Genomic DNA, 288,358 nt, shown 5'->3' on the forward strand with positions numbered 1-288,358 from the left:
CAGTAAAGTGAAATAATTCCTCCTTTTTTCTGGAGACATTTGATAAGTGTAAATCTGGATTTTCTGGAAAGATTCAGTAAATCTGTGGATTTTTCTGCCTAACGTGAATATATACGGTAGAAATTAATAATTTGTACATGGTTTCCAACTAGTTGTGCAGTATAATAACTGCAACAATTCACTTTGTAATACTGCATACTTTTAGGGAGTATCTGAGGCAGTTTCAATGTTTTCATTGCAATATATATATTGCAATATAATTTGAAGACCTCTGCCTTCAGCAGTCATGATCATTTGCTAAAATGATTTAATAGAATATTCCCAAATCTAATTACTATACTGACTCTAGGATCTGTAACATTTATAAAGATGAATTATGCAATTGAGCTCTCCAAAATTTGCAAATTTGGAGTTATAAAGTGTCTGTTCTGTTGCCTTCCTTCTGTCTTCATTGTTACAGGGACTAGGTGTTTTGGAGAAAATACAAGTAGGTATGTTGAAGTAAGACTTTTTTCAGTGAAGCTGCCATACTGAGGCATTATTTTTTATTTCATTCTCCAAGAGGGAATTTTTAGGTTGGTTTCTGTCCTACAAGTGTAGTGCAACTTTTGCAGATGCTGTTTGCCTTGCTAGATTTCTGCGTGAGCACAAGGGGTACTACTGTGGCTTATCCTTTAGGTAATTACAGGCTGAAACTGAGTGTTTTCTCAAGTGCCATCTCCATTTCTGTAGTAGGGAATGCTGAAGTCAAACTGATGCTTTGTTGTCTGATTGAATGTGAAATTCTGTAAAACGCATAGCAACAAGAGATACAATGCCACTGACAATTTTATTTGAAGTTCAAATTCTCATGTGACCATACCTACAGCCAAAAGTAAAAGGTCTTTATGATAGAAGAAGTAAGTGTCAGTAAGATGGGATTGTACATCTCTACAAAAAGAATGCAGAAGTGAATAATTTTTCTTAAGGCATATAAAATTTCTGCACATCTCATTGAATTCAGTCACTGTTTGAACGAAAATATGTGCTCTTTGGGATGTATTTATTATCTACTTCATTTTAATTTTGATGGAAGCAGCGATTCCATGTTAGCACAATAGCAGTAAACAACATTTAGAGAAAATCAATAGTCAATAGCCTGAAAGCAGTGTTGTGACACAAGAGCAAATGTCATAGAATCATCGAATCATAGAATGGTTTGGATTGGAAGTGACCTTAAAGATCATTTCAACCCTCTGCCACAGGCAGAGACACCTTTCACTAGAGATGTCCTGAACTGAACCAGAAGCTTCAAAAAATAAGGACCATAATCTCACATCCTTTGGCCTCCTTCTGTTATCCAAGGAGTTGCAAAGACCCCTATTTTATATAAGAACCAGGCCTGAAGATATTTCATAGATTTTAAATACCAGGTATATGTGTTCCATAAGAATTTCACTTACTTATATCTCAGTTTAAGTGGAAAACACTAGTGGCAATCCCTAGGGGAAACTGAGTACAATTAAACAGAAGTAAACTGGGGGAGATGTCGAACAAATTAATTGAATTGCCTGCTCATTGTAAGAATCTATAAATCATGACTCTTTCGGTTACATACTAATTTACTGCTTTGAACAGAAATGTCAGTAGCAATACTCTTTGCTATATGAAATCAACAGTGACAATCAGGGCTGTGAAGGTATTTTCTTTTATCAGTTCACAGTAATTGTAATTATATCTGTGTTATTTTATGTCTATATAAATATAGCTATTTTAATACTGTATTTTTTTGCATGCAATAGCCACATTTATCACCTTTCCCCTCTATTTTTACCTTTAAACAAGAAATATGTCATGCTTATTAGACATGTCTGTTATAAAAGTGTTGATAGTTTTCCTCGCCAGTGATTAGGAATAGTTATAGAATGTACATTTTACACATTAAAGAGTGCGATATGAGGAGGCATGATGTCTAAATTTAAAATTTTGTGTGGCACAATGCAGGCTAAGATTGTAGATTAGTTGAGAAAAGCTGTGTTCTGAGCCTAGATGGCTTTACAAAACACATGCTTACATGGAAATGAAGATTTGGGCCAGTGTGGTCTTTATGACTTCCTGCACTGCATGCCTATGACTAATTATTGGTTCTAGCTTTTGGTTTTATAGAAATGATGAGTCTTTAAATGAACATTAAAGAATGGTGCATTGCATGAAAACAATGGCTGAAAGAAGGAAAAGCACATACTATAGTAAGTTATGATTGGACAAAAACCAGGGCTTTTTAAAAAGTAAATGTTTCTGTAAAATAATTACCTAATTGTAGCACAGAAAATAGCCATGGCAGTGGACAACAAGGAGATGATAAACTGACTTTTAAGAAGATTTGAGCAAAATTCTTGAGAAGAATTTATTAGCATTAGTAATCTCTGCTTTGAATGAAAATCACCATAAAGATAAAAAAAAAATAAAAGAGGGGGATACATAATCATGTTTTAGCACACTGCATTGGGTGAGATGTGTGGTATTATTAACTGTCATGCCTCCTGGTCATATGCATTGGCATTTAAGCATGTCCAGTTTCATTCTAAGGCTATTATATATTCATATGGATAATAAAGCAGCCACATTTATGCTGAATCAAGGACATAAGTAAATAGAGACAAATGGACAAGATTTTCGGGTCCTTAAGAGATTTAGAAATGAAAATATTAAAAAATGTTCCCACTATAAGCCTACCAGTGGTACACAAAACTCCTGAATTTTTATTTTCAACTGAAATTATGTTGGACTAAGTATAACCTGTAAATACTACAAAATACTTCAGTAATATTTTTATACATATCTATATATCTATCTATATTTTTTGTATATATATATATACATACTTACAAATAGAAGCCAGTTCAGTATAAACTCTCTTATGGGGCTTTTCTATACTACTTCTCCTAAATTCTCCTGTCATGCCTTTGTCAATGAGCCCCTCTCTAATCTGAAGGAACAGTGAGGAGACATGAGAGAGACACTGCAAGAATCAGGTTGGATGTAGCTGTAGTTTTATTCTGCGTGTAACATTTGTCACCTGTTTCCTACAGAGCCAGTCACTCGTTCTTTGTGCTGTAGTCAAGGATCTTGTATTTGATTAAATGCAGTGCTGGCACAGGCTGCATCTGTGCATTTATGCATTTATTTAATCTATTAAACCCTTCTAAAAAATGAATTAGCTGTCACCCACAGTGCTTAGAACTGGTAATCTGAGATGGACCCGCACTGCTTTCTGAAGAAGCAGAAAGAGTATACCAAATAGCAAGAAATACTCCTTTTTGTGAGAACAAGTTGTGGAGAAACACAGTATGTTTTTCTATGAAGCCAGTTTATAATGGTCTCAGTATCTGATTGATGCATAAAAGGCAGATCTACTATTTCTGGATTGCACTAACTCTGGAAGAGCTATGAAGCATTTCCACATCACTGCACCTGAAATAATGAGTCCTGCCAGATCTGAGCTGACCTTGCATGCCAGTCATAAATATTCTTCCAGCCAAACAGCGTGGGCACCTCCAATCCAGGATTCACTGTCAAATGAATCAGGCTACAAAATACTACAAAATTATAATGCAAAATACTAACTATGTGTTCACATGACCCAAATTTCTTCTTTACAGTCAGAATAAGTGTTTAGTTAATATTAGAGTTGTCATGAATAATTTTGTTTTAATTTTTTTGCTGCTGCAAGATATCTGGGGTCTTCACGCTGAAACAGTATAGCTGAGATGATGTAGTCTAAGGAATATCTTGAAGATGCACAAATGGCATTTTTCAGCCTTCCATTGCATTTTATTTTCTGAGACTTGATTTAGAAGTGACTTAACTTTTCCACAGCCTGACTCTGAATAAAAACTACAGTAAAGTGTGTAAAAAAAAATAATCTGAACTCTTCCAAGTACTTCGAACACCCCTGTCTTACCCATGATGAAATTGATTTGGGAATCCTTGGATTGCAAGTGTATTAACATTCCTTTCAATGTGCAGAAGTTTGGCTATTTAAATGAATATGCCATTTGTACTGGTACTTGCTACCTAATTTTGAGCATACAAAAGAATTTTACCAGAAAGAAGCTGTACTTCTAAGAGATACAATAATGCATGTCATCAAGAAGACAGATTTTCTGCCAAAAAGCAGAAGGATTTTACAATTAGAGTTTACTAAGCCTTAAATTTTAGGCTGGTTTTCTAGTTTTTTAGTCCAGATGATAAGAAGATACAGCATTTGTTTAATGACTTTTTTTTACCTGTGGGTCAACAAATACACACACACGCACACATTTTAAATGTCTTTAAACAGTCTCTGATATTTTATCTTGGACTAGATCAGTTTGAACTCAAGCATTACTTTTAAAATACACTTACGTATAGAATTATGCAGAGCCATCAGAAAGAATTAAATCAACACAATAATTGCTTTTTTCTTTTTTCCCATTGTTACACCAGAGAAAAGGTTCAGGTTCTCTGTGCAAGAATGGAAGCATCACATGGCCATACAAAAGCTTTTGAGCTCTAGGGGACAAGACAGGAGCAACATCAGTTTTTTATAAAACTGAGGCTTAAAAAATACTTAGAACGAATCATGAGTCTGGGAAGCTGAAAGACCTCTTTTATCTTCCTTGAATAAGAACATGGGAAAAATAATCTCAACCAAATTTCTGTCAAAGTTGACCCAAGAGCACACATAAAAGCATTTGTAGCTCCTTGTGAACTGAAACTGTTTGAGATCTCACAGTTTTGAAACAGAAAGCAGAAGTTACCTTGATTTTAATCTTATTTACATTGATGTTATACAACAATGACTTCTCTATGTCTGGTGGACTTCTTAATTAATGCTGTCAAAATTTCCTTTGTGCCTATATTATACGTTGTTTCTAGCCATTTTCATAGTGAAACAAAACTCTTAAGAAGCTGCACAGAAAAATTGAATGAACAAACCCTAAATGAAAAAGGAACATCTGTCTAGATTATTTTTAAAAAGGAGACATGGTGCTTGAGACAAAGAGAAAAAAACAATAGTTAAAAAAGCAGCACCTGGGGGGTTTAGTCAGACACTGTACTGCAGGTATCCCTCATTGGGGGTGGAAGTAGAAGCACTAAACTATGCCTTGCAACATTAATCACATATGAATAATGTCCTTCCAGAAGAGTCACAAACACAGCACTTCTAATAGCAAGTGAGGGGTAAAGAACTAAGGCATGCTATATGCAAAGTATCAAAAGCCGGTCTTTTTTTGTTAGTCTCCTCTCTATTTTTTTTTTAATGTTTATCTAAATACATCATGCAGCAGGCATAAATAATACAAATAAAACTGTTTGAAATGTGAAGTTATTTAAAACAACCGGACTTCCTTTGCCTCTCTGCATCTGTGGAGCAAGATGGGGTGATTTTGTCAGGGGTTTTTTGTTGAACAAAAAAATCTCTTTTCTGTATTTAACATTTTTCAAGTGCAAATCATGAAGATCTATATATGAATGCTGTACAAATTGTCATAACGGGGGAAACCAGACTTTGACCCTGAAGGCAGGTACACTGCAGGAAAAGTTTGGAGGCAGATGTGTTCAAAAGACTTCAGATGGCTCCAGATACCCAAATAACAGTCTGGTCTGGAGTGTTGGAGTCTCACTGAAATACCTGGAGAACTGATGCTCGGTTCCTAGTCCCTACCAAGCCTGATTCATCTCTTGCAAATCATACAACAGTGTAGAACTCAGAGTGCTAAACCAACGTGTGTCTCTGACCCCACATGGTGTGTTTGCAAGGATGGAAGACATGCGCTCTGGAAAACAGAAATAATTGAAAATCACCAAGTTTTTAGAAAGACACTGTACATGGATACCACTGCCCTAGATTAGATTCAATTATCCTTCCATTTTGCAGTCTTTCAAATAATTGAAAGGCAGCTCCATGGTGGCTGCACTTTTTATCAATCTCCAGATTGTCTAGCCATACAAGAAAAAGTTTATAAAAAGATGCTGATGGATGAAGGAGATTGTGATTGCAAGCTTACAGGTTAGAGAAATATTTATACTGTAACAACTTTCCTTGGACTCTATTTTGAAGAGGCATTTACATTGCATTTGTGAGATGCACTGTATTCTTGCTGGGGACTATACACTCTCTCAGATCTCACTTTCAGGCCTTTCAAATCCAGCTGGAAGAACATTCTGGTTACTTCTCCTCCCCGCCCCCCACCCCCCCCCCCTTATTTTTATAAAGTGCCACTTTATCTTAATTAATTATTCTTTGCTCTGCATGGGCTGTGGTAGTTACAGCCAAAGGTAATTGCTTTCCCAACTTACTCATGCACTTTTTATAGCTTGAAAAATGCATCAATAGAAACTGAGACAGGTGGTCCTAGTTCACTTTTGGATCTAAAGAGACACATAGGTTGTCAGTTGCATTAGTTGGGTATTTCAGGGAATTCAGGACATCATGAACATACTTCCAGGTTTCTTCATTAAATGTGTTAAGAGGAACAGTGGACTATTGTGGTGATTTTGATTACATGGAATAAGCATTTTTTATGAGAGATTTTAGTCAACTTTGAGGCTAACCCTGTGTTCATATTTTTTAAAGCTGCTACTGCCTTAGTTTAGAACATTTATATTGTTGCAATTTTCATTTTCTAAGTTTCTGTTAATATATCTTGACCTATTCATGTTTAAATGCTCAGAAATATGTGATGAGTGTTGCTTGGAACATACTAGGATCTCAGCTGTCTGTATCTATATTGCTATAAGGCAGTGGTAGATCCATGACTCTAGGGAGAGTTCATTTACTTTTTATGATTTCCTACATCCATTCATGCACGTGCTTCCCAACGTGCTTCTCTCTTTCTTTCTCTCTTCCCCTCTCTCCACAATATATATTCTTCTTTTGTCACATCTGTGCTCCTGTAAGATGAACAAGTTTTTTCAATAAAGTAAATGTCAGTGAAAGGGCAGCACAATTTTTTGAACAATTCTGCCATTTATAAATACAGGCTGCAAGTATTACTACCTCTGAATTTCTGTCTCCTTAGCAGCACTGTGTGCTGCGTTAGACCAACTTAGGAAATATAATTTTGTATTTACAATAAAGTACAGAAAAATATTATGTCAGTGCATCAAATCTATTTTCAATTGTACCAAGACAATAAATACCTGTGTGAGTAGACAAAGGCAGGCAGCACAAAACCATGTCTGAAATGCAAAGAGTAAATTTATTTCATTACGTCGCTAGCAGGAGGATCCTGGAGCAACACCAGAAGGTGTTGAGAGACACTCAAGCAGGAACAGAGGCACTGTTGGGCTCATCTTAATGGCCAGCAGGACTTTTGTTTGTGCCCATTTATCAAGGACTCATGCACACGTAGTTTACCACCATGCTGTGACTTCCCCTGTACTTTTTTTATGATCTCTGAGCTTTGATCTTCTCTTTCCCAAGACAGGCAGCTCAAACATGTCTGTGACAGTGCCTCCAAATCTCTCCAAACACCTGTGTTATCTCTGCACAGGAATTCTACTTCTCAAAACAGACAAAGTACAAATGGTTGTAGGCATAAAATATGGCATGCCCACACTATTGTTTTCCAGGCTTTGGCAATCCCAGCTTCAAGATTACTTGAGATAACCTACCATCCTCCTCACCATTCTTCTGCTTTCAACCCATTCCTCCCAACAACATCTAATTCAGAAGTTCAGCAATATTTCATAATGGGTAAGGTAAGCTTCTGATTATTTTTTTCCATTTATTATTATTTATATAACATAATGGAGGTGCATGACATTTCAGGGATTTATAAGGCAAATCCCCAGACCTGTGGATGTAAAACCAAACATGACAAATAATAATGTGTGTAGATGGGAACAATATGAAAATAAAAAATGAAAAGGCAAGAGGCTTTGCCTAAGGAAGAGAATGTATTAACACACATATAGAAATAATACATTAAAAGACCATTGAAATCACAAAATTAAATATTTGAAGTTAAGAAATGCTAGAATTGAAGATTCTATGCAGTATTTTAAGTCATCCTGCTTGACTGCATCTGTCTTCTGAACTTGCATGGCCTGTAAGCCGTCTTTTCCAGGAACCCTGACTCATGGTATGGATAGGGTAGACTTGCTCTGGTGGTGAATCAGGTTGGATAGACATGACTTTTGCTGATGAAATTCATGTAGGTTTTTTTAGTTGGACTGGGCATTACTTGATGAATGAGGATTTTGCCTATGAGGAAATGCTAAACATTGTATACACATAGATGTTTAAAGGACAGTAATTTTGCACTGAGCCTTCTCTGTGGTTACTCTTCACAGCTGAGAGTGTCTTTCTGTGTGTTAGTTTACTGTGCTTTCAGAGAGGAAGGCCCTTCCTCCCATCTGCCTCTCCTCCTCCCTCCCTGTACTGGGGGGCTGGCAGTGGCTGCCCGCACAAGGGTTAGGAGGACAGCTGATGTCCTGTCAGCATGGATTATAGCTTACTGCACTGCACATTTTGATGGTAGATGAGCATTAATAAAAAACCCAGGACTTGGCAACTTGCTTATGAAATAACTGCCCCTGTGAAATGAATGAAGCAGGGGTTTTTCAAAAAATTTGTGTTTATACAGCTGCGAATTGTGTACTTTACAGCATGCACATAGTGGGTTTATAGTGGGTTACATATGTGACTTCGGTTCTGAATTTTATCTTTTGGGACCCTAGCTTTGTAACTGTAATGCATAACTTAGCCAGACTAATATGAGAAAGCCATTACTTTTCTCACAAAATATCCCATAACATATATTGGATCCTTATTTTGCTGTACAAAATACTACAATTCATCACTGAATGTCTGAATAGCAAAAAATACATTTATTCTAGCATTCCAAGGGGAAAAATGAGCTGCTTCTGATAAAGTTTAAATGAAATTATGAAAGATTCCATTTTACGCAGACAATGAAGCATGCAAAAATCATTGTTAAAGGTCATGGTCTGATGAAGTTATGAACAACTGACATCAGGACTTTCAGGAAAGGTCATGAACCTCAGTGCTATACAGTGCTACAACTCCATCTGTAGCATTTGCCTCTTTCTATTTTTTTGTTTATATTCTTTTTTACCAATAAGTAAAAATATTCGAAGATTATTTCAGGACTTGAATGTGAGAAGGAGGAAAAGCCGATTAAGTGTTTAATAAGCCTTGCTTTTTTTCAAATGTTCTTTTATATTTCACAAGTGTTCTTGAAAGCTCTCCTTGTCATTTTAAGGGCCTACAAGAAAGTTTGTGAACTGTGTGATCAGCTGAACTGTGTTATCACAGGAGTTAAAACTGCAGAGAGGCAATATATATATCAGGTAAATATGAGTAACATGAAAAGGATGGCTGATAACTGGTGGTTTGTACAGAAGTCTTTCTCTACTTCAAAAAAAATAAAGTATCTACAGAATGAAAATCATTACCTTGACAAAAGGTATTTAACTGATAACCCATTTGGTGGTTTTGAAGAAAGCAGAGAATGATGGATAGAGGGATCTGCATATATTGGACACTAAAAGCAATTGACCTGAATTTTGCCTGAGGCAAGTGTTTTGGGTAGTGTTACCAAGCTGAAATGATGCCTGTTCTGTGAATCAGTTAAAAAGCATCTTTATCCCATACTGTCAGTCTAGTACTGGTAGTTGCTGCTATGTCCATCCACAGTTCCTCTCCTTTTGATTTGTTTTCTTAATGGATGACAGCGCTTGATTCCTTAATAGGTACTTAGATGTTGAATGCCAAAAGAGTGGATTAAATAGACCTTGGGGTCTTAAACTACTTTTGGAATGCACACTTCAGTCAATATGAGATGGCTGTACATAATATTTAGGTATGCAAGTATTTGTTAATTTAGAAAAAGCTAATATCAATGAAGAAAAGTCAGCTGGTGTAGTGAGGAGGACTCCCCTAATGTCATTTTGACCTCACCATAGGCATTACATAGTCACAGAAAGAGACAATAACAGCAATCTGCCTTCTCACTGTGCACATATCCCTTAACTAAACTCCAGTGAGAGAAAAGGATGACCTTGAAAATGCGAGTAAGGCAGAGAGCTGTATGACCCAACAGTGCATTTCATCACAATAAATCTCTGTCTGCTGTTGTTTCATCTTAAAAATGTGGCAGCTGAGATAAAGAAGTAGTTTGGGCTACTTAAAGAACACAAAAGGCACAGGGTGGTTTGAGCTTCCCTAACAGCAGTGACAGCTTCTACAGTCCTTATCTCATATACTTAGAGAGGTGTGGTTGAGTACATAGTTACACAGAGCTACAGGGTTTTATTCGCATGACAATGGAGCTCCTGACATTGTCATTTTTCTGCACAGTGTATTTATCCTGTTATACCTGAATATAAAGTGTGTTTAGTAAAAATTGTGGGTGAAGTGAAACTGGAAGGTATTTCATGTTGGAAATGTATTATATTTCAAAACAGACAACAGATTGGAGGAATGTCTAGGAAAACTAATTCAACTTTTGACAAAAAGAAATACCAGAAACTACATGTAGGAGTGAGTATCAATGCCACAAATGAGGAACAGTCAGCTAAAGACAGCTCTGAAAGTGATCAAGATGTTACATTTTATAGCAGCCTCAGTGTGAATTAAAAATATCATAATGCTACTAAACACATGGAGTTTAAGAGAAGGAGAGCAATCATCAAGGCGTCTGGAATACTTCAACTCTAAACAGCATTACTACAACTGTGGTTGGAGTCCAATTTTTAGTTGTGAGCACATGTATCTCCAGAACTGTGTAGAGACATTGTCTAGAGTAGAGTGATTTAGAGGTAGTCCAGTCTGGTCCACAGAACTGGTGAGACATCCAGGAACCATGCCCTGTGAGGCTATTAGCATGAACAAAAGACTGAATTAAAGACAATGATCTTTATGTGACAGAAGGGGTATACAAAAGTAAAGAAATAATCTATTCAGTCTATCTTTGAAAAATAGCTAGAATGAGAAATAATATGCTTAAGCTACAGCCAAAAATGTCAAGTATAGAAATGAGGAAAAACATTCTAATAAGGAGGACAGTGAGTAACTGGAATAAATAATGTGGGCAGGTTGTAGAATCACTGTCTCTGAAAGTCTGCAATACAATTCTCTGGCATATACCTCATCCAATCCTCTTCTGGGAAAGAAGCCTGACATGGAAGAACCCTCACTCATCCTTCCAGGTTTCATTTGCTAGTATTAAGTTTTACTTCTACAGTGAATTTGAAATTAATAGAGATCCATAATAGATTTTTTTTTGTTTCCAGCAGGCATCTTGTAGTACTCCTAGCCCCAGTCATAGGTAAATGTTCACAATCCTTAGTTGTTTCCTGATTGCACATAGAGTAAGTTTTTGGCCTTATTTTGCTAAACAGATGTAATCTAAAAAATACTCTCAAGGTGATATTTTGGTATCTGGAAATTGCATAAAATAAACTGGAAAGTGTTCCAGCGTACCCCATACAGGTACCCTGGTAACATCACTTTTTGCAGAGTTCTTCTATTACTATCTTATCTGCCAGCAATAGTGCAGGAATAATGCATTGCTCCAGCTTTTGGAATCTCATGCCTGGGTGAAAACATGAATCAGTTGGGACAAAATTCTGAGAGATAGAATAAGTGTGTCCTGCTTGGAGGTAGCCTGCTTGAGCAGAATAATTTGTGATGTGTTGTGATGCAAATTTACACAGTTCCTGTTCTGCATGAAGACTCCGTGTTAATCCACAGCACACAGAAAGGGTGAGAGTCATCCTGTCTAATTTCAGACATCTTTCGTCATCTAAATGGTATGAATACCTAGTAAAGATCGGTCATCTAGAGTCCAACAAAGACGAAACACTGTGCTGAAAGATGACTGATCACTTAAGCGGAAAACCTCATCTTCTGTCTATTTTATTCTTTCTCTTTTTAAAAAATGGAAACAGTTTTGGCTAAATGTCTAACTCCTAAAAGGCTGAAATGATGTGAGTGGTGATTTCTTCTTCGTTGCAACTGGCTGAATGAAAGTTTAACTACGGGTTTACCTGTGGAGCCGTCTCAGTTACAGCATTTAGGAACATGGATCACACTGTTGGAAGAATACCCAGCTAAAGTTATTGGACATACATTTTGACACATGGGTTTCTGTTTCACAGGCTTCTAAAACCATGTCCTAACTTAGATTTTTTATATAAACAGTTGAGGAAAGAGACCAAAAGAGAGGAATAAATTAATTGTACTTAGATAGGGACTTGGTTAAAATGAGAAAACTCTGGCTTGCTTGAGTTAGTGCATTAACCTCTTTCAATGGAGTGTGGGACCATTCCCAATAATTAAATAAATCTGCATGTTCTGTCAACTATGTACATTCCTACAAGTGACTACAAACATTTAAATAATTATTTAAAGTTAGAGCATCAATTTATCTATGAAGTCAGCATCAATATTAAATATTGTATGATGTTTTTTTCTTAGTATCAGCAGTTGCGAAGACAAGAGTGCAACCACTGCTTTAAAAAAAGGAACATATTCACATCTTCAATGCCCAAGCTAATTTGTATTGTCTAAAAATAAAATACTAACTTCTGCTTTGGGCTACAATTTTTTCAATCCAAAAGAAGGTCAGTGGACTTTGTTGAAAAGTCAGATGGGTTTACAGAGTTTGTTTTGACACTGCATCTGCTTTCTTGAATATCTTAGCTAGGAGGTGTGTCAACAACAAGTAGAGATTCAGAAGACTCTGCAAAAATTAACTTGACAAGCTCTTATTCTCTACCTTTTTTTTTAATGTTTATTTTTTAACATGAATAGGAAGAGCACTCAGGCAGGAGAGCTGGCATCAGTTGAAGAAATGGGTATCTCACACCATGTATCACCGTGCTCAGCAGACTAGGGAGGAGGTTGCCATGACGGCTGCTGCTTGGGGGCTGGCCAGTCTTTGGTTGATTGGCGTTGAATAATTGTTTTCAGTTGTGTCACTTGTCTTGTTTGGCTTTTATTTCTCTCTCTTTGTTATTTCCCTTTTCACTAAAATATTATTAGTATTAGCATTAGTATTTTTATTATTTCCATTATTACTTTATGTTAATTATTAAACTTTTTTTATCTTAACTCACTGGTTTTCTCACTTTTACGCTTTTGATTCTCTTTTCCCATCTGTCTTGGGGGGAGTGACTGAGCAGATGAGCAGGGGCTTAGTTGCCAGGTGGAGTTAAACCACCTCATTTAGTATTTCTGTTTCTGGTTTACAGAGAAGGATTCTTATTCTGAATATTGTCATTCACAGCATGATAACCAAAGTAATTTGAAATAATCAGCAGAGTGCCAGGTAAAGGTAAGCTCTAAAGCAGTATTATGGAGTGCCTCTGTAAGATCTTGGTAAATTCTTGAGAAATACTTGCATATATTATCCGTATAACAGAACTGGGTAAAGAATCAAATTATCCTCAATTCTTATTTCCCAAATGTGACCTCAGTTGCAGTTTCACTTCCTGGTTTACAAATCTTTTTATAATACTCACTTCTGCAAGTTTATTTTTGTTCAGTTCATCCATTGTTACATGCCACAGCTTCTACTGAGGTCATTACCTTTATCTTGGGAATTACTGCTTTTGATGCAGTGTCCTAACTAGCATTTCACACTCTATAGAAATTAATACAATATCCAGCTGGCACCTAGAAGGCAGCTAATACAGACATAAAATTGTTGCTATTTAACTCTTGTATTAGTCCACTGTTTCATATTGTACTCCATAAATTATCTCTTCTGTCAACATAAAGCATATTCTGCTGTGACCATTAGGACACAGCCTTTTATCAACATTCCTTCAGGGAGGTATGTTGGTGGCTGCTATTCAGAAGAGGTTTGAAATGAGGACTAAAAATTCTCAATTCTAAGAGTTATGTCTTTTTGCATCTGGGTTAAAAGGTATTTCTACAATCAGATGTCTGTAACAGTTGCATAAATACATGCATTTTATAATACTGTTATCAGTGAAGTACCACTTAATAGGCATCAGGGAGTCTCCATCTTTCCTCACTGTCAGTGGGGAAGCATTTGCTTGAAATAATTTTTTTGGTCCCTTTGTATAATTCCTCGTGCAGAGTGAGCATAAGCTATTATTCAAGCAAGGGACATCATACTGAGATTTCTTTGGAAAAACTTCAGTGTATTATTTGAAGGACTTTTATCCAGTTACAGCATTTTGTAATGACTGTATTCAGTCAGAATGTATCAATATTTCTATAAAGCGTGACCACTGAAAATACAGTCTATTTACTTACTCCATGTCTTACCACTGTGGGCTGGTCAAAAGGTAAATTAATTTGCTAACAGAAGCTGTATTCAGAGCTTCATAATTTAGGTTTTAATGTCCAGAAAAGAAAAAGTACTCCTTTTAAAATAAGAAATGCTTCGTAGCTAATTATATTTCAATATTGAGCAAAACTTGGCATGATGAACACTTAGTAAGCTTTAGCAGGAGTAAGATATATTGGATATCAATAAGGAACTGCCCATTCACCTTAAAAGGCACAGGAGTCCATTGAAAGATCTCCTGTCCTTTTCCTCCTCCATGTGTCTGCACTTTTTTTGCAGCATCAGAGAGACAAATTTTTTCAATGTGTTTTCAAGGTCTATTTGATATCATTTAAGTCATGTGAAATCCCTTTATAGTGGTTATAGAACCTGTTACTGCATTTAATGTCTTGTAGAAACAGCCTTTCCCTCTGGTGCTTCAGGAGGATTGTCAGAGATGTCAGCAATGTGCTGTTTGAATACACTGTGTTGAATACAAGAGTTAAGTAGCAGATTATATGGTTCCTTACCTCCATTCTGCCATGCACAGGGAGATAACTCACGTGATAGTCTCACAGGGCTATTCCAATATGTGCTGTTTAGTGATGTTGGAGCTCAGTTCCTCACTCAGTTAGGTAAACACAATACTAAACGAGAGGTAAGTAGTTTGCAATCTCACTGTAAGCAAGCCTCAACAAAGGAGACTTTCAGTGCTCCAGACCTCACTGCCTCCAAATTGTTCCTGGTCCTGTAGGACTCAACAGCATTTTTGAAAGTTCCCACTTCTTTGTCTTTTCCCAATTACAAGACATACTCTGACATACTCTTCTCACACCTCTTGATTTTGGCTCTGGTGCTGACGACATACAGCCTGATAAAGCTCTGCTTTTCCTGGTTAAGTGCAAGTGTGTCCAGGGATTCCTTGATGGCATCATCTCCTATGCCCTTGAAATCCTGTTTCCTGGCATACTGTGCAGTGAGATTATCTTGGGTTCTATGAATTGTCCCAGTGCAGCACTATTCTGCTAGCAAGCCTAGCAGTCTTGTATACACAACAGCAGAAATCATATTTGGTAAACCTGGCTGATAAGCAATCTATAAAAATTCAATTGCTCACATTAGCCTGCAGTTCATATATCACCACAGTCCTTTAGGATTTAGTTCCTGCTTGGTTTTTTGGCTTCTCTTCTTCAGCTATATGCCTAACAGTGCTAAGTGTCTCTCAACCAGTATTTAGATAGATAATATAGACTAGAGTATGATCTGAATATTAACATGAAGGAGAAAATGAGGGTTTCCAAAAACTTGGATGATAATCCCTGTGAAGAGGGATTATCATCTTCACATCACAGTGAAGTACCACAATTTCATACTGAATATTGATACAGGTATTGAATCTTCAAAATACATATTAAATGGAATAATTTTATTTCAATTTTACAAACTGACACACTTTTTTCTTGAAAAAGAAAAGCAAAAGTCTTTTCTTCACTATTAAGTACCCTTTCTAGAATAAGACTTTTCTTTCATGCTCTCTACATATTGTGTTATAAAATTTATCTTCCACCTCTGATCGATAATATAATTTTGTAAGGTCTGTAGAGGAAGCTGTGTCTTATATTTTTCTTTTGGATTAATTCTCATTTTTACTTGGCTTTTCTGTAGAATTGTTAGACTCTTGGTTTTGCATATGTTTATATAATCAAAATTATGTAAGACAAATTTGCATATAGATGTTTATGTATGATCTACTTTTTATTTACATTTCTTGATTTTTATTTGCCAGATGGAACATGGTTTTTTAAATTTCGGTTAGTCTATACCAGAAAGGAAATTCATGTTCCACATCAAGAGGGATTTTTTTGAGAAAATGATTTACCAACTCAGACAAAAATTCAGTGAGACTCAGTGATAAAAACCCAGTATTTTGTACAAGTAGTCTAGAATGACTATGCACTTCTATTTGAAGATACCATGTCTGAATCAGGACATCCCTCAGACTCAAGTAGTTGACAGTCAAGAAATGTTTATCAGGTTTGCCCTTTTCATAAAGGCCCTTTTCTTTCTTTGCCGTTAGTGTTTAGACATTGTTGTAATCAAGATTTTGAACTAGTGTCTGTGTGGTCTTGTGTATTCTTGCTTTTAAAAAATATAAACGGCCATCTAAAAAATTTTTAATAACAGAGGGAACCTGACAATCCCTGAATCATTTTCTTCTAGGGCTGGAACATGTGAATGAATAAGAGAGCTTGTAAGTGAAGATATACAGCCAGTGAATCTTGAAAAACAGGACACAAATATGGCTTTTACATAAAAAACAGAGCTGGATGCAGTGTTCCAGGTGGGGTCTCACCAGAGCAGAGCAGAGCAGAGGGGCAGAATCCCCTCCCTCCCCTGCTGCCCACGCTGCTTTGGATGCAGCCCAGGACACGTTTGGCTCTCTGGGCTGGGAGTGCCCATGGCTGGGTCATGTCCAGCCTCTCACCCACCAGCACCCCCAAGTCCTTCTCACAGGGCTGCTCTCCATCTGTTCATCCCCCAGCCTGTGCTGATACTGGAGGTTGCTCTGACCCAGGTGCAGCAGCTGAATTTGGTGGTGTTGTATCTCCTGAGGTTCCCATGGCCTCACTTCTTGAGCTTGTCCAGGTCCCTCTGGATGGCATTCCATCCTTCGGGTGTGTCAGCTGCACCACTCAGCTTGGTGTCATTCCAAAGTTTTCTGACGGTGTACTTGATCCCTTTGTCTATGTAATTGATGAATGTATTAAATAACACCAGTCCAAAGGGATTCCTGAGAAACACCACTTGTCACTGATGCCCCCTGGGACTCTGAGCCATTAATCACTACCCTCTGGGTGCCACCTCCAACCATTTTGTAATTCATCTAAAAGACCACCCATCAAATCCATCTGCCTCCAATTTAGAGATAGAGATGTTGTGGAGGACTGTGTCAAAGTCTTTACAGAAGTCCAGAAAAATAGCATCTGTAGCCTGTCCCGTGACCACTGATGGAGTCACGCCATCATAGAAGGCCACTGGGTTGGTCAGGCAGGACTTGCCCTCTGTGAAGCCATTCTGACTGTCCTGAATCACCTCCCTGTCCTCTGCATGCCTTAGCACAGCTTCTAGAAGAATCTGTTTCATGGTCTTCCCAGGCACAGAGGTGAGGCTGATGCATTGAGAGTGTCCAAGGTCCTCCTTTCTACCCTTTAAAAAGAGACATACAATGTTTTCTGTTTTCCAGTTATCTGGAACTTTCCCTGACTGCCAAGACTTTTCAAATACCATGGAGTTGGCTTGGCAACTACATCAGCCAATTTTCTCAAAAAATCTGGGATGTATTTCATTGGGTCTCATAGTCTCATACACACAGGTTCCTCAAATGGCCATGAGCCAGACCTTAGAATGGGAGGGACTTTGCTCTTCTGGTCCCCATCCTGCTGTCCATCCACTTGAGAGATATGGTAGGAGAGGCTGCCATTGAAGATTGAGTCAAAAAAGTTGTTGAATATCTCAACCTATGCCTTATCCCTGGTTACCAGTTTTCCAACATTGTTTATCAGGCAGGTTCACCTTTGACTTTCCTTTTCTGGTTAACATACCTGTAGAAGCCCTTCTGGTTTTTCTTTGTGTCCCCTGCTGGGCTCAGTCCCAGCTTTGCCTTGGTCTTCCTTACCCAATCCCTACACAACGGAACTTCATCCCTATACTCTTCACAGGTCACTAGTCCTATCTTCAGCTTCAATTTGATTCATTCCCTGTAGTTTGACCAGAAGTTCCCTACTCCGCAATGCTGGTCTCTTGCCTTCCTTGAACAATTTCTTGCTCCTGGGGATTGCTAGCTCTTGTGCTCTATGGAAGATGTCCTTAAAAATCTGCCAGCTCTGTTCTGTTCCTTTGTCTCTCAGGGCAGTCTCCCAGGGCATCCCATTGACTCATCTCCTTAAACAGCTGAAAGTTGCTTTCCTGAAGTTCAGGACCCTAACTTTACTCCTTACCTCACCCATATCCCTCAGGACTGCAAACCCCACCAGTGCATGGTCACTGCAGTTCAGGCTGCCTCCAGTTTTGATGTCCTCGATTCACTCCCTTACCTTGGTGACCATCAGGTCCAATATCACAACCCCTTTAGTAGGGCTATTACCTGGCTCAAGAAGTTTTCCTTCACACATTCCCAGGAGTGTCCTGGATTGCCTACAGCTTGCTGTGCTACTTTCCCAGCACATCAGGGTGGTTGAAGTGCCCCACCAGGACAAGGGTCTACAAACATAATGCCTCCTGTAGCCTGAGCAAGAAGGCTTTGTCTGTAGACGAGTCTCTTTGATCAGAGACATGAGTTTGCCTCTGCAATATCTTGCACACAGACTGTCATGAAAAGGTAATGATAGCAGGAAAAGCTGTGCTTTTTCTTTATTTTAAAGCTATTTTAACTGGCTTTTTCATTCACTCTAATTTCATTGTGGAGCCTGTGTATCATATTAACTATGCATAAAGGAGAACATAGGAACAAGAGGAAAATTTGCGAAGAAAGCACATCAGCCAAGAGTAAGACTCAAGCAAGACTCTGTGGGTCCCTTTCTGCATTTTTTTTTTTGGTGAACAGCTCCTTTTTAGGGGGAACTCATGCAAGATAAATTAATAATGAGAGAAGGAAACACATCATGTAAGGCTTTGAAACTGACGCTTTTGATGTGTTAAAAAGGGGTTTGAAGACACAGTAATGGACAGATTTTATATGATAGAGTATATTCAAACACACTGTGAAAAATCAAGTTCCTAATTCTTCAAAAATTGAAATGTACCTGCTCATTTCTTCCTAGAATATTTTTGTTTCAGTTTTGGCTTTTGATTTTGTTGTGGGCTTTTTGTGAATTTTTCTCCTCTAACAATACACCATGATGGATTTTTATCTCAGAAGTTTCAAATTCTGAATAGGGGAGGGGTTATGTGTTGCTTTAAGGAGTTTGTTGGAGTAGGTAGGTGCTTTTTGTACATTGTTTTACAGTCCTCATCTGAAAACAGTATTTTTAGTATCTCATTTTCCTGAGCTCCAAAATCTTATTTAATACCTAGCAGACAAAAAGAAGACAGAAGAAAATCTTGATCTGAGTTATAATACTAAGCGAAAATATGAAATATAGAAGTTTTAAAGCAAAGAAGTCTATCAATAAATTTTGTTATTGTTTTACCATTTGGATAGACTTTTCCCCCTGCCGACATTCTGTAGAAACTCTGGTTTCTGGCTGCTTTTTATTGGCTTTTTCATCGACTGTAATTTTATTGGGGAGCCTCTATATCATATTTTCTCTTGATACTCCTATAATTTTGTTAGTCTTTATGTTATGAAACGAAGAATTATTTCTTTTTTTTCCCCTACAATTTCAGTTTAAAATCACTATTTTCTCCTCTTATATTGTACCCAAAGTGTTCAATTGTGTTAACATCCTACTTGCAGTATGTGAGGGTATTGGAAGTAGTCTTCAGACTGGACTGTTCTAATGTAGTGTAGGTTTTCGACTAGATTAAGCTTCAAAAGCAGTTTTTTATGGCAGGCTGGGTTGGCTATGCAGATTCAGCATCAGATATGCAGCACCACGTACTTAGAAATCATAGCACATAAAGTCATTAAATAATGCATTATAAAGAAGTGAAAGGATCCTTACCTGCACTGTGCTGATGTTTTAATCTTTCTTATTTTACTTTCCTCTATACACAGGTTCAAATGCTATTGCCTGTACTGCTGTGTTATTTGCCACCTTTAAGCTGATTTTTAATTTATTTGACACCAGTGTCAAACCCTTGCTTCTCAAATAAGCCAGAATAATTCAAGCTGTGGAGGAAATTACTCATAGCTTTGATTATTTGGTAGAAAACATGGATGTGAAGGAACTCAATATGGCTCAAGATAATGAATGAAGAGTTTCTTCCACATTTCTACATTATAAAATTATAGACAAATTATTAGTATTCATCATTGATAACAATTTAGAGACATTTTCAAATCATCAGCCTGATGCAATCACTACATACAAATCTTGTCTTGTCTATACCCATCTGAGTGGACAAGGAAGATGGCAATGCCAAACATTATAGAAGTTCCTAATGAAAGTAATTTATGTCTCTCTTGATTAGCTGCATGATTATTTCAGAACCACAGGCTAGCTGATGGCTACTGAAGGCATGTACCTCACTGATATGCACATTCCTAAAAATCCTCTTTGGAATTTAGTGTATAAACAAAGAAGCATAAAGTAGTCATCCTGTAGAATCCTGATAAAACATCTTTCTCGGGACTGTGTCTCTGTGCTAGAGTGTTCTACACTTGTATAACAATTAATATGTTTCACCTGTCTGCCTATCGGTGTGATACCTTGTTATGATCAAAGACTCAGAGTGAAACTCTGATGCAAAATAGCTTTTAGAGTTTGGAAATTTCTTGGTTTCCTCGGAAGAATGGGGGAACTAAGCACCTGGGAGCCTATGTACAGCAGCAGTCTCTGTCACTTCTGCTACCACAAGCTTTTGGCTGGCTGTCCTCAGGACCAGTCCTGGTACTGTGCCCTTACATCAGGCTCCTGGGAAAGAGCTGTGTGAGAAAGAGCCGGGAGATGTCTCAGTAGAGCCTCCTGCCCTTGGCTTAGAAACCAAGGTGAAGTTCAGGCCCTTACCAGGACTGCATGACAGCCATGACCCTGACCCTTCCTGGCTTCATGCCCTCCTGGTCCAGGCTGGCAGATCTGACACTTTGTCTTGGCCTCGGACCTGCCTCAAGCCTGTACCTCGCCCACTGGCCTCTCAGGCTCCCAGCTGATCCTAATTTCTGTCACTAGCCCTGCCCTGCTCTCCCAGTGGCCAGGGAGGCCACTGCCTGTCCTGCTCTCACTCCCCTGTCTATGGGGCATCCCTGCCCTTTCAGAGTAGCTACCCTTTGCTGCTCCCTTGATTTTAAAGGAGAATTGCATGCACATATCAAGTACTAACTTTATTATTTAAAACCTTACTCTATGCAATCATTTGTCAGAACAGACATGCTTGTCAAAGGCCAAATCTACTGTCAAGAACAGCCAAAAAAAAAAAAAATTAAAGGAAGAAGCCAAACCCTCTGCTTCATTGATGCAAATTTTCTTGGCTTCTTGAAATATTATAACAGAAACCTCTGAACAAAAATGACTGAAAAATGGCACCATTCCACATTACAAAATCAGAATATTCCAGTGAGTTTATAATTAGTTTCATAATTAGTATAATTATAAAGAATTTATAATTTTTACTTTTCTCTAGAATTGTTCCTATTTTGTTGGGGTTTTTTTCCTTCAACTTGAAAAAGGAAAGAAAAAATAAAAGGAAGAAAATTAAAAAATGAAATGGTACAAATTCTAGAAAGAGAATTATTTAGTGTAGAGATATTACAGAAATCTTCAAAGAGATTTGCTAATATCTGTTTCCATGGGTATTTTGATTAAGCAAAAAGGAGTTGTTGAAATCCAGATCTTTCATTTCAGCATTGGTAGAACTGAATGCAAAATAATTTATTGTTCAAGGCATATCATGTAAAAAGGAATGCAATTTTAAAACGATGGAGATTTGTATTTTTATGTGAGTTCTTTCTGCTTCTTCCTCTATCCCTAGAACTCTTCCCAGGGAAGAGTTTATCTCAGTATGAAAACAGAAATGCTGCTGTTTCCAGTGCCCTGACACAAAAATATGTGTTTTCCTTTAGGAACAGTGTTCCACAATTTAGTGCTCCCACTGAATTACTCCAAACCATGCACAATTCCATCACTCCTCACTCCCCACCTCCCCCTGCAGTGGGATAGAGAGGAGAATTGGAGGCACAAAAGGTAAAGATCATGGGTTGAGATAAGTACAATTTACTGGAAACAGCAATGAAGTGAGACAACGAACAGTAACAACAACAATACTAATGACAGAGTGTACAAAAAGAGGTGAACAATTCACATGTGGTTGCTTACTGTGGAACACCTGCCAATAGGGAATACCCGATTGCTCCCTCCACCACATTACATGACCCAGAAGGGATTTCTTTCCCCGTTCCCAAAAAGTGATGTGAGGTTGTACAGAATAATCCCTGGTCCTCCTGACTGCTGCAAAAATTAGCTTTGTCCTAGGTGGAACCAAGACAATGTGTGATGAAGAAAAGAGGCATAAAAATTCCTGGAGGTATTTTGTCATCAGTGACCATGAAAATCTGTCAAAGTATTTTGCAATCATCTGATCCCATGTGAAGCAAGAAAGACATCTGCCTAAAGAATTAGTGTCCAGAGGGCTACTCCAAGAGCTAACAAGATGGCTTAATCAAATGCTGAAGGTGAAGGATGCTAGAGCCAGAACTGGATTTCGCTCATGTGTTGTCACAAGGCTGCCAATGATTAGCTTGTAGAAGGGCTGCTTGCTTAAAGAACATGAAAATATGGCCTGCTAAAGTTCAGCAATATGTAACTCAAGAACATAGTTAGATGAGTGGTCGAGAAAGCCACCTTTGTTGTTCTGTAACTCAATACCAAAATCTTATGTAAACACGAATATCATAGACTCGTAGAATGGCCTTGGTTGCAAGGGACCTTAAAGATCATCTAGTTCCAGCCCCCTGACATGGGCAGGGACACCTCCCGCTAGTCCAGGTTGCTCAGAGTCCTGTCCAACCTGACCTTGAACACTTCCAGGGATGGGGCATCCATGACTTCTCTGGGCAACCTATTCCAGTGCCTCACCATGCTCACAGTGAAGAACTTCTTCTTTACATGTAATCTAAATCTACTCAGTTCAGTGCCATTCTCCCTTCTCCTATCACGACATGCTCGTGCAAACAGCTAGATAGTCATTCCAAGCTTCTTGTAACTAATTGCTTTCCATCTTTCCTGTAAATCCCCTCAGGTACTGGAAGGCTGCAATTAGGTCACCCTGAAGCCTTCTCTTTCCAGGCTCAACATCCATAATTCCACCAGCCTTTCCTTATAGGACAGGTGCTCCATCCCTCTGATCAACTCGGTGGCCTCCTCTGGGCTCACTCCAACTGGTCCATGTCCTTCCTGTGCTGGGGATCTCACAGCTGGATGTAGTACTCCCAGTGGAACCTCTCTTGACCTGTTGGTTGTGCTGCTTCTTACGCAGCCTAGGATGCAGTTGGCTTTGTCTTTATCTGTCTTGGGTATCATGCCACTTAAACTCTCTTGGATAGAATCAGATAACTACAATTTCCCTAATCTCTGCCAGGGCCTGTTACAAATCTGTGGATCAATAGTAGACTAAAGTAACCTGTAACCAGTTCCATGCCTTTCTACTAATGCATTTGAATATTTATGGAAGAAATGCCAATAAATTCTATGAAATTCCTAGACGTCAGAGAAGAGATCTTCAGAAAATATAACTTTGATCTTAGAAAAACATTGAGTGGGTTATAAAAGGGAGTAGGTCCAAAATTATTGTATGCACATACGCAAAAACAAAGACATATAAACATTCATCAGTATTTAACTAGAGAGTGGGGAATACAGAGGATGGAAAGATTTCTTCTGAAAAAGATGGTAGGGGAAGCAAGAGACTGTCTTGGGTTAGGGGAATGATTTGTACCACAGCCTTGCTCATGTGGTTTGCTGAAAGCAAGAGAGTACTTTTCAGTATCTCTCCTCTGCTTCCTAAATCTAACATTTGCTGGGAAGAAATTTTGGGATGTGCAATTATTATTGCAACTGTGTTCAGCAAAAGACTCCCACCAACATTTCCAGGATATCAGTGGAGAGACACTATTTGCCATGGCCAAGTAATGATCAGGAAGATAATGGTGACTAATGGCTCTTCATCTTAGTAGGCAATGTTTTAGCACTGATTATGGTGTCCTGGGATGTCATCATAAGCACGTTAGGCAGATAGAGGAGATGGAGGAGATGGGGGAGAAACAGGAGCATTTTCACAATCTGAAATGGTACAGCCACAGCCATTGATTCAGGGTCAGAGACAAGAATATCTTTGTCAACAAGACACTGCCCTCACAACTGTTTATCCAGATGAAGCAAAGGATTCACCGTCATTCCCTTTCTCTTCTCATAATCAGAAGTGGAAGTAAAAGTTCAGTTTTCTGTGGTAGTTGTTTCTTTTGTTTTTTGGGAGCTTTTTTTGGTTTTTTAAGCAGCAGAAGGAAAATATTGAGAATCAGTAACAGTGCATGGAAATGGGCAGAAATTCACACACTCAGGACTTAAGTCATTCACTCTTCAGCTTCCCTTCAGTGAATAGAATTAGGCCAGGATGTAACCGTAACAAAGTTATTAATTATTAACAGCAACAGCAAGCAAAACACTCATGATACATGGAAGTAAATAAAATTGGTTCATTTCCCTTTATGGGTTAATAAAATGTTACTTCACCATGTTTCCCTTTGGCTGGCTTTCTTCTTTAGCGCTGACTCAGTAACAGGGGAGCCAAGGATAGATTTGTTCCATCATATACTAATGACTCCTCTTTAATATTGTCCTGAGAACAGAGAGACTGTTTTTTTCTTTTATATCTTGATTTATAGTTTACCTGTTCCATAAAAACAAAGAAGTTTTCAAAAATGTCACTAATTTCTAAGTAGCACTTTGGCAACTTGATGTCTTGCTTAAAGAGAGCTGTTGCAGAGAGAAGTTTTCATTTTTTTGGTCTTTTTTTTTTCTTTGTTTGATTGTATATTCTTAATTTGGGGAGCAAATGTCACTTCCCTTCTTCCACCTGCTTACAGACTCTATCACAGGTCATTATGAACTATTATTCATTAGAAGATGATAGAACTGTTTTGAAATAGAAGGTAAATCAATCCATAGAAATAATTGCTTAATTTTATTTTGTTAGAGTTAACCATTTTCCATTTTCTGTGAACATAATCCTTTTCTGGTTCTGTAGGATAGCACTAGCACTTGTATGTCCAGCTTAATTTATACTCAGCATGACAGAACTGAGCTGGTATGGGTGAGAAATGTATCCTAACCATCATGCCACTTAAACAATTTCATCTTTATAATCAATACTTTATAGAATTAAAAGCTTCTTTGATTCTTTTTCTAACCGTTTCTAATGCTTACTCCAGCTCAGACATGCAATGAGAATGGCTATAAAAAGAGATGTGCAAAACAATTGACTAAGTCTGAAGCATTCCTGTTGTACATGTTTGGTTATGTCCCTGTTGCAGCGGGATAGGTACATTTCATTCTGGTTACAAACTGCACCTGAAAGTGTACCACTAAGTGCTGTGTAGAAGCCTGAGAGTTGTTTAGTAATTGCAGTTGTAGGTGGGTGAAGAGCAGAGTTTCTCAGAATGTTCCAAATTAATTGGAGGGATTGGCCTGATGCACTTTAAGATTATGTTAACTTTTCAGCTCAGAAAGAGTATTCACCTTCAGTAACCTCAGATGATGAGATGAGAACTGAAAAGAACAATTTGTGCTTCAGACTCCCATCTGACTTTTCAAGACTGACTGAAGAAGAATAAGTCTAAATGTTTTTTGCCAAAATACGTAAATAACACTGGAAGTCACAGTAATATGTTTTTGGATTTATTATTTATTCATATAAATTTAGTTTAAATAGGGAGTGCAGTATGTTAGGGAGTTCTGACTGGCAAGTAGCAGCTGTTTTAAATGAAAATATCCCATGCAAAGCAATTAGTTGAATGTTTCATCATCATCATCATCATCATCATCATCATCATTTCTGAAATCCCATTCTTCTCCTAAGGTTTTTGATGTTCCATACTCATAAGTAGGCTTGGTGTAAGAAGAGCATGGTGGTGGGCTTTGATACCATCCTATCCTAAAAATACTCAAATCTATTTTTTGATGTGTTTTAACCATCTCCTATGCAGGGTGGTTTTGAGGTTTTGTTTGATTTTTTATTTTTTAGGGTGGTTTTCCTTTGTTTTTAGGTTTTTTATTTTGGTTGTATTTACTGGGCAAATTTCCAAACCCTCAGGAAATGTTAGCTTATGTGGGTTTCAGTTCCTAAAACTGTTCACGTGATCAGTTTCAGAAGCACATGGTTGGCAGCAGCCCAGTGGTTTCCAATTTAATTACATCACCCCTGTTGCACTGCTTGAAGCAGAAAAAGACTTAACACTGCATTTTCCTACTTTGTGACCATCCTCTCAGATGATGAAAAGACTGCAAGATCTGTACTAATTGCATTTTCTGGACAAATTTTAAAAATTACATTAACTACCCTGTCAAAATGTGGGATTTTTGCATTGGTTGGGCTGTGGAAATTGAATATATTTATGCACAGTATCCAATCCCTCCAATAAGTACAAGCACTGTGATGTAGCCAGTAATCTGCACAGATTCAATGATCACTGCAGCTGAGATTCTCCGAAAAATCAGGCAGCAGCATGTGTTTAATGAATGAGCAAGACACTGGGATATTGTCCAGATCCTTTAATTTAAATGTCTCTGTTTGCCCCGAATTTTGAAATGGAGGTAGGGAACTGACAAACTAGCCATGAATTCAAAGAAGTGGGGTTTTTTTGTACAGTGTTTTGAGCATAGTATGTTCTATTTACTACCTGAATATACTGTAGTACCAGTGACACTGTAGTATGTGGTATGTGGTATTCATTGTTAGAAATAATGAATAATTATCTGGCTGATACATTAATTTCTGTTATATGTACTGTTATCCAAAAGGGAATCTTGTTTGCAAGCTTTAAATGTATATATAAATAAAATACATTTATTTATATGTTTACATATAGTTACATGCAGAGACACACGTATACAGAGAGAAATAGATGCATAATTTTAAAATGCAGGATAATTAGAACTGCAAAATCACATAGATATGAAGAAATTATTGTTACTGCATTTGAAATGTCTAACCACTACAATACATGAATGTGAAAAATAAGTCTGTTCTGAAAAATAATGGAATCTGTGGAACATAGAGTACAATTCTGCTTGGTGACATGTTACGTTCACCTGAAACTGTAATTCAGACAATTAAGGAGATATTCTAGCCACAATAAAACAAATGCTCCTTATTTTGGCCTGCAGATTTCACTGTAGCCTAACAAAAAAGGGCAGCTTTTATACTGGGGTTTTTCCAAAGTATTTCTTTCTCATCTGTTAAAATGGTCGTAATCTCTGATTTAATGCACTTTTGATACATTCTGTTAGAGGCAGAATGACCTTTACCACATCATTCAAGTCAAAGACGTTATTTTAACTTTGTTCCTGCACTCTTTGTCCCTCAAAGGGCTACAGTAGTTTTCATTTCCCATTTCTATTCAATTTTCTGATTGCCCTTTATCACATGTCCTCCTATTCAGTACATTAAGTTGATCTTTCTGGGAGCTGCATCCTGAAACTCTACCCTGTTTGAAGCAATTTAGTCTGTCCAGCAGACAGACTTTCATTTTCCTATTATGCAGAAAGCTAGTTGTGTTTAATAGCTCCTGACTATTTCTGTTCATATACACTTAAAATCCTTACACATGTAAACAAAGTGGATGAAAAAATTTCATGTAAAAAGTAGTATTTGTGACTAGTATAGAAATTTTATGATTAAGCTTTATCCATCACCTGCAGTATTAGAGGTGATGCATATTTAAAGAAAACTCACGTGCTGTATTCTGTCAATGAAAAAAGCTCTGATATGATTGCTGGTTTAACTTGCTCCACTCTAAGGTACTTTGTTGTGTGAAAAGGCAATTTAAAGATAGCTACAATGAAAAAGCACTCTGATAAATTACAGACCTGATTCATTTTCTTGGCTTTGTTTTTTCCTGGTTTGCAAGGCCAGAATTGTCACAGCAGGACAAAATGTGAAAGGATCACTGGAAGACCAAATGACTACAGCATTAGCTTAAATTTACTGGTTTTTTAATAGGATGCAAAAGACAAAGCAGATAAAACCCCAGCAAAAACCCAAAACCCTAAACCAAACCTAATGTAGGCAACACCCCTTAAAGACAAGAAATAAATGAGAGTGCTCAGTCTTTCTTGTTGTAAAAATTTCACAGTCGGAGTTTTGGGTCAATTCTTTTGACGTTAGCAAGTAGTATATGCCATAAATGATCTTTTGAATCACTAACTGTTCTTTTCCCTGTTTCTGTTTTTCATCACCCAAGAAAATGCAGAACAGAGCACTTAATATCAGTTAATTCAGTTTAAGTTTCTAGTGTTGTCTAAATTTTAAGCAATAAGTAATATTGTCTTGAGCCACACATAGTGGATTTCATGCAGGACTGCTGTACTTACATAGACCATACTTATAAAGACCAGAAAAAAAATGTATCCTGGACAATAATATTTAAAAAATACTATTAAAAATATCACTGGAGTCCTAGAGTCATATATTTGGCCTCAGTCCACATCTTGTATGACTGTGTGGTGAGAAGAGAAAGCTGTAGCATTAACTTGGTCTGTCATAGGCCGGGTGAGAAAGCATCCCAGTGATGGTTAAAAGCTGGACAGCAAAGACACCAGTGTCCCATTTGCAACCCAAAAGATCCAGCACAGGCATCATAAAGGGCCTAAAGCAGAAAAATTGGATGGACAAATGATCCAGTCAGCCCTGGTGTTCAGAAGGGTAAGTTAGAAACAAGGTGTAACATCAGCACGTGTCACGCTGGCATTGCCTGTTCTGAGGTCAGGCACCAGCTAGCAGACTTTTTTTTGTGAACTGAGCAGTCTGCAAGGCTTCCAAGTACAGTCGTGGTACTCCTGTGTCCCTTGCAGAGCCACAGGCAGCTGCTGTGGCACACTCCACTTGGCACAGATCTGACACTGACAGATGCCGTGAAATGTATTCTATCCATTTTTGAATCCGATGTTACAAAGTGCTTGACCAAAACCAGACAGCATTGCCCTTCCAAATACAAGGCAAGTGGGACATCTTTTCACTCCCACATTGCCTCTATACATGACAGACCTATTAGGAGATATCACATGCTTCAGTTTTATACTCAGGCTACTCAGTCAAATAAAAAATTTCTGAAAGGATAGTCTGAAGAATCAGATCTTGATTTGCTATGTTGACTTGAAAGGAGGTATTTGTGAGCTAAGGTTTGAAGGAAGTACTGCAGTGTGGAAATCTGCACCTGTATGCCTAGAAGCTATGAGCCAGAGCAGAGTGCTAGTGATTTGTTGCGCAAGGACTTCTGTCTGTTTTCACATTCTTAGCTTTATGATTAGTCAGAATGCTATTACTGTAGCCTGTTTCTGGTTAATTTACACAACTATTAAAAGATGGAACAAAAAAAATTATCTATTGGAAAAATCAAAGCATATTAATATGCTACAGATTCTGGTGATACTGTGGTGGCCTGGTGCCTAAAAACACCTTCTTGAGGAAAGGTGGACAGTGATATGCCCTTAAGTGTTTTCTGTATCTCATTTAATCTACTTACAAATATATCATTAAAGCATCTCTTGGCTACTTTAATTAGTACATTTTTATTTTATCATTTCTGCTGGCCACTCAAATTCCTTTTCTGTAAATTTCACAAACATTCACAAGCATACTGCTGTAGTACATGGTTCCTATGAGTTTTCACAATACTGGAATTCCTGTGGAACTACCAGATACTTCAATGTTTTCAGGAGGCAGTGGAAAAATATTTCTGGTATATCTGCTTAGCACACCATTATGTCATATAGCACAGTGGAAGAAGCTGTCAGAAATACGTAATTTTCAGCAATACGTTTCTGATTCAAGGTATTTTTCTCCATGATTATGTTCCCAAATATAACTTGGCAATTAAAAAAAAATATCTCTTAGGCTTACTCTTTTTCAGGGTGAGATATTTTCAAATGGATTTTTTTTTTTTTACTGCTGCAGCACCAGGGGATACACAAGGTTGTCATTATTGGCTAGACAGGCACCAAAGATCTGCTGAAAATGGAACAGACAGAGAAGTTTCGCTCTCTGAACTCCTAACAAGGTGTGAACTAAGACATGGTATAAACTCTCCTTCACAGCTGTCTTTTGGTTTTGATCAGCGGGGAATCAATTCTGGTGACAGTAGCCTCTCTCAGTATAGCTTTCCATACTGAATTTTCAGAGAGACAGAGAAACATCAAAAGAGCGTTCAAAAAAAATATGTTGGTAATCTCATTGAGAAGCTTCCTATTTCTGATTCTTGAGGTAAATGCCTGGACACTATGCTTCTGGAAATTCTTTTAACAGAAAATTAGAGCAACTTGTGTTGAGCCATATCCAGCAAAACCTGCATAAAAAGACTACAGTGCAAAGGAAGGCAGTCCTGACTATCGTGCTGAAGCCATCTTCCTGGACAGAACCGGAGTGCACTCAGATGCTGGGGCCAGCTTTTCCCTGTTATGAAAGAGTTATCTCATTTTTTCATAGCATGAGGGATCACACAAAGCATTCATAGTTTAACATTCACATCCTGGCAGCAGACCAACAGGACAGGAGGGAAAGCTTTCAATCTGCAGAGCCTATGCTACTCTCGTACTGAGCGTACAGCAAGTTCAGTGTATTTAATTGTAGAAGCTGTGTTATAAATCCTTGTTTTCAGCTGTTAAAGTGAGCTGTGAAGAGCTCAGACCATTTGTGGTGAAGTTTGTTGCCTATGTAGTGGAGCGATAGTAAGGACCTCATCAGAACTTTAGCTCATAAAAAGGCTTTACTGAAGCTTCACTGATTGATGCAGTACTTTTGGGAAATGTACATCAGATATGCATGTCTTTTGCAGACTTTTGAGTGCTGATGAGGTCAGGGGACTCGTGTGGGGTGCACAGACCTATACAAAAGCGAGCAAAGAAGGGTAGGCTAGTGAACACAGAATAACCTACCCCTAGTAACGTGAGGCCACAACATGACCATACATAATGCCTTGGGAAAAGATGCTGAGTTGTTCAAGACTTAAAGGTAGTTAGCAACATTTTTTTCTTTTTTTTTCTTTTTATTTTTCTTTTGTTTGTTTGTTTGTTTTGTTTGTTTTGTTTTTGTTGGTGGGGGAGAGGGAGTTTTTTGATACTTTATAAAATGGTAGGTAAAAAAATGTATCTTTTTACTAGCCTGGGATATTTGTGCTGATGGTTTTTCAGTGTTACTGCCCCATGAGGGTGAGGTTGGAAGTGCTGTGCCTTGCTGACAAGAATTCACACTTGCTCCAAATAGTGAACTGAGCTCTAGATTTTAATGTGTGGAACAATAGCAATGCCGGCACCTACTGACTTTTGACTCTAGGGCAAGGTCTCCAAATCTGATACTGCTGGGCTAATATTTATTTTAAAAATCTCAATAATGTGAGAATACTGGAATCATTATGAAGGGAAAACTGCGACAATATCCAGATAATCTTTTGCCAATAGAAATTTAGTGAGTTTGGGGTTATTTTGTGATGATTGAAGATCAGAAGATCATGGTGAAGCTCTGTAAAGTAATAATATATGCCCAAAAACAACAGAAAAAAAAAGCTGGCATACTGCATTTAGTCAAATTCCCCAAACCAAATAGGCATGTATATTTAAAATTTTGGTTTAATTGAAATAATAAATTGCAGACTTACATGGAGCAGCTTCTCTTTTGCTAAAAGATACATAAAGAACTTCAATGAAATCTTTTAAACTATTCTTCTTCCCTGCTTTCTCTGGTAGCTCTTCTCCCTAGGGAGAATCTTTTTATTTAACTAGAACAGATTAAGGATCCATCTCTAAGCAAATCTTTTCTATGTGTAGTGTTTCCAGCCAAAATTTGATTTAATAAAGTGTTTGCCTGTTTCCAATTTTTATTCATCAACATAGTTCTTCCTGAAATAACATTAGGAGTATTTTATAAAATGAAATATTTAATGTCCACACAGCAATGAATTAGAGTTTATCTGTGAGATATCAGCAGATTTAGCAAGGGAAGAGCATTTGCTAGATTTAGTGAGATTGTTTTACTCACAGAATGATGAAGTGGTAGCAGTTAATGCAAGGGGATTCTCTCTGTCTATGCCAGCAAAAACGATTTGGGCAGAATATACCTGCATTCATCCTTGTTCCAACACTGCAGCAGCATTACAGGATAGAGACTGCTCATTTATTTAGAACCATCTTACTCAGAATGGTTCAAAGTCTCAACTCTGCTAACTAGTACATCTGGAAGTCCAATTTTGATGAAGACAGGCTATCACCGAGTGGAGCTTAAGTCTGCTTTACCTCTTACAAAACAATTTCACTTTATTCTGAGAAATCCAATTTTTTAGCAAGTTCTATTACAGAAAGAAAAAAAAAAGAAAGAAGGGTTACTAGACAAGTTCTAGCCTCAAGTGAAGTCTGCAAAGTTCCACTGTAAAAACAATGAGACTCTGACTCCACAGATACTATTATTATAGTCATGTCATAACTGTCTAGTAGTTAAGTGGGCTTTTGTGTTCTTAGGTACCCAATTTATATACTTGAATGACTCCCTCAGAATGAATGCAGTAGTGTTAGTGGTTGCATGGCTGCACAGTAAGTAAACCTCTTACTTCTGGCAAGGCAAACTTTTAATCTTTTGGTGGTTGTATAGGCTGTGGGCTCTTTGGACCTTGTCTCCATGCAGCGTTTATCTATGCAGCACATGATCTGGGCACTAGCAGAGGTCTCAGGTGTGCAATCATAGTGTCACTGAAGGCATTTCACTGCACTTTTCAGCAGAACGAATAACTTTGAGAGAACTGATAAGCCAAGGTAGTTGTACTGGTTTTGACTTTGGAGCTAGCTTATCTAGCACAGGTTCAAGTTTCTCTGTACAGTCCACACTGTGCTCTTGAGACATATTCTAAATGATCCAGAGCCTAAAAACAGAAGTCATACACCTACCATCCAATTCTACCACCTTTCTTCAACAGAAATGCTCAAATGACTCAAGTTTTGATTTAGTAGGTGTCCATGCAAAGACTCTCATGGTTGCAGTTACAGTCCTGGTCTTTTGAGGCTTTTAAAGCTTGAAGCAAAGTCATATTTTTGTATATCAGCAAGAACCAGTATTATGATAAGAGTGGCAGAGAAAAGGGCAGAATCCACTTGCATATGTGGTTAATTCTTTAATTTTTTCTTTATTTTTAAAGTACTAATTTTCTTAAATAAATATTATTATGCTACTCAGAAAATGTTGCAGGCTAACATTTTTTATTTCTTTCAGGGAAAGCAAATTCTGTCTATTCTTACATGTTGTGCAGTATAATGGCATGCAGCCCACATAGTGGGTAATTTGAATGAACAGCAGGCCTTCAAATTACACTAAAAGTGCTGTTATATTTCAAGCAGGGAACATTTTTATTACAGTCACATTCTTGACATCCTACAAGATGCATATACATTTTTTTTTCTCTATTGATGTCAGACCAACAGGCAACTAGTTGGAATAAGCAGGCATCTCAAAATACCCATGAAGAGTTTACAAATACAGTTACCTTTGCTTTTTGATGCTGGGATATTTTGTACTGAGAGAAAACTCTATTTTGTACTCAGGAACTGTACCATGAATTGCATGCAGGAAGCCTCATCACATACAATCAGTGATTCACAGTTTCATTCAGAGCAGACAGCTACTAATGGCATTACTCACCCCAGTGAGCAGGGATTTGTGTAATGGGCCTTTCCAAAAGTATTAACACAGCAGTGAAGGGAGGTGGCAGCTCAATATTTTATGTTAGTGTTTGACCTTTTATGATGCTTTGGACCTTGATACAGCCTTAGTTGCTTCCCTCTTTCTCTGGAAAAAGACCAGCCATTTTTCCTGTAGCTGTCCAAAGACTCAAACAGACAGTAGACCTACACCAACATCTTTAATCCATGTTTGCTTTCTCACCTCGTTAACTCCCTCCTTCCTCATCTGTTGGGGTCTCCCCCCCTGCCATGTAGCCCCGGGAGAGGGGCCCTGGGGGGGAGACACAGGGTTTCCCTGCCCCTGGTCAGCCTCTTTCCCGATTGGTTGGTTTGTAGTCCCCTGTGTGGGGAGGACCCTGGGGTCCCATGACTGGAGGAGTCCCTGAGCACAGCTCCGGCCATGCGGCTGGAGAAATAAACATCTCTGAAACATCTACCACGAATCTGTCCATAAATACTTCCTTTTCCATGGGACTCCTGGTTTGATATATGCGTGTAACAGCAATCCCCACTGTAACACTCATCCTCACTGTCTCTTTCCATTTCAAGGCTACAGCAGTTATAGTTCATTATCATGAACTGCAGTTCATTAGTGATGCTCTCCCAACCATGGAAATTCCTTTCAAAAGACCTGGCACCCAAATAAAGTGACCTAAAAGACTGTGAATTTCAAAGTGCTCAAATTTAGCAAGATCTCTATTGCCTAAAAAAGAAAGCAGAGACGCCTTGTGATTCATAAAAATGCACACATTTTAATGCTACTAAACACAAGACAGTGGAATTGTCTAGATTTGTTATCTTTCCATGTGGCTTAGGTTATGTCTTTATTATCAACTGATATGCAACATACATATATTCAAGAGAGATATCCATAACTTGCAGGAAGGGCTAACGACCAGAGAGCTCTGCAAAGACTAAGCAAAGTCTATTCTTAGCACTGCTACCAGCAGATTAGATGAGCTTGGACATGTGAATTGACCTCTCCAGACCTCAACTCTACTCACCGAAGTACAGTGACATCTGTCTGCCCCTGGGTTATGATCTGATACGTAACTGGGAAAGTTTTAATGTCCCTCTCATTGTTCATATTTAAGGGTAAGTGAAGAACATGCAAACTGACTATAATTAATCAATTCAAACTTCAGCAGTAGTCTAAAAATTGAAGCTCTTTGGGTTCAGTTAGTTGGCATACTGATTAGAAGGGCAAATAACTTCTGTCAATGAATAGAATTCACTCCACATGAATAGAATCTCTGCCAAGAAATTTTGCCTACCCAAAACTGTCCTTTGGGATATTGTTCCTGACACCTTGGCTAACATTGTTTCCAAACTGGCTTTGAATTTTGTAATATCCGCTAAGCAACCTTCACTTTACCTTCTCTAAGACAATTTATAAACAATAAAGAAAAAATTAGTAAATGTTTTAATTATTTGTTTGCTTCATCAAGCTATTTAATATTGTTTGATCAAGCTATTTAATACAATAATTCAGATGTAAGAATTTAAGTCTGTGGTGGTTTTCCATCTTTCCATCTTTTCCATTCTGTGGCAATTCCATCTTTTTGTGTGGCTGATGAGTTTACTCAAGATTGTGTAATACTAAGCATATGCAGAGCTGTTCAAAGCAAGACTGTGTTTGCAAGGAGGATAAATGGGTCTGACCTACTGGCTTCTGCAGGGAGTCCACAGTGACAGGATGAAGATGCAGCAATGGCAATTGGTAAGAAGGATCAGGTGTCATTGATGCCATGACATTTTACAGGGCTCTGCAGATATGCATAAGTGCACAGATGCCAACAAAGGCCGTAAAAATGCTGATACATTTCACAGAGAAATATGCACAAGGACCAGGCAGAAAATGGAAAAGTCATCAAAAAGTAAAAAGCAGATAGAAATATTTCCATCATTTATGTGGAACCCCAAAGAAAATTTAACAATGTGGTGACAAGGGGGAATCTGATATTAATATTGTTAACAGGGTTTTTAATTCCCATTATTTACATTGTTTTCATCACTGAAAATGAATGCAACCTTTTTCTTGACTTTTTTTGGTAAATGTAAGGAATCTTAGAGGGGAGGAGGTGGATCCCTGTAACACAAAGTGACACGAGGTTCCTGCCATTGCTGATACAAACCTTCCTGATCAATGCCAGGAGGAGGAGTAATCTGCTCAGCTTTCACTCTGACAAGTGTTAGCTGAGCAAGCTGCCCTACTGAAGTGCTGAAGAACTCAACATGCTTTCTGCACAGATTGCAGAGCTGATGTCCTAGCCTGCATGTTGTAGTCACCTGGGAGATTGTAGCAGATTTGGCCAGCCATGATGGTACATAGACAGGTGGCTATGACATTCAATGTCTCTCTTTTCAGCCTTGACAGGTAAAAATGAATTTCACTTGAATAGCTAAAGGGCAGAGTTTCTTCTAGCTGAGAGAGAGTAACCTGTAAAACCATCAGCTATTCTTGGCAAGCTGATGGAACTCTACTTGTTAAAACATTTCCAGAGACACGCAGGATCTCGGCAACAACAGAAATGCTGATGAGAGTGTTGATTCAATGGTATAAACGACTGACACAGTGGGACAGGGAACGTGAAGCAGATCAGTCTACCACTGCATTACATGACAATAAAAAAGAAATAGACATGTTCTTAAACTTTCTTCATGCCAGATGTCTTGTTCAGGGTCTAGTTTCTGATTGATATTTATTTCAAAAGGTTTCTTCTCTGTGTCAAATACTGCTGTAGTATTTGACATTTCATGACACGGTTAGGAGAGCGATCCATTTTGTGGTCAAGCAGTGAAAGACCATAGGGCTCAACTTAGCAGGTGCCATTGGCAGATACATGACTCTACTTCCCACTATGAATATCCTCAAGAAAGAGGTGAGTAACAGCAGTGTACACCTCTGCATACAACAGCAGTGTGGAGAATAGTGAAAACCATTCTTGTTACACAAAGTTTCTGCTTCAAATCTAGTTGATAGATGAGAGAAGTAATAATAGACTTAGAACAGAGTCAAGAAGAGAGCATGAAAGTCTCCTGCTGATATTCTGTGTATATTGTAAAAGCCAAAGAATTGCTAATGTGCAAATTTTGTGCACACACACTAAAGGGTCTCTAAACCCAACAAAATTCCTCTCATGAGAGAAATCTGAAAAGGCAAAAGATTAAACCACAGATATTAGGAAGAGTTTCAAATTAGTAGAATTCATGTCTAATGAGCAGTCGTCAATTTTTCCTGTATCATTACTCTGGTTCTACTCCTTATGCAGAATGAAGTTCAACAGCAAATGGAGAAAGCAGCCCAGCAAATGAGAGAGGGCTCTCCTCCCCTCACTCCTCACATCTGACTATTGGTTGCAATTGAAGGATTTGAGTACCAGTTAGATCTGTGATATCACAACAACCTATGATCAAAGTTTTCATTTCAGATAGGAAACAATAATGCCTGAATAAAACTAAAGTAATTGCAAAGGATGTAATACACTGTCTGTAACTAAAAATGCAGTATCTTTCTCCAAATGTTTGAGGTAATCCAAATATTAATACATAGGTAACATGCCAAGCAGTAAGCCTTAAACACAGAAAGTAATAGCAAGTTTCAGACTGCTGTTTATCAACAAATGAGCAGTTCTTGGATGGGAATGTTATGTAGCATTGAAAGCGCAAAAGTAATAAGATGATTGTATGGAATCATATAATCATTTAGATTGGAAAAGACTTTTAAGATCATCGAGTCCAATAGCTAACTGGGCACTACCAATTCCGCCACTTAAACTGTGTCCCTAAACACTCATCTTTTAATTACCTCCAGGGATGCTCAGTCAACCATTTCTCTGGGCATCCAGTATTTGACAACCTTTTGGGTGAGAAAATTTTACCTAGTATCTAATCTAAACTTCCCCAAGTTGAATATAAAGTAATTTCTTGTCCTATTCCTTGTTACTTGAGATAACAGATCAACCTTCACCTTGCTACAACTTCCTTTCAGGCAGTTGTAGAGAACAATAAGATCACCCCTGAGCCTCCTCTTCTCCAGGCTAAACACCCCCAGCTCCCTCAGCTGCTTCTCACAGGACTTGTGCTCCAGACCCTTCACCAGCTCCATTGCCCTTCTCTGGAAACCTCAATGTCTTTCTTGATTTGAGGGACCCAGAACGGGACAAAAGGTTTGTGATGAGGCCTTACCAGTGCCAAGTACAGAGGAACAATCACTGCCCCGGTCCTGCTGGCCACAATATTCCTGATACAAGCCAGGGCGCCACTGCCTTTCTTGGTCAGCTGAGAACAGCTGGCTCAAGTTCTGTCACTGTCAACCAGCACCCCCAGGTCCTTTGTCACGGGGCAGATTTCCAACAGCTCTGTCCCCAGCCTACAGTGCTACATGAGGATGTTGAGACCCCAGGGTAGGACCCAGAATGTCACCTTATTGAACATCGTACAACTGGCCTGGCCCATCGATCCAGCCTGCTACTTCTATTACAATTTATATGAATAACAAGTGGTAATGTGCATATGGGTGATGTACTTTTTAAATGCTGTAAAATTAATAAAGCGTGTATTAATGGTAAATTATATATATATATAATATTATTTATATATTCTTATGCCAAATCTGCTCTCTCCATCCTCAGCTGGAAATGGGAGAGAAGATATATGAAAGTCTTGTGGGCCAAGATACAGGAAGCAAGGGAGAGGGGGATTGCTCACCAATTACTGTCATGGGCAAAACAGGTTTCACCTGGGGAAATTAGTTTAATTTATTGCCTATCAAATCAATGTAGGATAATGAGAAATGAAACTACACCTTAAAACACCAATGTTCTTTCTGGGCTCCATTTTACTTCTGATTTCCCTACCTTCTCCACTCCAGCAGCACAGGAGAAAGGGCAGTGAGGGTTGCTGTCAGTTTCTCACACATGTGCTCTGCCACTTCTTCCTCTTTAGGGGAAGGACTCCTCACACTCCAATGTGGGGTCCCTCCTATAGGAAGCAGTCCTCCACAAACTTCTCCATCATCAATCCTTCCCACAGGTGGCAGTCCTTCAGGAACTGTTCAACCATGGGTCCCCAATGTAGTCACAAGTCCTGCCAGCAAACCTGCTCCAGTGTGGTTCCTCTCTCCACAGGTCTACATGCCCTGCCAGGAGCCTGCTCCAGCAAGGGCTTCCCACAGGGTCACAGGCTCCTTTGGGCACATCTGTCTGCTCCAGCGTGGGGTTCTTCATGGGCTGCACGTGGATTTCATCTCCACCATGGATCTCCAGGGGCTGAAGGTGACAGATTGCTTCACTAAGGTCTTCAGCATGGGCTGCAGGGAAATTTCTGCTTGGACACCTGGAACACCTCTCTCCCTTCTTCTGCACTGCCATTCATGTCATCAGGGTTGTTGCTCTCACTCCCCTCCTCTGGCTGCAAGTGCCAGGCTTTTTTCCCCTTTTCTTAAATAAGTCAAGAAATGTTGCCACTCTCGCTGATGGGCTTGGCCCTGGACTACAGTGCTGGAGTCAACTGGTACAAGATGTCATGGATGTAGGGGAATCTTCTGCATCTTCTCACAGAAGCCACCCTTGTAACCTCTCCACTACCAAAACTTTTCCATGCAAACCCAATACGGCCCTTAAATGGTTTACACCTAAGAGCTGCTGTAAAACCTGGATGGATTGCCCTCCTTTTAAGGGGCGGTAGAAAAATGGATTCATTAAGAACAGAAAGACTGAACCATTATAGAAATTTCCTTCCTTTTTAAAAATTTTATTTTCAGGTTCAATGAAAGAGTTTATACAATGTTTCAATTTTAAAAAACATTATGCTAATATAAATTTAAGTTCTTGGCTACCTAGGTGTCATGGGTTACCAAGCATAGTCCCGGAAGTGATGTTCTTGCAAAGGGGTGCTTACAGCTCCTCTATGACCTGACAGAACCTATCAGCTGGCCAGTTTGAATATGGACAATTCTTTAAGCCACTTAAAGTTGTGACCACCTCTGTGATGCACACTTAAGAACAGACAGACCCCAGGCAGAGCCCTCTCTCGTTTCTGGTTTTGGGACAGGTGGCTGTGGGTCCCGTGCGGGGGAGGGGCCCAGCCCAGGCCCTGCTTGGGCCAGGCCGGGCCAGGCCACGGCCATCCTGGAGCCGATGGGCCCTGTTCCACCCGCAGAACTCCCCCACAGCCCTGCTGTGGGCAGCTGGAGCGGCTCAGCTCCCCCCCTCTCCAGTGCGGCCAAGATTCAGCTGAAGCTTCACCGCTGTCCGGCAGAGGTCAAGTGACCAACAGCGATAAGCGACATTCCAGCTGCAAGGCCTAGGTGAGATTAACCCTTTTAGTGCTGTGAAGAGCTGAAAACCTGAGGGAGAAGAAAGAGGAGATGCTTAAAGCTGAAATTCTGTTGTAAAGTTATGATGTATCAGAGTACCCGTTGTAATTTCATGAAGATATGGGGGTGGAGCATTCAACTTGTACTTGTGAGCAAAAGCACCTGCACTGAGATAAGCAGATGCTGAAGCAGCTGTAATTTCATGAGAAGTTTGAACAGGGAGAGATGGAAGTGATGAGGACTTTTGCTCCAAATGGAAAAGGAGAAAACCTCAGTTCCTAGAGATGCTCCCAGAGATAGTCCTAAAGATGAAGATAAGGAGGACCCTTTGCTCCCAGGGAAGAAGAGCCTCTGTTCTTAGAGATGAAATGCTCCCAGAGATGGGTGAAGAGAACTTTTGTTTCTGAACAGCTCAACCTTAAAATTGTACCCCAAAAAGCTTCAAGAGTGGACCCTCGAAAGCAGTTGTGGGAAAAGCTGCAAGTCAGGGGAAGGGACTCACATGCGAGCAGAGAACCAACCTGAGCGGCTGGCTTGTTGTGATGTTTCCATAGCATGGGCAAGAGAGACTCCTCTTCCTAAATGGACTGAACAAGGTTATTATGGAAGTGATAAACAGACTGAACATCTCAAGGGTTGTCTTTTTACATTGTCAGTGGGAGAAGGGAGGAAGGTGGGGGGAGGAGGAGAGTTCTGAAGCTGTGGTATGATTTTTTTTTTCTTCTTTTAGGTCTGTTAATAAACTTCTTTATATTCTTTCAAGTTTGGTGCCTGCTTTGCCTTTCTCCTAATTCTTATCTCACAGAAGATAAACAGTAATGAGTATTTTGGACCAAACCACTACAATAAATTGGTGTTTCTGCCTGGTTTCAAACCAAACCCACTACACTAGGCCATCATTTGTCCTGTGAGATAAATTTGAAGTAGCTGAGCTGTCTTTGCTGATTCTTAGTCCCATACAAATGTTAAAGAAAGGAGTAATCTCAGTTCTGAAATTCTGCTTCTTCTTTGTTTCCAGAAGTATCTAAACACTTGGTCAAAAAATAATTTATGTACAGTAATTTACTGACAGCCATGAACAACAGAGCTAAGATCAGTGAGTGACGTAGTTAATGTCATTCATCTATGTCTTTTAAGTCACAAGTTTCTTAACCTTTCTTCTTCACAAAATTTTTCTTCAGGGTGCCTGGCTGATTACAGGTCAAGCACACTGTGGAGTTTAGTATGAATATTGATCAGTAAATGGAAAGACTGCTCTTAACAAACAAATTTGTATCCAGTATATTGTGCCATGAGTGCTTATACAAACTAATACAGAAGTACTCTGATTTTCTATAAAGCGTTCTTAACAATTTAGAGATTTCACAAACTTCTAATAACATTCCTAATAATAATAAATATGGTTTATGGATTTCTAACAAAGCTTAGTTACCTTTTTCTCCTCAAGTAAGTTGAATGTGACCCTTTTTATGCTTACAACAAAGAAATTTTCTTTTTTTGTTCTCTTTGGTTATTATAAATGCCATAAATATTTTTTTTTTAAACAATCATGGTAAATACTGAGTAGTGCTATACTCTCTTACCCTTTCAGAGAAAATCAGATTAAATGCAGTTAGCTATCAATTTTCAGTGACAATTACACTCTCCCCTGCATACCGCAGAAAGATATTAGAGAATGCACTCAATGGCCTATCTCTTTCAATCACCTTTCTGGTATCTGACATCCCAGAAGCCAATGAGGGTTAAATCTTGTCTTGCTTTCCCTGTAAATCAGCAGCAAATCTCTTACTCTCAAGTGTTTAGAACCAAGTTCTGGAGTTATGACCCTCATACAGGCAATAAGGCAAAAATGCCTTCTTGTTCCATTCCCTTCACTAATAATCAGGTTAAAATTTAGAAAATTTTGGTTCAGAGTAGTACAGCCAGTAATGGAGATTGCAAGTCAAAAAGGTGTTTAAAGGCAACTGTATTCATCCTATTGAGGTGTGAGTGAGAAAGACTGGGCTGAAATCCACTGAAAACTAGTGGAGAAGAAAATGGTACTCTGTGGAATCTGACAATACTTTCTCCAAACTACCAATTTCATCTACTGTCTGTAAAGAATGACATGTCTTGCGATTTAGTTGTACTAGCTGCTTACTTTTATTGCAAGCTAAGAGCTAGGCAGGATTTTATTGCAACAATTTTTTTTTTAATTTCTGTGTAACTTTCGTGTGCAACACAAAGTTTCCTTGCCAAAAAAAAAAAAAAAAAAAAAAGAGCTAAAAGTCCACAGCTAGCAAAAGCAGTATTTATCTATCTGCCCACAGGGCCTGAAAATACTACAGCGCAAGATGCCCCCTCCAGAAGCTTTCTCCAGTGCTTTCTCCACAGCACAGAGCAACACTGGTTGTCAGGTGAAACTTTGCTATTTGAACATATTGGGTAAGGACCCATTTTTCTAATCCAATCAAATCAAGAAGTAATCTGGAGTCCCCTCAGTAAATGAGAACCTCAATTACACCCAGGAAGAATTTGGTCCCATCATCTCATGGTTTGGGTGTAGACCACTTACAGCTTGATATACTACATATGTTTTAATCACATTTGATTTATACGTAAGATGTAATTCTACCAGAGGTAGTCACCTGCTCCAGTGCATTGTAAATTGTCTATGATGCATTTAGCCGAATTGCAAAAGTACAGTAAATAATATAATAATTATATTTTTAAAATTATATGCAGTAGTTACTTGATTGCTATATTTTTTTTTTTTTGAGTTTTCCAGGTTCTAAGCAGTATGCAGGCACTAAAAATACCATGACAATTTTATGCTTCATTTACAAAATGGTGGAAGTTGCCTAGTATTCAGACATAGTGCACAAATACAAAATACGGTCTTTATGATAAACTGTCCTGTAGCTGCTACCATATCATAATCATGGGGCAGGAATCTAATTACTTCAGGAAATTAAAAGATCCACTGCTGACAATCAGCTGTCCTGGAGAATCTCTCTCAATAATATTTTTTTTCTGAAGACCAATTTCTTCCTGTTGGAAAAAAACTCCTGTAAATATTTCTGATGCTAAGATCTTCTACAGTGTCCTCCATACTGATGATGTAGACAACAGATTAGCTAATATTTAGTACAACTAAACACAGTGTAGGAAGATACCAAAGTACTATTATAAATTTACATTTTTATATACATTTACATTTTCCATTCTGAAGGATAGCTGGAAGAAAGAACTAAATTTCTTTATGACATTGCATAGCTAAGACATTAACTTTCCAAACATGTAAGAGAAGAGGGATATATTTTAGCCAGGTTGTGGTTTAGTGAAAGCATTCCAGAGAAACAGAGATTAACAGGAGGAAAACCATCCCAGAACAGACAAAACTGAGCTTAGTTCTTGCTCTCTGCTGGCTTCTCTTTGTCAAGATTTTGTTCGGCCTTGCAGAGAGAAAATCTTTAAATGTGAGCCACAGTTTTACATCTTAAACTTTTCCAGGCAAACTGAAGACTTTCTCATTTTCATATGCTGTATATAGGCCATGGATTGCATTTTGACTCAAAAGCTGTACTTTCAGTGCTCATGCAGGTTTGTGCTAAATGTGCATTCAAGCTTTAGGCAGCCCCTATTTTGCTAACTAAGCAGATCTCTTGTTCCTTAAATGCCCTCTCTAGCTCGGATGCAGCACAGAAACCTGACAATCACGTAGCTTGCCTAAGATTTTCTTTGTGAGGGAAGCTTGAACAGAGATGCTCTGGTAGGGCTTTGTGTCCTTGCCTTCTGCACTTTCCCTTCTGTGCAGTAACAGATGATGTACACTGGTAGATGTTTTGTAGAGTGGAGCTCTGTGGTGCCACTGGGAGAAGGGAAGATCTTCACCACACACAGATCCTGTCCATTCTGCCCCATGTTCATATGCATCAGCATCATCCTCCCTGCAGCTTAGGGTAGGAAAATATTTGCCCAGCTGTGCCTCTGCTGGCCTGTGTGGGACTGACCTGGGTTTAGTTCTGTGGGATCCTCTGCTGGGACCACGTGTGAATACTATCATGAGGTGAGGCATGCCTGAGATTTTGGCAGTCTGTCTTGCCTGGCACACCTGAACAGTGCCATTTAAAGCAGAAATGTTACAAAACCATTGCTGAGGGTAGGAACTGCCGTGTTAGTTTTCAGCAGAGATAGTCAGGGAAATCCCACAAAAGACTCCTTTACAGTGAATTATAGCATGACAATTCAGTACTGTGCTTCTGATCAGAAAAATCTCATGGTGGTTTTGGTGGGATAGAGCCTGGGTGGAAGCTGTAGAAATGAACTTTTTGTTTCTCAGTCAGGTGCATATCTGCAACCTGTACATGAAAAATTTCAGTTCCTTGGACAGGTAGGGAAAGAATGAAGACAGGATATATTTATACTTTTATTTCAAATAAATTCAGTCTTGGAAAGAATCAGCCTTTTGAAAAAGTATGTTTTCTAAAGTTTGGACATCCATCCTGTTGGAATACGGTATAAGAACTAGATTTTCCCAGACTTGTAATATGAACTGAGTGAGTGAAAGTTGTGGCAAGTCATGACTCTAAAATTCTACAGATGCTTCCACTGTTTTTAAGGAAAATGGAAAGCTGTACCCACAATAAGGATGCACTCACTGAGGACTGAGATCTGTTAACCTTTGAAAATTACCCAGAAGCCATATTCTTTGTAAATACAAGAGCATTTTGACTTCTTGAATAAATGGGTCTGAATTCTGAACCCATGCTACCATAGGGCAGAATCAGGAAAAATCACAGGCTAAATCCCTGAGCAATATTATAAATGTTATAACTTGACCTTTGCTGTGTTGCAGTAATTATACTACCATTTTTAATTTATTACACAATTTTTTCATGTTGAGATATTAATTAGCTAATTCTCCATGCACACAGGATTAAGATATCACTGAGAAATGGTGACAATGCCAAAGGCAGGGCTTTGCTGCCAGGCTCTAGGAGCAGGCCTGCAGCACACGGTTTGATCCACAGTTTGCTGCCTGGGAGCCTGTGGAAACAGGGCTCAGGATTAATCTGTAGCAGAACCGCACACTAATGCAAATTATTTCCTCAGGCCATATTTTGCATTATGTATCCTAATATACATATGCGCTGTAAGACACACACGTAGAGGAGAAACATCTTCATTTCTGGGTTCAACAAAAGTGTTAACACAATAAATGAATCTTTCATAAAAGCAATCAAAACAAACCCATTTTTAAAAAGCAAACAAAATATATTTTAAATGCCATCAAAGGTGCCATTTAAAAACTGTCATACCAGCTGTAAGGAGCTAGCTGCTCAACTGGTCAGTCACAGCAGGCATAAAAACAGAAGTGTTTCCTTGCTGCTGTGACAGGTGCTGGGTGCCACCAGTCCTCCACAGGGCAGTGCTCCTCAAGACTGGCATAGAGGCCTTTTATGTCACTCAGCTACATGTTAGCAGCTGGCTTAGAGGAGCCACCATCCTGCATACTCCTGCTATTTGGTTATAAAGGCAGCATCTCACAGACCACAGAATATCCTCAGCTGGAAGGGACCCACAAGGAACTTTTAACATACTTATTGTGGGATTGAACCCACAACCCTGGTGTTTAAAGCACTGTGTTCTAACCAGCTGAGCAAACCTCAGGCTCCACACACTGTCCCTGGGGATACACACAGATTCATAGAGAGACCCTGTACTTAGGCTTCCTTTCTGCAGTGGCAGTTCAAACACCTTCAATGGACCCCACTTCTAGCCTAGAAAAAAAAGCACTAGGAGCTGCTAGAAAAATAAAGAGCTGAAGGAGACACTGGATTCTGCCTTTGGATTTTTCACCAAAAAGAAAACCAAACCAACCCACCATTAAAAGTGGAGAAAACCTCTTAATTTATGTTTGTCAATAAACCTCAGGAATCCTGTTTTACACTGCTGTCAGGAAAAAAAAATCTAATCTGTTTCAGATGAGTGAAATTCTGAGGGGCTATGCTGCACAAAAGCTATTTTTTAAGGCACATTTTTCTTTCTACTGGTTTGTTTGGGTGTTTTTTTGGTTTTTTTTTTGTTTGTTTGGGTTTTTTTTTTGTTTGTTTGTTTTTTGTTTTTTTTTTTTTTTTTTTTTTTTTATTGTGAATAAATATGAGACCTAAGGAATTAAATTCCCAACTAATAAAAATCAGCACAGCTCCATTGATCTGAATAGGGCTGTGCTGGTTTTTGCCCTGGGGATTAGCCTCACCAAAGGCTTTGTAAGCTTTTTTAAGTTAAAGAGACAGGCCTGTTCTCTGTTTCAGTGCTGAAAGAAAGGGAGAATTGTGAGCACAGTTTAATGTTATCTACAGCTTTAAATGATAAACTATAGGATGTTTGGAGGCTTTAGAGACTAATTGTAAAAATCTACTACATTGGTTGAGAAAACCAGAAAATTACAGCTTATATGCATATATACCTATACATATATGTATTCCACAATTATTCAGTAGGTGGCAGTTAAAAGCTTAGATGAGCTTTGCAGTCGCCATTTAGGCAGTAGCACTAGCAGAGGCTGGAGTCAGTCTGTCCGTAAAAGCAGAAACAGAGAGGCTGCGATCCAGCCAACAAGAGCATTATCCGCGACTCAGGTACTGGGAGCAGGCGGGAGGGGAGCGGAGCCGCGGGAGCAGAGGACGGGCAGCAGCCAACACCGGGCGCAAAGGGAGGCTGCAGCCCCTTTGATTAAGACAGGGGCTCCTTTCTGGTGGAGGGAGCCCAGGACAGAGCAGGAGAAGAGCTGGTGCAATGACAGGCAGAAACTGAAGAGCATTTGAAGCTTTCTGTTCCTACACAGGTAAATTCTTTTCCATTGTTTTTCTATACTATCTTGTACAATAGGCACAGCTTTGCACTGAGATTAGAGGTCTTCATTTTCTTCAACCAAAATCCACAGTGCTCACTCGGGCAAAATTTTCTCTGAAGTCGATAGAGTTTTGCATGAGTTACAACTGCAAGATTTACTCTAAGCTAATAGCTTAGGCAGAGAACATGGCATGCTGTAAACTGAGGCTGGCAAGGAAGTCAGACGCTGGTCATAGGCAAACTGGCCAGTTAACAGTATCATTTTTCTGTGTGCTGGGATGCTAGTAATGACCTTTTTTCCAAGCTTTCTTTCATTAAAACTCAATGTGCTGAATTTTGCCCTAGTTTATAGTGCTGCCACTGCAGTGGCTTAAGGAGAGATTAATATTTTTGGTTTTTTAAATGAAAGCTACATTTTAACTTAACTGATAGAAGAATGCAAAAATGTGGAGTCTGAATAAAATAACAAAAGGTGTTTCTTTCTCTGAGACAGATACAACTTTGCAGCATCCCACTGACAGGCAGCAATTTTTTTTTCAGTAGATTGTCCGTCTCCCCACTGAATGAAAGAGAATAAATCATGAAAGACCATCTCAAGTGCCTGAGAGCTGCTGAATTCAGATTTGATAACACGTTCTGTCTTTTTATCTTCCCCATAAAATGTGGGATGCTGTTTGCTGCACCAGTCAGCCACAGAAGGGTGAGCACAGAATGGAGCTACAAATTTGGATGTATTTTAATTTTAAAGAATTTTCTGAATGTCCTGTTTTCATGAGTACCTAGTAGGTGAACACATATATGCCTGTTTATAGATGCACACACATACAGCTATGTAAGCTGTGTACAGCTATGTACACCCACATACATTTAGAGGTAAACAAAGCTGATGAAACTGATTGCTGTTGTACCTTTGCCAAGCTTTATAGTTTACCCTTATCTAGAATGTTTGCAGGTCTCAACATTTTTAATTCTGGATAAAAAAGACTATTTTGTCTTGCCCCCCTCCCTTTTTTACTTTTCTGGCTAATGGACTTCAGTTATGCTCAGGAGCTGCTCTCTGGGGTCCATCTGTCCTTACTAAATGCAGTAGATCCCAATTAAAGCAGAATGGGTTTTGTGCCATTGTTCTGGAGCTATGAAATATGGTCTTCCCCCAAGCTTCGTGCTCTCTCACACACCACACACTACATTTCTGCAGCTCTTGCATGAAGAACCATACAAACATGGAGCAAGTTATAGTACACAGCTGCAAATCAATGGTCCCATGGATCTGGAGGCATGAGTGTGATGTACAGCTATTTCTCTCTGGTAAGAGAGAAGAATTGGTATAAATGGGCTGTGAATACACTCAGACTGGAAGGTTTCAAACCATTAGAGCACCAAGGTCCTTAAATTACATTCTGATTGAAGTAATATATAGAAAACATCTTAAATACTTTTTAGTTGTAGCTTGATAGAAGGGGTTATGTGGAATGGTTGCCTGCAAGGGCAAGGCATTGGATTTGATAATCCAGAAAGTGTCTTTCAGTACTAAATACCATTTTTACTTTTCTTTGGAAGTTGTCTGCACTAGAGAGTCCCTTTGCAAGTGAGTCAAGATGTTTGGAAATACAGTTTTCCACATAACTCACATAGTCAGATGAAAGCATATATCTGCACTGTGCTGCACTAGTGTTTACATCAGCAGACTCACCAGCCCTGATGAACCTCAGGCTGAGTAATACCCCTTTTTCACAGTGCAGAGCAGAGCTCTTTGGAAGTTGATTGGAGTTCAGAGGCTCCTTCTGGCCAAGTGGTCATGCTTATATTACACTAGCACTGCAGTCTCTGTAGTACCAATAAAAATAGCAGACTATATATAAACTGATACTGCTGTTCCTGAAGTCAGTACCAGCACTGTTTCTAGTTTCCTTTGAGGATCACCTGATAACTTTCTTTTCTGGCTTTCTCTTATGTTAGCCAACACAGCTGCCCATGTAGAGCATCATGTGTGAAAAATCAGACTTAGACTTTCATTATGATAGAGTATGTGCTATGGCTCCCAATACTAATTTTTAAAAATAAATGTGCAATAAACAATACTCTGGTTCAAAGATGCTCCTGTGGAAAGACTGCATTCAATTCCATAATCCCTTTTTCTCTCATTCCTTATGTTTATAAACTTAAACTTTTCTTCTTTTTTTAATGGTTTTGATTTATACAGTGCATTGGATTGTATCCAATTCACAGTGTTCCTCAGTAACTCTTCTGTAATATGTAATAAGCTGCATTTAAATGTTCCATCTCACACATTTTGAGTGAGTATCAGGACATTTGTACACGTAAGCTGAAACAGTATTCATTGTGGGACATTTGGTTTGGTATCTAGACTGATTCCAAATGTTTGTGAATTACCCCTTAATATTTTTTATTACTAAGACTAATTGAGCAATAATCAATATTAAGTAGAGGACAAAAAATGACAATTTTGTAAAACACGGATATTAGCAATATTAATTTCCCTTTAAGATGAGAAATTTCCAAAAATATACCAGGAAAAAATATTTCTGGAGATTTTCTTTTCCATTTGGTATTTTTACTTTACACACGAATATTTCCAAGTATCAGCAAACAGATACTTGCACTGCATTCTTATTGTGACATTAAAATTAAACGTGCATTAAATTATCTCACTCTACTGCTGGAAGAGAAGTGGAAAAGACTCCCTGAGTGTCAATGCAGCTGTATATATTACTTGAAACAGAGTGCTCTAATTTGCTTTTTTGAGAAAACAAATATTCATTATTTTTCAACCGGAAAATATTGATAACAGAATAATTTTTGAGATGGGTATCAAAGAAAGACAAGAGCAAAATGTGAAAAAATGTGTGTCAAGTCTGTGATAAATGCACTTTTGACTCACACTGAGTTCATGAGCACCTCCTCTTGAGAAAATAACTTTAAGTTGAAAGTTAAGCTTCTCTATCTAAATTTGTTTAGATTAAAATTAGTCTCTCTGGCTATGCAGGTCTGCAAAATGCTATGGCAGGAAAATCCAGTCAGCATCAGCCTGACTGCAGGTAATGAAATTGGTTTCAGTTGCACCTGAAAAGATGTCTGAAAAGTGAAGTTATGTCAGCCTTTTAATGTCCTCATTCAAAATATGTACATATTAAAGAAAGAGTATGAAAAGGGCAAATCCATTCCTGGGCTGCAGCTGTTTCCTTCCCAAAATGCCCAGTAGCTCTTACTTAAAATTAATCTGAAGCTAAGAAAAGAACATTTGCCCTTTTTTATTTTTTCTTGTTTATTTTATATTCTTCCCTGAAAATTTAAGCTGACAACTTTTATCTCTTCTGAAAGATTTAATTATTTGAATCATCAAATACTAGCTACTATCAATAGCTATAAAATATTGTGGTTAACCCAAATAAATAACATTACCACTTTCCCCATCTGTACACACAAATCTTACAATGCTATCATGTGTTAATCGGTATTTTTTATTCTTCAGGATATAATTTTTATAATTTTGTTTAATGCTACAAGGAAAAGAAACATGAGTCCAGAAAAAACTACTCTTAAGGCTAAACCTACCTGTCTTCAGAACTGAAAGTACTGGAAGTTGGGGTGATGAACATTTATAAACTATCAGAAAGCTGCTATTATTATATTGTACCCCACACTTAAAATTTAATTGCTGTTTTTCAAAGCACTCTGATTTGCAGAAAAATTTCAGTGGAAGAACAGGCTTCTTACTAGTGTCTGGAAGCATATCAATGATGGTATTACATTTTTTCATTTAATTGCCAGGGATCATTTTGGGTCCTGAAACCCACTGCATTAACCTATTCCTAACTTATTGCCAACAAACCAGTGGCAAAATGTTCTGTTTAAGCCATTATTATTTGGGCTGTATAAGACCATCAGAAATATTTCAGTGGTCAGGATAGCAATCTAGCTGTCCTTCCCAGCCAAGCAAGGAAAATTAATTACAGGTATTATAGCACAGGAAGTCACAAGCACTTAACCTTTAATAATTTTGCTTCTACAGAAGATTTACATACGTAGTCTCAAATTAACGCTATGGAATAGAGAACGACAGTGAAAGGCAAAATGGCCACCTGTCTTCAGAGTTTCCTCTGCTGAGTGGAAAACAGTCTTCTATGAATTCACTATTCTTCTGTGTAAATAGATATATTTACATGGAAATAGCTTGTTGCCTATGCTGGGAATTTTATCATGACTCTCACAATATATAGAATCATTTACAACCTCTAAAGTAAAATGATTTCTTGGGAAATGTTCTTTCTTGTTTTTGTTTTTGTTTTTGTTTTGTTTTGGTTTGGTTTTCTTTTTGTTTTTTGTTTTCGTTTTTTAGTGCTTTGTACTTTTCCATTCAGGAAAACTTAAAAATAATACCATTATCCATAACTCAGAACCCATTTTTTCCACTGTACATCTGGAGAAGCAGAAGTTCACTGCAACATGTCAAGTCATTGCTCAATACCAAAAATGATTCTACTATTAGAAACCAGAGGGGCTGAAAATTCATGCTGAGTCTCTGATCCTGCATTTGTATGAGTGACAAATTCCAGTTTATAATCATACTGCTCTGTCCAATGGCATTATGTCCTACTTGTTGATAGACAAACATACAATGTTGTAAGTTGATCTTTCCATCTTTAATCGGTTAAACTAAATCTACTGAAAATTGAGGAAAAACTACAGTATTTGGTTAGTTAAGTTGGGAAGAAAACTTAAAAAATCAGTTCCAAAGAGAGCTGAATACAATGCTGTTATTTTGACATTTTTATTTCTATGTGTGCATTAATGAATACCTAACTACACTTACGGAAAGGTTTCTGAGTAATTTCTCTCTCAGTTTTGATGATAAGCACTTAAAGATTAAGACACTGGTTTACCAAAATGCTCAAAGAGATGAATCAATGAAGTATCTAAAACGCTTAAAACAAAGCCTGAATTTAGACAGGAACTGTCATTAAATTCTCTTTAGTTTTAAGATTAACCAATCCACTAAATAGAAAGTGACAACCAATTGGACACCTGTCCACCCTGGATAAGCTTAGCATAGTATTTCTTTTTCTGCATGAAAGTAAGGGTTTTTTCATGTGGTAAGTGTATTCACGTGTCCATCCTGGATAAATTTAGCATAATATTTCTGATGCTAAACGAAAGTAAGGTGGGGTTTTTTTACATGGTAAGTGTTTTCAATGAAGCTGAATCTTGTTTTACAGTAATGGTTCATTAGTACATATCTGTTACTAAAGGGTTAGTTCTGAAAGCTCTCAGGAAACAACAGAGCAAACAATTTCAGTGTATGCCAATGTATAAAGCTCTTTGTTGGATCAGGTCCAGCACCTTCTGCATTTTCTGCACATGAACCCTCGGCAGGGAAGGGAATCAATAGATCCTTCTGTGTCATTCATTCTTCTGCCATCAGTACTGCCTTCTTCAACAAGCAATGCCTCTTTAGTTAAGCGTAGTTCCAAAAACCCTTTGCTGTCTGTTGTTCCTACAGGAAACATGCCTACTTATCTCCCCTTTCTTTTTCCAGTTCTTTCCTGCCTAGCAAAACTATTTCTGCCACAACATCTGCTGGCCGTATGTTAGCCAAAGAACTAGTAAAGATTTTCTTACAGTGACAACTATGCATGTGGGACTTTTTTTTTCTTTTACCAAGGGTTCCATGGGGTTTCAAACAATTTTGAAAAGGCATTGTTTTGGGAATGAGATTTCAACATAAGTCATATTGTTGACGACAATATGACAGTTTGCTAAAGCAGAACACAGCACCTGTGATGGCCGGACAGCATAGAGGGTGGATTCTCTCTCCTTTACATACAAATGTTCTTTGGACAATAGTCTCTTTCTGTAAATACAGAAAAAAACTACAATGAATTGATCTAAAAGCCTCCTGTCCTTTCTATTTCCCTTCTATTTTAGGCCAGGAGCATGAAGGAAACCAATAAAACCTCTTAGGGAACCTCTCTGAATGATTTTGTAAAGTTAATTTCATTTTAAAGATTCTAAATTATTAATTTTCCATGCCAATTCAAACATTTTCAACATTGTAGGGAACCTAGCTCTAAAATGAAATCTGTTTCAGTTTAAAAAAATTGAACTTGTAGTTTGAATTTTTGGTTTCTATGAGTATATTGAATAAGAAAAATGTCCGATGTTGTCCCTTTCAGATAATCAAGCAAATTTTGCAAAAAGGACAATGTGTCAGAGAAAAGCAGCAGGTTTTTGACACAATATTTTTTTTTCTGCAGAAGATGCCATTCCCTAATGAAATCTCTCCGGTCATCTTTCTATAACTGGAGAGAAAAGCTATAAATGCTTTTCTTTCCAACTATAGTTGAGAACAACACAAATGAAAACTGCTACTGCATCTATGCAGTGAAAAAAAAAATCATGATTTACACTAGCTGATCATCAAGAAGCAGACTTTCAAAGAACATTTTGTTCCACATGAGAATAAAAACCTTCTTTCCATATGGTCTAGAACCTCATGTTGTAAGAAAAAGCTGTCTTGCCAGTTATCATTTGGTCTTCCACTGTGTCCAACTTTCCACTGACTTGAAAAGACCAAAGAATACAAGCAAAGAAATGGAATGAAAAAGCAAGTCTTACATTAAAAGATGAAGGCACTGGAAGCAGAAGAGTCCCTATTCTTAAAGTGCATTAGTAGGTATGGTGAAAATACTCCCTGAGAAATGTCTGTTTATCAGCAAAATGAGAAAAAGTTACTTGCAGATCTCTCTTGACTTCTTTTATATAAATAATGTGACATTTTTGGCCTTTGATATTGGGAAATGGACATTAATCTGACAGCCATGTTGAAATCCATCTCATCTATAGCTACATTCTTCACCTTGTACCCTGTATCTTTGTATAGTGGTGTAACCACTGGATAGCCTCATGGACTGTTAATTTAAATTGAGGCAAGATTTTGAACTACGTGCATTGCTTGTACTTTATTGGTTTTTCACAATAACAATGACAATATCAACAGAGACATTGCCTTAGAGGTAAAAAAAAAAACAAACCCATGAGTGACATGAGATGGTTTTACCTGAGGAAAAAGAGCTTTCAGGAAATTAATATACAGCATCTGAAAATTGTTGAATTTCATATCAGAATGACATCTCAGTAGGACATCATAAGACCTCAAGAAACTGGATCAGTTAAGGTGCAGTCAAAGCCTCTGACTCCAGAAAACAAAGGTAACATCATACTGTTTTGTAAAATGAATGCTACACTAAAAGACACAATCTAGTAAAATATATCAACTAAACTTACAACTTGTGACATTTCATGGTAGTCTAACAATATAAAAATGGTGAAAACTGCTGCAACAAAACCCAAGACTGGAAACATTGGAGATAGGGGGTTTTTTTCTGTGCCCATTTTCAAGCATAAATTGGAAGAGTTCACCAGCTGTGAGATTCTAATCTCATGTTACTCTGTGGGTAGATATTCAAGTAGATTAGTTTTCAGAAGGTATTTTTCAGCCTTCATATACCTTTTGCCTATGCTATCTATAGCTTAAATACAAACATGACAGGCAAGTCATAAATACAGTTGATAGAAAAGTTAGACTATAAAAAATCCCAGTTAAAGATAAGAGAGAAGTGTGGAGATCCAGTGGCTAAGTACAGGATCAGTGACACTGATTTAGTAAATTCTAATATACCCAGATGTAATTAATTAGTCAGCCAAAGAACATTAAGAGTTTAAACTATGAAGAGCATAATCTGTAACGAGGCACCTTACTTAAACATTTAAATGCATATTTTTTTCCCACTACATAATAAAATAAGTGATTTTATGTCACAATTCCTCAGACCTTGAACCTTATCCTTCTGTCAGAAAAACCCTTCAATTCTTTCACCTGGCATGTCAGAAATAACTAGGGAAAGCATGAAGACTAACATAAAATCTGCAGCTGAGTTTGAACTGGAGGCAGTGGTTTGCCCCACTGAATAGCCCATCAAGCTCACCTGCAGCAGCTGAACTAGAGCAACTCCAGCCTTGTGCTATCAGAGCATCTGCAGAAAACAGAGATAAGTCAGCAGAGGTACAGACTCACTGGTCTGCTGAACTGTGCAATCCGACAATTCAAAATGAAGGGTATGAACGTATGTTATGAAAAGTGATTTGGCTTTTCAAGTAGGGATAGTGTTGATAAACTGACACTTTAGAGGATGATAGATACTTTCACAGAAGTAGTTTGTGAAAGCAAAGGCAGCAAATGAACCTTCGTTACAGAATAAGTCCATTCTAACATGTAAAAAGCAGCTATTTTTTCTGTGCGGATTATGAAACAGACTGGTTTTCTGAATCAGAAATGATCTTGTACATCTAAAAAGTCAGACTTCTTTCAAGTTAATTTTTCCATACCCTTACTGGCCAGAATGCCATAAGCTGATGAAATAATGCCATACTTTATTTTGTTCTCCTGTATGTCTCAGTTAACACATTTTAAGACAAAGAAACATTAGTAAGCATTAACAAATGAACACTCATGTTCAAGTGCACCACATTCATACAGAATGAGTGTCACTGCACAAGATTCTCTGGCCAGATCCACACAGAGAACACAAAAAAAAAGATAAAAAACATTCGGGCAATTTTTTCCCCAGTGTGATCATAAAGACTTGAATGAGTTGTGTTCTTTCTTTTAGTTCCGAAGCAGGATGAATTCAGAAAAATCTGTAATTTTTATTTTGGCAAAACTGAGGATCTTTAGGACTGACAGACCAAACAGTTACTAAGGTTGCTGCTCCTCTGCAGTCACCCAGGCTGGGAAGAAACAGCTCTGTGGAGATGGTCCGGGGGCTGTACTGGGCAGTGACCTGGTCATGGCCAGCAGTGCCCTGGTGGCAGCAAAGCCGCCCCGTGCCCTGGTCTGTACGAACAGGAGCATGGCCAGCATGGCCAGCCGGCTGAGGGAGGTGATAATCCCCCTCTGCTCAGCACTCACGGGACATTAGCAATGTAGTTTGTCCGGTTTGGGCACCCCCAGTAGGGGAAACACATGGATGAACTGGAGCAAGTGCTGATGAGGGCTCCGAGGTGTCCAGAGCTGCAGCGCTGTCCTGCTCTGCAGGCTGAGGGACCAGCGCCAGTTCAGCCTGGGGAATGCACAGTTCAAGGGACAGCAAAGTGTATCCCTCAACACCTACAGTAAAAAAGCCATCAAAAAGGTGGAGTCACACGTTTCACAACAATGGATGCTGGCAGGAGAGACAACAGGTATGAGTTGAGAGAGTAATTTAGATAAGATATAAAGGGAAAAAAAAAATCATCCTGATGATAATTTTGCATTGGAGCATGTTTCCCAGAGAGACTGTGTGAAAGATTGGAGATTTTCATATCTGTACATGACAGAACAACCTTCTCTGTTCTCATGGCTGACCCAGCTGTGATGAGCAGTCTGGACCAGAAACCTACTCAGGTCCCTTCCAGCTGGAATTACCCTTTGATACTATGGTAATTTCTAAAGAATATCTGCAAAACCTTCCTACACAATAGGTCTGCTATTCTTACCACTGTGAAGTTTTCCTATTGTCTAATGTGAATCTCTTCTACAATGTATGCTCATGAACTCTTTTTTTTTTCCACTACACTCTCCATCTTTGCAACAATTTGCTATGTTTTGAAGACTATTAGTATGCTGTTTCAAGATCCCTTAGAATTTTTCTGTATGCTTAGTAATTCAGGGCATTAAGTGCCCCATTTCAATTTCGTCGATCTTTTGGGCTACCATCTGTGTCAGTTTTCTTGAAGATTTCTGAGTATGTTTCAAGTATGCAGTGTAATAGAGCAGGAGTGCACTCAGCTAGCTTTTAAAATTTTATTTCTTTACTCCATATTTCGCCGATTTTCTTAGTAAAAAATGTTCATAGTGCATTTTTTCCCCTAGTCCTGCAGTCCGTAGGCTATATATAATATGATTGTGCAGTGCTTAAGCTGCTTCTGAGGTGGAATTCACAGATTTTGCTCTCTTGCCTTTTTACTCACAAGAAATTATTAAACTACAATTCTTATGGTAGCTCATTCTGTGCAGTCATCCACTACTATAAGCTCTACGACTGTTCAGAATTTGCATGTCTGCAGCTCTTATATACAGGTTTATTCTGAATGGAACAGCATTATGCTGAAAGAAACTTCCTCTTCTTTCTCCTCATTTTTTTGCAGCTACTCTTTTTCCTTTCTTTCGTAACATCATGAGCTGCTCACTCATTTTCTCTGTTCCTCAGAGGGTTTTATCTCTTCTATAAACACACACATAAGTGTTTTTTCTGAGGCTACTTTTTCTTTCCAGTCCTTGAATTCTGCTGTCAGAAAAACAATTTTGCTTCATTGCCTCAGGATGAACACTCTTATTTATCAATCTTTCCTATATTTAAACAAGCCTCTCAGAGTGACAGTGAATGTAGCACAGGAGAGATGGAAGGGGTGAGGCTGCCTTCTGCCTGAAGCCAGGCTGGGGAAACAGAGCTGCGGCAGCCCTGCACTTTGCCTCAGGATCACCATCCCCAGTTGCACTGGTTATTCTGCCTATGGTATGGCAGATGAGGAAGTACAACCCTTTCACCCGACATATTATGTAAAGACAGATGTTTTCAGCTTGCTCAGACATTAAAATGAGGACGCTGTAGGGTGCCCTGGACAAGAAGGATAACAACATCAGGATATGTCTGAATAACAAATTGTAGACATTAGTGCAGCATGCATTGCCTTAGCTTAAGCCTAACTGGCACAAAGAGCAACAGCATCAAAATGCAGAAAAAGAAAATTTGGCATGAGCTTGCAACTGGGATGAGGGCATGGGCGGGTCCAGTAACAGCCATACCTCTATGGCATCAGTATTGTCCTGCTGCTGGACAGGTAAAAGGTAACTTAAAATCACTCCCTGCAATGCAGTCACTCCTTCTGCTGCATTGAAGAAATAACTTGAAGGCTTTCTTTCAAAAGGAAAGAAATTCTTTGGGTTGTTCTGGATTTACTGCTACTGCTACTGCAAAATTGAAACAGGCAAATTTAATCACTTGGTGCCATTAAGGCAATTGGGCAAAGTTCCCTATGAAACCTGCCCATTTCCTTCAGAACAAGCACAGATGCAGCAAATTTTGCAGTTTTTTCCATGTGTATCCCTTATATATCTAGATTTGGCCTGAAAAGTAACAATATCCTATGCTCTCTTCAATTTTTAGTGTTCAATTTTTTAGTGTTTATTTGCTTAAATCTCACTAAATATAAAAAGGCTTGTATGTGCTGTATACCCATTGAGCTGCTACTGATGCAAGCACAAATTCATCTTCGCTTTTATTTCAATGAATTTTAAAACAGCTACAGCTTGCGAACATGTGAAAACTTTTACCATTTCCATTATTTAACAATTTCATCAATATTTGTGGTCCTACTATATAGTGGGTTTTGTCAAAGGGAACTGACTGCAGGAATCACAGAATTTTGTGACCTTTGACATATGCACTTGCCAACCTTGGCAACACAAGCCACTACAAATGTTATGAATACGTCTGCAGAACCTCTCTGCTAAGTACAGCCAGTCTCGTGTCAAATATCCTCTGCTGCAAGACAAATATTGGAATGAAAAGGCAGACTGAACGTGAACAATCTGAGTTTATCAAAATGTACTCTTTGACCCGAAATGCCAGTGGCAAAACAGACTGAAATGGGTCACACATTCCCATGGAGTTAAAAACAAAGCTCAGTAGGTGCTGTTGCTGAATAGTCTACAAATATATCTTAGTTGCCACTCAGAACTGTAGTCCAGTTGTAGTGGAGATAAATTCCTTAACTACTGAAGAACTGGAATATTCAGAGTAATAGACTAACATACACCTGTACAGTGATCTGTTTCAACTATTATTTTAGACCTATTTTAGATACAGAAGAATAATTCCCTTTCTACAGTTTGTTCAGGCCTTGGCCTTGTTGAAATTTCCAGATGCAACACTTTAGTTCTGTGAATTTTAGTCCAGTAGGAAGAATACTGAAACACATGAGGTATTTTAAAATCAGCCATGAAGTGATGAAGATGGTCTTTTGTTACCAGTCCAGACTGGATTGCGAACCCTAAATTTACTACTGAAATAAATCATTCTGTAACCCCCTGCAAGACTTCTTAAACTACTACAACTAGTATGCCATCATTTACATCATGTTTATTTCTCTTATTGGGAAAGATACCACAGCATGCACTCTACACATGTACCTGTACTAATGTCTGTCTTCTTGTTCTTGTTGTTTTCTCTCCTAGGTTTTCTGCCCTAGCTGAGCAAGTGGCACACGGAGAAGCATGCCTGAGCAAAGCAATGATTATAGGGTAGTTGTGTTTGGAGCTGGAGGAGTGGGCAAAAGTTCTTTGGTCTTGAGATTTGTAAAGGGCACTTTCAGAGAGAGCTACATCCCTACCATTGAAGACACCTATCGGCAGGTGATCAGCTGTGATAAGAGCATATGCACTTTGCAGATAACTGACACTACAGGGAGCCATCAATTCCCAGCCATGCAACGTCTCTCTATTTCTAAAGGACATGCTTTTATTTTGGTTTACTCTATCACCAGCCGACAGTCCTTGGAGGAGCTCAAGCCAATCTACGAACAAATATGTCAGATTAAAGGAGACATAGAAAGCATTCCAATAATGTTGGTGGGGAACAAAAATGATGAGAACCAAAATCGAGAGGTAGAAAGCAGTGATGGAGAAGCCATGGCTAAGAAGTGGAAATGTGCCTTCATGGAGACCTCTGCCAAGACGAACCACAATGTGAAAGAGTTATTCCAAGAATTGCTAAACTTGGAGAAACGCAGGACTGTGAGTTTGCAAATTGATGGCAAAAAAAGCAAGCAACAGAAAAGGAAGGAGAAGCTGAAAGGCAAATGTGTGGTGATGTGAAATTGCACTGTCAGAAGTCAGCTATGAAGTGTCATCTGAAAATACGCATGTAAAACCCATACACAGAAAACAACCACGCAAGATCCTATTTATCAGTATCTGTTTTAAAAGAAACAATTGGAAATTTAAAAAACGAGGTACTGTGATTGCTATAAAAACCCTGAAAAATAAAAATATGAGTACTCTCGCAATCAATTAAAGTAAACCAGGAAGAAAACAAAAGATTTCCCAGAATACCTTATTTTGTAATTTACAAAAATAAAGAATTTTCATCATTCACATAATATGAAAAACTTGGAAAATCAATTTAGTATTATCTCCATTTGCATATAATTGCAAGAGAAAGCCATGTATAATATCAGAAGAAAAACAAAGACATAGATGTGAAGAAACTTAGAACATACAAATGCATGCTGGATGGTGTTAATCATTTCCTTCAAGAATGCTGTGGATAAACAATTCTGTGCCATTTTCATTATTGACTGGTTGGAGAGTGTGCATAAGATAGTCTTGGACCAGCTGAATAATAGAACTATTGCACAGTAAAAGGAAGTGTGGGGATATCAGTCAAAAGGAATAGATATTACCTCTACCCCACCAGCATGATACTTCTTTCTAGTGTGATGCAGTGTTTTAACTGAAGGTTGTGCAAAAGCCAGTCCCTGTAAGAGAGCTGGAGATCATGTTTTCTGGACTCATTGCTTCAAGAATGACCTGAGTTTCTGGCTCAAATATATTTCAGAACAGACATTTCTTTGAGGAGAATGCCAGATAGAATGGGTTACATATAAAACCAGAAAGCTTCCCCAGGGAGAACTGACTGCGGAGTCCCCTACAAAAGCCTCTGTGGGAGAGACTCAGCTGTAATGCTGCTGCTGGTTAAATGAACACACGGTGTAGTTAGTGTATGAATGGAATGTCTTTTGAACTGGTGGTACCCTTGGAGAGGGGTTGGCGTAGTATATAAAGTTTTTATTCAAATTATCAGATTAGTTCAGTGATACTTCTTTACATTACTGTATTCCAATTAGAAGGGTTTATGCTCCTGCACTATGAGATCTATTGCCTTTATATTGTCTGAAGTATTTTATATTTGCCATTTAAACTCATGATTTGAACTGCTGTGACTATTTATAGAACCAAATATATATCTGAAGTTAGTGCCCACAAGAGTCTCTAAAAGGAGGTTTTCTGGGATAAGCACTTTAGGATCTGGCATATTAAGAGTTGCAGTCAGGACTGTGTTATAATGCAATACAAAGTTCAGAATAGAAAACACATTACTTAAAACATCCTGTCAGGGGAAACTGCTCTTCTCAAAACCTTTGAAAGTGGAAAAGAGTAAAAAATGTGAGCTGTCCTGGATGTCCCTACAAAGCTTTTTTAAAAACGAATATGAATGACTGAAGTATGTATCCTAGTGATAACAAAGGCCATCTAAGATAAAATGAGCACATAAAATTTTTAAAGAATACATTAAAATTGTGTAAGTCACAATTTGTACCTTAGGAACTGCTTTGAATGAACAAAAAGAGCCTACCATATTTTTAGTAAATGTTTATGTCAAGAAACATGGGAAAATGAAGTTGAGCACTAATATTATTAGCCTGCATGCTAGTGCATTATAAATATCTTCTAGGGGATGCTCAAATGCAGTTTTTGCATTAAAAATTGCTACCTTGTTCCTTTCAGAGTTATTGCTTTCTTACCTTCCAGTTTTGTAAGAAATGTGCAGACGTTTCAGAGGTAGAGTAAGAGTATACATATGAATTGCTACTAGCGCTGTCTAGAAAGGAGCACAACTTCTATCATTCAGTCAGAAGAAATTCTGGCACCAGTAGAATCAAGTGTGAAACTCCTACTGATTTCAAAGAGACAATTTTTTTTGTGTTTACTTCATTGCATTAGAAGAGAAGACTGGAAAGAGCATGCAAAAAGCTAATGCTCTTCATTAACAGTAAATTCCAGGCTCTTACACAATACTCTTTCTCCATAAATCTCAAAGCACTTTGCAAAAATGACAACATCATTATCTTAACTTCTCAGGTGGTGAAAGTGAGGCACAGAGAGGAAACAACTGCACGTAGATTGTCCAGCAAGATAGTGGCAGACCTAGGAACAAAAGCAGATCTCCTCTGTCACAGTCCAGTGCTCACTCTGTGTTTTGTCAGATTGTCTCTTCACATTCTTAAGTAGTTCCTGAAACACTTAAAGAAGCCTGGTTTGACTTCTACAGCCAAGTGCATCTTTCTTGACAGTCTGTCAATATATCAAAAGGTATTTCCAGATCAGGGATGCAAAACACTTAAAAGCACTATGTTTAGTAAGACTTTTATAAATGTTTGTACATCGACTCTGTAAAAAAAATGGCTGATGATACTCAAAGTCACAGCATTGGATTCCATGGATGAAGCCAGAAAATCAGAAGAATGATCAACCTTAAGGCATAATGAGTCACATATAGAGGTCAAAAGTAGAGAGGTTGCCCTCAGATGCTAACACACCGGTGCCAAAGGTCATCATGTGTGGCACATGCCTTAGCAGCCAGCATAGAATTATGATAGAATCTCAAAGAGAAAAAAAGATCTATATATACAACCTTTTAACATTATTGCTTTAACTGGAGGAATTATTTGCATAGTAAAATATCTTGCAGAAGTACAATATAGGGGATCTTAATTACTTAAAAAGTACCAACTGCAAAGATATTACAGGCTGAAATTTAGCACTGGACATTTTTTTGAATGTGCCTCATAGCAAGATTAGAATAATTGTACAGCAAAGATGGAAATAAAAAAAGTAGCTGCCAATATTAGGCTTGAGGACCATTTCCTTTAGTTCCCAGTTGACTCGTCACCTGCCACATAATAAGCCATGAAGTATTTCATGGACTTGCACGTATCAAAGCAAGGCCAGAACAGAAGCAATATAATTCAAGGACCACAGACTCAAAAGAGAGCATATTTTATACCCTTGCCTTGCCATCTTAGTTTATACTATTAGATTTTATGTATCTTACATATACGTGAGCTGGTTTAAAGCGTTTTTTTTTGCTATTACATATAGAATTATTTTTTTTAATATGAAAAAAAAAGGTGGCTAAAGAAAATATAAAGCTTTATTACATTTTGTGTTTTATTTGGAAATGTGGTATCACTATAATAACCTGTTTAAAATGTATATACAAAATATTTAAAACATGTAAGGTCTACAGTGAATTTTAGCATCCAGAAAATGCAATCTAGCCAAAATTAATCTTTAAAAAGCATGACTTTTATATGTAGATATGAAATATTAAGGTATATTGTTGTCATGAAAATGTGTTACAATTTCTTTAGCAAATATTTTGTTTTAAAACTGGATATGAAGTAATTTGTGTTTAGTAGTTTCCATGTTTGTGGTGATGTTCTAAAGATTCAAAATAAAGTTTTAAATCTTAACACAAGTTTGGAAAAAATCTTGTTGTTGCCTGCATTTTGATTGTTTTATGTTATATATTTTTTTTAAATTGTAAAGGCAATTCTCTAAATCAAAACAGACTCTAACATGTTAGGCAGTGTCCCAGAGTCTTCAGCTATATGAATCAGTCCTGAGAGAATTGGAGCAGTATTATCTTATCTCATAATTACTCTTCTTCTATTATACTCTGGCAAACACGTACCTTTCAAAGCAACATACCTTCATTAAAAAAAACCCCAGAAAACCTCAAACCAAAACAGCTTATCAGTGGGTGCTCCTTTTGGCCAGCAAAAAGCAAAATAATTACAGAGGCTAGTCTAGATTTTATTATTTGCTTTAAAATAATGGCAGATAGAACTGTGTGCTTGTGAAAAAATGATACTTACTGTATGGATTCTACTATTCCTACCCATTTCTAGAAAATTCCTGATGTTCTCGAAAAATTTCCTCCTATTGCATTTTATATTATCACCCGTTGCAAAAAAAAAGTCAAATATAATACTTTAAGACTTCTTGCAATTCAGAAGATGCAGTCAGAGTTGTTCGTTAAATAATTATTTCTGTATGTAAGCAATAATTCATATTCGGCAGAGGAAGGGATCAACAAACAATTTTGAGTACATAGGCACATTGATAGGCATTTGAACCAGTGATGAATTATTGAGCATGGAACGTAAATTGCATGTCACTGTGAAGTAATTGCATGTGTCAGCTCACAAAGCTTTTTATTTTTAGTAAAAGACACCCCAGAACTCTTATTAATACTTATTATTCTTTTTTTTTTTTTTCTTCCAATATGCTATCATTTACTGTTCTTGGTCCTGATTCTGACACAGTCTATGGTAAAGCAGTGGATGGGCCAATTCCGTATCCTGGGTTTTACACAATACAGTCACTATATACTTTATAGATGTTTACTGTATCATATTCCACAGAAACACCAGAAGCATTACAAAATTCCCTTGCCTTTAATTTTTCTTTTTTTTGTCATTGGTTACCACTCCTGTTTCCCAACGGAAAATATTTTAAACTCATACCCTCATTCAAATTTGTGAATACCTGTCACACTTATTTCCCTGGCATTTCAACTGACATGTTTCACTCACCTTCAAAGTGATGCCTTGAGAGGCCTTCCAGAAACAGAGACTGGACAGGAATATGGGAATAAAAGTAGGCATTTATTTGAAAAGCCCTCAAAAGTACACCCTGGGGAGCCTGAAGCTATTCTCAAAATGGACCCCAAGATGGACCCCAGGTCATGAGTTCTTCACTCTTTTATAGGTTTGGTTCATTTGCATAGCAGGGTTAATTCTCCAATTAAAGCTTCAGTTTTCCCCTCAGCTTACCCACCCTTAGCGGTTCTTTGGTTTATACTTTTGGCCTAGGACAGTCTTGGTGACCTTTGAAAGCAGGGCCAGAGAGGCTTTGTTATGTCTACCTAGTATGAGAGAGTAGAAATTTACAGGCTACAAAAAACTTCAGAGTCACACACCAAGCAGTACAGAATTTGAAAAATACAAAGGTTAAAACCTAAGGCATCAGAAGCACATTTTCTAATTGATCCACAAATTTAATTCATGTAGTCAAGTGTGTCTGAAGTTTAACTCCACTAAAACCACAAAGAGAGGGAGAGCAGAGCTTTCAAAAAACCTGTTGGATGCTCCTTGTGAAGGATGCAGACTTCTGTAAATTAACCAGAGGCATAAGCAGTTTAAAGAAAACTTTAGAACTCTTTTGTTTCATATAATTTATCTTGGTTGAGAACTCTATTTTATGAGTCATAGGGGTTCTATTGAAATCATAATGAAGCTGAAGTGCAAAGGAGGAGTTCAGTCTGACATATTTGTTTCACACTCAGATGGCAACAAGTGGCCCACAATGGATCCTACAAGAGCATCTCTATTCTCAGATTCTCAGATCGTAGTGCAGCTGGCAAGGGGAAGGGGCAGGGCAGGGATGCACCACCACAACATATCCCAAAACTAAAGTCAGCTTCTCAACCTCTACACCTGGTGCTCTGAAAGCTGTGGATGACAGCATCTGTCACATGGAAATTACCATTGTATTCATTTCAGTAGAGAAAGCAACAAACAAAGAAGCAGAACTGGTGTTCTTCCATAAGACGTGTATGGTAAATATTTATTTTAATATATAAGAGGGGAAAGACCATTCTACGTTATCTTTCAAAAAGAGGTGGGGAGACCATTGAGGGGCCATTCACCCCAATTTATATCTGCTTTGCTGCAACTTTTGTTCAGTGTTGTTGTAAGGATATTTTGCCTTTGGAATTTCCCTTCCTTGTTTACTGGTTCAGTTCTTGCTGCTGGTCAGGCTGGTCCTAAAAAACAATTCTTGGCCTACTTATTAATTTATAATCACAATACAATAATGCTGTATGCTTAGGAACATGAATTTAATTCATGATTTTTCCTGTAGGCCAGATGTCCCCTGTGCAGTGGGGTCATTGTAACAAAAAAGTAGGAAAATTATAATTTGGGAGGGGAAGTAGGCTCAAAGAAAATGAGAATATCAGAAAATTTTATATTTTACATAACTTACTACTTCTTAGAAAACTCTCAGATCAGCAAGGGCTCCTAAAACTGCTTTCAAAAGAAAAGGCAATATTAAGTGGTCATGCTGAGCTGCACTAATGAACACGGCTCTTAGGAAGGACCCAACAGTAGGTTACACAACGAGAGCAATTGCTTCTTCCTCAGTCATCTAATACAATCTCTAGCTCCTTATAAAAGCAACTTTACCCTGGATGGCTGAGTTATATGCCTCTGTAGGAGAACACACTCTGCAGCCACAGAGTTTTAGCTCTCCTTTTCTTCATCTTGCACCAATTTTGGCTGGGGTACAGTTTATTTTTTTCACAGTGGCTGTTACAGGTCTGTGTTTTGCATTTGTGCTTAACACAGGATTGATAATACAGAGATGTTTTTGTTATTGGTTGTGGCGGTGTAAGTGGCTCTAGCCAACCTATCTCCTGAGGACAACTCAGACAACCAGGTGTGGTGGTCACCAACCCAAGTTTAGCATGTAACTTTGCAGTCATAATGAGAACTCATGATTTCCTTGTTCTGGCTTTTGCATGTTTTCCCTCAGTTGGTTAATGTCTGCCCCTCCCTATTTTATGTATGAAGTTATGTATATTCATGTCCCTTCTTTAATATGTATCCGTTCTACAAAGTTCTTTGTTCCTCAACACCCCATTGGATCCTTCCCTAAGTCCCTCCTATGTGTTGTTCCCATTGGTTCCCTTGCTGTCAACCCCGCCTATCCCATTGGCTGAGATCCCTTTCCCCGCCTATTCCGTGCCCTGTATAAGATCCCTGGACCCGCCTACCAATTTGGCTTTTCGTCACAGTCTTTTTGCAGGAGTAAACGTGCGTGAAACACATACGGAGAGTCCCCTCTCTTTACTTCTTTACCTCTGCTCCTGTGCGCTTACTCGATCAGCTTAGAGGGAAGCTCCCTCAGGTGCGGAGCTCAGCTCTGTCTGCCTGCTTTACTTGTGGGTGTGTGACTGCGTAGCATGGATGGGACCATGGCTAGACCTCCGGGCCCCTTTTTAGCTAGCACACAGATCTCTGTCAATTGCTGAGCAGGGCTTACACATGGCCAAAGCCTTTCAGGCTTCTTGGGCTGCATGCTGGCAAGGAGGGTAGGGGTGTAATGGTGGACACAAAAGACTGACGCCCAACAATGGTAGCAAGCATTAGCAGTTTATTATCCCACAGTACAACTTTTTATACCCTTTCTCTATATCTCGCGCATAACACAGACTCCTTTTTGCATTATAATTGGCTAACAAACATGTGCCTTCTATCCTTTTCTAATTGGTCACAAATCACTCTGCTTTTTGCTGTAAATGTCAACACATGTCTGCATTCTACATTTCTGTCTCAAAGTTGTTTATCTGTCTTGTTCAAGGGCACAGCTGCACCCCATCCAGGCCGAGGTTGCCCGCAGCCCATTGCTGTTCTTCCACAATTCCCCCCTTTTTTTTTTTCAATCTCAAATGCCATTTTTACCATCTTCTGCAGGGCCCTTTGCAGACAAGATAGCAAACAGGGTACAAGCATCTTCTGTGTAGTTTCCATTAATTCCTGAACGTATTTGGGAATTCATTTGGATTCGTTTTTTGAATCTATACAGCACATACCATCAAAATCTTAACACTCTTGTCCATGGGATAATAAGAAAAAAATCAATAGTTGCACAGTTTTTTAAAGCAGTGTGGCGAATGCTATCTACATCAGTGACTAGTGCAATAATAAACTAGCAGCTATGCGTTCTCTTTCATTCCAAAAATGTATGTCATTGCTACAATCTACTGGTAGTGTGTTCAGTGCTCTCTGCAATCTATGGTGTGCAGTGTGGCTTGCAATGAGTAGCGTATTGGGTGTTACCATACCTAACTGTCCAATGGTGCAAGGCCCCTCTACTGTTCTGCTGGGGATTTCTGGATATGCAGGGTCTCCACAAAGCAAAAACAAATCTTCAGGCAATGCTCTGGGTTTTGCCAAGCCCTATTGTTTAGTTTAGTGCATGCAAAAGGGTCACCCAAATACTCTTGGTATTCCAGGGAGTCAGGTGAGCAGCGTAAGGTTTCTTCCTCTGAGGAGTGTCATCCAACACAGCCTGAACACAACAAGCAGGTGCCCACCAAACTCCTGCATCTGTGGAGACACAAGCATATCCACGTCCCCAGGTAACAAGATCCCACGGGCCCTCCCAGGCTCATATTTGCAAACTGCAAACCCAGACTGGAGCAGGGCCATGGGTCCTGATACTCAGTGACTCTAACAACAAAAAATGTGTTAAAATAACAGGTATTGTATGAAAGGGAGGGACAGTAAGATGGTTCAGTGTAAATACAGCTTTCCAAACTCTTGACTGTGGGGTTTCACCCTGCATTCCCCCTTTTTGTTTTTGAAGAAACACTTTAAGCATAAAATGAAAGTGCTCTATGATGGCTTGACCAGTCGGAGTGCTGGTGACATGGCGAACACCCCAAAGTGGCAAGAATTGTTGAGTGCACTGAGTTGCATAACCAGGACCATTATCAGTCTTTACAACACGTGGTACACCTAAAGCTGCAAAGGCGCTGCACCAATGCAAAATCACATCTTTAGCCTTCTCTCCTGCATGTTCGGAGGCCCAACAGACTTTAGAATAAATGCCCACAGAAACATGTACATATTTAAGGCAACCAAACTCTAAAATGTGCGTAATGCCAGATTGCCACAGCTGAAGAAATTGCAGCCCTCTGGGGTTCATCCCGTCATGAGTCATGGTGACATGTTGCTGACAGTCGGAGCATGAGGCAACTATATCATGTGCTGCTGCAGACGTAAGATGGAATTGATGTCATAGGGCATGAGCCCCTTGATGGAAAAATTGATGTGACTGAATCACCTGTTGCAATGTATCTGGTACCGGGGCCGTCCACACTGGGGCTGTCAGCTTATCCGCATGGGTGTTTCCTTCTACAGTGAACCCAGGCAAACTGATACGACTACAAACGTGGACAATATAAAATGGTGCAGTTTGTTGGCGTAATGCAGGCCATAATGTTTTTAGGAAAGAAAACAGTTCATTGTTATTTACCTCTTTCAAAACGGCACGATCTAATTGACAAACTATAGTGCACACATGTTGAGAATCAGATACAACATTTAAATTTTCAGAAGGCCAGGCTGCAAAAGCCATTTGACTGCCCGTAATTCTGCCAACTGAGGGGATCCATCCTGGTGGCCTATGAGGTCATGCCACTGATCTCCCTCCTTCCAGGTGATGACAACTTTTCCTGTTTGCCCTGATCCATCAGTAAACTGTGTGCCCTTGTAAGGGGGTCGATGAATACAGGGATGACTCCACAATTTGCAATTCTAGATGTATCTGCAAAAATTTATGTGTAGGGTGGTGGAATAATATTTTTCCTGGAAACTCTTCCATGGCCATTTGTAAAACAGAGCTATTGGCCATACACCAGTCCCAATACTCAGAGGTTAAGGGTACAGTCATAATGGCTGGCTCTTGCCCTGATAGTTGGACACACTGTTGTCTGGCTTTACAAATTACATGAGGTATCAGCTCTAAGTGGGTGGTAACCATTTTCTTGTGCTGGTAGGATAAAAATACCCAGTCCAAAAAATGTAAAGGGTCCTGCCAACTATCTTGCCATTGGGCTGTGAGGCCCAGAGGATGATCCTGAGACAGTGAAAAAAGAACACTGACAAAAAAAACCCACTGAGATGTATAGTGGTAACTACTCTCCAGGCTTTTTTCTTTAATATTGCTAGTTCTATGTTCTTTAATGCTTCTTTAAGCACTTCTGGTGACAAGCTCCTGGGAGACAAGTAGGGATCACCTTTTAATAAATCAAAAAGTGGTACCAACAGCACATTCTATAATTCCAATAATGGTCTGATCCAATTAATTGTACCTAACAATTTTTCTAAGTCCCTGCATCTGATACTGTGTTGTTCCAACTTTGCTGCTGGCCTCAATCATGTCTACTAGTGTAGGATTCTCCAGCGTCAACAAAAGCTGCTTACAGTATGTATTTGCATTATCTTTAGCTAATTGCAAGAACAAAGTTTCTTGGGCCAATACGTTGTCAACTTGTTTCTTAATCGCCTCCATAAGATGATCTATAAATGTTACATGTGGCTCACTTGGTTTCTGCTTGACTGTCGTTCACGACTGATGAGGGTCCCTACATCTGGTACATGCTTCATCACTTGAAATGCAAGCTCTTTTCCTTGCTGTAACACTAAGGAATGCAGTTGGGCTTGTAGTTGCGGGGTGTTAAGTGGAGGGTCCCCCATAAGCTGGGCTGGACCTGCTCCAAAAATGAGAGTCATCTTGAGAATGTTCTAAATTACCCATGGTGACCTCATTCACTAGCCGTCTCCTAGCCGTCTCCACTGCCACCCAAAAATAATCATCTGAGTCAGAGTGAAGCAAATTTGGGTCATCTGCCGACAGTCAAAAGGGGTTAGCTTATTAGTAAAGATAACTCACAGCACAGTGCGAAAATGAGAAGCAAACCCATGCTGTATCCCCGTGTTTCTTAGATCTTTCATTGCACTCCAATGAAAAGGATCCCATTCATCAGGGCTGTTGCCATTATTTTGGATCGCAGGACATGCTAGATCTGCCAAAGCTGACTCTTGGTCTGCCAAAGCTGACTCTCCTGCGTCCTTAGCTTGTTCATACACTTTTGTTCAAAATCTCTTTGGATCTGCCCCCTGTACCTAGACGGCCACTGGTTCTAGAGTAAATATATCTTGCAGCGGAGCGGTGGTTGGCTGACAGCCTGCTCCTCCTGACCTTACTGGCCCCGACAGATTGATGAAAACAGGCTCAGGGGCTCTGTCCCAAGACCATACTGGATGTGCCACCTCTGGAGGCATTGGAATGTCATCATCGAAATCAGGGGGAAGAGGATAACTCTCAGGCGATACTGGGGAAATAGGATCCTACACAGAAGCAGTCACATGGGGAGTAGGAGACGAAGGGGAAGCAGCCACAGCCAGAGCACGGGGGTCGGCTGTGGGGGCGGTGGCTGCAGCAGCAGCTGCCGCTTCTCTGTCAGTTTTTAATTGCAGTAATGAGTCCTGAACTAATTGCCATATCCTTAGCGATCTTGTGGCTATTTCGTCCCCCTTTGTAGCTGCCTCCCATAGTGCTTGCTTCCTCCCATGTTTCAACAAAAAAGGCAGTCTGTACATCTGCTCTCACGCCGTTTCTTTTGCACCAAATGAGCAAGGTTTGTAGTGCTTGCTCCTCGTATTTGATGCCTCTCTCCTGTAATATTCACAGCAGAATGTTCAAAATAGATTTTTCTTCTGCTGACATTTGAGCCCCCATGTCTATGTTCCCAGTTGGTCATCTGAGGTCAGGTGTCTCTTTCTGCTTTCGTAAATCGTCTGGACTTTCAGGCTCTCACTCTCCACCTTGTACTGCTAGGCTGGGCTCCACCGCTGGCTGCTCTAAGGTCCACAGTCACGACCCTATCATGTTGGGGTCGCAGTTTAAAAGTGAATACAAAAGACTGATGCCCAAAGATGGTGGCAAGCATTAGCAGTTTATTATCCCACAGTACAACTTTTTATACCTTTTCTCTATATCTCGCGCATAACACAGACTCCTTTTTGCATTATAATTGGCTAACAAACATGTGCCTTCTATCCTTTTCTAATTGGTCACAAATCACTCTGCTTTTTGCTGTAAATGTCAACACATGTCTGCATTCTACACTTCTGTCTCAAAGTTGTTTATCTGTCTTGTTCAAGGGCACAGCTGCACCCCATCCAGGCCAAGGCTGCCCGCAGCCCATTGCTGTCCTCCCACAAGGGTGCACAAGAAACTGGGAGCAGACACACCTGGGACAGCTGATCCAAACAGACCCTACCATGTCGCTGTTTTTCCAAGATGGCGCAAAGAATAACACGGATTCAGGATTGGGTTCAAAGTCCAGAGAATGGCTCTATTTAATTATATAATTCAGCTTTTATAGCTTTATTCATAAGGGTAGATTAGATGCTTGACCATCTGCCTCCCAGAGGGATTGGCTGAATGTCATAACACCCATTTTCAAAATATTTTTCCCAGTGTGGAAACAAAGGCACAAACAGGTTGTGCACCTGTGAGATAGTTTACAAAACACAGACTGCTTTCCCAGCTGGTTAGCATGAGAAAGGAGACTTTCATAGGCGGCTGTAAAAATAGGAAAATTTCTCTGCCACCTTCTCTTAGCATCTACACTACCAGACCATGTGGCATCATGCTCAACATATAAAGCTGGATGTCAAAGGAGGAAAAGAGGGGACATTTAAGGTGATGGCATTTGTCTTCCTAAGTCCCTATTACATGTGATGGGGCCCTGCTCTCCTGGAAATGGCTGAACACCTGCTTGCCCATGGAAAGCACTCAATGAATCCTTTGTGTGACTTTGCCTGCATGCGCAACTTTTGCTTTACCTACCAACCTATTAATGTCTATCACATCCCATGATTTTTCTTATTTGTACTTCTATAATTCTCTGCCTGATCCCACCAGTAGTGTGAGTGAGTGAGCAAGCAGCTGGGTGCTTACTTGCCTGCTGGGGTTAAGCCATGTTGCCTATTTAGGCCAGGCTGTTCTCTTTCCCACTACATGGAGAGAGACAGATGTTCTCCTCAATGAGAGGAGATGAATTCTACAGCCATGAATACCTTTTCTTCTACAAACCTCACAGTCAATCAAGGCTTGCCTTTTACAATGAAATTAAAACCCAGCTGGAACAACAAAGTTTAATACATCGGCAAGGGAAAGCAAGATAGTTTTATAGAACCATGTCTTTAAGTGTCCAAATAATAGTATCTTTATATGTATCTCTAGGAAACACATATTCACGTACCAATAAATGGTAAAAGATTGTCTTAGAAGAAAGAGGCAGAATTATGGACAGTGGCTTTTCTGGGGATGCTGAATGCAGAGAGAAGGTGAATGTGTTTAGTTTCAGTGGTAATATTTCACAAGGATTAAATAAAGGAGGAGAAAACAACTGCATATTCTTGGAATTATCCTAATAATAAAATCATTGTTTCACAGATTAATCACTCAGAGCAAGAGGCAGTCAATATGAACCTTAAAAAAAAAGGTTGGGATAAAAGAAACAATCTTAAATTCTGTCCTTCCTTTTTACTGTCATAACCATATTTGTCCATAGTTGCTCTCCTGTTTCTTTTCAAACTCTCATCTGAATCTAAGACTGCTTAATTCTGAAAGTTTGACCTACACCTAATTGTTTCATCATTTGTTTGCCTAGTGAAAAAATCTGAATACCTTTTTTGCAAAAACACCAAGTTATCCCACTGAGGTAGAGAACAATTTTTATTTATTTATTACTTACTAGAAAACAATTCAAAATAATGTATTAATAAAGTAATCAGAGTGGTCAGTAGGCAGCCACTCTGTTAAATCCTTCCCATGAAAAAAAATCCTATCAGTTATGTAACAGCACATAAAGTGTGCCCAGATCTTAGAACTGGAAAATACCATGAAAGCCAGATGGATGCAAATTCAGAATTTTATTATGGTAGGACAGGGGGGTGAGCAGGAGGGCTGGAGGGAGGGTGGGGCTTGGACGGGGGAAGTGCATCTGTTTGTCTGTTTTCCCTGTGTCTCCACATCTTGGGAAGAGCAGTCAGCCAGACTGCCTTTGCCACAGGGAAAGTACCCACTCTTCTGCTGGAAAATATTCATAGAGCAGAGGGAATAATCAAAAGAGCACCACTTGGGGTACAAGTAAGTGATGCCTGTATAATGTTGGCAAGTACGGTGATGTGAGGGGATTCAAAAATTATGTGAGTCAAAAGTAATAAACCTTAGCATTATCATATGGCCTTCTTTGGCTGTATATTAAGATACAGTTCTGCATGTCTCAGAAGTTACCATGTCTAAACATTAGATTTTACACAGCACCACTTTGAACTACTTACAGAAGCTAGATTATTTAATTTTAAAAAATAAGTAGCAGTCAAGACAACATATTGTACTACACTACATATATGCAGGAGATAATGTATTATTAAATGAAACTACTATTTAAAACAGCATTATATTTACTGTTGTGATTTTTTTAACCAGTCAGTTCTGTTTCCTCAGAAATTAGTGCTCTTCTACTGGATCTTAATATGAGTTAGTTTAGGAAAAGAAACTTTCATATCAACATTATTTTCAGCAAGAGATTTTTAAAGTACATTCAATGTTAATTGGAGTTTGTAGTTCAACAGAAAAATTTAACAGTCATTTGTACTGTTAGAGACATTATTAGTCATCCTTTTCTCCCACAAATACATTTTATGGTTTGAAATGTCACTACAATGGGCATTTTGGAGCAGCAGCCACAAGTTTGAATAGGAACAGGTTTAGCTCGTATTTTAACTTTCAAATACATGGAAGTATGTGTAAGTTCAAATTTTTCCAAGTGTCAGGGAACATTTGTCCTTAAGTTTTCCAGTTTGTTTTCAGTAACACTGTGTTTGTTGTGGTAACAATGGGCTTGGTATGGAAGCAAACAGTAGGTTTTTTATACTCTGTGGTGATTCATTGTTGATTTTTTTTTTTTTTTTGATGTGGGAACCTACTTAACCAAGGGAAAGATAAATCTGTAAGTTACAACAAGAGACTCATAGGAAATGTTTTTCTTTTCTGTTTTCTAACTCAAACTTTGTTTGAACTATAGCAAAATGACTTAATACCCATGAGTCCAAATGAATTTTTATAGAACTGCAGCAACTTTTTTTTGTTCTCGAAGTTGCAGGAAACTTACAAAGCATATAAAGTGAAAATTGCATTTCTCTATGTCCTTTTAATACCATTTTATAAAATAGGTGTCAATTTTTCAAAACCTATCATATCTTCCAAACTTAAAGCCCAGGGTGGAAATATGTTCCCTTTGGGTACACCAGTACTCACTCCCATGGTTCTCCTGCTCAAGTTTTGTTTAGTTTCTAAGGTATGGCAGTATTTAGGTATACTTTTCAGAAGATTTTCTTTAAGACTAAAAAAAGCAAAGATGAAAGGCCTTGTTAGGTGAAAGCTTTCTTGAGCATTCATTTGAAGATAGCTTTCTTGTGAAAAAAAAATTTTGAGTTCTCATCTCAGTCTCAAAAGGAACAACAACATAAACCTATTGACTTCTGCTTTCATTAATGTGATTGGCTTTGCATACAGGGGGAAAGACTAAAATGACAAAATGTCTTAATTGCACCATGGTGTGAGAAAGGGAGGAAACAATTGGATAGCAAAAATTACCTGCAGGAGATGATGGTATCGATTGATTTTTCTTTTAATCCATCATCTGTTGGATAAGAGGCAATATTCCCATTAGAATCTTTGCACTGGAGAGAAAAAATGTTCAATACTTGAGAGAATTTAAGCAGAGAGAAGTTAAGTAGGCTCTGGCTTACATTTGTACACTGACTTGACATGTGCACTGAGTGGCCAGTAGCTCATTCGGTCTTTGATGAAGACTGCCTATTTTAAAGTAAATAAATTAATAGGTACTACTCCACTTCTCTTATCCTATGACTTTGTCCAGGATTAGAAATAGAAAACCTCTAAATTAGTGGGAACAGGTCAGCTTGCCTGATTTTTGGAATACTGTATTTCCAACTAGCAAAAGTAGAATTTCCCGGATCTACTGGGAAAGCTTTCAGTGTTTTTTGATACATCCAGCTGGCTTTCAAAGACAGATGAATGAATGAATCTGAATAGGTTTCTTTCTGGGAATAACAGTGACCAGTGACCTTCAGTGAGAATTACGTATTGAGCTTCTTCCCTTTAGTTTTTTCTTTTTGAATACTAAGAATATCATATACAAGCAATTTCTGTTGCTATAGTTGAATGAGGTATGAACTGCATAATACTTTTATATGGCTTTTTACATCAACAGACCAGTGAGAAGATTTGTACTCTTTAGCACAAAGGGAAAATACCACACAAAGACTTGGTTTTGATTCACAAACTAGTGAATGGTCAGATGTAATTCAGCTTTTCTGTCTCAGTGTAATGCTTTCTCTCCAGTGGAGGCAACAGCTGGATTGCTGTGTCCAGTTCTGATCTCCAAAGTACTAGAGAGACGGGGAGCTCCTGGAGCCAGTCCAGCAGAGAGCAAAGAAGATGATTAAGGGACAGGAGCATCTCTCTTATGAGGAAGGGCTGAGGGAGCTAAGCCTATTCATTCTTGAGAAGAGAAAACTGAGATGGGATTTCTTTTATTCATTGCAAAATTCTCAGCTGAAATGCCAGGGGCAATAAAGTTTAGGCTTTGTTAAAAGTAAAAACAGAGAAAGAGAGAAAGGCAACTCTGAGACTGTATTTATAATGCTGTTTTTTCTTTCAAACTATGTGGATATTGCTTCGTTTTTTGCCCTTTTGTTCTCCCCCTCCATTAAAGAGAAGGTCCTGGGAAATACTCATAACAGCTCATAATTATTTTCCATCTCTCTTCACCCACCTCTATGGCTAAACATTCTGGGAAATAATACATACAAAGTTGCTTTCTTCAGGAATTACAGTTACCATGTTATTTTTCCTGGCATTTGGACATACTATGATAAATAAAATAGAAAAATCCCTACCTGGCAAGGGTGCCAGGTTGGCAACCGTGTGGGTAGGAAAATCCAGCTTCACTGCATTTTTTATCTTTCAGTTCATCATTGCACAGAGAAGTGTATTGCCAGAGGATCAGTGTCTGGATATTTTTGTTATCTTTTCCATTTCCAGATATGAGGAAAAATAGACTGGATTTAGTAATTTATGAATCACAAATATGTTTTCAAGCAAAAATGATGGCAGATTTATTTTATGAAAAATCTGAAGCATGGATGAATGAGAATCTTAGTACTCTATAAATTACTTTAATGCCATATGGACAATACGATTACTATTGCAAGCAATATCAAAGGGCCATTAATCATGAGAGATTCATTGGAAAAAAAAAAAGCCAAACCAGTGAAAACAACAGAATAAACTATCTTGGAAGTCAAACATCTCTCAAGAGTGTTGATAATTGGGTGGCTTAGTTTTCTGAGAAACTATTCTTTTGTTTCTTAACATCTTCAAGCATTCTTGGAAGGGACATTATGCCTACATGGAAGATCCCAATGGAATCTGAGGATAATAATTTTTAATATTTTAAATTCTGCTTTATTTCTGTCAACTGAGAAAATAAATTTTTGGATTTACTGGCTTGGTTCCAGTGGTTCTTTTTTCTCTTCTGTAAATAAAAATTCTCTGTGGACTTGAAAAAGGCAAGTCTTGGTTCAGCACTATGTATGTCTTCCATGTTTTAATGAGTCTGTGCATTCAAACACATAATGTGATACTTTGAGATGTACATTACTCCACTTGAGACTAAACAATGTAGCTTACAAGATTGCAGATTAAAGACTGTCCATTTTATGAACACCTTTTTTAATTTTTAGAGAGAGCAATAAAAGCTGGAGTACATAAATTTGTTATTCATCCTATTAAAACTCGTTTTCTGTTACCTATATTTAGTTACAGTGGGCTATTAAATATAATTACCTAGCACTTCTGAAAGTCAGTTTGCTATGGAAAAGTAATGTAGCTATTAGAATGACAGTTTTTTTAATGTACAGATTTAAAAGCACAATCTAAAACTTTAGAAGAAAGTAAGAGCTGTATCATGGTTCCCTCAACATACATGAAACACAGGGAAGCTTCTGTGTATATTACATGAGCTATTACTGATACCTAAAGAGGCAGAAAATTATTCATATCCCGGTTTTGTTTCATTTTTCTGTGCTTTCTTTTCAGAAGACTTATGGTTGTTTTCTAACATTCACAGTGTTCTTCTGCCTATCTAAAGGAAGATGGTCAGGTCATTTTCTAAATTTGTATGTAACTGCAGAGCTGAGAAGATTTACTGAACTCAGAATCTGGAAGATAAACACTCAGGACCTTCAGGCTCAAAGGTACTTGCTTTCTTATTTACTGCTAGTTGAGTGTCTGAGAGAAAGGCAATAGCTTTTTCCAAGTTTGGTAATATCAGACTTTGCTGAAGTAGATACTGCTTGAAATGTCACCTTCAAGTACAAATTGAACATGTTATTTAATTAAGACTTTCTGGTCAATTATTCAGACTGCAAAATAATGTAACATCCAGATACAACTCCTGTAGGAGCAAGACCTTTTGAGGATTTACGGTGAAAATACCTACAGAATATTTCAAAATTAACTGAGGAGTTATCTTACAAATATTTTGCAAAATTCACTAACTGATAATCAAGAAATATACTGATAATCTAAGTAGCAATTTTTCATCTAAGGTAATATGTGTTTGCTGTTTTGGTTTGATGCCACACAGTATTATTATCAGAACTGTTCTCAAGATAAAACACGAAAAACCCACAAAACCAGAAAAAAAACCACAAAACCAAACAAAAACCTCCAAACCAAAAAAAAAAAAACCCAAAAAAACGAACCCAAGAAAAAAAGCCTTTTCACAAAAGCCAAATACTATGACACTTAAAAGAAAATTGAGATTTTTGCACTGGTTAGTTAGGTAGAAGTTATAGATGAGGTAATTGAGTCTGACTGGATAAATTGCCTTTAGTTTTATCTTTCTGGACAGCATGACGTAGTTGACATATCCCACCACACAGAGAAGCATATCACTTGTGTGTGGGGTGAACAAATCCAGTCAGCAATATAGTCTCCTGGGATTATTGTCAGTGACAGAATACACACTGCTAACAGCTGTCATGCTCTTGGAAGAATGCTATTTTGCAATCCTTAAAAATATTAGTTTTAAAACAGATTCACAGACAAATCCTAATTTCATGTTAGGAATGCAGTATCACACCAGTCCAGCCTTGTCAAGAAGCGAGCAAGAATTTGTGTTGTTTAGTGCTGTACTTTCCACTGGTCCGTGAAGTACCAGTACCACTAACTTTTTTGTTAGTTCATAGTCAGGTTTCCCTCACAGTCTAAGATAAAGCCAGTTTTCTTGTTGTGAGGGCTCCTGCCTGAACACCTTTCCTGGGGATGTAATGAATAGGAAGCCAAGGCATTGCACAATGGGTGCCAGATGTCACTTCACAATTTCTCCTCATAACGGAAAAATGTGCCTCCAAATTGAAGAAAGCCTGAAAGTTCTTGAGACAGTTGCTGTCCAGATATCCTTGATGGGATATCTAGACATTTGATCTTGCCAGCACAGCCAGAGGAAGGTGAAGAGTTGAGGGATGCCTGCAGCAATTATCAGGACAGCAAGTTCCTTGCTGGCACAGGGAAGTAGCTATGTCTTACGTGCAAGAGACTTTACAAAGACTTCTAGGAAACCATCCCACATCCTGAGTTGTGAATACTGACTTCTTCAGGAAAGGAAAGAAATGGAGAGGCAGCTGCACCAGAAATGAAACTTAAGGTATTCACAAGATGTGAAAATTTCATAACTAATTATTTTCTAAGAGCCCATTTACTGACAGATGAATAAATAAAATTATAAAAAGTTTGGCTGAAAAATACTACCACTTGAAGTCATGTCCTATTTGATTGCATGTCATCAAATCAAGTGGAGAACTGACAATATCTGACATGTAGAAGGTTGTGGCCAGCAAAGCATAATGCTAAATGTCAGGAAAAAGATACAATAAATCTGAAATCTGTTGTATCACACAGAAAGGTAGTATTAAAAGTCAAGGACAACCAGTCATCTATTCCAAAATCTTTGGTAAATATCCTGTGTGAACATAATTGTTATTGCCCAACTAAGTATGTTTTTATAGATTTACTTTTACCCAACTCTTTTCAGTTGGTTGAGGAGATGTGAGATAATGCAATTATTGCTAATATCAAGACAAAATAGTGGTGTGTGCTGCTCTTGAAAGGCAGCCTGGATGTACTCTGACAGGGGGAGGATACACATGGAAGACGCCTGCAACATCTGGAGACATTGGTCCAGTTTGCCCAATATCCAGCAACACTTTACACCCTATTGCAGGCTGATGTTTACCAACATCAATCATAATCATGACAGCTGCCTCCCACCCTGGTAGAAGGTGTGTGGAGGGATGTACATGCAAAGACCTGACTATCTTTCATGGTGGTCACACCATGTCCCAAAGTGCCCCAGCCCACACACCTTTAGAACACTTCTAGGGAAGGTGATTCCACCACTTCCCTGAGGAGCTTGTTCCAATGCTGGACCACCATTTCAGTGAGGAATTTTTTTCTAATATCTAATCTAAACCTCTTCTGGTGCAACTGGAGGCCATTTCCTCATATCCTGTCACTTAGTGCCCGAGAGAAGAGACTGACCTCCATCTTGCTACACCCTCCTTTCAGGTGGTTGTAGAGAGCAGTAAGGTCCCTCCTGAGCCTTCTTTTCTCCAGGCTAAACACCTGCAGCTCTTCCAGGTGCTCTTTATCCCCTTACTCAGCTTCATTGCTCTTCTTCAAATACTACTGTGGATATAGATCCTGATATACAGTCAATGGGCTTGCATGCTCAGGTTGTTGGAAAGATAAAGTGTGATTATTTCAAAATAACTTTACACAGGAAATTTTATGTAGAAATCTTAGCACTAATATTAAAATCAAATATGGAACAAAAATATTGGAAGTACTTGTTGTTGGTATGTATAAATTCTCTGATGAGATGGGATCAGATTAGTACCTTTAGTTCTTACTGTGATCTGTCCTAAATTTTTATGACTTTATCTGAGCAGTTAGAAAATATCTGGCATAGTAAAACTCCACCTGTTTTCTTAATATGGATTATAATTCTTTGTAGCTTTTGTGCTAATGTCTTGATGTTTTGCTTAACTGACAAATTTAAAATCAAAATCGAATTAACAAGGTCAAGAAATGCAAAGGAAACTATCCTTTTATATAGTACTTGCAATTGTTCATTTTATGGTAAAAAAAGTACTATATAATTCACATTATTAGAATGAATAAGGACATCCTAGGGTTTAATTCATGTAGCAAAATCAGACATATTTTTGTATAAAATCTGAAAATGAGCCATTTGTTAGAAGTTAATTTAGGTGTACAGTATTACTACTATGTTTAAAGATTTAGACCAGAAGTTTTCAATCTTTAAATATGAACAATAATTCAGTAAAATACAAATTCAGTTTCGATTTTCAAAGTGATGCTAACTAATTTATGTGGTCTTCTTAACAGCATCATTTTAAATGAGGCATAAGAATGTAATAGCAAAAATTAATTTCCATACCCAGAAAGCCTGTTGGATAATCCAACATAGGTATAATCCCAGATTATTGATGATTACGGACTGCAGAATTTTAAGTAAAATGAAGGAAAAAACTGCATAACATTTTTGTAATTAATACTTCTATCCTGCGTGCACCAATAAAGTATGCTTAAAAGTTGCTATGACAAATAAATTTTAAAGATTTTAATTTGACAATCTTTGCCTTCACCACTGGTTCAAGGCCAGAAAATAATTTTCTCTTATATTTGAAATGGGTGACACTGCCTTACTTTATAGATAGCTTTAAAAAAATACTGTAAAACCCACAGCAACAAATCACATGATAATCAGCTTAGTTTAGATTTTTCCCATATTTCAGAATAATTTATTTCTATATGCTTAATACAGATGATAAGGTTTCATTTTTGAAACCAAATAAGTCAGCTACATCCTTAAGAAAAATCACTTAATATTTTTCAGATGAATTTTTTCCTCTTAAATGTCTTTGAGATTAAAACATGTTAACATATGTGACACAACAGTTTGTTCATATTGTTGACTGTCCTGGGACAGCCGTAAAACTACAGAAATACAGGTAAGGATTTTGACATAGAATCTGGAAGGGTGTAATGAATATTGCCAGCAGACTTTCAGTGTTGAGTCACCACAAGTCCATACATTTTGTGCTAGAGCTATCAGCTGAAGAAAAATTCAGTCTGACATGATCAAACCCCACCTTAGAAACATAGCTCTTTTCAGATTGAAACCAATGTTATAGCATAGCGTGTGTGTGAAATTTTTTCAGCACCTTTCTGTTTACTTTTTCATGTTTTATATCATCTTACTATTTAGATGTCTAGAAAACAAGTCAGAGAACTTAGATGTAGGGAAAAAAATAAGGCTTTTTATTCAATTCAGAGGAAAGAAAATAAAGCCTAAAATAACACTTGGCATACTCATAAAGACATAATTTATTAAGCATCTATTAGCAAAAATAGGAAGTGCATATGTACCAAAGACACACACCATGCTACTACAGTGTATCTCTCATAGCACTACCTACTGAATGTAATCAGAGTAGAGAAGCCCCATCACAATTCCTCACAAACAGTTATGAAGGGCAGAGGACCAGCTGACACAAGCAAACTGTCACAAAGGGAGGACTTTTATTGACATGATGTAGCTACTGTGCTAGTGGTTTTCACATTGTACTTTGTTTCACCAGGGTAAAGAAAAAAAATAAAAGAAAATTACAGCCATGCTCCAGCTCTGGGTGGATATGGTACCACGAACATTTTATCTCCAAAAAAAAAGACTTCCAGACGTAGATGCTTTGGTCTGTGTTTCTGAGGTACATCTACAGATTTAATTAGCTTTCACCCTCAGAGCCTGTTAATCCTGTGCAAACTGCCTGGGTCATGCACAACCTGAGTAAGTGTTGACACTCAAGGGAAGGTAGAAGGAGAGAAAAATTAGTCAAAGCTAAGAGAAAAGAGCAAATAATTTACACTGGTACAATTTACTGGCAAATGAACAATTCTATTTTCAGGGCTTTTTTCCTTTAAGTCTGCAAGTTCTGTACAACATAGTTGTACAAGGGTCTGCTCAGAAATGAGTATCCCAAGTGGAAGAATTATATGCTGGGCAGGTAATGGCTTCATCTGTGTATAGATCTTGACAAAGGATGAAATTACATAATTTATGGTCCTGTCTGTATGTGAAAACCAGATCTTGCCTGGTAGGAGGCTGCCATTGGAATGCTGGAGTAGGTAGCAGCATGCAAGTGGTAGTAGCACATGAGCTATGAAAGTCTATAAGATGGATATGGCAGATGAAGATGGGGAAATGCTGATACTATCAAAATTTTGGTTCACCCAGACAGCCACTGGCTGTAGCACCAGGAGTGTGGTTTGAGGGTGCTGCAGTGCAAAACCACAGAAAGCATAGGTTGGAAGATACTTCTGGTGGTCATCCAGTCCCATCTCCTGCTAAAAACAAAACATCAGTGGTGTGTCATGTCACTCAAAACCTTTTTCAGTCAAATCTCCACATCTCTTCGGTTAGAAGTGCCACAGTGGAAATCTTTTCTTTTTCCCTTGCTGTAATTTAAGCCTGCTACCCTTCATTCTGTTGCTGAGTGCTTCTGCCTCCTGGTATGCCTGGTTCTCACTATCTGTGTTCTGCAACCTCAGTGCTCTCAGCCTCTCCTATTACATGTGCTCCAGTTCCACAGTTATCTTGGTGGACATCCTAAAATTTGTCAATATCTTTTTGAACTGGGAGACACAGAATAAGAATCCAGTTGAGGGTTTATGAATACTGAATGCAGGCAAACAGCCACTTCTTTATACCTGCTTCCTAGACTTTGCCAGGGCAACCTAGTATGTAGTTAGCCTTCATTACTGCAAGGACACACTGCTGACCCATCTTCAATTTGTTGTCCACTACAACCCTCAAAACTTTTTCTTTAAAGTCCCTTTCTAGCTGTCACTTTTTCAATTTGTTCCTCACATGGACATGACTGCAAGTGTTGTTGAATTTTGTGATTACTATCATCTCTTTAGATAATAATCTTGAGTTCCTTTTGACCTTAGTAGGTCCCTTCAAATAGCACTGATCCATACAGGTGAGTCTCATTTGCAAATTTGCAAAGGAACTACATCCCATCATGTGAGTTGCTAAAGACATTAAATGGTCTTGGTTTCAGGATCAGCCCCTGTCAAATTGCCTGACAGCATTTGTAACCAACATTCCAGCTGTCATCACTAGCTCCTGAGCATAACAATCCTGTCACTTTTTAAGTCCCCAGTAGTCCATTCATCCAGTCTGTACCTCTCTCTGGTTATGAGGATGAGAGACAACATTCTGAAAAGCCACAGTGAAGGTTAAAAATAGCTGCTGCTCTCCACCTGTCAGCCAACACACCAAGAAAGGGCAGGAAGGTTGGTCATGCACAGGATGCTCTTCATAAATCTAGGCTGACTATTCCAGCCTTGTTGTTTTTGAATATGTGTGCTCTATGGGTAGAGACTCTGTCATGAAGTGGAGCATGTAATTAAAATCCAAGTGCCCTAATATTTCCTTCTAACATAGCAGCTAAGCTGTGTGCTTTGAGTGTGCCTCAATAGCTTGGTGCACCAAGGAGTCAGGAAATAAAATGCTTTCAAAGACATCTGAAGAGCAGTGAGGGTTCCCCCTCTGGGCCAAGTAGGACCACACTGGTTAATACATCCAGCTATGTATGACGAAGAAGTACTTCTTTCGGTAGAAAAAGTACTCTGCCTTGTACTTGGCTTGGCTCATGCAAACTGGATTTAGGCCATAAATCATGGAAGTGCTTATTTGGGTTTTGGATTTAAAACCTCCCTTTTGAATGCTGTAAAGAGCTATTCTGTCTCACACTTCATTAAAACTGGTATTCTGATTCTCTATATCTTACAACATTCCAGTTGCCTCAAAGTGTGCGTTATTTTTATATGATCATGTGGAGATTTCATAAGGAGAGTGATCTCACATCCTGTATGCATTGCTTTTTTAACATCCTGACTGATGGATGGTATATTTTCGGCACAGCATTCAGAGCAAGACATACTATATAGATGAGAACAAAATTTACAAAGCTTATAATAATTTTTTTACTTTCTTGACTTGCACTTGGAGCCCAGCCCAATGACAAAAAAAAAAAAAAAAAAAGCCTAGAAAAAATTTTCAAGATTACATGCCATGCAGTTTTTTTCTTTCTTTACAAATAATGCTGGTGTTTTTTAAATACTTGCTTTGAAACGGGTATCTTGCCCTAATACTCCATAATTTTAAACCTGACTACCACTGCCCTCAGTTAAATTACAAAGTTGTTTGCGTGGGTTGATTTTGCGCAACTAGTCTGTGCTGCTGGCATATACATTTCACGTTTTGTTAGAATAATTAGATTAGAATGTTTTACAGGGTCAATATTAAACATTGTTAAAAGGAAAATTATTTTTCCCTAACTGCAATCTGTAACACCTCACTAGAAAAAAAAAAATTTAATTTCATCTAGCAGTGGGATTACCCATCCATTAAAGTAGTCTTCCAAGACAGATGAAATGTGCTGTTTCTAGTTTGCAGTATTTTGAAATTCAGATCCAATTTTTCAGAAGATTCTATTTTTTTGTGTGTGTCTTTCATAGAATCCAGTCCATAGATGTACCCTAGTAAGGATAAGGAAGCTCTGTCCCAGGAACTTAAAGCCTTTTGGTTCTTCAAGAAGGCTCTAGGTCACTCAGGACTTCCAGATAGTCCACTGTAGCCCCAGGAGCCAAAATCCTGAAAGCCAAGAAGGAATTTGAGGAGACCAGGGATTCTTAAACTACTTTTAGGAAATGATAGTCATAAAATACTGACTCAAAAAAACCCCAACCAGTAATCCGGTTAAATATTATCTTCTATTAAATAGAGGAATCCAAATATTTAGACTTTGTCTTAGGATCCCTATCAATAACCACGAAAATTATATATCAATGTTCACTTTAATGCAGAGTTGTCTACATTCACAAAAAATTTTTTACTGGAGACATGGCTCTAGAAAGACAACACTGATTTTACTGGGGCAGCAAAGTTGGAGGGAACATAGCAACTCAGTGAACAACATGATGAGCTTTGACATATGCACTGTGCGTTCCACAAATGAGTTGTCCAAACCAGTCAACTCTACAGCAGAAATGGGCTGAAGAAGAGAAAGAAATGCATATAGCCAAATACACTAATCAGAGATTTTTCTACCAAATTACTATTGAAGTCTCTTGACAATAAACAAAGGCATACTAATTTTAAAGATTTAATTTTTTAAATGAAATTGTGTACTGAAATGCAGAGATATATTTTTATTCTGGGAGGAAGCAGTTCGCGTAAAGAAGTGTGAGAAAAGCGCTGTAAATCTCCACTTAAGTAAACCAAAGAAATAAAAAAGAGGTGAATATGAGCTTGCAATATACCAGAATTATATAGAGTACAGTGTTTTGAGTTAGGAGGGATCTTTACAGGTCATCTTGTTTAAACTTGCCAATAGATCAGGTTGCTCAAAGACCTATCTGACCTGAACACTTTCCACATCTGGCCTTGAACACTTCCAGAAGCTTCCCTCTCTGGCTTTCTTGTAGGCCCCCTTCAGGTACTGGAAGGCTGCTATAAGGTCTTCCTGAACCTTTCTTTCCTCTGGCTGAACAACCCCAGGTCTTGCAGCTTTTCTTCATACTAGAGGTGCTCTAGCCCTCAGATCATCTTTGTGGCCCTCCTCTGGACACACTTGAATAGGTCCATGTCCTTCTTATTCTGAGGAACCCAGAGCTACATATAGTACTCCAGGTACAAGGGCAGAGCAGAGGGGCAGAGTCCCCTCCCCACCCTGCTGCCCATGCTGCTTTGGATGCAGCCCAGGACCTCTGGGCTGTGAGTGCACATGGCTGGGTCATGTCCTTTGCATCGGGGCTGCTTTGCCCAGCCTGTTTTATGTTTGCAATTGTCCTGATCGTGGTGCAGGACCTTTGACTTGGCTTTCTTGAGCTTCATGAGAGAACCTTATCAGAGACCTGCTTCACAAGCCTATCAGCATCCCGCTGGATTGTATCCTTACCCTACTGCATGTCTATTTTACCACACATCAGTACAATTCCCTTGTAATGAGCAGGGACAGAATGGTATGATACATGAAATCATATAATTTCTAAATAAAGCTCCTCTTACTGTTTTTCTAACTTTTACAATTTTTTGCTGTTATAGAAACCAAAAGTTTTCAGAAGCAAGAAAAAAAGAAAAAATATAAAAGAGCGCAGTATCAATTCCACTGGATTTTGACCTGCCTTTTTTACAATTAACAGCCTTTCTAGAAGAAACAGAAGAAGATTATAAATTTATTATTAGTCTAATCCAGAGCAGAGGGAAAATCAGAAAAGCTTATAATCATGCCAACCAGAAAACCTGCTTTCAGGTCTGCCTTCAAACTGAAGAAATCCTTTTTATGCACAAAATCGTTCAAGTTTTAAAATAATTCTGTCATTCCAAAGCAAATGAAAGGGATAACTTCTCAGGGAAAACTCTTCAATTCATTACCGTAAAGGAGGCCTATCAGTATAACAGTAATGTGTTATTTAATAACTTAAGATTCTCATGTGAACATCAGTTTGTGGCTGAAGTGAACCCTGTTCCTCAACAGAACATTCATGCAATATATGGGACAAGAAACAGAAAAATTATTCTGACTGTATTGTGGAAGTTTTCTGGGTGTTTTTACTCAAGACTGCTTAATGAACTCAAATTAACTTAAGGCTTAAGAATTCCAAGCTTGTGGTAGCAGAAATAGACAGGACACTTTGACATATAATGTCATTATATTTTGTATCTGTAGCATGGCCTCACCTCTTGAACCTTTCGTTCTTTTAATGTAACTGAGAACCTGCCCTTGTCTTTTCTGTCCATTGTTGCTCATTCTGTTGTACACTTCTGAAATGCCATGGAGATATTCTTCCTGAGGCAGGGAGCATAAAAGCCCTAATTTCCACAACAATGTGATGTAATCTGACAATGCGTCATTAAATGTCATCTACTGTAAACCTGAAAAAAGGCAAATAGCTCTAGCAAAGATTGTGTAGTAGCACAACACAGCCCTACTTCACTATATAGAGAAAAAAAATCACTATCCTGACCTGCAACTAAATGTCACTTTTTACCTTTGCTATGCTTACTCAGTTAGGAATGCTCAGTGTCTTGCTGCCATAATAACAAAAAAGACCTGAAAGTGATAAAGAATAAATAAATTACTGGTGGAAAATAAAGCACATTCTATTTACAAAATACTTTAGCTATAGTTAACTTGCAGAAACAAATACTCAGTATTATTTTATCCCATATGATATGCTTTACTTCCAGGTTAAAAACTTTTTGCTGTTGATTTTACATACCTTTTCAAGCTAAATGTAACCTTCATGCTTGATAAGAATGAGAACACCTTTTTTTTTTTTTTTTTTTTTTGCATACATTAGAAATCTGTTAGAGGGCTTCATTTCAGCTGGAATGAGTAACATCCTGTTCTTACGCACTAAGCTATATTTCTCATCAAAACCCCTTCACACCATTGTGGAAGGAGGAAAATGGCTGGTGAAGCAGCATACAATTTCTTTTTTTTTAGTAACTGCTGCTTTATTCTTTGCTTTTATGTGGAACTAACATTATGAAAAAGAGATGTTTTATGTAGTAGTTACTCTGATGTATTTTAAGCAGCCCGAGACTGGGAAATCTTGACATAATGAACAGTTTCTGCTTTGATAAAAGACAAAAGAACTTTTTTTACTAATTCTTATCCAGACTAAATAATTGCCTGAAATATGATGATTTTTTTTTTAGCATTTTGGATTTCTACCAAACGTGAGGAGATCAGCTTCATTTTTATGGTTTCACTTCATTATTAGGTCAGAATTATGTTGCGGTGTCCATTTGCTGAAAGATTAATTTAGATTAAGTTTTATAAAGATACATATTATAAAATGGGAACATAAGGCTAAATGTTTTGGCGTGGTTTTCATTTGCAAAATGACATTTTTTCTGATCTGTTCAGTTAAATCAGGTAACTGAAGGGTTTTGAAGCTTAGCTGCTACCTAATGAACTTTTACAAAGAAGCAAAGACAACTGCATAATTCTGAACTTAACGCATACCACTGAAATTAAAAGTTTGTACTAAGTACATCCTCCTCAGGATGGGGAGTGCACAGTGTCCTTTTCCAAGGAGACATCAACGTCCATTGCAAGACTCTCTCATGTCTTGGGGTAATGACCTGCCTGGTGCCACCCAAGCTTCCCATCACACTGGAAGGGAAGTTGCTGGGTGGGCTCTGCTGCAAGACTGCTTCCCAAACACAGCTACTGACCTGTCTCTACGTTTTTCTTCCCACTCCTTCCCTAATACATCCCTTCCCCTTTTGTAGAGCAGGCATGACCCCATGGACCCTAAGTTTCAAAAATGTTCCTGTGCTTCTATCTTGGGGTGACCCCAAAATTGTCCAGTCCTGCTCAGCTTCCTTGCAGTACTTAAGGCCATGGTGCTCTGTTCTCCAGAAAACAGGGAAAAGATAATTGTCCTTTCTGAGTGCTATTTAATAATTAAATTGGAAAGAAGTGTTCATCTTCTTCCTTGGCTGCAAGAAAAAACTAAAAATATAGAGGCAAAATGTGAAAAGAACAAAGTTGAAGTGATAAAATAAAAATATCAATAAATAGAAAGGAACTATTATATAATTTTGGATGGAAATTCAAAAAATATGATGCATAAAACCAATGAAAATTACCTAAAATGAAGAAAAAAAATCTTTCTCTCATGCTTCCCTCTACTCTCGAACTCTGTGATACCTTCTTTCAGAGTCAAATATCACAAGTATTTATCTTTTATAAATATGAGTGAACTCACAATATGTAGCAAATCTGTATGCTCTTCTATAAAAGAACTGTTAAATACTGCATGTTAGGAGATAAATGCCTTAGAAAAATAATTAAAAGTTAATAAAATATTTGCTGGTGATCAGATTCAAATATTTTAGAGGAAAATTATATCAAAAAAATCAACTAGCATAATTAATTTCCATCTTTTTTTCTTCAGAAGTTTCACAAGCTAATGGATCATTCTAGCTGAAGCTTCTAAACATTTTCATTCCCTCTAATGCAAGACCAAAACACTACATAAGTCTTAATGATTAGTTGTTTGCTCTAGAAGGAACAGAGTGTAGGCATATGGCATTCTCACAGAAGTGCTAGCATTGAGGCACAGGACTTGTGGTTCTTTCGTGCAACAGTTCATTTCAATTTGAGCAGCACTGCTGCTTCATGACTGTAAGAAATGTACTCTAAGCTTCATAGTTATAACAGGAATCAATATATATCATTGACAATTTTATCTAAATTAGAGTTAATAAGGACAATTATAATTTTCCTAAAAAATTGAATCTTTTTTTTAATTATGAGATAGACATATTCACTGTTAGTAGCATATATATTGGTATAAAACTACCTTATGAAAGTAATGAAATACTGTGATTAAAGCAGTATTTGCTTATGAGGTACTAGATACAGTTGATTTAGAGCTGAATGCATTTTGATTATATCATATAGCAATATAACATTATAATAATGAAATTTACATTTTATTTCAATTTCTTTATGACTCTCAGAAAATTCAAACTATTACATCTCTTCCTGGAATACCTATTTTATTTACATTTGGAGTAGGGATAAGTTGTGACTGTTTTGCATCAACAAGGAAAAAGAAATAGAAAAAAGTATTCACTTATAGCATGTTTTCATTTCAAGAGTGAATAATTTGATAACAAACAATTCTGAGACAATTAATTATGAATCACCACCCTCTAATACACTTCAGCATATTTTCTTCAACTCTATGTCTATTTTTCATTGTAGAGGAAGACTAGAAATGTCATCTGTATGTATGAGAAAAAATTTATTTGTGGATTTTAAGTCATATTTCCTAATTACAGTTCCTCAATTAGTTACTGTTCCTCATGCATTTATATTTAGTAACAATGTGCACATCCTTGTCACCTAATACTTCTAACAAGTCACAACTGCTGTATTTGAGCTGACTCAGTTACTTAGGCTCTCTGAATTAAATAATGATAGTCTGTCCCCCTGAACATTTAAGTTCCAAAAACATGAGAGATAAACCAAAACATGAAATCTGAAAAGGCCGTGTCAGAAAATATAAAGTCACATCTCAGCCATAAATTCATTGAAATCATGACAGCAGTATCATGCAACAAAGTCATTGCTGAAAGACTAGTTCAGTTCTACTTAATTGTATTTTCTGTACAGATGGAATTAATGATTTTTTTTTCCCACTGAATGAAACACAGCTGTGGCTAAGAAAATATCTTCTAGAAGTCTGCTTATGAAAAGGGCTTTGGGAATAAAAAAAAAAGAGATAGCATGAACCTTTTGCTGTGTAAGAGGAAGTGAAGATTTCTCTTTAGCACACAAAAAAGATCTGACTGTTCTTCCTCACACAAGTTTGAGATTGAAGTGATGTCACTGAAGTCAGCTAGAGTCACATCAATGTAGCAATGATTTATACAGTGGAGTGAAAACCCTAGACTTGGTTTTTAAAGTACATAAGAGACCTACAGATGATAAGCTAGTATTCTATTAGAGAATGAGAGGAAGAAAGGCAAATAAGAGAATAGAAATATTAAAAATTATTGCACTGCTACAAGGTATAGCTCTATAAATCTTGTTTCATGTGTATTAAACGATAGGCAGTCTTGGGAATATTTTCCTACCCTATGACTCAGATTCAAAATTGATCATATCTAAGGTCTGAAAAAATGTGGTTAACTTTTATTTCCTATTCATTTTCATTTTTTAAGCATCCCCAATTCCAGAATTTAGCCAGGTCTCCAGTAGGGAACTGCCAGAGTGTGTCAATAGACTTCTCTAAGCATCTCCACAGTAAACAACTAGACAAAAAAGAAACTCAAATGACCCAACAAAAAACCAATTAAAATGCTCAGCAAAAACCCAGTTAAAATGCTTTTGCTTTTGTCTTAGATAATATCCAACTTTTACAGATCTGTGTACCTCAGCTGGATCTGTGAGCTCTTGAGAAAATGAGAGATGTGCCCTATCCCAGCTCTGAGAGCTTCTGCTTTATGATCAACTTAGGTAAAAGCACAAACATCTTTGATTCCTCCTTTGGAACTCAAGCCTGAGATCACCTATACAGCTTGTGGTCAAAACAAATTGCAAATTAATGACTGAACCTTCTCTTCTGCCCACTGTTTGAAACACAAATCACATGTACCATCAGTGCTTTCAAAGACCTCGGAGTATCTTATTGGAAAGTAACAAGGATTCCTGAAATCACAGCAAGATAGAAGCTCTGCAACATCATCTGTATTTCAAAAAAAGCACACAGACAACTCAAATCTTAGCTGCTTGGATGTCTCTTGCAAGATAGTGGTTAGACAGATTTTGTCAGTGGTGTAAGATTTTGGCATATCTTGAAAGTACAACCAGCAGCAGCTGGAACATGGCTTGTGCTCAGTCAGCGGGGATCTTTCCAAAGTCAGTGAACCTAGATCTGGTCCCATTGCAGGGAACAGACCTGCAGCGCTCATTAGGTTGTGGCATTAGTATCTTCTAATAGAATTTAATTATATGCAAAACTAATGCTTAGACAGTGTGCGCCTAGTACACAAAGACTCTGAAAACGGAGACTTGAAAAATATTAACATCTACTATGTATCAAGATGAGAGGAAAAAAAGCTTTACCAAATGCCATAAAATATCAGTGGCAATAAGGTTTTTAAACCTCTCTGAAATTTTGTTCTTCCTATAATGAACTATGATACAGTTAACATTTCCCTGAAGACGGATGAGTAAATGAAGTTCAGTTTACAGTTATATTCATTTGCGTATGCAGTCTTTTATGTATACTAGTATTTTCCCTAATACAAAGTGTTTTAAAAACTCAATAATTTCTTCCAAGTATGTCTATTTTACCAATAAACAGTATTTTTAACACCAGCAACAATGTTGCTAAATTATCATAAATTAGACTGAATTGATACCACTTAATTGTACCACTATCCTATTGATTCATTACAGTATTGTGCTGCTATGTCTAACTTACTGTTGAGCACATTTTGTAAGTGTATTGGGTCTGGCTGAGGTAGAGTTCATTTCCCCTTAGCAGCCCCCATGATGCTGTGCTTTGCATTGGTAGCTGGAAGGGTGCTGATAACACACCAGTGTTTTGGCTACTGCAGAGCAGGGCTGTCCCTCTAACATTCCCTCCACATCAAGGGGCTGGCAGGGAAGAAGATCCTGGGAGAGGACACAACCAGGCCAGCTGACCCGAATTAACCAAAGGGATATTCCACACCATGTGGCATCAGCCTAGATATGAAAGGTAAGGGAAGGAGGAGGAATGGGGGGACATTTGTTGTTCTACAATGTTTTCCTTCCAGAGCAAATGTGTGCTGAAGCCCTGCTTCCCAGGAAGTGTCTGAACATTGCTTGCTGATGGGAAGTAGAGACTGACTCTTTCTTCTGCTTATGTGAGCACAAACTTTTGCTTTTCCTGTTTTTTTTGCTTTAGTAAACTTCCCTATCTCAGCCTACTAGCTGTTTTCTATCTAATTTCTCTCTACCCTGTCCTGCTGAGAAAGGGAGTGATAGAGCACTTGGCATCTGGCGCTCAGCCAAGGTCAAACCACTACAGTAAGTAATGATGAAATGTGTATAGATATTAATATTTACAAAAAAATATAGATATTTTCAGATATTAGGAAATGTCAGTAATACTTTGGGAGAAGATGATCTGACTCCTTCCAAAACTATTTTCCAAAGGTCTTTCTCCCTTCTAAGAGACTAAACTCACGACTTCATTTTTGTATGAGGTTAAAGAAGCAGAATTAAATGATCAGACCAACTGCACAGTGTGCTGTTTGCTCATTCCTATATTTAAAAACAATGAAGCTGTCTTTTCAAAGAAATAATGTTTTTTTAAATATATTGATGTGTGCATAATTCGAACTGCTTCTCTTCATGCTCCATGGAGGATGAGATCACACATTCTTTGGCATTGTTTTATCATAAAGGATGTAATTATATTTCTATAATGTCAGGTTGGCTTTTCTTTCCCAGTTTTTCACAAAATATCGCTCTTTAATGAAAGCCAAGTTTACCATTATGCTGGTTTTAACACCAGCCAGAAAATAAACTCCAAATAAGCTACTCCCCTTCACCCGCCCCATCCGGTAAGGGAAGGACAAAAGCAGAGACTATGGGTTGAGATAACAATTTACTGAAACTCAAAGCAATGGAATAAAACCCACACAATAACAACAACAGTATTAATAGCAAAAAATATACAAAAAGAGAAGGTGATTTATGCACCAAAAGGTGTTTACCACTGGGAACACAAAACCAAGATGGTGGACATCTTCCCCACACAAAGGCATTATGGCGACCATTCCTGTGTGCCTCCCACATGGGCATTGGGAACTAAGGCAAGATGGCAGGGGGGCTGCCACAGTTAGTGTTTCCCACCTCCCAGGCTTGAAACAGTGACAAACAATGGCAAACAAGCTCCCCAAAACCTAAGTCATTGCTGTCAGGTTGCACTGCTGTTCTGTTGAGCACAGTTGCTGCTGCCTGCACCACCATTTTTACTACTCTGCTGCACTGGAAGGCAGTCCCATGGGTGGCTGCCCCTTTTTCCAAACATTCTGATGTGTTCCTTTTGGCTTTGGTTTGGGCTCATCTGGGCTCCCTTCCACTTGGTTTCACCATCTCAGCTGAGCTGGGGTCCCTGCCCTCCACTCTTTTCCCTGTGGCAGGCTCCATGCCAGTGCTGTCAGTTCAGCACTGGTGTGAATTCGCTTTTTTTCTGCTTTTCTTTCAGCAACATGTCCTGTAGCCATGCTCTGGAGAAAACGGGGCTGGGCCAGTTCTTGAAGGGTTTGGTGTCAACACTTTCCTGCTGGAGAGGGGGAGGCAAAATTATGCACTTTTGGTGGGGTGTTTAGTTTTCTTCCTTAAACCAGGCCCCCAGCACTGATGTGACTGGTATAGAATAACAACCTGGCCATGCCCACACTGCACTAAGTGCCACCCTCTCCCTGCCACCAGGACAGGCATCAATTCTGACCTGCTTGAGATACAACCTTTTAAAAGTCCTCCACCATACATCACTTTGTTCATTCTCATCACCTAAATTACAGATTTTTTTTTAACTCTGTTTATCCTATTTTTACTGAATTAATGGTTGTAATAAGGTAACCACTAAATGAAAATCAAGATTTTGTGATTGCTGAGAGTTTGCAGACTCATTAGAACAGTCACTAAAAGGATCAAATAGTGACAAATATCATAAAACAAAACAAGTATCATGGCAGAAAAAGTTTTTAGTAGATGGTGTACCTCACAACTTCTATTTGTGATACTCTTACAGTATGTCATTACCTACTCTTAGAGAGATGAGTCAGACAAATTGAACCAAACCTATTGCTAAATCCTCCCCTTTAAGAGTCATCGTCCTCTCACCATGCTTCAGATTTCACTCTGGAGACAGAACTGAAACAATAGTGAGGTGTTTCAGAAGATAACCTCTTATCTGATTAACTGCTCTCACGTATCAGATCTGTAACATCTGCTATGGCCTTAAATCTGCTACCATCAACCATCAGCTCTGTAACCTGAGGACAAGTATTGCCAGATAAAAGAAGAAAGTGAAACTGGGTGCTTTACTGAAAGGCTCTGTTCCAACACTCCTGTTTAATTCCCTCCCTCCACACACAGACACATACACTTCTGATTAAACCAATAGTGCCTCAGGATTAAGTGATAAGTGAAAATGTATGCATGAAGGCTTATTTGTGGCTTTGACCTTTCTTTAAATGCTGTGTTCTGTATAAGAGAAAATAAAACCACACACAAAAATGACTCAAACTTTAGACAAACCAACATGACAGAGAACTTTCCAAATTCTCTTTTGCATGGGAAAGATCATTACAAAGATTTCAGAGACAAAGTTGAACCTGTTTTCCTAAAAGAAAGAAAAGAATGGGCCAGAAAGCTTAGTGTAGATTCTTCAGAGGAAAAAAGAATAGCAATCTTTTTCTTTGCAGTAAAAACCTGTTTAATTTAGACCATAGTTAAACCAGTAAATCCCTGAGTTCTGAACATATTATCTGACAGTTACCTTTGAATGTAGCCCAATGCTCGGTTGCCTACTTTAGGAGTGAAGTGTGGGTCCAATTCCACTTGTGGGACCCCAAGTGTCTCAGTATGTGTGACCTACAGCAGTACACCATTATTTCCATGCATCGCCCACTCCTGCTGTGCTGTATAACCACTGCATTCTTGTTTGATCTCAACACTTGGCAGTATTCACTAAACTCGTTTGCTCTACTCTTTCTAAATTCCTATCAGAAACACAGGACCTGTCTTTATTAAAAGTTACAGTGAGATGAGTAAATAAACTCATTTCCACTTAGGGGTTTTGTGTTCCTGCGTGATTAATCCTATACAAAATAAATGTGGACATATAGGAGTTTCCACTCTTCATTTGGAACAGAATGCACACTCTTCACTATAGACTTTGCCTATTATACTTTCTCAGGGCAGGAATACTTTATTAAAATATGTATGGTATAGAGAAATCCAATTCTCAGGGGCATGTGTTATGCCCATATTTTTAAATGAAAAACATCTGCAACATCATGAAAGCGTATTTGCATAAAAATTAAGTTAGCACATGATGCAAACTTAATTGCACTTGCACTCAAGCTAATTCTAACTGTATGTTCACAAAAATCACATTTAAAACTTTCATAATCATTGCATTAAATACAGATACTTAGATGAGAAATGAATTAGTAAAGCTATGTAATATTTAAGTAAATAATTCAACATGAAATGCTTGACAGTCTTTGGATTTAATTAAAATAATACAAAAGAAGAATGTAAAATGACAATATAAAGTATAATTTTAATTTTGCCTTTATACCAAAATGACCTTCAGCATAGTATCTACTGATGAATAGCTGTTATATAAGAACTAAAGGGAAATACCATGTGCATTTCCATGTTACTAAGCAGCCCTCTGAGCCACTCTTTCTTCCACTTCACCTTTGCCTCTTTGCTGCTAGATGTTGTTCAAGCACTCTATGTGAAAATGAAGGAGAGGGAAAATGGAAGGAAAAAGGTGTATCATGAAACATAGAAAAAGGAGTTAACTGGAGGAGGAAATGGTAGCATATGTAACCAGCAGGGAGGAGCTGAGCCAGTCCATGAGAGAAGTCTGGCACACTGTCAATACACAGAAGCAGTTCAACAAGGAATAATTCAATCTAAACACCTTTGGTGCCCTTCCTTTCCAATAACTGTTCAGCCTGCATACCTCGGTTTTGACAGCAGAAAGAGTTTTAAGGAAAGCAGTGGACACTTCTGTCAGATCATGGTCACTGTTCCACCTGTTCCTCTCTGAAGCCAGGGTGTATCTGAAAGAATGGCCAGCCATGCCCAAGCTGTTCCCACATACTAAGGATACAAAACAAATGGGAAAGAAAGGTTACATCGCACACTGCTAACTATTATGGTAGTTACAACTGCATTAGATTTGCAGCAGGACAGAAATCAAAGCGAACAGAGATGACACATGTGTGAATACTATAAATAGCTTACTACTGATGAAGTGATTTGTTCTGACTGGCTCACTTGGCATCAAGGATGACACATTATCTTGGCAAATATCTCATTAGTTTTTCCAGGAGAAGCCTGGACCGTCAAGAGAAAGGGAATACTTCTACTCTTGAAACACAGTATCCAGGGTAAAGTAAAAGAAAATAAAAACTCTGCAGACACCACATATTTTCTTACATTCATTTTATTTCTTATCACAGCATTTCCTTCTGTGAAATAAGCAAGTTAATTCAATTAATAGAATAAAATTAAAATAAGAAATGAAATTAAATTAATTCAATTAATTAACTTCACTTAAAGCCACACAAAACTGTGAAGGATGTAAATGCACCTCCAGCACTCTCATTTCATTCCCTGATTTCTACTGCATTCCAGTAGAATGGAATTTAATTCCTTTAACTTGCAATGCTAAATCATACTCCTGTATATGTATCTCTGTCTCAAAAGACTTGAACTGTACTTCAACCCATAATTACCAATAATTCAGCAAATTGCACCAAAGAAATATCTACTGATTTGACACCATATATGCATGTGCTTCAGCATGATGCAGTCTTTCACAGCATCCAGTCAATTCCTGCATTATCTCAAAGAGCAAGGTTCCATTATTTTGAGACCCATTTTTGTCAGAAAAATGTGTAGAAGAGAGTCTGGACACCTGTATCTGAACTTATGGCTCTCCATCTTGGGCACTGGGTAGATGGAAACTGTCCGGTCACATGTAGCAACTCCTTGAGCCGTGTCTCTATTTGATAAGGACTTTATTAAGAATATGTTGTGGTAAGAGATGGCAACACAAACTTTTGTTCCTTAGTGCTTTTCAGGCCTGGCTGGGGACTGACAGGTTTTCTCCTTCATGACACTATTTACATTTTGTCACATTTCTAATAAAACCTGATTTCATCTGGAATAGAAACAGGCATTTCAAACTTATTCACAGTGAAAGTTTGCAAAAAAGTAACTGTGTCAGCTAAAACATTCTGATAAAATTTGACTTGACACTGCTTCACACTGTTGGGATTTTTCCACCTTTTTAAGTATTATTATGGTAACATTGAAGAATTATTCTTTCACAAAGCCTTTACATAGCAGCAGCAGTTGGTTGAAAGATAAATCCACTGAGGCTTCTTAGACTGAGCTCCAATATTCTTCTGCCTACAGACTCAGTTCTTCTGTTACCCATTGGAATGAATATTCTTTCACAGGAGATACTGAAAGAAGCCATGGACTCCATAGCAGAAAGCTTATGGAAAGAAATAAGAGTGGATGACTGATTCCAGCAGAACTGGAGAAAAAGTGTTTGTCAGAGCAAGTGTGAATGCTGCGCAGAGGAAGGAACTAACTTAACTGGGAAAAGTTACATGCAGAATTTTAAGTTTAAAATAAGTTTTCTGAAAGAAGATGTCCACGTCATTCAATGTTTCAAATGACTTCTCGAGCACAAGCTTAAGTTACATCAAAACTCTGAAAGTATAAGGAGAACACCCAGGTGTTTTCCTGTGGTTATTTAACATATACCCTTTGGGCAAACAGTAGCAGAGATGACATGATGCACTGACCTTAGCATGAACTAGCTAACCACTTATCCAAGGTGGGTTTCAGGGTTCCTCAGCCATGGTGATTCCAGAGCGATGAAGTCTTTCACCACTATGCTGCCCATACTACTTAAATACTTTAAAAATGTACACTTGTCTGTTACAGCCATAATTTCAGTAGCACAGACATGTTCTGTAATCAAATATGCCTCTTTTTAAATTTTTTTTTTACTAAGCCAGTAATGAAATACAATTATTTACCCTTATTTTATTTTTATGCCGGATGTATCTATATGCAGTTCACCAATCCTTTGTGCATCCATGGGAAAAGATGGATCTTTCTGTTGAAGGAGCGCTAAACACCTTCATTAAAAATGAAGAGCCATTAAAGTCATAAAAAGCTGCCAAAAGTTTTATTAATTTAAAAAATTAAATTTTAATTAAATTCTAATATAATTGAATTAATAGAATTTAATTAAAACTTATAAACATTTAATGTTTTACAGTAAAATCTGCTTTAAACCTGGAGACACTGAATGGTCTATTTTTAGGGGATTTTTTAAGTAAGTAACTTTTATAGAGATGGCGTTAAGACCATGTTAAATTTACTGAAAATATATTATAGGTATACGTTAGGAAACAGGCATTTAATAGAAACTGAGCAGCATAGGTTGAAATATCTATAGTGTTAAAGCAAAATTTTGGTTCAGGTGGTTCCATGCTCACTACATATCCACATGCCAGTTGTTTAAACAAGTAGGTCTCTCAGAAATAGAGTTTGATGCTTCTCACTTGCAGAACATATTTGCTTAGAAAAAAGAAGAGATAATTCTTCTCTTGAATCTCGAAGTTCCACTATTAGTCTGAAAGGAACATTCGAAAGCTCAGCTAGGTCTGACGTATGGTTACAGTCCATAGCAACTTCATTTTTTGCGTTCCAGTCACACCTCCCAACCTGTGTGGCATGCTGGCCCCTAACCTGCAGGTTTAGCATCCTCCTTTGTAGCCCTGTTTTGCTGTCTGTCCATTATGAGGTTTGTTTAGAAAATTACCAGATGCTGTGTATTTGTATTAAAATCCAGTTAGTTCACAGCTGGAAGAGGTGAAGGGAAGAAGAATATTCTTTGCCAAAGGCAGCTGAAGGAGAACATCCTAGAGACTACAAGGATGACTCTGAGAGACAAAGATGGAAGAGGCATTTATTGTAATAAAGTGTTGTAATTAAAGTGTCAGCTTTGATGTGAGAAATTGGTCAGATTACACTGCGTTTTTATTGTTGCTTCTATTTATACAGAGAAAGTAATGGCTTCCTGAGACCTCATAGGACTGAATGGTTTAGTCCCAAGGTTAGGTTATTGTCTCTGGAGTTGTTATTTGGGGTGGTCTGTGCAGCAGCATCCCGAAAACACACTTTTGAAAACATTCTTTCCTTTTGTTAGCTTAAGCAGAAGTACAGGCTCTCTAACCTGGCCCCTCAGAAAAGCATTTAAGTGGACTCAGCTGGTAACAAAGTCAAAACCCTTTAGCAGTGCTAAATTTCTAATACAGAAGCTGAACCAATTAGCTGAATATAGCCTCTGAGCTGAACATAGCTTTTTAGAAGTACCTTCACCTTCTGTTTGTCTCTCTCCTTGAAAACGTCACTAAAATCTTATATACTATGACACAGGAGGTAGAAATGTAAGCTCTTCTTTGCAATATGTAGCCACTACTTTGTGAAAGGTACAGTGTCTTGTTTGATAGAGAAAGGCCTTTTTGGCATCCTTTGCATTATCTACTAGTCAGCACATTGTATAGCACACGGTCAGCTTCTTGAGGTTTCATATGCAAGTCCGTTTCAGCTCCCTCCACTGGCTTAGTTCCTCTGAGTGAGCCTTAAGTAATTGGATGCTACAGGGAATTCATTCTATTTGTCCTGAAGGTAAAAAGAGGAAGTGGTCCTTAGAAACATAGACAAGAATATAATCACTTGTAGAAAATAAAGCTAAGAAAAGTCTAAAGAAACCATTAACAAAACATGATATAATGTTAACCCAAGTGCAACAAAAAAGCAGCATCAGTTCAGATTTAAGAAATTTTTAAATCTAGGAATTGACATTTCATGTATGAATTCTTCCTGTACACACTGCTCAGCAAAATTGCTTTTGATGCTGCATTAACCCCTGTAGTCCTTGCAATAATAAATGAGTACATAAAGAGTATGTTCCTTATTGTCTGTATATTCCTTATTCCTGTAGATAAGAGTAAGCAAGAAATAGTGAGTTTTGGCTAAGGGCTAGCAAATTTTCTGGGATCACTCAGAATTCAGAGCAAGGAACTGAACCTCTTTGAGCTCATTAACATCAGCAGCTTTCAGACCACAACATAAAAAACAACCAATGCACTGAAATGTATTATCTGGGTAACAGAAACCAGAGGGAAAAGCTTAAATTTCACTGGAAAAAACCGCCCCCCAAACAAACATTGAGTCATGTGACTTTTATCTCAGTTTGACAATACAGGACAATCAGCTTGCCTGAACCCAGCAATATGCTGATCTTTTCAAACTTTCATCTTTTTCTTTTTTTCCTCATCCCTTTATAGATATAAGACTGCACTACTAGGAAATATGATTATGTTATTAAAGAGATGCATTCTGAAATTCATGCTTAGGGAGAAAACAAGAAAAGATGCATCTTATGTTTGTGTTTGTGTGCCACGAAGAGAAATATTTTTCTTTAATTATATAATTTGAAATCACATCTGTTAAGAACCACTTGCAAATCATAAAATTTTTGAAAGCACAAGAAGAGCTTTGCTAAAGTATTGAAAAATGAACTGCTACACAAATTATCTTCTAAATAATACACAATAATTATAGCAATACACAAGAAAAACACTTTGTTGGAATAGGGCACAAACAAGGTTATATTTGCAGAAGCACTAAATGGCATGGGCAATCTACTTCTCATATCCACATACTCTGTTTATATTCTGCTGTTTTCAAGCAGAACATACTTCTGTCACTTGAAAATCTCATAGGTCTTGCTGCTTAGAAATTAACAAGAGCTACTCTCAGCAGCTTGAATGCAAATGAAAGAGACATTAGATAAAATGATTAAATAACAAGAGCAGAGGCTGGAAATTAGGTCTACTTTTTTTTTGAGTCAGTTGCTCATTACTAGGCAAGACAATTATGTTCACTCCTAATTTTGTTTTCTGACTACAGGCTATTTGGCAGTTATATGCAAAATGGAAGGGGTGTGAACACAACAGCAACCTCTACCTTGTTGATACACCTACTCACCCCTCAAGAGGAAGGCAGTGCTTAAGTGTCTCAGACTGAAGGGTTAGCTGGCCACAGGACTCCCACACTCTGGGTAAGCCCTCAAGTTACTGAATTTTTTGGGGAAAAAGGAAACTTTATTTGTGTCTGCTCCTCTGTTGTTCCTGAAAAATAACTTTTGATTTCATAACATTTAAACACCAAACACCAAGACAGATGCTTGGACATTTGGAAGTATTGGGACTGGGATTGGATATAAGACTGTCATAGTGTACAGAAGTACATGGTAAATAACAGAGCGAGATGCATTAGTCCTTAGGAGATTGAAGTTCTGTTTCTAACCGTGCCCAGTATTGTACCACATGAGTTTCCACATTCCTTATTCTGTAGTGATTTTAGTGCTAGGAAGAATAAAGCAGTCATAGCAGAGGTACCTAGAGAAGAGGACAATGACAATCTATCTTTTTAAGGCCTATAGTTTTCATGGTCTTATTTCAAAGTCCTTGTATAGTAAGTGAATTCTCAAGAGTGATTCAGATTATCCAAGTTATCTGCTTACAGCAAGATATTGTGAATATCCACTCTTGAGTGAGAAGCAGACAGGAATGACATGTCTAAGTATTTATAAAATCTTCATCTACCATTGCAATACAATAAGCTGTCAAAATCATATACTTATTTCCTTTACCTTTGTATTGTGAAGGGGGAAAGGGCAAATAATTGCATTTACTTCTATTATCAAACTGATAATACAGAAGGACCTAAAAAATTGAACCCTTGTTAAAACTGCTTCTCTTCAGATGCTTGTTGATACAGTCTATTAGAACAGAGTTATTTTTCACTCAGCTCCTCCTAGGATATTTTGTGGTTGAAATGCAGAACAGATTTCTGTAGAAAATTGCAAGACTACTTTCATGGTACCCAAAGAAAAGTTGAAGTGGTTTGAACTCCAAAACATAACTGAAGGATTTACTTTATGAATAATGAACTGGGGGTCCTTCAAGTGTCAAGGGAAAGTTATCTATCAATACCAGGGATTTTACATCGTTGGGAGCTCCTATCACTTTTTTTCAGAAAGCGCTCCACACGTAATGGACTAGTGTATTGCATAATGTTTATCATCTTTACTAATTAATTTTTCTCTTTTTTTAGCAGTGGTTAGGGAAAAAAACCAACCACCAGAACCCAACATTCCAGAACCACATTTTTATTTATGAATGATGCAGAACAGATGTTTGTACAAAAAGGGAAATATATCCAAATCATGCCTGTATTTATCTCATCAGAAGTTTTGCTTATGTCTGGTACAAAAAGGGAAATTGCCTATTTCTGTATAAATTATAATGATCATCTCCTAGTAAAGATCATGCACAAGTTCAGTACAAGTAAAAAGCTAGTATGGATCTAGTAATTTAAGTCAAAATTTAATGCTCAGTCAACTAGGATGCAGTTTGACATTTAAATAGCTGACTTAATTTTTAAATGAGCTGCATGTATGCAATATCCATAAAGGCTAGTGTTTTTTATAAATAAAACTTCTGTAAAGAATTTTTATTATCATTAAGCATGCATAAATTCTTTATAAAATGGATTCAGAACACTAAAGTAAGCATAAAAGTATTATGACCTGAAAAAAATCAGTTTGAGAAAAATGAGGAACTCTGGAACATGGGATCAGGCCAACTGTGGGAGAAAACTTGAGCCAATAAGGAGAAAAATTGGTGTCTAGGTCCTCTTAGTTGTCAACAGTTGCATGAAAGATTGAAATTCAGATTGCCCCTTGCATCTTTTCTGATTCATCATTCATCATCTGGGCTGGTTTTAGCCTAATAAAACTGTTGAAAGATACCTTTTTGAAAAAAAAAAAAGACCATGGCCATCTGTCCAAGCCTCTAAAGGTATAGGAAGTTACACATTTTTTCCTCAGTTGTACACAAACGTATCAGAAACCAACACATGATTTGTACAGGCCTCTGGCCAGAGCCCTTGGGACTCTGATGACATTAGAAACTCCACTTTCTAGACTGCAGACCAATCTATGTCTTAGATTGCAGACAGAGCCATGTAATTATTATTTTCCATTCCAAGTGTTACAATGAGGCCACCTAAATCTTAACACAGCTTGTAAAATATCTCTGTTTTTGAGATAAATTGTCAGCCTACACACCCCATTATCTTCAGTGCTGCAGATAAGGATGTCACACTACTATAAAAATGATGTGGATTGGATTTGACCCAGGCACAGACACACATCTATGGAAACATGCAGACTGCCGATTATTTAGTGACCTCCTGCATGCTTATGCAGGGAGGAAATGGGAACATCCTTTGCAATGCCTAAAGTCCCTGTGGGGAAAAAGATTCCTTTCTCTTTGTCCTGATTTACAAGCAGATGGTAAAACCTTTCATATAGTTCTTGTCCCAAAAAATGGCTGCTCAGAAATGCAGATTCACAGAAAGTTATATAAAAATGTCTGACTAAAAATGTTACCTCTGAAAGTGGTGTGTACAGACATCTGTTCATCACAGAAACATCTTGAAACAACTTCAAGAATTGTTTCTTTCCAAGCAATGGTATCAAACAAAACAGAAAGTAAGGAAATTGTCAACAATAATAAGGAAGATCACAGTTTTTCCTCAACTGTTTTCCAGTGAAATCTGCTCCTGGGAAAAAGAACTCTCTATCCTAAATTTCTAATATAGCAAAAGATATTTGGTTTTTTGTATTACCTTTGCTGGACTGTTGCCTGTCTGCAATCCAACCTATTGGCTACTGAGCACTTTTTAAAAGTTTTCTATGAATATTCAGAATTATATTAGCAATATTTGGAGAGATGTAAAATCTATAACATGGTATACTCAATTAACTGACCATATGGCCCTCAGCATGGTGAGGTAGAGCCAGGACAGGGAGGGTCATATGGGCAGCTAACACACTTTGCTCTTCTGGGGCTACCAGTTTCTCAGACTTTCTATTACTCCCAATGAAATCTTGATAAAAAGGCTCTCTTAGATTTAATCTGAATGGAATCAGGCCCCTGACCATTACCAGTTTCAACACTGGGCTGACATTTTTCAGTGTTTCAAGGAGGATGACTAGACTGTGATGTAATGGTGATGTCCTAAGTAATGGGTTCAGGAAAACTGAAGGAAAAAAATGAATTGTCGCAGATAATGTGATATAAAGTACAATCATACAAATTGCATCCAGGAACATAAAAGGAAAAGAAGAGGAAAAGGAATCCCAGTTAGTTAGTATTTACAGAAGAAGAACACTTCTGCTGCCTTCAGCCTGTATAAGAGAATGTTGCATAAATATAAAATTATTTCTTATTACTACATCTCATCTACTCAAGTACTGTTGGTTTGCAGCTGCTAGTTAGAAGTCTGTGGGACAACAGTGACATTTTTGGGCATTGTTTCACTACAACAGTTATACTGGTCTTAGGATAGGAAACCTGTCTCTGCAAAGGTTCCATGCAAAGGTTCCAGAAATGTACATGCAAACAAATGGGAGCAAGGTTTCATCTGCAAGAATGCAAAACCAATTTGTGGAAAGAAAATTCTCACCTCTGTGACTGCTCACCACTCTACCCTTCCCCCTCCTGCCTCTCTTGATCCATGAAGAAAGTGTTTTCTGAGCTAGGCAACTACAACTACACATCTAGTATATAACGACCTTGTACTCCACATGTGGGTGTTTTAAGGCAGTCAAATAACAGCACCAATAACATTAATCCCTTTGGTAATTACAATGATCAAAGAAACAGAGAAAAATTGCAGGTTTTAACTGGGGAAACTGCTGGTTAATTTGTTTGCTCCCTGGGATGTGTTGAGGGACTAATTAGCTAAATCATGGTGAGTTTTAAATATCTATGTGTTTCCTAGAAAATAATTAGTTGTTTCATTAAAAAAATAATGAGGTACCAGGTAGATGGATATGCAACATTAGAAATGTATGGACAGCAGATTTTAAGGTTCTTGGTTTACTTATTAATGCAACTTAATTCACATGATGTCTGCAGCATTGCTCACTTGCTGTCTCCCACTACGGCCTCTTCTGTATCCAAATCTGGAAGAGCCTTGGCTCCTGCTTACACTCTGCTTTGGTTCTCTTCTCAAAGACTAACTGTTCTCATAGCTAATACCAGCATGCAAATCACATGGCCCTTTCCCACTGCTAATTTTTGAACCACACCTGGTAGTTTTTGAAAATCTCAGCGGGCGCAAGCCAAAAGCACAAGTGTCACTCCAACAATTTATCACCATAAGCAAGATCACTGCCCATGTTCTGAGTCCATAAATATGCTCAGAACTGGTCAGCTTGCTAGTTGTGATATAATTGAGGAGTTTAGGTGCATTGAGTTCCTTCTATAATTGTTAGATATGTTTCTATACCACCTACTAAGTCTCTGGATACTAGAAACTTTCCTTGCTGGTTAGTGTTGATGTTATAACTTTTACATTGTACATTTCGAGATGATTAGTATTTTAGAAAATAGGGAAACAAATTTCAGTGAAATGTTGTTAAAGACATAATCTGTGGAGACTGATTTGCAGAAAGTCGGCCTCTGCTGTCACGGGGGCACGCTCAGTCCTGGTGAAGAATATAGAACAGCAGTAGAGCAGATGCAAGTAAGATACGTAGGACATGTGCAAATAAAATATCAGCACATGATTGTTATAAAATTATGAACATAAATGAAAAGTGGAAAGAGGAAAAGAGGAAAATGTGGTGGACAAAGTTAGCACCCCGCTATCCTCAAGAAAGAAAAGGCATAATAACTTTCATTACAGAGTCTGACTCAAGCTGAGGACATAACTTCTGGACATTAATACATCTCACAAAGGTCAGAGAAAATGTATGTGGAACTCCAAAGAAAACACAAATAGGCTGATGCTAACAATGAAAACTGGGGCTGTTGTTTTGTTGCAGTTGTTGAGTGCATTTGGATTTGTTTCTTACAGAAAGAAGACCTGCCTAAGCAATTGTTAAAGACAGCTGTGCATCTGTATGTGTGAAACCTTTGCAATATATGCAAAAAGAAATTGTGTGAAAAGGACTCACATCACATGGATGAGGTACAGTAAAATTCTTATCAAGACCCACAGTGAGAATAACTAATTACATTCCTGAATTTGGGCAGTGAAAGGAATGGTAAGGAACTTACATATCATTCTATTTTGCATTAAATATCTAAAAGATAGAGGAAAAAACCCCAAATAATGTCATGTTTTGGGGTTGGTTGTTGGGGTGGTTTTTTTGTTAGTTCTGTTTGTTTGTTTTGGTGCTTTTGTTTTGGTGTTTGTGTGTTTGAGTCCTTTTTATTTTTGTTTGGTTTTTGTTAGTTTGGGTTTTTTTACATTTTTACATGATACGGACTACAGGGAATCAGACTAACATGAAGTCTGGCTGGTTGAAAGGCCTCAGTTCTTCAAGATCAGCTCTGGAAAGTTAGGGGACTATTACCGCAGGCCTGGTTCCTACGGTATATCACCGTGTCCCGCAGTGATAGGGAGGAGGAGGAGGAGAAGATCCAGCAGGCAGGAATTGTGCAGCAAGATTGATTTATTTAATTATTTTACAAACCTTTTATAGACTTTTTCTTCATAATCTAATTGGGCAAAGGACCAGCCACCCCTTGGGGGTGATTGGCTAGAATCCTAAAACATCCATTGTCAAAATATTTTCTACTATACCATAAACAAGACTTTCCAAGGTTGCAGGTGGCTTGGTTGTTTACATTCCCTGCTACCTCTTCTGTGAGAGAGAAAAGTCTCTCATGGACTTAGAAAAATAACAAGAAGATCCTCACTAACAGCATTTTTGTACCTACAATTCCCCCTTTTTGTTTTATAAGATAACAACCCTACTATTAATCCTAAATAGAAATCTACATCAGTTATTAATTCTAAATATGTCCTTAAGGCTTTAACTATCTGACTCCATAACAAGAAATTTAAAGTTCAGTCTCTGCTTGTAGAAGGACCATCCCAGTCTCTGCTTGTAGAAGGACCATCTGCCTGATGGCTGACATCTTGGTTATCATCAGAAGAGTCATTAGGCTGATGATCTACATTCTGGTCGCCATTTGGATGGTTGGCGTTCTGGCCATCATTTGGAGGTTGCCTGTTCTGCCTCTGGTGCCGCAGGTCAGGGCGAACGCATTTTGAAGGTAGCCACCGTATCCCAGTATCTGTGGAAACACAAGCATACCCACGACCCCAAACGATAAGCTCATGAGGGCCTTCCCACTGGTTAGTGAGTAAATTCTGTACCCAGACTTTTGCCCGGGGCAGTTGTGTCTCGCCTGCAGACTGCAATGAGAGAAAATGATTCAGAATAACAGGATTATTTGAATTTTGTGGTACTGTAAGGTGATTAATTGTATACAAAGCTCTTGCTAGTCGGCTCTGTGGGGTTTCTCCATGCAGTCCCCTTTTCTGTTTGTCCAAAACACGCTTCAAGGTACCATGAGCGCGTTTGACAATGGCTTGGCCAGTAGGAGAATGTGGGATACCAAAGGTATGGTCTACACCCCATAGGTGTAAAAACTTCCGCGTCTTCTCCGAGGTGTAGGCAGGACCATTATCGATTTTCACAGAAGCTGGCACACCCAGGACTGAGAAAGCCAATTTCCAATGGGCAATGACATCACGGCCCTTCTCTCCAGTGTGAGCAGTAGCCCACATAGCCGAGGAGAAAGTGTCAATAGACACATGCACATATTTCAGCCGACCAAATTCTGGGACGTGAGTTACATCTGTTTGCCAAATCTGCAAGGTTTTTAGCCCTCTGGGGTTTACCCCCTCTGGCAAAGGTGCAGCGAATCTGTGACAGTCAGCACAAGCGCTGACAATGTCGCACGCCTCGGTTGGCGTTAAATGAAACTGCTTCTGCAGGGTATGTGCACTCTGATGGAAGAAACCGTGCAATACCTTGGCTTGTGCAATTTTGTCAGGCTGAGGCCCTACCCACGCAGGGTTGGCCTGCATGTCAGCCTTGGCATTGCCTTCTGTTAGAAACCCTGGTAAATTGGTGTGGCTTCGAATGTGCAGAATGTAATACGGATGCACTCGAGCCTGAATTGCAGACCACAAGGTTTGCAACAGCGAAAACAGAGCCGCATTGTTCACCTCCTTCAGAAGTGAACAATCTAAGCGTTGGGTGATATCTGCTACATAAGCAGAGTCAGTAACCAAATTCAAAGGTTCCTGTGAGAATCGCTGAAAAGCCATGGTAACAGCCCTTAATTCAACTAACTGAGCAGAGCCTGACTCGTGTTCCTTCAGCACCTGCCATTCCGATCCCTCCTTCCAGGTAACAATGGCTTTCCCAGTTTTCCCTGAACCATCCGTAAAGACGGTGGGTCCTTGCACCGGCACTCGGCTATTTCTCGGCCGCAAGGAAAGTACGGTCGATTTTGCCAGCTGCAGTAATTTATGGCTGAGCAGATGGTGAGTGATCTGCCCTGCAAAGTTTTGCAGCGTGCTTTGCAAAGGAGCACTATGGATGAGGCTCCACTCAAAGTATTCCTTTGAGATTGGAATGACAATTACTGCAGGATCCGCAGCCATCAGTTGCAAACACCGTTGACGGCATTTGATTATCAGAGAAGCGACCAATTCAAACACTGTGGTCACCGTCCTTTTTGGCTGGTGAGGCAAAAAGACCCATTCTAGGATATGCAAAGGATCAGGCCATTGTGCATTCCACTGGCCAATGATACTTGTAGGATGGAGGTCTGGAATAGTATTGAAAACAGTGATAGCAATGGAAGGATCCACTCGATAAACCTGACGAGCAGAAACAGCCTGTTGGACCTCCTGCAGCGCTCGTCGCGCTTCAGGAGTCAACTCCCGAGGTGAATTCAGATCAAGATCCCCTTTTAATGTATTAAAAAGAGGGGAAAGCTGCTTTGCAGTTAGACCTAAATAAGGTCGTAACCAATTGATGACACCCAACAGCTTCTGAGCATCATTCAAGGTTTTAATCAAATCTGGGAATTGCACCTCCTAGCGTTGGATAGTTTGGTCCAAAATTTTCACTCCTAAATATTTCCAAGGAGGATGCTGTTGAACTTTCTCCGGAGCTACCTCTAATCCTTAGGCATGCAGAGCAGCGAGCAGCTGAGGCTGTATTCTCAGCAGCTCGTCCCGTGTGGACGCTGCCACCAGGATATCATCCATGTAGTGGTAGCAGCGTGCATCAGGAAACTGCTTGCGAACTCCACCTAACGCTTGGGCAACATACCACTGACAGATAATTGGGCTGTTCCTCATCCCTTGAGGGAGGACCTTCCATTGGTATCTCTTAGCAGGTTCAGCATTGTTAATGGCAGGCACAGTAAAGGCAAGTTTTGGTTTGTCATCAGGATGCAAAGGAATTGTGAAAAAACAATCCTTTAAATCAATGATCAGGATGTCCCACCCTGTAGGAATCATGGTGGGAGAGGGCATGCCAGGCTGCAATGCCCCCATACCTTCCATTACTGCATTAACTTTCCGGAGGTCCTGCAGTAATCTCCATTTCCCTGATTTCTTCTTAATTACGAAAACAGGAGTGTTCCAGGGGCTAGTAGAAGGTTCAAGGTGCCCCTGTTGTAACTGTTCCTGAACCAGCTGATGAAGGGCGTCTACAGGGGACTACTGCCTGACACTGCAAAAATATGTAGGAATGTGTGAAGAACAGTCAAGTGGAAGATACAGATGTCATAGGGGGAATGAAAGTCGAAGAATGTAATTAAAAAACCTCCAGCTCTCAAGAGCAGCATTCAAGACATCCACGTATTCATTTTTTTGTGCCTCCTCTGCCTCTCCATACTAAACTAATAGGACTAAGTGGGTGGTAGAAATATCATGGCACTCTGGGATAGTATGACTGCTCTGGATTATTTCAACTAAGATAACTTCACTTTGCTAAATATTTCTACATCAGATATCACACAAAATATCCTTTAATTATTTCAGGCTAATCAGAGCAGAGTATACAATATAGCATTTCAGATAATAGAAACTAGTTCTGAATACAATACAGCATTTCAGATAATAGAAACTAGTTCTGAGAGTTATTCATAGAATAACTCCGAGATAAGCACCAGCTACTTACCAAAATTAGATGTACCAATATTAGATTGGTATTAGACCTAGCAATTAAACATCAAACATCTGCACTCTGTTCCTTACATCTTCTTCTCTTTCATATTCCCTTTTTTCCTCTTTTAACTCCTGCAAGTGCATTGTTTGTTTTTATTAAGTACCTTTTCTCAGCTGTATGTGACTTTAGATATAAAATATAAATGAAATCCTGGTCTTGGACCCTTAAGTCTTTGTAGGATATTAATCCCAAATAGCTCAGGTGTTTAGGTATTTCTTTCCCACCATGAGTTCTTTGCCTTGCCATTAGAAAGTATAACTCACAATGCCAAAACATCAAGGATTGCTCATTAATTTCTTGCTGATAATATGTTAGTACAGAACAAAAAAGATTGCTGACAGCCTTAGGGCTCATTACATCAGAAGGCATAGACTGCATTACAGAACCTACAGCAAGGATTGCAAGACTCCATATGGGGAAAAGGATGTAGGGAATAGAAACTAGCTCTGATTAAAGCAAATTGTAGAAAAAAAGGAAAAGGGAGTAGGGATTCTCAAGCATATCTTGGCCTTTGTGAAGATTTGAAGTTGTTTACTGGGAGCTTGTCCTACCAAGGGAGTAATACTGTAATTTCCCAACGAAATGTGAAATGGCTGTTGATTTTGACTGTGCTTTAAAGTGAAACAGCTGCTACAGATCCTGAAACAACTGTCCAGATCATGTTTTTGAGAATTTTTACTTGAGACTACCTGTTGAGGAATGGTTGGAGGGTCAGGGACACGGATCCTTAGAAGAGCTGTACAAGCAAATGCCTGTTTAGTTTGATATAAGCAGGTCTTTTGCTAGCTGCAGAAAAAGGAAATAATGAGAAGAAGGAAGGAAGGCAAGGATGCAGTGTTCTTGATAATGCTGTTATATAGATAAAAACCAGGATGTGCTGACAAGATGTACTGACCGTGAAAAATGAGGAAGAACTCTGGTTTCCCAGATAAGCAGTACATGCAAATGTAGCAAACGTAGCTTTTTACCCAGCACCAATAGAGAAGTGACAAGTATGCATATTTGCCATCAAGTGTATAAAAGCAGAAGCTTAATTCCAATAAAGTGAAGCTTGCTTTATCAATCACACTGATTGTCTGTATGTCTTCCCTCGCCGGAGTCAACATCAAGTACCAGTGAGCATCTGTTTAGGATGTAGCAATTTCTAAGACAAAAAGGTTAGCGGTCTAATTTCATAGCACCAGATGACAGTGCACGTGCATGTAGGTACATCACTAGTGTTGCTGGACAGTTTTGGAGGTTCTCTTTGCCCGAGGTGGTACAGGAAGACCTGAGGAGCAGTGGAGCATTGTGTGTGGCCTATTTGTTATTCCATCTTGGATCTAGGACTCCCCTGTACCTGAATTGTTTCTGATTCCCAACAGTATCTCGTACTGCAGATGTACAGTGTTTATGAACAAATTAATCTCATTTTCCTGTTTGCTTATGCAAAAATGACTTTCAACACTTTAAGTCAGTACTCAGGCAGGTATACTTTCCCTTGCAAATAAATAGGGCTGCTTGCTCTGGTCAGTTTCTAAGACCACACTACAGAACAGTATGTGGCTGAAAATGTCACATATTACACCAAAAAATGCTTAGGAGAGAAACTGTGATAGCGCAACAAACACCAGATACTCGTGGTGCATCGAAGTTGCTGCTTTATGTCTCTTCCAGACTACTGTAAGAGTTGCATTTATTAAAATAAAAACCCAGTGGATACTTAGCACTCAGATAAAGCCTGCTTGTAATTTGCTGGCTCTACAGGAGTCTCTTTACACTGTGCTGCAGGTTCAGGACTCTCTGAATTGCATGTATTGATTACATTGCCTACCAGGAAAGCAGGAGGTTAGCTGGAAAGCTGAGTTAGCAGGATTTATCCACCATGAATTCCTTACAGCAAGGCAGTATTGACTTCAGGGGCATATTTTTAGATAATCTACATCCCTACACCAACATGGTTAAAGGTTGCTGCAGTGGATCCTGACTAAATCTGTTTCTAGTGATGCCATGATGATTTTTGTCTTTTCTTTTACACCCCTGTTATACCTTTTTACAACTTCTGTATTCTTAGTGCTTTTTGCCTACATCCTTGGACTTGTTTGTCAAGCTGAGAGACTAAACATTTTAGAAGCTTCTTAGCTAGGGATCAGCGTGCCCCAGACCCCAAGGTCCTCTCCAGAACACATTCTGTAAACCAAGATAGAACCATCCAGGGAAAGGTTCCTTAGGGAGGGGGGCTCATTCAAGCCTCTCATTGGGGAATTTTTGATAGATATGCTAATTAGTAAGACCTATAATGTTATACCAGATCTTTTGAGTGGTGTGCATTGCAGTGTGCATTGGGGTGCATTCAACCTGGATGTGGTGCACCTAAAGATCCTTAAAATAAATACCAAGGTAAAATCCCTTTTTCCCTTCTGACCATGTTTTGACTCTTGATTTTAAGATCAGGAAAAGGCATCACTAGAAATAGGAAGATGATATCATTCTTACAAAATCAGAGTAAATATTATTTTCTTTTCCAACTAAGATAAAGCTCTGGTTTTATTAGTTGGAAAGAGAAAACAGAGCAGATGTTGCTTTTCTTTGGGTTTTTTTCTAGCACAAAGTTAAATGAGCTTTACAGCTGTTAACCAGAAGTGCGAAGATGTCTCCAAATGACAGCAGCTTGTGGACACTTTAACAAGGTTGTATGTATTTTACCAATCTTGACTTCTACATGCTCACATGCAAAGCAAGCAAGATGGTGCTGCACAGAACATATTCCCAAAGCTTGCTTTCTAACATGCCTTCAAAACTATAGCAGCCAGACAGACATCCATGAATCCCCCAGTGATGATTCATAGCCCTAGGCAATTGCCCTAATTTTGAAAGTGAAAAATCTAACAACACAACAGGCTGCTACTGTTAAAATAATTATTGTGGAGCTGAATAGACAAGATGCATTTTCAAGCCAAACCACTTGGACATACTAACCCTTGAAGGCAAAACCCAAACAGACATTTAACACTGATTTTAGCACCTTTTTGTAATTAATTGAAAATGCATCTTTTTAAGCTATTTATGCATTACAGACAAGAATTGAATGCTTGCAAACACTTGAGCCTTTTGTGTTCAGAATGAAGTCTTTTTAGAAAACATTCAAAGGCCTTTCCTCCCTGGTGATTTTTTAAGCAAAAAGCTGGATGTAAGAGATTGTCTTTGTAATTTAAACTACCAGACTGCAGCTTCAGCAATTGCTAGGGAACACATGTGAAAGTGCTACTACAATGGCAGCATGTTATAAAAGATGGCTATGATACAAATGAACAGTTTTTTAGGTTTAGTGTAACTGCAGTGATTCCACATCCAGTGAAAACCGCAGTCTAGCTTTTGATCTGGACTCAGAAAAGAAAGAATTTTTTGTTTTGTTTTGTGTAATTTCTTCCTCCAGCTGGAGGTCTGAATTTTGCAAAGGGATATTTGCATCCCTTCTATACTATAAACAACATGACATCACTGACTCCATGAAATTACTTCAAATACTTTCAGAGCTACCTGAAATACCTGGATATACATGGTAAATAAGCTCAGAAGGGCAGAAATCCAGGACTTTTTTCTCATAAGAGTCAAAAAATTGAGACAAACATGAGATAAAAATGAAGAGTGTGGTGGACAGCTCCAAACTACAACTGAGGGTTTAAATTAGGTTAAGTAAAGTTAAAGAACTAAAACCAAGTAAGAAAGACTCATCTACTGATAAGCATCTACCTATTTCATACAAGAAGCCACAGGCATTGAAAAAGAGCATGAAAAGTTGTCAGGGTTAACAAGCAAAAAGCTCAAATGTGCTGCCCATTTTTTTATGTTGAAGATTGCAATTACTTGCGAATGTAGTTGCCCACTGTCATTCCCGTGATAGCAAAAAAATGGGCTCTGTGTCAACTTTTTCAAGCCTTGCTTATATATCTCCTGAGAAGAATCATATGGACCTGCATGTATGTTAGGTTTATTTAAATTATGACACAAGGCTCTAGAAACTACATATTAAATCAGTTTCAGGGATTATTTATAATCACTAAAAGTGTAAGTCACAATAGGACTACTTCCATTTCTACTTTGTAATCAGGAAGAAAAGTAAGCTGTACAGTGAATTTTTAGATAAACTGCAGATAATCTTACTTTGTTCTTGTAGCTAATCTATTGCAGAACACAGGTACTGAAAACAAAGCAATTACCAGTATTTAGTGGGCTTCTTGCACAAGAGCCAAACAATCACTCATCTACGTGCTTCTGCCACTGTTTTTCCCCACTATCTCTGGAATCTGAAAATCCGAGTGGAATATATCCAAAGATGAAACTAGATTGATCCTGCTCTGGAAGGGATCTGTCTTCACAACAGTCTTATCTGGGAACTCAGAAAGGAGTCCCTTGTGTTAAGTAATACTTTTATATATAGCAAACAGCTGAATTAATTGAACTTCACAGAGAAAATTGTAAAAGAAGAAAAATACTAAATGTAGATTAAGACTGAAAGAGAATGAAAGGAAAACAAATAAAGATGCTAATCCTGGAACATTCCACTTTCAAAAGGGCTTAAGACACAAAGGCCAGGAAGCTATTTGCGTGAGATGATTCTAACCCATAGAATCCCACAGTAAATTAACAGGTTTGTTCTGTTTCCACAGCTTACCTATCAAATAAGACAATTCCTTACAGAAAAATGTTGTACACATTTTTGCAGAGGCAAATCAAGATTCACTGTCAAAAACTGTGACTCTATATGCATACACAAAAATCATCTTCAGCAAAACCTTTAGGATTTCGTGATGCTGGGGGAAGGGAAGGTGCTTCTGCTTGATCTGTGCTGTCTGTATCAAGGCAGCACTGTGAACAAATGCTGAGGAAGTGTTCTGCTTCCCTTGCAACTCAGCAAGACAAGAGAATATAAAATCTATCCTCAAGGGTGGCATGTTCTGCAGCAGCTGCTCTAATGTTCACGGGCTTGTGAGATCAAACATTTTTACTGAAGTAACTGATAACTTGCAGGCTGTAAAGAGACCTATATCCACACTGAGTGAAATAGTAATGATGTAAATTGAAAGCATCTGAGAAAATAGAAGCATTTTTGGTCCCATGCAAAATGTCATCTGAAAAGTTTCTTATTTGAAACAACAAAAAGGAAACTGTATTACTTTGCCCTTTTTCAAATAATGCAATGATTTTTTTCCATTTAGCTACAGGTGGTAAAATATGTTGCAACCTAATACAACAGCCAGTTCAGTTTTATTCCAGAGTCAAAAACTATCTTAACTAATTTGGATTGTTACTTGAGTCATCTAAAGTGATCGTTCTGCATAAAATCATACTTGCTTGTAATTGTTTGATATTGGAAATTAGAAATTACTGAGATGACAAAGCTAAATTTGGTGTTGGTAACAGAAATATCAATAGTTTTCTCACAGGTTCAATGAGTACCAAAATCATAAAATGTCATTTGAAAATGTGTGGTGAGTAACATCTGATCTCAGTGTTCAAATGATCCATTCTATCAACCCTAGCAGGTGTAAGAGGCAAAAAGGCAAAGCCTGTATTTGTCACAGGTTTAAAAGGAATGCTATCTCCAAAATTGCTTCCAGACATTCAGAGTCAACATTTATTTAGCTGACTTTGACTTAGATTTCAGTATAAAACATGACAGTACATTACACAATCACAGAATCAACTAGGCTGGAAAAGACCTTTGAGATCAAGTCCAACCTGTGACCCAACACCACCTTGTCAATTAGACCATGGCACTGAGTGCTGCATCCAGTCTTTTCTTAAACACCTCCAGGGACAGTGACTCCACCACCTTCCTGGGCAGCCTGTTCCAATTCCCAATCGCCCTTTCTATGAAGAAATTCTTCCTAATATCCAACTTAAACATCTCCTGGCACAGCTTAAGAATGTACCCTCGACAAACAGCAGAGAGCTAAACCTAGTACAGTCTTACTCAAGAAAAGTGAAAGAAACTCACTCACCTGCCAAAGTCAGAAAGGAGGAAGGCAAACAAGTAGGCAACAACATCCACCCACCCTAAATTACATCCTGGTATCTACAGTAAAAGGAAAGGCAATATCTCTCTCTATTTTATTAGACAGAAGCCTCTTTTAGTCTATTAGTTAGTTATAGCAGCAGTAACTTCTGGAGACTGCAGTATCAACTTTATTTCTAAAAAAAGGAGGGTGTGAAAATGTGACTTAAATATTAAGTCCTCAAAGTCCAACATGAACCCAAGTGATAAATTTCAGAATAATTTTGTTTGTACTTTCTGCCATGTTTTAGTGAAGACATTCAAAGAGAAATAAAAATAAAAAATACTTGGCAAATTACCAATATTTCATAGGAGAAAGAGAAATTAATGATAAGCCTCTTACAAAGAGGTAGCTTTCAGTGATATCTTATAAAATAGCCTTTTTAAACATCAACCATGTGATTTTGTTTACAACAGGCTTCCTTCTTATTTCCTTACAATCTGATTGAAATTCTATAAAAGCCAAAGTCCTTTTGATAAGTGATATTCATGGAATAGATTAAGGTTCTCCTAAGAGGATGAAAATTCCAAAGACATGCTTTTGATAAAAATAGCATTTTTTTTTTTAAAGGGATTTCTCCAAGGCCCAGGCACATCTTTTGAAATTTTTTTCAGCAGTGAGATGAGGGAGAGCTGGTAATATATGAGCATGAATACAGCCAATGCATTCAGAACTGCTTTAGAAGAGGCTACGTATATTTTCCATACCTGACTGCCTTTATCTAGTTAACTTATGACCTGCAATTTCCTTGCTATTTTTCTCCTGGACAAAGATTTCTAATCAAGCAGAAGTAATCATCATTAGGGTAAACATAATGAAAGTAGAAAACACAGTAAGCAGCATTTGATGAATTTATTCTATAATTGCAGTTGCTTTCTTTTGACTGAAAAAGCCCTAAGTCAAGGACACCACTAAATTTTAAGGTATTATGTTGAGGAGGGAGTCCTTTTGGAACTGGTACTAACCATGTCACAGCCTTAATTTAGAGACCCCATTTCACCTGGAGACATTCACACTGAGTAAATGAAAATACTCCACACTATGGAAATAAAATATTAGCAATCACCCTACAGCATAACCCAAGTCTTGCTCACCTCATTCCAAGCACTGGAGAGTTAGAAAGGATCAGCTGCATTGACAAGGCTGACTGTGGTGCTGCTACGGGGCCTAGGAAGGTTTCCTTTCTTTTTTGGATCCTCTCTTGTGATTTGCTTGCACCCTAACCTAGACTTCTTTGCTCTCTGAACCATTATTTGCTGGTAGGAAAATCCACTACAAGTAACAAGGGTGACGTAAGGAAAACCCATTTCTGGACACTCACCCTATCTAGCCCCTTCCCACAGCTCCAGAATATCCCTTGCTTTCCCACTTCCTGCCAGAATATCTCCTGAGTGGTTTCTGTAAAACAGAGCCTTTGTGGTACAAAGTGGTCTGCAACTCTTCCTCACCAAGCACTTTCCTTTGCTTATTTTTCACATCCAATTTTTAGCAATTCATCAATCCCTTTCCCTTGTTAAGGGGTTTTTTTTAATGAAGGTTATTATTTGGTGGCTTTTTTTAAAGTGTTTTCTGCTGCAAGTCCATATCTGGAAGTGTATTAGTTAATGAAAATACTGAAAAAACCTACAGAAAGTGAAGACTTTCTTTACCCATAGATGACTGCTGTGTTCTGCCAGCCAAAGTCTATTGGTCCTCTTTCTTCCAGGAGGAAAGTATGTGGCACTAGAAAGAAAAGAGCTTCTGACTGCAGAGGAAACAAAACACTGGCAGAAGTAATCTGCCAGGCTAGGAGCTACCAATGACAAGTCCATCCTTAGATGACGGAAATATCATGACAGCCATAAAAATGGAGTGGTAATGTTGTGACTGACTGTTTTAGGTCACTCAAAGAATCACCAACAAAGGTGTTGGCAAAAGCAGTTTTAATTTAGTAGTGACAGCATGACGGAATTCATTGCCACTCTACTGCTTACTAGACAGTTAAAGCGCACAGAGACACATCTAAAATCAATCAATCCAAACCCAAAATCAACCTCAAATGATCTATGCAGAGACCGGGGATGGAAATAGGTAGGAAAGGGTAAGGATTAAAAGGAATGATGAAGACCTTTCCATTGAGTTACAAGGTAAAGAGTTTGGCATTCCCTTGCCAAACTCAGCCCCAGACGTGACCAAGGGTTTAAGCCTAAAGATTTTAACTTGGCTTAAACCTAGCAGCACTAAATTGATAGTGCTAAATAAATTTAAATAATTTAACAAAATATTCCGTGGAATTTACTGTAAGCACAACAGTGGCTCACTTAAAGGCCTAATTTACCAATCTAAAGTGCTTAAGAATCTAAGAGAGCAGCATTCATAGTACATTTCTTTGCTCTAGCACATTCAGCCTCACACTCTCAGAGGCCTAAAGGAGTATGTACAAGGTGTAGACCTGTAAAAATTCCTCTCAAGTTCAGTGAAGTGCTCACATTGGATGCCTTTACACCTTCTCAACGGGCGAAGGATTGAGCCCTGAGGAGTGGGGGTACCAGCCCAGGCTCCACTGACCGAGTTTGGTGTCTGTCCTCTGAGCATCATAAACCCGAGAGTTCTCTGGCTCTGATGTGTATGTTTTAACCTGGAGAAATCTTCTGTGGACTTTTACACTGTCCCAGGTGTGGTGAAGCCAGCTGGACTGGTGAGGCAGAGAGCAGAGGTGCTCCTGACAGGGGCTGTCTGAGGTAGAAAAGCTTTGTGCTGGAAAGTACGAAGTTGCTCCTCTTCTTCATGTGTGACAGCTTGCTGAGCTGTGGGGTGGGCGCACTGGGATACATGCTGGAGGCGGCAGAGGGGTGTGCTGCAAGTCCCCAGGAGAGACTGCGTGAAGAAATTGAAGGGTTCTCAGGCACTGGGGAGCCATGGGCTGCAGCCTTCCTGCAGCAACAAGAGTGGGTGCAGGATCCATGGGGAGATGACATTTCTCCTGCTGCTACCCCATGGCTGGGACACCACAGTCCAGAGCTGCCTCAAAACCTCTGACCCGTTGCAGGTGCTCAAGACAGGGATGAGTTGATGCAAGCAAGGGAAGGACATGAAGGACTGTTGGCAACAGTGGTATCCAGGCCACACCTCCTGTAAGTACCACTGAGACCATCACACATGCTGAGAGGGGATGAATCTCTCTCTCAGCATAAAGCAAAGCAATCATGTATCTACCCTGATTTATGCCAAGGTACTTGCATTCCCACAGACTTTTCCTGATACAACCGGCACCATCACGCATATTAGTGAGTACAAGGGTCATTACTCTCTGCTGTAAAGCAGTAAAACACTCAAAAATGCAATCTTCAGATTTACAGAAAACTGCATTATTTAACATCGGTACCAGAGACATTCTACATTAAAGCAACAGAAAAAAGGCCTTACACTTACCTAAAAGAGCTTTCTAAATGACATGTACTGTTAGGCCTATGTATTATTATTTCTATTCATAATTAATGGAAATGTAACAATTTTTTGCTAATGGAAAGCAACCACTGCAGAGAGCACTTTGATTGCATTATATTTATTACCCATCTTAGGAACTAAATATGCACTTAACCTGTAATTAAGGATATACAATAAGAGCTTTGTAAATATTGCAGTTGAAAATGTCCTCTCAACACCACTTAGTACCATTAGGCAAAATATTTGCTCTAAGGACTGTCTCTCTGAAGTGCTAAATTTGTTCTTCTGGAAGAAAAAAGGAAGGAAAACGAAAACCTTAAATATAGCACTACCTTGTTTCTCTAGAGCTTTCACACTTACTCACCAAGGGCTGTGTGCTTTATCGACACTGTATGTCTGTGATGGTCTGAAACTTCTCTCTCTGCTGGGGAGAATGAAGAATGGAGCCAAATGGGGAAGAAATCTGATGGGCAAAACCTGTTCACATAAACCCCCAGTATTATTCCACAGAAAGTGTTATGTGTTCCTACCTTGTTACATGCCTGAACAAGAGCAAAGAGTGCCTCTCTTATTTTGTGATAATTGGCAACACAATTTGACCTTAGAAAAGCTTTATATTTAAGTTTCAAAAAGAGGAAAGAAGATTAAGTGACATAAATAAACCTCAGATAACTTGCAATTTCTTTGCAGAATATAAAAAGCCTCTCAAATCCAAAAGCAATATATTTTTTCTTAGGAGTAATGAATTCCAAAGCCTTAGGCTCCAATATTTACTCAGTCTCTTCCAAATAATCTTCTAGTGATATTCATCTTCCAGGTATATGGAATTATTTACAATTATACATATAAACCTTTAAAAAATAAAGCTTTTAAAATTAATTTTTCACTTCTGTTTTTAAGATTTTGGTCTCATATCTCACTGGATTGATTTATTAAATAAGCTTGAAATTAATAAATAACCTAGAAGCAGAGTTCAAAGGAAAAAAACACTGACTGGAATGTTTCTGGTGTCCTTTGGAGAACGCAGAATACCATGTAGATGAGCTACACTTGCCGTGTGCTTATAGAAGCAATTTAATTCCTAGTAATATTGAGGGAGAGAGGAAATCTTCATGACAATGCCACATCCTGATATTATGTGAACAAGGAAGGGTTTGAAGTTGCCTGAAAGTGGGACTAGGATGAAATTAGCATTTTTCTTTAAATTACCTGCTGTAACAGCTGTCCCAATGTTAATAATGACTTTGGCACTGCTCTCGGGAGATGCTCTTTCTAGTCTATCTATATTTCCTCTGAGCAGAGTTAGCAGCTGTTATTGTAAATAACTGATTCTGTGTTAGAATTTCTCGTACTTTTTTCTGGTGGAGCTTTACCACTGGACTTTCAGGGAGGGAAGAACAGCCCTGTTGCTGTAGCTGAAGTGTCTTTCTATTTAAGACCTTTGAGAGACTCATAGGAAGACTTACTATAGGCTTTACCCATAGATGACTGCTGTGTTCTGCCAGCCAAAGTCTATTGGTCCTCTTTCTTCCAGGAGGAAAGTATGTGGCACTAGAAAGAAAAGAGCTTCTGGCTGCAGAGGAAACAAAACACTGGCAGAAGTAATCTGCCAGGCTAGGAGCTACCAATGACAAGTCCATCCTTAGATGACGGAAATATCATGACAGCCATAAAAATGGAGTGGTAATGTTGCAAATGAGTGCACAGGATGCAGATAGCTTGCAGCTGCCATTTTACACATTTTCTTTGTAAGTGGGCATCACTTTTTAAGTGGAACAGTTTGTGACTGAATCAACATTGATGGTTAAGCTCAGAATTGGTGGCATTAGAGGGTAGGATATCCCTTAGGTGTTTTACCTGACCATTATCACAACAGTCATTTCTTCAATCCCAGAGTGCAATCTGTCCCTGGAAACTGCTCCTGGTGCTGTGCAACTTGCAAGGGATGCTGAGTGCCACGACAAGGATAGACAGACAACTCAGTGAATATGAGATGAGACAGAAGATATTACAGCAGGAATTTGGGAAAATTGAGGCAGAAATTTCTCAGTGTTTCTTGCCATGTCATTGATTCTAGCTAAACTTTTTTTGTATACTTAAACTTTTAATTTTAATCCAGCGCATATTACAGGGCAAATTTAGTTGGTTGTTAAAAAAGCTACAACAAAACCCTAAAATTAGCTCCTTTTCAGATACCCCTGCTAGATGTGAGACTGTCTTCTGCTCTCCAGCCTTTGTATTTTTTAAAAAATAGTGCTAGGCACATAGTCTCCCTCATCTGACCTTCTTCCCAAAGTTCTACCCATGTAGCAATGTTACGAAAATTTAAAAAAAAAAATTAAAATCCCCATTTTTTACATTCAAATTATAAAAAACAACCAAAATCAAACTCATTTTAAAAAGTCTGCCTTGAAACATCTCAACTAATCCCAGCTGGCCTCAGCTGATGTGCCTCAAACTCCACATTGCCTCAGTAATCTGACTGCCATATCATGTTCTTGTTTCTCTTGCCATAACAGGGAGATGTTTGCTTGTTTTCCACTAGGCAAAAAGACAGAATAAACTGGTGATATTTTACTAAAATTATCTGCTCAGCATTATAACAAAAATTTGTACTAGTCACCATCTGCCACAGCTGTCAGAGTTGACCACAGAAGCCAGCTGCTCAGTCTGTTCTCAGCCCCAGTGCTTCCCACAAGATGTTCACAGTCCTGCAGTATGATGATGCTAAACTCAAAACTTTTGGATATTCTTTACGTATCATATCATGCAAACAGTCACTCTGGCTTCAGTTTAATCTGAGTATTCATCTCATGTTTTTCTTTTAAAGTTCCCAGTGGATATGAGTGCTCCAATGTTCTGTGCACAAAAATAGAATCTGCTTAAATGAGCTAGTATTTCTACAAGAGCACTAAAAACTAGACCTATGGATGGACCTGATACAAAGCTTTACAGCAAATCAGAAACTGGGTATCAGGATGCAGATGTCTTCACTCACCATTTACATTCCAATCTGCAGATGCAGCCACATCTCTGGGTTGAATGATACAGTCAACGCAGATGAAGTTCTCTGTAAGTAAAAAAAGGGGAAAAAAAGGAAAAAGAGGAATAATTTAGCCCCCTGTATTATGAAATAAATAGAATCTAAACTGATCGTTCTTCAAGTATCATATTCTGAGTTCTAATATATTCTGAGTTGTAATATCTTCATAATTAAGGAAAAAACAAAAGACTGTTTCATCTATAAAACTTCAGAGAATGTAAAATTTGTATTTCAGTCCATTTAAAAAATTATATTCATTTAAGGAGGAAACTGCAAATGATCATCATTAAATGTTTTCTGAAGAGAACAGAAACCTGGATGACATAACAGATGTAATTTGCACTTTATACTAATTAACTGAAAATTTTCATTGAAATTAATTAGTATCCTATTGGGCATGTAAGGTTAGCTAGACCACAGCTATATTAACAGGTTCTGACGATAGTGAACCAAGAGGAATTTTAATGTGCTGCTCTGTCATTAGTGGTCTGTTCCAGTAGACAAGAGTTTTGCTAGGTTATCCTAGATTCACAAAAGTTGGAATGTGGTATGGTTTTCTTTTGTCCTTTTTGCAAAAACTAAAAGGAAAAAAACAAAAGATGGGGAATGTACATATTTGTTCTAACCTGTAATTTAATTTTTGAGTTCTTTCACTTCAAATTTTATGCTAAGACTTCTTTTGGGGATAAGCAGTCAGTCCACTATGGTAGGACTAATAAGCTAAGTTAAACAGCAGGACACCTGTAGTAAATGCATGCACCTTCAATTTTGACTTGATCTTCATCTATTCTCATACCTTGATCTTCAATATCTCTCTTATTTCACCTGGTTACTCTAAAACTCTGTCATAAAGATGAATCTCATAAAAGCCATCATGTGAGGCTATCAATCTGTTCTGAGCAGTGCAAAAGTGGCTTTTTCACAAGATCCTAAGGCTTATTTTGCATATATTATTTAGAATATTCAAAGACACACTGTCACAATGTGACAATTCCAGACTACTTGCCACATGGTAAGTATCCCCCTCAGCTGAGTGGATTGGTATTGAATTCCCCTTAACAGCCCAACCACAGAAAGTTACAGACACTTTTTGACTAAGGGAAGCCAGAAGATGTGGGCTTTTTTAGAGTTTAGCAAAGCTTTTGATACTGTCTGACACAGTATCCTTCTGGACAAAATGCCCACCACACATGTGGACAAGTCCGTAATATGCTGGATGAACAGTTCGCTGGGGGGTCAGGTTCAAAGGGTTACAATAAATGGGGTTGCATCAAACTGGAAGCCTGTCCCCACTGAGGTTCCACAGGGCTCTGTTTTAGGTCCAGTGGTTTTTTTATGCTTTTTATGAATGATACAGATGCAGAAATCTAGTATACATTAAGTAAGTTTGTGGATGATACCAAATTAGGAGGAGCTGTGGTCTCTCTCAAGGGTGGAGAGGCCTGGCAGAGAGATCTGGGTAGACTAAGAATAGGAAGCTGGGCAATCACCAGCCATATGAAACTTAAAAAAAGCAAATTCTCCACCTGGAATGGGGCAGTGCTGTTTATACACACACACACACACACACACACACACACATATATATGCATATATTATACATACATATATACATGGCAAGTTGAACATGATTTAGCAGTGCCCTGGCAGCCAGGAGGACCAACCTTCTCCTGAGGTGCATCAGGCACAGCATCACCAGCCAGGCAAGGGAGAGGATTGTCCCGCTCTGCTCTGCACTGGGGCAGCCTCACCTTGAGTGCTGGGGGCTGCTTTGGGCTCCTTAATATGAGAAATAAGCTATTAGGGAGCATCCAGAGGAGGGCCATGAGGATGGTGAAAGGTCTGGAGGGGAAACCGTATGAGGAGTGGCTGAGGTCACTTGGTCCATTCAGCCTGGAGGAGACTGAGGGGAGATCTCATGTGGCCCACAGCTTCCTCAAGGTGGGCAGGAGAGGGGGAGGTGCTGCTTTCTTCTTTCCAGTGACCAGCAATAAGGCACAAAGAAATGGAACGAGGAGGTATCACGGGAAGTTCAGATCTGACTTTAGGAAAAGGTTCTTCAGTGAGAGGTTGGTCAGTCACTGGAACAGGAAAGTAGTCATGGCACCAATCCCGCCAGAGTTTAAGCACCAGCTGCACAATACTTTAGAAAGATGGTTTAGCTGTAGATAGTCCTGAGAGAAGTTGGGAGTTGGATGTTGATCCTTACATGGTTCCCTTTCATAGCACAATGAGCCACAAAGAGAGACACCACCTTCTCAGGACACTCTTCCAGTCTGGGGTGCAGACTGATCTCTTACCTCCACTGCATTTGTTCTCTGATTTTGTTGGAATCTCCAATCTTTCCATTGTAGAAATATTGATAAGTTGGAATGATTGCAGATCACTATGAAAAATTTCAAAATTACTTATAAAGGAAATATTAAACTATACTAAATGCTGACTGAACTAAACTGGTCCATTCATCTGTGTTTCATTTTCTTATCTGTTATTGTCTGGTTGATTCTGCCTATGTTGTCACTCATCCCAAGTTCTCAGAAATGGAGTATTTCTTAAACTTCTCTGCAGTTTTGGCCAATACTTTGGCACAATTCAAATAAATGAGGAGGGGGGTCATTTGAATATACAGTATCTATTTGTCAGCAGGCTAATGCATGCACATGCTATTTTTACATAATTATAGACAGATTGAATGTACAGATTATTGATGCTTTCATATTTTAATAAATTTATAACAAAACAAATGGGGCTGTATCCTTGAAAATTGGAACCACTTAGGTATGAAAAATACATGGAATAATATACAAAGAAAGGACACTTCCTTATATCTGTAGCCTTTTTTGTGGAAGTTGCAGCCCATGATCTCCCCAGTACATTAATGGCAAACATGCTTCCTTTGGATGAAATTCTGTCTGAAATCTTGCAAAGCAGACAGGGACGTCTGTATTGCAGTCACTCAGTGCACCTGAAGTTGGGTTAAAACCTCCAACATCCCCATATGCCATAAATCCTAGAAAGCGCTCATTTTCTGTGGGAATACCAATGAAGACTTTGGGAAAAATGGGTCAAAGAACAATGAATCTCTGCATGTTTGATTCCTAGCCCCAGTATCCATTAGCTACAGCCACCATTTGAAGGTGCATCCTTCTCACAAATATTTCTTTCAAAGAATTGAGTTTGAAAACTGCAAACTTTAAAATCCCTCAAAAATTCACAGGCAAACAAAGTGGTCATTTTAACAGAGCATTTTTCAACTGCTATTATTGAATGGTTTCTAGTGTTATCTAAGAAATGCTTAAAGTAAAATGGGATGATAATAAATCATAAGCCATGAGTTTGTGCTGGACATCGGGTGTTATTCATTACATTTCTCTGCAATCAGGTGTCAAAATAATAATTAGCGGTGCAAAGAGAAATTCACAGGATGCTGAGGGACAGGAAATAATTTCTTCAACAAAACCTTTAGGCAGAGTGTCTAGTTTACATCCTGGAGTTCAGTAGGAAGGATATCCTCTGCAGAAATGAGCTTTGCAGCGTAACTTCATGGATGTTACGTCATGTAACATGGATGTTTCAGTTATGTAACTGAAAATGCAGTGCAGGGAGTCTTTTTATTGAGCTTCCTAACTCTAAATTCAGCAGTGCACTTCAGTATCTCTGCCTCATTCAGCAGCTGGAGTGGTTAATGTAGAGCTTGGAGTGATGGCCCAAGACCTCCCTCCACATAACCTCTTAGGTAAAAACAGAGAAAGTTGTTGTTTTATTCCTGATATCCCTGAACATACATCCTTTTTGGTAAAAGGACCACTGTAAAAATTTCTTTCCTCACCAGGTACTGGCTTTGTAATAGTGAATGCCTTTTGCAAGCCTATAAGCAGGGTGAAAAGAAGATTGATGTGCCTACAAGGCATTAATATAGTCATAATTAGATGGATACATGTAGTTTTGAAATATGAAGCCACTACATTAATTTTTTTCAGCAATTACTTTGTAAGTTTATAATTCCAAGCTGGATGGATAGATAGATAGATAGATAGATAGATAGACATAATTTTGGTGGCTGAAATTAATTAAAAATTTTAGAATTAATTAATTTTAAAATTTAAAAATCCAATAGACCTCTCTGCTGGGTATTTCTGGCTTCAAATACACATCTAAATCACACACATATATCTGCACATAATATGTGCATGCTGGTATATGCTATTTTATTCTGTCATATCAAAGGTTATGCTAAATTTTCTTAAATAGGGTTAAGTACGAAGGTTCTTTTTCATTCCACTTGGAATATAACACAGTAAAATATATTTTCAGGGAGCTTATTTTACTTAAACATTTGTTTCCAATTTCTAAAAACTGACTAAAATATCCTCAAAGTCAGCTCTTATTTTTAGCCATACTGTATTTGTTCACATTGAGCAACACAGTTCCTTCTAACCAGTCAAAACAAAATGAATAAGTTTAGCACAATTGAGCCCTGAATAATCTGATTCGATTAATTTTATTTTTGAAGATTTTGTTGTTATTCATGTCTGTGAAAATGGAATAAAAAAGTCCTTGTCATTATAGTCAATATACACTGTACTTAGCTTGTTCTCATTCCTAGTACTAGTTCTATTTTTAAAGCTAAGGAAGTGCACAAATTAGTATTTGAAATAGTATCTATTTTCTGAGGAAAAGGAAACTTCAACCTATACTGTAATTAATTTTATCCCTGGAAATCCTACAGGGTCACTAGGTCCATATAAGAGGAAAATGGTGTATCAGAAATACAGATACATTTTTATGTGAATACCACTTACAGAAATTTCAATGAATCCAGCAAAAGATTTCTGGTAAACTTTATATTTGTAAATATTTCTAATCAAATCATAGAATCAAATAAATGTTATTGTAGACTTAGATAGAGAAACTGGAAATTAGACTCTGGAGTGAAGCAACTAATGTCTCTATAGGCAGCTTAACCTTTATCACTAGAAAGTGCGTTGCACCATTTTACTTCCATGTGTGACGACCTCTACCTCTTTTAAAGGTTTAGTTCAGATCTTAAGCTCTGGCTTTCCAGGATAGTAAGGTCAGCTCTGAATACTGAAGTTCTGGTACTTCAAATTATATTGTCTATGTAAAAAAGTAATTGAAATAAACCCAAATCAGCAAATAATTTGAGAGATTTACAGAATTGACTGTTCAGGGAAGAAATTCTTTTTTCACCTACCCATCTCTTATGTACCTTCTTCAGACAATCTACACTACTAATTCTTCCACCAGGATGCTTTGTGACAAGCTCTTCAAGTGTCTGCTAAATCTCTGTTCTTACTGCTTATAGTGCTGATCTCCCTGTTTAGCAACAAGCAGAACCTAAAAACACAACATCTACTTCCAAAATTTGCTGACAATTAACATTGCTTTCCTTTCACTGATGGAAAGCAGTGACACTGTCAGCTTGCATCTCACTGACAAGTAAAGCTAGATGCATTGATGACTCCCATAAAATATACAAAAATAATCTAATGCATGGAGCAAGAAACAGGAAGAAAAGCTGCATTTATATTAAGTGTTTTCGTGAAGCTTTTAGAAATACTGAATGTCATGTTGCATTTTATTCTTAATGGAGGCAGTCTTGGCTAGCTGAATATAGAATAGCTCTGTTGTATATCTTTTAGATGCAATCTTTGTTATCAACAATAGAAAATCAACTGCTCTTTTAATGGCTAAAGATATGCAGTGAATACCCTTGCCTTGTGACAGAGCCAACCTGAACACCATATGTCAGCATGTGAAGAGATTGTCACTCTTTGGTGTTCTGGTTAGAAAACTAGTTCATGCCCAGTTCATGGCCCTGGTTGTGGGTATCATGGAGAAGAAGTTCCTTAGGTAGTAATTGGCATTCTGGGGAAAAATCTGAGGGGAAAGGCAGTTAATTTGAGATTTTCTGTATTGTTGTAATAATAATTTCAGAGTATTCTTTGGTGTGAAAGAGCAAATTCAGGCTTAATCATGTAAGTTCTTCACCAGAATAAGGTTTCAGATGCAAACCTTCCACATACAGAGCATAAATGACACAGAAATTAAGAGACACTTAGAAAGTATGTGTGGGGCAATTAAGCTACAATGGGAAAAGATATCTATGCAATGATTGTCGAAGAGTTTAAATGGCAGTGAACCTTTCTGGATTCTGACTTAAACTTGGCTCCTCAGGGCTCTGATCTATTAACCTGTCCAGCTGTGGAAATAAAAATGATGCTGGCTTTAGCCCAAAACCTCGATTGCTCACCATATCAGAGATTAGCTGCAAAAACAGTTCATGAGGCTGTCCTGATCCAATGACAAATGTGGCTACAGTGCTGCCTCAGTTTTATTCAGACCCTACAACTCCTTGCAGCCTGGGGCACAGAAAGCAGGTAAACATTCTGGCACTTCCAGCATGATTGTGCTGTGGATCTTCCAGTGGATGTGCCAATGGAGCTTCCTCTTCAAAGTCATAAGTTCATTGTTCATCAGGATAAACACAAGTACTTCTCAAAGGCCTCATTTATTTAGCCATAAACATGGCAGAGTGGTTGCTGTCCATAGAAGCCTAAATCACAGCCCAATGATGCTCACAGATACAGCCCCAACCCTAGCATGAACCAGAGTGTTTGTACCACACTTTATGCAAATGTTTCCAATTTTTACTTATAATCACAGTCTGCAACTGGAAAATTAGTAAAATATTTTCAGGTACAAAAAAAACTTTGCAATACTTTTTTCCTAACAATTTCTTGCTAAACAAGCTATTAGAATACCCTTGATAGTATGAAAAAGAGCATAATTTAGACTCCAAACATAATGTTGCAACTAGTATTAACAAGAACTTCTACCAAACTGTAATGGATATGTTAATGTTGATTCCACATAAATTTACAGTTTTATTGATTGAAAATATCTGAGGAGATTGTGGTATAAAAACATAGAAATACTATGCAGAAATACACAAAAAAATGTAGATGTGGTGATCAGTATGTTCAAGAAATAGTCACATGATATAAAAAGTGTTTAACAATGTTATCTCCACAGAAAAGATTAGGCCCTTTAAGACTATATCGGAAAATTTAGATTGTACTCCATTATTTTGTGCAACGTACTATAACAGGATTCTGAAACTATCATTCCACTAATCCTGTCACATTGCAATCTCATTTCTGGATTAATGATCTATTTATTGAAGTATATTCAAAGCCATTTATTTAGATAAACTGTCTTCATGCAGAAGGAATGCTTCTCATATCATATTTGGGAGCATGAAATTTTATTACAGAAATGGTCATTTCATTTTCACACATTGTGTAAATCAGAATGCTCTGATTTACTCTACAAAGTTTAAACTAGATAGATTTCTCAGATATTTTAAGTTTTCTTGATGCTTAACCTCTTCCATCCCAAGATTAATTTTAAAAATAGGACCTCACTTTGCAGTTTCAATAGTTGAAGGAGAGAAAAACACAGTGGATGGGTTCTTGCCAGGTGGTGTTATTCTTTTCATGGTCTTTATTTCAACTGTGGAAAACCTGAGGGTAGGTACAGGTTACAGTTGCTTTTGTTAAGCTCTTCTTCTGGGGCTGGAGAAGATGTGATATTTTATGGGTATAAAAAATATCCTAGGTGGAGGAGTAATTCTGATTATGCTGTTGCTGGCTGGGGGTTGGGAAGTCTTCCAAAAGGTATTTCCAGACCAAAGAACTACAAAGTGCCTTCTGAGGAGCCACTATCCCCAGTGCCTCCACAAGAAATCTGATTCAACTATGTCTGAAATCAATTACTATAGACATCTCCTTTAAGCACACATGTAGATTTTATTGTAAGATGCAAAAATAGTATTCAGAAGACTTCAAAACATTTTAATTTAATTTAATTCAATTTCATTTCATTTCATTTCATTTCAATGAAAAATTTTATTTTAATGGACAAAATCAATTTACAGTTAATACCAATGGTAAATCCTACTATGGAACAGCCTACCAGTCTTCGGAAGTGTAGAGTTAATTTCTATATTTGTTCTATGAATAAATAGTGTGAAAGTATAAGATTATACTTAGAAACTAGAAGTAACTATTTGCACTTGAGGAGCTAAATTTTCTTAAGGTACAGGACATTACAACTTTGCAAGTGACTAACTGCAGAAAGCAGTGTGAAATTGTGCGTGGAACCATGCTATAATTAGTGGTCCATAAAAACAATTGCTGAGCTAGCTCTCCAAATTATGATTTACCATGCTTGCAAGTCAAGGTTTTCTTACTAAATGGGTAAGGAAAAAGATAGTAGAGTACAAAGCATACACATTATAAAATGAGACTTTTCTGTAAAAATCCCAAGGTTTCTGGGATTCTGCTGACATGAAGTAGCCCTAATTCATCCTTTTTTCTCCTGAATCAGAAGTTTTCTGGTTAACTCTGGACTAAATTCATCAGAGCTCAGAGGGAACCTTAGACTTTTCTGGACAAACTTCGTCCTGCTGTTTCTTAGATTTTTGATAAATTGTAAAACCCTTCTTCTAAATAAGCTATCTTTCGTTAATATCTGGGGTTTTTTTGGTAGGAATTACTTGAATCCTTCTTCAGCATTTTCCACTAGCAGGGATGAACACCCATGATTAAGTAGGATGCCTAGTTAGGATGAGACTAAATAAAATTGGATTTAAAATCATTTCAAAACCTGAGAGTCATAGAAAAAAAAAGAAATAACCAAGTGTGAGGTACATGTTGATAACTCAAATGTATGAAACAGCTTTTCCTTCATTTTTCATTTAAGTTAGATCTTAGGGAGTGTTGTTAATGTAAAAACCAATGTAGCTAGATACTTGTGTTTTCATTGCAATAATCTAATTTGGGGGTGTATTTTACGTTTTGCTTTAGAAACAAAAAGATTATCCTCATGTGGGCTTTTAGTAGAGAAACTGTTTCTGAATGTGTCACTTCATGTTTTCATTGACAAAAAAAAAAAAATCTTAAAACTCCATGTCAGACAGAATCAGTAATCAGTGTCGGTTTGTTATGTATTTGCTCTCTGAACCCTCGTTTGAATCAGAAAGTACTTTAGAATGTTTAGCATGTTAGCACTTACCTGTAAGTGCCATTAAGCACTAATTATATTGTGGTACACTGCATGTGTAAATAAATAACGTTATCTTGGAACACTGAATTCTTTTCAAGTATGAAAATACTAATTTTAGAGATACTAAGACAATATTTGAAAACTATTCTGACATCTGACTGAATCCCTGCTCTTTTGGGTTTGCGTGGCCAAGGTTGGTAGAGAGGGGCTACAGTGGTGGTTTCTGTGAGAAGTTGTCAGAATCTTCCTCCATGTCTGGCACAGCCAGTGCCAGCTGGCTCCAGGATGGATGTTGGGCTGGACAAAGCCAAGGCAATCAGAAATGGTGGTAATGCCTCTGTGATCTGAGGAAAAGTTATAGTGCAGATGTTGTTATTGACAGAGAAGACCAAAGTGAGAATATGTGAGAGGAACGGCCCTGCAGATGCCAAGGTCAGTGGAGAAGGAGAGGCAGGAGGTGCTCCAGGCACCAGAGCTGAGATTCCCCTGCAGCCCTGGTGCAGTCCATGGTGAGGCAGCTGTGCCCTGCAGCCCCTGGAGGTTCATGGGGGTGCAGACATCCACCTGCAGCCCCTGGAGGTTCATGGGGGTGCAGACATCCACCTGCAGCCCATGGAGGTTCATGAGGTTGCAGACATCCACCTGCAGCCCATGGAGGTTCATGAGGTTGCAGACATCCACCTGCAGCCCATGGAGGAGCCCCATGCTGGAGCAGGTGGGTGCCTGAGAGGAGGCTGTGACTCCATGGGAGGCCTGTGCTGGAACAGGCTCCTGGCAGGGACCTGCAGACTGATGGAGACAGGGGCCCATGCTGGAGCAGATCTCCTGGCAGGACTTGGGAGACCCTGTGGAGCAGTTCGTGGAGAACTGTTGCCTTCTCTACTAATGTTGGAGAAATTCACAGAGACTTATCTCCTGTGGGAGGGACCCCACACTGGAGTAGTAAAAGGCTTCCTCTCCTTGAGCGGCGGAACAATGTGTGATGAACTGAGTGTAACCCTCATTTTCCATTTCTCTGTGCTCCTGATGGGAGGTAGAACTTTGGAAGGAGGAAGGGGTGAGAGGAAGGCATTTTTAAGATTTACTTTACTTCTCATTATCCTGCTCTGATTTTGTTAGTAATAAATTCAATTAATAACCCCAAGTGGAGTCACTTTTGCCTAGGACAGTATTTGGTGAGTGATCTCTCCCAGAACTTATGTCAGCTTCTGAACCTTTGTTATATTTTTTCTTCCCTGTCCAGTTGAACAGGGGAGTGATAGAGCACTTTTGCTGAGTGCCTGGTATCCACCCAGGGTCAATCCACAACAGAAGCTATCACATAAAACATGAGGCACTGGAACAGGCTCCCCAGGGAAGGAGTCACAGCACCAGTGTCCAGAGTTCAAGAAACATTTGAGCGGTGCTCTCAGGCACATGGTGTGACTCTTAGAGATGGTTCTGTGCAGGGGCAGGAGTTGGACTGGATGATCCTTGGAGGTCCCTTCCAATTCAGCATTTTCTGTAACCTTGTGATTCTATATGCCACATAGAGACACTGGATTTTGAAAGCTGCTGAGGAAAGGCATTTTAAAATAAGATTCTCTGCTCTTCTGGTATGTAGTGTTTACATCAGTGTTATATAATCCCAAAACACAGGTCACTGCTTTTGAGGCAGTGACATCAAGGTGTGCTTCTTTCAAGGAAGTTTTTATACCACCCTCGTCAATCTGGTGGCTGTGTGTCTAAGCAGTAAACATGATACTTCTGCTCAGAACAGAAAAAGTATGCAGTGTTCCTCACTGAAAAATCTATTTTAACTCTTAATCTCAGTTTCCCTTATAGCAATAAAGCCCAGTGAATTCTGTGAAGTACAGTGAGAAAATGTCCAAATCAGATTTTAAGTTTCATACAATGAAGTGTTGATTAAAAATTACACAGCAATCGGTAAAAGCAAAACTAGCACTAATCACTTTACATATCAATGGTTTATCAAGGTGACCTTAAAAGAAAAGTGCTGAAGATATTTGAGGATTTTACACAGTGGAATTTTTCCTCTTTAAAAGCAACACTTGATAGGATTATGTACATACCTTTGCTCTAAACTCATGCTTTGCCTTAAACAGAGAAAAAATCACATAGTTATTCCATTACTACTTATACATTCTGGACTGACTGTAATAGTTTCTTAAGTACCTAAAAGGAACAATGTTTTAGTTCTGCATGGATAAATAAGTTGCAGATGTTATGTGCTGCTTTCACATTTTCAAAAAGCAAACTCAAAATTCAAAGGTTGTTTACTCAGTGCCTGTATTAAAAATATTTTATTAAAAAGTAGTTCTCCAGTTTTGCACATATGCATTGAAAAGTTTAGTAACAGTGAACACATAGAATGACTGAGACAAAACCACTTGTACAATGAATGACCTTTCTTTACTGTCTTGATAATAGAGAACAATAGTAACAACCAACCTCTAGCCTATTAGGGGGTTTGTTGCTTCTTTTCAGGCATGATACAGTGAAAATTTAGCCATAAAACTAGATGCATTGTAAACATTTCGGGGTTTTTTTCTGATTACAGTTCTAGAAAACTTGCCTGTGTAAACAATGTTTTCATTGGGTTTTACCAGTATTAAGGGGAGCCTGGAGAAGTGAATTCTCCTGTGGACACTTGGTTGATTAGGTCCTCTTTTCCTCTAAAGCAAGCTGCATCTGCATGAACTTTATGGGCAAATAATTGAAAGTAACTAAGTTACCACAGCTTAATGACATGTCACTTGTCAGCCAAGACATAACAGATCACCACGTCTATGTACCTACCTCTCTGCAAGAAAGAAATGGGCATGTTTGCTCACACCATCATTTTCCTCATTAACCTAACCCATCATCAGTGTCTGGCAGGATCGTTTCACAGACTCAGCCACAGTTTTTTTATCAGTGATAACCTTGGTTCAAAATCTCATAGAATGAATTCTTGATTTAAAACCAAAGATTTGTCTCTATCCATTTCATTTAATATACTGGTTCTTTGTGTGTGGGTTATGGATATCTCAGGACAGTATGTTTCTTCTCATTCTCACAGATGCTAAAAAACTTGGCTGTGCACTCAACAACACCATCTGTTCAGGGAAGACACATTATGATATTCAACAAATATATAAAAGGCACTTAGAAAAGAATACACTAATGCAAAAATTTGAGGAAGAGTCTGTAAAAATAAATCATATTTTATATACAATGTGTGAAATGAATATATCAGTGCTGGGAAAAGTATTCCATAACAGTTTAAAAGCAGTATATTTTCCCTTTTCAGTTATCTTCTTTATTTCAAGCCACCTAATAAGTTAGAATCCATCTGAATTAAAAAAAAAAAAAAAAAAGGCAACATATAAAACCACAAGTAGTCTTCAGAACTATTGCAGAATATTGCACAGTTCTACCAACAATGTTTGCAACAAATATAAGCAATGTTTTTTTAGAACTGGAAAAAGGCTTAAAAGTCCAGAACTTGTTTGTCTTTGTCCAAGTGTATCATTGGCTTAATGTAAGCTATTAACCCTCCTTGCAAATATTTTGTAATAATCTACAAGACTCAGTCCTCCACCATGAAAATTCATTACTAATGATGAATATTAAAATTCACAGTATTGTTTTCAAGATATGAGTCAGGGACTCACCAGATTCTACTTAACTTCACAAAGTTCTATATTAGTCTTTCACTGTTGTAATGAAAAATAACTCAGGCAGGGATTAGTGCTATGCTATATTTACAAAAAAAAAAAAAAAAAAAGAGAGGACACAGTCTAAAGAGCTGTTAGTTTTGAAGATTGTCTGTTTTCTAGTGGAAAATAACCCTCAAAAATGTTATACAGCTGTTAGGCGAGACAAGGAGGAAAAAAGAAGAGGTAGTGTTCTGCCACTGCTAGAAGATACAGTATAGACACTTTATGAAAACCAGATGCTGACAACAGTGTTGTGATTGTCACTCGTTTTTTTTGTAGTGTTAAATGACCCCAGATATTCCCATGAGTAAACTATGTCTAGTGAATTCCCACTTGATAAACATAACAGAAATGCCAACCCAAGTGTGCCTTTTATCTGTCTGCTGCTTGAGAATTGTCAGGCTGGGGGTAGTTTGTGAGAATGTAAGCCTTTGTGACTTGAGGTATCAAAGAAGACAGGAATAAAGACAAGTAACACTTTCATTCTCATTGCCAAGTAGATGCAGATAAAAGAATGATTGCCTTTTGTGTGATTACATGCTAGCTAACTTTAGCAGTGGTATCAAGTTCATTGAAGGTGGTAGAGACCTGGTCAGAAATTTTTCCAAATGGGCAGCCTGCCCCACGCTACTTGTGATCCCAGCTACGTGCTTATTGGGCATCTGAGCTGCCTTGAAGCTGAAGTCACACCTCCCAATGCAAAGGATACTTATCCTCAGTCAGATGTGGAGGTTTACTGGTTCAGTGGTTGTTTCTGTATGTTTGTAACATCAGCCTACCCAAGATTTTGCTAAGAGGGTTCTCAATATGGAGGAGAAAGAAAAGTGAGAGTGTCACTTCATGACCTGCAGTGGAACTGTCCCTGATTTCAGGATGGCTGATCTTAGCCAAGTGAGTCAAGGCACCTTGCAGGTGAAGGCTCAGGTGTGGAACAGACCAACTACAATGGCTTCATACTACTCTTCAGATAATCTAGTAACAGACTGAAGACAGCAAGAAATTCTGAATGAAGTCAGATATTCACTTAAAAAGGGCTATGACAGTAGCTAAGGCAAGAGCTCTACAATCCCCTTCTGACTCCTCACCCCACCCCAATATAGTGGGAACACAGTAAATACAGACAAGATATCATTCACACAGTAACTAATCAGTGAAAACAAATCAGTCATGTTTACTGGAAAGATTAGTTTTTGGGTAGGAAAAATCTATTCAAAATTAGACTTTATATAAATCTGTAGGATAACCTTGGACACCTCTTTTGCAAGTTGAGAACAGTTGACGAGGAGGTCTGTCCCCTTTACTAGCACAGCATAGTCTATATTTTATTCATGAGAAAGATATTAAGGAGGCACTGTATATTTATTTACAGTTCAGTTCAATTATATGCATTTGACCAGGTTCACAATGTTTAACTGCTGAAACAGTGTGATAAATTATTTTTTGAGAAGATTAATTATCTCCTTAAATTATTTTATTTACATAAGATAAGAGCAATGAAGAAAATGAAAGTAAGTATTCACATAGATTGCTTATCTTCATGGGACTAGCCAATAAAAAAATGAAGTCAATCATGTGTCTAAGAAGCATAATTGTTATTTTCATATGCATTTAAGCAAACCATTTCCAAAAGAGCGAATTGCTAATTAACTATTTCTCTTAATAATTTATAACTGGCATCTTTTTAAGTTTCATTCTTGGTGGAAGCCAAATTAAATATATAATACATTTCTAGTTTAAGGCTTTTTAAATTAAAAGGTTAATGATAATTTCTACAGCCTTTTTTAAGAGTAAAAATGCAAAGAAAGCAGCAGAAAAGAAACATTTCTTGCTGATCATGCCTATCTTCCATTCCATTCATTAATTTCAGTCTACAGAACCAATCTAAAGCAAAACAAAACACTTCTTTGCTGTTCTACTGTAGAACAGCTGTAATCACACAACTTTTTTCCTTTGCTTTTTCCCAGATCAATATACTGAAACTTGTGAGTAAATAACACAAACAAATAGCAACTCATATAGGAATAACAGTTGCCAAATCAAAAGGAGACCTCTGAGATATTCAAAGCTCACACTTACTGTTGCTTTTGGCTCCTACAACTGAGCAAAGTAGGATTAGCTCACAAGTAGTTTATTTCTCAGTAAAGCAAAACCCATGAGGGCACTGCAAGCATCAAACACCAGGTACCCACCTGTTCAGATGCAGCTCTGTGCACCAAAACCAACAGCCACAGAAGCCTCAGGACTATTTAGAGGGTGGTGGAGGTGCCAGCACATGATGAGCTGCTGTTAAATGGCAGTGGAATGGGTACCCAACAGAGAGCCACCACTGCCAGCCCACAGTGCTCAGGTGAGATCAGTTCAGAGAACTCAGAGCACATCACAGACAGCTGCTACTCATGGCTGGGCTTGCAAAAAAGCTCTCAGCTATCAACCTACGAACCATGCTACAAAGGGTAGCCTTAGCCTGCTACCCGGTCATTGGAGGAGATCAGGAGGTCAAGCAGGACCTGCCTTTCCTAAACCCACACTGGCTAGCCCAGTGTTTGTCCCGATCCTCTGGTTGTCCTGTATGTTCTGCCTGATGGCACTCAAGGTAATCTATTACATGAGCTTCCCCAACACTGAGGTCAGGCTGATAGTTCCCTGGCTCCTCCTTCCAACCCTTCCTGTAGATGGACATCACAACCTGGCCTCCCTGGTTAACCAGGGCTGATGATAAATGATGGAGAGTGGCTTGGTGAGCTCTTTCTCCACTCCCTCAGTACGCCTTGGTGAATCCCATCCAGTCCCATACACCTGTGATTGTCCAAGTGGCACAGCAGGTCATTAACTACTTCCTCCTGGATTGCAGGGGTCTATCCTGCTCTCCATCCCTGTCTACCAGGGCTGGCTGCCCTGAGGATAACTGGACCTTCTGTTAATAACTGAGGCAAAGATGCCATCAAGCAACCCAGCCTTTTCCTCTTCCTTGGTGACAATTTCCCCCCCTCGCCCCCATGTCCAACAAATGATGATTTTCCTTGTATCTCTTTCTGTTGTTAATGTATTTTCAAACACACTTTTTATTATCTTTCACAGCAGAAGCCAGACTGACTTCTAGCTCAGCTGTCTAATTTTCTCTCTACATGACCTAGCAACATCCTTGTACTCGCTCTGAGTTGCCTGCCCCTCCTTCCAAAGGTCATAAACTCACCTTTTACCCTTGAATTACATTGAAAGCTCCCTGTTCAGCCAGGATGGTCTTCTTCCCCACTGTCTTGTCTATTGACAGATAGGGATGACCTGCTCCTGCACCTTTAAGATTTAGTCCATAAAGTATGTCCAGCATTCCTGGAACCCTTTGTTACTAAGAGCTGTTTCCCAGGGGACTCTCTGAACCAGTTTCCTGAACAGGCCAAAGTTCACCCTCTGGAAATCTAAGGTCCAAGTATTTTGCTGACCCCCTTCCTTACTTCATCAAGAATCAAAAACTCTGTGACTGATTCCATGATCACTGTGCCCAAGATGGTCTCTGGCCACCATATCGCCCACAGCCTTTCTCTGTTTGTAAACAGCAGGTCTGGAAGGGCATGCCCTGGTAGGTTCCCTTACCAGCTGTGTCAGAAGTTACCTTCCACACTCTCCAGGAACCTCCTAGACTGTCTCCTCTCCACTGTGCTGTGCTTCCAGCAGACACTTGGCAAGTTAAAATCTCCCACAAGGACAAGGGCTAGAGGTCATGAAACATCCACTGATAGAGTATTTCACTTCATCCTGGTTGGGTGGTCTGTAACAGATTCCCAGCAGGATCTCTGCCTTGCTGGCCATCCCTCTGATCGTCACCACAGGCACTCAGCCTCATCCCCACTGTCCCTGAGCTCTGTACAGCGGAAACCCTCCCCAATGCACAGAGCCACCCCACGGCCTCTCCTTCCTTGCCTATCTCTTCTGAAGAGCTTGTAGCCATCCACTGCAGCACCCCGGTCATCCCCCCACATTTCTATGATGATAACTACGTCACAGCTTCCTGCTGCCAATGGCTTCCATAGTTTGTTACCCATGCTGGGTGAATTGGTGCACTTCAGCTGGGCTGTCAATGTCACCTCCAACACCAGCATTCCTTCACACAGGCTCATCTCGAGTGAGCCTGGTCTTACTCTCTTTCCCCTTCAAACCTAGTTTAAAGCCTGTTCAGTCAGCACTGCCAGCTCCCAGGCTAAAATCCTTTTCCCCCCTTTTAGACAGGTAGATCCCATCTGTGTCCAGCAGGCCTGGTGCTGACTGCCTTATGGTCAAAAAAGACAAAACTCTGCCAATGTCTTTAACCCACATGTTGACCAGGTGGGTTCTCCTGTTATATATAACATACACACATGTGTATTTATATGTATATAATGTTAAATGAACTAAACAAATACAGGAGATACCTGCACAGCTCAGAGAGTTTGCTACAACACACTTTCCAAGGTAATTGAGGTTATTCTGTTTGCAAAGCAAAATAGAGTCACATTCCTAGGTGTGAGTTATTAGATCTGTAGATGGTAAATTAGTAACATATCCTCCTACTAATTCTGTAGGCAGCATGGTAAAATGTTAAAAAAACCCATCCTAAAGCAATTTTAGATTAATCACTTTTAAAACTGTATGCCTTTCTGCTGTATTTTAGGCAAATCAATGGCAGTTTCAGTCATAACCCCCATTCCCCAAAACCAGTTGTTTGTTCCAATATCTCTTCCAAAGTTGCCATTACAGCTCCTCAGTCATCCACCCACCCTGTCCTTCTACAGAATAACGCATGTTTTAAATAAAAATCATGGTACTGCAAAAGAGTAGCACTGTTTAGCATAGGCATCTGTTTGCTTATTTTTTATTTCTCTATGACTGAGCAGTAGTCTAAGACTGCTTTGGCAAAACTGAAAATAAAAATTGTCAAAGAAAATAGGAGGCTGCCTTCCCTGCAGGCCTCAAGTTTTACAGAGCTATGGCTATTACAGAGGACTGAAATCCCAACCATGTTAGTTCAACTCTGGCCCACAAAGCCTCAGTGTGTTTGTTTTCAAGGAAACAATAAAATTATCATTTAGAGCTGAACTGTTAATATTTTCCACATCTTAGATGTCTGAATCAGGCTTCCCCATCCACTGCAGGTCAATAATTTAGGATTAAAAAAGTCAGTGAAGGGTGCGGGGGAGTATATATATTTTTTAATGAAAGAAAATAAATCTTTTGAAAGACAGAAAGAAGCTAAGACCTTTGAAAAATTCAATGGCTGGTGATAGCACATGCCTCATTCCCCAAAAAATAATTGTAAAAGCAATCAGCTGGGAGGCAGAAACTGTTCTTGGCCTCCTTGGTTTGAAGGGGCTTTATCAAAACAGATAGCTGAAATGTTGATGGATCTGATTGCCAAGATCCAGTCCTCAGCATCAGCCAAATGTCAGTGCCCAGGAAAATGCAGAAGAGCTGAGCCAGTGCAGATGATGCTTCTCTGTGTACTCTCCCAGTCTTCAAATATTCTTACTCAGTGATAGGGTACAATTTGTATGTCTTCATTAATTTCGAAAATAGCTCCTAAAATTCAAATCTGTTATGTTTAGGTATTTAACTCCTTCTGTGACTCCTGTCCTAGCTACCCAGCTTGGTCCAAATGTATTACAGCACATGAGTAGGCTGTTATTTTTGCTGTGAATCTTTATTAGGTCTGTACTCCAAGTCTCATGGGATGCTCTGGAGTAGTCTAGAAGTGAGTCTCGGGAGGTTCTGCTTTGGGTGAAAGCAGGCTGGAGCTGTGCACAAGATGCCAATAAGAAGGCTAGAGATGCAGTGTGGGTGCACTTAGTGCTCTGCACATCCACATCACACATTTAGGACCAGGAAACATGAACATCATTGCTGGGAAAGAGGGTGTGAATTTGTCCTTTTTTCTGTGCAGCACTCCAAATGCAGGTGCACCCACTGAGAGTGTGCATGGTCTAGTCTTTAAAAACCCCACCTATAAAATCAAATTTTGTCTATAATCCCCACAGACAGCAACCTTCAAACAGAGTAATTACAAAAGGGTAGGAAAAAGAGAAATTCAATGAATCATTGTAGGAGCTATAATTGCAGAAAAGTCTAAGCAAGCTAAAAAAAAAAAGTAATTAATCAGAAGATCCGTTTTAATTAAAATTTAAATATTAGACTACAGAGAGAGAAAGTGTTCTGGGAAAGGCATTTTTAGAGCTATGTGAAGGCTAAGTTATCTGTAGATTCAGACAATCCATGAGTAACTTGAATTATCTTATTTTAGAAAAGGCTAAAAAAATAATACTTCCAGTTTTTGGATGGAGCAGGAAATATTAAGAGTCTGTTCACTTTAGTGTCCTCTCTGATTAAATGCTGATCCCAAGTAAACAAGTCCTCTAGCTAGTGGGGGTAGAAATAAGCATGTGGTTGTGGGCTGAGTCATAGAAATGAGTCAATGGGAACTCAGTTTACCTTTGGCTCAGCTGGGGTTACTCACTGAGCACCAATCTCAGCATAAATTAAATACAGCTATCTCGAACTTCCCTCAGGATAATGAGATATGGTATTCATAAAACAACACATTAGCAGCATTTATCTTCTGACGTGCTTTCAAAAGGACTTGACATAACTCAGCCCCATTGTCCCTTGGCATTTGCAATAAGTTATGTTAACGGAATAAACCAAACAAACATTTCAGTTCCCATACTAACATTTCCCCGGCAATTATCTAATGTGGTCCAGAATCTTTTCTATTTCAGAAACTTTTGTTGTTTCAGTCTTCCTCCTTAATACCTCAATTAGAATGAATACACTACTTAAAAGCAGTGCTTTCCCATCAGAGAACAGATAGACACTATGCTTCAGTATTTCATATAATTAAGTCATAAGCAGTGACCTTTGTCATCATAGTAGCTGGCACAACTTGTTCTTCAGTTTTTTTACTTTCTTGGCAGTTATCTTGTGGTCATAAGCACAATGTGGCTCACAAGCAAACTTTGTCAATTAAAGTTACCAAAAAATTACCTTCTAAAGACCCATAATGACCCTTCAATTTACCATCAGGCTGTAATGAACAAACTGAGTCTCATGAGGTGAGCTGGAGCACATCAGCCAGGCAGTCATAGAACTGAAGAAATACTGTATAAGTCAGTAAGCCAGAAGAGTAGGAGTACTTGATTTTACACCTTGAAAAGTAGAAAAAAAAACCCCAGACCACAGTGTTTTGAAATGGAGACACAAAAAACTCTCCACACAAATGATCTAATGTGAGTTAGATGTTCTGTGGAAAGTCAACAGAATGCAGTGTCTTTTGTTAACAAGCTTCAGAATAATTATGTAAGTAACTTACAGTTAATACCTGAAAATTTGTATGTAATGTTGTAAGCAAGTATTTCTGTGGAGTAATTAACATCAAAAAGGTTAATTTCTCTGGGTTCTCTTCCATTTTTATTTTTGCCTTCTTTATGCTCAAATTGCAACAAAGGCTTTGTCTCTGTAGCTTGGGAAAAAAATGTAGTGTCGTGCAGTGCAGCTGTGCTGCAATGATACTCTTTACACTGAGTAGGAAGAGAGATGAATTCTGGGAGCAAACCCAGATTTTTCCTGCAGAGAACTGCAAACCACAGAGTAAATGTGTAGAGGATCTTCTTCTGTTGCTTTCTCACCTCTGTTCTCCACAGAGAGGTGCAAGAAAGTTGCATGTGTTCTGAAATAAGCTAGTCAAAGACCTTTATAGACTGTAGTCTTTAATGGTTTAAAGAGGGCTGTAGGTCTGAGGTATTACCCTGAGCTCTCAGGAGAGATAGTGTTTATCTGTCATAGATTGCATGTATATATAAAAATAAAAGCTATAAAGTGGGCCAGCCAGAGCCAGTGGGTTCTGAAAATGTTAACCATGTAAGACACTCATCCTACATGAAACACTAGGCGAGTTCATCTTCTCATAATGTTATCTTTCACCACATTAACTGTTATGTAGGAGTAAATCCACGTAACCTTTACAGCTGGGCATAATAGTTTGTTTTCATGCCTTTGTCTGACTGTCCCCTCTCTTGCTGTACTCTAAGAGCAGTAATTCAAGTGCAAGTACAGGCAGCTGAGAATGCACAGCAGATCCCAGGTTACCCAAACAGAATAAGCAGTGCTGCAGAGGTCCTGGTATAAGGTCCATGTGCTTATAAAAATGTAACACTCTTTCTGCAAACGGTAGTGTCTTCCTTCTATTCCAACATGCACATTCCTGTCAACACTTGTCCTATAAATATAGTGTATCTTATGAGCTTAATTCATGGCAGAGCGTATTGGCATGTCTGGTCCACGGATCTCTTCTTCACAGATTCACCTCCAGGATCAACAATTCCAAGTTCAAACAACCATAAATTATTAACAGATTTATAAGGATTTTAATCTTCACACACCTCTTAGGAGGCTTGTTTAAAAAGGAAGTGTGAAAACACCAGCCTATTCTGAGATTTTTAAAAGTATTTGAAGAAATTATATAAATCCAATAATTTCAAAAAAACCATCAGTCTGACTATTGAGTTTGATGTATGCTTTACACTGGTGCTTTCGATAGCAATCTCTTCATCCAGGTTACCTGCAGCTGTATAATGCAATTTCCATCTGTGATTCTGAAAAGAAATGTTCAAGGTCACTACTTTGAATATGGTACTGAAATAACTCCTGCTTGACTTACAATTATTACTTCTGATTTAACTTTTCATGATGGCAATCCACAAGTCTGTTCCTTAAGTCTGTAGTCTAAGGCACACTGGCTGCCTTCAGCCATGAATCAGGACTCCGACACTGGCTTGTTTCTGTCATGCTGATGCTGGACATAGATCCCAGACAAGCTACCTGGCTGTTAAGCCATCATCTCTGATGATATGTTCTAGCATATGAGACAGTGATTCTGTATAAAGCTGTACTTTATGTATTCATGTGCCACTACTACTCTGTTTTTTCCCCTCATTGCACTCATAAGCCTATACAATAGAAGATGTAATGGATTTTTCAGCAAATCAGTCAAGGCTTTCAGTTTGCCGGCTTCCTTTATCTTCTGAAACAGCCCATGGTAATTCAGACTAGGGCTTATCTGGAAAATACATATCCAATCATTTACAGAGAGATGATTTATCTTACTTTTAGGTCTTAACTTTTTTCTGTTCTCCCACAGCTACTTTCCTGCAACTTGTTCTCATCAGAGAAATTTTAGCTCTGAATTTATTGTTCTAGTCCATGCTGTTCTTCCAAGCCTACAGAAATAACTCAGGTCGGACTCCATCCTATCCTCTCCACTGGCAGCTGTGGTCCAGCTCACTGTAGTGGGGTGAAGCAGCAAGCCCCAGAGAATTTTCTGTGGATTCCTTTCTCCACACTAGGTTTTGGTTTTCTATTATCATTTTCCAAGTAATTCAGCAGACATTCTCAGAAGAATTTTGATGGCATTTTCTTCTTTTCTAAGACACTTAAAAGGTCATCTACACAACACATCTTTCCAAGACACATCAGTTTTTGACTAAAGTAGAAAAGCATTAAAATACTGATTACTTCTACAGGGTACAAAGGTTTTTTGAATGAATAAATGAATGAATGAATCATCAGAACAAGACTTTTACAACTTAAAATGATTTTTCAACAAACTGATGTGAACTCTAGACTTGCCTTTGAATACTTTCAAGCTCATAATTGATCCAGTTGACCTGCTAAAAATTTGGCAGAAGAAAATCATCATGGAAGCACAACCCAGACTAAATGTGTATATGGATTCTATGCACCATACACTTCTGCATGGAGAGGCACCTCTTTCATGCTTGGCTTCAGCCAGCCACAAATCTGAAGACTGACACTTCTTTTTTCCCAAGATGCCCTATTCAAAAAGCCCTGTAAGTGCATTTCAATATGGAGTTTATAGACATTGAACATAAAAAGCAAATAGGTTTTGAAATCCTATCTTGATCTCAATTTTATTTCCAGTACCGAATTTCAAACCAAACTCAGATAGGAAAACATTCATATCTGAACAAGTCAGAATCCAGTTTTGACTATGAGACAAGAGTTCTGGTCAAGCTAAAATAGAACTCAAATATAGTCAACAGTAAGCAAGAAAAACATACGAAAAGATATCTGATTTACAATCTAAACCATTGCAAGACAAATCATGTGGTTTTTTTAAAAGGTTGTTGTTTTACAATTGCAGTATATCTGCTAATGGACACCGAATCAAAAAACAGGTATCACAAATTAAAATTCATTTTTGTTACTACTGCTTGTGATAGTTCTTGCCATTAATTTCATGTTAAAATAGAATTTCCATGAACAAATTAAGTATTATTTGAGTGCATGGGCTAAAGACTTTTACAATCCATTTTCGTACCTCTGCTTTTACACTGGACCAAACTAAAAGCTAGCTTAAGAAAAACTTGTTGAACAAATTTTCAAAGGAAATAAAGACTACAAACTACACAAATTAGGTTAACATAATACCAGGTTAATAATTGACTACAGTTCAGAGAGATTTGTTACAGAAACTGAGTTGATGCAAAAGATGAAAGGCAAGCTCTGGGGTAAATATTTATTCTTAACTGCATTCCAGAACACTTTTAACCCTATGGGCTAATTCTGTTTGAGATATTTACTGAAATATAATTACCACTATCACCAGACCACTGTACTTAGATTAATGAAAACCAATCAGTATGTGTGCAGTTAAATATAAAATATACCTTTTCATTCATTCATTTACATTCTTTCATTCATTCACTGTCAAAATATTTATATATATAACTTCTATATCAGTGCAGCTTAAACTTTTTTTTGGATATAGTGACATGCCATTTTGTTATCTGCTGTATTATTGTAGTAATTTGCTCATAGACAGCACAAATATATTTATTAAATTTTTTTTAAGTTGAAAATAAAAGCCAAGATGAAATATGTCTAATGTCCTACTTTCAGTGCTAAGAGTGTGGATTTTTTTCTTCAGCTTATTTCAACTGTACAGTTCCCTGCAGCAGTTTAAAATCTGGGTGAAAAACAATAGTTGCATACATTTTGCAGCCACAGCTAAGCCTAGTGTCCAATTTTCACATACTGCCTCCATCCCACTGTCTCCTGAGAGTGCATGAACTGGAGGTACAGGTGCAGCTTGGTAGCTTGGTGAAGGTCAATAAGATTGGTGCTGTGGTTGATCTGCTGGTGACTACAGAGGCTTAGCTTTGCCTCCCCCAGCCTTTGCCTCACAACTGGCCTGCAGTATTCTAGCTGTATCTATTAGTTTTCTTAACAGAGTCTCTGATCTACTTTATTCCATAACAATTTTTGGTCCATATCTTCAATGCTCGTGTTGTCCATCTGGATAAGCTATGCATTACAAGGCATCTTTCCTCCATTCTTTCATAGAGATATTTTGTCTTTATCTTGAAGGATTCTTCATAACTGACTGATAATGGTACTTCTGCCCTTTTTTTCTCAGATGTGTTAATTTACTGTCTTGCTCCTCCCTTTTGCCTTCTCTGCTTCCTCTCCCCTCTTTGGAAGGCTTTCTCCTTATTCCAACCATAGATTTTTAAGTGAATGATGTATGCCTACCTTACACATCTTGCTTAATTGTTGCTTCATCTTCAAAAAACAAAACACCATGCATGAAAAAAAAATCTGTTTTCATTTGACAACAAATTGAAAGAGAAGCCCAAAATAAATAAAATAAAGGTAAGCATAAAATCAGTGATTCTTACTTGTTTCAAATGACTGATATTTCCAAAGAAAAAAAAATCATTGGAGTTGGAGGACTCCCTTATCAACATCCCTCGTCCATGTAGCCAGAATCCCAGTCCCTGCCTTTGCCTCACCTGAAATGTTGTGATCAGTTTGATGGTGTGGTAGTGTTTTTCTCATTCTCTAGGATGTGTCTGTGAATTTCCTAAGAAATCATCTAATGACCTAGCATTTTACAAATGCATACTGAAACAATATCTCTGTTATGAGTGAACTGTACATTTTGGATACACAGGATGACCAGGTATATGAACCCAGCCTCTGTGGAGCAGGTAAATTCACACTGTATAACCGAGCACTAGCTGCTGCCTGCACTGCAATTACCTTTATGCATACCCTGCATGTATGTGGGTATTTACAAAGTCCATAAGCACAGTTAGAGAAAAATTATATGTGAGAGCCTGGGAGAGGCACAGCTGCTCAGTTCCACATCCCTGGGCCCAACGAGCAGTGAGGAGACACATTCCCAGCAGGAAGATGTACACAGAGCACGTGTACATGCCACATCCCAAACAATACACACACCCAGCCACATGAATCAAACAGACACCTAGAGCACTCACACGGGCACAGAGTGTACTGAGGTCTTCAACGTGCTCCCCTCTCCTTTTCTAACATCCCATAATAAATCCTATTTCATCTCAAAATGCTTTCCCCCTGCATCCACAATCTATCCCTCACTCCTGGGCAGCAACACACCCCTCACTCTGCTCCCAGTGACTTGTGGGGATGCAGGGGTGCTTTATCACATAACCTATCATACATGTCTGGGGAAAAAAAAAAGTAAAAAAAAATATATATATATATACACACACACATTTAGACTCACACACATATACATGTGGCTGCATTATTTCTAATCCTTTTCATGTACTTCAGAGTTCACATGCTATGATGTCTATGGTGCCACACAATACTTGTTACCTTGTTCAGCCAGAGCTTGGTCCATCCTCCTTGATCCAAAGGCTGGGAGAGAACACAGGTCTAATGAGGCAACACACAAGTATTCTGATCTCAGGCCAGTGGTGACTCCTGAATTAATCTCTCAACTTTTATCAAAGGATATGTCAAAATGGATCACTGTGTTCTCTGATGTCATAGTGCTTCCTTTTTCTGCTTGTAAGTTTCTATACATTACAGAAAGAGGTAGAGATCAAGAACCCTGGAAGGTTTAAAGAGGAACAGAATATTGCTACTACTGGAAGCACTATCCAGGCTTAGGGAAAATGAAACAAAATCAAACCACATGATTCATAATGTGTTAAGTAATAAAGAAAGATAAATTGGTGACATGAGTTTGAATAAACATGCAGATTCTCTCACATCTAAATATGGAATTTTGCACCTTCCTCCTAGACTATCTAGAATTGGCATCTGTTTGGAGGAGAATACAGAACAGATGTGATGCCCTGTATCTAGACATGTGTTAATGTTGTGTAGAAGCAGAAAAATACAACTTCATTTCTAAAACTTGGTAATGAGTTTCATCAGTGAACCAATGAGTCATCAGAATTCTGTCTTTAAAATATAACTTAAAATAAGCCTGCTATTTTAAAAAAAATGAAATTTAGAGCAAAGTGCTAGGTTTTATTTTATTTCTTTTGATTTAATTAAATTACTTTTTTTTTGTGAGTATCTCTGCCATTTGATTCTATTTTTACAGGATCCTGGATCCCTGGCATACTGTTGAGCTCTCTGTGTTTGCAAACAGATGTGTACCCATATTGACCCAGAAATGCTGGCGTACTGCCTCAGGCTGTTTAGCTTAGTGCTGTTCTCTCCATGTCATCACATGTTTTGACCAGTCACATATTTCACTATTTCCACCTTGTAGTGCAAGATGATGGGAAAAGCAAACTTTAAAGATGTTTTTTTGAAGCAGAGTTTTTTCTTGTCTCACAGTTCCTATCAACTCATATCCTCCTCTTATATTCAGAAAAAAAACAAGTCTCCTCCTAGATTATTTACAACCAGTAGTAGTCTCCTGTGGAACTAAGACAAAGGAGCTATTTTTAATACTTCCAAGAAAAGTATTTCTGAACACAAGAAAATCACTTAGGGTTAAACTGGTACTTGAATAGCTTATGGATAAATCTTTTGTGACATCTGGTTCATCAGAAGCTTAAGCAATCATTCAAAACCACCCACATCTTTGTACAAAAGATTGTTTTTGCAGCAGGTTTTCTTGTGAATCATGATTAACATTCTTCTCTGTTGTCTGTATCATACACAGAATTTTGTAGCATGCTTTCACATATTGTATTTCTTAGAAAGATGAGCCTATGGAGAACACACAGTTGCCATAGCAACATTTTTGTATTCTGAAATGCTATCATACTACGTTTTTTTCATCTTAAGCTTTTTTAGTCTGCAAATGCCATCTTTCCTCATTCAAGCTGTCAGTTTCTCTCTTAAGATTCATTCAGGATTACTTTCATTTTGTGATTAAATCCCTCAACATTAAATTATGGGCTGTTCTACTGCTATTGTAAGAGAATTTGTGGTTAACTGAAAAATAGTGCAAGTCTTCATAGGCATAGAAATGAAAAGTTACAGTTTATACGATATACATGACAGATTGATCAAAGAGATACATGTTCACAGATACTACAAGATACAACTGTATTCTAGTGACACATACATATTCTGCCAGAGAAGCCCATCAATAAAAAGACTTTGGCTTTATTTAAGTCAGCTATACAAAATCAGGGTAGAAAAATCAAGGAGAAAAGAATAAGGTGATTTGCCTGCACTCACAAAATCATAGAATGGCCTGGGTTGGAAGAGACAAGTCTAGTTCCAGCCCCCTGCTGTGTACAGGGACATCTTCCATTAGACCAGGATGCTCAGAGCCCCGTCCAATCTGCCCCTGAACACTTCCAGGAATGGGACATCCACAACTTTTCTGAGGAAACTGTTACAGTGCCTCACAGAAAAGGATTTGTTCTTTTATCTCTTCTTAATATCCTAAACTTAAGCTCTTTCATTTTAATGTCATTCCCCCTTGTCCCATCGCTACATCTTTGAAAAAGCCCCTCTTCAACTTTCCTGTAGATGCCTTTAGGAACTGGAAGACTGCTATAAGGTGTCCCCAGATGTAGCAATTGAGACTCCTCCAGGCTGAACAATCCCACCTCTCTCAACCTGTCCTCGTAGAAGACATTCTTCATCCCTCTGATCATCTTCACGGCCCTCCTCTGAACTCACACCAGCAGTTCCATGTCCTTCTTATGGTGGGGGCCCCAGACTTGGACAGAGCACTCCAGGTGCAGTCTCACCAGGGCAGAATAGAAGTGAGAATCTCCTCCCTTGACCTGCTGACCACAAACCTTTTGGCACAGCCCAGGATATGGATATGATTCTGGTCTGCAAGTGCACATTGCCAGGTGATGTTGAGCTTCTCATCCACCAACACTCCCAAGTCCTTCTCTCAGAGCGGCTGCCAACCCACTCTCTGCCCAGCCTGTATTTGTGTTTGGGGTTGCCCTGACCCATGTGCAATACCTTTCACTTGGCTTTGTTGAACTCCACAAATTTCTCACAGGCCTATCTCTCAAGCCTGTCAAGGTCCCTCTGGATGGCATCCCTTCCCTCCAGCTTGTCAACCATTTACACATTTGTATTGAAGATTTTGTTTTAACTACAAGGTTTAAATTTTTCTAATTGCTCATCTGACTCTAGTTCATATTTTCAACTTTTCTGCCAATAATTTATGTCTAGAACTTAAATTTTTAAATGACAGCTGATAGTCTGGCTATTGCAAAAAAATCTCCCACTTTAAGAAGTTTTTCTCAGTATATAGTGAAAGATGTAAGAACATCAGACTGGCAACCAGTTTATTCTCACTGCTGTAATTGCCAGTTCAAGTAGGAAGCAAAGACTGTATGCAGGAGAGGCTTCTGGAAACTTACACTAAAGGGAAAATTAAGTAGGGTAAATAAATATTCTTTTCAAGAAATCCCTGGACATTCTCATCTCTGAAGTCTTTACTAATTTCAAACCAAAAATATTTTTTTCCACATTACATCATAAATATGTATTACATCTGCCAACATGAAAGATATTCAGGAAATATATTCAATAGCCTTCTGACACTGGGGAGCAGGTATTTCTCTAGACTCATCAGTGGCCAGAGTAGACTTATCAGTGACTACCAATTGTCATCTAGGCTATTCAAAATGCAAAAAGTTCTAATTAGCACTTGAAGGCAGAGCACATAATACACACTACCTCATGAAGGAGAGAAGATCATACCTCAGCTTGGGCACCACGCTAACTGCAGTATGTCAAGCAAATACTGTGACAACTTGTTGGTCAATCATAATAATGTTTAACCCCATTGTTTCAAACAGAGTCTCCATTTAAATAATAAAATCACTGCCTAGGTAATTTTAAATATGCTTCCCATTGAGCTTGCTTGTTTGTTCCTATATAATCTACTATCAACAAAGGCTGAAAAATGATATTTTTTTGTCTAGGAAGGTTTGAAATTCATCAGCTGGAAAGACCCCAGTGTTCCAACAATAGAGGAATATAGTTACAAATCTATCCATGCAGATGTTGCTCTTCTGTTGGTACCTGTACACAATAAGCTACCTCTGCTACGCCACTAAACAAATTGCTAATATCCCAGTCTAGACAGAAATTTTACAAGGAGGGTCAGAGTTTAGGGAGGTGGTCAAGGTGACTACTGAATATGATATGAATATCTTGGCAAAAAGACAGATTCCTTCTGAAATTTCTGTTCTGAAATTCCTCCATTCCTGGGGGATTCCCAATAAGAATTAATATTTTTAAAATAATGGTGCATAACATTTTTGCTCTTTTTTTGTTGTTTTTATTGGTTTTTTTTTTTTGTTTACTACTGAGAGCAGTGCTGTTAGCCTTTTCTTACTTGCTGTATTTCTATTTTAAAATACAGCTATCTATATGCATTTATATTGATGGACAGCATCTTGATAACAGGCAACTCTTTCCCCCAAGATCAATGGTGACAGATTTCTGTAATCTAGATTCACACACCTATTACTAAAGCCCCAAATTTAGTTAAGAATTGCTATTTTACACTGAGTACCTAATCCAAAATTATCAAAAATGTAAACAAGCAAATGCTTCTTTGAAGAAGGAAAAATAACAATTCTACCAAGTAGGAAAAAATCTTCAAATTTTCCATCACAACAAATATGCTTTTTTTTAAAAAATATTTTAGGGGATATTTTATATAATTACTAGACATTCTGGTGAGAGCACAAGTCCATGATTTTTTAACATAAAGATTATTTCTTCACTTTTTCAAGCTATATTTTGTACTAGTTTGTTGGTTTTGCTTTTTTTTCCAGCTGTGAGGTTGCTCTGAAGATTGAAAAGGAAAGCAAATATAAAAGTATGCAAGGGAAGTGCTACAGCAGGGGAATAAAGAAAAGCTGATGGATGGACACATACACACACACACACACACACACACACACACGGAAGACATTAAAAAAAAGAATGGTTGTAAAAAAAAGACTCAGAACTACGCATGCAGTATGTCAGTACAATGAAAAAAAGGGAAACCATAAGCATGACATATATAGTACAGCCTAAAAACTGCACACTAAATACTTGTTTTCTTCCCATATGGCATGTCTGCAGTCAGCAGATGAAATCCCAGTTGATAATTCTCCAGGCTTATTGCATAACAGGAACTCATTTGTTGATGAAAGCCAAGAAAAGATTAAACAGAGATTTTCAGGGTCAACCCACTTCACATCCATTCCGATTTGTTGTAATTTCAAATGCTTTCTTTCCAGATCTACAGCAAATAGCTACGGCTAAGCTTTAAACATGGTAAGGAATTAGACCAGTCGGTATCCTCCTATATTCAGGTCTTGAAGTACTCTCATACTTCCACTGAAATTGCAAGATTAAGAATGATAGTTTTGTAGACAGTAGATGAGTCTAAACAATTAAAAAGGAGATATCTGTTATGAACACTCAACTACCCGGCTAGCAAGGTATATGAAATATCTTTTACTCTAAAGGAAATTATCTTACTTTTCTGAAAATATTTGCAATAGATTAAACATATGTCTTCCTGATTCTAGTTCTGAAATACATGAAAAAATATTTTAATGTCTTAAGGGTAAAAATTTGTATGTATATAAACAAACTATGGAATTGAAGTCATTGATGTAGTCTATGCAAAACTAGTATCTGCTTTTGCATGTGAAGATGGGCAAAAATGCTTCTGTGAGTCATATAGCCTACAAAACCTTCTGTTTCAAAGCAAATGAAAGTAACTATGTTTTTCTGAATAGTTTCAGCCATAAAAAACCTACAGAAAGTCTTGGTAAGTGTTGAAGTTATTCATATCATCATCTTGGTTCTTGATTCACATGAAGAGCAGAACTGACTGATAGTATGACAGTCTAAAATATATACACATAAAATACAAATATATATATATGGTATCTTTATACATCTATATATGTATAAAACAGTTTTTCAAGGTTAGAGTTCTGATCATATTTACATATGACACATCTACATATCAAATATATATATAAATGAAGCTTCACAACAGTGTTAAATGTTGTAAGTGCCATATGCATATATATTCAAAACTCTGAGAGCTATTAAAATATATTTCTAAGCTTACTGTCCTCATTCTTATAGGGGTCAGTAGGAAAGTATCTTTTCAATAGGAGAAGGTCTGTTCTCTCACAATTATTATACACTTTAACCACAATGTATGAGAAATTACTAATTCAGACCCTACAAAGAGTGCGTGTTCTGGTTTTTGCTGTAAGATCCTCCAAGGTGTGTGTGTGAGAATTTGAACAATTTGAAGCTACTTACAACCATTCTTTTAGAAAGTCCTACAGAAAAAAAACATCTAACAGGCAAGCACCTGAAAAGCAAAGGGATATATTAGGAATTTGTCTCTTGAGATATGCTAGATTCATATCTGTCTTTCTGGAAACAGTGTCTGAATACTTGACCTGGAAAAGGGCCCTCCATTTCATGGATACTCTGCCTGATCAACATGATCTTCACAGCCTCCTCCCAATTGTTAAATGAAAAAATTCCATTAAAAAAATTTACACTACAAATATAAAATACTAAGCAATTGCCCAAGGAAGTTTCAATTAATTCATCAGTAGTTTCAGTAAAATAGTTTTCAGGCACACATTAAAAAGGACTGGAAGGGGCCATTACAAAAATTTGATGCATGTACTGGCACCTACTGTAGAAAGGGGAAGACAAACTTTTAGAAGGTTGTCCTAAGCTTTTATTTTATTAATATATCTACATAATTAATTTTGAGAAAGGGAGATTTAGATAAGATAGAGAGACAGATAGATAGATATGATTGCATTGTGTCTCTTTCATAGTATTTGAGTCACAGTCTTCACAAGTTTTCAATTTCAGCTACAAGAGCAATTTGTGGTTAAAGTAGGTTATAGTCCTTTCATATCAGCTACTGCAGGGAGGTCATAAGATAGAACTTGGATAGAACTTGGTGGTGTAGGAATCTTGCATTTCACTCCTGTCTCCATCATCTTAATGCACTGCACTCTGTATCAATCTCTTTGAAAATTAACTACATATTAGGTATCTCTTGTGATGTTTACAAACAGCTAGGTAGATATGAAAACCCTGGTGTTATTGAACTTCCTTGTTTTGTTAAAAGAGCAGTAGTAAAATGAAAGTTTTGAAATATATCACCCAGAAGAGGCATCGGAATATTTCCTTATTGGAAAGTGGAACACGTCATTAAAAAAAAAATTCTATTTTCTATATTCAGTCTTGCATTTTGCTTTCAAGATTACTTATCTTCTTGGATAATTTTTAATCCTCAAAAATATTACATGTGGGAGAAAAAACTACCACCTATGTGAAGGTATTAAGGCTTTACAGCTTCAATACTGAAAATCATTCCCATGATCCATCTTATATTTTATAACATTCATTTGCTTTACAAGCGTTTTTATGTCAAGGCTCCCTTGTACTGAGGGGTAAACTGTACACTTCACAGTGAAAACAGACAGATAACATTTTTTCTTATTGTTTTCTAGTCATTGCAGATGTAGAATTTAAACTATGTAATATCATTTATTTACACATAGATTCATAGAATAATTTACGTTGGAAAAGATCTCTAAGGTCATTGAGTCCAACCATTAACCCAGCACTACTTCCCCTCTAAAATCATAACTCCAAGGGTCACAACCCCACGTCTTTTGAGCACTTCCAGGGGTGTGACTCCAATACTTCCCTGGGAAGCCCATTCCAATGCCTAGTCAGCCTTTCAGTGTAGAAATTCTTCCAGATGTTCAACTTGAATCTCCTCTGGTGCAGTTTGAGGACATTGCCCCCTGTCCTGTTGCTAGGAAAAGAGGCTGACTCCCACCTGGATGCACCGTCCTTTCAGGTGGTTATGGAGAGTGATAAGGTCTCCCTGGAGCCTCCTCTTCTCCAGGCTAAACACCCCCAGCTCCCTCTCCCACTCCTCACAGGACTTGTGCTCCAGACCCTTCACCAGCTCTGTTGCCCTTCTCTGGCCATGCTCCAGCACCTCAATGTCCTTCTTGAACTGAGGGGCCTGGAACTGGGCACAGGATTCAAGGTGTGGCCTCACCAGTGCCAAGTACAGGGAAACAATCCCTGCCCTGGTCCGCACTATTGCTGGTACAAGCCAGGATTCCCATTGGCCTACATGTAAACTCCTAGAAAAAATCCATGAAGTCACACTTGAATTCAAGAAAATCCTTGGAACACAGCTGTTGTGAAACCTCTATTGCCCCAAACCAATTTAAAAATTTTTTTTGTTCTGTGTTTATTTTTAAATATCCTCTCCAGATTCCTATCAATCAAAACAAATAAATCTTGTCTCATTGCAAAGCAGAAAGACATTTTTACCCACTGCAGCCTAAAAGCAGAAGAGAACTGCAAATGGAAATAAGAGGTTAGGGCATCAGTTTTGAAGACTCTATTGAAATTAGAGTAGACAAAAAAGAATAAGCTTCTATGAGAGCTTTGAGTATATGTCTTCAAAATAAATCACTTACAGGAGCCATCTGGAGAAATTCTAGAGACCTCAGCTATTCAGAAGTAGCTAGATGGCGGATCAGTACATGAATAAAGTGACTGGTATCTTCTATCATGCACTGAAGAAAGGTACTCTTAAATATCTGTCAGTCTTAATTATTCATATCAATGTAAAATTCAAATTAGAAGCTCACATTAGAAATACTGAAGGACATTCACATGAATGATGTTATGGTACATCAGTCAGCTTAAGGAATACTTGTTTCGGAACCATGTTTATCTTTCTCAGGCATCTTCTATTTGGAGACTGGTTTTTTTGGTTCTTCCTTGTTAGCCAAACAGTAGCACTACAAAAACAAGTAAAATTTATGATGAAATAAATAAATAAATATATGAAATAACTAAAATTGCTGTGTTGCATTATACAAAAAATTTATCTAGCTTAGTAAGCAGAAAAATTTCTTTCTTGTCTTTCATGAGGGGGCTACTTATCTAGCCTCTTTCAGTCAAGAAAGTACTGTCTAGCTTGATATTTTATCTCAATGGCAAAGGTATGAAGGATCCTTTGGAAAATAAAGAAATATTTTGGACTGCTTTTTAAACACAATTTATCTAGAGATCACAGAGCTGGCTGTGATTTATTTGTTATAGGGATCACAGGTCAGCAGGAGAGCACAAGAAGAGCAGCACGTAGGAATTCCAGCCACTGCGAACACTGAGTTATCTTCATGGAGGGCCCAACTTAAACTTCTTAAATACAGTTTACACTTTCCAGCATTATCAGTAAATAAAATTCATTCAAATGAAGGGGAAAATAATATAGGGTGTATTTTACCAAAGTGAATAATAAATAGGCATTCTGAAATTACATTATTAAGCCAACCAACACAGAATAAATTTCAACGGTCTTTTGCATAATAGGCACTGTAAGTGTCTTTTACTGTGGACAGACATCCACTCCTTTTTGGTTAGCTTGTAACAGTAAAATTTATGTGCTGTACACAGCTGAATCCTGCTCAACCAAGTGCCTGCAGGCACTTAGATAAATGTAAGTTCAGGTTCCTCACACCTCAGCTTATACTGCAGTCAACTTTACTACAGAACCGTATGCTTCTGTTTAATGGGGTCAGTTGCCTTTGCTCTGACCAGCTGGCTCCAGAAACTGCACTCTGGTAGTAAACCCCTGTCTGCAAGACTTGTGGCTTTCCCTAAACACCAAGAGCCAAAATTTGAATTTATTTCCAATGTGTTTAGTGGAATGATAGATATTATGCACAGGTACTGTACATTTTCTGTCTGGTACAATCTGGCATGGAAGTGAAGGGAGAGGACAGCACAGAAGCAGAAATAACAATGAAGTAATTTTATTAAAGGTGAAGTGACAATGAATACTGGAAGTGACTGAAGTGAAAGCTGGTATGTCAGGCGGTTATGCAGGTACAACATGACAAGCACTCCTTCAGAAGCAGGATAAATCTCAGGTCAGGATCTCTGCCTTTTGTCTCTCGCATCTGAGACCTGGGCTTAAACTGCAACAGTAGTGCTTAGACGCATGATATCTATTTAAAGGGAAGAAGAATGCCCTTTACTAGATCTTTCAACATTTCAGTGTTGGGGCTTTCCTACTACTAACACAGCGTAATAAATCACATAGTAATACACCAAAAAAAAGCATATACTGTATCTCAAGTGTTAGGTATGTATTAATGAATACAGAGATATTTTAAGTGCCAAGGGTGGGGCAAGAACAGATGCATACCAAGAGCTAACCTATTTATATCATAGACCATGGAAAAGACTGACAAGATGGTGGTTTTTTTCCTGTGATACTTACATAAGAAATGCCAGTATGGTGAACTGATAAAACAACCCCAAAACCCAAAAACTAACGCACAATTGAAAACAAAACCACAAGGAAAGAGCCTGAACCAGAATAGCTTTTCCCTGGGAGATTTTTTTACTCCAAACAAAATTAATGGTCAAATTCAGAATGTTATAAACATATATTATAGTATTGGCTTCTCGCAAAGTATTAAGGTAGATATTATATAATGTTAGAAATGCTTTCTGCTGTGTGGATGTAGTTTTCTCTCGTTTTAGCAAGAATGTTAGCAAGTGTGAGCAAGTAAGATAACCTCCAAGCGAGCAGAGGATGAGCCCCGAGAAGCTGCTAATCAACACTTTGTCCAGAGAACAAAAGGGCCCAAAGGCTGCTCCGCCCGGAGAACGGGCGGCCAGGAGAGTCCGAGAGCCGCTATCACCGCTCTGCCCGGGGGGCAAAGAGGCCAAAGCTGCAATCAGCCCTGACTGTCTGGAGAATTAAGAGATCCACCCTACCATCGACTCTTACCTAGCGGGCCCAACCCCAAGAATCAAAAGAAATAAAACCACAAGGCCGAAGACTACACATGCTCTAAAAAGGCGGACCCAAGGAGTGGCCATGCAGAACAGCTCCGGGAAAAGTTTTAATATGAATAGAGAACAGACAGTAAAAATGGTATAAAAAGGACTCACCTCGGGCATCAGGTGTGCTCTGGGCAGAGTGCCAAGGCACCCGGCCGTTACCTCTTTGCTTTATTTTATGCGTCTCTTATTGTCTTTATATTAAACTCTTTAAATTCTAACAGGAAAGTGAACCTCGTTTTTCAGAAGAAGGAAATGCACTTTAAATCTGAAGAAGCCAAGAGGTAAATCCACCTATCCTTCATCTCAGTCTTTCATGCTAATCAACACATATAGTATGCAATGAGAAATATAAAAAAGCAAAGCTTCAAAAATATTCCAACTTTTTTCAGTAACTAACTCACTATCTGTATGATGTTTGCTAAAGAAAGGGTTTTCCTCTAGTGCCTGTTCAGCCTAGAAGAAGTATGCTCCTTTGGGGCACATAAAAATCCTTTTACTGCTCTAAATTCTTGTGCCTGTGTTTTTAAATATACACTTGATTTATTGAAAGTAAGACTAGCAGCTACAAGGTTTCTGCATTTCTTTATATTCAGCATCTCTGAGAGTCTCAGTTCCTTATCTGTCCAATTGTTCTGAAGCCTCAGATATACAAGACCAAGTCTGAATGCAGACATCCTCATCTTTGCTTGTTTGCTGTTCCTGAATGAAAGTCACACTTCAGTTGCCATCTCCTCCTTTCACAAGAAAACCTGATTAGGTGCTTAAAAAATTCTTATTCAAAAAGGGGAAAAAAACAGCACTAAAATCTTTGACAAAGAGCCATTTTCACGGTTTGAAATACTGGAAAATGGTCCCAAGGCAACAGTGCTGTTCATGGTGATTTCATTGATTATTCAGTGGAATTAATAAAAATGAAAGGATTTTATCCTGCTCCTTTCCTACTAGTAGTATTTGGCTACATTTTTTGCAAACTGTTAACATGTCCTCCTTTGTAGAAAAGTGACTTAAAAAGAAAAAAAAGAAAAAAAAGAAAAATATATAGATTATATGAAATTTCTTTAGATAAACAATAGTATAAAAATTTAATGGCTTCAAGGACATTTTGCTGTAAGATGGTAGTGTGCAAAGAGGTTGTCTTGGTTTGTAAACATTGTTGGTAAGTTCACAGTTATAATACCATGATCAACCACAAGGTCTTCTCCAGACAAGAATGCAGACCTAACACTGGCTATTCAAGGAAGGGTCACATGAAAATATCTGTGTAAATCTGAGGAATACAGACAGTCCCTGCCTTTACCTGTGCTTCAGGAGTGATCACAGTGATGCGCACTGAATTATGCCACTTGCTTTATGGAGTTGTTTCCTCTATTAATTTTCCCAGTGGATACTATTTAATAGCATTTTCCAAGTCTTTGGTAAATGCTTGTCCAGTTAAACATATTGTACTTTAATTGCAAGACAGTAGTATTTTCTCTGAATTTACTCTCTTTTCACTTGGTTTAGGAATTCTAATTAAGCATGTAGTTGGCCAATCCAGTACTCAGCCCAGGGCAAACCCTTCCAAAAACTACAATATTTTCTTAGACATAAACAGATAGATGGCTGAACTTGTGCTTCTGAACACCTTCACAAAATGCTATGTGAGCTGATTCATCACTGAAATACTAATGTTTGAAGACAAATATTGGTAGTTCAGTGTCCAAAAAGTTCAATTCTCCCAGCTATAAAATGTCTTCCGAATACCATATAAAAGACCTGCCACAGCCGAATATTGTTTCAAGCAACATTCATTTAAAAAACTTTGATGTTAGACAAATCCATTTAAAAAAACCCAATCAGAATCACTCACAGAGAAATATATAAGAAGTGCCCTCTACAAAAGACTAGAAAAGGAGATACTAGCATTTTATAACCTTTATACTGAGTGGAAAACCTCACTGCCTAACAAAGTTTTATTCTTATGAGACCAATCACAGCCTCTCCTGGTTGTACACTGCAACTGGTGATTCCTTATTTTAAGTACTGGCCTAAGCAAAATAAAAACCCCAGGACATTTCTTTTTGGCCAGGTAAAAAAGTTCATTGGTTTAAAATTTTTATTCACACATCAGGTAAAAGGTAAAAATCCATCCAGAGGTATATTTAAAAAAAAATTATGCCCTTCACCACTACCAGGGAAAGGCAGCATCAGAAATGTGATGCATCTGAATATTTCTATCAACCCCTCGCTTGACTGCTAAGAGATTCAGGTGAGCCTACATTTGGTGAAAGGAAGATTTGTTCCTGTAATTAAAGCACTGGAGTGGAAGAGCTGTCTCTACCACAGAATCAGTGTATAGCTTTAGGCAATACTGCTTTTAGTCCCTCTTGTAAAACTAGGGTGGCATTTCTGTTATCCAGTCTTTTTAATCACCAACTTTTAATACAAATTTTTTTGTTGCTTAATATATAAAGTGTGTTTCTAAAGTGCCACTACTCCACAGGTTCATAAAATTTAACGGTAGCTTCTCTGAAAGGCCCAAATTCCATTCTGACAACAGAGGCAAAGGGAGGGCTTCCTTTTATATGCAGTCATTACAGTTAATTACCATATAGCCTGCACTGCTAAAGAACCATTTCCACTGAATAGCAATTCTACCAGGAGAAAAATACATCTTTGTGCTAATGATGCCACCTGCTTAAGTATTAAACCTCAAGTACCAGCTTCTGTTCCACAAATCTACCAGCGCACAGAGACCTTCCTTGGGGGTACAGCACCGGGTGTGTGATGTGACAGATTTTGTCTGACTGGAGGGCAAACAGGACATGCCTGTAGGGTAAATTTTGGTCAAGTGCATTTCCATTTCATTAAAGATACATGCTGCACTGATCCAAATTGTTTCAATGCTCTGGAATCTATCTCTATGATATTTTCATAAATTGAAACATTTCAGCTTGCTGGTAAACTCCGAATTAAAAGGTCAGAATATTAAGGAATTTCATGATCTGGAAATAACAGGTTTTGACATGCTGTTCTAACAAAGCTACAATTCTCTTCTTCCACCATGATGCATATAATTCCATTCTGTCCTATATCCCAGAACTGGAGGTAAACAAAAACACATTAGAATGATACTTTCAGAGAGCAGGATGCTTTCTGCAGCATTAACATCAAGCTTTTATACAGCTCAGCCTTCTGAACCATGCATTTTTTTCTGGACATTTGGTGTGGGGTTTTTTTTTTAAATCTTGTTGATCATGAAAAGCTGTCTTCTCCTTTCCTCTTTTATCACAAAGCAAGATTCCTCAGGGTCTGAGAAATGAGGTTCTCAGTTCTCTAATTACAGCTGAGCGGAATACAGCTCAGTTGCTTCATAGATTTTTAAGCATTTCTGATTTTGTTCTCATAATTTAATAACATGGGCATCTATGAAAAGAATAATAATGGAAAAAAATAAAATAGAGCATTCAAATCTTAGCAAGATGCAATTCAACTGAAATACGCCATAACTTTGGAAAACTGCACATCATTCTATATTTATCAATGCAAAAATACTTGAAATTCATTTTATGTGTAATCAGCTTCACTTTCCATTCTTGTTGCATCCATTATATACTTTTGCATAATTTAATATACAAAGATCACATTAGGGGAAAAAAAGCCCCACGAACAAAACCAAAACACTTTGGAACTCTCACCTAACAATAAAAAGAATTAGATATCTGTAGGAAAGTATAAAGACAAGGTTCATTTACTCTGTCACAGATATGAAGTTTCCATCATATGTCTTTTATCTGCCTTCCAGTCTGCCAGATCTTTCAGGAATTTAACACATGACTTTCTTGAGTAAAAAGAAGCAGTGGAGACAAGCACATGCTTTAGTACTAAGAGTGTTGTTATATTTTTTATATTCAGATTGTGTTTCATCTGATATATAATAGGCTGAAGACATTAACTACAAAGGCAGAATTTCTAGTGTACCTGGATCAAAAACTTCAAGCAACACAAAATATTTAGTTGTTAAGTTTGACTGAAAATACACATTTTCTTTTTCATTAACATACAAAAAAATTCACTATCAAATAAATTCATTCAATATCAGTTGACAAAAGGCATTGAATAACTTATTTGCCTGTCCATATGCAGTAGAGATAAAGGAAAGATTTAGTTATTCATCTGCTATTCCTAATCTCAATTATACAATTGAGAAATTCTGGTCAGAAGAACCCATAGGACCTCAGACCAAAGTTCCCCCCTGCCAGCATAGTCTCCAGCACTGGGCAAGGGCAGATGGTGATCAGCAGCCAAATGCTGACACTGCCCTTGAATACACTTACATTTATTTGCCAGTGATCTCTAGCCCAGGGATACTGTATGCTATAAATAGTGTCTTTGTGTTCAATAGCTCTGGCTACAGTTTTCTTCTTTGTGTAGGAGCCTCTTTATGGATGTGGATAATTGTGTTAGTCTGGTGGAGCCATACACATCGGTAGACTGAAATACCAAAGACAGATCATGTCTCCAGTGTAAGGTAGGTAAGGGAGGGGAAAAAAAAAAAGCATTCCTGTTTTTCAGGTTTGAATTTAATCATCATTAACATTGTTTGAAGAGATAAGCATCTGGATATGACCTCTGTGAGAAGATATAGGAGTATTCTAGAGCCCAAAAACTGTTAAGATGTTCAACTTCTGGAAGATAAAAATAATACAGGTGAAGGATCTACAATAAATATTTTCAACAAATAGAACACATTTATTGTGGATTACTACAGAAAATCTTACATTGGTATCACTGCATGTGTAAAAAATATGTAGAAAAACCTTAACCAAAACCATCAACTACTTAATCCCCCATAAACAAGTTCCTGTCATATAGAAACAGGAAAATCTTGAAACCAGGTGACGATTTTTTCATCCGGTACTGAATTGAAAAACAGCAAGACCAGGGATTGCTACTTCAATCTTGTAGATCTGACATTCGTTTTGTAGACAATTGTAAATCCCCAGCAGTCTGATCAAAATACAAATCTTTATCCTGTGCTAACACAAAGACTGGTTATGAAACATTAAAGAAAATTATCCATTACTAATGATTTGGTTGAATTTGGTTGTCTTCTTGTATTTATTTAGGTCATGACAGAATTTAAGAACTGCATTATTCTGGGTTTTGACTGTGAGTTCCTTCTATTTGTAAGTGTATGCTTAGAGGTGGTAATTTACTCTGCTTTTGCAATTAATGTACTCCTGGCTTGCATTTTCAATTACTGTAATGCATAACTGTCAACAGTAGAAGCCAGTATTAGGTTAAAAGACGTCAAAATGAGGATGGGGAAATAACTTTAAACTCTATCCTCTTTAGGATACTGGGAAGTTAAAGAGTTCTCTGCTTCCACCTGTTGGTAAAAATGACCCCAAAACTCAGCCATGAAGCTAGTCTGCCTGCATGCTCTTCTACACAAATGCTTAGGAAGCAAAAATCTTCATAATTTGCTGTGACACAGTTGCCGAAGATTTTTACATGCTTAGTCCCTTCTGGTGGAAGCTCCCAGAAAACAGAAAGGCTGTCCACAGCAAAAGAGCTGTGTTAGCCCTGGTGATGGCCCTCAGTGGCAATAGCTGCATTAGCTTGTGGAGCCTTGTGACGAGAATGAGCACTGCTTCAGCCACAGGTATGAAGCTATGAGAAAAGCTGAGTAGACACTGCATACTTACATAAGGGTCTCTTCCAAGTCAGGGGCAACAAACTTTGCCAAAATCAGTATCATGGAGGAAACTAACACAAGCCATTGTTCATGGTAATGAGTCTCAAAAGTCCCTTTGATTTTCAAATTATTTCCCAAAACTTTCAAGATGCCATTAAGATGAACTGCATTAATTTATTTAAATAACAAATACTGCCTTTTATCTAAAGGGTCTTACTTGTTGCTTACTCTGCTCTCTTATATAAACCATCCCATCCTCAAAATGCAAAATGCCTACACTTCCTTCAGCAGTGATTGCACACATGATCTCCAGGCCAGCCCAGACTGAGCACCACTTCATGGTGTGCAACTCCCATGTCACCTCTGAGAGGATATCAAGGGTTTCCTCTGCCTGTGTTTGCTGTCCCAAATGTTTTTGTTCTGCAGAGCTGTCTAGTTTTTTTGAGTATTATCATCTACAAGACCAAGTATTCTCAAGCTTTCTCCCGGAAGGAGGAAAGAGTCAAGAGAAGGCCGCATAAAGTATGGTGCATTGTTGATCCAACAGTTTCTGTTTTCTCACACATTGAAGCCAATGCATGTGTCCTCTATTAAAACTGCTACAAGTCGCTGTCCTTTAATTATCTAAGACCTTATGGCAGGCCATATCACCTCTCTCCCACCACAGATGGCCGGTGCAGATAGAAGAGGTAACCCAGGTAGGCAAGGTCCAGGGGGTATCATCTCCTAGCACCAAAAGGTCTCCTAGCTTAACAGATGTGGGAAGAGATAAACACACTCAGGTGACCAAAAGGCCTGTTTTTACACTATAAAAGTATTACAGCTTATCACAGAGGCAGAAGTCTTTTAAACACTCCTTGGGAATGTGCAAGGAGATTTCTCTCCTTAAGTCTGGACGTGGGCTTTTGTGGTCACTTTCCTGGGAATTGAGAGAGTGGATTTTTCAATGTGTACTCCATCAAAGAACTGGATGGCAAGAAACACTGGATTCTAAGTTATACTATTTCTTAGCTAGCTGTAAATTTAATGGTACCTTTAACTCCACATGTATACTAGTATCCCCTTTTGTCTTACCCCTGTGTAGTCATAGTCTAAGTTTTATGTCTGTTAGGTTTGTGTCTATTAATAAATAACTCATTTTATAATAGACCAAATCAGCCATTATTAAAGAATTTGCGAATAAGAGTGGGTCTTGGGGTGCTGGACACCTCAATAACACGACTGCCTGCTGCCAGAGGTCTGGGCAAAGACAAGAGCTAATTTAAACCCACATCATCCATTCATAATAGACCTTCAAAACACAAACACTCATGATGAAATAGCCAGTTCAGTTAAAGGCAAAAAATCCCATTAAAACAGCAAGAGGTTTCAAATCTCTGAGATTTAAAATGGAGACTACCCACTCAGCTGGACTGCTGGTTCTTACAGCTTGCATTCTTTGTATGTTTTCAGCGAACTGTTGATGGTTCTTCTGCTATCTGCAACTGACAGAGATGCTTTTTGTTACAACTTCCAGGCTTGCTGTTTTCTTGGAAAATGCTTTACCAACTGTGCCTCTGAATCTTACCTCTCTGTTAAAACATATTTAGGCTGTTCTTACCTTTCAATCTGTTCTCCATTTTCTTCTCACTTCTTCAAGTTTTTCCACGTTATTAAAAATGCTCCTTCTGTATTTTGACCTTGCATATTTCTCACACCACATCTTTCATTTTCTTTCAAGAGCTACTCACTTGTTTGGCTTTCAATGTTCTTTGTCTCTGAACTCTTTTGTTTTCTTTTTTGTAATCATTAATACTTCTATACAATTTAAAATCATTGTGTAAAATGAAATACATTCTGAAGTACAAAGCTGACTAACCCCTTTCAGTGTTTTTTTAACCGTTACCAGGTTTTGACTTCTAGGACAATAGCAAAAAGTTTCAGTGTTCCTCCATCAAATCAGGGACAAAATCAGCAATCATTTTCTCAGCCTACACAATTCATATAGAAATTCCAAGCAATTTGTCCACCTCATGCTCCATAGATCATTGATAGCTTTCTGCTAAAATATCATCATGCAGTTTCGAATGAATTCCCATACCATTATACAAATATTACATAATTTGAATAATTACTAATAAATGTAGGAGCAAAAAGTAACAAGATTGCTGTAGCAGGATACTATTCAGCATTCTGGATAAGGGAGAGAAATATAAGAAAAACTCATTTAGGGAAATATGAGGGTCAATATTATTATGTAAGTACTGTTTTTCTATTTGTTGAGCACACACACACACACCTTGTTTCCGCTGCCTAGAACATAAACTATGTTTTCGTGACCTATTCTTTTCCCAGTCCACTTTGGTCCTACTGCTAATAGTTAACATATTTTCTAGCAGACATCTGACTTTTGGCATAAAAACTTTTCATTGGTTTCTGGGAAGATCAGGGAAGGGTCATTAAACAGCCAGAAGATAAATGTGTACAGCCCTTTACCAGTTTTAGGCATATTGAAATCCTACAAATTACTGTATCTTTCTATCATGACATTTTATTATGTCTTGTTTTGTCAACCAAATCCCAGATGAAATTAAAAATGCTTTTAAATTGTTATGCTGCACAGGTATTTTGTATTGTTTTGCTAAGGCAATCCCTGCCACAAAAACCTGTATCTCAACAATATTTAAGCGTTTGTTTCTAAGGAATCTCAGATGACCACAACTTCAACAACTGACCTTTGTGTAAAAGTTCTGTGTAATTTGTGCAATATGTAACATGTAGTATTTAAGTGGCCATCAGAGAGCCTGTAGATCTTCAATCCAGACCTGACTTCCCCCTAAGCAATCTGATTTTATAAAAAACACCACGAAAACAGGAAAGCTAATTTTGTAGTGGATAAAGTGGCAGGGTGGCCAGTGTCTTCCAGTTTTATGACACAGGCTGCATAACAGGAACATGAAGGTTTTATATCTACCCAAGCTTCAACATATGTAATTGACCATTAAAGAGCTTTTCCAAGAGATTTCCTGCTAACAGCAGGAGTTTTCTTTCTATGCCAAAAATGGCTTTCCTTTAATGAAAGTTGCATGATGTAGTGCAGAGAAAGCATGGAAACTAATCAAAGTAGGGTACTTGGAAAGATGTCAGATGAAAAGACCTGGCAGCACCTTTGAGAGAGGAAGAGCTGTAAATAGATATTCAGCTGTTCAACAGACAGTTCAAATGGGATGAAAAAGGAAGACAGCAGAGCTCCTCATTCTGCTAGTTAAACCCAACTATATAGTTCCTTATGTTCACAATCTACTTGCCTAAGAAAGACAATAGAAGGGTTTCATGTACAAAATGCTAACTTGCAAAAACATGCTGGAACTACCCATATACAGAATTATTTATTGAGATATTTAGCCATACCATGCTAGTGACATGAAAATATACATCATGCTTCAGACTGTAGGCTTTTTTCCTTCCTTTCTCTGGAAAATTTTCAGAACAACCTTGTAATGCCAAAAAGAACTATTAAATCATTGTGTATATCAAAACATTTTAACCAGTTTTATTTACTAAAGCTTAGCTGAAGATATTTCACACTGGAATTGGATAAGACTTTATATACGACCCTTGAAAAGCCACTATTGGTAAACAGGAGGCAACTTTCTCTACTAAGATGTAAATCAAGCTGATAAAGATTTTATCAATTAATATACTACTTAAATTGCAACCAGGCCTAGAGGAAACAACTGAACTGGACATTGCATAAATTTATACAAGAACAGGATATTTTTTTCCGAACACAAAATTAAGTGGGGAAAAAACTGTATTTCTGCTTGAGAATTCAGACTATTTTTTTTTCTGCTTTCTTATAAGAATTCAATACATTTAAAATATGCACAATTCACAACCTTACTTGAAAGCTGTTCTGTATATCTTAGAGAAGTGAATATCTAAGCCTATCTAAATAAGTGTATTTCAGGTCAAGCAGTAAAAGATTCTCACACTGAAACTTCACCACTTCAGGCCTGTTTTTATGTTCACCCAAGATACAGCCAGTTTATTTAGGGAAGAATTATTTATCTGCCAGGTTGCAAAGCAAGTGAAAAATAAATTCACACACACTGAACTTTAGATAAGCTATGCTCTAAAGGTACTATTGGTGTAGCTTGAATAACAAAAATGTGACATTTAGTTGAGAACTAATGGGACAAACACTAAAGAAAAAAATCTACTCATTTATTTAATATTCATCTGTATTCCTCATGGATCAATTTCAATGTCTGAAACTACAATAATAGTGACAGCAGTGCTCATTCATTCTAGCAAGGAAATGACCTCTGAGGACCTTGAATTCTGTTTTATGTCCCTGGAGTTTAAGAGCACTTATGCCACTCTTATTTAGGGTGTCTGCTGAAAACAAAATGAGATTTGACAGGTAGGACAAATGTTATAGTGTCTGCATGACATTTAGTTTGATTATGAAATGAGTGTTGGAGAATTAAGAATCAGCATCACAGCTCTGCATATTAGTGGAGAAGAGTACAGGACACTAAAAGTATAAAGACCCTGCCACAATGAGAAGACTCCAATCCCTGCGTGCTGGTTTGGAGAAACATTGAGCATGGCAGACGCTGATCAGTAAGACACATTTAAGGTCTAATATAATTATGCCTCAGATTTCAGTGCTCTCCAGTAGTATCACATAAATGGGGAACATCACAGTGACAATTTAAGTTGCTATGTGAGAGGACTTCACGTATAAAGAAACAATGGGAAAAGGGAAAAAAATTGTGTTTTTTAACATTGGTAGTGGGGCATCTTATCTGACTTAACAAAACAATAGTCAAACTGCTGAGATGGAACTACTGGACCAATCTAAAAGTATTTGTCTTCTTTACAAAAATTAAAGAACTCAGAAAATTTGTTGCCTTATGAATTCTGGTAAATTTCAGTTTATATTTTACATTATTTGTCCTCAAAATAAGAGATTTATACTAACCCAGAAATATCTTTGCTTAACTACTGCCTGAAGTACATACATATTGTCATTAAAAGCACAGAATTCACAAGATGGTTAGACACAGGGTTCCAATTCAAACAATTCTTTCTCCATTCAGTAGACCTGATGTGTTTGGGCTGTGGAATCTACCACCCGGTGCTGGTGTCACACAGAGCTGGAATGGCAAAAGCTTTCTATATCATTAGCAAAAATGTTATAATTTCACTGATGACAACTTCATACTAAAAATCAGCTTTTCTGATGCTCCTGTATGATAAAGCCTCATATCAACCATGATTTCTTATGCCTATCAAATGCCCAGAGTCTATTCTTGTGTATACTTTCATTTGACCATAAGGCAGTAAATGAGACCAGAAATCACTCACATTTGCAGGAGAACATGATGTTATTAGGAAAAGAGAAGAAACAAAATTGAGCCATTAGACTCAGGAGTGATGAATGCTACCCTGCCAAACACCGTGCCAATCTCCTTGCCAATGCCAGATGGTTTCCTTAGGAGGCTGTTCAATAGTCTCAGAAACCTCTGAGATTGCTGTCAATCAGGCCAAATTTTAATTTGCATTTTCATCCTGCTATTTTTATGTAGAGCTTTATGCTCATATACTCTCTGGAAGTTTTTTTAAAAAATCCCTTCTGAACATCTAACTCCATGCATCACAAATCATCTGGTTTCAGTATTCAACCTGATTCTAGACACTTTTCACGTTACATTGCATTATTTAAGCAAGAGACACACTTAAATCACACATTCAGGTAAGGAGTTCAGCTATTTTTAACACAGCAAAGTTAAACTACTTCTTCCAATAGCACTGAGAATCAGCAAGTCAGCCTGCAGAACTCTGAGTTACCTCTGGCATCCCAGTGCTTTCATATTTAGGAAATGGGCTGAGAATAAGATTGATCACTGATTTTGCATTTTAGCAACTGTGTAAAATTATGCGTCTCACATTTATTTAATGGACTGGAAAGTCTGCTGCACTTTATCAAGACTGCTAACAAACCCTAGCTGTATATCAGGAATCCAGAATATTTAATAGCTGCAGAGTTTAAAAGTAAGTCACAGTTTTCTTTGATATGATTTTTTATCACCAATTTTTTTGTCAATGTGTACATGAAAAATCTGTCATTTACCATCTGTTAGTCACATACTTTTTTTTCTTCCCAGAAGAGTTCTTTGTTGTAAGACTTTCTGTATCTTCTTAATTTTTTTGAGAAGACATGAAGTCTTCTTGCCCTAAATGTTACAGCAAGCAGAGTAGCATGAATATCATTCAGTGTATTTTTAGAGGCACTCAGTGCAAAGGAAGGTGTTCTAAAGAACATAATCCAAAGAGGCAAATTGAAGAACTATTGGGTGGGGACCCAGTCTGTAAGATAAAAAAGAAATACATTAGGAATCATATGGCTGCAACATATACAACTAAAAAAAATGGAACGAGAGCTCATCTCTACACCCAAAATTAGAAAAAGTTTATCCCAAGTATTGTGTCTTAGGCCTTTCCCCACTTCAGATGCTCTGTCAAAGCATTGATTCATCTTATCAGTGTAAATATTATCTGAACATCTCTCTCCCAGTCATTGCTTTTCTATGATCAGCATGAAGCAGAACTGTATCAGACTCAGGTAAGGCTGCCACATCCCTACATGCATTTTCACACATGCTGGTTATTAAATACTTCATACTTCCACAAAATCTGAAGGAAAAAATAAAGTTTAACTTGAAAGTTCCATTATCCAATACTTTGTTTGAAGGGGTAAAGTTTGAGAAACAGAGATTTTTTTTCATTGGGCAGGCAGAAAATTTATAAAAATAAAACAGGTGGTTCCATGAAATTTCATTTGACATGATACAGGTGAAGCATGAGAGTGCACAGCAAATACTTTAAGAGATACCATTTCTATCTTTCATTTTCTGGCACACAGTAATCTGTCCTGACTTGCACAATGTCCTTGCTTGCATCCTTGTCCATGTTACCTGCACAACACTTCCTTGACAGCATACTTACCAGGAATTCTTGTCAATTCAAAATGCACATGTCCATAAGACCTTCCTTTATTGAAACCTATAGCCAAGAAAAGTTGATATTATTGAAAATTTCAGATTAGTAGCCCTTCTGTTGATTAATGGTTGCTTCTATTGTACTCTTATAATAAAATTAGATAAAATTTCTTATGCTATTACTTGTACAGGCAAATACAATATCATACTTTTCTTAGAAAAGGATCAATCATTGTTCTTGTAAATTACATAAAGCATCAGTGAGGGTGATTGTGACTGCAAATGTACACACACCACTTATGTTGAAGTAACTGAAGCATAAAACAAATTGAACCAATCCCATAGAAGGCAGAAAGTTACCTCCTTTGTGAACAAACACCCCATGAAAAAAAATCAGAGTTTTGCCTTACTGCAGAGAAAAGGGTCAAGAAAGAAATGAATTTGTGATATTTTTAGCATAGAACTGAAACATAAATCATGAAGAAAACTTTACCAAGTTTTAGGAGTCTTTCCTCATTTTTTAATACATAATTTTCTAGATAGTACAAATAGCACTTTTTTTTTTGCACAAAGCAGAAAAGCTGAGAGAGAGCCGCTGAAATTTTCAAAACACTGCAACTGTTTAGATAAATTCTGATATTTATGATTTGAACAGCTGTACCAGAGAAGTCACAGGATGCACTAGCTAGGAGGTTCCTGCAAGCTTCCTTCAGGTGAGGCAGGCAGTAACATCACTTTTATGAATAATTCATGTTGCATAATTGTTTTTCAGGTTTCTGTCAGAAATACTAATTACATTGTTATTATAGTGCCAAAAGGGTAATTAAAAATTTATTACTGTAACAGTCAATTTTCTCCAAAGCAATGGCTAAAGATCAAGTCAAGTTCTTGGTTTCTTGTTGGTGCACTTAAACTGCAGAAATGTAAACCAGAGAATGTCATGCATCTATAGCAAGTGTTTTAAATAACCTGCGTGGATCTTTGTTTTCTGTAGAACTGCTGTGCTTAGTCACTTGGTTAAACAATTTTAACATTGAAACCAAGGGAGGAAGGTAGCATTTCATTTGAACAGACAATAACAGATTCCATGCTTTCAGAGGGAGGTGTAGCATATAAAATCTCTGCCGATACAGTTACACAATCCTTTCTGAGCTTATGAAAGTATCACTCAGTCACTTGACTAGCTGTCAGATGCAGTAATCAGTTCCTTAAAAGTTTATGAACAGTAAATCAAATCACTAAGAATATTCAATGCTAATTTGGCAAGTTTCCGTATTCCTACCACTGGAAAAAAAGAGAAAAACAATAAAGGAAGTGGGATAGTGCCACACTCAGGTGCTGCACAAGAATGCTTCGTGTTATACATTTGTTTGTTCTAGGGTTGATAAGAGTGACCAAAAAAATCAGAAAAGATAGCAATTCAGGAAGATTGTTAGGATCACAATGGAGAGAACTTGGAATAAGCTTCAATATTTGCAGTAATTTGTAAACAAATAACCTTTAATTTACAATTGTTTTTTAGTAGACCACAATGAGTTTTTGTAAAATTACCTCAATATTTAATTTCATAAAGCTAAACATAAATCTTGATATTAGGCAGGGGGGAGAAATGAAAAAGAAGAAATAAAATTAAATAAACCAGGTATAATTCTTTTACTGAACCAGCAGCCTATGATATCTGTAGGAAAAGATCAGAAAAGTTAAGAAATCTTTTTAATATACAGGAAGTATAGAAAGAGGTTATGAAATTGCAAAAGCAAACCGTTTAAAAATTTGATCATTGTTGCCATATTTTAAAACAGATGGAATGTCTGTCACTTGCCTGGCATTTATTTAAGTAATACATTGCATCCTAATAAATTTGCTGTCAGAAAGCAAATTCATCCATAGAGGGCTATTCACTGAAGACATCTTAGATATAAAAACATATAAAACAAGAGAAGTCGGGAGTCAGTTTAGTATCAAGGATCTAAATCTCTCTTTGAAAGAATTCTCTAGAAATCTGCAGGATAAAACAACTGATTACAACATAATCTACTCGAATATGTACACAAGTTATATTTCTATTTTCAGTTATAAAATGTAACACCATTCTGACACAGGTTCAAAGAATCCAAATAGAATTGTATTTTATTCTATTATCTCCATTGATATTGGTGTTGTCTCTCAGAGTTCCGAACTCAGATACTTGAGGTATACCCCAGAAATGTCTTTCCTCTGACTATCTTCAGCAATACTGAAATTTGTGAATGTTAAATAAAAAAAAATTATCAGCAATTAGGATTTGTTTAGTTTTGGGCTGACACGTTATTTTTGGTGTCTAAGACAAAAATAAAATTAAAATCCCACAACAGAAAATTCTGGCCAGCAAGAGAGGTGAAACTAATACTACTAGCTCAGAACACTGAAATAAAATCTGGTGGATGAAAGACAATTAATTATTGTCTATTGATGTGTTGCTGAGTACATCATTATAGCACATTAGCATTTTTTAAACCCTTTCAGTCACTTGTCCAAACAATATTCTTGGGAGACAGCATCTCACTGGGATGAGAAATACATCATTAAGAAAAACCATTACATTTCCATCTATTTTCAGAAGCATGAAAGTCACCAGTCAGAGTGACTTGCTGTCAGTGGTAATTTTAGTAGTTATTACTCATGGCACTGCAGCAAGGCAATACCCATACCTCTTTCCCCTGACACTTTCTATCTGCAGTTTCAAAGAAAACACCAGAAGTGTTCCCTGTGCAAGCCTGTGTTTCTTCTGTAATTTTCGCCCATGTGACCAGCATTACCATCACTCAGCCAAGTTTCCACCACCTGTTTATAACAATACCACTGCTTTCTAAGTCTTTGCTGCAGGCTGATGGTACTCGTTCTGAAATAGATCAGCAAAGAAGTCACCAGCTAAAACAAAGAAGCCACACTTTGCATGATAAGAGAGCACTGGATTTCCATTTTAAGAACTGCAGTTGCTATTAGATGTGAACTATTTTAGTCTAATATGTGAAATACTTTTCACAGTTGAATACTAAGGAAGGAAATTTCTTCATTAGTAGCTAAAAGACACATCAGGATGCGAATGAACACTTAACCAAAAAGGACAATATCACTTTAGTTTTATTGCGAAGAGAAATACTCCCTTAGTGTCTAGTTTAAAATTTTCCCTTGGTTTTATTCTAGGTCTTTTGTTCACCGCAGTTCCTTTAATTTAAAGACTAGGAATTTTTTTCCCCTATACAATAGCATTGCATCATTAGCTTATGGCTATATTGACAACAGTGCCAGTTTGCTTGTTCAAAAATAATTGTATTTACCCCTTGATACACCAAACAGTAAAAGCATAAGAAAAATAAAACACTACAGTATAATTCACAGGTTTTGGTTAGACGTGCATAATTAAATGCTATAACTAGAGACAACCATTGGCTTCATCATCCTGGTAATGATGTGGAAACCATGATATGTGAAAGCATTGGGAAAATTCATGGAGGACTGTCTCCTGTGGAAGGGACCCCACGCTGGAATGGGGGAAGAGTGTGAGGAGTCCTCTCCCAGAGGAGGAAGAGACAGCGGAGACTAGGTATTATTAACTGACTGCAATCCCCATTCCCATCCTCCAGTACTGCTGGAGGAGAGGAGGTAGAGAATCAGGAACAAAGATAAGCCCAGGAAGAAGTGGGGGATGGGAGGAAGGTGATAGCAAAAATGTTAATTCAATTTCTACTGTAACTGTGAGCTTTTAGTAGAAAGACACTATGACTGGGAACTTGTAGCAGAGAAGACACTGTCTGTGGACCTCTAGTAGAGAAGCAAGGCATGCAGAAGTTGTTCTCCAAGAAAGGATATTGGAACATCTGGCTTAGGAATGTAGATACAGCCAAAACAAGGACTGAGTTTTGGAACTTGGGGAACATGGGGAGGGGTTTTATGGTAATGACCAAATTATAATATGCATGTAGTGACTGTATGTTAGCAACGCACTTGTAAGAATTGGGGGGCATGTTAGGAGGAGTGGTCCCCATATTCTTCCAGGTGCCTGAATAAATCATGCCTCTTTAACACAAAAAAATGGTGTTAAGGAGTCTTACTCCAGGTTTCAGAGATTTGGTCACAAAGGTCCTTTAATATATGGCTTTGTTTCTCATTATCCTACTCTGATTTGATTGACAGTAAATTAAACTTCCCAAGTTAAAATTTCCCAAGTTTAAGCCTATTTTTCCTTTGATGGTAATTGGTGAGTGATTCCTCCCTGTCCCTCTCTCAGCCCATGATCTTTCATTAAATTTTCTCTACCCTGTCCAGCCGAGGAGGGGAGTGATAGAGGAGCTTGCGTAGGCACCTAGTGGCCAGCCAGGGTCAGCCCACCACAGGCAATAGGTGCCATAAAGAACAAAAACCGAGAGGAAGACACAGGCAAGAAAATGGTAAGAAAAAAATAATTTGTTATGCTTCATGGTAATGTTACCATCATTATCAACTTCATTAAATTTTGTTAAGCAGGTTCAAAGAGACACAGTACAAAAATGTATGAGTATAAAGGCAGACAGAAAATAAGCAGAATAAAAATCCATAGAATATGCCAGAAGGATGAATGATCAGGGACAAATAAAATTTAAACAATGATTCTTTATTTTTGCCAGTACTGCAACAGCCAGAAGCCTGACCCAGATATCTCAAAGTTAGGCACATGCTGCATGAGAAACAGCTGAGAAGACCCCTTAGGCTTCTTCTCTAAGAAAAAATTTTGTCATACATATTTTATGCCTTGAACAAAACCCAGCACATCTTTCTTCCTTTGACAGCATGCCCAGAAACTGACCAGTCCATAGACACCTAAGGCAAAAGAGGGGAGGGAGGAGATGGAAAGGATGCGGAGAGGAGAGGAGATGGGAAGGATGCGGAGAGGGAGGGGAGGGGAGGGGAGAACAGGAGAGAACAGGAGAGAACAGGAGAGAACAGGAGAGAACAGGAGAGGAGAGAACAGGAGAGGAGAGAACAGAAGAGAACAGAAGAGAGATCTCTAACTGTCCTAATTTTTTTTTTGCATATTGCATGTCACCAGATTTTTCAGCCAAATCCATCCAACTGTCTGTTATGTTTTGTTAGATTTACGAACGTGCTGTAGGCCATCGGAATAACAAAGTACATTTTGCAGATATCAGGCATCTCCACTTGAAAGGACTCAGTTCTTGAAATTCAGCCTTTCAGACATGCGTATAGAAAGAAATTGCTGGCACAAAATCTTTGATGTCCAAAGAGAGATAATTTCTGCATTTACCATGATTAAGCTCATTTATAGCTATATATAATGTATGTATACACAATTTCAAAAAACATTCCTGGCTTTTTGTGTCTGCTCTTGTTCTGTTCAGTTACTTGAATAAACACTGTATCACAGGGAAAAAAATATTCATGTTAAACCAAATCAGGATCAAAGTGGTTTATTCATTTATTATTGACATGTAATTAACTGGCAATCAGTCAGCTACACTTTTGAGATCAGTGTCAGCAATGTAACTCATGAACCACATATCAGGAGCCTTTCAGAAAATGCTGATAAACATCCCCAGTCTCTGAGCACCCCTCTGTCACTAATCCCAGGAAGTGCAATACCCTGCAGCCCCTCTGGAGAAGCCCCCAGGTGATGGAGGCTCGCCCCTCCTGAGATCCCCGGCTGCAGACCCCCCTGGGGTGGAGCTGCCCTGAGAGCTCCCAGCCAGCACCCCAGCACGGGTCCTTCTTCCTGCCCAGCACCTGGACCAGGCAGACAGGAGGAGAGGCTGCTCATGGCACCCCTGGGAGGGCAGAGGCCAGGACACCCCTGGGTGACTTGTGTGGTGTCAAACTGAGCTCTGATGGCATCTGCTCCTGCAGCACCATCCCTGCTGCCACTGCTGCCCTCATGCTTCTCCTAGACCTCTCTTTAGGCTCACTCTTTTTTTTTAGTTCAGGGATCTCTTTAATTCTGTAAATGCTGTTTAATCCAGCCAAAAGTCACAATCTCCAGCCTGACCAGTTTTGGGCCAACACCCCCACAGTGTGTGTGATTTAAATACACCACACTGTCTGAGACTGTCACATTCCTACCTGTTCTGCTGTTGGTTTGCCAAATGTAGGGGCTGTGAAGACTCTGCAAGTGTGCAACAAAATTCCCATCAGTTTCAAAGAAAATTGGTAGTATTTCTGGATCATGGAGTCCAGTCTATGCTGCTTCATTTACTACATGGAATAATCTCTTTAGTACAGATAAATATTTGAATACTATTCTCAACAGAAGCTTTGGAGGCAAAAAGAACTGCAAAATGAACTTTCTTTTCATTAATATGTATAACTTTTCATTAATATATACAACAGGATATGAAAGTTTACTCTTTTTCCTAATGAAAACACAATGATTCTTTGTAGATTGAAATGTGACATTCAACCATTTTTCTTCACTTGAGTATATTTCATACACATCTAAATAAATTGGGATGGAGAAGAAAATTCAGTTTGTCTTTTTTTTGATCAATGATGAGATTCTCATTAAAAAATTAAGGCTTTAAAATGGAAGAGAATAGTTTAAGGTTTGGGTGCTACTAAGTTCTTCTTTCATGCAACGTTTTAGTTTATATACATATAAAAAGGCTAAACTACAAACAAGAAATTGGATAAACAGAGATATATTGTTTTCTTTTGGTTTCATGCCCATCCAATATAGCAAGCAAAACAGAACTCAACATCAGAATTTTAGAGGTTCACTAAGAACATGCAAGTCTTTGAACTTGTCTAGTATCAGCACACAGTGCCAAGAAAATAAAACACTCTCTGGGGCAGCGACATTGTCACAGTCGTATTCACTGTTTTGAGGGATTACTTTTTAACCATTTGTAAATCACTGAGTAGTACCAGCAGACCTAGCTTGTTTTCTCATTAATTAAGCTAGTGCATGAAATCTATGCATCGAACCAAAGGACAGTGTAGTGTGTTGGCCTTGGCTGGACACCAAACGCCCACCAAAGCTGCTCTATCTCTCCCCTCCTCAGCTGGGCAGGAGAGAGAAAATAAAATGAAAGGCTTGGCAGTTGAGAAAAAACAGGGATGGGTCACTCACCAATTACCATTATGGGCAAAATAGGCTCTACTTGGAGAAATTAACTGAATTTATTGCAAATCAAACCAGAGAAGGATAATGAGAAACAAAACCCAAATTTTAAACACCTTTCCCCCAACCCTCCATTCCTCCCTGGCGCAGCTTCACTCCCAATTCTCTACCTCCTCTTTTTTCAGGACCACAGGGGGACAGGAATGGGGGCTGTGGTCAGTTCATGTTTTCTCTGCTGTTCCTTTTTTCTCTTCCTCTTCCCCTGCTCCACTCTGGGGTGCCTTTCACAACAGCCCTCCACGAACTTCTCCAATTAAGTCCTTCCATTGGGCTGAAGTTCTGAAGGGCTCCAGTGCGGATCCCTTCCACAGGGTGCCATCCTTCAGGAACAGACTGCTAGGGGACAGCTGGAAGGACAGCAAGCGGTGTCATCTCCTTCTGTGGCGGGAAAGGCTTCTCATTTGTATGCATGGCTGCCATGGAGTCAAGTTGCAGTCCCTCAGGGATAGCTCTGGGGGTGCTGCCTGTGGGGACGGTTTGAAGTCTCTGGGGAGGGACACTAACAAAGGACTGTTAAGTTTATTGTTAAAAACTGTAATCAAGAACTTATTTAATAAAGGAGTGACCTGACCAACACAACTTAATCACTGATTTTCAACATAACCACCAAACTTGGCAATCAGAAAAGATGTGAGCAGTAATCACCATCAAACATAACTAGGGGAGATAAACAATTTTAACAGGGAATAACAAGGTTCAACAACAATTATCAACCCTTTTTTAACCACTTAAATGACTGTTTTTAATTATCTTAATTAATTAAACCTGCAAAATCTAAACATTCAACCATGCAAAAGCCAACTGCATCATTTCATGAATAACAGGTTTAGAGCTGGACATGCCTCAGTAGTCTCATGCCTAAGGTGAGGTTGACAAAACTTGGGGAGCAGGATGTACTACTTACTGATAGTGGACACAGTGAATGCCGAATTTACAGGCAGAACTCCCAAGGTGAGGAAGAAAGTCATAAAGCCAACTCAGCAACTGTGCCAATATCATCTCTCTCTGGGTAAAAGATAATTCTAGCAGGAGGAGATCACAACTGCTTACTCAAAGCCTACTGACCCAAGAAAACCACCAACTCTGAGCATGCAGATTAATTGGTATAAAAAGCAAGGGAATCTTTTAACTGACAGAATATAAAATACTAATTAATAAGAACCATATAACTTGTAGTCAGTGAACACTACTGCATTTGCCAAAATGTATAAACACAATGAAAAGTTGTGATAGTCATTGTGCTGGCTTTACGGATTAGCCACCCAGCACCCCTTTCTGTGCAGGACTGTACATAAAGCAGATACATCAGCTCTGTTGGGGATTGACTACCTGCACATGGGTTAAAAGAACCCATTTTGGGAAAACAGCTTTGCTGAGGACACATTAATAAAACATGCTCTTTTTCCAACCATTTTTACCTGTGTGTGGCCCATCCTGGGAGCAAGCTGGGTGCAGGCAAGAGACCAGAGGTTTGAAATTCAACACTGCGTGGTTGCTGCGGCTCGGCAAGTCACCAATCACCACTTCACCCATGAGAGCAACAAATCATAGAGGGCAAGATAAGGAAGAAACTCCTGGATAAATGACCTGCTGAACTCAGGCCATCAGTCAACAACCACTAGACCTTTAAAGAAGGAAAGAATAAAACAAGAGTGAAATAGGACATCACTGAATTTGCTCTGTCTTTAAAAAGTCAAGCTTTTCCATGAGTTTCTGAAACTAATTTTTCAATATTGGCTAGTGAAAAAGATAGAGTATACAGACACTTTTTACTAGAACAAGACTCCTTTAGTGACACTGTTTCAGCATATTGCAAATCAAGAAGAATATAAACCTACCACAGCCCAGTAAATAGTGAAGTCCCAAATTCAGGTAGAAAATTGTATGCAGACTTCCTGGATATTATTTTAGGTTAGGCAAAAATGACTGCTGCAATGAGTTATTGGACTCAGGATGAAAGATATGTTTATGCCCTAAATCACAGCCATCTGATATGTGTATGTGGGTAAACTACATACATGCAGCTGGAAAAGGGACTTATCATTCATGAAAAAAAGTTTCACCCTTGAGGCACTAGGAAGATCTGAAAGCAGTCTTCAATAGTTAAGCTCTTTTTCATCTCAATTCTTTACTCAACTTATACAAAGAATGATCCAAACATTTAGACAGCTGTGGATTTTCTTGATGAAAATCATGTATTACAAGAAAAAGATCCTCAAAGGATGATGCTTAAACCTGATTTATTTACTTCATTTACTTATATTTCATATTTCAAACATGTTTCCATAAAGATGAATCCATTTTTACAAAGACAAAAGCAAACATCTATCACAAAGTATCTAATTTAAAGCACAAGCCTGATTCCCCTTTACCTCATTCTTTATAAAACACAAAGCTGTTTAGTTAAAACAGCACTGTTAGTGCTGTTATGATGGTTCCTTGACTAATGAGATATTTGTGCTTATCTATTGCTCTCTTCAATTACCTGAAATCAGAAGTGCATGTCGCAGTGATATTATTGGTACAAAGGCTACTTCTTACTCTTCATTACAAAGAGCTACTAAAAAAAAACCTGGGAGAGTTATGTTTGTCTCATTATGCACTGTATTTAAATATGTATTCAAATAGATACAAAGTTTGGTTCCGTTTTCGATCCTAGATTCTGAAAAAGTTCCTTCTTGGCAACAAAGCCTGTAATTATTTTCTTCCATTTACACTATTCCTTACCTTTATTAATTTCTATATATTTTCCACAGACTTAATGAAGTCCTGGCTTCTACAGGTGAACCGGATGTCACTGATTTTTCTTCACAAGTGAGTTTGTACCAATTTTCTACATGCATAAAATGTGAAGGATATTTGACTGCCTGAATTGCTTCAAAAAATAATAGAATACATCTGACGGAGTTAGTCTGTGTTTTTCTGTTTATATACTTCTGCGTTTCAAATTTTAGAAATGTGATGAGGTTGGACAACATTATTTCAAAATACTATTGATTCTTTAAATCAGTTTCTACGTTTTTGGGGTTTTTTTGTAGTAGGAAAAATACTGAAATTTATACTCTGTTCATATTGTCATTTTTATTGCAAACTTTGACACAGAACTTCTACACAGGTAACAGATATCACACAGGAAATGGGAGTAATGCTTCCTGCCTGGACATTTCAGCAGACCTTCTTTTTTTTTTGCTTTTAAATTTTGTGTAAGAAGGCAGAAGTACTATGCAGATGGCCTTCTGCTCAGTTGTAGTAATCACCCAAGCTTGTCAGGCAGTGTTGGGAAGGAAGTCAGGTAGGTAGAGAAGTGGCTTGATATCACTTCCCTTGTACTTCTTTTCTTAGACAACACATCTACAAATTATTTAGAAGACCTAAGAAGTACTTATAATTTGGTCAAACCTGACTAAAGCAGAATCTTGTTGCATAGAAATAAATAATACCCTGTAACTGAAGACAGAATTATGTTAAATCATAACAACTAAGCCCACTGAATAAAGTTATGCTAATATTATGAAATCTTTCTGGTAAAAACCATGTCTTTATAGGAGTTCGTTCATTAAATAAGCACCAGATGTCATATCACATGAAAAACATTCTAACACTGATGTTTGTTATAGATACCTGTTTTGATTAATATTTCCTCCCTGACTATTCCCCTTTTTCCTCCAGTTCTCTTCTTTTTCTACTCCTCAAAGAGAATATTCCAAGTATTCCTCTGGGTAGATTCTGTGGCCAGCAGTCTAAAAGATTAACATACAAACAGCCAGAACAAAAGCATTGCTACCATTGCTACTTAATTACAGCTCATTTACTCCCGGTTTCTCATCTTGCATTCATTGCAGTGCAGAAACCAAGCAGTCAGAAGAACAGAGACTCTTTAATACATCAGGCTCATGCACTTTCCTTTTCCAGTTTTAGTCTCTGTCCTTTAGAAATAACTTTGAAGCAGTAGCTTTGATGCAGATCAAAGTGAAGACTATTGCACAAGCCTCAGAAGTATTAGGTTCCCAGCATTCCTTCTCCATTTTTGCAAATTTTTGCAGATTTTTGCAGATTTTTGCAGAGCTTCAATCAACGACTTTTTTGCTGAAGGAAGAAGGACTCGTGTTTACAAGTATATTGAGAACAAGTTACACATAGTAATTTGCACAAACTATTTCACACTACAGAGTTTCACTTAGTTATCCATATTCAAGCATTCACTATGATTGTGTTCTTCTTCTTCCTAGGATCTCTGCACATATTTCTCTCCTATTACCATTACAGATTGGTTTACTGAATTGTGAAGTTAGTGCAATCTTCCGGAAGGCTACATTCTCCTTAACATTACCATGTACTAATTAATTGCTCTTCAAAGCCTATAGGTTTCTGTTGCTTTAAAGGAATTGGTAGATTGCACAATGTTCTCACACAGAATTTAAAGCAGGAAAAAGTGGGGAAGCGAAGGTAAACTGCAACATACCAAGATAAGGCATTACCATCCATGGAGACCTGTATACATAATGCATGTGTTAAGGAAGATGATAAAATACAAGATTTGTCTGGAGACTTATACTCAAGGGTATAAGGACACTGAGACAAGGAGAAGGCTGAGACTGTATTCTGAAGATGTTCTTATCAATTGGTCACCTAGAAATAAGGATTTTTCTTTAAAACAACAAGCAGCTTTGGTTTGTTGCATGCTTTCATAGGATATGCAATGCTTATACTACTATTGATACTGAAGCAACCTTGTATAGTTACTGGCAAACATTTGGTTCTCATTACACTCACAAAACTCCCCATGTTTAATCCTTTCCACAGCAAGGAAAAGACCTTAGTTTTCATTATACTCAAATTTCTTTTGAAGTATTTTCTCATGTGCAGTGTTGTCTGAAATCACAGCTTCAGCAAAGTCCTCCTTAACAGAGGATGTTAAGTAAGATGCCAAAACATGTGTTTGCATAAACTTCACCTGCTAGAATTGCATGACTTAGAGGTTATGGATCAGAAGAACAAAATACTTCTCTTTAATAAAGGATGGTGAAAATTCATGCATATCTGTGTTCCTCTTCACATTCCAGCATAGCTGGGAATCTGGACAGACATTCGTTGCTTCCCTTCACTGGTTGTCACTCTGCAGCTGAATTTTTGCTGTGACTAAGGTCACTACTTGTAGAGTTTCAGCCCAAGAATTTCCATAGCCTCATGCAATGCTGGCTCATCAAAGTTCCTTGGCTGTTCTGTCAGAGAAATATGATCCAAAGATGCTTCTTTAATATAAAACTGCTCCATCTCAGGGCCATCCTGAACAAGCCCAGCTCACAAACAAGCCTCTTCTGGGGTTCTACCCATCAACAGGAACCCCAATTTAAGCTGAGCCATACATGATCTAGACTCAGAGCTCATTAACTCATTAATTGTTTGCTAGTTGTAACTAGTGTGCTTCCTGTACAATTTGAGCCAATAAAAATGAAAAAAAACACCAAGTCTTTCTCATTATTTTAAAATTGTGGAAATGAGATGATCTCTCAACTTTTTCCCCCTTGATGGGAAAACATTTTCAGCAAAACATTCACTTTATTTAGAAAAGCACAGCAGATTTCTTTATTCAAACCCACATTTCCTTGTTGCTGTTAGAAAAACACATTTTTTCCTTGACAAGTTTTATTCCAGGTAGTGTGTTAGTCTGTCTGTTGAAGCACACAACAGATATTGCCCACACAGTACCTCTTCATGAAGATGAAGGCAATGGCTTATAATAACTTGCCTGACCATGAAAGCACACAGTGTGTCTGGATTAAAACCAAGTTCCTCTGAAACACTTGACAAATTATAGCTAGATCTCAAGTTGGTAACTCCATTAAAAGGAAGGTTAGATTTTAAGGATATAAAAACATCAGAAGTTAAAAATAGTACACAGAAAGCTAAAATCTGAGAGAAACACAGCAGTGTGTTATTTTTTGTTGAAGTCCTTGATCCTGTGTGCGAAGGAAGTATCACACACACAAATTTTGCGCAGTGTTTGTCACTAACAGTTTCCAATCTAATTGCTAGTTTTAAAATACTTTTTAAAAATACTTTCAGCAGTGTAATCTTTTCCATCCCATCCTGCCCCTGTGATGAGCATTGGTATAAACAAATTATATAGACCCAGATTAGGAGCCAGGTCTGCTCCCTTGTAGCAGAGACTCTTTGCAGCGTCAGAATGACCAGAAATTGTGACTTGAAATCTACACTTAATAACTTTGGCTGTTCAGATCACTTTTAAAACTGGTATTTGTAACTGACCTGTATCTGTCTTAACCTGGAAGTGTCTTAACTATTTAAATTGTAAACCAAATCTCTCGTAATACAGCAGGTAATAAATGGTCTCAGAGATACTCAAAGCCATTTGTAAACACTTTCTCCCTCAAGGGTTCAGGCTGTGTTTTGGCTAGCAGCATGAAGACACAGCATTATAAAAGCATAACTCAGCTCTTCTGAACGTTAGGGTATGGTTTATGTCGCTTCAGATATCACCTGAGTTCTGCTTGTCAGATTTATCTATTTCTTTTAATATGGTTTCTCTGTTCTCCATTTCATACAGCTCTGGTTATGAAACTAATTTTTTTCCTAAAATTCTCAGCAGCTTATTTCTATAAAGAATATATATTACTGAAGTGAAGCTTAGGGACATTAGGAAAGGCTATCTGTGATTTCAATTGATTCGTTTCTTTGCTAGGTTCATTGATAACTTTCACTATGCACTGGGAAGTATTTTATTTCCTAGTGCAGTACTGAGTTGTAAGACCATATTTAACTGACCTTTGAAATGTGAAGATTATGGGGCTTTAGGACCCAGGTTGCCAGTTTTTTTCTGTGTTCTCTTCATAGTGATACAATTCTTGAAAATTTTTCATCTGTTCCTCCAAGATGACTGGAGTAAACAGAGCCCACTGGAAATGTAGGTAGTAGGAATGCAAACAAGTCCCACACAGAAGCATAACTCTTCGGAGCACATGATATGCCACACTGGAATGGAGTGTCATCCATTCTGGAGTGGTAAGGAGAGAGCAGTAGTTTTATAAAACAAGAAGTACGCTTGTTTGACAGGTTATGTGCTAAATATCCCACTGCCTGAACTTCAGAAGAAGAGGAATACTCCTCTGAGAGTGTTTTGAAAGTCAAGAATGGCCAGACCTATCCTTTAACCTAAAATATGGATGAGAGGAGTATTCACTGTTATCCATTTTTGCAACTTTTTACACATTAAAGGCTTTGCAGTAAATGTGGATATATTTAATCTCTCTTTAAGCCACAGGTCTTTGAAATCTAAAGTTTCACCTGGTCGTTTTCTGTGTTTACTGGCTAATCTGTATTTTGGTAAGTATTATATTCCACTTCAAAATTTCCTTCATAGGTAGATACTCTCTTCAGCTGCAGTCTGTGGAATTTGCCGCAGGAGCCATATAGCAGACACAGATTTTTTCATTTAATGAATACTGAAAGTGGAATGGTTGAGTCTCAAAGTGGGGCTCACCGACAAGGTTTTAACGGCAGGACAGCTCCAGTGAGCCCACTAAGTTTGAATATCACATTGATTTACTCGTCTCATTACAAATCTAGGGACTAACTAGTAGCCTTAGGCACTCTGTTCAAAATACAGAACTTAATATTTATAATCTGTTCTCAGTACTTTAATTTTACTGAAAATTCCTAGGTTTGAATAAAATTCAGAAAGTACAGAAGGGTATTTCCAAAAGGTAGTACCTCTTCCTGTCTCTTTGCTAGTCCACAAGGAAAATAATTGTATTTTTTCTCTCAGTGTTAAAAGTCTCCCAAACCCTCTTCATGCTTCTAAATACTAACATAAGCTGATCTGGTTTTTGATAAACCTACAGTCAGGAGACCAGAACAAGAACCAAGCTGCCCTTGATCCTTTTCTCTGGTGAAAACACTATAGAGCCAAAATAATGTGGTAAGAAAGATAGAGATTTTACTCTCCTGCTTTTGCTGCTATTACAGTGACACCTGCTGTCGTGTTCTGCCTTTTTAAGTTAGAAAAGCCTAAGAACATGATAAAAGTGGCAGCCTCAGAATAAAAACCTTTACAATCATTCCAATTAATTGTAAAAATTAAACTGGGACAAAGTGCATTATGCAGTCTGGCTCACATACACTTTCAGGTGTGGTGCATTGACCCTGGCTGGATGCCAGGTGTCCACTAAAGTCAGAGGGAAGGGAAGGGAAGGGAAGGGAAGGGAAGGGAGGGAAGGGAAGGGAAGGGAAGGGAAGGGAAGGGAAGGGAAGGGAAGGGAAGGGAAGGGAAGGGAAGGGAAGGGAAGGGAAGGGAAGGGAAGGGAAGGGAAGGGAAGGGAAGGGAAGGGAAGGGAAGGGAAGGGAAGGGAAGGGAAGGGAAGGGAAGGGAAGGGAAGGGAAGGGAAGGGAAGGGAAGGGAAGGGAAGGGAAGGGAAGGGAAGGGAAGGGAAGGGAAGGGAAGGGAAGGGAAGGGAAGGGAAGGGAAGGGAAGGGAAGGGAAGGGAAGGGAAGGGAAGGGAAGGGAAGGGAAGGGAAGGGAAGGGAAGGGAAGGGAAGGGAAGGGAAGGGAAGGGAAGGGAAGGGAAGGGAAGGGAAGGGAAGGGAAGGGAAGGGAAGGGCTGAAGGCTGTGTGGGGCCCAGCTTTAGCTTAATAATCCTGCCTGAAATAGGGAAACAATAAGCCTACTGAAATAGGAACAAAAACAAGTTTGACAAATGAGTAGATTTTTGTCCCCTTACAGGCAACACAATTTTACATGCTGTCTGCATTTTCAAAGTTTTTGTGGCCAGATCACCAGATTAATTGAACTGGCTTTCCACATACCTGTGGTATATACTGCTGTCTTCTATGCTTAACTCAGTAAAGAATCAGTTTAACTGTTTCTGTAAAGCAGAGGGTAAAAAAAAAATAAATAAAGCAGCTCACAAGGGCAAGATAAATCCTCACTTATTATCTCCTTTAATAAGAGGCTTCATTTCCAGCCATAATGCGAGCAGGGGAAGAAGTAAATTTTTCTCCCATGTGACAGCATGAAATTGGTGTGACTGACAATCTAATAGAAGAGGAATTGCACAGGAATACATACTCATATTTATGTTGTCAATTTGAGTGAAGGGAGAAAAACACCTCATCTTGAGCAACAGGGAGAACTCGCGGGGAGAAAAACATTCCTGCTGGTAGGATCCTGAGCATTTTTCTGGAGAGTTGATGCTCTCCATAAAATTAAAAAAAAAAAAAAAATTCAAATAAATTAACAAATAAAAAATCAGCAATTGATGCTAAGTTGGAGATTCGCCGAGAGCAGAAGCAGCGGTCTGCCTGGGGCTATCGTTTCACGGACCGTGGCCTCGCAGTCAGGTGGTGTCAGCAGCATTTAACTCATTTAACTACGGCACACGCAAAACCAGCTGCGGAAGCCGCCACCTCCAGCCCAGGCAGGGGTGTCTGGCCCCACAGAGCCGGGTCCTGTGCTGACAGCGGGTGGCTGTGCGCGGAACAGCATCGGGCTCAGCCGGCAGGCACGGACAGCTCCGCAGCGCAGCGCCGAGGGAGCCCTGCCCGAGGGTCCCGCAGCGGCGCCTCCTGCGCGGGGCCCCAGCGCATATCCCACCCGCAGCACCGGGCTGCCCCACACACACCTCCGGCCTCAGGCAGAAACCTGTGCGCGGCCTCAGGAGATGGAGAGCTCTGCCAGCCTGGAGAAGGCACGTCCCGTCCCGGACACCCGTGCGGCTGGGCTCTTCCCCACGGCTTGAGCAGGGCTAGAGCCATTGGGGCTGGTTGGTGCCCCCGGGTCCCGATACAGGCCCGCTGTCCGGCCGGTCTTGCCTCAACACAACACATCGCACTTGCTCACTAGCACAGCTTCACGGGTAGATTCTCTCCGCGTGGATACATCACCACAGTCCTGAACAGAGGGCTGTTTTTGCAGATGCAGTCAGCAGTCCTTGCCCACCCTTGCCCAACCGGCAAAGGAGATGCTGCAGACAGAAGTACGGAAGTACAGACTTGAAGTAACTGTCAGCTTATTTTGCAATGTGAGATTTTTAAGAAGCTAATGACAGTAAGCTGGAAAATGCACGATTTTTCTGGATTTCCTCCAGTGTGGTAAAGCCATTCAGGGAGATACTTGATTCGGACAAAGCCCAACATACCTTTAATGAAGTGAGTTCACCATTCTCAGCACAATACAGAGCAGAATGAATAGCAAGAGCTAATAAGATAAATAATGTCCTGGGATAGCAAAGAATCCAACACTGGAAGGACTAAGTCTTAAAATTTGGCTATTTGAGATACTACTGAAGACTCACTAACCCAAAAGCAAAAGGAAGTTTGTGCTGTACTATTCTAGCAAAAGTAATAAATTAAATTCTAGTTCAGTATCTCTTTTAAACACAGAATAAAGACTAGTAAGCCTTTATCTGAAGTGAAATTTCAGTGCAATAAAAAATTAACCACTGAAAAGAAAAACACAGCAAGTAGGAAAGTAATATTTATTCTTATATTTAAGATCAAAATTTTAATAGTTGCCTCAAATTGAATCCAAATAGTGACTGACATGTTACGGCACAAAACCCTGTATCAAGTTAGAGAATTATGACATTTGCTCTCATGGACATATCCCACCAAGATATTGGTTACCAAGTCCATCATCTGCACTGATGTATTACATGTTATCTCTATAGAGCTGGCAACACAGACATCATGGACTTAGCATGTGTGTAAATTGTTGTGTGCAGAGACAAACATACACTTGTTAGCAGTTTTGTGTCAATAAAGAAGGCTAGAGTGGGCAAATACATAGCCAGTCAAAAGAAAATTCTTTAAAAACAAGGATGTTAAAAGGAGCTATTAATGTCATTTATATATCTCACCTTTGCTGACTAATTTTGAAGTGAAGGGGTAAACCCAATGAGCTCCCAAACTACTTCTCTTACAGTAGAACCAGCAAATTTGTATCCAAACACCAAAATCATATTAGCGAGGTAAGTGGAAGTGAAGACTGTTCACAACCCAGGGCGATGCTTGTAGTTACTGCTGCAAACTCTTGAGTCTGCTGTTAGCAATAAGCAATAAGCTAAAATTTTATGCTAGTTCTGGGAGGTTTTGTTGTTTGTTGGGTTTTTTTTCTAAATTCTTTAAATAAATACTTGACTTCAAAAGACTTTCAGAACTGTTACGTGAAGTTTTTCCTTCAGCAGTGTTCAAACCTATCTGGATCTGAATCGGGAGAGGAGGTAAATCAAGCAAAGATGAAAATTCTTGCTGTCTCACTTGGTATCTCTGTAGAGGCAGCAGATTCAACCACTACGTGTGACCATTATGTAACCACTCAGCAACTTGTCCTTCTGTGCTTAGGGAGCCCCTTCTCTAAATCCACACCCACAACCTGGCAATGTGGGGTCTTGCCTTGGACACCTTTAGGTCTGGAAGCTCTGCTAAGCACAAATCAATACTTCATTTTAAGAGGCAAAGGGAATAAACATCCTACAAGTCAGGGGGAATCTTTGATATAATACATTCCAGAGGCAATAGTTTCCTGCATCTTTTCTCACCCTCTTGCAGTACGACAGGTTTTTCATTTGCAGTCTCATAGACGATCACATAACAACTTTGTCACCTGCGGCTATTTTGAAGGCATCAAATAAAGAAAGAAGTTCTGTCTTGATTTCTCAGGTATGGAACAATTATTCAGAAGAGATTATGGAAATTCAAAGTCCGATGGTCAAACACCTTTCTGTGAGAAACATTACCAATGATAAAAACATGACTTTCCATTCTCAAATCTGTCGGGGTCCCTTCCCCCCTGCCGTGTGGTCCTGGGAGAGGGGCCCTGGGGGGGAGGGGACACAGGGTTTCCCTGGCCCCTGGTCAGCCTCATTCCCCATTGGTTGTTTTGTGTTCCCCTGCACGGGGAAGGACCCTCGGGTCCAGTGATTGTAAGAGATCCTCGGCAGAGCTCTGGCCATGTGGCTGGAGAAATAAACATCTCTCTGAAACATCTATCAAGAATCTGTCCATATGTATTTCTTTTCCATGGCCCTCCTTGTTTGATGCACGTTACAGAATCCCTACTGTAACAAATGGTGGATAATGCGAGCAGAACAATCCCCGATCCCTAAGCAACAGATGTGTGAGTAAATTCTAGATTTACTAGATTCTGGATTCCTCTTCTTGTTTTTGTTTTGCTGTTCCATCTCTAAATTATGGAGGAACCGTGGAAAGACTCTTGGCTCTCCAAGCTGCATATGGACATTTATCTTAAACTTGAAATGATTCTTGAACAACGATTTGTAAATTTTAGCTTGATTCAAGCTCAAAAGGAACTGAAACACTTCCTGGCATGGTTGTTTAAGAACTTTTTCTATGTTTCTTGGGATTTAATTCTTACCAAAGACTTTTGGAATACCGTTTGGACACAGTTAATTTTTGAGTCAAAATACATGCCAATGGAAGAATATTTCCGTGAATGTTATTTAATTACCAAGACTGTTGAGCAATGTCAGCTGTGTCCTGGTGAAGGGAAGCCTGGCTCAGGGACCGCGCAGCCTTGCCCACGTGCACCAAGCGCTCTGCGAGCAGCAGCGAGGCAGTTCCCGTACGCGGGCAGAGCCACACAAGCTGCAGTGTTGGCAGCAGAGCCAGGCGCAGCAGGAGCGGTGTGACCCGGCGGTGCCCACCCGGCCCCGCGCAGCGTGTGGTGGAGCAAGCCCTGTGAGCACCCGACCGAGAGGAGTGGCGCATGGATGGCAGCCGGCAGCGATGGCAACATGGGGCTGTGCAGATCCCAGACACACGCCAGAGCAGCGTCACTTGGAGGGCGCGGAGCAGCCGCAGCGCGGGGGCCCGGCTGAGACATCAGAGTCGGCGAGGCAGCGGCCACACGGGACCAGCAGCCACGACAAACACGCAAGCACGTGATAGGAGAAGTTGTAGCCACGAAAGTCACAGGAACTGTGAAATGGTACAATGTAAAAAACAACTATGGATTTATAACACGAGATGACACAGGGGAAGATTTATTCATCCATAGAACTTCCATTAAAAGGAATAACCCTAAAAATTACCTGCAAAGTGTAGGAGATGGGGAAGTTGTACAATTTGATATAGTGCAAGGAAAGAAGGGTTTACAACCAGCAAATGTTACTGGGCCTGGAGGTATTCCAGTCAAAGGCAGCCATTATGCACAAACCTATAAACAATATCCATCCCAGCAACTTCCCTACCCACAGCCTACTTTCCCCTTTTACCCTATACCCAATATGAACCCTTTCCTAAGCTTACCCCATCCCCAGTTTATTCCTAATCCGTTTTTCACCCCATGGCTTCCCTATACAATTCCCTTTCCCCACAACTCCTCTCTGATGCTGAGGGGGGGATGAAAAGGGGGAGGGAAGAAATTAAACCCTCTCCTGCCTCAGTTTCCCCACAAAGCATGCCCAGAGAGTTCTGTCTCCCTTCTGTCATCCTTAAGATGTTCCAGAGAATCTGTTTGGACATTTAAAGACTCAGGAGGGTGGCTTGTTTTGTTTTAAAACTGTTCTTGTTATGTTTATCCAGTTGTTTTCAATGTTAATTTTTAAATCTCTTTCGTTAAGAAATAAACGGGCGAAATGTCGGGGTCCCTTTCCCCCTGCCATGTGATCCTGGGAGAGGGGCCCTGGGGCACAGACACGGGGTTTCCCTGGCCCCTGGTCAGCCTCATTCCCCATTGGTTATTTTGTGTTCCCCTGCGCGGGCAAGGACCCTCAGGTCCTGTGATTGCCGCAGTTCCTCGGCAGAGCTCCAGCCATGGGGCTGGAGAAATAAACATCTCTCTGAAACAGCTATCAAGAATCTGTCCATATATATTTATTTTCCACAGGCCTCCTTGTTTGATACACGTGTTACAGTATCCGCACTGTAACACAAATCTTTACCAATTTTCTCATGCCAGCACCCAAACAATATAAACATAAAACTAGAATTTTACTTGCCATTGAAATGCCAGAAGTTCTGGAGTTCAGAGCAGACTTTTGTAAGCAGAATGAGTGCAGCCTGGTATATCAACAACACACTCTTCTCATCATTTTCCATTCCTTTTAATGCGACACATTTAGCCTTTCTGGTGTGAAATTGTTATTTGTGACCATTGTTCATCCCCCAGAAACAAAGCACCCACATGTTATTTAAAACTAGAGGAATGAGAGTACTTAGGCATCTTCAACCTGCTGAAATCAATGCTAGTTCCGTTCCTATACACTCTTGTGAGTCTGACATTCATCTCATTTCTCCTTTCGTCCAAAGCTGACTATGAAATTTGGTTGAAGGGGATAAAGAAGTGAAAGACATTTCTGATCTGGATGACAGTAGAAGAACTTGATCTCTACAGAAAATCAGAAGTCTAGGGCATTCCAGGGGAGTTTGACAACCAGGGCAGACCTGGTAGGTACTAACACTTGTCACCTTGTCTGCCGTAGGAGAGCATGCTTCATATGGAAATTTTGTGAAAAGTTGTGCCAGATGTGGATATTCTTATGCTAAGCAACCTACTTACTCTATTCCTTTCTTGGTGTCAGCTCCAGGAGAGACACATCTTTATAAACGAGAAGAAATTAATACAGAAAAAAGTTCTATCGGCAAGAAGTATCGATTTTTCTGCATATCCTTCAAGAGAAAGACAAGAAATGGGAGTCATGTTTTCAAGGTCACCTTGTAGGAATTGAAATATATGCCAGACACTTGACTTCCTATCTTCAAGAATTATTAGACTGGGATACTTCTGTAATGCAGAAAAAGCCCTGAATAATTAGTACAGTAAACATCTCACTCTTGGGTATTTACCGGGTTGCATTAACTCTATTGAGGGCAGCAACAAGGTTCTATCAAGCAACAAGAAAGTGCAGTAAGAGAGGTGAGTACAGTAGCAGTGTCGGCATATACAGTCAGGGCTTCAGTGCTGACCCTTCATGCTGCAGGCAGAAAACTTAGACTAGTCCAGTGTAGGGTATGCCCAGCCACTGCCCTGGAGGGATGTCTGCTGAGATAAGGAGATGGAGCAATCTCCCAGCAGGACTCCCTGGGAAGGCAGCTACTCTTCAGTTATGGGAGAAGAAGACAGACCCAGAATCCTCTGGGAGACCCTATGCAGATCCTTTGTAACCCATTGGCCTTTACCCTCTGACACCCACCCCCTGTATCCCTATAAAGCTAGCCCCCCGCCCCTGCGAGAGGAGAGCTCTCATCCCCAGCTTCCCCTTTGCCAGAGTACAGACCAACAATAAAGCTGCCTTGTGTGGAACCAGCTACTTGAGCATCTCTCTCTGGTCTGGCCTGGAGGCTTCCCTGCAGAGCTGAGCTGAAATCACGAGCTGATAATCACTAAAGAGCTGACAGCTTCTGCACGGGCCCTCCTGCCAGCAGCTGAGGGAAGACACTGGGCCTCAGGAAGGTGATTCCTTTTGGGACCATCTCTCCGGACAGGTCACCTCTTCTTCGGTCAGAGCTACTGACCCATCACCAGCTGTAATAGTCCAAGACTTCTGCTTTATGTCTTTATGTCACCGTATGACATGCAGCCAGTGCATCTCATTGCAGTCTTACTATCTCACAGAAATAACATGCAGAATAAGAAAAGATGTGTGACAAGAGAGAGAGCTGCTAAGAAAGAAAGGAAGGAAACAGACTTTGTGGAAGGTTTAACAGCAGAACTTGAGACTAGATGAGCTCACAAATAATCTGGGGCTTTAGAATCTGTCAGGGCTAGTGCCTGAGCTGCAGCAGCATGATACCTGCAACATCAGTTCTATCAAGAACCTTGCTTGAGCCATGGAAAGGTACAGCTCGCCACCTCTTCTTTCCTTTGATAAATTAAATGTTAAGGAAACTAGGTTATTTCTATATTGGAATGATCTAAGAGCAGTAAGAACACAGGTAAAGAATAAAATCACTCACAGATTTTCTACCACCAAAGCTGTGGTCATAAGTTAGTACAACTCATCAAAAGTAATACTAAAGCGGTGGAAAGGAAAGATGATGGCAAGTCTACCACCTTCTCTGTATTTCCTCAGGAAATGTAGTTTTACATTCATTGTTCTTAGCACAGTTCCAGGTAGAAGGAAAAGAAAAAACTGAACAGGTTTAAAATACCTAAGATGACAAAAGAGATCCTTGATTCACTGAAGTAAGGGAGGAAAATCTTTAATCTCTGTAGAAAATGAGAGCCTATTCAGAGGGGTTGTTTCTAAATTAGGCTCTGATATTTAATCAAATTATAAATCTATTTTCAGATTTAGTGAATCCTCTTACATGGGGTCATCCACAGTTTGATGAAGCCACCCAAGATCTAGGAAGGAGAACCAACCTGTCATGTCAGCCCTTTTAGTTTCCAGCTGTGGCTGTGGCTGGAAGGGTGATGCACTGCACTGCTAGTCAGTTTCTCTTTTTTCTCCGTGTCAGAAATGTAATGTTTTCAGGGTTTGTGGATTTTTTGGTTTGTGGTTTTTGGGCTTTTTTGAGGGGTTTGTGTGTGTTTGTGTGTGTGCGTGTGAGTGATGGGTTTTGTTTGTTGTTTGGGTTTGGGACTTGTTTGGTTGGTTGGTTTGGTTGTTTGTTGTTTTAATTTTTTTGGTTTTAAAGAAAGCTTGAAAATGTTAGTGGAAACCAAAATTACTGAAATGTTCTTTTCATTTGTTTTGCTCCCACATAAACATTCCCATTAGTATCTTATGCAGAAATATATATTTCAGCTAATTTCCTATTTTTTTGTCAGGAAAAATAAGTGAACAGTAAAGTTCTTGAAGAAGTTATAATGAATTGCTTAGGACTCCAAGGTGTTTCTTGTACAATCTAGAACTTGTAAATGGCTGTCAAGTTCTTATTTTTCTTTCGCAGACAGTTCTCTTTGTGTGTCTCTAGTTGTGATGGCAATTAGTGTTTTCCCTTCCAGACATTTTTACACAGAAGCTCTGTATTACTTCTAGATCCCTCCTGCACAGCCAGGGTATCTGGTGAAGTCATCTAACTCTTGTGATGCATTGATTAAAAAGTATAGGGTAGTTAGCCAAAGAGAGCCTTTGATCTCCTGCTCTATTAGCTGCCTACCAAAGAGGTTTACTTTGCCAGTAGGTTGCAACTGACTTACCAAGAATTATTTCACTGTTGCATCAAAAACAAAGGAATGCCCAAAGTTAACCACTATTTCTATGAGAGATACTTTTACAGTAGGGTTTCTGTCCCTTAGGGCTGGAAAAATATTTGAAACACTTTTTAGCTAGGAAAAACGCACTTCCATAATACAATAAGGGCTGGAAAAATAATTAAAATCTACTGTAAGAAGGGGGGTGGACAAGATTTTTTAAAAAATTCAGCTAGATGTTCAACATTGAAATATCAACACAATATAGATATTTTCAGTCAATCAAAACACAGAGATTTTGAAGGCTTTACAAAAGACATGTCTGGAAGTATAGACAGAGATGTCAAATTGCTGAGCTATAGTGGAAGCTGAGAATAGAGAGATCAGAAAGCAAGGTAACTGGAAAATACAGTGCTGAGCAGACACTGCGTTTCCTGACCTCATGTTCTCACAACAGTTCTGCAGTCCCTGTCAGTACCTCAAAATATAATTATTGCTGGGAAGATACTATTTTTTCTGGGAATCTGAATCACCCATTATTCAGTCAGCAATATTTCAAAGACTATCTTGAGAAAAATCACAGCTGAGATAATAATATCAGCTGAGAAGCAGTGATCCTCCTACAGCACTGATGAAGTTAGTATGGCTTTTGGAAAAAGAAAGAAAATGGATATTTTCTGCAAGCCATCTGAGCTTTTAGCATTATAATTACTAGGAAATATTTTCTGTAAACAGCAATGTATTCAGATTAATAAAGTTCTAATCAAAAAAATGACTATGTTTTGATTTTGGTGGAAAAAAGTAAATAAGGAATTAATCATTGGTGATGAGACCCTCCCTCCAAAGCACTGCCCCAATTTTATCCAGGCTGTAAAAAAAACCTGTTTTCTCTGGGCCCCTAAAATGTCTGTGTGACATGAATGACTTCACTGCAGCTTATTCCCTAAATATCAGGCAACCGTAGCACAAGCTGCCGTACAACAAATGGCACCATTTTTTAAATGGGACAAATGTCCGTTACATCCCAACAGTTTTTCCAGGCACACAAACACCTTAGTAGTGGTCTCATCTTTTCTGCATACCTAACATCAGCTTTTTTTTTCCAAGAGATTTATACCTCAGAACAATGCCAAAAGAAAGTACAGGTATAAAAAGCACCAAAATGTTGCATTGTTATCAGTTTCGTGGCAAGATGTTTTTCTTCTACCTACACACTTTTTCTCACTGTCCGTCATTCCTCAAGCTAAACACCTTAGTTTGTGGCCTTGGAAAGCATTTGCCTCCAACCGAAACACGTAACCCGAAACATGGAACTGTACTGAGGTTCTTAAGGATGTTGATGCAGCCATCATGGAAAGTAAGATTGCCCAGGAGAGGCCTGAATTTCTTAAGATGTTATTGGGATAAGGAATGAGAGGTGGTCATGCCGTGGTAGGCCATCTTGCTGTCTGTCATTAAATTACTTTTATTAGGAGTCAGCAAATATATTAGCATCAAATACATTAGCATCATTTCATCATTCAGAGACCTATAACAGAAGAAATTCCTTCTTTATGAAGAACAACACATTATCCAACAAAAAAATCTTTATCCGTGTTTCTATCTGTAAGGTTCTCACAGGAGAAGAGTAGCTATTCAGTAAACATGGTGAATAAAAACTGTTCCGTGATGATTCTTTTGCTTTGCAAGTTCCTACTTTGATACCATCAAACTACACATCTTATCTTTCTTTGCCTCTGTTAGTAAAGGTTGTGTGTAGATTTCAGTTTCTAGTTTCTTACTGATATTTTTACACTTCTGTGGAATAATTTCGCGGGAGGAGGGGGGTGGTCCCAGGCGCAGGGGAACCAGCTGGAGACACGACACCAACACCGATACGATTTGAGCATCGTGCTCCCCTTTTATTGTTTACCTTCACCAAGTTATACTTTGCAAAGTTCACGCCCCTTTCCCAGGAGAAAGCCTCTAAGCAGCGGGGGAGCTGACCAGTGTATACCTTTTCCCAAGGCTGTTCAAGGCTGCCGGCTAGCAGGTGCCTTGCAAGCCTATCTTCAGCCTGACGCCCTGTCAGGGGTACTTCTGCAACAGCCCTGGGATGCTCAAGCTCTCCTGGAGTATCCTATGCCCCCACTCCACAAGGAATTCCTCTACAGAATGAGACTACTGAGAGGCAATGGAATGTCCCTTTTAATCTGTAAAACATGACACCTATTATGACTGTACCAGGAGAAGGATACAAGGTCAAAATGGCACAGTTCAAGTTTTTTCTTTCACTCACTACATTGTCAAATTTGTGACACTAAAGAAAACACTCTAGGTTCACAGTTAAACAGGAATTAAATAGCTAATGGTACCCTGTGATAAGGGGTTCCTACTCATTTGACTGTCTCTCTTGATATAGATCATGTCTGGATTTTCAGATAGACCTGTACATATAGTCCTTAGAGTTTCCTGTTCTCAGTTTTTGAAAGGTAACATCCCAAATATTGAGTGAGAAACCTGAAAAGGCTAAGTAATCACACGGTCTATCTGAGAAGTGCTGAGAACCAGCAGCCCAGGATTACTTACAGATGCTCAGTATCTCAGAGATCTGCCACCCCTCTTTCCTCACCTCCCTTCTCTCGATCAGAGTGGTGAACCCTTCCTGCCTATACTTAAGTTTCTCAGAAAAAAACACCACAACACAGCAACGGCAAAAACAGCATCCAAGCAATGGCATACAGGCTGGGAAAATTTGGTGAAGAAATGTCAGGTTTACTTTATTGTTCTCTTTAAATCGAATATTTAAAGAAAAATCGGTGCTGGAGTACACTTTAATCACAAAAGTCTCCACAGAAAGAATTTATCTTCATTCCAGAACCAAAGCCCACCAATACAACTGTCCCAGTGCTCCTTCTGCCACTAGAAGGCAGCAAAGTTCCAATATTAACACATATTTTATTTCTGTGAGAAAAAACAGGCAGAAAATTCTGTCAGTAAAATGAAATATTCTTTTCCCTGTGTGCATACTCAGTGATTGCTGATTTCTCTCATATTTTTTGCTCTCAGTTTAGATGCATGAGCGAAGAGTATTCATTTGTAGTGATTTATTTAAACTTCTGTAACAGTGCCTGTCAGTGGCAAAGAGATTCAGGGAGCTGAAAGAAACCAAAAGTAGTAATTTCACAGACTAGCTGATGCAAGAAAAAAATGTGAATCAGAAAGTAGGTTCTCACTGAGTTCTCCTCAGGTAATATCTACATCTACACCCATAAATACCCAGACTTTATTTCGACACTTTTTGCGCATCTTCTCACTCTAGTCTCCGAAATGAATCCTGTCTTATGGTGTGGGTAGTATACTACTAAACTTTCCACTTTTCACAGAGTGCATGCCATATCTAAGTTCTTTGTTAGTCAGATAACCCTATTGCCTTTTGATATCAATAAAAGCCACTTTTATTGTGATATTCCCAGCTGAGACATCCTCAGCTCTTTACAAGCTGCTGCACAGGATAGAAAAGCTTTCAGCTAAACCCAGAGCAGGCCACCTGCTTATACTGCATATTGCAATAAACAAAACTAGGAACATAGTGTCAGAGTGATTATAAAAGCCATGGAGCACTGTCGTGCATAAGTAAATCCTGGAAAGTCTTCTCCCTAGGCTATGGGTAAATTATAAGGAGTAAATAATGGAGGAATGGGGCATTCACAAACCAGCAATCCTAGGGCACCTAAGACCAAAAAGTTACAGCCACAGAGGCCTCCAAGAAACTTTGTTTTTTATTTTGTGAAATATTTCTAACAGAAATGTCTAAACATTAACAAATGTTAATTTTAGGAGATACAACACTCCTAATCTGTGGCTGGCAGTGCAGCTTATGTGTCCTTTCATTGAATATAAAGTTTCACAGGGCTTGGCACTCCTAGGAGTTTGTGGGGTACTTCATGAGGGCATGCAGAAAATGAGGCCACTTACTTACCCCTGTGCCCAGGATCCCCCCACCACTGCCATCAGTCCAGGCTCCAGTCTGAGGACCAGGGTCGTTCTGGGTTGTCCCCCTGCCCAAGAGGGGAAATATGGGCAGGAATGCAAGGCTTTGGCCAGGCACAGCACTGTGCTTCAGACTGGGGCAAGAAATAAGGGGACAACTTAAAATCAGCAAAATATGCTTGATCAGCAAAGAATAGAACCGAGAAAATTATTTCGAATGTTCAGTTTGTTATAAATTTTTTATCGTCTCCTTGTGGAAAATTTCAGAGCATCATTTGCAGTCATATTTTTCATGCTTAAATCATTATGAAAACTTAAAAAATCACATGACATTCAATTTTGCACAGCCATTTAACATATACATTGCAAATGAACCTAGAGACGAGCAAACATAGATGAAAAAGATTCTGTTTCATGCCTTTTCCTTTCACCCTGAACACAAAGTATGCCTGAATCACCAGTCAGTAATGTGGACATATCTGTACTCATTAATCCTAAAGGGAATTGTTAAAAAGCAATGTGAAACTCCCCGTCTCTGAAGATTTTGAACAGGATTTAGATAAAATATTTTTTCTGTAACAGTAGATTTTATTTCTACCAGACTTATTATTCCTCTCAATTTGGCTTACAAATCATGGTCTGCAGTAATACTAATATAATGCATAAGTAGTGAGGATCTCAAGGTGGTGTGAGAGGAGTGCTAGTGAGGGACACTACTGCCATAGGCTGACAACATCCAATATCTGGAAAGAGAAGTGAGAAGCAGACAAACGCACCAAAGTACCAAAGCCCTTTACTGCAGCTGTGTTAGCCAGGCAGGGTTGCCAGAAGGGATTCAGAGGTAAAAACACAGACAGGCCAGTGCACCCACACTGCATCCCCCAGCATGTAGCTCAGCTGCAGGGCCACCCTGCACGAGCTGGAAAGCAGCTGCTAAAGCTTAATGGCATATGGAACAGGCCATACCTTTTGCTGCTGCATGCACATTAAACATTGATCCTGGCTTTTACAGCCAGCAGATTGCCTTCAGGCATTGCCATCACCAGTTTTTGCTCTCTGCTCTGTAAACAGCTTAGAGGAGGTTTTGAAAAGGAAACTGGAGTCCTGGATTATACTCTGTCTAACTCAGCGAAAAAGGCCCAATTGCCCACACTACCTGAAAAATATTCCCTAAATCACTCTATTCAGTAAGCTGCGTAACAAATCTCAAAAGACTCTACTGACTGGTATGCGTGGAGAGGAGGGGGAAATTTATTTTAAAATATTTTTACTGATAGCTGCTCTTAAGCATGTAGATCTACATAATCTGTTGAACTGTCAGCAACCTGCAATACAAATCATAGTACACTGTACACTGTCCTTGGAAATATTTTCTTCTGAATTTCCATGTACATTTGTTTATCTTTCTCTAATGTGGTATTCTTTCTCAGTTACATATTGTATCTGAATGACATGAAAAAAGAGAGGGTTTAGGAGAAGATGGCATCTCAAATGGAAGAGCCAAGCCAATTAAAAGCATTTTCCTGAGATATCTGCATGATCCTGATCAATGTGGGTTTAGCTGGACAGAAAATGTACCTCTCTTGAAGGAATTTCTGTTCTCACTTAAACATACCTGAGCAATGAGAAGTGCTTAACAAGTGGATAATAACTGGAATAGATAGAAAATTGTTACCAAAATTTACAGTTCATCGAGAGAAATATGTGCATGTGTCAAATGCTCGCAGCTCCTTATCAAAAAAATTGACATCACTTGTTTGCAGAATGATAAAACTATGTAGAAGACAAAAGGTTAACTTTCTTTTCATATCAGAAAAACTTTTGCTGCATATTATAGTAATAAGAATCACAGTAAAATCACTTTCCGTTTGGAAGTTATGTCACATTCGTCATGGTGAAGCTCCTATGATGGCTCTTTTTTACTAATTCTTTAGCACAGCTGATTTCATAATGAACCAAATTTCTGCAAGTTCAGTCAATTCTGTTAAGTCTGTAACTGAGGCATATTCAAAGTCTGTGTGTTTTGCAAAATAAAAGTCCAAAACAGAGGAAATAGGGAAGATTTTTCTGTAGGCAAGGAAAGTGCAGCTGACAGACATGGGGGAGGAGACCTGAATTATTCCTGTTTGTTTTGACGATGGTTTCCTTGGCTACTTAAAACAATGCAACAACTTTTCTGGGCATATGCAAGCAGCAAAGTGCCTCTCCTGCTAAGAATCAATGTCTTCCACCAGCTGAAAAAGACCCACAATGTTCTTTTGACACTGAACAGTGGAAACTCTGCTGCTTTTTAGAAAGACCAAACTTTTCTTAAAATTAAACCAGAACATACAGTGAGGTAACTCGCAGTAGGCCCCCCAAGGCATCTAAGGTGGCTGGTGTTCACATGAATTCCTCAAAAGCATCTAACATTATTTGCAAGTAGGTACTTCTACCAAATATGTGATGCACTTCCTTTAAGTGCTCTGTATTCCCTGTTCCCCCAGTACAGCTCCCAGCAGTAGCTTAGTGATCAGAATGAAGCTTGGAAAGGTTCACTGTTCAACTCTGTGGCTGCTGCCTTTTCCAGACCATTCTGCACCTTATTTTTATTCAACACAGGAGGTAAAAAGGCACAACTGTTCCACATATGTGGGAGAGGGAGGACTGAAGTGCAGGGCTGCATCCACACTCATGTGCCTTCCATGCTCAGACTGGAAAGCTGGCTGCAGCGCAACAGCTCCAGCTTTTATCTTTTGCAAGGGTTTCATTGCAGCTCAGAACAAATAAACTTCTTTTGCCCCACTTGGCAGGAGGGTGGAAATGGTGTTGCCAGCCATTCCAGTGGTGCAGCCATGGGTGCTGACTCCCGCCACCTATCACATGGACGTTTAAGGCCCCAGTTATTTGACAACTTCTGAACAATATTATCAAGTTCATTATCCCAGCACTCTGCATCACCTCTAAATCAGACATATACCTGTTTACCTGCCCAGAAGTAAAGTCTGTTTATGCAAAATGAGGGCATGGGGATTGTTTTATCAATTTTGCGTTGAAACATACTTTATGTACTCTATCTGTGTACACACAGAAGAAAAGGAGCATAACTTGCAGCCCAGACTTGGGGTTTTCAACTTATTTAGCTATCGTCATTGAGAAGTAAACTTATCTGAGTCTATGCAGATGTCGGGTTTATCTCACCATGACCTTGTATAAAAACTGTAATGTATAATGATTAAGCCTTTTACAAACTGTGTAGAGAACAATAGTAGCTTTCTGACATAAGATGACACCTAAGTATTCCAGATACACGCACTTAGGTAGCAAAAATATCTCTGTGGAAAGGAATTTCAAGCATAAACTTGACAAACATCTTGCAGCCTGAAGCATGCACTCATTTTGCCTATTCATATTCACTGTTTCTGTAGTTTGATGAATGAGAGGAGAGAGAGAAACACCTACTGGAAGAAAATAGAAGTAAAGCTAAAGAGAAAGTCTTCTCCACTCAAGTACATGCACAAATTTCACTTTTTCATGATATACGTGGTGGTTCAGCATTAGAACGAGTGGTTCATAAGCCAGGCCTGAACCAGCAAAGATAGTGGAGCCTGCTTTTCTCAGACGCCTCCTCTCTGCATTCCCTCCAAGACAGCCTGATGTGCAAGCCTCTCTGGGTATTATTGTTGCGAGTCAGTCAGGCAGTCACTGCATGTCATTCAGTGCACCAGCTGTCACTGCACAATAGCATTCGTTCCACTGAACAATAAATTAAATCTCCCCCGAGTGCCATACCCTGCTCTGAGCCTGGCTATCACTTAACACGTGTTACTCCACACAGTACATGCAGGAATCCAGGGCTGGTGATGCAGACATGGGGATTTTCACTTGAAATTCCTCATGAAATGAAAATTTCAATTTTTTTCCCCCTTTCAGTAACGAATCTATAGGAGTTTTTAGGAAAGAATGAGTTTGCAGGCAGGTGGTGGACAGAGAGATGCAGAGTAAAGGCAGTTCTATTGATAGTTCTTGCTGAAACTGCTCTGCAGAAGGTAGTGACTGGCAGCTCTGCACTCTTTGTGCTTCCTGGGGCCCCGTTAAGGAAACAGACATATTTTGTGAGATAGGAAGTAAAGGCATATATTTGCCTTGTCTTTTGTTTTGCAAGGAAAACTGCTTTCTAGCATCATGGTCTGTGACATTTCTCACTTAAAAACCCTACTGTATTTTGGAGTCTTAAATGTTTGAGATTAAGTATGAAAGCAGACTCCTGGAACAGCCAAGCACCACTTCTAGTTTATTCTAGATGCTCACTGTCCTCATCACCAACACCTTCCTTCATGCCAGACTTTTCCCAGCTGCTTCTCCTTGGCTTTTATGGGGCACTCACAGCTCCACTCCATTTTCTTAAATGTAGGCACTCCAAAAGCAGGTGCTCAGTTCTTCAGCCTTAGGCACTACTTTGGCCTCTTGAACTATGACCAGCTGGGCCAGGATTAGTATCTTCATGTCAAGCTGCATCACAATCTCTTTTCTTCTTATTGGGGCGGCATGAAGGTCCTCATGATTAGAAATTTGTTATGATCTGTATCATCCAGAATTAGGAAACAGAAGACAACTACCAGGTATTAATGGTCATTTCAAGAGATCAAAAAAAAGGTTGGGAACTTTAAATACGAAAAAAATAAAAGAGCTACTATTTCCAGCCTTTGGGGGTTTTGGTTTGGTTTTGTTGTTTATTCATCTCAAAACAATTGCGTTTGAAACAACTAGGTTTGAAGCTGTCAACATTCCTGTGGGATAGAAGTACCATTTCTGATCAGCTCTACAAGCTAGCAACCTGCAGGAACAACTGCACAGCTGTAACTAGCTTTGGAAGAACTGTACTGTGTTCAGTGTCCTGCAAACTGTTTTGCTTTTGGAGGCATCACTCTACTTTCTGTGTCTATTAGCCTTGAATTCATGCTCCCCAAGAGCAACAAAACTGTTCTTTGTCCAGCACCTTACACTGCTTACTGGCTACTGTCCCAGAGAATAACCAGAATGTTGAAATAATTAAGGTCTTTGCTAAGCACTTGCTAAATTACCACAGACCACTGTGCAAGTGATCACTGGGTGAAATATGAGCCTTCCATGCATGCTTGAGTATCTGATTCAAGACAAAACATGTTCAAGTCAGGCATGATGTGGCCTTGCCAAAGCCCAGCTCTATGAGTCCGTGAAAAACAAAAACAAAATGAAAAATAAACTAATCTGGGAACATTAATCTCTCCATTTCCTTTCATCCAAAATAAATAATACCTCAGGTTAAGTTTTGAAGATTGGTTATTACGAGTTGTAAAAAGCATTTGGAAGATCACAAATGATAAACAGTTAATGCTATTAGACAGATCTGTTATCTAAGCAATTTTTTTAGCTCTGTTGGTTATTTAATAAAATATTTAACAGGAAGTAATCAGTAACGAGATAAAAATATACAATAAATGAAACTTATTTCGAGCTGGATTGAACTGTAAGAGGGGGAAAGTGAACAGCTTTTCAAAGACCCCATATTCTGTATTTAAATTAACTTGTTATATGTAGATCAGATCAATTTATTTTGCTGCAATGCAAAGCTATCTTCTAGGTGGAACTGCTTCTAGGCTTTGGATTTGTAAATCAGTTATATCTTTTCAACTTGTATTATCCAATCCTTTTGAATAATTTCATTCCAACCTCCTGCACATCCTGTTCAATTGACTATTACCAGAAGAATAAACCACTATGTCCTGGTGAGTTCAGGGGGGTAGATTTTAGGCTTTTTTCCCCCTTCCTTTTGCAAATATGCCCTATCAACAGGTTACTAGACATACTGGTATATTTTATATGCACTCCTGCAGGTAAATCTGGAGGTTTGAAATTTTTATTATTAATCTTCTATACACCTAAGTTAACTTCTCTGATTGCTTTTCATGAGTCCTTTAATGGGCACAGCAACATTGCCAGCCCACAGCTATGGAGATTACTGGAGAAGGAGCACTTTGCCCTAGGCAAAAACAACCATTCTGGTGGTGCAGTGACACCCAGGTAAAAGTCCCAGGAGTTGTCGCACAACACAGGCAGAGATGCTGGAGCTGGAGAAGGCAACTGCTGCTGGTGGAGAGAAGAAAGGTGGTGCTACCAACACCATTGAAGGTGTCATGGGCCAAAGGCAATTCCAGCAGCCAGGGTGACCCATCTCCAGACAGCTGTTTCTTTCTCCACAGCCACGTGCTCTGTGTCAGCCTGGGTTGGATGCTGCTTGCTTATTCTCTTAGCACCAAACACTTTTGAGGAATTCTTGCAGGAGAGTAAGGACAATAAATAGGATGAAATAGAGGATGTTGGAAACCCACCTTGACCTGTGTCTTGGCATCGCCGACACAATCAACTGCCACACCAGATTGACCAGCTGGCCCAAACCCTCCAAGTGTGCTGCTACTGCACACACAGACCTTCCTCTGTCCTGGAAGGACAAATCCTGATGCAGCAGCAATGGGTGCTCTGGGGCACAGAGGTGTGAGGGGCAGACAGAGGCCAACCTGGGAACCTACCATCCTTCCAGGTCTCATCTTCTGTTCCTGTTGTCTGGCAGGCCCCTCTTTGCAGCTCCAAGCTCAGCCCTGTTCCCAAGGCTCAGGGCCTCTTTGCACCCATGAGACCCATGAGAACCCCATGCCATGCACAGGTGTAACTGGACAGGCTGGTAATCCTTCCAGTTTGTCACTGAGACTGTGGACAGGCCTGCACACATTGCAACTTCCCTGATGAGCAATCTCTGCTTCTTGAGACAGGTTTGTAAATGGCCCTGGAGAAGGGCTTAAAAATACTGTTCAAAAGAAATTATAAAAGTAGCATGAACATCCACAGTTTAATCTATGTATGACAGTGATCAAAGTGATTTTTTTTGCTATCCTGATTAGGACAGTAGATTTCCCTAAAGTCTCTTTTCAGAATACCCTTTAGAAGAGGCAATGCTACATATACCAGAGGCAGGGTGGTAAAACTGCATCAGGGTAGTGCTAAGATTGTTGTGTTGGGGGATCCATTAATAGCTAGGAAAAGCAGTGGAAAGTGTCAGAACTTAGAGATATAGAAGTTATTTTGTGTAAACAGAACTACAGATAATTAGCCAGAACTTCAGAAGGTTGCTTCAAAGCTAAGTATAGAGACAGCATAATGACAGATGACATTTAGCACTGATGAATGGTGTGCATTGGAAGAAATGTTTGCTCAGGGTACTGAGTCCTAAGCTAACAGTTATGATTCAGGAAAACATATCTTCCCTTTGTGTGGACAGCACAACATATAAATTGTTACATAGATGGTAAAAATAATAATAATAAAAAAGGATTACAGATACTTTCTATTTAATTAGTGCGCCAAAATTTGCCTGAACTAATTTTGTACAGTCCACTCGAGATGCAAAAAGAACAAAAGTTTCAGAGTTACAAAAAAGTTTACAAAGTTACAAAAAAAAAGCTGAGGTGTTCAGAATGATTCAGCTGGGAAAGAGAATAACTGGAGGTGATATCAAGGGCATATAGCTGACAAATATTCACACATCTTTTTAATTTCCACATTCCTAGGTAGACGTGGAACTTAAGTCGTTTACTTGTTTTGCAGAAATTGAAGGGGTTTGGGTTTGGGAGGTTTTCTTCCTCTTTTTTTTCTGATGTAGTCCTTCATTGGGATGGAGTTAAAACCTTCTGGAAAGCAAAAGTAACCAACCTGGAAACATCCAATCCTTTCATGGGTAGGGATAGGAATGGAAAAGACCAATGTACACAGGGCCACTCTGTCTATCTGAAACCACAGGCTCTGGATGAGTACTTTTTTCCTGCATTCCAACAACACTAAGGAATGGAGAACTCGCTCTCTCTTTGGTTTAGGCTGGAAATTTCTCTTGATAGACTTGTTTTGCTAAAATTTCTGTGTCCCTTTCCAAGAGTAGTAAAAGGTTTTGACAGAGTGATGTTGAGCATCATGATTTTTGCTTCAAAGAAATCCTGACCATACCTAATAAAAAGAGAAAAAAGCACCTCATATAACCCAGGAAGGAATATGCTTAGAAGAATAAACTTCATTTGCATAGTAAATTATTAGCCAAGGAAATTCTATTAATACTTTAAAGACCAAGAGGTGAGTGGAAACATGGTGGCCCTACTGACATGAGTCATACAGGTTCCAGAATATCAGAAATTAATGTAACATCTCTTTCACGTAGTCAAGAGTGCAGTCCTAGCACAGCTTTACTCAGCAGTTTGGCATCAGAAGTTTGTAGCATCTGCCCGTGTGAAAAAGCAGATTTTACACTTATTTAGAATTTGCTTATCCCCCTGCTCAGTTCTTCTTGCCTACTACTTCAGTGAGGCAGGTTGCACTGAGTTGCAGTAGAGCACCACGTGCAAAGCTACATAATTAATACATTAGAAAATTAATTACCTGGTGCTCAGTGAGGAGATTTGTTCTTGGTAACATGATTCTGAATAACCATTTATCTCTTGCTTTCACTGAGTGAACAGTTTGTAAGCATCAGCAGCTATTGCAGGCAGTTACATCACTGATCTGTCATTCTTTCACGGCTGTACCATATGGACAATAATAACTTAAATGGAGCCTAGCAGATGTTAAGGACACAGTGCATGGCTGGGAATGCACAGATAGGACCAGTGTGTTTGCACTGAGATGTTTAATGTTAAAAATTTTACCTAACAATTAAAAATATTTGTATTTTTCAACATATATATATAGTGAAAATCTGCATTTATGTTTAGTTAGAGTGATGATGAAATTAAGAAAGCAGATGGCACTACAGAGTAATATTTCTATAAAGTTAATTGATTTTCTGAGCTTGCATGCCTTTCTAAAAAGCAGGGAGAAAAACAATGAAAGATTTTTTTTTTTAATCAGTTAGATTAGCAAGAGATTTTTTGTATACTTACTCAAATAAGGGCAAGAGGTCTTGTTTAAGCTCAAGGTACACAAAAGGTAACATCTTTGTTTCCCCTAGGTTTGCAGAATGCATTCCATCTTTTTTTTTATGTTATAGAAGAGACACTGCTACACTGCTCAATGCATATACACTGCGAAAAACAAGAAACTAAGAACGTTTTTTGATCACTTTGTTTTCTTCAGTACTAGCGCCCATGAGGAGGGATGTCTGAGCCCCTCTTTCAGTGAGGAGCAATATCTCCAAACAGCATTCTCTTCTCCTCCTCCTAAGGTCCTAGGAACAAGAGAAGTGCCACAAGAAAGACTGGGTCCACACAGCATAAACACCCCTGCCCTTCCCTTGTCCCCTTGCTTACTCTGTGAATTGGGATAAAAAGTAATGGTGGCTGGGTGCTTCACAAAAGGAAGTGAAAAATTTCAAAGCAGACAGGTAACACTATGCTGCCATGAAGCCAGCCTTGTGAGAAGGGAACATGCTCTTATGGACAGACCTTGAGAACACAAACAATTTTACATGTAAGCACTTACACACACGTACGCAGGTGTGCATACACACACACACACACAAGCACCTTTCATAACTCTCGGAGATTAGAGTTTGACCAGCTTGAACTTTGGGCTGGACTAGTACCTCTGGTTTTGTGACTAATGCAAATTTAAGAGCATTCTCTTAAAAAATTCTCAGAATTTTGAGAATAATCCTGCCCCTGTGAACTTCTTCTTCTGGGCTGAAGTACTTTGTCTGCACAATTACTGCACAGTGTCAGGGTTATGAGGGTTATTTCACAAAGTAAAAAGGAGTTAGGGTAATTGTGTCTTATTTTCCACCTGCAAACTCATTTTTACAATAGTTTCTCTTCATATGGGAACAATGAAAAAACATCTTGTTTCTACTAAACTTGAGCTTGATAATACTATATTTATAATACGGTCAACATATCATATTATCAGTATTATTATCATATCAATATATTAATATTACTCTAGAAATATGAATTAAATATAAGTATAATAAATTTACAACACAGAAAAAGCATATGTTAGTCAAAATGGAAAAAATGCTATCTTGAACTACAGAAAATTTCGCAATTAAATAAAGTGCTGTTCATTGTGTAAGCCATCAGGTTGAATTATGTGAAGCAACTCAGAAGAACTGAAGAACTCAAGGAAGGAAGGAAGTGAGGAAGGAAGGAGGAAGGTTCATTAATGGACTGTAAGCAATAAAAACAAAGAAGTGGATCATTTCAGAAAGCACAGTGGAGATGGACTGGCTGGAAAGCAATGACTTTCTGTATTTTAAGTGAAGGAAATACTGAAACGTGTTACATGTGTATCCTTACTGAATTTTTGTATTGATTCCAAAACCCTAAATCTCAAAAATACCCTGCTCCTGTGTCGCATAGGGAAAATTCAGTACTTTTAGGAAGAATATCTTGCATTTGTGGACAGAACTTGAGCACACAAACAATTGACTTCCCAGAGAGAATGCAAGTCAAACAGGACTCATGGCATTGGTCTTTTGTAGCACCTTTGTGTCCTAAAGGTTGGTCATTTCCCTCTCCTCAAGTACAGACAAAATATCAATTCTCCCTGGTAAACCTATCTCTCCTTGGAAAGAAACCTGATCATTCTAGGACCCTGAAGTCATGCTGTGCTCGTGGAGGTCAGCGTTGTAGTAATGTGTGCTTCCCATCATAGGTTCAGCTTCAAGCTAAAATCAACAAATGCATATATACCAAAACATAGCTTTATCATTCCATCTCCATGGAGGCCAAAATAAACAGAAGGATATACTGCTGAAATCCTCAAGCACTGTTGATACACAAATACACTGCAGTTACACACGAATATACAAATACAAGTATCTAATGTGTTGTCTAAACATAGCAGAAATTGTGCCCAGAAGCTTCCCACAATTAAGCCAGCCAATATGTCTCATAGCTAATTTGTTGCCCCCACCCCACCATGTGAAAACAGATGTAACTGAGCAAAACTGAGAGACTTTTCTCCCTGTTTTTATGATTCCTCCATAGATTACAGTAGATACATTTATACTAGATCTACCCATTCTCATTGTATCTTTGCCCTTTTCCACTGATTAAAAAGGCAAGGATGCTCAGGCCTATAGTGAAGAGCACAGCATGGTTAGTTTTTTCCCAAGGGGAGGACAAGAAGAGGGGTGGAATGAGGGATGCCTCCTTACATCTGTCTCAGCATTGCCCCAGTGCAGCATGCCTACAGGGCTCTGGGGAAGAACATCAAAGTGATGCTGCTTACTTATTCTTGTTCTCGTCTTCCTTTTCCACCTTGGACTTAACAACCTGTAATTTCGTAAGCAAACTAGGTGTTCCCAGATCTCCCCTCCATGTACTTTCAAGATAATTATCTGTTCCAGTCTTTCTTCTTCCCAGAGGACCCACACTACCTAATGAGCTAAGAAAGAGGCAGAATAAAGCACTAATGACATTTGCTGAGAACTTTAAGCAGAGAAGAGTTAAGGAACAGAAATGAGAGTGAGAAAGCACTTATAGAGGCCCAGTGTAAGTCATCATGACTCATCAGAACATAACTAAAAGAGCAGTGGCAAATCAAAAGGAGTATTTTCAGGACAGAAACTGCTTCTCATTTGCAGCAAACAAACAGACAAAAAGGCAGGAGGCTATCATTGATCTTAATTAGTGGTTCAGTTATGACCAGCACATCAGGACTATATCAATTGAAACAGAAAGGCTGTTATCTGCTTAATCAGATCTGTATTTCTCTATGCATCAGTGTTCATTTCATCAGAAGAATCTTAGCTTGATGGAGACTGACGTATTTGCAAAGGAAAAAAACCCAGAACACAAAAAGCCCCACAAAATCCAGCTGTAATTAATGCTGCTGATGTTGTTGCGCTTTAGAGAATGTCCTACAACTCATCAGAACTATGGAAGGGTTAAGTGAGAGCAGGGGAGGAGCCATTGCTATATATTATTTCAAAGGAAGCTGCTGCCTGTCCACAAGAGTCCATCTGCACAGACACATGTCACAGACCTACCCACTCTGTTTCAGGAAAGCTGCTTTGTTTCATGGAATCACAGAATGATTTGGGTTGGAAGAGACCTTAAAGATCATTTAGTTCCAAACCCCCCTTCCATGGACTGATTAAAAAGGCAGGGATGCTCAGGCCTATAGCTGAAGGGACATCTACTGGATCAGGTTGCTTAAAGCTCCATGCAATCTGGGCCTGAAAACTTTAGGGATGGGAAGTTCAGTGCCTTATCATACTCACAGTGAAGAATTTATTAATAATTTCTAATCTAAATCTCTCACTGTAAAGCCCTTCTTTCTTGTCCTATCACTTCCTGTCCTTGTGAAAAGTCCCTCTTTCGAATTCACGTAGGCTCTCTTCAGGTCACAATTAGGTCACCCCAGAGCCTTCTCTTCTCCAGGCTGAACAAATACAACTCTCTCACCCTGTCCCCATAGCCAAGGTGCTCCAGCACTCAAACCATATTTGTGGTCCTTCCCTAGATCTACTCTAGCAGTTCCATGTCCTTCCCATCCAGAAGACCCCAGAGCTGGATGCAGTGTTCCAGGTGGGGTCTCACCAGAGCAGAGCAGAGGGGCAGAATCCCCTCCCTCCCCTGCTGCCCACGCTGCTTTGGATGCAGCCCAGGACACGTTTGGCTCTCTGGGCTGTGAGTGCCCATGGCTGGGTCATGTCCAGCCTCTCACTCACCAGCACCCCCAAGTCCTTCTCCCCAGGGCTGCTCTCCATCTGTTCATCCCCAGCCTGTGTTGGTACTGGAGGTTGTTCTGACCCAGGTGCACCTTGCACTTGGTCTTTTGTTAAACCTTGTGAGATTCCCATGGCCCAACTTCTCAAGCTTGTCCAGGTCCCTCTGGATAGCATCCCATCCTTCAGGTGTGTCAGCAATGTCATCTATATATTTATGAGTATGCACTCCATTCTTTTTTCTATGTCTATGTCAATGACACCTTCTTTCTCTTCTTTCTCCTTCCCTTCTGCACTGCTGGAGTCACTCCATCATTCAAGGCCACTGGGTTGGTCAGGCAGGACTTGCCTTTGGTAAAGCCATGCTGGGTGTCATGCTCCCTGTCCTCTGTGTGCCTTAGCACAGCCTCCAAAAGGCTCTGTCCCATGACCTTCCTGGGCACATAGGTGAGGCTGATGGGTGGATAGTTCCCAGGGTCCTCCTTCCTACCCTTTTTAAGATGAGTACAATATTTCCCTTTTTCCAGTCACCTGGGACTTCCCCTGACCGTTGTGGCTTTTTGAGGAGTGTGTAGAATGGCTTGGCAACTGCATTAGACAATTCCCTCAGAACTCTGGGATGCATCTCATCTCATGGCTGTTAAAGTCTGAAAGCTGAACTGTGCTAAAGGGCTGAGTCCAACACCACAAAAAAAAGCATGATCTGCTACCAAATATTTTCCCTTTTCCAGTATGCCTAACATTATACCAAGAGTCAGAGAGAAACTTAATTCCACTGGGTAGCACTGGCTCTTTTTAAATACCCTTATAATTTAAAGCATATGTGAAGGAATGGGAAACATGGGTTCAAAAATTACTGGCTTGCGAGCGAAGCAGGGGTAGTGTATGAATAGTGCAGTGCACTGATGTGGTAACAACATGCAGGTTTCACCCATATCTCTAGAAGTGGGATGAAATCATTTTACTTCATTTGGGTACTGGGAACCTCACAGACTCATTAGAAGAGTTCAAAACTCACTGAGAACTACATTTTTGCACAACTAGCTCAAATATTTGGCAATTTTGTTAAAAAAAATAAAGTAAGAAAAAAGCCACAAAATTGCTCACAGTACCCATGGCAAATAGCGGTATTAATTTTATCAATTTCAGACCCTTCATTTTTTAAGTGTATAGCTGAAGACACGTGTGATATCCATTGGTTTTGCTCTTTTACTTTCTACTCTTTCTGAGACACATGAATTACTAGTTATTAAGTTTTCAAAAGCCCTTTTTTAAATTTTAGACTATATTTTGAACTAATTATGATTTTTCAAGTAGCATGATAGGCAGTTTCAGCACAGATCACATTAAGAGGCTCTAACTCTACATAGGCATTTGGAAAGTGTTTAAGCCAACAAAAAGGTAGGAGCAGGCTGAAACATCTCTGGAAGCCTTGCTTAGACCTAACAGTTTCAGAAGGTTCAAGAAAGCTTTTGGGAACAGGAAATGGATTTTTAAGTCAGGTCTTACTTCCCCCACTGCATAGAACAGGGAGATCGAAGCAACTAACCAAAAAACCCACATTCTTACTCAGCAGATTTTTTATTAACCTAACTTCTACTGCATGTTTGAAGATGTAATCTTAATCTCCAAATCCTTCACAAACCTAGCATTCAAAGCTAAGTATATGGGATATATCATTACTTTTAAGCTGTAACACCATAGGAAAATGTGGGTCTCTTGATTCGTGATGCCAGTATGTTAAAACTTACGCCTAGCCAAAAGACATACTTTTTTCAATATGAATTAAATCCAAGAATTTTGTGACTGATTCAAGAAAGTCTATGAGACCACAGTCATGGGAAGTATGAGCACGTGTCCAAGTGATACAGAGTATGGGAAAAGCCATGGTGTATAGTGATGTAGTGATGGACAAAGGTTAAAGAAATTGATTCCATCAGGATTTGTGCAATCTGGAAGACAGCTTCAAAGCAGACCCAAAAACCAGAAAACTGCAATTCATTGGACAGAATGTTGATAACTTCACTTCTAAAGAGTAAAGTTTAAACACAGCTGGGGAGTTCTCATTCAAATTTGAAAAAACAAACTATAAAGAGGCTGTGTTCTACAATCTTTTTCCTTAAAGTGGAAATCTTTCACAATGCTCCACAGAAAAAGGGTAGGTATTAGAAGGCAAGTCTCTCCATTATCTGTAGGTCTTTTCCTTTTAATTTTCCTGGAAAATTTAAGTCAGCAGTATTGCAGAGCATATACCTCTGACTTCCCATAGAAAGCCAAATTCTGCTGATATGGAAAAACCGTTGCCCAGGGCATTTTCCCTGCAGTCTTTCTTCAAAGCTAGGGGAGAGAATTCCTTGCCATGAACTGGGCCATTCTGCTCCATACAAATTCAAGCTGAGCTGGCAGCTTAATATTTCTACCATTCGAGCTCTACAGCTCAACTCCCAGTGCTGTGAACTCATGGAGTAGAATTTCCAGCCAGTGGTTCTTGCTGTTGTTTGTCACCAAATCACTTTGCCTTCTTCTCTAGTTATTTCCAATAAGTGTTTTGTGGGTTTTTTTCATTCACAGGACAGAAAAATGAGATTTTCATAGCTAGTGAAGATAATTTCACAAACCGTACATTTTCATTGGCAGGAAAGTTAAGAGCACTGGGTTAGCTGCCTGACAGAGGCAAGAAGCCCATGCTTGAAATACTGGCCACACATCTAAAAAGGAAACATCTAATCCTAGAAGACAGCCATGAAGGCAATGTCACAGGGAACACCTACAAACTTGTGCAGCAGTGCAGGAAACCTCAGACACTGATTGAGTAACTTTGCTAGTTAAAACCATGTGAATTTGTAGCAAGCCTTAGTTTCTGCAGTGAGAGAAGGAAGAGACAAGGAGATGTCCTTTGGCAGGGCTCCTTCCTAAGGCACCTGCCACTCTTGCAAAATGCCAAACCCAAGTTACACATTTCCTGAATGACTGAACTTGGACACAAAGCAAGTGTATCCCTTGCAGGAGCTCCTGATCCTGTGACTATTGAGAAAACTGCCCAGAGTAATGGCCCTCCAGCTCCTCTCTGATGCAGGATCTGTGTGTCAGCATTCCATTCCCCTTCACAGCTGGATAGATAGCATGTTCTCCAGCAACCACACGGGAATGTCCCTGCTGCAGTCACAACTTTGCTCTGCACAATGGGCGTGGGCAGTGTCACTTCCCAGTGACATTGGCAGAAGTGAGTTTTTAAGAACTTAGAGTTTTCTTAAAAGTCTAACGGACTTTTAAGAACAATATACTTTCCCTTCACAGTGTTTATGGGGCTTGACTACTTGCCCTAATTTCTAAAACCCTGAATTTTTAATTTTTAGTACTGTGAATGGCAGAATTGTCATCCAATTTCACTTCTGCCATAAAAGTTCAAGAGGGAAAGCCAAAGTCCTCACCCCCTTCCCTCATCCCTGTGAATATTATGATATAATAAATGTCAAGATTAGAGAATGGAGTAACACTTTTATTTCAAACCTATTTTAAGAATTACTGATTTCCCATTCATGCTAAAATCTCACTCTAGCAATTGCAGTTGGACCCTCATTAAGCAAACACAATAAGCACAATTCTAGTACTGTGCAAACACGTAGCTCCATCTTGTGCAGTAGAGTCATCAGTCCCACTTCTTGCTGGACTGCAGTCTTATTTTGTAAGTCAACAGCTCCCCTTTAGAGGTGCTATTACCTATTTTTCCTGAAGCTTGATTTCTCACAGGCGTATCACACATAGATTCACTGTGCACACCTGATGTGCACCCTACTTTTTGTTTTTGCAGCCTATCAACCCACAGTTCTCACAGGTGGCAGGAAGGCTGGATGATATCCCAGAGTTTTTCAAGTTTTGTACATTTAAAAATAAAATCAGCTCTTTTGATCACTTGAAAGGTGATTTGGAGGTGTTATCACAAAAATCGTAATCAATATATATGTGGAATGCAAATGGAAAGGATGCTATAGTACTGAGGTTCCTTTTTCATGTAATTAGAAATTTAAGTTGGCACAATGTTCTTGAATTGTATTGTCATTGAGAATGGGGAGCCTCAAATATCTACAGAGCTGTCCTTTCAGCAGCTAGTCTGCGTTACACAGAAAGCATTTTGCTGCGTGATTTTTAAAAATGTTCAAGGTGCCATTGAGATAAACATCTGAAGTTTCTGGTTTCTTTGAAATCTCTCCAGTCTTCTTGAGATTATAGATCTAGGTTCGAAACAAAGTAGCTATGCACTTTTTTTGTGTTCCTGTTTCTACCTGCTTCGTGCTGGACCAGAAAAACCATGAAAACAACTATTTATCTCAGGCAGCGCTTCAAGTTTTCTGGTTTTCCAGGAAACTTGCTGCTTTTCGACCCTTTATACTTACTGGAAACCTTATCTATGTACTACTGCTTCTAATGACATTCTTAAAACTGGCATGGGAGGGCAGAGGCAGCCGTGATTTCACACATCATCAGATAATGACTTCTGGACTCTGGAAGACAGCAACACCTCACCACAACAGATAAAGAGTCACTGTCAGGTTCAAATTGGTCAAATTAATAAGAAACTTTTATTTAATGGATGCGAACCTGATTATGATTCTTCAAAAACTATGCTTTCTTAAGCAAGCTTTCTTGTTTGAATGCTTTTGTAATACTTCTGAGTCCTGTGTCTCTGTGGGAAAGTTTTATACAGATTATTTATTAAAATAGGACAACAGGAAAATTGACTTTTCCACCATATGATTATAAGCAATTCCCAGCCAGAGAAGACAAAGGTTAACACAAAGACAGCATAGGGCATCTGGTGACAGAGTCCTTCTTCTTTAAAATAAATAATTAAATAAACATCTTTTTATCTCTATGTTCCTTTCATTTCCCACCACAGATGAGGCAAAAGCAGGGGACAGATAATTTCTAGGGATTTTTTGCTAATATTTTTTTATCCTATGTGAAGCTCTTAGACAATCAGCTGGCCAAACTAGTATTAATGTTTCACCTTTGTTCTTCCTGGGAAAGCCAATGCCCTGAAATTTTCATGTTGTGTGTTTGCTCTGAACTTAACCTAAATATGTGAAAATAAAATAGCATATTTCTGTATTACTATGCCATGTGTACTGAGAACACCATGTGTCATACCAAAAATCAGTGAGTTTTGACATGACTGTTGACAGGCCTTTGAAGAACTCAGAACATCACTTTCCCCAACAAGCCATTTTCTCTTGTAGTTCAGACTGTGCTTGTGGCCAGGTTTGTGGTAAGATCTGGGGTACTGCTCTATGCATTTTGTCTTGTTGGATGGGTATTTAAGGCTAGACTCACTCTAGTTCAACTAAATTGCTAAATTCTTGATTCTTACTTAAGCATTTACTGCCCTTTTTATCATCACATTCATACCCAAAATTGTTGTAGCAATGGAAAATGCTGTGACCTCAGGTCTGTCGAGGTTTAGTTCTGTGCCATTTGTTTTTACTCATCATTGTCAGGAATAACTAGACCAGATCATTCTGCAGCAGCCTGGAGAATGACAGCTAAAAAATCCTGGTATAGATGTGGCTTGTCAAGAAGGCACTCAGGAGTCAACTTTCCCAATTAACAAATTATGAATATGTATACCAGGTTGTGGGTGCATAACCAAGTGTAGTTTAGCTGATGATTTAATAATTGAGCAGATTGAGTACCATATAATTGCTTAAAATCAAGGTGAAAATGTTTTGATTCACAGCTGGTGTGTGCATGATGATGGCAACAAGCAGCAAGTGATTAAGCTACAGACACTTGGTGGTATTGATTGCCTGCACCCTACTGCTCAGAGACCACACAGGGCAGCAGTGACACAGGAGTGAGTTTGCAGTGTGCTGTTCGGTTGCCCTGTGCTGCTTCCCACTTGCATATGGTGACTACAGTGCTTGAAATTTTCAAAGTGCAGAGAAATAATTCGCACAAAGGTACGTGTACAGTGCCTTAATAGTATCTGTGATTGGTGTCAGAAAAAACTAGTGAAACAGTTCAGTCCGGTATACATAGTTTCACTTAAGAAGGAGATCATATGCTAAATTAGTGACAGTCTGTTATTTGGAAAGCAGGGCAGGTAAATATCATATGCATCTGAACAATCTCAAAAAAAAAAGACACCATACATAGTATCTCAGTGTCTACGTTCACATGTCTCAGTGAGATGCGTGTAATTAATTATTCTTTTCTTGCTTTATGAACAAATCATATCATGCACACATTTTCAGACCTGTCTTCCTGTCGTGTTGTTATCCTTAGGTTTTGACTATAGATAAGAATGGCCAGACTGCTGCTGTTTAATTTATACAGTGTATCTTCCTCTGTTCATCCCACATAGAGCAAAAGTCATTGAAGTGTCAAATTTTAATAATGTGCATCCAATTCTCCTAGAAATTGCAGATCTCTTGTTCAAGATTAGTCTGTCACTAATGTACACAAAACTGCATTGGAACATGGGTCTTACACAGGCATAGAACCAGGCAGTGCTGAAGAGTGTGGCTTTGAAAGGATACAATATCATCATTTTTTAGGAAAATGAGCTGAACATAAAACCATATGTAGGCTTCAACCATCTTCCCTCTATCTCTTTGGAGTTTTTCTCTCCTCACTTAACCTTGTATTAATCCTACCTTTCTGAAATGCATTTTTGGATTGCTTTTTTATCCAGTCATATCTTCAGGCTAAGGAATGGGATTATTTATTCTATATGATCACATCCATTTCAATATTTGTATGGGATCATAATCATTCTCTGAAAAAAGTATTTTTAATTCTTTAAGAGCACAATCAGACAAATTAGTTTCCGCAAACGAGGATAAGCAGGCAGACCCGTAGGTAGCTACTCCAGAGGACCCTTGTCCTTGGCATTATGGACACCCACTCCTCTCCCAGAAAAAAAACCCCATGCAATAACAGCTCTAGTTCCCCTGCTTTTGCTCACCAAGATCAACAAAAACTGAGAGAAGGTGCTGCTGTTACATACATAACCTTTATCTCTGGGCTAACCCTTATCAGCAACCCAGCTGCAGGTTTGTGAAGTTCAGCTTCAGAAAACAGAAAATCATCCTTCTCATTTCTACATTTAGAATGCCCACATTCAAGAGATAATCCACTGCATGGCTCTGTGCTAGCTGCCTGCAGAGTGTGGTGTTGTAGACACTGTATTATCCATCCATCCTAGAAACAGTCTGGCTGGCAGGGACCAAGGAGCAGTGGCAAGCAACATGCAACAGTCTCTTGGGTATCTCCTGTGGCTGCATAGAGGAACACCATTCCTCTCAGCCCAGGGATTTTCAGTACATTCCATGCACATTCAGATGAATATGAAATTAGAAAATATCATGAAGATGTGGCTGTTAAAACTTTATTTGAGGAGTCAACATTTTTTTTCTGAAAAGAATTAAAAATCTACCATTCAATATAAAGACCCTTATGAAGACTTCAGTAGGTTTTATTACAAAATATGCTGTATTAAACTTTACCTGTTTACATTTACATACTGGAGGTCTGCTCTTTGAACATCAACTGAATATGCCAAATTCTTATTGTTCCCCAAACAATTTTTTTCTTTTTTTGAGTACATCTGTATTATTGATTTTTTTATATATTTTGATAATACTGCCTCTGTGGTTAAGGGAGGTATTTATGTAGTCTCTTGTCACACTGAGTAGCATCCCAATGAATCACTTTCCCCCCTTGCTTTGAAACACCAAAGAATGACTATGACAGTACCGAGAAGGTTATGAATTCAATTAAATTCAATTTCTCCTTCACGTTCTAGGCTGCACAGTAAGTCATGGTACAGTTAGTCACTGCACAGGGGAACTGGCGATGCCAGGATTTTATGCATTTACTACTTCCCTTTCATTGTATATCATATCCTCTGAATGTCAGTTCACTGTCTTTTCAGAAGAATTCACTTTTTTCTTTTTAACTACTTTTATCACTTCTTCTTCTTTTTCACCCTGATGAAACTACTTTTCACTGATAGTTTGTATTTAGCATTAATTACATAGGCCCAGCATTATGAAAGGAAGGGTTTGTAATTAGCCACGCTGTTATGTTGTTTAAATTCATGTTTCTTCAAAAATTATTTTCATGCAGCATCATTACCTATAAATCTTTGCAAAATAGTCATAAAAAGATTTAAGTCTGACAGGAAAGGGGAACTCTTAAATTTTCTTTTTTTTTTTTTTATGTTTCGGTGGCATTTAACCTAAATATGAAGTAGTCAGGTCAAATCACAGAGATATCACTTGTGAGAAACTTCTTCATATACAAGCAATTCCTGCATCATCTTTCCTTGCTTTTACTCCAGGCCACCCCATCCTTCTGTCCAGTAGCACTTTTCAAAGTGACATGCTAGGATGCAACCTCCAATGTTTCTCAAACACCCCAGAAACCATAGTAGATGGCAGCACTCAAGAATAAATGTGACTCAGCTTACACCAGCTACTGTGGCCAAATCTAAGACTATAGCAATTGCCTCAACTCAATGATGAAGATGGTGATGTAATGATGATGATGACTAGTTGGTCTAGAGGAGGAAATTCACAGGTAAAATCCCAGCTCATTCATGGAAACATGCTAATAAATCCAATTATCCTGCAGAAAAGTGCAAGTCAGCAGCACAGCACAGCTCAGTGTAGATAACCAGGAAGCAGTGACCATTGATTTGGGGTGAGCTGCAGGGTTTTCTGTACAAACTTTCCGTTTCTGCAGCTGTGCTAGCAATTAAAGTTCAACCAAACAGAAAATACAGCACAGTGACCATTTGCAGATGTGAAACATGCTGTGACACAGAATAATGACTGAGGAAAGAAACTGTTATGGCAAGATGCTGAATTAGGTGACATTACATCATGTTCATAATCTAAAGGTATGTTTTGGAGGCAAACCACCAGCAGGTATTAACCAAAACCAGAAAACTCAGTTCTGTAGCAAATGTTTCATGATCAGTATTAAATGCTAAGTTAATAAAATAAAGCCTCCGTGAACCAAAGTTAGTTGTTGAGACAAGTTCACATATCAACATCCAGACATATGTGGTCATTAAGACTCACGTTTTCATCTCAATCTTTTTCTCTAGTACTGATTGCTTATGTGCTGAAACCACTTAAGTTTATATTCAATTTAAAACCTGGAATCACATAATTTTTTGTAATATGCGTTACTATTTTATGTGCCTGTAATCTGGCTATCTATGAAATGGATATATTCAAAGTACATTTGAGGCACCTTGCAATGAGGTTCTTTTGTGTCTTTTGATTTGAAATCTGTATGATTTTTACTTTTGTAATACTAAAACTTCAGTCTCATTTAGGTTGAAAATCTCATGCATAACACTGATATGCCTCAGGTTTATTTGATGATTTTTCCTTAATGATAGGAATTTGTTAAAGTTTCTAAGCAATTAGAGCAAGTTTAGGTCCTTCTTGATGTTACAGTATTTCTTGCTTAGCTATAAAGATAGTACTATATATATGTCTGTTTGCAATTTAAGTGGCTCCAGGAGCATTTTCAGTAAAGGAGAAATGTTGGCTTTCTCTCTTTGTTAGACAACTAGGTGGGAAGTTCTGTTTGGAAAAGAAGGCATACCTTGCCTAAAGGGATGTTACCCCTAAAAATGACCTTGTTTTTTTGAATCACAGGATCACATCTGGCAGTGGGAACAAGGAATAGAATGCTAGTAGGCTTTCAAAGCAGGAAGGGCCACTACCCAAAGAATTTACAGCCTAAGCTTTGCCAAGGGTAGCAAGGAAGCAAAACTCATCTTCACTGGCTGAAGCACAGAGAAATTTTGACAAAGCAGGTTCCCACAGGGTCCACACCAGCACAAACCATTATCAGACTTGCAGTGTTTTCCAAACTTTTGCAAAAGCGATTTCAAATGTGGGAATAATTTTAAGGGTGGGTTAGAACTCCATCATCAGCTACGGTATCTCCCATTTTTGCAGCAGTCTAAGTGAAAGCATGTGCCAAATCCCTCTCATATGACTGCATTGAAGCTAGATCATTTCCTTCCCACAAGGGTTTTCTTTGCATATTTTTTGTTGCAGTGATAACTGAGGAAGGACTGTGGCAATGAACAAACACCTTTGCTTCTTTAACAAGAAGCCAAGTCTCATGCCAGTCAGAGGGCTTCTGTCAGATACAACATCTGTGCAGTACAGCTTTTATGTTAGAAAAATCTCCCTGGAAACTCAGCTTTACACCTTCTCTCCACTTACTTGCATGGGACCTCAGGCACAGTCATCAGTCAGATAAAACTCCATACTAGATGTTTTTCAACTGACTCTGGAAAGTCTAGTATGCCAAGTTAATTCCAAAATGAAGCACTACCTATTGCCCTTTGAAAATAAATATAATCCTACCTCAAATGATGGATTCAATGATAAATTATTTTCTGGTAATTAATAAATCGTCCTATCTTTTCTGGTTTTGCAGATAAGCTTCAGAGCTAAAAAGGCAGGGTAAACAAGCTAATATATATATATAGGTGTATCCAGTGACGAACTGTTCTAGCGGACATACACAGTTTACATTTCCTACGATCCTGTTTGCAGGATAGTCATGTTCACTAGAAGGTTGTATGAATCCATAGTCTTACTATTCCTTTTATAATGAACAATACAGTACTAGAGAAAAAGTGGGAGGTTTTGGTTTGTATGGGGGAGTATGACCATATATTCTTTCTCTGAAAGCATAATAGAGATTTTCATTTCCTTACTCTTTTTCTTTCAAAATCAATTTCAATTAAGTTGAGGGAGAAGGACAGCAAGAAACACATACCAATTTGAAGGAGGGTTCAAAAAGTACTTCTAAGAAACATGTATGTAAAGTTCAGCCAGGGCAGAGGAGGGGACATAGTTCAGGTCCTATCTTTCATTGGTGCTAAAAGTAGTGCAACTCTTAACAGATAGCATCAGCAACTTTATGCATATTGTCAAAACTTTGCTGCATTGAAGACACTCAGTTATCAAGTTAAAAATCTGCTTTTTGAGTTTACATAATTCCTGAATATATTTACCCATTAATAATCAGTGTATGTACAAATCACAGGGAGCAAGCTCTCCCTGCCTCAGTCTCAGATCCCGCCAAGGGCAACCTCCACTAAAATGAATGAGCATATTTTCAAGTTTAACAACCCACCATGCTTGCAGTGACAGATTTTATAACCAGCAATGATCCATCATAAAATGTAAGTAAAACTTTGTTGTTAAGGGGTTTTTTAAGTCTTTGTTGTACACATTGATCTCAAATTTAGTTGCCTATTTATATGATTTGAAGCAAATCTTTCTTGCAGAAAAATATCACAGAGATGGATCTTAAAAGGGGCCAACTCCACGATAATTAGTACTGGAAGTCACTTCCCTCTGTTAAGGGTATGTCTGTATAAACCTAGAGAAAGAGGCTTACAGTGCTCCTTGATGTTTTCTGGTCCAATTGCTATCTAAAGCAGGGTTAGTGCAGAAACGTGGAACTTGCGGTGGGCTCTATGGGAGGACATTCACACACTGCTGTGCTATTAAGGTGTCTGAACATGAAACTCCTGGGTCTCAATGAATGCCCACGCATTTTTTGAAGTCTGAGTTACTGAAGAAAGGACCCAGATCATTCCTGGGATGGTGGGTGGGCATGGAAAACTACAGCAGATCCCATCTCACTCAAGAGAATACAACTATAGTGAAGCCCAGTATTGCTGGTCACTCATCTGCGTTCCTGGATCGAATGTCTGGAAAGAGGCTTGAACAGTTCTTCCTATAACACACTTCTCAGATAAACAGAGGTAAAAACTATTGCTGTTTTCCCAAAAGGATTTTTCAGCATTACACTGCTTACTTCTTCTCCTTATAAACATGCATGAAAATAACCCTGAGGACCAATAGGTAAAATACATGAAAAAAAGCTTGTTTTGACAACTCTTCGAAACAAAATAACATGAACTTAGTATTTTTATGCTGCAGAATTTAAGATGGACAGAAATTATTTCCACAAAGAGGATGCTGAGTTTGGGGAGGTGTTACTTTAGTCTTCAGTCATTGCACTAGAGTCTAAATGCCTTAAACAAATTACAGTACAGCATGTGGTTGTAAAGCCTGAGGGACACAGATCTGCTGTTACCACAGAAGCCCCACAGTTCTGGGAATGCATCAGGCCATCTAAGGAGGAGGGTCAATGTGGCAAGAGACTGATAGCCATTGACTTTGGTAGAGAATCACAACAGCATCCTCCAAAACCAATGCTTAGAAAATGTGTCAGATTTTTAAGTGTGGTAAACAGTGATCTGGTTGAGGCTGATCATCTAGGAAGGGAGCAGATGGCACTGGGGAATCCTGGCAGAGACAGGATCACATGCTAATGAGTCTTTTAAAAACAAGAAGGGGTCTGGGAATGGGCAGATGGAGCAGTGTAATGGCTGGGAGTAATATGGGAAAAGAGGGCTTCATTTTAATTACTAATTTTTTAATTGAGAGTATTACAAACATGAATCAGGTGGGACTGGGCAGTTGCGAAAGGACATCTGGGACAGGATAAAGGATGGCAGAGATTTGGGAAGAAAAAGAGGGGCACTGCTTTGTGAGGACGCTTGACGGCACTACGTGGTATCTGCCCGGGCCTGGAAGCCAGCTGGGGACTTCTCTGCCTAGAAGACGCTTTGTTTATTTCCTGGGTGAGAATCCTGGGCCAAGTGTAGATAGTGCCACTCAGACAGTGCTTCCCTTCTGCATGTGTCATGGAGCAAGTCAGTGCCATCCTCCGTGCAGATGCCATGCACATGGCTCCCATGCACCGCAGCTGCTGTGAAAAATAAGCACAGGAGAAAAGGTGAAATTAAGATTGCTTTCTCTTTATGATTTTCAACTCCTCATGCTATGCAAATACTGCATTCCACATGTTATTTAAACACTAATATATTTTTTATTTTAACACCTTGTTTAATGTTCGGTAGAAATAAAATGTCATTATTTATGTAGTGCCTTTACATCTATGTTTACTTAGGGTTTTAAGCATTTTAAAGGAAATACAGTGATCTCATGAGTCAGCCACACTCAGAGAAATCAAAACTGAAACTAGCATGTATTTAAAAATCCCAAAGGTTCATTTTACTGGTGAATAGAGAAAAATCTTCTTAAAGGATAGAAAGTGAATTGGGTCAAGATATGCTTGCCATCATAGACAACACAGGGGTTCAATGTTACCTCTCATGAATTCATAATTGAAATGTAGATGGCTCTAAAAACCAAAAAACTTCTCACTCTGTAGAGTACTTCTGCAGAGTTACACCTTGCTCCTTATTTTAAGAGTGTATAACGGTAATGAATAATGGTGTATTTTTTTCTTAACCATATTTTTCTCAGTGCTTATATTACTTTTAAAAACAGAAAAAGGTGATATTTAAAACACCATTCTAAAATTATTTCCATGAAACAATGTGGACAGAGACTTCAGAACCCTGGGTACTGTGCACAGGCTGATGAGTCTACAGATTTTTATAGACGTATCTAGATACACACATCCAGAAAGTAAGAGTCATCAGTTTCAGGTACTGTTGAAAGGAGTCTTACGAATCTCTTAAGACCACTTAACCTGAAATTGTGACATGAACAATTCCTTTTGCACCCACACAGCAGTTATAAGCATTTTTAGACAGGTAGAGTAAAAAGATGCAAATTCCTTAAACACCAGTAGATTCTCAACAGTTTGTGTCAGCCAGGGACCATGCCCATGGCTGATGTTATTGCCTTTGTCAGTAATAGAGCTTCTCTTTATTTAAAAATATTTGCATTTATAGCATATGCAGTAGGAATTTTTAATTCAGTTGCTCCAAGGTAACAAAGAGTCTGTGTTAGTCCTCAACTGAAACTGCTTTATAAAATATTTAAGCAGTTGCACTTAAGAGGGGCAAATTCTTGGCCTTATTCAAGAGAGATTTGTAAATTACTCTAGTGAGGTCAGGATTTGCTCAGAGCCTACCACCTGAACTACGTGGTCCAATGGATGCAGTAATTTTTCTGTTCTTTGATTTTGACTGAGTGTTGACATTCTGTGGTTTTTTCACTTTCCAAAACATTAAGCTGAGGATGTTACAACAAGGACTGAGAGAAGAAAAAAGTGAGAAGTACAAAGAAGGTTGCTGACCAGTTTTCTCTCAGTTTTACTGTGTATTTTGTGAAAAGGAGAATGGAATACTTTCTAGTAATTCCTGTTTCACCTTGGCTACCAAAGCACGCATTTTGAAAACTAAACATAAAACAGCTAAAGAGTTCTGCTCACATACATGCAGAGTACATGTGGTCCTGGGAGAACTGATACACACACAGGAGCTCATGTGCTGTCTAATCTCTGCTAGCTGGCTGTGGCATCCTGACTGCATTGTTTGTCTTACACAGACATGCCAGGCTTGGCTGTCAGCCCAGCAGGATTGATGCCTAGTTAGGTCCTATGTCTTAACTGCAGTTTTCAGAAGGGCCATAAAAATTAAAGTCACAGCCATAGCACCATTGCATAAGATACAACAGCTTTTTTGGCCCCGATGCTATAGGATGGACCCCTACTGCAATGGAAATCATATTTTTGTTCAAGTCCTTCACAAATTACTCATACTATTTATGAATCCATTAATTTTTCCAGAGTCCAATTCCAGTTATTGCAAATAAAAATGTAAATATGTTTACAGCATAAAAATAAAATAAATGTTTCCTTCCCTAAGGTCACCCTTCATCAAAATGTTTCAAAAAACCTCCATTGTTTTAAAAAAAAAAGTTAAAAAAGGATCATCAGAAGCCTTATGCTTAGACCAGCACCGAGTATACTAAATAAATTCCTAATTGGTGTTTATCTGATATGTTCCCAAAAGACCTACAAAACAGAGGTTTCATATTATAACATTCCACTAATAAGTTTTTCTTCTAACCTAAATATCCCTTGTGTATTTCAGGCTCGATATCAATCCAGATTAAACTAATCCAAATGTGTCATTCATTTTCTGGTTTCCATGGTTTTTTTGATGATCCACAATTTTCTCCATTAGGTTCCTGTATAAGTCCATGTATTTTTTAAGTCAGCCTACAAAACTAGAGAATATACCGTCAGAATGTTCCAAATTGCAGTCACAGAAAATCTACTGGATGAATGCTTCATTCCAGCCTTAAAACAATGGACGAAAATCTTAACAGTAGTAAAGCCAACACATATCTCTGAAATCTCACTTGATCTTTCCTTTCATTTAGCAACTATTTTCTCTCCCAGAAACTCCATTTCTATTACAATTGCCCAAGTAATTCTGCACTTACCTGCAGCTCTGAGCAGACCATAACTATCTATCTTGCTTTTGGGATATTGGGTGAGAGAGTGTCAAAATATGTACTTAAAGCCTGTCATTGCTATTGGTTCCCACAAGTGCACCACTACAGCTACAAGCCTTAGTTTTGAAATCTTCGTGCTAAGTATTACTTTATAACTTTGTTATGTTGTAGGTATTCCTGCACTACTATTTCTTCTACTGCTTTTCAGTAAAAACAAAACCAACCAAAAAAAAACCTAACAAAACTTCTCTGGAAGTCTGCTCTTCCGTTTTTAAAAAATGAGTTCAAATTCTCTCTTGCATTTAGAAATACTAAATATGCAAAACCTGCAAGAAAATCAAGTTTATGGAAAAAGTTTATGGAAAACTAATAGCAAATCCTGATTTTAGCACTGTTAGACTCTTCAACAATAGGGAGTGTTCGTAAGACTTGCTAGGGATTAATTTCTTCAAATCACTCTTTTTATTTTTGTTTGTATTGCAGAATCTGGTTTTTTTTCTGCCACCAAGTTTACTTTTGCAATTACAGGTACCAGCATAGTCTTCTCTCGGTTAGAAAGCTTTTTTTAGGACTGGGTTATATATGAAGCTGTTTTGGGTTTTTTTCATGGTAAGAGTTATGTTTATTTTAAGCCAAATTTACTCTGCTAAGCAAAGAAAGACCTCATCCATATGAATTAAGGGTCACCTCAGAGACATTATAAGGATAAATAAGCTTAGCTTTTTTTCACAAAGAACGGCAAAATACTCAGAGAAACTACCACAGGTAAATATGGTCTTTGGCCTGCTTCTACAAAAAAATCTTTCTCTAAACAGGTGACAATATAAGGACGGTCCATATCCTATCTAGGTCACATGAGGTGAAGGATTTGCTCAGTCAAGGCCCACATCCCAAGTGAAGTAATAAACTCATAAAATTCATAAAACTCTTTTTGATGAGACTGAGTTAATGTTGCTCTGACCAGTGTCACACACACTCCATATTTTGGGGCAAAAAAAATTCCTATCTCAGCAGCATTAAATTAAAATGCATTAGGAATTCAAGGCCTGCCAAGACAACATGAAAAGTTGCCTTTTAAAGATGAAAAGAAAAAATGCAGGACTGATTTGATTTGGTTAAATTTCACTGGAGGAAATTACTTTTTACTTTACTGCTCTCTGCCATTTACCTGCTTTGTAGATGAGAAGAGATCGACATTGAGAATCTTTGATTTAGGTCTCCTAGAGGCTTTACAGCATATTCACTTGCTTTTTTCCATCTTCTTCTCTCTTCCTCCGTTCTATTACTGTATTTATTCTACATATTCTTATTGCCATGCAGCATAGCAATACAATAGTCAAGATGCACAGATCATTGCTTCTACTGAGCATGGATAAACCTTTTTACTTGGATAAACCCTCCAGGAAATCCTGAATCCTGACATATCCTCAGTAGTAAATTTGCAGTGGGCTTTTTTAGTCCTACTCTTCTCTGTCCTGCTCTCCCTGAATGCTTATCTGTAAGATAGAATGGTGTTCATTTTCTGGCTGTCTGGTCTTTTTGCAGTCTGCAGAGGGGAGTCCTGCCCTGTCGGCAGTTTTTGCCCTCAGGGCATAGGCTGTTCTAGCAGGCACTTCTCAGAAATGCCACAGGAGAGTCAACAGAGATCATTGTGCCTCCTCCGCTGCCAGGAACTGAGATCCTCTTTCACAAGAGTACTAAATGTGTTCCCTTACTTGCTGTCCCAGAACACACCGCAGAACCAAACAAGAGGTTAAGCTGCAGACAACACTGTAGAGGCATTGCCCTGTTTTTCTTTCTTTGCATTTTCAACACTGCTCTTCTGGAATAGCTCTTAGTTGTGTCCTGGGACCTTTTTACTTTCTCATATGACAGATGCATGAGATTGCAGGTATTAATGTGACTGATTAACACTTTGGTTTTCCGTATCTGAAATGTTTGGTACACACAGTAAAATTCTGAAGACTGTGAAAGAGAAAAGGGAGAGTCATAAGTGGAAACACCGTACTCCAGGAAAGAGAGGGACCAAAAAGGGAAATGGAAGGAAAACTTTGCCAAAAGTACTTACCTGACATAAGTGCTGAATTCTAGTCGATAGCTAGCATCTTTAATGCCCATTGTTTTTAACTGTCAGAGACAAACACATGACTTTCATATTATCTCAAACAGTAAACAAGAAAAGACTGAGCTGAGAAACTGGTCAATATCTTATTTAAACTACTTTTTAAATCCTGTGCAATATTAGTAAAATCAAATGCATGAAACTTGTGACTGCAAGTAAGATTTTAAAAAAGAAGGGTTTGTAGGAGTAAGAAGTTTTGGTTTTGTGCAATTAATAGCTGGCACACAGCTCCTCTGCCATTCACACTTGCCTGTCTTAAATCATTCCTCTATGATGGCTACAAAAGAATAAGTAATACACGTCTGAAAACAGTCCTTTGGAAACTTCACACTAGGCCCTGATACAGGATATCTTCTTGTCAAGTACCCACTAGGCATCAAATGTATGCAAACTCTCTCTTTCAAGTGCAATTGCAATAGCTCTCAGTTATTCAGAGGCACTAAACATCAGAGCAGGTAATTTGAAATGTCATACCAAAGCCTCACTTTCAGAAATCCAGAGTATGGTGTGCAGACCCACAGCTATACTAATGAATTTGACTAACATCTCAGCTGCACTCATGCCATGTTCAACAGGAATTCATCTGTGTGTTAACGGGAATATTACTAGGACTTATCATATAACTTGTGTTAAAGAGTAAATTACTCCACAGTGTCCTGACCAATTATGCTAGAAGGGCAGTCAATTTGTAAAAACAATGCAGGTCTTTTCTTACAGCTAGTCAAAGGTTGTCTGTAGCAGATAAATATGTACAGGAGATTTTCTATGCAGGGAAATAAAAATTTGTATTAAGTCTTTCTAAATCAGGTGAAAGAGAAGACACATAGCTAGTCAGCTCAAAAAAGAAAAGGCCAATGAACCAGTCAGATATTAGCACAACACAGATGATATCTCTCACACCAAGCAGAGAATGGTCTCCATGCACAGGGGAGGCTGCCACCCTCGCCCTCCTTGCTTAGAATCCATCCTGACACACACCATGGCCTTTCTGGGGTCACGAGTTTGTGAAGTGCTAAATTCCTGCTACTCTAACTTGGCTTTGACACTGCCAGGCTGTTGATATACAATACCTCCTACGGTACACTAGCTAGTCAGCATGGCACCATCCTTATCATTGCTTGTTTACTATAACCCCGCGGCAGTGTTTAGTGGTTGCAAACATTTGTTTTCACAAAACATTGGGCAGATATGTCTACATATCTGTATTTTCCCCTTTTTTAGCTCTTTAGGAAGCAAATTTTCCCTCCCTGGAAATTCAATCTGTGGGTGACTAAGAGATTTTCTTGCTTGATGTTTCAAATTTGGCAGTTTCAGTTTCTCGTTTTTTGGACTTTGCCTATAAAGAGAATTAAAAATAGGTGATTGTTCAAAGTTTATCTCTGCATGAGAAGACTCCTGGAATATATAAGCTGACCTGAATGAACTCACTCTCAAAGGCACGGAGGGTAATCACACTTCTGATAATGCTATACAAAGAGATGCATGAAAATGTGGCAAGATGACTTTAGGTTTAATTTTAGTCCCAAAGATGACTTTATTCCATTACTAATGCTCAAGTTTGTATTGCTGACAAAGAGTTACATCACACACAGTCACATATTTGACTAAGGAGATTTTAATTTATGAAATAATATTGGTACTGTGACTTTAAGGTTTTTTGAAGTCCTTTTCTCACTGCCAGTACTCAAATATTCCTGAAATGTCTCTGGTGGAATGATTTGCTATGCTTTGCCACAGTAGGAGAATAATTTTGAAAAGGCTTTTTGGCACAGAGTCAAGATAAAAGTGTTTCTTTTATGCAGTATCACAATTCCCTGAATGATTAACAAACCACATTTAGCATATGCTTCTAATGCTTTGAATATCTTTCCAAAGATGTGGTCATAACATCATTTTTCATACTCTTAGGAAATGATAAAGGAATTAAAGCTAGTGAAAACTGCTGTATTGGATTCCTTAGTTTACAGAAAGATTGAATGTGCTCCCTGGCAATTTTGGATGCCTTGAAAAATGTAATTATGATAATATATCCAAGAATAAGGCAAGAAATTCTGAGGGGAATACTACCAACAGTATCATGTAAAACTTGCAGCTTTATTTTCAGTCATATTATATATCGTAATAAATACAGATATACTGTAATACATAATATACCAGGATTTTTACTATAAAAAAACAGTGTGACTTCAGATCCAACTAAGTATAAACTCAAAAGAGGAAAAAAAATTTAAAACTATGCATAAATGTAGGTCCTAAAGCTGTTTTTTTCCCCCTGTAAGCTTCCTTTGGAAGGTATTAAATTGAATCAAGCATGTGCAAACCTTAAATTTAGCTCATCAGCTATCACAACAGCTGAACTGCTCCATAGAGGGGCAGGTGCCGTTGATGGTATACACATTTCTGTGCTCAGAGCCATGCCTGTGGAAAGCATATACTGTACATTCCAGCTTAGTGATGACACAGCTGTAGCCCAGGATAAGCATTTCTGCACTGCGGATGTCCCTCATCTGCCAGGACTGCTGATGCAGTCTGCAAGCCCTGCTCGGACCTGGCATTGTCACCAGCAGGAATGCAAGATGGGACACTACGTTCTTTTACAGGAGACTGGTGTTTCTGAGTGCACAGCCTGATCATTCCTGACAAACAGCTGGCCATAAAATCCATAAATGAGTTCACAAAGATGTCCAGAAATGTCCTTGATGGGCTGGCATGAATTACAACAACATTTCACAGGCTCTCCACTGCTTAGCTTGTCTGAAACAGGAGACAAGAACATAAGTCATTTTATACAGCAAAAAGTGTAAGGTGGATAATTTTGGGGGGGGGTGGCAGCATGAGGGCAAGAAGGAAAGCCACACCAGCTCTTACCTAGAAGAGCGTAAGTGTTGTCTGTCAGCCAGGCACCTCTGCAGGATCTGCACTTCCGAACTGGCAGATGTCGTCAGTGCATCTTCACCATTGTGACTACTGCTCCGCAGATTTCTGCATGAAACCACTCCTAGGTCTTCCAGCACTTCAAGGACTGAGTCATCTAGATTAAGGGTATACCCTCTCACCGTGAGTCATCTTACATACTCTTTCCTGGTCCTCAGCTTTTCAATTTGTGTTTTGACTTAGAGCAGAGCACTTGTTTTTGAGCAAGGTAAGTTTTGGCTCACCATACTCTAAAGGAAGAGGATGTCATTGTGTAGGAATCTCCATCAGGCATTTAGATCATCTTATTTCCACTAACACTGGTTTCCCTGCCAGAGCACACTTCTTGAGTCTGCCACCCCATGGAGATGCCTCTCAGTTCTTTACCACAGTAGTCATTTCACCTTCCAGTCAACAGAGGGAAGGGAAAATGCCACTTTAAAATGTGTTGTATGATATCTATCGTGGCTGTGAATTCCTATTCATATAGGCTAAGCAAGGAATCTTCTCTAATTAACGCTCCAAAGTGATATTAAAGGACCATATTCAGGGACTAAATCCACAGCAAACTCTATGAAAAGCCGTGGGAAATACAGGACATGGAGAAAAGGTCTTTCAGGTTAATTATTGCTCAGTCCCGCAGCTGAGTGAGCAGAAAGCAAGAGGGAATGCTGCACATGAAGAGAGCATCCTCACCACAGAGGCACAGCTTGGCAGAGGGAGCAGGAGTCGTCTTGCCTGCTGAAGGAGCATATCAGGGAAAAGAAACCCTGGAACCTATTTAAAGCTGAACCAGTTGCCATGAAGGACATGATGTTTTCCATCCTGGCTCCAGGATATTAAACAAGTGTTGCAGAGTATTAAAAGGTGACTGGCAGCACCTGAATATTGAAAAATACAAGGTTGGTCATGGGTTGTAGGAAGGAGAAAGGTGAATTACATGAAATTGTGGCTCCCCGTGTGGTTCCTGCATGGACTCATGTTCTCAAGCACAGCTGGTCTGAGTAGAAGGTGCAGAGTTGCACTGTCTTGGGAGATGGAAAAGTCTCAAGGGGGAAGTAATTAGGGAGGAAACATCAAGTAGGAGAGGTAAAGCACCTTTTTTTCCCCTTTTTTTTTGCTTATTGTATCTTTGGAGGAGGTAGAGAGTGTGGTACTGAATGACCTCCACAGACTGTTTCAACTGTCTGAGATCCCCACTAACAGTTTTATTCTTCTTCACTTTGGCTTGATGTTTCCCAGGTTTAGGTTGCTTTTTTTTCTTACTTTACAACTTCTGGCAATATTCTGCTCATTTGACAAAAGGAAAAAGAGTTCAGGGTTGTGTACCTGGGTTTAGTTCATGTTTGACATCAGACACTGTAATGGAAAAATAATAACCCTGAACTTAGAAACTGACTGTCAAGAATGCAAATGTATTTAGAAGGCTCCAGTTTGCACAAACACCTGAGCCTGGTGATGGAAATATAAGCATCAAAACATATTTTTATTGTAGAATTGGCATTCAGACTCTAAATTACTCCTGTGAAAACATCTCTCATAATCTAACATCTGGTGAAATGTGGCCAAACAGTGGGTAGTTTAACTACCTTGTGGGTGAAATGAATAAATCACATAGAAACATCTCTAGAATATTACTTATGGAAAAAAAGTCTACTTTTCAAATAAGACAGGTTTATTTACTTTTGTTAATAAAAAGAAATAAATTTCTTACCACAAACTCACTGATACATCAAGATGGTGACTGTGTTATTGAGTGCAAAATGTCAAGGAGACAGGAGAAAGTGAAGGTGTTATGTAATTTGACTGCTGAGGCAATTCTATGTAACCGCAATCCAACAGCATGACATAGCTGAACTTCACAAGGGCAAAAAGAGAAAGTATTTCAGACAGAACTTTCTTCTTCTTTTTGTTTTTTTTATATCACAGTGAGAGTTTGGTTCTCAATACTCAGAAAAAGTTCCTTTAAATACCTGTGAAGGAATTCGTAAGGCAAAACTGCAAATTTTTCAAAATCTGAACTTTACTGTACTAGACATGGGTCAAACTTTATTTGTCTCTCCACACTGCTAACCCGAGTAACAGCCCAACTGTTAAAGCCCTAAATTAAAGACTGAGTCTGACGCTAGTTTGAGGAGGTTTTAAGGCCATTTATTACTTTTATTTGAAGAAATTAAAAAATTAATTCATTTTTCATAAATTCTACGTTTCTTTGCTTTTATATTACGTTCAACTCAAGTTGTTTCCTAGAACCCTGGAACCGAAGTCAAGCAAAGTCTTCCCACTGCTATTAATGGGCACTGCATCTGTTTCTGGTAGTTGAGTAGTCACCATAAGGAGTGAGGACAGTCCAGACAAAGGAAGTCCTTCCTCCTTTGGTATCCCTTGGGCATATCATGAGGTTCATATGCGACAGCACAACTTCCCCGAAAGGCTGATGGGCCTCTGTGGGAGCACTAGACAGCCCAAGCTTGGCAGAGGCCAGTGAGCTCAGGCTACTCAGGATAAGGGCAGCAAGGAATGAGATTTGCTGCCTCTCTACCTCCCCAGTGGAGCTACATAGCAGCAGACTGGAAGACATACATTGGGGATGGACTATGCAATACCGATGCAATAGAACAGAGCTACACTTTTATTTTTCCAAATGACAAGGAATTTTTCCCTGATGTGTATTGCATCCTGCTTCTTTTCCAAATGTAATCCCTGGATAACTTTTACCAAATGCTCTTCTTACTGCTGTCATATGATTTCACAAAAATATTAATGCATTTTAAATTACCAAAATATAGGTAGTGTGCAGCATGATTTTCTCTAAATATAGGAACAAATAGGTCTGTGCTTAACTACATAAATATAGTCCCAACAATCCCTTAAATATACCTGAAGAACTCTGAACCCATTATAATTAACTTGTTCTAAGCTTTGGACCAGCACTATGGTACAAATTGTAATACCATATAATATTCTCAACAAGGTCGATAACCACACTCAAAGTTGTACATGCATTTTATATGTCATTTGGCTTAAATTATGGGGAAGTTAAAAATGGAATAGAGAACATCCTAGACAATTGCTGGTTTTTCGTGCATGCATTGACTGAATAACTTGCACACAGGGCTTAAAGACTTACTATTCTTCCAGAACAAGAGATGTTTAAGTGAGATCAATGTTACAAGAACACTCTTTGCAGGTTTATCTTTTAGTCTGAGACTGTAGAAAAATAAGTCTGTTATTGGTATGCTTTGGAAGATACTGTTTCAGAGGATCAGTTCTGGCCAAAGTAGTAGTACTTGGCACATTAAAACAACACCCAATCACTAAGCAGATGAATTTTTTGTAAATTTAGTTATTGATCCCTCTGTCTTAACAAATTGGAACACCTGTTGCAATAGCAGAATTGCAACATAAGTACTGCTGTGGTATGTGCTACCAAAGCTACTTTGCTCCACACTTAATTTTTTTTTAAACAAACTGATGCTTATGAGAGTTGTTGTCAAGTTGGAAGTATTGTAAAATTATTTTTACCCCCTCCTACCTCCAGCAAAACACTTGGGCATATGCCTAACTATAAGCAAGTGAATAGTCTCAATGATTCCAACAAATGAGGTTTCTTAGTGAGCCTGAAGAGCTTTGTGGACCATTCTGCAGCTCACAATAGGTGTAACACTGCGGTATCCTACACTGCTGACAATATACTTTAAATCATAAATGAAGGGTCTGCATGCAAGACAAAAGGAGCATCTTACTTCTTAGTCAGGTAGGCATGGCAGCTATATGATCTCTGATATTTCACTGTGCACTGGGCAGAAATTTCAAACACATGTGCACATACATCTCTATACTGCATTGGCTTTTCTCCAACCAACCAGGTCCAGAGGAGATCAGCATGAGAATGAATGGACCCTTCAAGATTTCCCTGCTGGCTGACTTGAAGCAGAATTACTACTTAGGAACAAATCATACAACACATGCACTATACTTCAGAAACTATTCAAAACATCTCACTGACTTTTCAGGAGGGTTTTGGTATTCACAAGACACCTACCCAAATGTTACTCCCAACATTGCAGTAAAGTGCAAAGGTCCCACTCAGCAGAAATACCCGTGCTGAGAAAACTTTCACAAAGGCGCATCTGAGAACATCTGGAAGTGTAGCAACAGAAGGATAAACAAGAATAAGAGCAAAGTAATAATTCCACAGTATCAGAGAAAAAAAGAGCAAATGTTTTCATGAGCTCATATGGCTATTCTTCCCCTCCCTTTGTCCAAGGCTGTCTCAAATATATGCAGACTATTCCTTTCTGCTGTTCATTCAACTTGTTCTGTAAAACCTCTAGGGATGAAGGCACCCACAGTCTCATAGACAAGTCATTCCAGTATTTCACTGTCCTGGACAGGCAAAACACACTGTTCCTTTGGTTTTACAGCAGTCTTTTATGCATTTCAAGACCAGCTACATGTCCTAGATTAGCCAAGAACCCTGATTCTGACTGAGCTAATGGCTGGTTTATGTTTCAGGCAGCTATTGATTGCTGGGTCATGCCCTGTTTATTTTCAAACACTCTCTTATCTTCTTTGAGCTTGATGTGCTCCCTGAATGAAACTAAGGGCTCAGGACTTGCACATTCCACTCACCTAATAGCTTACACCCTCCTGATCTCTCAAACATGCATATTCAGGCAGGAGCAGGACTGTGTGTGGAGCCTGCCAGATGCTGGCAGAGAGGATCCAAAGGTATTCTCATCACCCATGGAGGGCCCAAAGGAAATACAGCTCAGTTTCAGACACCCATCCACATATATTGATGCCTTTTCTTTTATCCTAAGCAATTCCACAGTAATGAGAGTCTTGGGATGACAGTCATTTTCTCTCTCAAAAACCTGCTTAAAATGTGGACCATCTCTTGGGCAGACAGCATATGAAGTTGCTGGAATATGGGAAGAGCACCACCACTCCCAGTTGCCTTTAAGCAGGGTGTTAGAGCACCAAGACTTTGGGACAGGAATAGGGAAAGGTGGACCAGTTGAGAGCCCAACCTTTTGTGTGCAGCTGCAGTGTGTCCTGTTGAAGAGTGAAAGGGGAAAATGTATTTTCTTAAAACATGTTAGGGAAAAAGTGGGTTTGTGTGTCAAGTACAGACTTCCCCAGAATTGTTTTTAAGGTTAAGCACGCAAGCAGATTCAAGGCCCCATGCATTTTGTGGTATGACAAAGCCAATAGCTTATGCAAATTCTTCTTTTTTACCTAGGGAAACAAAAACTACAAAAGGAAACAAGCTAACAAAACACCAAGCAAAGAAACAAAAAAACACCCACCTTTCACTTTTCAGATTATGTTTTTTAATAACATCAAGAATTTTCTAGTGAAGGTTGATAATTTCAGATACATAGCTGTCCAAAACTGCATTTTCAGGTAAAGTATTATTAATGGGAAATTTTTTGGCCGTCTTATCGAGACTCATCTCTTGAGTTTCTGGCCCCTGCTGTGAAGCATGAACCGGTTGTTGTGCAGCTACACGTGAAACCTCAGCTCATCCTACAACGAGTCCTGCTTCTCTTCCATTATGAACATCATATTCCACAAATCAGTCGTCCTGCTATCTCCTGCCTTCCTCTTTTTGCAGGACTCATACCCCTGCGCCCCATGTCTTCCTCTGCCTCAAAGGCAGCACCACCAGAGGGAGCATCTAGAACATGCAGAGAGACAATCCCTCCGTGCTCCAGCCATGCCTTCCAGCTATAAGAAGGGGTCATACCTGGAAGCTTCGGGACACAGCCTGGCTGTTGCAATTCTTTCAAATTCATCAACCAAACTAATCTTCCTCAGGTAGCTAATTCAGGAAAGAAAATCCAGTGAGACCTCATGAGATTCATCCCTGACATGAAGGGGTGTCTTGCTTTCACATAACAAATCTCTCCTCCAAAGCATGGTCATGTCTATACTGATAAATTTTGATTCTAATTTCTACATAGAAAAACAAAATTTCCTTTTCCCATTCTTGGGAAGAGCAACAACATTTACAGTTGGAAATGATCTGAAAAGAAATTCAGACTCTGAAAGACATCTGCTTTTGAAAAGTCACTTCTTTCAGACAGGAATTGTGCAGACCCTAGAATTTTAATCCTAGGCTTGGCAAAACCGCGGGGAACAAAAGTTCATGAAAGGACCATGGACAGTCTCCCATATAGCTAAATACTAGATAGTAATGACACTCATTATTTCAAAAGCCAGAAGAGAAGTATGCTATTCTGCAGAGCCCTGTGTTCACCACTCAGACATTTTCCATATGTATCTATTACATGTGCATAAGATCTTCAGATCATGTAAAAATTCATTTGGACCATCATTTACTCTGAATTGCACTGCATATATGTTGGCCTGAGTGATCAACCAGGTGTCTGAATTGACACAGAAAACAGCATACACAAACCAGGTAATTAGTCAGTGTGTCCTTTAAGAATTTAGAGCATAAAAAAATAGCTGTTTCCTTGCTCACTTTTCCCATGTTCACCACCCAAGCAGCTCAAAGCTGACCAGAGATGGCCCTTTTCTCTGCTTACATTCACCATCCCATTCATTTTATGAAGTTTGACAAAGAAAAGTGCTGGATTTTGCACCTGGAACAGAGCAACTCTGGATGTCCAGACAGACTGGGGAAGGAAACAATGGAGAGTCATGCCATGGCAAGGAACCTGGGGGTCCTTGTTGAAGGCAAGTTGAATCTGAGTCAGCAGTGCCCTGGCAACCTGGAGGGCCACCCGTTGTTGCAGTGGGGATCCTGCAACACGGATATATCAAACCAGGAGTCCCGTGGAAAGGAAATATATAAGGACAGACAGATACTTGATAGCTGTTTCAGAGATGTTTATTTCTCCAGCCGCATGGCCGGAGCTCTGCCCAGGAACTGTTCCAGTCACGGGACCAAGGGTCCTTCTGCCCGCGCAGGGAACACAAACCAACCAATGGGAACGAGGCTGAGCAGGGGCAGGGAAGCCCCGTGTCTGTGCCCTCAGGGCCCCTCTCCCAGGGCTACATGGCAGGGGAGGGACCCCAACACCTCACCCGTTTTATTTTAATAAAAGGAGAATGAAAACAACTGGATAAACATAACAAGAACAGATTCAAAACAAAACAAGCCACCCTCCTGAGTCTTTAAATGTCCAAACAGATTCTGTGGAACATCTTAGGGCTGACAGAAGGGAGACAGGACTCTCTGAGCATGCTTTGTGGGGAAACTGAGGCAGGAGAGGGTTTAACTTCTTCCCTCCCCCTTTTCATCCCCCACTCGGCATTGGAAAGGGATTTTTGGGGAAACAATTGGCAAAAGCATGGTTTTGTGAGGGAACCCATGGGTGAAAAAACGGATTGGGAATACACTGGGGGTAATAGGACATAGGGTAAAAGGGAAAGGTGGGATTAGGAAAGGGAAACTGTAGGGGGGGCTTACAATGGAGATACTGTCTAACATGACTACGATTTTTTGCATATATACTGCCTTTTACAGAAACACCATCAGTCCCAGTGACCTGCGATGCTTGTAACCCTTTTCTCCCTAGTACAATATTAAATTCCACCACCTCTCCATCTCCCAAGCTTGGGATGCATTTTTCAGGGTTATTCTTTTTAATAGCAGTTCTATGCACGAATATGTCTTGCTGGTTGTCACACCTTGTTATAAAACCATAATTTTGCTTAACATTATACCATTTTACTATCCCTAAGATCTTAGTTACTATGATTTTTTTCTTTTTCCGAGTGGCTGCTGTTTTCTGTCTCGCTGCGTCTTTGCTCTCTCCTTCGGTCGCTCCCGTGTTGGAATTGTCGGGGCTGCTCGTGCCTGCGCGCTCTTCCCGGGGTCGCGTTCGGGGCTGCGCGGGCCGGGCCGGGCCGCGCCGCTCAGTTCTCCATGCGTCGCCTCCTCTGGTCGCAGCTTCGCTGCCGCTGTCGGGCGCTGCACCCACGTCTCGGCCGGGCCCCCGAGCGACGACCCCCCCGCGCCCTGCTCCAGCGCGCGTCTCGGCTGGGCGCGGCTCCGTTCCACCGCCACCGCCGCCAGCCGCTGCCCGCGTGCCGCCCCTCTCGGCCGGGCGTTCACAGGGCTCGCTCCACCACGCACTGCACAGGACCGGGCAGGCACCGCCAGGTCCCACCGCTCCCCGCTCCGCCACCGACACTGCGGCTCGCGTGGCTCCGCCCGCGCGCGGGAACTGCCTCGCTGCTGCTCGCAGAGCGCTCGGTGCACGTGGCCTGGGCCGCACGGTCCCTGCGCCACGCTTCCCTTCGCCAGGACACAGCTGACATTGCTCAACAGTCTCGGTAACTAAATAATATTCACGAAAATATTCTTCCATCGGCATATATTTTGACTCCAGTATTAACTGTGTCCAAACGGTTTTCCAAAAGCCCTTGGTAAGAATTAAATCCCAAGAAACATAGAAAAAGTTCTTAAACAACCATGCCAGGAAGTGTTTCAGTTCTTTCTGAGCTTGAATCAAGCTAAAATTTACAAATCGTTGTTCAAGAATCATTTTAAGTTTAAGATAAATGTCCATATGCGGCTCTGAGAGCCAAGAGTCTTCCCACCGTTCCTCCATAGTTTAGATATGGAATAGCAAAGCAAAACCAAGAAGAGGAATCCAAAGTTTCCAGGGTTTACTCACACAAATCAGTCGCTTAGGGATCGGGGATCGTTCTGCTCTCAATTCTCCACCATTTGTTGCAGTGGGGATCCTGCAACACGCATATATCAAACCAGGAGTCCCGTGGAAAGGAAATATATACGGACAGACAGATCCTTGCTAGATGTTTCAGAGATGTTTATTTCTCCAGCCGCATGGCCGGGGCTCTGCCCAGGAACTGTTCCAGTCACGGGACCAAGGGTCCTTCTGCCCGCGCAGGGAACACAAACCAACCAATGGGAACGAGGCTGAGCAGGGACAGGGAAGCCCCGTGTCTGTGCCCTCAGGGCCCCTCTCCCAGGGCTCCATGGCAGGGGAGGGACCCCAACAACCCGTGTCCTGGGGTGCATCAGGCACAGCATCACCAGCTGGGCAAGGGAGGGGATTGTCCCACTCTGCTCTGCACTGGGGCAGCCTCACCTCGAGTGCTGGGGCCAGTTTTTGGTGCCTCAACATAAGAAACAGACATTAAGGTCTTAGAGAGCATCCAGAAGAGGATCATGAGGACAGAGAAGGGTCTGGGGAGAAGCATGTGGAGCAGCTGAGGCTACTTGGTCTGTTCAGCCTGGAGGAGACTGAGGGGAGAACTCACTGCAGTCTGCAACTTCCTCATGAGGGGAAGAGCAGGGCAGATACTGATCTCTGGTCTGTGGTGCCCAGTGGCAGGACCCAAGGGAATGGCACAAAGCTGTGTCAGGAGAGGTTTGGACTGGACATTAAGAAAAGGTTCTTCGCCCAGAGGGAGGTTGAGCACTGGAAAAGGCTCCCCAGGGAAGCGGGGAGCAACATTACACCTGTCTAGTTCAAGAAGCATTTGAACAATGCTCTGAGGCACACAGTGTGATTCTTGGAGGGTCCTTCACAGAGCCAGGAGATGGACTTCCCTGTGGGTCTTCTCCAATTCAGAATATTCTATGATTCTTGATCATCAATCGGATTCTTTTCAAGAATCATATGATCAGCTGCTGCTTTTGCCATTTTCTGGTTATTATGAAGTGCAAAAACCAAAGGAGACTTCACCCTCCCTTGTATGCTGGAGCTGGTAGGAGCTAAGAATTTCAAAAGGCAGCTCTTTGACCGGATCTGGTACAGCTGTCCTTTTTGTGATGGTATCTTGTGGCCATTAAAGGGAGAAAGGAGAGCTGCAAGCTGAATTATATGCAGGGCAGTCTGCACCAAGGCTAGCTATCCACACACATGCAGAACAACACATGCTCTTCCTTCTAGATTTTTACAAGCATGTTCTGGGATGTATATTAATGTCCCTGGATCAAGTTTCAATTCCAATGTTGCAGTTGATGGTTCTTTAAAGATTGACTGAAGAACTAGTGCGGGAGAAAATATTTCACTCTGTGGAGCAGCATGTTATTATCATGTGAACACTACCACCTCAGTTTGACTGTGTATGGAATAAGTATATATAACGTGGCTAATATTGACAAGATATGCATTCAAAGACAAACTCTGATCACTTCAGCAGAATGAACTAACAATAAATTCAGTGAAAAAATTATAAACCTCCTTAAGAAATTGTCCTCCTGAAGTGCGCAGGTAAGCCTAAAACATACAGGTGAAGAATACTTCGGTCTTGACACAAAGGTGGTGAACATGCATAATATTCATTACATATAATTGCAGTGACATCCCTCTTCCCTGAAAAGTCTGTAAGCCAGGCATGCATAAGAAGACACAAGAAAGAAAGGGTGGGGACAGAAAATATAAAATTAATATATATCTATGTGTTAGTTTGTTACAGAAAAACGAATTCCCTATTTATTGCTAAGTTTCAGGATCACTCTGATTTGCCATCAATGTGAGTTCCCAGGCAAAACTGTGATCTTAGGAAAGCGTAAAGTGAATGACTTAAACAGGCTGGAAATCAGATTTGTATGTGACTTGTTTCCAATGGCCTTTAGTTCAGCTGAAAAGTACATTTTTAATAGATGTGCAGGAACACAGTAATCCATCTTTGCAAGACATCTGGACCAGCAGAGTAATGCTGTAATTTAAAATGTTCTTTCAAAATTATTATTATACTAATAAGTTACATCAGTACAAGGCAATATTGTACTAGTACTGGTAATTATCTAGAGATTTTGTGAAGAAAGAGAAAGCAGCCTAGTTCTTCTCTACCTTAAATTGGTTTAAAACATCAATAGCACATCAAAATGTAGGGGTTTGTAGTGGTGTATAAGTGGTATAAACAATATGTAAGAATGTGCCGTCACTACTAGCAGCCCAAAAGAAATCCTTTTTGTTTAGGACTGTCATTTAAGGGCAGGAAAAATAGAGCAGAACAGAACATTGTAAGAAAAATTGTTAAAATAATCACACTGTGATAACAGAAAATTTCTCCAGCAAAGAATGAACACTAACTATTCGAGTTCAAAAGTGCTATAATGTCTTGGCAATTTAAGAACTTCCACTTCTGGAGGCAGGTGTGATGGGCAAGACAGGCGCCTCTCTCCCACAGGACTATCCTTGGTTTACCCCGTGGGACCCTGCCTTTGCCAGTGCCTGGGGCACAGCATGGTGGCAGCTGGTGGGAAACCTTCTGCCCCAGGATTCCCAGGCTGGCTTTACTGGAAGGAGACCCTGAAGGAGGTGCCAATGGGGACAGAGGTTTCTCTGCAGAGGCTGTCTGGCTTCTCCAAAGGCACTAGCAACCCACCCAGCCACCACCAGCCTTTGAAAAATTTGGGATGGGATTAGGTGAGGAAGGCAGGAAGGAGGAGCAGGGCCTGTGAGGATGAAGAAAGGAAGGGTGAAGGCTGGCAGTGGGTGCCTTGCAGTGGGGGGAAGCACCCACTAAGGCAGCAGTCCACAGGCTGGTTGACTTTCCTTGAGAAATTCAGAAAGAAATGCAAGAAATGTATTATCATAAGTCTGAGTCAGGAGAAGAACTGACAGCCAGGAGGAGAAAACAGTCCTGGAAGGAAATCGCCAAATAGCTGAATTGCAAAAGCTTCATGCTCTGGAGCAACCCAGCCTATAGCAGCACTAAAAGAACTGGCAACGGAGAGAGAAAATTGTCAGCTGGACACAGAAGAGATGGGGAAGTCCTACCTCCATCAGGCAGGGCAAGTCTCAGAGCACTGGGGAGCAGGGACAGACTGTGTCACCAAAGAGAGGCATTGCAGAAAGCAAAGTGGCAGGAGGGCAGAATTAAGTCCCTGATGCATAAGGGAGATTTGGTGATGATGACAGCCTAGCTTTGAACAAACCCATCCCTGAAAGAGTCCTCACAAAGAGAAGGGGTCAATATTTTAAACATTGCCAGGATGCATTTCCTGGCATTAGACCTGGAGGCGTTGGAACTTAGGGATTCCCACACTTCAGAGGCGTCTGTGCAGTTCATAGAGATCCTGATGCTGCCAGCTGCAATGCAGACTGTGGGTGCCCTAATGCACCTAGGGTCACCATGACAAAGCTGGGAGCATAGGGAACACCACGTGCATGACACGTGCTTGGGAACAAAGCAATGGTAAGGTCACATGCACCTCCTCCAGTCTTGCAAGTCTGTGAAGAAATATGGGAAGAAAAAAGCCAGATGTGATTTCCAAGCAAGTGAGTATTTTGTGAAGCAATATGTGATGAGAATATTTCCAAAGTGGAATTAGGATGGTGTACACTTGCTTTCGTCAGTTTTTCTGGGTTTAAGTTACTTTAATTTTATAATTGTTTTCTGCTTTTTGAAGTATTGCTAAATTATACCACCATTCAAACTTAAATAGTTTATCTGCCTTCAGCATCTGCATTTCTGTGGTTGTGTGCACTTCACAGTAACAGAGTTATCAGCACACACTTGGGTGTACACCCTGTGACCACAAAACCACCCTGTTCTGTTCCCTGTGCAGAAGGGCAGAGTGCCTTAAAGCCTGCGCAGGCTCCCATGTTTCCCAGTGGAGCATCAGGATATGGAAGGCAGAAAGACTTGCCAGTGCTTGAGTAAGAGCATTTGGGCCAGCACTGGACATCTGCCTATGACTCTGAAAGGATCATGCCATGAGAATAGCTACTAGACTTCAAACTGTAGCCAACACTGGGCTTAGACTAAACCACAGGAATTAATTTACTGTATAGTAGAGGGAAAAGCTGGCATAAATGTATACTGTGTATTATCGCTTTCTTAACAGGGTTACACTAACACTGATAAAAATATCAATCCATTCATCTGAACAAGCAAAATAGAAAACCGTTGAAAGAGTGAATCCAGCCTAATTCTTCTTTGTGGAGAAATGTTCCCTCCCCCTCAGCCCTTTACATGCCCCACTGAGCAGGGACAAAAACTTTCAAAACAATGATGGTAAAAGAATTTCAAGTCCTGTATCTGTTTTCATTTAGCAAATACTTACCAAGCTATTTCAGATATTTTGAAGAGGCATTTTTTTCTTCCTTTTTTAGCAGACAACTTGCAGAACTTACTAGTACAAATGTAGTGATCATTAATTTGATATCCCAAAAAAGAGCCGATGTAGTTCACATTCAAACATAATAATAGCACTGATGCAATTGTCTTAATAAAATCTATATGAGTATCCATGCTGTGTTTTCTCTTTATCTGAAGAAATGGAACTGGTACCCACAGATGAGACGAACCACGTTTGATTTACAAAAAGCAGGGTTCTAAGCTTTCTGTTCTGACTCCTAGCTCAAAACACTGCATTTCTGATGGTATGCCATGGGCTCCATAGTTCAAGTTGTTAAAAAGTACTTCCAGAGAGTATCACTATGTGTGTCAAAACCATTCTGATAGCAGACCTGATAGCTGCAGACAATGATGTTGGGGTGTGCCTACGAAGGAAATTCAGAGAGATATCCTTTGAGAAGCCAAGCAACTGAAATTGCAACAAACTATATTTCCTTCGTACACTCTGTCCTCATTTTGTCACAAAGCAAGAAAAAATGTTGCCTTATGCAGACATAGATAGATCCTGAATGCTCTTCCAAAGACAATTTTCCTCTACTGAACATATAAATCCTAACTTAGAACTACAGCAGACAGAATAATTTATTACAGTTAACATTTTTTCCTGCAAGTCTGTAGTTACTCAGTTTCTAATTTTACATATTAATTCTTTCTCCAGAACTCTTTTAGAGCAGAGCCATGACTCTTCTTAAGTAATTCTTGGCAAGCACAAGCAGCACTTACCACACATGCTGTGGCTTCACTCTTTTATAATCTTTATTTTTAATACAAAAGTTCTTAATTTTCAGTGCACAAAATCTACAACATTGTTTTCATTTCCCAGTGAACACTACCTTAAAGATATTATTTCAGAATTTGTGCACAGGCATGTTGCTAAAATAAGGCCGGATTCAGAGTCATGGCAAAAATACACGTTTGCACATTCAAAACATGTTATATATGAATATCTCAAACTTGTTTAGAATGCATTCTTCCTGTTACACTGCTGCCAGCAAACATTTTTTATTAGAATACTTCCAACTGGATTACATAAAAGGAAGGCGAACACAGCAAGAACAAGTTTACTTTTATGTGATCAGATATTCATGGAAATTCTTTGTCATGTTAACGAAAACCTTTTTATTCTGTTCTGAGAGGATTTTCTAGATCCACATGCATTGTTTCTTCCAAGACATGTCGTGTTAACCTGTAATTGAGGCAGTGTGGAAGAAGCAGAAGTCATATTTATTTGCACTTGTAGCGTGGCTCAGCCAGGTCTCCAAGGTAAGGACCATTCCTCTACAAAGCAGCTTTGTACAAATAATAAATGTTTACAATGACAAATTGTGACAGACTTTACATGTATTTTAATAAATTATTCGATTTTTTTAATTTAAGAAAAGTGTTGCAAAATCCGTTCTAGACATCAACAGCACCCAGGATAAATCTGTGTAGGAAATCATTGAAGCAGGAGATCATGAAAATTAACAAATTTACTACATATCTGCAAAAGTAGCTGGTTTTAAAGGCTGTGGCAATAGAGAAGGTTTGAAGAATGACAATGATGGAATTCCTTAAGGATCTTGGCATGACTCTTGTTTTAAATTTTCAATAATGATTATTTAGGACTGTAGGAAGGAAATCTGAGCATGACATCAATGTAACAAGGTGTGCTGTTATGATGACAGAGCTGGAAGGCATTGGCAAGGCAGATAAAAATTGGGGTATCATACAGAAAGGATTCTGAGGAAAAAAATTATAAAAGCAGGATGAAATTCAGTAGCTGAAAATAGGATGTCATGCACAAGGAATTTATTACAGTATTCTGATAAAAGGAAAAGACCTTTTGCTGCAAGTGATTCAGAAGAAGGATGTAAGTACATCTCAGCCCATGGGAGGTTTGCTGTGCATCACAGGCATAACACAGTGGCAGACAAATTGAAGTTAGCACCAGGATGTGCTAAATGTAGTATTTCCACCAGAAACAGGGACGGTCATGTCAGTTTACAAATCCTTAATTGTGGTTCAGTGCATAACTGAATCACTCATGCTTAGAGAGACTGAAATGTGAAATGGAATAATGAGGGAAATCAGGACTCTGTTATCATCTGACCTGAGAAAAGATGGCTTTGTATGTTAGTGAAATGGAAGTTGGAGGTGGTCCTCTACATTGGACTGTACAAATACCTCAGAAGGAATACACTTGAAATGGGGATCATGTTATAAACCTTCAGACCCACTGGTTTCTGGAACGACCTAGCTGGTTGCTCTGGGGCCTCTGGGGTCTCTCTTATCAAGAGGCTTTCCATCTCCCTATTTACATAGTGACAAACACTGTTCTCTGTCAAAATACTCGCAGAGATGGTTTTCCACAGGTTCAATGATAAGGTGGCACAGACACACCAGCTGTGCACTAGATCCCGTGGGGATTTTCTGGTGGTTTATGAGGAGAAGCTGGTTTAGTTAGTGGTCATCGCTTGCACAGAAATTCTGTTTCCACTGGTGAACAGGAAGATACTGGTTGGATGGATGGATCCAGCCCATGGGCCATGTTGGGTTACAGGGCTATCAGAATACCACTAATACATAACCACTTCATACCCTTTACTGTGGCATTCATACATGAGGAATCATTTGTACAAACACAGCAGAAACCTAAGAAGAAAATATGCAAAGAGTAGTTATTATCTAAGAAATAGAAGAGAAAAAGTACAGTTGTTGCAGTGGGGATCCTGCAACACGCATATATCAAACCAGGAGTCCCGTGGAAAGGAAATATATACGGACAGACAGATTCTTGCTAGATGTTTCAGAGATGTTTATTTCTCCAGCCGCATGGCCGGGGCTCTGCCGAGGAACTGTTCCAGTCACGGGACCAAGGGTCCTTCTGCCCGCGCAGGGAACACAAACCAACCAATGGGAACGAGGCTGAGCAGGGGCAGGGAAACCCCGTGTCTGTGCCCTCAGGGCCCCTCTCCCAGGGCTGCACGGCAGGGGAGGGACCCCAACATACAGTCAATCAGTTAACAGCAGTTCCAGTGAGTCAGTGGCAACACCACCAAATAACATCCCCTGATCACTAAAATATGGCACCACAGCAATGAGCATGTCTTGCCTGTTGCAGCCATCCTGGCATCAATGGCACATGCACCTCTGCCCTCTTCCGCCTCATCCCCCCATGTCACATCTCTGAATGGCATTAACAATGTTTGTCCAGCAGCTTGGGGGCTCCAGAGCCTTCCCTTTCCCCACGAAGCAGAAAAGTCAGGTGACAAAACCAGAAGAGCTGTTTTCCAGTGGAGGGGAGTGTGACTATGCTTGCTGATCATGGAGCCAGGTAGGAGAGTGCTGCAGTAGCAGAGCTGGGGACCAGAGACAGTGGTGCACAGGAAGCTCTGCACACCAGTACTCTTCACTGCTGCGTGGCTCACTCTTGACACACTGCTTTTATTTTTCCAGGAGACAAAATTTACCAGATCTGCTTCATTCTTCAAGAGGCCACACTCTGCAAGCATCCATGTATTAAAGAGAAAAAAACAGTCTGGGAAAAACAAGTTGCCTTCTCCTTTGCCACATATTTTAAGTTGTCTGAAACATGAGGATGAGATTCTGAAAATCCACAATTGGGGCACAGTCAAAATGTTGGACATTTTTTGGAAAGAGAGGCATGTGACATGTCATTAGTCCCTAGGATGTCCCTATGCCAGTAGAGCTGTCAGATGGCTTTTACAGGATGAACTAACAAGCATATCTCCAAAAGGTGGAATTCTGCAATAAGATCTCTGTATGATCTCTACACTTTATAGGGCTTTTTAAAGATGATAGTTCATGCACTCCAGGTCACAAAAATCTCATGTTGTTAAAGTAGTGCAAGAATGCCAAGTAGTTGGCAGCAGGTTTATCCCTCAGAAGTAGGAGAGTGAGAAAGGGTATAATAATTCACAGCAAATAGTTACAAGAGGCAGAGAATTGCTAACAGCCTTTGTGTGCTGGCAGGGCTAAGATGTAAGTATCCAATCAAGTAATTACACCCAGTCCTTGCCCTCAGCCATGAAGAAATGAAGCCACAGTCAGCTCAGAACTCCCCACATAAACCAAAATGTATTTTGAAAATTTTGAGGAGCAGAGATTACCAGACTTCCTACTCTAAGCTGCCTAACCTGCCACCTTACTTCTAACCACCTAAGGAAGATGGTGCTGCCTATATTTTTAGATTTATAGTCTTAGCCTCACAAAGCACTAGAGTGTTGTGCCATTTATGCAACACATTACAGATAGTTTTTGCTTAACTGCTGGGCTGAGGCTTTTTCCAGTCCAGTTTTCAATCTCTTCTGTGAGAAGAGTGAGAAAGTCCTGAGAAGTAAATTTTCATTTTTACCTCAACACTTCACTTAAAAAAGCCCTCCAGATTTTTAAATATGAGCAACAAAATCTTGGAGCATTTGGCCTTCAAGACACACATCACACAAATGCAAGTATTACCATCAGCGTTGTTTATACAGTTACCATTTACAAATCAGACTAGGCATCAGCCACAACACAATAAGAATAACATAATTTTAGACAGAGTTTTTGGACCCTTGGCCTAAAAAAGAGCTAATTTGTAAAAGCTTTCCAGAAAGTACTACTCAGCTGAAGATTTTTCCAAGCCATTAAAGGCATCCATGTTAGGAAATTCTGTCATGGATTTTTCTAAAATTACATTCTAAAATGCTCCTTGGAAAACTTAATTTTCCCCCTTATTTCTCCATTTCTCAGGCACTCATATATATTTTATTCAAACATACTTAAAGATGTGCCATTTTGTTAATACAAAGAGCTTTTGCAAGCTTGTATCAATACTGATGATCAGTGAAATGCTTTTTCAACTCCAGGATGTAATTTCCACGGAGAAGGAGGAAGGAAGAACGCACGCGATTGAACTGTTTGGTCAAAAACTGGAAGAAAAACTAATATAAAAATCTCAAAGATCACTCCAAACTGCTCTTCTCAGGCAAGCCTCAGCAGTCGCTACAGCTCCCATCACTATACCGTTCACATAAAAGCCCTCTTCAAGGGTTTGGCTTTGCAAACAGATAAAGGAAGATGAACTGGGTCACATTTAGCAGCTCACAATGTTGCCAGTGTCTCTTTATATTTAAGCACTCAAGTACCACATCTAACTTCTCACAACTACAAGAGTTTATTTACATAAAGCCAACAAAGAGTATCTCTTTCAGTGGTACACATGAGGCTGCGGCATTCATAAATGTTTGTGAGATGGAGAAGTTGACATGTTTGCCTGAGAATAAGTATCACATTAATTAAAAATATTCTCAGGGGAACAAAATATAAGCCACAGCAATTGAACTGAGTGCCCTCTGCCCTGTTGTTCAGAGGTCTCTGGGGTAAGGCCAAATGAAGTATAATTAATATGCCTGGGAACCCATAAACAAACGAAAGGGGCATGGTGGGAAGTGGAATTTCAGTGTCCTTTACATGTAGGTTTATCTGAGTTGATAGCTAATAAATACCTTTGGAAGTGCTTATCTGTTGAAAATTATTTCCCTTCTGGAGCAATGTTTCTCTAAGAGAGAGACAAGCTGTGCTATGCATAAAGCAGAAAAATCTTCTTTTTCTTAAAAGTAGTGGTGCCAAAAAAATATACTACCACAGACATATCTTAAGCCAAAGCCAATGAAGATTTTTGGCTAAAGTTGCATGCATCTGAAGTGGAGATGTCCTTTGTACTGAGGTCTTCCCAAAGGTGATTGTAGCTTCAATCAGTGAGGGGATCATGGGGACATATGAAACAGCACCGTGTTACATACTCTGTGTTCTTATCGTAAGGGCTAGTGCACAGCACAGTGTTTTACAACTCAATGAAATATTCATGGAGACCAAAGCACAGCTGAACTGGAGCCTAACCAAGCCAGACTATAACTTTATTTCTTTTCCCCGTCACATTACACAACAGGCAAAGCTAGAAATAAGTAAGCAATAAGCTGGAGCAGGTTCCTGTCTAAATGTCATTTAGCCCAGGAAAATCTGTCATTCCAGCCAGGTGAATAAGAAGCATCTTGAGTAATCAGTATGAGATTTCCCTAATTTCCCCTCTACAATTCCTTCCTCAAAACCTGCTGCTTTCCACACTCTTGGGGGAAGATCTGCTACCAATTCTGTATCTCTTGCTAATGTAATGGGGATCCTAACTCCATAAGGAATTATGTTGGCAAATCCCACTTGATAAAGTCATAGCATCAAACCCATGAAAGTGCCTGGAGAGGAAGAGACACGGTTAAACACATACAATTCTGCACATAATTTTTTTTAAGTCTGATCAGGTAGGCAAAGAGCTCAAGATGAGAAAACATTTCCTATCTGGTCTCTCACCTTGCATTTAAAAATAATCCAACACTTTCAAAAAAAAAAAAAAAAAAAGGTAAAAACTAACAAAAACTAGTGGGTGAAAAAGTAGCTGCTTTGTTTCAACCCTGATGTGTGGCACTTGCCTTTAAGCCATAGCATTTAGGTAGCAGATTGGTAGCTAATATTATTGTCATGCTATGAATGTTTTACTTAAAACATTAACTGAATATGGGGAAATAGTACTGCATCCTTTTATCCTATTGACTGAAACTAATCTTATCAATTAAATAATTTTCCTAGCAGAAGATTTACAGACTGAGCTACTATCAAATACAAAAGAAAAATGCATTTAAGTTGAATGACAAGCATTGGTGGTGGCAGAGGGAAGAAATGTGGGAATAAAAGACAGCTGACTATGTTCTCCATTTTTAGGGTGCATAATTGTTCCAAATATTCCTTTGAAGTTTGAGATCGGGTGTTGGTTGGCATAAAAGGCCTTCTCACCACAACTGAAACATAGAAGAATTTTATCTTTCAGTGTTACTTAGTCCAAGTTTAATTAAACTTCATTCAGCTGTGGTATGGCTTAACTCCCCTGTGACTCAGCTCTGACAATAGTCAGACAAAAATACCATTATGTCAGCATCATGCAGAAGACAGTGAAGCAGCATCAAAATTTCAGAACAAAGGAATTAGGGAGTCCACTTTGTTGTATTTACCAGAACTGGTCCTTCATCTACTGAGATTTGTATAATCATTGGTTTAGTGTCAGGCACACGAAAGAAACAAGCTGGTAGAGGACCAAAAGCCACTGTGGGACCCTACCTATATGGCATGTGTGGTCTGAAAAACTGAAAGTACATAAATGTTCCATGACTGTGAGTACAGGATGAGATTGCTAGCATGCATGCTAAAAAACTCCACCAAGCACCATCCAAATCTCCCAATAGAGTAGGAAAAATTAAATTTTCTACTCAAAGGCTGTGGACAAAGTAAATTTTCTTTATAGCAGCACTATTACAAAATTATGGAGAAATATTTTATATCTGCGCCTTCCCTTTTTAACTTAAACAATGGGGTTTTTAATGCACTATATACATACTAAAAGTATTAATATAAGTTTAAAAATAAAAAAACCTCAAAAAGTTACGTGCAAAAGCAAAGAAAATATAAGAAAATTTCTACAATAATGAACAACATTTTCAAAAACTACCAATGGAAAACAGCCAATTTAAATCTACAGTGTCTGTGTGTAAAGAGGTGATGCAGTAGTAAAGGCAGAATTATGATTGCAGAGTAATGAAAAGCATCTTTCTTTTTTCAAGCAGAAAGCCAAGGTCAGTCCCACATTTTGGATGTTGTGGAAGACATGCCTAGCTATCAAAAGCAGAAACTTTTCCTGAGAAAATGTCTGAATTAATTATTTTTTTATCATTCATTCTGGATGCCTTAGTGAAAGAAGAAAGAGCAGCATCCTTCACACTGTGGAGCACAATGCCATTTTAAGATGCTGTGGTGTTTGTGGTGGCACAGTATGCTGATGACATCTGTGACCTAAAATTCAAAGGTCTACTTCAGAAGCACAGGTGATTTCATAGAATCATAGAATTAGGAAATCATGGCAAAGGCTTCAAGATCATAGTGTCAAACTGCTAGCCTAGCACAGTGAAGTCCACCTCCAAACCACATCCCTAGGTAGCACATCTACATGTCCTTTAAATAGCTGCAGGGATCATGATTCAACCACTTTCCTGGGCAGCCTGATCCAGTGCTTGATAATCCTATCAATGAAGAAATCTTTCTTCGTGTCCAGTCTAAACATCCACTGGTGCAACTTGAAGCCATTTCCTCTCTCTTCCTATCCCTTCCTGCTTGGCAGAAGGGACGGACCCCCCCCTCACTCCCCCCCCCATAACAATATTCTTTCAGGTAGAGGGTGATAAGGTAGCTGTAGAGAGTGATAACATCCCTGCCGAGCCTCTTTCTCTCCAGGCTAAACAACCCCAGCTCCCTTAGCCGCTCCTCACAGGACTTGTGTTCCAGACCCTTCCCCAGCTCCATTGCCCTTCTTGGCACATGCTCCAGCACCTCAATGTCCTTCTTGTAGTGATAGATCCAGAACTGGACACAGGATTTGAGATGCGGCCTCACCAGTGCTGAGTACAAGGGGGCCATCACCGCCCTGGTCTTGCTGGCCACACTATTGCTGATACAGGCCAGGATGCCATTGGCCTTGTTGGCCACCAGGGTACAGCTGGATCCTGTTCAGCCTCTGTTGACCAGCACCCTCAGCATCTTTTCTGTCAGGCAGCTCTTGCCCAAACCTGTAGCTCTGCTGTTGTGTATGGTGTGGCACAAGAGGGTTATGGCATGTAAACCATCTTCAAGGAGCCTCAAGCTATCCTTCCTTCATTAGTTTTAGCAAATCCCTTATGAGCTAGCTGGACTTTGAGAATTCCTTTCTGTGGTATCCAGCTTTGCCCATGCATGACTTATTTCAGAACCAAGTTCCATCACCATTTTTCCTTTCACACGCTCAGTAGCCTTGTACCATGTTCTGATTATTCAGGGGGGAAACTCTCTCAGTTGGAACATTAAGAAGATAGTTTTGAGGCTATCAAAATTTTACTTCTGTCCTGCAGACTGCAGCAGTTACTTTCCAATTAATTTCCCCAGAAACCTTTTTAGCTGTAAATCGTGATGTATTCTTTAAAGACAGGTTATAGTATGTTCTTTACTTTACCTTTGTTCTTTCCTTCTTTCATATCTTCAGTAGAACAAAGAATAGATACTTCATCAAAAATTGCTTCTCATGAACTACTAACTGAATACACAATTTCTTTACCACGAGTAATGTAACTGTCAAGTACCAAGTTACCTCATTTGACATTTGCTGAAGTGCACTTCAAGATAATTGCTACAATACTTTTTAATAAGAATTAAAGCTAATACATTGTTTTATGTTCTAATATTTTTCTATAATGTGTATATTCTGTATTAGTAAATGGATTAGCACAGGTCCAGCTGTGTTTAGATATTGTGCTGAAGTCACCAGACTCTGCAGAGAGGATTGTGTGAACACAGTTATGCTGCTTCCAGATCTAAGATAGCTTTGTACAACCACAAAAACAAGGAGTTTTTCATCCCACCAGTAGCTCTGATGTCATAAAAGGACTCAGATCTGCACACAAAACCAGATGCAGAGTATTTGCTTTTTCCATACTGATACCCTAATGCAGGCAGGGAGGAAAATATGTCACAAGGGACAAAATTTTGATCTTGAAAACCTTCCTTGTACTTTCCCCAATCCTGGTTGTGTTTATCTGTTTGACTAAAAATTCTCCAGGCATTGAATGCATTTGAGAAAATCTACTCTGAGCAGCTTTTTGTCTATTTCCTGTTCAACTACAATGAAGAAACAAACCCCTGGGAAGCCATCTTTTAAGATTTCCAGGCAAGCCTTTAGCAAACCTCCCACATATGCACCAACCTTGACTCATCAGAAAATTTGTGAGATTTTAAAAAGAAAAAAAAAAAAAAGATTATGTGATTCTGGTCTTATAATTAAGATTATTTTCCAAGCTCTCTTGCCTCAGATGAACAGCCTAACCATTGGGATAAATAATCATGCTTTCAGTTTGCTATTCTACTTACTCTTCTATTCTTCCTGCAGAAGGGCATTATGTCAGGAGGAAGGATGCCTCCACACAAAAATATCCCATCACCTGATAGTTTGAACATTATTCTGGAGAGGTCAGTGTGTTTTTAAATGCTTGGATTGGAAAGAGGAAATTAATTCAGGCCTCCTACTTCTAAACCAAGTTGGTTTTTTATTATAAGGCTGTTCTATAAATATTGAGTAATGCTTTCCCACCTTTTTTTTCAACAAAGAAGCAGTGACCCCCTGCTCAGCTGATTAAAATAACAGATAAAGGTGACTACCGACAGGAGGAAGCTCAGGTTTGCGGATCCCAAGATGACAAATGTGAATCAGCTTCAGGAAGATTCAGTCTACTCATTCTTCATTAGCTTTAGTAAATACCTAATGATCTTGCTGGACTTTGAGAATCTCCTTCTGAAGTATCCAGCTTTACCCATGCATGGCCTACATCAGAACCAAATTCCTTTATATTTTCTTATATAACTCCACTAGACCTATACCACACTCTGACTCTTCAGTGAGGAATTAAGTCAAAATGTCAGTTAATTTAGGGGTGCAATTGTGTCACAGCATGTGAAGCTAGAAGTGATCACAGACAGCAACTGCTCTTTGAAAACAGTCAGAAGAAGGAGCCTGTCCGGAAAAAAGCATGGACAGAACTTACCCACATGATCTCCCAGTCCCTAATGCCATATGCCTGGGCCATTTATTGAAATACAGATATTCTCAGTGTATTTAGTAATCTTCAGTGGATTCCCCTTCCAAGAAGCTGTCCAGCACCCCTTCAGTAAGAATACCACATAATATAAACCAGAATGCTATACAGTTAGTGAAGTACATTCACACATTTTAAAGACTCCAGACAGCCCTGCTCTTCAAGTCTGGAGTGATGTATGCTCATGTCAAGGCATAGCAGTCCTGTTTCCTAACTCTGGACCAAACGAAATCCATAAAATCTGTTCAAAACTGCTCATACCTTCATTATACTTTAAGCTGTGGAAATCTGGGACAGATGTGATAAAACTCAAGTGTGTAAATGCTGGAGACTGTTTCACAAAGTCCAAAAATGAAAGCACATCTGTTGTTGTCTTCATCTGAAAGCTGTTTACTTGCACAGCCATTTCTCGCCATTGGTGGTGTATTTGCTCCCTTTAGTCTGCAGTGGTCTAGGGGATTAGCCATAGATAAAACATATAGACCTCGACCAAAGTATTATGATGGGTTTGACATGTTGGTCTATATTCCCTTAAAAAAGCCATCACCTTTGACTTTTTCTCGTATTTTTCTAAAGTTTTTTCTTTAATAACAGAACTCAAGTAAAACTGAGCTGAAAGTTTCCATCCTTTCAGAGTCAGCTATACATTTACTATTTCATTAACATGGTTTGTACAAATAAACACAGGTGTTACATAAGAATTCACTTTAGGGAATTCACTCTGATGCTTAGTATGGACAAAAAATTCTAGAACTTAAACAAATGTTGCAGTCTATGTAGTTACCACTGTAGACAGACTATCAGAAGAGATATTTGTTTAAGAAAGATGTTACTATCCTTGACTTTCTTCTGAAGAAGTCTTCCCACTGAACACGTTAAACCTGTTTGTGAAACATCACTGGAGGTGCCAAAGTAAGGAAGAATGAAATACACCCTTAAAAGTTATCTGACCTGCTCTGGAAAAATATGCATTAAATCCTCTAAACCAAATCATAGTAACTCTCATGTGTTGGGGGTTTGGGATTTTTTTCTATCAAATTAAACCTTAGAACTATACAGTCTTCTAAAATATGCTTTCCTGGCAAACTAGCAGCATAACACAATAGTATCATTCATATCAGTTTGGTACATTTAGCTTAAGCCTCATATGCAACTGCCTTATTAAATTACCTGGAGCTTTCTGGTATTTTGCTTAGGTTTTGCCGTAGTAGAGAACCAATGCAGCTGTTCCTCCAGTTTTGAAATTTGTTCCTCTTTTTTTTCTCTCTCTTTTTTAAGCTTTGCTGACTGCAAGCCAGTGAGTGACATGAAAGAGTTCAAACAGACTAAAATTTTAAGAAACAAGTGCCTGAAGATTAGGTCTACATTTTCCTCCACATGTTGAATCTCACTTTTCAAATGTCAAGGAGCAAAAGCTCTTGTATTTTATTTTTTCTTAGAACAACAAAATAAATCTAGGAAACTGATGGCTACAGTACAAACACATTGTGTTTTCTTACTCAAAGCAATAAAAAACACAAGCTATTTTTTCTTAAAACATATGTTTGAGGAATTATTATAGAAAAATAGGAGCTATACTTGACAAACACTGCTTCCATTATCTAGTAAGGACTTGAATATATTGTCTGTTTTCTTTAGATGAATATGTGTATCAGCTTTAAGCTGATAACAGAAGCCATGAAGTCATCCAGCAATTTAGCTAGCAGAAGAAGCGGGGTACAGGCAAAGGAATGACCTCCTATCAGGTAATAAAATTTACAGCTGAACTATACCAATTACTGCAGGAAAACTTACTGGTGTATGCCACAAGGCCTCACATTTCCTGCTACACTCCGCACCTCAGCTTGTAGTCCCATGTGCACAGGCATGTTGGGGATATGTGGTGATGCTAGGACACTCATGTTTGCCTGGCTGCACTAAACCTGGGCTGTAAGGGTATCGTGACCCATTTGCAATCCCACTGCTAGCACAACAATCAATCTCACAAGCACAAAGGAAACACATCTGGCACACCTTTTATAATACCTATGCTTCTTTCACCCTCAAGACTCACGTATTTATTTTCCATTTTGCTCTATACTAGTAGGCACAAATTACTTTCCAGGTTTATGTGAATTCCTGGTTGGCCAGCCACCGAGGGCTTTCGTGGTTTTCAGCCGTGACATGTTTTCTGTGACTCATTTTGTTCGTAAGCTACACAGCTTGCTCACTGCAAGATTTGTGGGCAGTATTTGCCTACAGCCTGTATTCTGGCACACTGAGATGCTCTTAAAACAATCACTATTGTTGGCAGTCAGACACATGTGCAAACTTCCCCCCTGCCCTGATGCAGTGGCCAAACTGAACAGAGCCCTGCATTAGAGCCAAAGGACCTCTTGGAGAACAGATGTCCCATGCGGAACTATCCTGGCTGCCCATAAAAGGCACCTCTTGGCCTGGTGTTTGCCCCTGCAGGGTGGAGCACAACCTGTTTGGGTGCTATCCAAATACACAGAAAGTTAGTTAATGCCACTATTATCCCAACAGATGGGCATAACTCTGAGCTGATCAGAGGCTGCATTTTGACATAGTTGCCAGCAGTAGTATGTCCAACTGGGTGAGTCAAAAGGGTCTGTCAGTTTTGAGCTTTCATGCTTCTAGTTAAAGACATGCCCTGCTGCTAATCTTGCTTTTCCCAAACCAGATTAGATTTAAGACATTCAAAGGCCTTTCCCATGGCTTCACAAAAGCATTCCTTATCTCAAGCCTTAAACATCAGGCACAGTAGTGCCAGACCAGTGTGTGGTCACAGCCCCTGGCCCATCTTTTTGTTCTTGTCTCCCCACAGAATCTCAGCTGGATAAGTAGCTGGGATGAGCCTCACTCTTCTCTAGTGATGGGAACTGTAAGCCAGTTAGGCTAATACTTGCATGGGTACATAAGGCAGCATAGACTTCTTGTTGGCAGTCAAATGCTAGGGATGAATCACAGCTCCACAGCTGACTAGAAGGTGAGTTGTCAAGGGCTACCATGACAGCAAAATGCTAGACACACTTATGCCTGTTAATTGCTGTGCTGCTTAAAAATGGACTAATGAGATGTTTGTGATTCGAACTCCTGCAGTGTCCAGTTGTCTGCCTGCTTTGCTTGAGGTCTCATTCTTCAGCCATAACACTGCCACATGTTGACCTGACTTCTGACATCCAGGGCTGGCTCTGGCAGTCATTTCTGCCAGCCTCAGTGCCATCTGCTCAGAAAGCAGGTCCCAGCACAAAGAAAACTGATGTCACTTGACGGTGCATATTGCTGGGAGACATAATTTTTTCTTTCTCCCTTACGTGTTTTGTCCATTACTGCTATTTTTATGCATTGTTGGGTTTTACCTTTTACCTGCCACTACCCTTAGAGATGATCCATTAATGAAAATCTCGCAGAAGTAAGTGTCACTCTTGTTCCTGGCACATGGCAAAAAATACTGATTAGCCACAGAAGTCTCAGCTTACTCACACACCCCTCAATCCCAAATGGCAATTCTAGGAGTGTGTCATCTTTTTATGGTTGTTTCCAACTGTTTATTCCTGGATGGCTATTTCCTTGAAATGTTGTTCATCTTTTCTGTGAAGCAGAATTTCTCTGTAAATTCACATTAATGATGTGTATATTAGGCAATTTTGCTGCTCTCAAACTATACTAGTTGCATTTCAAATTAATTTCCACTAACACAAATCATTAAGTTCTTTCAAAATAAAATCAGCAAAAGCTGAATGTAGTAATCATCCCTAGAAAAAAGCAGACCAAAAAAAAAAAAATCTTATGTCTGGATTTAAAAAATATATGCATTTTTCACTTTTGTCCACTACTGTCTTGGGGCTTTTGTAACATATTTTAAATTACTCCATGGGGAAACTGAACACAGACATTACTAAAACCAAGATTTTACTTCTTTAGGACAGGTCATAAAAGGAAATTAGTAAAAGAGTAATACAGAGTCTGCATGGCAGTTGAGATACAGCCTTACAGAAAATGACAGCAAAAAGAAAATTAAGATTTCCAGGCACAGTAATCAGTGTGTTTAAAAAAACAAGCAAACAACCAATGGAAACATGCTTTCACCTTTTCTACGTATCTATGAACAAATACTTGGAACTATTTTTTGCATGATGTAGTGAATGCTCTGGATTACAAACATCAGATCCTCTGTTTGTGCCTGTGCCCTATGAAAGCCCACTATTCACTCATTTTATTTCATAAAGGGAAGGAAAAAAGTTGAATTTTGATCTCTGACAGCTGCATACAAGTTGTTTCAGGAGACATTGCAAGCACCCAGGAAACCGGAGTAGGGGCAAAAAAGCTTCAGGGGATCACAAAGGCTCTTACTGCTGCAGAGCAGTGCTGCAGCATGTCCTTGCTCACACCATCAGTCAGACCAGGGGCATGTCAGAATGTCTAGTACCTTTCACTCAGTCCATAAGCCCAGTTGTCCAGCACAGAAATCAGGGGATGGCAGTAGCACCCAGTATATAAGCAAGTCTCAAGAAACTGTCACAGAACCCAGTTACAACCACACAGTCAAAAAAAGGGTTACCTTATTTCCAATGGTAATTGAATTGCACACAATTTTTCTCTTTTGAGAACATTTAGCTAATGCATTGCTTTATTTTGATCAGCAATTATGTAAACATTAACAGAAATGTAACAATGGGGTAATTTTTTCAGACTTAAAAGCTGGAACTATAAGTAACGAACCGTCAAAACACCATAGTGTTAAAGAACAAGTACATATTAAAGACTTTTAAAAGAATTCTAATTTACTTGTTACATGTTTGTATTTCTGTTTTGCAATTATCGTATTTGTATACATAAAAGAATTCATGGTTCTTTCAAACATTGTTTTAGACCACACTGACCCAAAATTTTACTAAAATAGTACAAAAAATCATAATGAACCACAAGAATGTGCATTGCTTTACATACTGGTTCTCAATAAAATCCCCCAAATTCTAGAGAGGAGACAAAAATACTGTGAAATTCATTCCAAGAGCAGGAAACTGTTACCTCTGTAGGCAGATTTACACATGCAGGAAACCTGTCTCTGACAAACAGTATGGAAAATAATACCTATTAGGAGAGGCCTGCTATTAAGCTTTCTGCAACTGTGGGAAGAGGCAGGTAGTTGAACTAATATGCAGCTAACTGGTTTCCAGTTAATAAAAAATTTTCATTGCTTCTCCTCACATTAACACTTAACACTGATCCCCAAGAGATCTACCACTTTCATCCAACCACAGGTCCCCTCTGTGCTCTTCTCTCCTTCCCGCAAGAACAATAGAACCTGCTTTATCCCCTCCCTGTTAAATGGAGATTTTGAAACAGATCTCTTATGTCCATTTTTATTAATTAAGAGCTAGTTTCAGAGGTCATACCCTTTTCCCCCAAATGCTAATCCCCTGAGCTCTTATCACCTTGTTAAATGTTTAATGTTGTGAGCATGCACTGGTGAAAGCTGGATCAGGTCAGCGACCTCCCTGATGGGGGAAGAGGCCAATATTGGAGATGTAATGGATGTCCCCGAGAGCTGAAGGGGAGGAGGAGGCAAAACAGCTGCTAATCTGCCATAGCAGACTGACAGCACATCCTCCTGGCACATGTTCATCTTAATTTTTGCAATTCCTCTCTCTTTGTTTTCTCGTGTGTATATACATCATTTGCCAACTTAGTGTAGCCCAAGAAAACTAGACAGCTCTGAGAAAATAATTAATCTCCCTTTGGCTATAGAGACATGCACAAATATGATAAGAATTTTGATTAATAAATGGGCAAAGAATTCACTGAAATATCGTCAGCACAACCTGGTTTTGACACTGAAAATTACAGAGGATCTTTCAAAGAGTGGAGTGATGCCAGTTTGCATGTTTGGTTTTGGGTGTTTTCCCTGCAGGAAATAATCACATGGAAGCTAAGGCCAGCCACAGACAGATTCTCATTAGGTCAGAGAAACTATCCTTGTCTCCAGACAATAACCCACCTTGTTAAAGAAACAGGTTTACTCAACAAAGCTGTTTTCAACCTTCTTTGACTGGGACATTGTATAGGAAGATAGGGATGAGGTGAAAAGAGTTTTTAGAGTAATTTAAATTATTCTGTTATTTCACATTAGTTCCTGGCAGACTGGAGAAAGTAATAATAGTGTGAGTTGAAAACTGAAGATCTTGTGCATTAAGGTTTAAGGATATCTGCAATTAAATGATCCAAAAACTTAGACAAACACGACATAAAAAGACAATGTGAAGGTCTTAACTCATGAACTTTAAGACTATTTTGTTCTGACAAACCACATAATGAGGAAAATTTGTCCTCTTCTAACAAATAAACTTCACAGTCCTGATCAACCAAAGGAATGAGAATATTGGGACAGACAAATCTCTGCTTGTGATCCTGTATCTTACACAAATTGACTTTCCCTGACTTTCACGTTTGAGTTTTCCCAGATTTACCATAAGAAGCTACTACTTTCTTTATGCCCTTTGCTCATTAAAGTTTCTCTCTGTCAGGAAGATGGCATGTCACATCTATAAGACATAGAGAATTGGAGAATAACTCAGGCTGGGAAGGATCTTTGGAAGTCACCTGATCAGATCTCTGCTCAGACTAAGGCAAATTTACCTCAGGTTGCTGAGGTCACGTTCAGTAGAATTCTGAGTACCCCCAAGGATAGAGAGTCCACAGCCTCTCTGGTCAACATTTGCCAGTGTTTGATCACCTCACGGGGGGAAAAACCCTCAACATTTGATCAGAATTTTGCGTCCCTGTTGTGACTTGTATCTGTCTCCCTAACCCTACACCTCAGTTAACACAAGAGAAAACAAAAAGCCCAGAGCCATATTTTGAGTGTGACTGAGACAAGGCAGCCAAAGGATGTTAGGGCTGCAGAAGGAATGCTCTCATGAGGAATTTCCAGTCTGGGAAAACCTGCAGTGCCTTGTCTGAGGCTCATCTGAAGGTTATAGCTTCCTATGCCTTCTCCTACTAGTTTCCCAGGGAGTTGTTTACTTTCTTTTTAAAGTCCAACTGCACCTTCTTCTCTGACCTTCTGAGAACAAATTATTTGCAACCTTCCTGACACAATGAAAAATGGATCTACATTAACTAGAGGCAGCCACTGTATGATGATCACAACATTTATATAGGATTCTTTTTTTGACCCTAGTGTTCGTTTTGTCAAAGGTACATTAATTACTCAAAACTTGCATCTTATAAGTCAACATGAACATTCAGGTCAAGATAAAGCCTTGAGAAAGTTTTCCTTCTTTTGTTTTGCAATGTACTTTCATTCTTGGGAATTAGTGTACAACACAGGGCAGGGTAAAGAGCTAAGCTGCAGAAATGCACAATGATAGCAGCAGAGTGCTTTATGATAAGCAAAGCCAAGCCATCTTAGGCACTCTGTAACTACTGTCAAAAAGGTCTTCAAGAAAACAAAAAAGGTGATATTTTAGATGAAGTCTGAGAGCCAGTGAGTAGTTTAAGCTTTGATTAGTAATTAATTTGGAACATTAGTGTCAAAAAAAAAATCTCCAGATTTCATGTTTGATCTTTCCTTCACGTTTAAGATGTAGGTAGGAAAGAGCAAGTTTGGTACGACAGCTTCTCAACACAGAGTCGAGAGATTACTTGGAAATACAGCCAATCGTACCTTCATTCAAGAGCTTCAATAAGAGCATGAAAATGACTATTCAGGTAATCAGGTAATGTGACACAAGCTGACATCACTTTATTCATGTGTCACATCCAACTTTCACTGCAAAACACAAGAGAGAGGTTTCCTGTGTGGAAGCTCAGAGATTAGTTAGTCTCTAATCACAGCCAGAGTCTGTAACATTCCCATAGAACAGCCTACCATTAGTCTGGACATGCTTTAAATGAGAAATCTCAGTCCCACTTGCCTGCTCCTGTCCCTTGTGCCACCATGTCCCTCTGGAAGCACACTGCTCCGAGGAGAATAGGACCGGGCCAGGAGCAGCGGTGGGAGGTGAGGAGAGGGCTGAGAGGAGCCTCATGGCAGCCTGCCAGGCCAGAGGGAGCCTGAGGGAGAGCTGCCGAGGTACTGCAACAGGGCAAGGGTTAAAGGAGCCAAGCTGAAAGAAGGTGGGTTCAGATTACATACCAGGAGGAAATTCTTTACTGTGAGGGTGGTGAAGCACCTCCTCAGTTTACCTTCCCCCTCTAATTTGAAGGTAGGTGGTTACGGGCTATGCTGGACCACAGAGCAGGAGGAAGATCAGACATTCCCTTACTCCTAAGTTAAACCTACAGTGCTGGCTGCACGAGGAGAGAGAAGCACAATTTACATTCTATCAGAAAAGGAGGAAACCAAGAGACGGATCATTCAAGCCCAAAGTTACTATTCTTTAATTCCCTGGTCACCAAATCTCTTTATTGCCCTTTGCTTAAGGAAGCTTTCATTACAGTGCTCTGAAACATCATAAAAGTGAATTATTTCATGTAGCAGGAAAATGACCTCAGCCTGGTTATCATTGTAGGCAAGAGCTACTTTGTGAGGCTGAAAGGAGGCCGCAGTGGGTCATTGCTGTGCTACACATAGAATCGTAGAATAGTTAAGACTGGGAAAGACCTCTTAGATCAACAAGTCCAACCATTAACCCAGCACTGCCAGGTCCACCACTAAACCATGTCTCTGAGCACCACGTCTACATGGGTTTTGATCACTTCAGGGACCTTGATTTCACCACTTCCCTGGGCAGCCTGTTTCAATGCTTGACCACCCTTTCCTGACAAAGATAAACACCAAGTATTTAAACCAAAGGAAGAAACAAATAGGGGTAAAGAAAAGAGGATCAGAGTATCATGCAATAAAACGGAATTTGAGAACTCAAAGAAGCTGGCTAAGCACAACAGCAATTACAGCCCACGGTGTAGCATGCAAAAGCAGTGATAATTTTACAGAGGGAGCCAGATCAATCAGGAGCGGGTATCTATTACACATTTACCTATGACAGAGGAACTGAACCTTAAGGTCAGGGATAATTTCTTCCAGTCCTCTGTTCCCATGCAGTGTCCCCAGCTTAAAAAAAAAGGTACAAATGTCCATTTGCAAAGGTATCCTCTACTTGTGGGATGCTGCACTGTCAAAGAATGTTCTGCATGTGGGCTTTAATCATGGTTGTTAAATGCCATTACAATGAACGTGACCCTTTAATATCAAGGCTTACTGGAACCCAGCATGTGTGGGTTTTTTCCCTCCTAGCCACCTCCTATTAAGTTCTTGAAGTGCTCAGGTACCTGCCAGTAATCATAACCCGGCTTCCAATCTCATAAAAGACAACTTTGCCATTATCAAAGGCTTTCGAGAAACTACAATATAAGAGGGCAAAGCAAATTGTGACAGAGCCAGAACAAGCACTTGTTGTGAGTGACCTGTACTGCTACTGCGAACATGACAACATTTTGTACTAGCTAGCACATTACTGAAACTAGTCCAAATTCCCCAGTTGTTCTGAGATAAATTTAAGTAGGAAAGCAGTACTTTAGGCATGCTGTGAAGAAGGAAAATGCTACATCCAGTAGCTTACAGCATGAGAGGAAGACCAGGGTTTTGAGTGTTGACAGCACATACTGTCTATCTGAATGGCACAAAACTGCAGAGTAGTACAATCTATTCATAGAGAGAAGGAAAAGCCTAAAAATGGAGACGGATTGTGCACAATCAGTCGAAGTCATGCCACTGTTTTCTAATGGCCCATAAATACCATAAAAAGTATGCCAGATGTTTCTCGGAGAATCAACAGCTTTGTGAAACACACATCATGGAAAGCATCAGTGTTTGTTGGAGGCAGTAGAGGGGGATGCTGAGGTGCTGCAGCTACACCCTGCTGTTGTGTGGGTCTGCAGCAGCTGCAGGTCTGACCTGGTGCTTCTTGCACTTGGCACAGTTACCTCTGGAGAAGTGCCTGGTGTGGGAGCCTGCTGGAAGGGGGTGTTGGAGGGCCCTGGAGCTCTGCCTGCCTCTGTGCTGTCAGTCCCCACAGGCCTCATTTTGCCAGCTGAGGCATGGTTTTTGGTGGGCCACCTGTGCAGGTTGTAGTGAAGCTGTAGGGACTGCCTGCAGACCCTCTCCATGGCCATCCTGCTGTGCAGGAGGGCAGACAAGCCAACTACATACTCCTTGTAAGGGCTGTCCCCTCCCACTGAGTATAGCAGCTTCCCCAAAGATTGCTTGCAGGCATCCCTCTCTCTGGCCTAGCACCAGGTGCAGGCAAAGCAGAATTTGTGCATGCGATAGGCCACACAGGCTGCCTTTTGATATCTCCCAGACAGCAGGGCACTGGGAATCTACTGCTGCCTTTGCTGGCCCTACCTGAGGTGGCTGGCTCAGGCTGTCATCCTTTGCAGCAGCGTCATCCTTTCCCATGACACCCAGTGCTTTGCCCTGACAAGAGGGACATGCGAACTGCTGGAATTTGTCTGGCAGAAAGGGCACACGGACTTGTTCTCTGCTCACGTAGGATGCATAGGTGGCAGAACAGGTGGAGTCAATGCATCAAGGCATGCAGTTGGCCTCCTCCCAGCTGTTCAGGACAGCAGTTGTCCAGCTTCATGGCCATGCTCTCCACTGGCTGCAGTGGCCTGTGGGGACCTGGTGATAGTGGCTCCCTCTCACTGTTGCTGCAGCAGCAGGTGTCACACTAGCAAGGGAGGAGGCACCATAGCCATCACCTGACCTGGAGATGGGTGATAAAAATGCCCAGGTCCTTCAGGAGGAAAACCCTCACAGTTTCCTAGAGCGAGATGTCCCCTTCCAGCTCACCTCTGCTGCTGTGAGTGCGCCTCCTGGGTGTCCTCGATGCCTGAACCCAGCAGGGAGAGGGAAAATCCACCAGCAATGCTGGGACTGGGCATGGAGAGCTGCTACAAACAATTCTCCTCACTCAATGTCAGTACCAATGCCCTCATTCAGCACTCCAAACCTTGCCAAATGCTCAGCTGGAAGCTGGGTGTGACCTGGGTGAGTGGAACTTGGCACTGAATATAAGCAGCAAGGATGCCTAATATCAAGTTGGAGCTTCCCCTGATGCAGATTTGCACCATTCCTATGTGTCCTGTCACTGGATCCCAGCAAGAAGAGATCAGCACCTTCTCCATGCAGCCAGGCAGAGGATAGAGGAGCACTTGAAGGTCCTGCCTTTGCTCAGTGCCCAGACCTGCTGGTCTCCTTCATGTGAGAGCTGCTAGAGCAAGCTGAAGGTCCCTCTGGAGCCTGCATGCCTTGCATTTTTGCCCACCGGAGTCCACACTCAGAGGCTGTGGCTGTTGAAAAGCAGCAAGACTGGGGGCTGTTTTAAACTCAGGCTTGTTAGGTCCTGTGATGGGAAGCTGGTGTCCCCAGCATAAAGACCTGGCAATAAAAGGCAGACTTGCAATGCAGAGGGCAAGTTCTGGAGACCTCAGTGCCAACAGGGGATCTCGACTGGGCTCCTGCATGGGCCTTCAAAGGAGAAGAAGGCACCTGTCATTGCTGGAGGGAAAGCCCATGAGGTGACAGAGTGGGTGAAGCTGGAAGGGACCTGCAGAGGTCACTCTGTCAAGTGTTCATGCTCAAGGAGGCTCATGCAGAGCATATTATCCAGGACCACCTCCAGATAGCTTTGAATATGTCCAAGAATGTAAGGTACAGCAGCTTTCTGGGAAACTTGTGCCAGGGCTTGGTCACCCTCACAGTAAACAACATCCTCCTGATGTTGAGGAAGAATCTGCCATACCTGTTTCAGTTTGCACCCAGTTCCCCTAGTCCTGTCACTGGGTGCCACTGGAAACAGCTTTTTTCCCTTGCCTTCACACCCTCCCTTCAGACATCTGTACACCTTGAGGACATCTATCCATAGCCTTTTCTTCTACAGGCAGAAGAGTCTGAGCTCTCTTATAGAAGACGCTCCAGTTCCTTTGTTATCTAAATGCGGCCCTTGGCTGCACTCTCTCCAATAGCCCTGTCTCTCTCCCATAGTGGGGAGCCTGGAACTAATTATTGTGCTTCAACTGTGGCCTCACCAGTGCTGAGCAGAGGAGAAGAATCACCTGCAAAAAAAAAAAATTATAAAAAAAATTGATCAAAGACCTATATGAACCAAATAGTCTCATAATCTGCAATAACACTCTGATCTTGTACCCTGCTTTCAGCTAGGGTAGCATTAATCTCTTCTTGGAAGGTGGGGTTGAGGGTATCTGTGGGCTATTCCATCTCCAGCATGGCTTAAAACCATGACATCTTCATCAAAATTGAGCTGTCACAAGCATTAAGAATAGCAAGCCTTGAAAGAAGTAGTAGGATCTGTACTGAAAAATGAATGGAATCAATGCTTTTCACAAAATGTGTGTGGTCAAATTCTTATTAGTGTAAATGATAAAAATTAGCATAAATTCTGTCAGAAATGGCATCCGCTGTGCATATTGTGCCTGTGGAGAAGGATAGAGGGAATGAAAAAGAGGAATGCAATAAATTTCCAGTTAGGTTTTCTAGATTGCACCCACTCTTCCTGGCTGACTGCTCCTGTGTAGTCATAGTTAAGCACAAAGGTCTTCGGGGAGCAAACAACTGGCATTTAAATAATTTTGCCATTCCAGATAGCCTCTATTTCCAGTGAAAACATCCTTCACTGTCATCCCCTAGTTCCGTCTTGCAATAACCATGGCACAAATGTACCATTGCTTGGGAAAAAATTTTGCTCCCCTGCCCTCCCAATCCTTTGCCAGCAAACTTGGAAAGCTGTAAGTGGAACTGCCAGTGTCAGTTTACCTTAAGCGCAGTTGGCAGGAGACACTTTCTGCAATTCCCTCAGGGGAAAGAAAATGAGATTTCAGAGATCATATGCCCAGTGACCATGCTCTATGAGGACAGAGTTTGTCAGCAACAGTCTCCTACTACAGCTATTAAAGAGTCTAATCTGATGATAAAACACTCTGAACAATACACAAACTTGAAAAATGCAACAAGGATTCTTCCAGTTCCTTAAGATTGGAGGACATCTTTTTCCTGTTCCTATTTCTGTTGTAGTCGCTAGGTTTAGTTTAGCAGGCTGCAGCTTTCCTGTGAGCTCAGCGGGGATGCTTAGGGCAGTGCGACCATTATCACCCTCCCATAGTCCATTTTGGACGGCTCTGCAGTTTTTGCTCTGGCAGCTGTCAGCGTTAAAACACAGTGATGGCAAAGGAGGCGAGAAGGGTCCCCCTATGAGGGTTTGAGAAGGTTTTTAACCACACCTTGTCCGGGCGATTCCCAGAGGCAGAGAGACCTCCCCACCAGGGCGCAGGGGGGTTTTCTCAGGGGCTCAGGGGCAGTACATGGGCAGAGTTGGGGCACAGGAACCAATAGGGAGAGCCTGAGGGAGTGGCCAGGGCTAGGGGCAAGGAACAGAGCGGGGAACAATCTGGGATAGGAAAAAGCAATGGGTAAACAGATTCACACATATTTCAAATAAATAACAACTTTAAAAATTTGCTCTAGTCACAGCAGGTTTTCCTGTATTCTGAAATTCTGCTTAGGGCATACATAGTTTTAAGATGAAACCCTCTCTGTTTAAGAAAGCTAAATAAACAGCAGTGATGCTTCAGTTTTATTGAAAAAGGAGAAGTCACCACTTCACTTCTGGAAATAGAGTAATCCACAGGACAAAAAGATAGAAATAGGAGCCAAAACTCAGCATTTATGCACACAAGCTAGGAGAGAGAAAACACTATATTTAAATATTATCAGCCATGGTGACAGTCAGAGTATTTTTAAGGAAGGAGATAAGGGGCAACAGGCACAAACTGAAGGAAGTTTCCATCTGAATAGAGGAAAGCCCTCTTCACTTTGAGGGTGATTAAGCTTTGGGACAGGCTGCCCAGGGAATATGAAGTCTCTTTCTCTGAAGATAGACAAAGAAACCTGCTGTAGGGAAAGCTGCTTGAACAGTGGTGTTGGACTAGATGATCTCCAGAGGTCCCTTCCAACCCCAGCCATTCTGTGGTTCTGTGGTTATAATGAGTTTGCATGGTAGTGGTATCATGCAAGATTCCCATTCTTGCAATGTGCATTAAATTCCCAGCTGGTGCACCAAAAAGATTGTAGTGGGTTGACCCTGGATGGATTCCAGGCACCCACCAAAGCAGCTCTGTAACTCCTCTCTGCAGCTGGACAGGGCAGAGGAAATATAATGAAGAGTCCATGAGCTGAGATAAGGACAGAGAGAGGTCACTCATCAAATACTGTCAAGGGCAAAACTGACTTGAACAGGGGATATTAATTGTAATAATTACTAAAAAAATCAGACCAGGATAATGAAAAGTAAAATAAATCTTAAAACACCTTTCCCCCTACCCCTGCTTCCCAAGCTCTACTTCCTCCCCCTGAGTGATGCAGGGAGACAGGCAATGGGGATTAAAGTCAGTACATCACACATTTCTGCATCTGCTCAGGAAGAAGTCTTTCCCCTACTCCAGTGTGGGATCCCTCCCACAGGAGATAGTCCTCCATCAACTTCTCCAGTGTGAGTCCATCCCATGGATAACAGTTCTCCATGAACTGCTCCAATGTGGATCACTCTTCCACGGGGTGCTGTCCTTCAGGCACAGCCTGCTCCAGCGTGGGCCCTCCACAGGGTCCCAAGTCCTGCCAGGAGATCTGCTCCAGCATGGGCCCCTGTCTCCATCAGTCTGCAGGTCCCTGCCAGGAGCCTGTTCCAGCACAGGCCTCCCATGGAGTCACAGCCTCCTCTCAGGCACCCACCTGCTCCAGCATGGGGCTCCTCCATGGGCTGCAGGTGGATGTCTGCAACCTCATGAACCTCCATGGGCTGCAGGTGGATGTCTGCAACCTCATGAACCTCCATGGGCTGCAGGTGGATGTCTGCAACCTCATGAACCTCCAGGGGCTGCAGGTGGATGTCTGCACCCCCATGAACCTCCAGGGGCTGCAGGGCACAGCTGCCTCACCATGGACTGCACCAGGGCTGCAGGGGAATCTCAGCTCTGGTGCCTGGAGCAGCTCCTGTCTCTCCTTCTCCACTGACCTTGGCATCTGCAGGGCCGTTCCTCTCACATATTCTCACTTTGGTCTTCTCTGGCTGCAATTACACCTGTGCAATACCTTTTCTTTTCCTTAAATATGTTATCACAGAAGCATTAGCACAATTTCTGATTGCCTCAGCCTTGCCCAGCAGGACGTCTGTCCTGGAGCCGGCTGGCACTGGCTGTGCCAGACATGGAGGAAGCTCCTGGCAGCTGGTCCCAGAATCCAGCCCTGTAGTCCCCCTGCTACCAAAATCTGGCCGCACAAACACAACCCATTAATACTGACAGACAATAATGCCAATTTTATGTAACATATGCCAGTGTCTCTTGATTAGACTTTAAAGGTTTAAAAAGAAAGAAAGAAAGAAAGAAAGAAAGAAAGAGAGAGAGAATAGTGATTGGGAGGAAATATTTTAATTTTAGCAGCTGTATTTTAGTTTGGTTGCAACAAATTTTATTGTCTATAAATAAATTTCATGGTAAAGATGCATCGAGGACAAATTACTATCTTCTAAAAGTTGGTCTTTATACATTACAATTCCTGCACTTATATCTTGCTGGCTTTATAGTGTTTCAAAGCTATTAGCTCTTAATTTCCTTTTAGGTTAATAGACTACAGTAAAAGAATACCAGCAACAATTACACTATATTCTAAAACTCATACTTTTTTGTAATGCGGTGTTAATTTCTGAGGAAGTAGGTAGTTGACAGTGCATTCCAAATCCACAGTAATTCTGTTGAAATAGTCGTTTGGCTTAAATGCATTTCCTAAAATTATTATGAGACCTGTTATCCATTGACGTGTCATTTTAAAAGAACATCATGGTATCTTTCAGGCAAAATTTTGCAAAAGGCTTTTTCTCTGGTTATTGACAAAGCTAGTCAAATTAGTCAATCAGTCTCACAGACAGTTAAAATAACTCCACTCTTTCCTGGAACTTCTTGTTCTCAGCTCAGCATGTTGGCAGGGTATAAGTATTGCCCCTGGATTTGTGCCCCAGACAAGACACACTCTCACACGCTGGGCAGGGCACAGAACCAAGTACACAGCTCCCTTGAGAGAGGTGATGTTGTCAAGTGCTGGCAAAGGTCATTGAGCACACCACCTGAGATCTTCTCTTTAATTTCAGACTTTTCCTCTGTCAAACATAGCTTAGGATTTACTGTTAACACTTGGCAGCATCGTTTGGGTTGGGTTTGTCTGAAAAAATATTCTGAGAAAAACATTCTCCAGCCTGCAAAAAATTAAATTTAGGGGGAAAAATATATCACTTTTATGTTCACTACAAAGAAGTCCAGTATGTTCAGTTCTCCAAGAGAGAACTGTATGTTCAGAAACAAGATGTTTTTCATGAAAGGAAAAATTATAATGATCACTGTAGAGGCCATTTTTCTAAGATACTTCTATACATAGATCAACATGATTGCAAGATCTTCCTGCCTTTTTGCACCATTTGAGGATGACCGTGCAGCATGTTCCACTTGAGCTTCTCCTCCCAAACGCTGTTTACTTCCTCTGTATTTCAGTCCTCATTTGTTTCCACACCAATCCTGGAGTTTCAAACTGATGTTCCATTTCCTAAACACCCTCTCTCTTTGAGGTTGCTTCTTAGAAAGCTCCTCAGCTGGGCAAGATGAAATGCAAGCAGAGGAGGCAGATGCCTTGGGCTGCCTATTTTGCCCTCCCAGGCAGGAGTGTGGGACTGCTACACAAGGAGTGTGTGCAGCACTGGGGAACCCAGCTCAGATGTTTCTCCCATAATCTTAAGTGCTCTACCCCATTGTCAAGGTGCAGAATGGCAGGACACACATGAAACCCAGCTAGTGTCCTGGTTTTTGTTTCTCTGCTCCCTGTAGCATGAGTGCCACATCCCATGCTAGCCCAGCACTTCCTGTTTCTTTTCCCAGCATAAACTGGGATATCAGCTTCCTCCGAGCCACCACTCACAGAAGCTGTCGAGGAGGTTCAGGGTGTCAGGTGGTCATGGAACACCTGTGGGAGGAACAAGGTGGTAAGCAGATGTAGGAGAAGAGTGATTTCCAGTGGGTTTGGGAAGGGTGACTGTGGTCTGGAGGAGAAATCCTGTGAGGATTTAAAGATACTCTCTTGCATGCAGTATGGGTACTTCAGCCTATACTGACCCTGTCAGCCTCCTCCCCTCTGTTGCAGCAAAGCTGCCTTTGCTGCTCTGCTGAAGGCATCAGATCGAGTTATTTTGTGCTCTTCCCCAAGAAGCAAATTTGGCTGTGCCTGCACTGCTAGGAAGCCCTGTCCCAGGGCCACCCGCTGTGTTGCTCTTCTATCTCGTGACATCCCAACCCAGCACTTTTTGTACCTGACAAGAATTAAGTTCTAAGAACAGGATTTTTTATAAGTTATTATCACTTTCTTCACCCTTCATTTCATGTTTCCCATTATCTCCCTGCTTACAAACAGGCTGCCCTTTCAATTAAGAAAGTGGAGTAATTTCATCAACCTTTCTGGTGATACATGATCTATCCAGCTATGGCTGTCCAGCTGTTGTGGACTTGGTTTCCACTTGGTCAGTATTTCATTTCAAAGTAAGCTACACAAATAGCTCAACTGATATAAAGAGGCAGGAAATAACAATAAAATATTCTTTGAAACATATTAAAGAGACCTTGTCTGTGGCAGTGTCTTTGGAATTAGAATCCCAAAAGATTTCTCTCCTGTTCTTTAACTTCAATTCTCATCACCATTTTACAAGCATTCACCATAACAGATTATTTTGTTTTATCACAGTGATGTCAATAATATGAGGAAAATGAGAACGCAGGATGATTCTATCTTCATACCAAGATAGAACAAAATGTTCAAGATGCAAAAAATAGGAAAGCAATATTTGAGTCAGTGCTTGCTTTTACCTGTAGCATGAACTATTTTGAAAATACATCCAAAATGGCTAAACCACTTACAGAAAAAAGTCTTGATCATCAGCAAGACTTGTTGAATTCAAGCTGTAACCTTGAGCCCACACAGCAGAACCATCTGTTATACATCTGGGGCTTCCACACACACCTTCTGAATCTTATTTTAAGTTTCTCTGAAGTTCTGAGGTCCCTGTGACTTCATTTTGTCTCTTTTTTGTTGGTGACAGAGTCATCAGTCCTCCTCACTGGTTTGCCAGGTTTATGATCTTTCTTCAGTGTACAGAGATATTGCAACTGCAGGAAAGCAAGTGAATCACCAGTGGCAGACCTACTCGAGGGATATCTGCCTTACCCACTGGACCTCATGGACACATTGAGATGAGTGGGTTAGACTTTGGGATGTCATAGTCTTCTTCTGGGTGCCTTTTTCAGTAGTCAGAATTGGGGTCGAAGTATTTCTCACATTCTCATCATGTTCGTAACAGCTTCAATATCAGAAAGAAAGCATGGGGTCTTTTTTCTTTAGTCAGCTTCTATAAGGGCTCCTCATCTGAGTGTCCTATTATGGGATAAAGGTGGTTTGTCACAAAACAAAACTTTCAGAAACAGGGAGGCAGAGAAAACCTGATGCAGTTTGCCCCACTTATTCTCAAAGACATTTGTTCTGTGTTCTTTGCATTTGTCTGATATAAAGTAAACATAAGCAAAAATAGTTGTCCGCCAGAACAATGAAAATCAAGAATAAAGAGGCACTTCTTCTAATTAACAGCAACCTGCAATTAAGAGCCATTTACAACCTGCTTAATTTCTCATAATATCTTGCAGATTTACTTAAATTTTCTTGTATGTTTGACTGAGATACAGGGCATATGTTTTGTCTTGTTTTGTTGCTGTGCACACACTGCTGTGTTCACTCCCCTACCTTTTCATTTCCAGCTTTTTGGATAGAAACAATCTCTTAAATATTTGCAAGAATAAAATATTTACATGGCTAAAAGCTAAGTGCCAGTGGCCATTCTACCTTGTTCTCTCAAGTACTGTGACACATTGTTACATTTTTATCATTATACTTTATTAAAGGCCTTTTTAAAAGTAGGACAAAACTCGGTTGGTGAGTTGTGTTCTAGGAGACAGCAAGAGGTTATTGTTTCATAATGGACATGTTACACTGCCTCTAGTCTTTCTATAACATCCTTTCAGACTGTTCCTGACATATCCTAAGAGATAGACCACATCCTACCAAAACATTTAGAGGTAGAACTAATTGGAAGATTAATTTGCTCTAGACAATTTTCAGTTGAACTCTATACAGGAATCCTCTCCTATTGTTTTTGGGCCAGGTTTTTTAGATGTCGGCTAAAGGCTGAATCATTAGTTTGGAAAAACACTCTTAGATGTATACTTTTTCTCTACAGCCTATGTTTTAAAGCCAAATTAGATTTTTGAAGCAGCTCTTTTGTTTGGGCGACAATGCACTTTTCATCTGAAGCCATATTTCACCATGCGGATCTAAGCTTGAAATATCTATATGCACACTTGTTATTTTGATTGAATCTTCAAAGTGATATGAAATTAGACATTATTCCATTAGTGATAGGACAAGGGGGAATGGTCTTAAGTTGAGGAAGGGTAAGTTTAGATTAGAAATCAGGAAGAAATTCCTTACTGTAAGGGTGGTGAGTCCCTGGAACAGGCTGTCCAGGGAAGTTGTGGATGCCCCATCCCCTGGAAGTGTTCAAGGCCAGTTTGGACGGGGGTCTGAGCAACCTGGTCTAGCGGAAGGTGTCCCTGCCCATGGCAGCAGGGTTGGAATGAGAAGGTCTGTAAGGTCCCTTCCAACCCAGACCATTCTGTGGTTCTGTGATTAAAAGGCATTTGCAGATGTTGGTGGAGTGCTTTCTTCAGTAGATAATACAAATAGTTTCAATAGGCTTAGGGCCACAATGCACTTTTCATCTGAAGCAATTTCCCATTTCATGCTATAACAAATGGTATTGGTTGTAAATTCAAAGACCTTACTCCGCACAGAGAGCCCTAACCCTGCTAGACGAAGATGAGAAAGTGAAGTAATAAAACTGATGTCCTCAGGACACAAATGAATCCCTGTGTCTGCAGACCTGTGTGCTGGGCTGATCTAGAGGTAAGCAGCCCTTAGTGGGGCAAAAAGTTGGACATGTCCTCCTTCATTTTGCCCCTCTGATATATTATCTACTATATGTCTGGGATCCTGGATTTGCCAGAGAATAGTGCAGCACTAATCATCTCCCACCAGCATACACCCCAAACCATGTTTTCTCTGTTGAGTATATTTCTTAGATTAATATCACCATTGAAGAACAGCAACAAGTATGCTTCACTCATGCTTGCAAATTCCTCCTATGTGTGCCAAAATTGGACAAAGTCTAAGTTTTATGTGCTGCAGAAAGACAGATCCTAACAATTTATCACCAAGTAAGACAGTTTATAATACAGTGTGTTTTGTTTCTGCATGGCTGTCTGTCAGGTAATCCTTCCATCCTGGAGGAATGAAGAACTCCTTCTGAGGGCACAAAGAATAGCTTCCCACCTTGGAAAGTGATGCTGAGTGCTACATGTGGCATCAAACAGAAGATTCCTCATTTAGACAGCAGGGGATTTGATCTGACGAAATCCCATTGAATTAATCTTGCAGTTATCTTTTCACATGTAACATCTTTAGTTTGGTAAATACCAAAAACTTTAAGAGCTGTAGGTAAAAAACAGGCAAGAAAAATTATAGTGGGGTTACTTACTTATTCTTAATTCTTTCATCTTCTTTTATTAAGGTTCAATAGATTTGTTCAATCCCAGAAATTTGAATAGATGCTGACTGTTAAATTTGTCATTGGAAAACAAATCTGAAATCCCACTATACTGGTGATATCAGAGGACCTTCAAAGGAACAGAACACCAAAATTTCCCAAGGGCACACCTCCTGAGAGACAGAGCATTAAGCTTTCTAAGCAGGAACTGATATCCTCAGTGGGAACTTTTTAATGATGAAAGTGCAGTAGAACTGCCAAAGCAAAGGACAGCCTCCAGGGTAGACCTTTCTGTAGCACACCTCACCAGGCCAATACTTTCCTTCCGAGCCATATTGGAGACAGTCCAAGTACCAGCTCAGGCCAAATTCTCTCTGTGTGAGTGTAGATGAACAATCCCTGTCTGTATCTTCTTTAAATTTGTTAATTAAAATCTCTGATATACCATTCTTTCCAAAATACTATGTCAGGTTTTTTTTTAAGGACTCTTTTAAGGACAAGGTATCTTAACACACCTTCTGAAATTAATACTTTCTGTACATTTCATAACCACATGAAATACTGACATGGAAAGAGATAATCTCATTACAAGATCCAGTCTCTGTCCTTGTTTATAGTCATATTTTCAGCTCTGCTGCATATTCAAAGCACTGTTTTGCCTTAACTAGAATTGTCTTTAAATCTTTTGAAGCATGTTCTTGCCCTCCTAACATTTTCATTTGCTACTTAGCCTTTGGCTTAATTAGCCATTAACAGCACGACACTAGAGCTGGGAGTAGGTATTGATTCTTGTATAGAATTCATTTGGGGTTTTTTGTTTTGTTTTCAAGTATGTATGGAACAAACAACACAGACCTGGAAAGGAAAAAACAAAGTAGGGGAGTTTTGGATCCTGGGAATGTAACTCTGTACCCCACCCTTACACACTTATGGAAGAGCAGAGAAGTAGGATACAGAGATAGAGAAGGAGAAAAACATGCACTACATAAATTAGATTGAGCTTAAGTTTATACATTCTGTCCTACTGAATGACTCCCAGCCCTGATAATTGTAATTCATTTCCTTTCTGTAGGGTGGAAATTGCCTGGTAACAGCAAGAGTGAAAAGGTGGGTCATATTTTTTACTGTTTCACAAAAGGCCTCTTTAGTGATTTGAAATTACTAGGTCACAGTCTCTGTATTGAAATACTCCAAGTGTCACATTCGTTTGTTCAAAACAGGAATTAAAACCTCAGACAGTGATTAAATTGGGTGAACACCGATCCCTTGACAGACACGCCTTCCCTGCTTCACTGCCACAACTCCATATCACTCACAGTTTCATAACCAGCCACAAAATTACTACACAAAATAGTTGGAGAAGGGCCATGCCCAAATAATCCCTCAACTGCCTGAGTCTGGATTGCAGAAGTAATGCTTAAGATCTGGTTGCATTTACTACAGCCATAGAATCTGCACTGGGACTAAAAATCTTACTACTGGCATTTTTGTTTACAGCCAAAATGAACGGACCTGTATCTTCTTCCAGTGTGTAAGTGTTGAGTGTCTGCAGGATGTGTGCTATGGTCAAGAATGTCCCCTTCTCTCTGATCAATTTTTAACCCAAAGCATACGCCTTGAAAGTTAAATTCAGAACTGAGGTTTGCCTTCCATGTTCTTTGTACCTAATATAACTTTTTTAAAAGTTATTAATTAGGCAGAAATACATGCTTTTCTATTCCTGAAATGCAATTTTTTGCCTTCTAAGAACTAGAACTTTTACTGCTTTTCATTGAAGTACCTGTAAAGCAAATCAGAAGGAAGAAATGGGTTTACCAGTCAATTTGTGCTACTGATACAAAGAGCAATAGACATTCCTTGAAACTTTCAGATTTTGAGTGGAAGCTCACAGACCATAATATCAGGAACTGAATGAAGTTCCAAAAAGATAGGTAGACTAGTTACCATTTACATTGCTAAAAAATCACTTTATATAATATACAGTTTGACGGGACATAGAAGAATCAAGATTCAACTGTCCGGCTCCTTCATTCTTATGAGCAGGTAACAAAAGAGAAAACCAAAAAGAATCTTAGATGAAACTAGATGATTTTTGTACATCAGAAGGAGCACAAGTTTGCTCCACTTACTTTTGTGAGGTAAATCATGAGGTATATAAAAACCCCAGCCCTTTCAGCTCCAGCAGTGTTAAATAAACCCTGAGATGTTTTCAGACTTATGAGCTGTCACTGTTAAATATTGTGAGCATTTGCAGACACACTCCCAAGGAATTGCAGAGGAGAGACAACAGTACACACATGCCAGCAGCAGCCAGGTTAGAAGGTTCTGCCCTGGTTTATTCTATATTTGGATGAGTCACATCCCCAGGGAAACCACAGCAATGAAAACACAAAAAAGTGCACGCATGCCTGTGCAGATGGATAAAGTATAACAACATGTGTTGGTCAAAACTTCCCAAATGGTAAGATGATTTCTATAGGATTAAAAAAAAAAGTTTTTAAGAGACAAAACTGATAGGGGTTTGGAGGAAGTGGTCTTTTGGGCTACCTAAAAGAGTAAGCAGCAAAGGGCAGGGCTTAATTCTAACTTGCCAAGGAGCAGGATACTCAGCCAAGGACCAGGCTATTCAACACCTTCAGCAAAGACCTAGAAGAGGCCATAAAAAGAGTGGTGTCTAAACAATCTACTTAACTATTTGTAGTAGTGAAATTCCATCCCATTGGCAAAGAACTCTGGAAAAACTTTACAAAACTACAAAAGTAAGGTCATGTGAGCTCCAGTTTGAATACATATAAAGCATCTAGGAAAAAATAACCTAACCCTGAGGTAGCAGCCAAGGCAGAAAAAGGAGATCACAGAATTGTAGAATGGTGTGGATTGGAAGGATACCTTGAAGATCTTCTAGTTCCAACCCTTCCACTAGACGAGGTTGCTCAGAGCCCCATCCAACCTGGCTAAACACCTTGGATGGGGCATCCACAATTTCCCTGGGTAACCTCTTCAAGTGATTTACCACCCTCATAGTAGAGAACTTTTTTCCTAATATTTAATTTAAACCTCCTGTTTTTCAATTTCAACCCATTCATCTTTTCCTTTCACTACCTGCCCTTGTAAATAGTCTTGCCCCATCTTTCCTATAAGTTCCCTTCACGTACTGGAAGGCCAAAATTAGCCTTCTCTTCTGGCTGAAAAAACCCAATTTTCTCAGCCTTTCCTCACAGGAGAGGTGCTCAAGCCCTCTGATCAATTTGGTGACCTTCTCTGGACTTTTCTCCCAACAGGTCCCTGTCCTTCCTGTGCTGGGACCCCAGAGCTGGATGCAGTGTTCCAGGTGGGGTCTCACCAGAGCAGAGCAGAGGGGCAGAATCCCCTCCCTCCTCTGCTGCCCACGCTGCTTTGGATGCAGCCCAGGGCACGTTTGGCTCTCTGGGCTGGGAGTGCCCATGGCTGGGTCATGTCCAGCCTCTCACCCACCAGCACCCCCAAGGCCTTCTCACAGGGCTGCTCTCCATCTGTTCATCCCCAGCCTGGATTGATACTGGGGGTTGTCCTGACCCAGGTGCAGCACCTTGCTCTTAGACTTTTTAAACCTCATGATATTTCCATGGCCCCACTTCTCCAGCTTGTCCAAGTCCCTCTGGAAGAAATCCTGTCTTTCGGGTGACTCAACAGCACCACTCCACTTGATGTCACTTGCAAACTTGCTGAAGGTGCACATGATCCCTCTGTCTATGTCATTGATGAAGAAATAAAATAACACTGGTCCCAAGGGGAATCCTTGAGAGACACCACTCATCACTGATGCCCTCTGGCATTCTGAGCCATTGGCCACTAGCCTCTGGATGTGACCACACAACCAATTCCTAATCCTCCTAAAAGTCCACCTGTTGAATCCATCATTCTTCAATGTAGAGAGAAGGGCGGGGACCATGTCAAAGCCTTTACAGATGTCTGGATAAATGACATCTGTAGCTCTTCCCTTATCCACTGAAATAGTTACTCCACTATAGAAGGCTACTGGGTTGGTCTGACAGGACCTTCCCTTGTGAAGCTATGTGGGCTGTCTCAAATCACCTCCCTCTCCTCCATGTGTCTTAGCACATGACTGGACACTATTACACCACTTGATTTTGCAAGTTCCTTTTTAAAAGAACGAACCCCATTTCCTTTAAAGTACTGCATACAGTGTTTTCAGCCTTGCAAAGTGTATGTGATAAATTATTTCAAAGCCATGTCAGTCAGATGCAAAGTGCTAAACACTGAGGAGCCAGAAAACTGACTGACCTGACCAAGTCGAGCTACATGTCAAAGGTTTGGTCTTTTTCACATAATGTCTCATTATGAAATCAATCCAGAGGACAGTGGATGAGCAATAGTAATTTCCTATGTAGTGTTCCAGACCTGATGGACTTCTTGATATTGCACCTGACAAAATGTTAGTCGTGTTACTTTTAATGAACATGTAATTTTAACTAACAATGTACAGAAGACTTTCTATACCTCCAAAGTGATCAAAAACCAAATCTGATAGAAAAGAACTCCATAGTGTTCCTTAAGGTTTTGGGAGACGTCAAGACAGTTACAGCAACCTCACAAACAAGTGTCACTGCACTACCCTGTCTGGAACGGGCATAAGGAACAGGATTCCTTTCTCACCATGCCTCTGTGGCTACATCTGCTGTAGTTTGCAGCACCTTAAATGGCTGAGTCTGATTACTTTTGTGCAATGCATCTCTTGGTCATACTGCTTTTTTATTATACCATTACATCCTCTATATAAAAGTCTGCTTGTTTTAATTCAGTGTATTAAATATTTTTAATATGCCTGTCGGATATATTTCCTTTGAGAAAGGAACAGTGTTTCCCATCTGAATAAGCAAGCCGAAGGGATTTAAAAGGTGCTCCCAGCTGACCAACAGTGAGCACATCCCACAATGCACAAACATTTACCTTGCAGCAGGTGAGGCTTCCAGCTGAGCTACAGTGCAGTTCGCTCTGCCTCTCATAGCAGCCTTCAGTTTATTTTGTGTTTGTGCAGCACAGAGTGTGAGAAGTTAACGCACCCTTCCAAGGTTCACAGGTATTATGGTAAAGCCAATAGGTGGCTTTACAGCAGCTGTCACCATAATTAAAAGAGGGAATTTCTTTTTAATGCTGCTTTCTCCAAGTTTGTTTGATCTCCTACAAGAGTTCTCTAAGGACATATAATTTGTCCATTTTCCCCCAACTCTTTTACTCAACTCTGAGTGCCTACTGCCTTGGCAGATAATAAACCATTGTTCTTGACCTGCAGCAATCTGCAGTATGCAGGAAGTGAGTAAAGCATATAGATGTAAGCTTGCTAAGAACTGTGCTTTTCATCCTCCTGCCTGCTCATCCTACCTGATAAGACCAACTGTTTCTGAGCACATGCTGCACCATAGTTTCCAGCCTGAGGAAAAATTTATGTGTTCTCTTGTCATAAATTTCATGTAACCATATATGCAAGGAGAAGCTTGTTGTGGGCACATTTTAAGAGTGTGCACACAGAATCATTAGCACAAAATCTTGTTGTATAAATGTCATAAGAGGAACGTGCACTGGCAGTACCTCTGAGCACTTGAAGGCTATGTTGGAAATATCAATCAGCTAGAGAGCTCTACTGAATTGCTGCTCTGGTATCTGTCACACATTCAGTATCACCCTATATATATGGATATGAAATTTTAGTTGGGGTCAAAAGTGTTTGAGGTTCTTTTTTGAAAGGCATTATAACTACCAATATCCCAGATCTGGTTTGGTATTTTTTTAACAAAATTCTCATTTTCACTGTTCTGAAATTCAACAATTGCTCCCACTGAGAGGTATCTTTTCAGCAAGTAGGTCTCTGCCACCTATCATGCCCTCTGAAAAATCTAGATTTTGGACCATTCAAGGGAAGTAAACATAAAGAAGCTCAAAACTTTTTCAGTACTCACCAGACCTTTCCAAGACCTCACAACCTGTTAAGATTTCATTGAAGATCACCAGGCCATAGACCTAATCTAGACTAGAAATATCCTAAAGTACCCAAAAGGCAAGGTGAAACCATGGCCAAGAATGATGGGGGAAGGAGGGAACAGCAAACTAAAATAATGTGCATTACTCACAGCTGCAAATCACAGCAAATTCCTGGTTTGCTGCCCTGAGAGCCCTTCACACCACTCAGCTCTTAGTAGCCCACTGAGCCATCATCCTACTACCACTTCATGGCTCACTTTGCTTAAATTGCTGAGAAGCTTGACGCAGTTCTTGTCTCAGACTTTGAAAATGGCTAAGCAGCCATATGCACATGAGCAAGAGGAAAATTTAAAACATTCAAGGAGTTTGAGCCCCATGTGAAATCCCACCACAGAAAATTGCTATTATGTTTAATTACCACTGTAGTTCTTTACACTGCTTTCACAAATATCTTTGTATTCTAAGTCAGCAGGGGCTTAATTGATTTCTTTAGTTCACTTTATACTCATATATACATATGCATATATATACACAATATGTATACAAAATTTGGGTATTCCATACTGGATATTCCCTGTATTTCGATATTCTCCATATTAGCTGCTTTCTACATATTAAACAGACCAAACACATTGACCTAGAGGAATAAATCTCTTTTATTTTGCTCTGCTCTGCTTTTGCATCATTGAACATGGAGCCTATAAATAAGAATGGTAAGCCAATACTACCACAAGGGCGGAAGGATATTTTACAAAACAGTGGGGTTCACAGTCAGTCTGAAATTAGGAAGTTGAACTCATCACCATTTATTTCCATGTGAAAAGTCAGTTCACTATGACTCATTTTTATCTTCTTATGTGTTAGCAGGTATTAACTGCATTAAGAGTATTAACAAGTCTCGAGGTCCAGGAGCTCCTCACCAATTTTTCCAATAGAGGTTGTAGACAATTTAAGGAGAAGCTGTTTACAACATATAATAAATGGAAAGTTCCATTGCAGGCAGTACAAGCAAGATCCTGCTTCAACTGCACACTCTTTGCAGATCACGTTGCTTTGAGAGCTTGTTCATTCACTGAGGCTACAGCATATTTCATGCAAAAGCATGTGCTGCTGTTATCACAGCATTTCCTAAAGCTGAGGCGAGGGCTTCAATTATGGCACCAATAAACACGTTTGGCCCTAGATGCTAACGCAGACCCCTGTGAGATTACTGTGCACTTACAAGGCACACTTTTGATGTGCAGCAGACTCTTAATCAAGCTCTCTGCCCAGCTGCTCACCAATATAAGGAGAAAGTTCACTTCAGACCATGGGAACATTTTGTTTCATCCATGCTGGGACTGCCTTTTGGAGTGTAGCTTCTGCCAGCCTTCACTCAGCAGTCGCAGCCATCAGGGAACATTAACCTTTTGTAGGCTGTAAACACAAACTCTGTACACATGCCTTCCAAAGTATTCATTTGGCTTACAGGCTGGAAAATGCCATTGTATTTAGATCATTGGCACTGATCTCATACAATATAGGTATATACTGTCAATTGGGGTTAATTCTTCTCCTGATTGATTTGTGCTTTTTACTTTCACATTATTTTGCCTACAAGCATGTTCTTGAATATGAAATACCACTTTTTGGGATGATCAGTCCAGGACACAAAAGCTTCCAAAGAAGTAAAAGCAGAAGCTTGAGAAATGGAGAGTGATTCTAAAGACAGTTTTATATCTTAATATTTGTCATAGAGGTTCATCTACTGGAATTATTTTCCACATTATTATTTGATTAGCATGAAACATTTTATGAAGGTGCAGAACATAACTGTTCTACATAAGCAAGAACCAATAATAACATAGGATCTGACAACTACAATAATTGCAAAAAAAACTGAAGCGTTTTCCTTCTACCTAAGAAAGGTACCTGGGAACATGCTGGACTTAAAGTCTAGGTTGTAACCATAATGTAAAATAAAGTCAGGTAAAGAGTTAAAGAAGCTTGCACCTTTGGATATATAGAAGCAATAAATGACCTTAAATATAATAAAATTTTCTTTCAAGTTGCAGATTTTTTACTCTTTTAAAAGATCATGCTTTAGCTCTCTGTAGTTAAGGATCTGAAATGCGAGAACAGAAAACCAAGTGGATATCTGGACAAAGGTCATTAATCTCTATAGTATCTTGTATGTCTTGTAAAATAGGGACACAGGAATCAAACTTGTGGGAGTATCCTGAAATGTCCAAGTGGTAACACATAGCCAGATGGAAAATACTATGTAATTTTTAATTTTTACTGGTAGGATCACCTAGCTTGAAGCAATCTGGTGGCATTTAACAGCATGCCCTGGAAAGTATGCTATTGAAATGTTGCTGTCTCTTTTAAAAATATCTCTGGTCCCTCAAAACCAAGCAGTGCATTGGAATATATTATCTACATCCCTGAGAACAATAGAAAGCTTGATTTGTATGAAGTAAGACTGAAGAAAGTAATTATAAGGAAATAGAACTTATAAGACCCTCAAAGCATATTGAAGTTTTTTCATTGTGAAGGAGGGAAGATCAGAAATGCATACATAGAATGTTGCTTTACATAATTTTATTAACTCCAGTATATGAAAACATAGGAAGTTTCAAAATACAAAGTTTGCATGTAAAGTCCTTATAAGTGGCTTTAGTATTTATGAGAAATTGAACATGAAAACCTTGTCCCATGAGATTTGCAAACAACTTTCTCAATAAAATTAATCTGTATCTATTATCAAGAGATATACTCAAAGCTTTCATCAATATCTGAATGCATGAACCAGGCTCTTGCAAACTTATTCCACCTGGAGAACTGGATGATACATTTGATATGGTTGCAATCTTATTTAATATAAAGAAGTTCAAAAATAGACAGTAGTTTTCTTGTCCAGAGTCTCAAGTGTTTTCTGTCTGGTATCACACCCAAAGCTTTCGGCTTTTACTTTCTGCCTTCTCTTTCCATGTGCAATTTTGTTGTGTCTCTTTTGAATGTGCTTGACTCTCTCAGACACAACCAAACATGCCCGCAGGCATGTACACGTGCCTCCACGTAAAATTCCTCTAATGGTTCCAAATGTATGCATTCATACCCAAAACCTTGCAGGGGTCCAGATGACTTCTTTCCTCAGCCTCCTCACAATCTGCGTGCAGGACCATTAGTGTATCCTGAGCTGGAACGGACTGACAAGGAACATTGAAGTGACCCTGAGATTAGTTCAGTTGGTTAGAGCATGGTGCTAATAACACTAAGGTTTTGGGTTTGACCATTCACTTCATCTGGACCTGATGATCCTTGTGATGAGCGGGAAAGACTCCACTACTAGAATAAGTAGTAAAGTAGGTATGTTTATTCCAGCGCTGGGACGCATGGGGGATAGCTCTTCCAAAGTCATCTGTACCGATAGCTGCATTCAGCTTGGTCTATATCGGGTTATTACAAGTTCCATATCCATTGAGTTTCCCAGTACGCCTATACATATTCATTGCCTAGCCCCGCCCAGCCTCGCCTCATATTACAATGAGCCCAAAAGTCATTTACATCCGCGTTGTGCTTGCGCAGTGTTGTCTGGTGGTCATGGGCAGGGGTCTCCGGGATGAAATAAGAGTCTTCCTCAGATGAAGTAAAGGGTCTTCCTCATCCTGAACTTTTCACCTTTCCTCCCTGCACATGCTCTTTATGCCCCTGGGCTAAGTCCAAACTTCAAGAGTGGTTTGAGTTAGTTTTAGGTTAAAAACAGGATCTTTGGTCAAGATTCCTTCCCTTTATCAATAGTCTCATATCTTCTCATCCTGCTTTGGTTGGCACAATAAGTGTTGGGCAAGCAGTATGCATTGCTTCTAACAAACCACTTCCTAGTAAATCATTTAACCTCTGCTTCCTCATCCCCCTGATTCAGTCCCCCCTTTTCTAAAGAGTTAGTGAATTCTTTTACTAGTACTAGTATTCTTTTCTTCATGGTTTTTTTTTTTATGGTAAGCATCTCTTAATGCTTTTCCACGTGCATTTGACAAAGTAGTTAAA

General features: G+C 39.3%; 1 protein-coding gene and 2 long non-coding RNA genes across 7 annotated transcripts; all 3 read left to right on the forward strand.

Moving 5' to 3' along the window:
* The first annotated feature begins 46,594 nt into the window (after positions 1 to 46,594).
* On the forward strand, positions 46,595 to 63,418 carry DIRAS2 (DIRAS family GTPase 2). Its single transcript, XM_048292185.1, has 2 exons — positions 46,595 to 47,031; positions 59,335 to 63,418. Exon 2 carries the CDS (start codon positions 59,374 to 59,376, stop codon positions 59,971 to 59,973), a length of 600 nt encoding a protein of 199 aa, XP_048148142.1. The 5' UTR covers positions 46,595 to 47,031; positions 59,335 to 59,373; the 3' UTR covers positions 59,974 to 63,418.
* A 10,210-nt stretch (positions 63,419 to 73,628) lies between these two features.
* LOC125320063 lies at positions 73,629 to 184,733 on the forward strand. 5 transcript variants are annotated; one of them, XR_007200985.1, is made up of 8 exons: positions 73,629 to 73,737; positions 77,810 to 77,936; positions 102,171 to 102,321; positions 107,196 to 107,309; positions 120,451 to 120,535; positions 123,868 to 123,920; positions 182,457 to 182,514; positions 183,930 to 184,733. It is a non-coding gene; the product is annotated as an uncharacterized LOC125320063 (long non-coding RNA). The 5 variants fall into 5 exon arrangements; XR_007200982.1 differs by having other exon boundaries at positions 107,196 to 107,385; positions 182,457 to 184,733; XR_007200981.1 differs by having other exon boundaries at positions 182,457 to 184,733.
* Positions 160,051 to 174,167, forward strand: LOC125320064. The gene is made up of 2 exons (XR_007200986.1): positions 160,051 to 164,391; positions 165,219 to 174,167. It is a non-coding gene; the product is annotated as an uncharacterized LOC125320064 (long non-coding RNA).
* Positions 184,734 to 288,358: the final 103,625 nt, after the last annotated feature.

Source organism: Corvus hawaiiensis, chromosome Z, assembly GCF_020740725.1.
Source record: "Corvus hawaiiensis isolate bCorHaw1 chromosome Z, bCorHaw1.pri.cur, whole genome shotgun sequence".
Taxonomy (NCBI): domain Eukaryota; kingdom Metazoa; phylum Chordata; class Aves; order Passeriformes; family Corvidae; genus Corvus; species Corvus hawaiiensis.

Coding starts and splice junctions, on each gene's coding strand:
- DIRAS2 (XM_048292185.1), top strand. CDS start 59,374: ATGCCTGAGCAAAGCAATGATTATAGGGTAGTTGTGTTTGGAGCTGGA.